This window comes from Microtus pennsylvanicus, chromosome 2 (genome assembly GCF_037038515.1).
Source record: "Microtus pennsylvanicus isolate mMicPen1 chromosome 2, mMicPen1.hap1, whole genome shotgun sequence".
Lineage (NCBI taxonomy): Eukaryota > Metazoa > Chordata > Mammalia > Rodentia > Cricetidae > Microtus > Microtus pennsylvanicus.
In genome coordinates, this window is record NC_134580.1 from 130,012,181 (window position 1) to 130,300,538 (window position 288,358).

The following is a 288,358-nucleotide window of genomic DNA, read 5'->3' on the forward strand; positions in this document are numbered from 1 at the left end:
TTTCCTCAGACAGTTCCACCAACTAGGGGCCAAGCATTCAAACATATGAGCCGACGTGGTCTGTTCTCATCAAATCCCACAGTTCCCTAGATCTCATGTTCTCCGTTGCCCCCCTCCCATGGTTGCCACACTCAGAATTAGGACTTGATGACTGGGTTAAGAATTGGGAGGGATTGGGTTTGGCTAATGTCACAAGTTCTGTGCACCTCATGAAGGCTTAGTGGTAGTGCCCGCCAGGGTCCCTGTTTGCCAACAGTAGTTGGCTCCCAGGCATCCTTTGGTGTGGGAATGCCAGTGTGGCCTGTCTTGAATCTTACCAACTGCCTTGGACTTCTCTCCCTAGGACTGAGTAGAGCTTCCAGATCCCCTCAGCTCTGACAGGCACAGAGACCAGTCCTGGGCAGTGTCTCGGCTCATTTCTACAAAACATGTATCTTGTGCCTAGATCTGTGGGGCACAGGGCTCGCCAATGCCCAAACACTTTTCTGTCCTTAGGAAGTTCTCAGGCCTGGTGAGACATGACCATGCTGAATTCTTTAGATACAAGCAACATTTGACTTACAACATACAGACATGGCACTCACTTATTCTAAGTTTATTCAAGTATTTTTTGAGCACCTACTTACTGTGTGCAGGCCCTAGGAGTATGTGCAACAGGTGTTTGCGGGCTGCTCTCGGGACGGGAAGTCTCAGTGGCAGTGTCGGAGTTCTGGGTTTGCAGCTAAGGCTCAACCACATTCTCAAGAGCAAAGCTCTATGCGGTGTGATGATACACAGCTAATACCAGTACCAGGGAGGCTGAAGTTGGAAGGATCACAAGTTCAAGGCTAACTTATTATATGTGGTAGTGAGACTGTCTCAGAACCAAAACAGCCAGGTGTGGTATACTCAGGGTACAGGCAGAAGGATCTCTATGAGTTCAAGGCCAGCCTGATCTATATAGGTAGTTCCAGGACAGGCAGGGCTGCACAGAGAGACTGACCCTGTCTAAAAAGAAACAACAACACAAATGCTTTGCCTCCTGCTCTGCCTTACGTACGTGGGCTGTTTCCTTCGACTGCTACCTCCGGTCCATGAGCTGCCCTGGGTCACACCCCACTCACAGGGCAAACAATGGAGGATCAGCATCTGACCTGGCTTTCACGTCTTCCTGTGTTATCAAATCCCATAAGATTACACACAGACTATTTCTATGACTCATGGGTCATGACTATTACATGGCTGGTTCCTACTGCAAGGGAGTCTGGGAGATGTGATGTATACAACAGAGACCACTAGGATCCCCCCTAAGGCTGGAGATGGACTTTCTGGTCCCCAAGTATCTTACTGTCTGCCCCTTCAAAACCTAGACAAGCTGACGCGAAGTGGCTCATGTCTTATCTCAGCCCTGGAAGGCAGAGATGGGTGGATTTCTGAGTTCAGAGCCAGCCTGCCTGGTCTATGTAGACAAAACTGGGCTTCTGTTACCAGGAAGAAGCGGCTGGTTGCCAAGCAGGTGGTAGCAGCAGGGTCTCCCACGGAGACAGCAAAAGTCAGCCACACAGCTAGTATGGACTTAAAATGTTTTAAAGGTCCATACATATGTGTGTGTGTGTGTGTTTTGCTTACAACTATGTCTATACATCATGTGTGCCAAGTGCCTGAGACGGCAAAGGAGGGTGTCAGAGTCCCTGGAACTGGAGTTACAGAAGGTTTTGGGCTATGGGTGGGTGCTGGGAATCAAACCTGGGTCCTCTGGAAGAGCAGCCACTACTGTCTTCCCAGCCTGTAAAAGCAGATGGAATCAGACACTCACAAATCCCGAAGTCACCTCCAGATTCTCTTCCTAAAAAGCCTCAGAATAGCTGAACATTTAATCTTATGAGGCATAGGTGGAGGATGTCAGTTGGAAGCCAGGCCACCCTTGTCTACAGGGTTCCAGACCAGCCAGGGCTGCAGAGTGAGACCCTGTCAAAAACAAAAAAGTCCCAGAACAGGGTGGGGATCTGAGACTTCACTTCAGCAAAGTTTTTGGTAACTCTCGGGGCCTACACTTAGAGCCAGCAGGCTTAAATCCTCAGAAAAGCATTTGTGGCTACTCCGTGACCTGGCTCCACGTTCAGAGATCCTAGCCACAGTTACCCAGAATTCCTGGAGTGGGAGTTCTAGTAGGCCCTTGGCCTTGGCCTCCCACTCCTGGGCACAGCCCTCTTCTCTCCCTTGTCCCTCTCTCTGGGGTGTGTGTGAGTATGGGTGTGTGGGTGTGAGTGTGGGTGTGGGTGCGCATTTCTGCTGAGATCAAAACTCAGCACTTTGTCCACTACAAGTCCAACCCTACAAATACATTTTTGTTGTTATTTTTGTTTTATTTTTTCGAGACAAGGTTTCTCTGTGTAGCCCTGGCTGTTCTGGGAACTTGCTCTGTAGGCCAGGCTGGCCTTGAACTCAGAGATCTTCCTGCCTCTGTCTCAAGTACTGGGATCAAAGGTGTGCGTCACCACCATACATACAAATGTATGTTGAATGTCTCTCTGCATTCTCTTATGAAATCTGGTTTGCTAGGTGTTTGGTTTAATCTTAATAGAAGCCACTCTGCTGGTGCAAAGAACTCCACTCAAACCAGAATTGACCAAATTAAAATGCCCGTGTTTAATAAATGCAGCACTCTTGGGTGGACCGAGACAGCATGGCAGGAAGAAAAACCTATGCAAACTGTAAACCATGTGTTCCTTTTTCCAGTGTGAGCGGAAATAGCCATGGGAGTGGTCCTGACCCTCCCCTGGGGAGGGGTTAGCACTTGGCTGGCTGGGAGTTGGAGTCTGTACCGGGGCAACTCCCAGGCCAAGGGCTTCCAATCATCCCAGACTTCTTGGATACAGGGTTGTTAGAGGGTTGGGATGATGCCCCCCAACTTCCTAGGAAGTTGAGAAAGATCACTGCAAGTGAACACACTGAGAGAACCCACCCACCTCAGGAGCACTGGTGCCAAGGAGCACCGTCAGACAGAGTGGAGGAGTGGGGAGGACTTGTGGGCAGGGAAAGGGAAGAGAAGAAGCCCCACCCTGGCATATGAGCAGAAGCCTGGGGTTGCCCTGCTTCTGAGCAATGACAGAGTCAATAAACTTGCAGTAAATATTTGTTAAATTAATTATACATGGGGGGGCTGGAGAGATGGCTCAGAGGTTAAGAGCATTGCCTGTTCTTCCAAAGGTCCTGAGTTCAATTCCCAGCAACCACATGGTGGCTCACAACCATCTGTAATGGGGTCTGGTGCCCTCTTCTGGCCTGCAGGCATACACACAGAATATTGTATACATAATAAATAAATATTTTTTAAAAAATTATACATGAGGAAACTGAGGTACCAGGGTGTTTCAAGCCTCAGCCAGCACTACAACATGGTCTCAGCACCCTTATGCCCATCCAGGCCTCATTCAATATATCTTCTGGGTCCAACTAACAAAAATAGCTTCCTTCTTTCCTTCCTTCCTTCCTTCCTTCCTTCCTTCCTTCCTTCCTTCCTTCCTTCCTTCCTTCCTTCCTTCCTTCCTGCCAAGTTGCATCCTGGCCTCGTTGGTCCCTTTCTCAGAGGTATGTTCTCTGGCTCAGAGTACCACAGGCTCAAAGGCTTCAGTTTTCAGTAGAAACAGCAGCTCCACCAGGGCCTTCATTTCATTCAACCCCCACGGACCATCTCAAAACTATTTGTTTTACAGATGGGCAAGCCCGGGCACAGAAGTGTTAAGGAGATTTGCCTAAGGTTACAGGGCATCAAGCAAAGAAACATAGAACCAACCTCATACCCTGTAGATGCAAGTTTATGTGCTGCCTGGTCCCACAGCTCTTCATTCCCAAATAAACACACAGAAGCTTATATTAGTTATAAACTGTTTTGGCCTATTGCTCAGGCTTATTACTAACTAGCTCTTACCAACTTAAATTCTCCCATAATTCTTGTCTATGTTTAGCCACATGCTTTGGTATCTCTTCTCAGTAAGGCATTCTTATCTTGCTTCCTCTGCATCTAGCTGACAACTGTCTCTGCCTTTCCTCTTCCCAGAATTCTCCTAGTCTGGTCACTCCACCTATACTTCCTGCCTGGGTACGGGCCAATCAGCATTTTATTAAACCAATATGAGTGACAAATCTTTACAGTGTACAAGAGCATTATCCCACAGCAATGCCCTTCCCTGTCACTATGGTGAGGCAGGGGCAACTTCACAAAGGCATATAACTGTCTCAGAAGGTGCCAACCATGAATTGTGACCAAATCCTGGTGTTCAGAGACCAAGAAATGAGGGCTGCTGCTCATTTCTGCTTGCTACTGAGAGCCAAAAACGTTATAAGCAAGAGAAGCCAGAATCATCTAGAGAGACATGAAATGGAGCAGCAGGATCAGAGCCAGGCAGTAGTTAGGCTCCAGTGCCTTCCCTAGCGGCTGATAACATTGGGACTCTAAGGCTGGGCCCTCCCTGAACGTGAAACCTTTTCCTTTTCTCCCCAGACACTAATGTTTGTTTCTTCCTCTCCCTTTTCAGCTTAGATGGCCCTCTGGGGACACTTGGCTCCTTCATAGAGTGGACAAACCACCAAAGTATTTAATGACGCTGTTTTGCTTCTTTATTGCCGCACAGAAAAAGTCACCCTGAAATGTGTGTACATGTATGTGTGTGTATGTGTGTGTGTGCATATGTGTGTATGTGTGTGCATATGTGTGTATGTGTGTGTGCATATGTGTGTGTGCATGTGTATGTGTGTGCACGTGTGTGTGCGCACGCACATATGGGGCATACTTGCCATGGTTCGTGATTCATTGATTCATGTTTGGAGATCAGGATGACTTTGTGTGTCGATCCTTGCCTCCCCTGCTGTTTGAGAGAGAGTCTTTGTTGGTCCCTGTCGCATACACCAGGCTAGCTGACTCATGAGCTTCAGGGGATTCTCCTGTCTCTACTTCCCATCTCGCTGTAGTAGCCAGCCGACCTTTTCATGTGGGTTCTGGGGATTCAACTCTAGGTTTTCATGCTTATGTGGCAAGTACTTTACCCACCAAGCCTGAAACTTTAGCTGTGAAAACAGTCATTATTATACTCAGAGTGTGTGGATCAGAATGCAGCAGGACCAGACAGATGTGATCTACCTAATCCACAGTAGCCAGGACCTCCCTTGGGAAGCTCTCAGCAGAGGCTGCATCTCCTTCAGTCTAAGGCTGTGAGTGGTAGCCCGTGCTAGCTGGGACTTGGTGGGCTCTGAGGGAGCAGCACACTGTGACCCAGCCTTGGAAGCGCTGGCTGGTGAACCCACTCAGGTCCAGGAGGTAGGAACTAGATGCGATCTCTGACAGGGACATGGCTAGCTCTGCAGGAGGACGGAGGGCAGAAAATGACACCAAGATCTTTTTTAAGAAACAGTCTATGGCAGCTTACTGACTCTGTGTGTGTGTGTGTGTGTGTGTGTGTGTGTGTGTGTGTTTTCCTGGGCTCTGGACCCATGATCTTGCCCATGCTAGGTAAATCACTCTACTACTGAGCTACCCGCCACACACCCAACTTTTTACAGTGTTCAGTAAGTTCCAGGTATGGTTTAATTCATCTGGCCTCTGAACCTGCATCAAAAGATTGTTTTTGAATATATACCATATTCTGTATTTATAAATTCTATATACACCACTCTGCTAGATTGTATAGCAATATACATGTAACCGCCTGAAGATTTTAAAAGCAGACACATAAGACATATACATAATAAAGACTTGGAGCGCTTTCTTCCTATTCTCCAAAGGAGTGAAAGGATTGGGTCTAACCTCTGCCTTCCACCTCCCTCCACTGTCATCACTGCCCTTCTGAAACAGTGGTTCTCAACCTTCCTGTTGCTGAGACCCTTTAATACAGTTCTTCATGTTGTGGTGACCCCCACCTGTAAAATTATTTCGTTGTTACTTCCTAACTGTAATTTTGCTACTGTTATGAATTGTAAATATCTGTGTTCTCTGATGGTCTTAGGCGACCCCAGAGAGGAGTAGCTTCTCACAGGAAACAGCTCTAAATCTTCCTTCCCACTCCCCCTACACACACACACACACACACACACACACACTCCCTCCCTCCTTACACACACACACACACACACACTCCCTCCCTCCTTACACACACACACACACACACACACACACACACACACACACACACACCCTCCCTCCTTCCACACACACACACACACACAGAGAGGTGTAGCTTCTCACAGGAAACAGCTCTAAATCTTCCTCCCCACTCCCCCTACACACACACACACACACACACACACACACACACACACACACACACACACACACACACACACTCCCTCCCTCCCTCCCTCCTTCCCCAAGGCCTTGTTCAGGGTTAACTCAGGTCATACTTGGGGAGAGGGGAGATGTACTCTGAGCACTTCCAAGGAACATTTCCAAACTATTGTATCTGCAGACTTTTTGGGAGTCGCTGGGACGCAGCGGTGTCACGGGGACCATCAGGGAAGCCAGCTACTCCGAGGAGCGTCGGACGTGACAGCAGCAGCGCTCCCGGCGGCCTGCAGGTGGCGCCATCACCCAGACAGTGAAGCAGTACTGGGCCCTCCCCCCCCCCACACACACACCTCCACCCGCGCTGACCACAGATCACTGGGTGGGAGGGCCAGTGGGAGGAGGGTGTGTATCACTAAGGGCTTCCTTGCACCCCTCGCCATCCCTTTTCTAATCTCACCCTCACACCCTCATCGTTGCCTGCTGTCGCAGAGAAGTCCCCAACAGTAGAGGGAAGGGTGTGTCATGTGCTCTCCTACCAAAGGCTAGCGGGTAAGAACTTCAGAGGGACGGGCAGGCCATTGCAACAGAAGCAATGGTGCTCACAGGACTTACTTTCCCTGGCCCACTTTGCAGGGGTCCTTGAAAGCCTACGGGAGGGGCTGCTGGGGCTACCTAGAAAGTTCTGCCAGCTTGGGCTACATAACTGTGTGAGACGCTGCCTAAAAAGCCAGAACGAGCTGGGTGATGGTTCATGCTTTGCCAGGAAGGTCAGGAGTTCAATATCAGCCTTGGATGCATAGCAAGTTCGAGCCCAGCTTGGGTTACATGAGATGATGCCTCAAAAATACGAAGCAAATCAAACAAACAGGAAAAGGAAAAAAAAAAGCACCGAAAAAATGCATGTAAAATTACACAGGTTTCAATTCTGCGCTCTACACGCTAGGCACTACTGGAACTAGGCTGAAAATTTTAAAAACATAAAGACACAGACAGAGACGGACGGGAGGGGCCACGGGGACGTCCTTGAGACAAGAATGCCAAGAATGCTGGCTTTATTGTGCTGGGGGGGGGGGCAGCTTATATAGGCTCTGGCCACGCCCCAGCTCTCGGGATCTTTCAGCTGCAGACTCCTCAGAACCCACTCCCCTCCCATCAGGGTCTCGAGCTCAGAGCAGCTGCTGGCTGCTCAGAGCAGAGGAAAACAAGTTGTTTACAAGAAATTCAGGGTCTGGTGGCCTGCAGTCCCCAACAAACGCACACAGAGAAGGACTGGGGTGTAATTTAGTAAAGTGCTTGCCTAGCAAGCATCGAGACAGAAGTTCAGGCCCGGTGGGATCACCTTTAATCCCAGCAATCAGGAGGCAGATCTCTGTGAGTTCAAGGCCAGCCTGGTCTACGGAGTGAGTTCTAGGACAGCCAGAGCTGTGACTCTGGGAAACCTTGTCTCAAAAAACAAAAACAAAAATTCGCCAGGGAAGGCTCTTGAGGATAACTCCCAAAGTTGACCTCTAACCTCCACACACATGTACACGTGTTCACACAGGAGCATGGGCACACACACACACACACACACACACACACTAGCCAGGGCTTGGCCTTTCAACTTCGCTCTTGACTCTTCTACTCCGTATTTTGCGAACTCTCCACTCTTATGTCCTGACATGGCTTGCTCATCACTGTAGAAACTTTACATTTTCTTCTTCAATACCTGTTTCTCTTCCAGACCATAAGTTCTGTGAGAGCAAGGGCCACTCATGCTCTGTGAGCACCCTGTACTGCAGAACAGAACTAATTATCAAGGACAGCTGGAGCTGGACAGGAGGTTTGGATGACAGGGTCGTTTAGACAAATAGCATCTCCACGACCTGAAACAGTGTATCTGTTTAGCCTGCTGCAGCCGCTGGAGAGGCAGGGGCCTGCAGCTCGGTGCCCCTAGAGCTGTGAAAGGCTGGGTGATGTTACTGTCACCAACACATTTGACCTTAGCCCCCACTCCTGGCTGTGTTAATGATCTGGTTTATGTCCCTGTAAGGAAGATTCTCACTTCAGCTTCCACACTGTAAATCCAGATGGTGTGTTCGTAGCTATTCCCTTACCCCCGTGTATGCGTGTACTTGTGTGCAGATCGCTCTTGGCCACCCTGGGCTCTGGGGACCGTGGCCAGGCTGAGTCACGCAGAGGATTTGGTGTCCGGGACTCAGTTTCATCTGCCAGCCTGCCGTCACGCTGCGGTTGTCCTGTGCAACCTCCTTCATCGACCTCTAAACTCGCTTTCACAGCAGCCAGCGTGCGTTAGGCACGACCTGGGCGCCCAGCATGATGTGGAGGGCATTCTCACTTGGCCCTTAGGGGCCGTTATCATGTTTCATCGTTAAGACGAAGAAAGAGAGTCGCGAGGACGAAGATCGGGTCAAGATTTCCAGTCTGGGGTCCAGACTTCCCACTCACCTGCCCTGAGGACGGTGGGCGGCATGCCACAGAGCAGCCCTCACACAGTAGTGGAAACAGAAGCAGTCCCCGAGCTGACACTCTGGCCTGGTGTGTCTTACAGTGGGCAGCAGCCCTGTCTTTCCTGGGCAGCAGGGCAGATGCAGGCAGGCCTGAGCCAGAGCTTTCCTGACCTTACTTCCCAGCCAAGTCAGCAGAGGACAGATGCCAGTGCCCATCTACCTGGTGGGGGTGCGTATGTGAGGTGAAGGTGACTCTGATCTGGGGTCCATCTGATGGTAGAAACAGACGAGTCCCCTGGGGACACCTGGGGTTGCCTGTGCTGGGCAGTTCAACCTGGCTTTAAACGTACAGATGAATTCCTTTGTGGTTCAAGAAGCCTTATGTAGTCTGAAGTTGAGGTGATGGTGACGTAGGTTGTGGGGAGAGCCCTTCCTAGGGACGTGGGGCAGCCCTTGGCCCTCCCTGGCCCTATTTCCAGCTCTGCTGTGTACTGACATCAGCGCCAACACTCTCTTCTCTTGTCTCTTGTAAAGATGCTTGTCATTGACATCAGAGGTGACATTCTGAATGATGACACCTTAAAACCCTCAAATCCACCTGCAGAGAACCCTTATCCAGGAATGTCACAGTCACAGGGTCTGGTGGGGACATTGTTCTGGGGTTGCACCCTTCATCCACCCAAGGCTATTACAAATGTGGGTTCAGAGGACCCCTCGAGGGCTGCTGTGGCATTGTGACACCCTCTCTGCTGATCTTTGAGAATGTGTAAGGAAAGGGATGCGTTCTGCAGCAGCCCTGCGCCCAGTGCCCTCTCTGGCAAAGCTCTATCCCCAAACATATTTTACTCTTAAACGGGCCAATTAAGAAGGCAAGTGTTTCCAAACAGGAGGATTTATTGGCACAGAGAGTGCCATCCCTTTAGCACAAGGAGTGGGTGTGTGTGTGGAGCCATCTGGAGGGGCGATTTATCATTTTTATTTAGTTACAAGTTGTTGGATTGTTACTGGCAGGGTTTCATGAGGTCTGAGCAGGGATCCCTAGAAGTGGGTGTTGACAGAGGTTTCTGTCCCACGGGGTCCTGTAGTCCGAAAAAGCACACAGAGGCCTACATTAACTATAAACTGATTGGCCTAGTAGCTCAGGCTTCTTATTAACTCTTATAACTTATATTAGCCCATTATTCTTGTCTCTGTTAGCTACATGGCTTGGTACCTTTTTTGGCAAGGGAATCACATCTTGCTTGCTCTGCGTCTGGGTGACAACTGCGGATTGAAACTTCCCTCTTCCCTGAATTCTTTTTTTTTTTTTTTTTCGAGACAGGGTTTCTCTGTGGCTTTGGAGCCTGTCCTGGAACTAGCTCTGTAGACCAGGCTGGTCTCGAACTCACAGAGATCCGCCTGCCTCTGCCTCCCGAGTGCTAGGATTAAAGGCGTGCGCCACCACCGCCCGGCTTCCCTGAATTTTTATTGCCTTGTCTCTACTTCCTACCTGGTCGCCCTGCCCCGCTTATACTTCCTGCCTGGCTAATACAAATGACAGGATAAAAGACCATTGTCCCACAGCAGGTGGGGACCATAGGCTGTGTGCACCTGTGTGTATCAATCTGTCAGTCATGTGTACCTACTGTCTAAGTCCTTGTGTGTGTATGTGTATGTTTGCACACCCCCGTATTTCATACACATATACCTCTGTGTATGAAAGTACGTGTACATAGGATGTTTGCCTTTATGTATGTTTTAATGTGTATATATGTGCATACACATGTCTATGTACATGTGCCCCTGTGTATGAAAGGGCATAAATAGAGTCACATGAGGGCTCGCATGCATGCCTAGTTGATGTACATGTAACATGTGTAGACTCTTCTGTGTGGATTCAGGTACAGCATGGAGTGTGTTTGCGTGTCACACCCCCAACAACCTTACCCAAGTTAAGTTCCCAGCAGCAGTGGGCTCCTTCACACACCCCCATCATCTCCTCTGTCATTGTCCTTTCGTCTCTCTTCCCTCTGTGTCCTTGTTTGTAGGGGTTGAATGGGAATGTTTGGTCCCCAGTTGGTAGAGCAATTTGGGAAGGCTTAGGAGGTGTGGCCTTGTTGGAGGAGGTTTGTCATGGGGGCAGCTTCGAAAAGCCTATGGCATTCCCAGTTAGCTCTCTCTGCTTCGTGACTGTGGATCAACATGTGACTCTCCAGCTCCATGCGAATGCGAGCTGTTCTAGGACTATGCATACCTGCTGCCCCACCCCCACCCGCCACCACGATAGTCATGGACTCTAACCCTCTGATACCTTGATCTCCAAATTAAATGATTCCCTTCATAAATTGCCTTGGTCATGGTGTTAGGTCACAGCAATTCAAAAGTAAACTATGACATCATCTTGTCTTTGTTTGGGCCAGGAGTCCTCAAGGAGCAGGTCTCTTGAATGTCAGAAAAGGGCCTGACCTGACTTGGATCCTGTCTTGGTCTTGTTTTGCCTGTCACAAGGACTTGTCTTGGCAAAGAACTGTGCTGTCCTGTTTTGAGTGAGGCAAGCGATCATGTCTCTCTGAGGCCACTCTTCGTTTCCCAGAAGCCGACTGAGGTGTAGCCATAGAAATCCTGGCATGTGCCATGGCTCCTGACTCGCAGCCTCTGCTTGCAGGGATGATGCGCACAGGTGCAGATCATGGCTCCTGCCCCAGGTGACCAGCCAGAGACGGCTACTCTGGGATTTTCCAGCCCGTGCTTTCCAAGACAAGCCAGAGAGCTCAGGTCCAACTGTGTGTGCTAGGGAGGGTCCTGGGACCACCCACTGCGGCCTCCCACACTCACGGTCTTGGCGGATTTTCAAGTCTGAGACTTTAGGAGTCTTTGCTAGGCTGGTGTCTTATGGCTGCACTTCCTGTGGGTCCCACCATCAGCCCTGGAGACTGGATTTTGAGCATCGTCTTCTCTCCCTCCACGGGAACTAGCCAGATACCCAGTCATGTTTACTTGGCTCGCAGTATTTTTCTCCAGGCTCTGTGGTCTGTCTCTGGGAACTCTGTGACAGCTTACTCTTGTACCCACTGGCTTCTGGCTTGTGAAAGGTCCTTAAAACTCTTTGTGACTGTCCTGTCGCCTCCAACCTCATCATCCCCTATCCCCATTGGCATTTAAAGCTGCAGCGATGCCAAATTACTTTACTCTCTGTATTGTCTCTTGGTTTTACAGACACTTTTCAGATAACATCTTTCCGGGCTTTTCCGGTTCCCATTTCTCCTCTTCGTCCTTTGAAGCCCCAAAGGAAACTCACCCTGAGAAAGGGTGGAAACACCTTATTCCTAGATTTTGTAAGATTAAGCCTGGCACAGAGAAGGCACTCAACCACTGTGCACACTTTCTCCTTGAACCTCACTCCCTTCGGTTGCTAAGGAGGGAGGACCCGGCGCTCGCTGGTCTGAGACACTGGACAGTTTGCCTCAGGCTGGAGCGACCTCACCGCCTTCCCCAGCCTTGGACCAACCTCATGACTCTCATGTGATATCAGCTAGGAACCTCACCGGCATGTGGATTTTTCTCACCAGCCGTCTCTTATTAAATAGGCCTTTGGCTGCTCTCCCTGTGACTTGGGTTGGTCGTGGAGAATTCTGATTTTTACAGCCCCCTGTTTTCGAGTTGTGACATTCTGGGCTGTAAAGCTGTAATCGGCTCTCATAAGAGATGGTTTCATCAGCACTCAGGTGGCGGGAGGTTGGGTGGCGGCAGTATGATTGGAACCCTTAAGTACCTAACGTGACTGTCGCGAGTCTCCGGAGCCACAATTCAATCAGCCTCTAAAACATGAAATTCAACAGAGAGTGTTAAAAAGATGGCAGAGGACAGAAATGAGAAAAGAGAAACGCTCGGGCTGGAATTGAATTCTGACGTCACTTGATGGAAGTGTGGGGATGAGCCTGCCCCCCTCCCCCACCATGAGCATCTTCACCAGCTCTGCTGAATGGAAACTGGTTTGCTTCCTGCTGTTTTGGAAGAACCACTCAAAGTTTTTTCTTTTTTCTCTCTCCCTCCTCACTCCCGCCCCCCACTCCACCCTTCCTTCCCCAATGTTTCCTGAGCACTCATTATGCAGTAGGCATCACTTGAGGGACTGGAGGTATAACACTGAACAGTCAAATGTGGTCCAATTCTTTTTTGGGTGAGGTTCATTTTGTGTGTGTGGAGGTGGAGGGGGACAGGGTTTTACTATGTAGCCCTGACTGGCCGGGGACTCACTATGTAGAACAGGCTGGTCTCGAATTCCCGGAGAATCACCTGCCTCTACCTCCCCGAGTGCTGGGATTACAGATGTGAGTCACCACGCCTGCTCTCCTTGGGGTCTAAACTTTCCCCACTGCTAGGCACCAGAGCTGCTTCCGGTGTTTTCGTCTGACGTGAGTGTGTGTGTGTGTGTGTGTGTGTGTGTGTGTGGCACAAAGTGGGACGAAGCCTGGAGCGCTGACTGAGGCCAGGCAAATGCATCATATCCTGATTCTAAAGAGCACAGTTAAATTGGGGCCAGACAGACCCTGCAGAACTTACAGAAGGCAGAGAGAGCCACACCTCCTGCTCTCCCTCTCCCGGCTGTACTTCCTCCCTTGACTCCATCAGCATAAAACAGCAAGAGACAGTGAGAATTACTGAGTCATATCTTGATAGCCTGGGAGGGAGCCATCTACCATCCATCCCTTTCCGGGGGTGCGGGGTGATCTTCAGAGGGACCGCTTATGGAGATGCCTAGGAGGGCAAGGAGGTCTCTTGTGCCATGTGGGGCATTTGCCTGATCTCTGCCCTGTGAGACTGGACAGGAAGATATGGGTGGGTAGCAGGGAGTTGTGGTCAAGACGGGACTACGTACTGGGATAAGGCATCAGGGGGCATCAATAAGGGTGTGCAAACTTATCCGTGAGTCCCTAGCACAAATTAGGTGCTCATTACGTGCGTGTGTGCGCGTATGTGTACGTGTGTGTGTGTTCTTGTGGATGCCCATGTGCGTGTGGAGGCAGAGGACAACCTGGGGTGTCTTCCTCAGGTGGCATCTCAGTACTTGGGAGGCAGCCTCTGCTGCATACTGAGTATAGGCCCGGAGGGTTTACAGCGAGGCAGAAATAAGGCAGAGAAGACAGACCTGGACAGCAGGGGGCACACTTGAGCAAGGTGCCAGGGGGAGAAAGGCCTGGACACTGCCTCACAAAACGATGGACCAGTGGGGGTGGGAAGGGGCAGCTGTGGCTGGTGTGAGGCCCAGTGAGAGGAGAGGGATCAGGGAACAGTCTAGAAGCTGCAGACTCAGTGGTCTGGAGAAAGACTGGGCTGCAGAAATAGCACGGGCAGTCTGGAGAGGAGTCACCATGGCTGCAGCAGGGGCAGGAGCCCTGCAGAGGTGGAGCAAGGGGACACAGGAGCTGTCAGTGGACAGCAGTCCTGGAAGAACAGGTACTTCAGTCCAGCTTAGGCCCTCTGACAAGTTCATGGTCATCATGGTTAAAATTATCCATGCTTATTTGGAAATACAGAGAATCTGGAGCTGGAGAGATGGCACAGGGGATACTTGTGCAAACGAGGGGACACAAATTCTCCAGGATCCAGGCAAAGGCAGCAGGAGAAAATGACACCACAGAGTTGTCCTCTGATTTCCATGTGCATGCTGTGGTATTTGTGGACCCCCAAGTAATAATACATAGAAAATAAAAAAATAGAATAGAATTAAACATTCAAAATTTTGGCTCAGCAACGTCTGTGAGGGAAAAGCATGGACGAGAATGTGGCAGCCGATCCAGCCCCGCCGCCCCCATACTATATGCTACAAAGCCTCCCGTGGTCCCTGTAGTTCAGTGTTGTTTCCCAGAGGGGTTCTAGCATTGATTCAATGTGGGGCTCTGATGGCTGGCTGGGGTGGTAACTGTCTCTTGCCTTCCCCTGGCTCTCGAAGGATTTGGTACAGTATCGCATGGCTCATCACTAAGCTGAGAGTGACGTCTTCCTTAGAGGAAAAGTGTAAGACGTGTGTAAGGAAGATGTCCTTCCCTCCGGGCTCCCGACCCCACCTGGCAGTTGGGAGCCTAAGACCAAGCCCAGCCACAAGCAAGAGGCTGAGCTCCGCATTGAAGAATCATGTCCTTCATAGCGTCCCCTGCGTTTTACACCACCATGTAAAATTTTCCATTAATTCCTCAGAATAAAATGTGGTGGCTGTTAATTTTCGACGCCTGGGAAGTAGCCAGCTGAATGCCTTTTTTATGGCCGAAACTATTTTCCACGATTAGGGGAGTGTAATAAAAAGTTGCCTTTCCTTGATTCCAGTTTTTAATTAAGTGGGAAGTTCTGGGCAGCCCTGCTGCTGGAGCTGTGGCGCGCAGCTCGCAGACTGAGGAAGTAGCAGAGAAAGGAGACAAGACGCTTCGCCTTTCCAATGCTATTTTCACAGCCGGCCCCGACCCTCAGAACCAGCCAGCAAGCACTGGCTTGCCCCAGATCATAAAGAACCCTGAGTCCTTTTTGCTTTCCAAGATTGTGAGAGGCAGTGTGGGCTCTGACCTCACACAGACCTGGGCTGAGATCTTGGTGCCTCGACTCTTTAAATATATTTGTAGGTGTTTGTACACATGAAGGTCAGAGGTCAACCATGGGTGTACTTTCTCAAGACACCATTTGTTATGGCTAAAGAAACTCCAGTTTCTGCTAGGCATCCATCTAGGTACCTGATAGTCATCCGTCTCTGACTCAAGTTCCTGGCAACCCTGACTCCTTGGTCTCAACCTGGGAACATACAGCTGTGGCTGCTGTTTGTTATGATATGACTAGTTGCTGATTTTGGTTTTTTGTAACCTGCTTATGCAGACATTCAAGGACTATTTCAAGGTCAGAGGTCACCGTGATCCTCTGATACTGACAGAGCAGGACAACTCTTATGGTTTTTGCTTTTAAAAGCCTTTCCTGTAGCCAGGCGGTGGTGGCGCACGCCTTTCATCCCAGCACTTGGGAGGCAGAGGCAGGTGGATCTCTGTGACTTTGAGGCTAGCCTGGTCTATAGAGTGAGTTCCAGGACAGTCAAAGATACACAGAGAAACTGTGTCTCAAAAAAACCAAGAAAGAGCCGGGCGATGGTGGCGCACGCCTTTAATCCCAGCACTCGGGAGGCAGAGGCAGGCGGATCTGTGTGAGTTCGAGGTCAGCCTGGTCTACAAAGGGAGTTCCAGGACAGGCTCCAAAGCTACAGAGAAACCCTGTTTCGAAAAACCAAAAAAAAAAAAAAAAAAAAAAAAACCAAGAAAGAGCTAAAGTCCTTCCTGCATGGCGCGTCTCTGATCTGGGCTAGAGGCTGTCTCTAGCAGTTTGTTTATTTATTTATTTATTTATTTATTTATTTATTTATTTATTTATTTATTTATTTATTTATTTATTCGAGACAGGGTTTCTCTGTGGTTTTGGAGCCTGTCCTGGAACTAGATCTTGTAGACCAGGCTGGTCTCGAACTCACAGAGATCCGCCTGCTTCTGCCTCCCGAGTGCTGGGATTTGTCTCTAGCAGTTTTAACAGATCTGGCTGATTATAACCTGACTCGAGTCTTGTGGTCTTTCCCCAAAAGGCTTCGTCTCCATAACACACTCATCTTGCTTTTTGAGTCAGGGTCTCTCAGTGGCCCATAACTTGCTGATTTGGCCAGGCTGGCTGGTCAGAGAGTCCCAGGGATCTTTTCATTTTGGCCTTTCAAGCTTGGGTTTTCAAGTTCATACCACCAGGGCGGCAGCATGACCCTCTGTAGTTATCAAGACCCACACCTGGCTGTTCACAGCTGAAACTCCATCTCCAAGAGATCCAATTATGAAATATCTAACTATGTGAAGGTGTGTACATTTGTTTCTGTTGCATTTGTTTAACTATGTAAAGATGTGTTACATTTGTTTCACCTTGCCTGCCTAAGGCACCTGATTGGTCTAATGAAAAGCTGCACAGCCAATAGCTAGACAGGAGAGGGATAGGCAGGACTGGTGGGCAGAGAGAATAAGTAGGAGGAAAAATCTAGGCTCAAAAAAAAGGAGGAGGAGAGAACGAGGGAGAACGAGAGGGGCACCCCTGGGGATAGAATCCAAGAAGCACCAGTTGGACAGACACAAGAAGCAGTGGAAGTAAGACACACAGAGGAAAGAAAGGTTAAAAAAAAATCCATCCAGGACAGGCTCCAAAGCCACAGAGAAACCCTGTCTCGAAAAACAAAACAAAACAAAAATCCAATACAAAATGTAGATGAAGAGAAACAGGTTAAGTCCTAAGAGCTAGTGGGACAAGCATAAGATAAGGTTGAACATTCATAACTTATAAGAAGTCTCCATTGTCATGATTTGGGAGGTGTTTGGTGGCCCAAAAGAAAGCCTGCTACATCCAATGCCCTCTTCTGACTTCTGTGGGTACCCTACTCCAACACACACGTACACACACACACACACACGTACACACACATGCACGCGCACACACAAATAAAATAATAAAAGTAAATCGGGGTGAAGAACAGCTAAGAGCACATTCTAGTCTTGCAGAGGACCCCAGTTCAGTCCCAATACCCATGTCATACAGTTCACAACCACCTGTAACTTCTAGGGAGATCCAATGCTCTGACCTCTGTGAACAGCTGCTCTTACACACACACACACACACACACACACGCAACTTAAAACAATAAAAAATTAATCTTTAAAAATACCGTAGGCTTGTTGAGTGTGGTGGCGTTTCACAGGAAGAGCCTCTGGGAGTTTCAGGCCAGCCTAATCTACATAGTGAGCTCCAGGATAGCCAGGGCTATGTAGAGAGACCCTATCTCAAAAAACAAAACAAACAAAACACCATCACTACCACCATCGCAACAACCCCCCACCGGGACCAGCCTGCACAGCAGGGTGTGGATGGGATACTAGCCCTAGCTATTGAGTCTTATTTTTCTTCCTGTAATAGATACAGTTGCCATATTTTAACAGGCTTGCCACAGACCAATAGGCATCGTTGTTTTATTACTAGCAAGAAAGAAAAAAAGTGGTGTGACAGAGTCAGTGAGATGGCCCGGCGGGCAAAGTAAAGGCACACCTGAGGATATGAGTTTGATCAACCCTGGGTCCGCATGGTAGGAAGGCATGAGCTGTATAAACTATCTCCACACACCCGCTCTGATGCTCAACTCCCCAATAAACAAGTGACATAAAACATTTAAAAATATATGGCACACCACCTGCTGTAAGAAGCCAGCTTCAGAAACGTGAAAAACTATGCTTCGTAGAACCAGTAAGCTACGGCACATGCCCATTTTAGAGATGGAAACACCAAGGTAGTAAGAGTTATTGTTTTACTCCAAGATAGCAAAATCAGGGTTCAGAACTGAGCCCATCTGATTCCAAACCCAAATCTGAACCAGCTGTAGAACAGTCTGCTGAATGCTGCTGGACAATGGATCTTGAAGGGAGCCTTGTGGAGTCTCCCTTCTAGGCGTCTGTAATTGGCAGTGATAGATTTGTTCCTCTGAGCCCAGGAGAGCTGGGGAAGGAGAATGGTGAACACCGCAGGAGGGTGCATTGGGCTGCACTAGCTAAGGCACTAGGCAATCACGGCCACGGGGCTGGAAATGGGTCTGTCTATGACAGAGGACAAACACTGGGGAACCCGGAAAGATGTGGCTTGGCAGGCAGGGTGGACAGAAAACATGATCCCCAGGGCCCCGAGTGGCAGAGACTGGTCAGGTGTCTCATAGCTCACTCTGCTCTGACTTTCAAACCCATTCTGGAGGGTCCACCTACATACAGTCCAGAGCAGGTCAGATCCCGACTGCAGCTGGTCGCCTGGCTCTCACCGGAGATGCTGACTTCTGATGCACGCTCTGCCCGAGTTTCTCTTCACTTGCCGTTTCCTGTGACGGTGGTGGATTTCATCCAATGTAAGAGTCGGACACTTGGAACACTTGGTGCCTAGAGAGGGTGCTGGAACAGTCCCTGAGAACCAGGACACTGTCACTGTGTGTGCCCAACTTCCGATCTAACTTAAATCCACTAAGAGAAAAGAAGTTGTGCGAAGAGACCGCATAGACAGATGACCAAAGGATTGGTGACGAAGATTCCAGGATTTCCCTCAAGTCCACAAGGGTCTCCTCCCAGCTCCCAAAGCCCTGGTTTTCCTCAGATTTCTCTGCAAGAGCTCGTTAGTGATCGCTTCGTACGCTTGATGGCCTGGGTGAAAGCCGGGCCCCACGGAGACATCTGGTACATCTCCGGTTTTCCCTGTCCCTTGCCCTGGCTGTTTGGGGGACAAGAAAAGCCGTGGTCTCCATTTGCTCATGTGTGTGCCCTTAGAGGACCTCCCAGCTGTGTTGGAAGAAACTCCCTTTATTTTTCTGGAATGGCAATACACATCTCTGAATGTCTCTGCTATTATTTTTATTGATCTCTCTGGGTTTCTTTATGGCCAGAAATAAGGAATCCAATTTGATTAGGGGCTGATTTGGCCTCCAAGGCAAGAAGCATCAATACTACAGCTGAGAACGAAGCCGACACCAATTTGGTTAGAGTTGATTAGATGCATTGAAGGTGGTACCTTGGCCCACCCTTGCCTTTCTACCACCCCTTCCAGCTGTCAGCTGCCCCGTCCCTTCCATGCTGACTCTCAATATGGGGGGGGGGGCTGGCTGGGAGCAGTTCACCTGTGGTGTCAATCCAGACACTCCCATCTCCTCAGGAAGTGCAAAGAGATGTTATCGGCTAATTTTGGGGTCATATTAACGTGAGTTCAAGTCCCCCAGGAAAAGCTATTGGCCTCCCCGAGTCTCCGTTCCCTCTGTAGAATTGGTGTATCCTCTGGAAACCCTTGGGGTTGGGGACACACCTCAGCAGAATGCTCATCTAGCTCCCTCAGTACAAATGCCAGCTCCGAGCCTTCGATGCCTGCACTCTGCAGGCAGAGGCAGGCAGATCTCTGAGTTTGAGGCTAGTCTGGTCTACAGAGTGAGTTCCAAGACAGCCAGGGCTACACAAAGAAACCTTGTCTTGAACCCTCCCAAATCCCTCAAAAAAAAAAAAAAAAGCCAGCTCTGCCTTCCGGAGCACTGAAACCCATGTCCTGCATCTTCTACCAGCCTGCTGCTTCCTTTGTGGCTCAGCCATTTCAGAGTCCCACACAGCCTCTCAGCCCCTAATTCTACGTAACAGCCATGAACAGAAACCGACTTAAAAAAACTGCTGGTCTCTACCATTTTGTGACTCACTCATCACTGTAAAAAAAAAAAATACCATTTTTAAAATTTCTAATTGGCTATTGATTAACCCCTGGATTTGCTGGCTTTGGTCAGGTGATCATTTCTGGCCTTACATTTCCAGCCTCATTCCCATCTCAACATTTTGACTGCAACCACATGCACTTCCTGTCTGGCTCTCCTGAGCCATGTGGCAGAAGGGCTGGGAGGTAGGGGTTGTCTGTCCCATCTGCCCCGGTTTGATCCATCTTGGCCCAGGGAATAATGATTGGTGGAGGCAGCTCAGGCAATGGAGAGGATGTCTATTATTCTTCCCTTTATTTATTTATTTTTAATGATTTTTTAAAGCTTTTTTTTTTCTGGTGAAGCAGGCAAGGTCCTAGTTTGTATTCTTAGCTGGCCTGGGACTGACTATGTAGACTGAACTAGCCTTGTGTGCACGGTTCTGACTGTGCGTCCCTCCTCTTGAATGCCAAGTTAAAGGCATTCACCAACACTCTGGGCTTATTTTTGATTTTGAATTATGTGTATTTGTGTGGGGGTGGGGCCATGTGCATTGGAGTGCCCACGGAGGTCAGAAGAGGGCGCCAGATCCCCTGGAGTTACAATCAGTGTGAGCAGCTAGAACTGTGGTGCTGGAGGCCAAACGCAGGTCCTTCGGAAGAGCAGAAGCATCCTTCCCTGCTGCCCCTAGCAGTCATTCCATTTTGGATATCGTCTAGGAGCAGAGCAGTTAGGACGTAAGGTAGGTGCACACTAACCTCCTGGGTGTTCTTTTACCTTTTTATAGTGTTGTTGTTCAAGGCTAGCCTCTGAAGGCAACTGCTACCATCTCCTGGTGTCCTGCTGGGCCTCAAAAAGTTCCGCACAGCTAGGCCTGTGACTGTTTACCTTCCCCCAGAGAAGTTGAGCATACCGGCCCACCCCTTGCAAACAGGTGAATGCAATTTGCTCTAATGGTACCTGGTCTTCAGGGAGGGACTAGAGGAATTACGTGTGGAAGGCTGAGGGAGGGGAGATCTATCCATGCTGTGTGCTGACCTCCAAGAATGGCTACCCTAAGTCACCTATGCTTCTGCACATAACTTCACACGGTGCTCTGTAAGTAAAGCCGACAACATTGTTTGTTCTTCCAGGGTGATCTTTGGCAGGATCACAGCTCAGTCTATCCTCGGGACCTTTGGAGAAAGGTAGACATTGTTTTTTAACTCCCTAGCGAAGGCATTTAGTAACAAGTATTTTTCTGTTCCTAGACTCTAAGTTTTCCAAAGATGGGAACAAACCTGTCTTGTTCACAGTCATGCTCCCTGCATGTTCATAGCAGAGTTCCTGGAACATAGTAGGTGCCCAGTAAACATTTCCGGGGCATGGAAATGTACCTTAGTGGTGAGCTTGGGTTCATTTCCGCGGGCGTGCGCACAGGGGCACACGGTACACGAGCATATCAAAAAATGCAAGCACAGATTCAAGCTGCTTTCAGTTCAAAGACATCTGTGACAAATCCAGGACCAGACCCAGGACCTCCCACAGCCCCACCCCTGTCTACCGAGACCAGAGCCCACAGCCCCTTCCGCCATCTACCGAGCCCAGAGCCCAGCGGACCCCGAGAGAGCCCGAGTTCCAAGGGCTGCTTGACTCCAGCATCCCCTTGTTCTCTGAAGAAAAAGCGTCCCCCTCTCCCTCTCTTGGTCTGCATTGTCACAGCTTGAAATATTCTTTTGATTATGAGAACATTTCCCATTAAGCGTGCGATTCCAGCTCCTCCCCACCCCCACCCCCCGAGTATTTATGACCCCATAACTCCGGGGTCTGTCACAACTGGTGCGGCAAAAGCCTATCTGAGTGAAAAGAAATAATTTCATGAAGATGGTGGTGAGAAGCTGTCAGGTTCCCCGCCTCCCCAGCCGTGGGCGGGGGGGATGGGCTATATAAATCACAGCCTCCCTTAATTAAGTAAAACATTTTAAGGAAAAAAACAAATTAATTACCACTTCATGGCACCACCCCAGCCGATTACCCAAATGGTTCACATTCCATAAACCCCGGCTGAATCCAGAACTAATTGTTACTCTTTGGGTTTGTTTATGCGTTCCCACACACTGAAGATCTGCTCCCAGAGTGGGTAGCTCGGGAAGGCTCCTTCATCCAAAATGAGTTACGTTGTCATAAAATGAAGAGTCATGGTTTGTTTCTTCTTTTTTAAATTGTTGTTTTTGGTTTTCAAGCTGAGAACACAGGCGGTGTGAGAGAGAAATAGAGGCGTCCCCAGCATTGGATGTGGGGCCTTGGCTTGGCCAAATTCCTGAGTGCTGTGTGAGTCTGAACAGGGACCCATCCATGTCTCTGTCCTCTCCCAGTCACCGGTAGTCCAGCAGGCAGCCTCTAGGGGGCGCCCTCACTTCCCAGCATAGAGCTCCAACAGAAGATGAGGGGTGCCCCTGAGCAGGATTTTGTTTTTGTTTTTGTTTTTTAAGCTAGCGATCCAACTCGGTCAGGGCTCCCTGCGTTCTAGGCAAGCACTCTGCTGACTGAGCTGCACGACCAACACTTCAGCATTAATCCTTGAACTCTTTTCAGACTAAAATGTTAAAAACAGATGACTCTAGCGACTCCTGGGTGTTGGTGTCTAGTTTGGCAGTGTGGTGTTCTAAGAAACAACCAAATGCCAAGATATCTGTGGGCTAATACTGTCATTAGAGTTTGTATAAAAACTTAGGGATAATTTAGCTTTCCGGTGGAATTCTCAGGTTCTGACGTGAGCAGGAATGCTTCTCAGTAGGAAGCATCTGACCTCACCCCTTCGTGAGGGCCCTTAGGGGTCTGACCACACCCCTTCCAGGGGACCTTCAGGGCCTCAAATGTGGCTTAATCCCGACGTCTGGATATCTGGCGGCAGAGTGCTTTCTCAGGATCAGGGCCATCTGTTTCTGTTTGGCTCTGCCAGGACTCTCTCTGGAGGCCAAGGATGAGGCAAGAGCCTATGGGCTGCTTCCTCCAGATCACGTGAGAGGTGGGCGTGATGGCCATTCTTGGTTATCACTTTGTCCTCATCTGGAATTAACTAAAGCTCAAACAGCTGTGAGGGATTTTTTTCTTTTCTTCTTTTTTTTTGGGGGGGGGGGGGACGACATTGAGACAAGGTTTCTCTGTGTAGCTCTGGCTGTCTTGGAACTTACTCTGTAGACCAGGGTGACTTCAAACTCAGAGATCCGCCTGCCTCTGCCTCCCGAGTGCTGGGATTAAAAGGCATGAGCCAGAGCAGGTGAGATTTTTTTCTTAATTAAATAATTTGAACAGGGAAGACCCACTTCTAATCTGGATCTTTTGAGGTGAGACTCACCTTAATCTGGGCCACACCTTCTGCTGGCATCCTAGATAAAGGACATTGAAGAAGGAAGCTTGCTCTCTCTCTGCAGGCTTGCTCTTGCTGGTGAGTCCATTCCTGTACTGGTATGAGAGCCTGCTTTGGGCTTTGGAAATCTGGAAGACCAGCTAGACATCCAACCTTGTGGACAGAACAGCTACTGGATTCTTAGACCTGTTGACAGACAGCTGTCTTTGTTAGGATTTCTATTGCTGTGGAGAGACACCATGACCATGACAACTCTTACAGAGAAAAATATTTCATTGGGACTGGCTTACAATTTAAGAGGTTTAGTCCATTATCACCACGGCGGAACATGGCGGCATGCAAGCACACATAGTGCTGGAGAAAGAGCTGACAATTCTACATCCTGATCTGCAGGGAGCAGAAGGAGAGACTGTGTACTGGGTATGGCTCGAGCATATGTGAGACCTCAAAGCCTGCCCACATAGTGACATACTTCTTTCAACAAGGCCACACCTACTCCAAAAGGCCACACCTCCTAATAGTGCCACTCCCCATAGGCTAAGCATTCAAACACACGAGTCTATGGGGGCCATACCTAGTCAGACCACCATGACAACCATGGTTAGACTAACTGGATCACAGCCTGTAAGCCATTCTAATAAACTAATAAACCATCCATTCACATATATTCACACACACACACACACACACACACACACACACACACACACACGCACATATATATTCCATAAATTCTATTCCTCTAGAGAAGCCTGACTAATACAGGTGGAGGTGGAGTGGTCCGGATACCCTATTTGGGATGGCAGTTGGTAAAGTGAGTGTCTAGCATAGAAACTCGCCTTGGGTCCAATCTTCAGTATTGTATAAATCAAGTGTGCCGTACACCTCTAGTTCCAGCACTCAGGAGGTAGATGCAGGAGGATCGATGTTCAATGTCCTTCACCCCTAGACCCAGATAAAATCAGTGCAGAGGGCAGATAGGAAGGGAGTCGGGCTGGAATGGACATTGATTATCCCCCCAGACAAGCCTCACCATCAATGCCAGAAGCTTCACAGAATGATGCAGAGGACCCTGTGGAGGTTCGAGCCATCGGGTGTGGGGCTCTGGAATCCGGTGTGTTCAAGCTCAATAGCCACGTGAAAATCATGACTTGTTGGCGTCTAGGCATCTATTTGAAGGCAGTGCTGTCCCTTTTTCAGAGAGGATCAAACAGGACCAATGACCTGACGGCCTGAACTTCAGTTTAACTCTGTCCACATCACCGCGACCTCAGACTGATGATGTCCTCTTGCCTTAATTTTCTCCTCCGTCTGCCGAGAGTGGCATGTTTGGAGACGCATTGATGCTTATGGCACAGCAGGAGGACCCATTGTCTACACCACTGTCACCATTGCCATCACCCACAATACACAGAGAAACTGAGGGCCAGAGAAGGGTACAGGATGACCCAGAGTTACACAGCAAGTCATGAGTGGTACAGGAACCAGGATGGCTGTGTCTCCCACTCGCAAAGCTGGCTGGCATCCTGCCCAATGTTGCAGTCACAGGCTGAGGGACAGGGCAGGGCAGATGGTCTGGGGCATCTGCCTCCCATCTGCTCATCCTTTAGGGGCCTAGCCAGGACCTCTTTCCTTTTTTGGGAAGACACCCCTGGATTGCTGATGTTAGGATAAATATATCCTCGCCATTTTCAAATGTCAATTCTTTCTTGTACCCAAGCTATTTGCCATATCTGAAGGCATCTGGATGATTGTACCAACCTGGCCTGTATGCCCCACTGCTGCTTGGCCCCTCCACTCTGGGGAAAGCACAGAGCACATTGGCTTACATCTCTACTTAAAACCTTCCAAGGTGTAACTGGATCAGAAAATTGTTTTGTGCATAGAATGGAGCATTTTCCACACTTTAGAAGGGAAAGTTGGGGTCAGAGAGATGGCTTAGCGATAAAGGCTCTCGTCGCCAGGTCAGTCCTGGTTCTTACAGGGTGGAAACAGAGAAGTGACTCCTACCGGCTGTCATCTGACCAAAACACGTGCACCATGGTAATACACTCGTGGACACCTAAAGCAAACAAACAAATATAATAAAAGGAGAAAAGAAAGAGGCTGCGTCACTGGACAGCCTTAAGGACTGCATGACACTGTCTGGATAAAAATGTTATTCCCGGGCTCAGGATCTGGAGCCCTCATTTCCACCTGGTAGTGTTCTGTTGTTGTTGTTTGGGGGGTGAGTGAGTGTGTGCGTTTTTTAAAAACACATTCTCACTATTGCCACCCTGGCTAATTTGGAACTCATTATGTAGACCAGGCTAAGACTAGTCTTGAATTCTCAGAGATTTGCCTGCCTGTGAGATTTTTAGACGGTTGTGGGTCACTGGGGATATGTTTGGCCCCAGGTCCCTTCATCTCTTTCAGCTTCCTATACACCGCAGGTAAAGAAACTCCCTTCTCAAGAGCCAGATCACACTCTCCTTAAGCCTTCCCTTAGCCCTGTCCTCTGGGGAGCTTGATGCCAGAGCATGTGGCCCTGTGCCACCGCCACTTCCTTAGGGACAGTTTAAAGGGGTCACTGTGTGCCGACGACTGTGTCAAACAAATTCCAAGCCCCGGATGTCAGAGTCCAGTCTGCAGTCAGAGTGCAGACAGGGTTTGCACATTCCAGGATAGGGGCGTGTGGGTTAGAAACGTCAGGCAGACAGAACAGAGATACAAAGGAGATAGACAGAGACAAAGAATAGAACAGGGAGAGCAACCCAGTGAATACTGAATTTGCCTGTGTTTATTTTCCATATGTTTATATACCCCGATCCAAAAAGGGGGAAGGAGAAGACAAAAGACTGCTTTAACATGATACAAAGAACAAACAGGGCAATTACCTCTTTAATATCTGAAGTATCAAGCAACTATACCCTGATTTAAGTGTTATGTTTGGTTAGGCAGGACATGCAGTGACCACACCTTAGACCAAGTATCTTGTAGGCAAGTGTCCTGGGTCAAACCTCCTGTCCTATTTTTGAAGGAGCAGGAACAGGCCTGAACTCTCTGAACTTGGGTCAAAGTAGAATGGATCCACCTCTGTGGGTCATCTTAATACCCAAAACACACATTCTAGGTCAAGCTATCTTTGTTAGTAGCCACACCTTAAGCCAAACCTCTCGTCAATAGCCCTGAAGGAGCAGGAACAGGTCTGAACTCTCTGACCTCCAGGTTTGTGGGCTCCCACAACCAGAATCTTGATGACTCCTCATGATGATCCTAGACCATCAGCATTTCACAGATGTGGAATTGAGACTCGGAGCTGGACTACATCACAGAGCTAGTACGTTGTATCCCCGAGACTTAAGTCTTCTGAATTCTAGAGAAAAACTTGTGACAACTTGTGACAGTCAGCTTTCTGTGACTATAACATGTGCCTTGGATGAATCAACCCACACAAACGGAGATTCTGCTTCAGTTTCCCAGCCTTCCAGACTCAAATAATCACATAGAAACTATATTAATTACAACACCATTTGTCTTATTAGCTCAGGCTTCTTATTAACTAACTCTTACATCTTAGATTAACCCATTTCTATTATTTTATATTTTACCATGAAGCTTGTGGTTTGTTACATCTTGCTTCTTGGGCGGCTACGTGGTGTCTCTCTGACTCTGCCGTCTTCCCTCCTCTATCTCTGCTTGGATTTCCCTTCTTGCTCTTTTCTGCCCTTCCATAGGCCAAAGCAGCTTCTTTATTAACCAGCGGCAATAAAACATATTCTCAGCACACAGAGGGGAATCCCACATCAAGCCCACAAAAACGAAAGGTTTGTTTTGGCACACCATTTTAGAGGTTTTAGTGAATGATAAACTAGCCCATTGTTTTGACCTGTAATACAGTTCACCACAACAAGAATGTGTGGCATGGGAGCCATTCACTGATCTCATAGTAGGATATAAAGAGAGGGGAAAATTGGGGTTCCATTATGCCCTTTAAGTGCGTGTTCCCATATCCCCAATGGCTTCAAATATCTCACTAGAACCATCCCTTAAAGTTTCATCACATTCCACCAAGCCTTTAACAAATTGATCTTTGAGGGACATATATCCAAACCAGAGAACCATTTGGTTCTCTCCCCCAACACCATCCCGGAACATTACACCATCTATATATTTTCTCCACTTCCCTCCAGTCCCAGTGAGGGGACGGTTGTGGCTTCATCACCCCAGTGCTTGGCACGCAGCAGGTGCTCATTTTGCTGAACTTTTGTCAGATGCCCTGGAGTGAGTCACTATCCACACTGAATTCCCTAATTCTGCTTCTGCCACTATTTCCCCTCCAGGAATTGGCAGGTTGGCAATCGCCAAAGAAACATCTCCAGCCGATCAATAAATAATAATGTTGGAGAATTTAAAATAAGAATCTGGATTATTAAAGTTACAAATCTTTGGTCTTTATGCCTTCAATAAAACATGCATCTATTAATAATGAATACTGGCTCAGGCCTGCTAAGGCTGAAAAGGGGAAAAAAATGACCAGTCAAAAGATGCTAATATTTTTTCTTTTTACCCAGTTTGGTTGCCAAGCCACTACTTCCATGACAAATTGTTCGTCATTTGAAAAGGTTTAAAAGTTTTAACAGCACAAAAGAGAAATTTGAGACCAAACGTTCAGCCTTGTGAACCTTCATGGTCGTTATTAAGTTGTTCCCCTCCACGGACCTGTGCTCCCTGGCTTCTCTCTTACATCCTAGTGACCCTTTCTCTTGCTTACTCCTTTCCCCCTCCAACTTTCCTCTCTTCTCTCCAAACCTCCCACCTGACCTCATCCATTTCTAGCATTGATAAGTTCTGGTTCTGTTCCCAGCACTGTAAACCAGGCATGGTGGCACAAACATGTAAGCCCAGCACTTGGGAGGTGGAGGCAGAGGATCAGAACTAACATCATCCTCGACTAACTAGTGAGTTCAAAGTCAGCCTAGGCTCTATGAGAAGCAGTAGCAATCTCTCTCTCTCTCTCTCTCTCTCTCTCTCTCTCTCTCTCTCTCTCTCTCCCCGTGTGTGTGTGTGTGTGTGTGTGTGTGTGTGTGTGTGTGTGTGTGTGTGTGTTTGTGTTTGTAGAAACCAGCCACTCTCCATTTTGTTCCTAGGAGTCCTTTTGAGTTTCTGCCGAGTTAAGTTTCTGCTTACTACAAAACTTGAGTTTCTGTTTCTCGGAGCTGGGCTGTGCTCCACCCCAGTAACCCTAGAGTGCATCATAAGCAGCTCCTCAGAGCCACCTCTTCTCAGAAGTGTTTTGTCCCCATTGTTCATGGCCCACTTTCCTTAATGGCCTGGTCTTGCTTCTGTAGCCATGCTTACGTGCCAAATTCCCCAGCCTATGGTTTTTGTCCTGTGAAAAGGGCTTGAGAAAATGGCTTGGGGCTGGGCTCATGAACCTGCCTTGGGGGAGACTGAAGAGGTCTCTAACAGGCCCAAGCATAACAAGGATGTCACTGGTAGGTCTTTCCCCTCCGTTTCTCTCCCCCTTTTAAATTGTTAGGTTACATTCTTAAAGCTAGCCCCCAAGGTCTGTTCCCGTATTTAGCCATGGACTCATTCCTGAGACTAAACACCAATGTCTAGCAATCAAAATTCATTTTTTGGCTTCACATTGGACTAACCTGTCCAATCAGGACGTATCAGCTCACCCTAGCACAGACTTCCCTTCCCTTTTTTTCTTAACAATGTCTAATTATGAGGCAGCCTTGCCTCCCTGCCCACTTGTCTCCTCTTGGGTAATAAGTCTCAAATCTCCTTTGTGTCTGAGTGTGTTTTGTGCCAACTCCGAGGCCCCCTATATCGGTTCCATGACTTGAATCATGACTTGGGTTGGTCTGCAGGACCCACCCCCCAAACCCATTTCTCCCACTTTCTGGACTATCGGGTGCCTGCTACCTTCATTCAACCATGGCTAATTGTTGAGTTCTCCCTTACTAGTGGTCCAGTATTGAGTTCTGGTCATCCCTGCTGTCTTGGGGTGGGGAGAACGCATCCCCGTCACAGCCTTCAGTGGCCCTGGTGACTCTTTGGATGGCCATTCAGTTCGACTTGGTTGGCAGTTTTCCATTCCTAACCATCCAACAACGGGGCTCTGGATTTCTCCTTGAACTACTGTGTCCCTCTTTGGTGACAGAGCTTGGGTGACAACACCTCCCTCCCAGAGGTGTTGTCTATTGGCCACTTGAGAACCTCGGGGATGCCCTTAGTTCTCAATCTTGGCTCCTGCTACCACTATCAAAGAAGATCCGTTCTCTCCATCATGACATGCCCATGGGAGGTCTCCCAAAGGCTCCGACTCACACCCGACATTACTGGTGCATCTTAACACTCAAGAACGGCTCTTAGACTCGCTAGACACCAAACAAAATGACAACCTTTACAAATTTTGTAGGCACAGGGATCAATGGAAGGAGAGACCCCTTTCTCCCCCGGCTTCCAGCCTTTAGACTCCTAATTCCCCAACTGCTTCTAATCTCTGCTCCAAGCCTTTTCTTTGCACTTTGTGTTCCCTGTCTCATGTCCTGCTGGCCATCAAAACCTCCATTCTGCCACCGCCTGCAGGAACAGTGACTGACAGGTAGCCCAGTGCTCAGGGCTCCCCCCTCACCTGGTAGCAGCTGCTCTGATGTCTCAATTTAACAGCCACCACGTCGGCTCTGATGTGTCCACAAATAAACCTTGTTTTAATCTGGCCATAATCTCGGTTGATGGTCTTTCTTCTCGGGCCTGTGGGATTAACAGTGTGCGTGTGTGTGTGTGTGTGTGTGTGTGTGTGTATGTTGAGAAACAGTTTAGTCAGAAAAGTGCCTGCATCACAACCATGAAGATCTGAGTTCAGATACCTAGCACTTACATGCAGGTGCGGTCATACACGTCTATAATCCAGACAGGCAGGTTTTCAGAATCAGCCTAGCCAATCAGTGAGTGTTAGGCTCAATTAGCAATCTTGTCTCAAAAGATATGGTGGGGAGGGATAATGATAGTCAATGGAAGACATCTGATATTGACCTCTAACCCCCACATGCACGTGTATACATGTGCATGCACGGGTAAATACACAGTCACACACACAAACACACTAACACACACAAGAATGAAAACAAAAGACTGGAGGGAGCAGGGCTTGCCTTGCTTGGACCTGAAGGCACATGTATATTAGTTGTTAGTTAGTGGTCGTTAGTTTGCATCTGTTGGTAACTCACACAAAGCTATGTGCCTCCTGGTTTGTTGATGCTTTAGTAGGATAAGACTTGAGGCTTGTACGTGCCATGGTGTACGTGGACCTCAGAGCACCTTGGGTGCCAGTCCTTGCCCTCCACCTTATTAGGGACAGTTTCCGGCTGTGCTTGCTGTGCTTGCCTGCTTCTGGAGAGTCTCTGCTTCCCAGATCCCAGCAGGAGTGCTGGAGATTCAAACTCAGGTCCTCACACTTGCAGGACGACGTGTTTCACACGCTGAGCTGTTCCCCCAGCCCTGACCGTCACACTTTCTGAAGTAACCAAAGACTCAGTCTGTAGCACGATGAGGGTCTTCTTTTCCCTGTAAAAGACTTTTGATTTGTTGAGGCAGGATCTTGCATTGTAACTCAAAATGGCCTCAAACTCACAGGTTAGCTCTAAATTTATAATCCTCCTGCCTCAGCTTCTTGAGTTCTGGGATTACAGTTGTGTGGCATCGTGCCTGATACTTGACACAGTCAACATGTTGGGCTGTGGAGCCTGGTGAGACTGTAAACCCCGCCCCTTCCTCCTTGTTGAGTCTCCCGCTGCTAGAAGTGCCACAGTACAAAGAGAGACCTGGCAGTGAGGAGCTGACCCTGCCCGGAGAACTGGGGCACACAACTGAAGGTGCCACGGAGCTGGGTCTTGAGAAGAGGAGTAGGGATTGGCACAGGGAAAAGAACAAACACTGGCTTCCACATGGGAGGCAGGTGCTCATTCTAGCATCCATTTCCACTTTAAAACTGTCTCCTGGGGGCTGGAGAGATGGCTCAGTGGTTAAGAGCATTGCCTGCTCTTCCAAAGGTCCTGAGTTCAATTCCCAGCAACCACATGGTGGCTCACAACCATCTGTAATGAGGTCTGGTGCCCTCTTCTGGCCTGCAGACATACACACAGACAGAACATTATATACATAATAAATAAATAAATATATATTTAAAAAAAAAAAAAAAAAAAAAAAAACTGTCTCCTTTTCTGTTTGTTTTTTTCCCCTCTTTCCCACACCTCTACATTCAGGAACATACCGCATAACCATTAGGAGTCTGGTTTGCAAGTGACAGAAAACTCGCTCTACATGGCTGGAAGGAAGGGAGTGCTGGGGTTTGTGTTGTCGAAATGTTTAAAGACAGATTAAAAACATTCAGCTCCAAGGACCCAACAATGGTGCCATAACCTGGCCTTTCTCCGAGACTGAGGTCGTAGCCTGCTCACTCCCTGGAATGGAGAAGGCTGCCCCAGCACCGGGTCTCAATCTTCTCAAAGGCAGTTAATGGAGACTCTCTCTGTGGGGGCCGCCTTCCTGGCTCCCGGCAGATCCCTGAAATGCCCTGATTGGCTGCAGTTGAAGGCATTGGATTTTGTTAGAGATGGAGTCGGATTCTATGTAAAGCATCCAGCCTGCCAACTGCGAGGAAGCGATCTCCTGAAGAAAAGTAGGGCAGAGGAATGGGTGTTAGCCACAAAAACAGTGCATGTCTGTTCCACAGAGCAGATGCCAGGAAGATGGAAGCTATTGAAGAGACCTCAGGAAGGATAGAACTTGACCCTGAGACTGAGAAACACAGCTGACCCAGAGCTCAGATGCCACCCAGCCCCTTTGCTAGGCAAATGAGGCTGTGGAAACGAGAAAAGGCCATGTCCAGGGTCACAGTCAACTGAATCAGAGTTTGGACTCAAACGCAGGCGATGGGAAGACCAGAACCAAGCTCTGTGGACCTGGCAGCTGCTTGTGGACCTCACTAGCTCCCTCATATCTACTTGTTTCCTTGTATGTTTTTTTTTTTTACAAGGTTGTTAATTAGCAGCTGTAAAGCTCGGCAAACATTTTGATAGGCTTTAAAAGCTCACGAAAGCTGCATTCCATTTTAAGGCATGGTTCCCTAATTAACCCAATTAACTGTCAGACTCATACCCTGCTGTTTCCCAGATGAGGTGAGTCCTGCCTCTCGTGCTCCAATCCAGCCCCGTTGGACAGGGCCTGGAGTGTTCTCGTTCACGATCTCTCTGCTGTGCAGACACTGGCTTTAGCGATACCCGTGCGGACAGGTGCTGCCGGGCCAGCTCAGCGTGGGATCAACCCCTGCTAAGGCATAGGCACATGGGGGCTTCCCCAGTGATGCTGCTGTTCCAGATGTCTGTCCTCATTCATAGCCTTGGCCATGTGGCTGTGCTTCCCTCAACAGCTGACAGACACAGACGGACTCCTGACCCCTGAATGGCTCAGTTCTGGTCTGTGACGTGGTTCAAAGACATGGGCCAACTAGAGGCAATTCAGGATGGAGAATACGGAAGCCGGTATGGTGTATTCCTTTCTTAGGGCTGCCATCGCAATAGCCCAGAGGGCTTCAAGATAGGAAGGTATTGCTTACAGCTCTGGAGATTAGAAGTCTAAGGTGCTGGCAGGGTGTCTCCTGAGGTTTCCTGCCCTTGGTTTGTTGATAGCTGCCTGTTCATTGTATCCTCTCTCTTATTCCCAATACCTGGCGTCTTTTTGTGTGTTCAAATTTCTCATCTTGGCCATGCATTTTATGGCTCTTAGCAGAGATGAATGTCACATCTAAGGAATAAGGTTAGACCCTTCAATAAGGACCTAAAAGTTGGACTTGGATCATGAATTGTATTCTTAAATATAAGTGCCGCTTCTTGAGTTCTTCCTATAGAATATTTTGGAGTTTCGCCCTTGTAGGAGTAGAATGTTCCTGGTAGAGTCTGCGGTCAGAGAGGAGTAGGTGAGGCAACAGAGATGCCAGTTATAGATGGACATGTGCCGGGTGATGGGAGATATCGTAAAACCAAGGTCCAGGGCTAGAAAGATGGTTCAGCGGTTAAGATCTCTGGTCGCTCTTCTTGAGGACCCAGGTTCTATTCCCAGAACCCACATGGGAGCTCATAACTCCAGTTCCAGGGGATGATGCCATCTTCTGGCCTCCATGCACACAGGGCAGACATTCATGCAGGCAGAACACTCCTACACATTAAATAAAAACAAAACACCACCACCACCCAGGGTCCTACCCCAGGGTCCTACCCCAGGGTCCAGGATAAAGACTAACGTGATTTTATAATAAGGATGGTGCATTAGTTACTTTTCTCATTACTGTGACAAAATTCCTGACACAGGTGAGTTCAGGGCGGAAGGGCTTTTCTTGGCTCACATCTGGAGGAGAAGGAAGTTGAGGCAGCTGGTCGCGCTGCATCCACAGCAGGAAGCAGAGCAGCGTGAACTCTGGTGCTCAAGGACTCAGCTGGTTTTCCCTTTCCATCCTGAGGCCTCAGCCCATGGAGGGCACTGCCCACCTCAGTTAGCATCTTTAGACAACCCCTCACCAAGGTTTCTCCTCTGAATGATCCTGGATCTTGTCAAGTTGATCAATGCTAGCCATCACAGATTATGTCTGGGACCAAGATTACACCATCTCCTCTCTACAGAAAAGACAACTTCACTCTCCACTGGGCTGAGTGTCAAGTCCAAGAATAAGATCAGACTCAGTGGTCAGAGGGTCAGATGACCGGGAGCAGCTGGGAAATGGAGTACTATTTGGGTCAGGACAGGCTATTTGGCAGTGAGGTTGAGAACACTGGAAGGAGGTTGAAAGTGGCCCGAGGGTTAGGCTGTTCTGAGAAAAGGTTAGTTCTGGTGGTCAGATGCCCGGCAGGACCGAGCAGGACCATCCTTCCCGTGGCTTCCATCGCTCCTCTTCTAGTGTGTCCTAGCCCGGATCTGTTTGACATTCTGATGTATTTCAGTGGATGCCTCAACCCCGCAGAGCTGGACTCTGCTCTGCCTCCTTCCTGTCCACTCACCTTCAAGAACATAATGAGTTTGTCTAGGTTAACATGTTTTATTGAAGCCCAGTGATGGTAGTATCACTGAAGGAATAAATCCGAAACTAATATAAGTTGAGTGTAATGTAAAATAGCAATTAATCTCCATTGTAGAGAATAAGAAAAATGAGCAAGACATTGTTGAAATATTTATTAGCAGGAAGGACTGGACAGGTGCACTTGTTCTGAATGATGGCTGCTTGGGTTTTTGGGTCGTGTTTCTTTGGTTTTGTTTTCTGCCTCTGTGTGTGTGTGTGTGTGTGTGTGTGTGCGCACATGTGTTCAGGTGCACAAATGTGTGCCGGTATATGTGTGTGTACATTTGTGTGGAGTCTAGAGGCCAACCTTGGCTATCATTCTTCAGTGATCTTCAGCTAGCGTGTAGAGCTAGGCCTCAGCTGACTCATCCACTCTTGTGAAAGCGGTTCCATGTCCTTTGCAGAAAAGCGTTACTATTATGCGTATTAGAAACCCTCCCTCCCTAGACCCTGGACCTGAGCATTGCTTTCAGCCCATAGATCCCATTCTTGTGGAAGAGATACTTGCAAAAGACATGCACTTTGCCAAGGAGTTTCAATATAGCCATGACTTGAACTGTGTAGTGACAATTGTCACGAAGAAACTGCTTTCCTAAGTTGTATTGGGCTTAAACATGTCAAAAATAAGCCACTCAGCACCAGACTCCAGAAGTGTAACCAGCCCAGCTAACTAAATTGTGCTGTAATCGGCTTTCTTCTTGTTTCTCTGCCCACTGTAGAGCTTACAGGCACCTCCACAAATAATAATAATAGAGAAATGTCAGACGTGGAAAATATGTATGAATGTATGATGATAGGTACAAAAACGTTCTGGTAGCTTTGTTTGTGATGTGATGTTGCGCTGAAAAGGGCTGAGTGGCCAAGAGCACTTAGTGTTCTTGCAGAGGACCTGGGTTTGATTCCCAATACCCACACGGCAGTTAGCAACTGTCTGTAATTCCAGTTCCAGGGGATCTGATGTCCTCTTCTGATCTCTGTGGGCACCAGGCATACAGGTGACAAGCAGATAAAACACTTATGCACATGAAATAAAATAAATTTTAAAAAATTAAGAAAAAGAAGAAATTGAAAGATGCTGAAGACGAGGCGCAGTGGTGGACCATTTGCCAGTCACACAGACCCAGGGCGAGAGCCACAACACCACTAATGGAAAAGAACTTGGAATGAAGGGGCTGGAGAGATGGCTCAGTGGTTAAGAGCATTGCCTGCTCTTCCAAAGGTCATGAGTTCAAATCCCAGCAACCACATGGTGGCTCACAGCCATCTGTAAAGAGGTCTGGCGTCCTCTTCTGGCCTTCAGGCATACAGACAGAATATTGTATACATAATAAATAAAAAAAAAAAAAAAAAAAAAGAACTTGGAATGAATCTACGCACCAAGCAGAAGGAATACAGTCCACAGATGACGGGGATCCTTCCATCTTAACAGTAAAGAAGCCACAAGAAGTGACTCAGCTACATGACAGTCTTGGAGACACACAAACAAAATCCATAAACCGATGTGTAAAGTAAATAATCCACTTCACTAAAAACCCAAGAAAGTATCTCATATGAAATATGTAGCTACATGCTTATATATGTATAAGTACTGTGTGGAAGTACCGGGCTGGAACTCAGCACATGCTGGAAAAGCACTCTACCACTGGGCTACGGTCACACAAGCCTGCAATATACATAATATATGTGTATTATATGTAATATATTAACATTTTATTCATTCTTTTTGTTTTGTTTTGTTTTGAGACAGGGTTTCTCTGTGTAACATCCCTGGCTGCTGTGTACACTGTAAATATGTATTAATCTCATTGGTTAATCAAAGAGCTGACTGGCCAACAGCTGGACAGGTAGAGGTTAGGTGGAACTTGCAGACATAAAGGGAGTGGGGGGAAGAAGAAAGGAGGAGTCTCAGGAGTCACCAGGAGACTCAGAGAGGAGCAAATGAACATGCTGTGTTGAAAATGTGTGCTCTACCACACATGGCAGAGCATAGATAAGAAATACAGGTTAATTTAAGTTGTAAAAGTTAGTTAGTAACAAGCCTAAGCTATCGGCCAAGCATTTACAATCAATAGTAAGTCTCTGTGTGGTTATTTGGGAGTGGCTGGTGGAACAGAGATGACCAGTGGTCCAATGAAAAACTCCACCTACACCTGGTTGTCCTCGAACTCACAGAGATCCACCTGCCTCTGCCTTCCAACTGCTGGGATTAAAGGCATGTGGCACTATGCCTGACTGGACATAGGCTCTTGCTAGGCTGGTCTTGAACTCCTGGAAGTGATTACTTTAGCTTCCCACATTGCTGCGACTATACTCAGTTTCATTTGGGGGATTTCACAACCGAGGACACCGGTTTTGTGGTCATTTGTTGTGGCAACTCGAGGAAACAAATGCACCCCAGCCCCTGTATCCATGGGCTTTGGAACTTCATAGGGGCTCTGTGAAGCCCAGTGTTACTGAGAACCATGTTTTGCTGAAAGTTGTGGTTTAGGTCTGGCATGTGCTGCAGAGGCTCTGTGTTAGCTCGGCTCTGCGTTAGCTTGGCACTGCTAGAAAGTGGAAAAACCTTTGAAAGGCACAGTCCAGTGGGAGCTTTCAGTTTACAGGAGTGTTATTTAAAGAGGATTGTGGGATACCAGCCTCCTTCTCATTCACCTCGTAGTCAGCATGAGATGAGAAGCTTGTTTTGCTATTTGCTTTTCCGCCTCATCGCAAGTCCAGAGGCAACGGGGCCAAGCCACCACAGAGTGAAGCAGATAGAACCAGGAGCTGAAATCGACCTTTTTTCTTTAAGTTGATTAACTCATGTATTCTGTAGCTGTAATAGAAAGCTAACACAGGGAAACAAAATAAGGGCTGCTTGCTGCTTCTTGGACAGCACAGCAGACCCTAATTAGAATATGAGGCCACAGATTTCCCTTATCAGGACCTTCTCCTGTAACTCCAGAGTTTTCAAGGCCTGGGTGACAATCTGGGGTTTAGGGCATCGCCATGCTTTCAACGCCACCCATGGAGAGAACTAGAAAGTCTATGAGTAATCTATAGTCACTGCAACATTGTCAAAGAGTGATTCCGGCTAGTTCCACGGACACTCGCCTGTGGCTATGGGATGTCCTTGCTGAGTGTTTACCTGTTCTTTTCTGTCTCCCTGCTGAGTATAAATTCCATGATGCGGCTCACATGTCTGCTTCATGCAACGCTGTTCTATGTGGGGTTTAATAAGCACCAGTCAAGCTGATGCATGTATGCATGAAGGGGTAAATGAGATGAGGTCTCTAAAGCAATGGAGATCGGAGTGTTAGAGACAATCTCTAATCCTCTCACCACATCCCCTTCCTTGGAAAACAAGAAATGGCAAATATGTATCACACAGAAGTTTCGGTCACTTTCCTTCTGAGGGTGGAGACTGTTCCCAAGTTCTAGGTTCAAGGGTTCAACCAGCTCTTTCAATAAAGTGCAGGAAGCCAAGGAAATGGAACTTGGTGGTAACAGAACTGAGGTGTTTCAGAAGGTTCTCACAGTGGCCATTTTAAAATACAGCTCTGAGCCAGGTATAATGGCGCACACCTTTAGTCCCAGGCCTAGGGAGGCAAAGAGAGGAGGATCTCTGTGAGTTTGAAGAGAGCCTGGTCCACAGAGCGAGTTGCAGTCAGTCAATGCTACATTTTGAGATGCTGTCTCACCCATGCTCCCCCCTCCACTAAAATACAACTCTGAAATTCTTTGCTATTCCTTCTACAGAGCCTTGGGCTCTATGACTCTTTGCCTTGACTCCTCATACTTGAGCAGGAGAATATGACGGAAATGATGTTGTGTGGGTTTCTAGGAACAGACCTTTAAAAAACAATCAATCCAGGCATGGTAGTGCAAGCCTTTAATTCTGACCCTTGGGAGGCAGAGGCAAGTGGATCTCTGTGAGGTCAAGGCCTGCCTAGTCTACACAGTGAGTTCCAGGTGGCCAGGGCAACATAATGAAACCCTGTTCTCTTAAAAAAAAAAAAGGAGGTGGGACTGGAGAACGGCTCCTTAGTTAAGAGCACTGTTGCTCTTGAGGAGGACCTGGGTTTTTTACCATTGTCCACACAGAACTGCTTAACTCCAGTCCCAGGGTATCCAATAACCTTCCTCTGACCTCTATGGCATGTAAACACATCCAGACATGCAGGCAAAACACTCACATACATAAAAATAATAAAATAAATTTTAGGAAAAAAGGAAAAGAAACTCTTGACTTTCATTTCTTGTCCCTCTTTAGTCTAGGTTGGTCTTGAACTGGATAAATAGCTGAGGATGACCTTGAACTTCTGATCTTCCTGCCTCCATCTCCCAAGGGCTGGGACTACAGGCGTACACCACCACCATGTCAATTCTTTCTTACTCTTTTAAATGCTTTTTATAGTCTCTTGCTGTTTTTTAATTCTAGTTTGTTTATTATGAATGTGTATGTGTTTGAGTGTATGTCATGTGTATGCAGGTGCCTGTGGAAGCCAGAGGCATTGGATCTCCTGGACATGGAGTTATAGGCAGTTATAAGTGGCTTGACATAGGTCCTGGGAATCAAACTCAGGTCCTCTGCAAGAGCTGCAAGTGCTCTCAGTTGCTGAACCATCTCTCTAGTACCGTGTGTGTGTGTGTGTGTGTGTGTGTGTGTGTGTGTGTGTGTGTGTGTTTGTGTGTGTATGACAAGTTCTTACCATGTAGCCCCGTTGGCCTGGAACTTACTACATAGACCAGATCTGCCTCTGCCTCCTGAGTCCTGGGATTAATGATGGGCCTGTGCCATCATTGTCCAGCCTGTTATTATTTTTTTTAAATATAAGATCTTGCTGCATTGTGTAGGCTGCACTAGAACATGTTATATAACCTAGGTTGGTTTTGAACTCACCATGCTTACGCTTCAGCCATTCTAGTCACTACTGAAACCCAGCCACCATGCTGTGAGGAAACTCAAGCTGCTTTGAGAAGAGACCCATACGGAGAGGAACCAGCAGCCAATTTGCCTTTAGTGGGGACGAATCCTCCAGCCTTGGTAGATACATTGCACCTGCCATGGCGTTAGCAAAACTGAGCCATCTCTCCTGAACCCTGCCAGGATTGCAAGATCCTGTGAAAAGCAAAGTTTTCTGTCCTCTGCCACTAAGTTGGGACTCTCACTGATCTTGACTCCCAGCTCTTTCACTAGGCTCCGTCTACACAGTGAAGGTCTGCCTCTCTTCTCTGCCTTTAAGCCTCCTGCTGGGTACGCAGCCTAAAGAGAAAGCTCACATCAAATCCCCATCCGTGGAATGGAATGAGGGATTTCCCTGTGTCCTGTGTTCCTGCAGGAGGATTTCTTAGCAGAAGGACCATCACCCCTCACCTTTCCAGCATCTATGTGGAGAACTCTACCAAAAGCTTCACAGCCAACAATGTTTTCTGGGCTTGGGAATTAAGTGCGGGTTTTGCTTGAAGCCAGTTTCCATCTCTTTCATCCCTGTGGCTGTTTACTAACCTCATGCATTGGCTGAGAGATTTGCAGGCCACGTCCAGTTGGTGGCTTTCCTGTCACGCCTGATGTTCTCTCTGGATGCATATTCTCTGGACTCTGGGCAAGCATCTTTGAAGTCGCAGCTAAGTGGTTCTGAAACATGTTTAGATACCATTTAGCTGCTTGAATGACTCAGTGGCTGCCTCATTAACCCGATAAACTGTTGGAAGCCACTTGCTTTTCTTCCTCACCTTGAGGACATTTTGAGTTTCAGGAGGCCGAGGGGGCCTCCTAAGGAGAGACTGATGAGATCTCAATTTTAATCTCTGTGACATGAATCTCTCATATTCCTGTGACCTGGGACAATAAAAGACAGAGGCCTGGCTGAGGATTTCCACATCTGTTTACTGGGGACAATGATAAACTCATAAAGGTTATTTTCCTTTAGATTTTAAACCTTTATTTAGTTTTTGTTTGTATGTATGTTTGTCGGTACATGTTCCACATGCATTCAAGCACCCTTGGAAGCCAGAAAAGGACATTGGATCACCTGGAACTGTAGTTACAAGTGATTGAGTGCTGCCATGGGGATGTTGGGAACAGAACACCGGTCCTCTGTAGGAGCAGCAAGTACTCTTAACAACTGAGCCATCTCTCCTGCCCGAGTTGTTTGAGGGGTCTGAGATGAGGCACACAATCCACACATTAACGGCTGGCTCTCTTGGCCCTGTGAGATCAACACAAGATCAGTTCAAACACACCACTCACAAATGTAATAACGCTTGTTAAGGGTCAGGACAATGTCCGTACACAGTCTTGTGGCCTTCACAGCTCACTTCAATAGGGATCTGACTGCAGGCTTCTGGAATGTGTCTTAAGAAGTGGTGAGATTCTGTGTGTGATTTTGGTTGCGTCAACCTCTCTGGGCCTCCGTTTTATTATTTGCAAGTGGAGATATAATAAACCCCTCTTCAGGCTATTACAGAAATGAAGGAAGGAAGTAGACACTCAGAACAGACAGAGCTATAGTCGGGGCAATCGTTAGCACCCTGCACTTTGTTAATCCAGATGTGGAATCTCATCTGTTTCTTAATTTCCACATCAACTCTGCTCCCCGCCAATATCTGAACTGCTGTTGAGATGGTACCCTGTTGATACGTACATCTTTTATGGCTGTATGCTAGGCAAAGAGAAGTTTAAAAGTGTAAACGTACAAAATAAAAGAACAGATCAAAGTAAGAAAAAATTGGAATAGTAGGGTTTACAGAAAGTGTTTGGATGCAGTGGTGAAGAAAGGAGTTATTGCTTGCTACGTGAACTGTTTCATGTCGACTCTGGTATGTTGTGTGGCATGCATGCGTGTGCTGTGTGGGAAGGTGTGCAGTGTGTGCACGTGCAGAGGCCTGAGGTCGACGTGGAGCGCCTTCCTCAATGGCTGTCCAACATATGTAGTGTCACGGGGCCATTAGCAAACTGGAGCTCACTGATCGGGCTAGTCTGACTAGCAGGCCTGCTCCAGAGGTTCCGTTTCTACCTCCTGAGAGCCAGGCTCATGGGCAAGCCACGATGACGCTCGCATGACTCTTCTCATGGGCTCTGGGGTTCTACACTGCAGCCTCCGCACTTGTGAAGCAAGCAGTCTACATGCTGGTCCATCTCCCCAGCCTAGCTTTGATTTAGTTTTTTGAAGGAAGGGTCTTAAGTAGCCCAGGCTGGCCTCCGACTCACTCTTTAGCAGAGGATACTCTGGAACTTCTGGTTCTCCTGCCCCCTACCGTTTGAGTGCTAGAATTGCAGGTAAGTGTCATCCTGCTGGATTTTTTTTTTTTTAATATAGGGCTGGAGATGGAGTGTCGGGCCTCCTGCAGGCTAGGCAAGCAGTCCACCCCACCAGCTGATCTCCAGCTTGAACCTATACCAAGAGTTATTCATGTCATCGTTTGAACTTAGTCTCCTGAGTGAACCGCCACCAGTGCTCAGACGCATGTAGACCTTGTCGTAGCTGCAAACATAGGGCAATCCTGGGTATCTTTAAGACATTTGTATTTATTTACTATGCAGCCAAGTTTAGAAGGAGAAAAGAAAAATCTCCTAAATGTCTGAAAATAGGAGTGATCTTGAAACAAGAACAGTAAACTCGGAGAGGATGTTGCCAGCGCCCAGAGAGGAAGGGTCCATGGCTTCAGGATGACTAGTCAGCTTTCTGTTCCTGCAGCAAACAGCTGAGATCATCAGCTTAGAAGGAAAGTTTATCTGGCCCACAGCTTTGGAGGCTTTGGCTGATGGTTGATGGACTGCTGGCTTGGGGCCTGTGGGTGAGGTAGATGATTTGCAGGAAGCATGTGTCATAGAGAGACCATTCCTTGCATGATTGACAGCAAAGCAAAGGTCCTGCCAGTCCCATGCAGGGCATGGGACAATTATCTAAGACACCCCTATGCCCCACTATGCCCCTCTGTGAAATTTTCTACTTCCTCCCAATGGATGCAGGCTGGGAGCTAAACCTTGAACACATATGTCTTTGGAGCATAGTTAGAGCCCAAAGTATGACGGAAGTGGGCTAGAGACGGTCAGGAGAGGCTGCCTGGGCCCGTAAGAAAATGACCTAGAACTAACACCAGTTTAAACCAGATGGAGCCTGGGAAGACAACCTTTCCCCGGAAGGGGGTCTAGAATTTCTCAAGGCTGGGCCCACATCTGAAGGCTTAATGCTGCGGGGGATACTGGAACAGGCGTCCAGATACATGGGTCAACACGACCTGTCCCTCAGAGGGTGAGCAGATGGAGGCAGGAAGTGATAATGAGGACAACAGGGGCCACTCATCGTGAGCCTACTGGGTGCCACACACTATGCCTAGCGCTTCACATTTAACTCTCACAACCTAAGAAGGCAGATGCCGCCGTTGTCACCTAGGGGCTGTGTTTACAGATCTGGGCAATTAACGGATGAAAAAATAGTTCCCTACTGACTCAGAAAGCTGGCGAGAAAAGCATTCTAGAGCTTTCTATTTTGGGCGAAGGTGGAGTGGGGGTAGGGTCGGAGTGTGCATGTCACAGCACAAGTGTAAAGATCAGAGAGCAACTTCTGCCATGTTGGTCCCAGGATTTGAACTCAGGTCTTGTCTGGTTGGACAACAAACCCTTTTACTCACTGAGCCATCTTACCAGCCCTGTTTGTTTAGTTTTGAAACAGGCTCTTGTGTATTCCAGGTTGGCCTCCGGCCCACTATACAGTCCGGGAGAGGGGTGGAGACGGGTTTCAGAAGCTCCTGGTCCAGTGAAGGACTCCATGTCAAAAAACAAGGTGGAGAGCCATTGAGGAAGACACTTGATGCTGACCTCTGGCCTACGCACACATATGCACCTGCCAATACGTATGCACACATGCATATGAAGATTTACACAGGGCAGGGCGGTGGTGGCGCACGCCTTTAATCCCAGCACTCAGGAGGCAGAGGCAGGCCGATCTCTGTGAGTTTGAGACCTACTACAGAGCTAGTTCCAGGACAGGCTCCAAAAAGCCACAGAGAAACCCTGTCTCGAAAAACCAAAACAAAACAAAAAAAAGATTTACACACACACTCACATACAAAAATATAATCCGGAGAATGCTATCAGAAGACAATCAAGACATCCCCACCTTGCTGTAAATCTGCCTGTGCGATATTTCCAGCAATATATTTGCAAGATGTCTTGATTTATAATTTTTTCTCTGTGTTGTTCCCCTACAAACTTCATGAAGCTATCACCATGCTGGAACATGGCATTTGGGCTGATCTAAACCTGTGTCCCTGGGTCATGGTCACTCACATTTGGCATCAGAATAAATGACCTCTTATTTCCTTTGAGGGGAGAGCTGTGCCTTGCATTGACAAACGTTTCTATTTGAGGCTCCTTCAACCAGAGCAGGCCCGTTCTTGTCTGGTTAGATATTTTTTGTTTGTTTTTGAGATTTATTTTCATTTTTGCTGCATGATGGTGGCGTACACCTATAATTCCAGCACTCAGGAGACAGAGACAAGAGGATCTCTGTGAGTTTGAGTTCGAAGCCATCCTGGTCTACAGAGCTAGTTCTGGGACAGCCAGGGATACACACACACACACACACACACACACACACACACACACACACAGCACAAAGATTTATTTTTATTTTTAATTATGTGATGTCTGTATGGCTGTGTGCGGATGTGCGAATGTGAATGCAGTTGCCTGTGGAGGCCAGTAGGTGGCACTGGATCCCCTGGAGTTGGAGCTCCAGGCAGCTGTGAGTCATCCAACATGAATGCTGGGAACTGAATGCCGGTCCTCTGCAAGTACAGTACTTGCTCTTCTGATCCATCCCTCTAGCCCCTTTGCATGCTTTTTGTTTGTTTTGTTTTGTTTTTTGAGACAGAGACTCATTCTTGTAGCCTTGACTGGTCTGGGACTTACTATATAGACCCAGTTGGTCTTAAACTCACAGAGATCCGCCTGCCTCTGCCTCCGGAGTGCTGAGATTAAAGGGGTGGGCCACCATGCCCAGCTTTGTGCCTGCCTAGTTCCCTAGAAGTAGGGTCTGTAGCTGAACGTGGATCTTGTCATTTTGGCCACATTGGGGTCTTCCTGCCTCTGCCCTCCTGTTTCATACTCTGCTTCCCCTCAAGAGACCCACTTCACTGCTAAACAAGGAATAATCAAACTACAGTCCAGTAAAACAAAACAAAACAAAACAAGAATCCACAGACACTGCGGTCAGACAGGTGTCCCTTGCCCTATCAGCACCCATGACACAAACTGTGCCATTAGCTCCTGTTTCCAACTTCCGGATGAGCACTGAGCTGAGCCTCTGTTTAGGACCGCACCAGCGTCTGGCTCAGAGGAAATTTCTGACCCGGAAGAAGGAACTGTGCTGGACTACGGCAGTTTCCTGGCTCACCTAAGAGGTCATCGGATGGAGGGACTTGGGGGGGCTGGACACTTTCTTTCCAGGGTGTGGATTGCTTCCTGGAGCTGGGACTCCTCTCCCATAGCAAACATAAGAATCCATTTCCTGTTCATTATATTTACCTGAAAGGTAAAACAGGCCCTGCTTTTGGAAAGCCTCTTAATTGCAGCTTTATAGAGAGGCTCCACATGCAGACTAGGAGGGAAATTAATTGGTCTTCCAGGGAGCAGCTGAACCAAGTCTGGTAATTGAATTTCACAACGAATGCCTCCCTCTGGGTGGCCCGAGTGCGATCTGGAATGGATAATCCAAGCTCTCTCTGTGTAAATGGCTTGGGGTCCTCAACGGTTCTTTTTTTTTCTTTTCTTTTCTTTTTTTTTTTTTTTGTGGGCATCGCTCATTCACACTTTCATCAAGAAAAAAGAAATTTACATTTTCTTACAAACTCTAAAATGATAGAAAGGGAAAAAAAAAAGGGAGTTGGGGGAGGGGACTGGCCTCATCTGGAGATGCAATTTGGCAGCCCCTTTGCAGAGACTGGGGAAGAGCCAACTCAGAAAATAAATTATTGCCTGAAAACAGGCTGTGTCAGAGTGGCGCTGCAAACCCAGCTGCTAGGTATCAGAGCCTCGGGGCTCCGTTCCAAAATGACTTATGCTTGGTGAGGTCTGGAGGGGGAAGGAACAGGCGAGGTCGTGATGCCAATCCATGCCTTGAACTGGTGGCTATAGACTGAACTGGCCTCCTCGAGATTTAACTCACCCGCCAACCCAGCAAAGATTTAACCTGTGTGTCTCTGTCTCAAGAGAGTAGTTATGAGTAAACCACCCCGGCCTTGGACATGTAAGTCAAACAATCAACCCTGGACAGCACCAGGGCGGGTACCAGACCTTTTCAACTCCTGAAGTCCAGGTTAGAATCAGCAACGTAAAATACAGTCAGCTGTCTAGATCTGTGGGTTCAGCTGCTATGGATTCAACCAAATCGGAGTAGAAAATATTAGAACAACACAACAGCCCCCTACCATGTTTATATTCAGCACCTATAGACTATTTTTCTCGTCGTGATGCCCTAAACAACAGTTTCACAAATATTTACCTAGAGTTTACACTGTATAAGGTAGGGGAAGCCTCCTAATGTGCTGGAGCCCTTTAAGTTTATGAGAGGATGTGAGCGGGTATCAGGCAAACACTGCAGCCTTAAACCCAGGGCCTTGCACACACTAGGCGAGTGGGGAACCCCCGAGCGACATCCCTAGTCCTGTTGTTTTATGTAGAGGATGAACATCTTTTGATTTTGGTGTCTGATAGGTGTATACATGTCCGTGTGTCCTGGAACCAAGCTTCTGTATATACTAATGGATGGTTATATATTACCAGAAGTGTACAATGTGATATGAACTACAAATGCAGATCACATATGTAATTTAGAAATTCTTAGGGGCTGAGGAGATGGCGCAGTGGTTAAGAGCAGTTACTGCTCTCCCAGTGAACCTGAGATGCCAGGATAGCATGCTCACCGGGGTTTGATGGCCAACAATCTAGTGGTGACAGACTTGTCTCAAAGGTGCACTGTTAGGTCCAAAGCCTCCCCCCCCCCAGCCCAAATAGCAGTGCTGGTGACATTGTCCTAAACGGAAGGACCTGGGCCAGTAAACAGAAGAACTGTTACAGGGCAAACAAACCTGTAAGGGTTTCTGTTTACGAGAAAAGTAGATCTGCTATAGCGGCTTCCTAATCAGCAGGAGCTGTGTTAACCTGGGCAAGGGTCAATCCCAACAGTCTGTTTCAACCCAGATCCCCACCCTGCTGGATGTCACAAAAATCTGGTTGCTTTCCGTCATCTTGTCCTTCTCTCTGCCTTTCACCCCCAGTCCTGAGAGGGCCTTGGCGGTTTGATCGCCAACAAACTTTCCTTTCTACCCATGGACGGTCCAGTTTGGTAGTTTCTCTGCACCATCGCAGTTGAGCAAGATGCCGTGTCCTGGCCTCTGCACATCTGCATGAGTGTGCACAGCCACACACATGCACAACAACAGTGTCTACTTGAGTCATTGTAATGGAGGGAAATTGGCAGAGAGAGGTGGGGCTTCTTTGTAATCCCAGCACTCAGGAGGCTGTGCAGGAGGCTCATAAGTCTGAGGTCTGCTGGACATAGTGGTGTTTAATACCAACACTCTAGAGGCAGAGGCAGGTGGGTCTCTGTGAGTTCCAGACCAGCCTAGTCTACCAAGGATTTCCAGGCCAGCCAAAGCCACACAGTGAGACACTATCTAACCACCCCCCCAAAAAAAACCAAACAACAACAATAAAAAACCTAATAATAATAAAAATGAGGTCTGCCTGGGTTACATGATGAGACTCTGTCCCCAATAGAAAAGTAAGAAGGAAATCACTACTGAGGTAAATTCAGGAAAGAAAGGAAGTGAACAGTGCTGTTGTGTCTCACTGACAGAACTAGAATTTCCAGAAAAACAAACTTGAAATAATTCAAAGACCAAAACTGTCCAACCCACAGAAATAAAACACATTCCTGACTGGGGGTGGAAACCTTGGACCAGAACATTTAGCAGAAGCTGAGCAGAGAGCAAAGGCTGGGCTCACTAAGGAAGCCAGGAGTCAGCAGCAGCTCTGCCCCTGCCCACCATAATGTCCTTGAATTGATAAAGGGCAGAAAAGACACCCAAGGCAGCTCTTCAGCTCGATTTCAAAGGGGAAAACAAACTGATTTTAGTTACAGAGGGATAAGGATTAAGAGTGAGGCAGAGAAAATAGAACACATGAAAATGGGAGGCAGGTACAAAGATGAATTAGCATCCTCTCTTGCTCTTTCAGTGCGCGCGTGTGTATATGTGTGTGTACATGTGTGCGTACATGTGTGTACGTGTATGTACGTGTGCACACGTGTGCACATGTGCGTGAGTGCACATGTGTGTACACGTGTGTACATGTGTGCGTACACATGTGTGCATGTGTGTACATGTGTGTGTATGTGTGCACGCGTGTGTGTGCATGTGTGTGTACCTGTGTGTGCACATGTATGTGCAAATGTGGATGTCGTTCTCGTTTCATTCTGATGGTGTGACAAGTATGAAGAGCAGCTCGGGGAAGGGAAGGTTTATTTCAGTGTACAGTTACAGGTTTCCATCCGTCATTGATGAAAGTGGCGGGGGAGGCACGGACTTGAAGAAAAAACCATGGAGGAATGCTGCTTCGTGGCTCACTCCCAGGTTCATGCTCAGCTGGCTTTCTTGTGTAGCCTGGGGCCATCTGCTCAGGGAATGGTGCTGCCCACAGGGGCTGAGCCCTTCAAGAGAATCCCCACCGACACGTCCACAGGCCAGTCTGATCTAGGCGGTTCCTCAGCTGAGACTCCCTTCTCAGGCGGCTGCAGGCTGTGTCAAGGTGACAGCTGAAGCTGACTAGAACATGTGTGTGGATACCACCACCCCCTCAATCAAAAGTAGCACAACTCAGACCTTCTGTGGGAAGAAAGCATAATTAAAAAGACAGATGAAAATTGCTTCACATTTCAAAGATAGAAGTATACATGATAAAAAGTATAATGAGGCTTAATTAAATAAAACTTTTGGCAGGTCTAGGCATTGAACCAAGGACCTCACACACTCAAGACACTACCACTGTGCTCTATCCCCAGTCCTTTCATTTGAGTTGTGTAAGGAACATGGGTAAGATGATAAAATTAGACGGATAGGACCCAAGGGGGCCAATTGAAAGCCTAAATTTCACCATTATGACAAATAAATTTAGAACACATTTCTGAAAAACACAAATCCTAACCCAAAGCAAAGAGCCTAGATGACCATCATGAGCTTGGAGAAAAGGAAAATGGGCTTAAAACTGGAGAGGTTGTCAGGATGGCTCAGTGACAGCGCCCGCTGCCACGCCTGCTTCTGCCCAAGTGTGCTGCAAAACCAAACAAGTCTAACAAGAATGGGAAGCAAAGATTCATCAATGTAAAGAAAACTGACATCAGCAAATCAGAGACTACAAGGGAAGACATCATCAAAATAGTAAAACAAGGAGATTTCTCTGAATAAAACAAAGCAAAAACCCAAATATAAAGAAATATAGTGTTTTTTGGAAAGTGTAACTGAAAGCATCTCATACAGAGGCATCATCTGTCATGAGAACTCCAGAACATTCCATGAGGAAAGATGAGCAATTTCAGCAGTGTCTAGGGAGCACACAAAGGAACGGTATTGAACTCATCTGTCCACTAAAATCAATTTACCATGAAGCAAACTCGTAGAGGTAAGACTTAAAACTATTACATTCTTAGAAGAAAAAATTAGGTGAAAAATCTTTGTGTTAGGCAAATCTTGTCAGTGTAACATCTCAAACAGACTAGATAAACAGGACCTCACCAGAGTTAAAACGTGGGCACTACAGTAGGAAGAGCCCATGAAACCAAAGAAGCTCTCTGTAAATCACACACCCAGAACAATCACTTTCAAGATAGCAGAAAGGACATTTAACACTCAACAGTGAAGAAACAAACGCCTTTAACTAGCACTCTGAAAGCTGAGGCAGGAGGATTGTGAATTTGAGCCTACCTTGTGCTATATCACAAGATCCTGTCTCAAACAACCAAATAAATAGCGTACAAACAGACAAACGTAAATGGGCGAAGCAGCTGGGGTGACATATGCCTGTAATTTTCCCTACTGGAAAGGCTAAAGCAGGGGAATCTTGTCTGAGGACAGCCTGGGCAACACAATAGGATGCTGTCTCAAAAATCAATCAGAAGATGGGGAGTGGATACTAAATACACTGTATTCATTCATATGGGACTACTAAAGAGTAAATAGAAAATAAATGACTTTTTTTTGTTGTTTTGATATTTTGAAACAGGGTTTCTTGTACAGTCCTGGCTGTTCTGGGACTCACTCTGTAGACCAGGATGGCCTTGAATTTACAGAGATCCACCTGCCTTTGCTCCTGAGTGCTGAGATTAAAGGTGTGCACCACTCAGCAATAGATAACTCTTAATGTTAATGGTCTCAACTTCCCAATAAAGAAGACTATTAATTAATTTTAAAAAATCAAATGAAAATCAGTGAAGGATTTCAATGGACATTTCTTTTTTTTAAAATATTTTATTTATTGTGTATACAATATTCTGTCTGTTGTGTATGTCTGCAGGCCGGAAGAGGGCACCAGACCTCATTACAGATGGTTGTGAGCCACCATGTGGTTGCCGGGAATTGAACTTAGGACCTTTGGAAGGGCAGGCAATGCTCTTAACCACTGAGCCATCTTTCCAGCCCCCTTCAATGGACATTTCTGTAAAGAGAGGCGAATTGCCAAGGAGCACAGAGACAGATGCTCATCATCGTGAGTTACCAGGGAAATGCAAATCAAAAACAACAGTCAGCGGTGCCGGGAGAAATTGGACCATCAGAAAACTGCTCTCCGGAATCTAAAACACTGCGGTCGCCAAGAAAATAGCTTGGCAGTTCCTTGAAAGATGAAACAGAGACTCGGGGACTCCTCCTGCACTTGCGTCCCACAGAACTGAAAACAGGTTTGCAGGGAAACTCACGCCGATGTTTGGACAACGTTATTCATTTTAGCCTCGAACTGAAAATAACCCAATTGCTACTCATCAGTTGTGTATTGATATTTGCACTGTGGCGGTTAATCTTGTTAATCACCCCGACTCACAGGCTAGGGCCCTGGACTGAATAAAGGGAAATGGAGTGGGGCTCCAGCGTTCATCTGTGTGACCAGCGCCTCACAGCCTTGCTGCCAGGCTTTCCACACCGTGATGGACTGAACCCCCCGGGTAGGAGCCAAAGCAAACCCTCCTCATTCAGGTTGCTTTTGCCAGGTTTTTCGTTACAGCAATGAGTAAAATAACAAATACATATACCACTGAGTGTTATTTACCATGACAGAGAGATGGAAGTCTGAAACATGCTATGACATGAATGAACTTCTAATTTTTATTTGTTTGCTTGTTGTTTGTTTTTATTTATTTTTGCTAAGTAAAAGAGGTTAGACCCCACCCCCTCCAAGCAACATGCTGATCGGATTCCATTTATGTGCAATGTCCAGAATGGGACAAATCTAGAGGGTGAAAGTGGACTAAGAATCGAGACTGGGTATCAGGTAGAGCAGAGGGGGAGGGAATGGAAAGTGGTCCAGAGAGGGCATGGTTTTTCTTTCTAGGGTAGTGAAGACATTCTGGAGTTACACAGCAGTGGTGGTTGCATAGCCTTGTGAACGTATTAAATCTATAGAATTTTATACTTTAAAATGGCAATTCTAGGGGCTGGGGAGATGGCTCAGCAGTTAAGACTACTGGCTGTTCTTCCAGAGCACCCAGGTTCAATTCCCATCACCCACATGTCACTTACTGTCTGTAACTCCACTTCTAGGGGATCCAACACCCTCCCTCACGCAGACATATATGCAGTCACAACACATAAAATAAAAACAAACTATTTAAAAATTAACCACAAAGCTCTTTAACACAGTGAATTTCAGTCACGGTTTAAATCCCAATAAAATACATACAAAACAATCCTTCAAACCTATTATTGGAAAGCAAAAAAATTAATCCGCAAAATGAGGCAAAAATAATATGGATAACAAAAAATTAGCAAGTAAAGGGAGAGGAGGAAAGTCTGTTATGGTTTCAGAATGAGCAGACAGACAAAACCAACGTGTAATATTAAAACTAACCACAAGGTCAAGGGCTTTGCAGCCTCGAGTCATAAATCTAAGATGGCTATTATAAATACAATCTAAGATGGCTATTATAAATATAATCTAAGACAGCTATTATAAATACAGTCTCTTGAAGTACACAACTATTTATTTTAAATTTCAATATATTTTAACTTCTTCGGTTCCCTTTTCTTCTAGTAAATGATATCAAAATGTGCAAAAGCAATAATTCTCATTAAAATTTGAATCTATAATACAATCCCACCTTAACCAAGTATTTGGCTAGTTTCACGCTGGCGTAGAGCAATGTTTACAATGCTATTTCTTCGGTGTGAGGTCTAGAGTCTAGGTGTGGTTTCTTCCCCTTTCCTCTTCTTCTTAGCTTCACTGGATTCTTCATAAAACGGTTCTACCACTTTCCCCAAACAATGAAGAAAACATGCTGAGATTTGGCATGATACAATATGGTTTGTTAAATTCTGTAGACCAGGCTGGCCCTTGAACTCATGGACGTCCGCCTGCCTCTGACTCCCAAGTGCTGGGATTAAAGGCATGCTCCACCACCACCTGGCTTTTAATTTTCTTTATTTTAAAGATTTCTGCTCTTATCCCTTGCCATGACCTGCATGGCTGGGTCCTGGCAACCTGACTGACGAGAGAGTGAAGAAAGGACAGACACACAGACAGAAAAGCTGGGGTTGGACGAGCCGTGCATTTTGATGGAGATGCATCGCAGCTGGGAAATGAGAGGAGGCGGGTCTGTTGTATACAGCTGAACCCGGAGGCAGATATAGCTCATCTGGGTAGGTCGTCTCTACAGTGGAGCGGTCTCAGTCTGTAATCAGCCCGAGGAGGAAGCTACCAGGTGTTTTCTCTGCTTTAGGAGAGAAAGGGTATCTCAGTAGCCTTTGCTTACGTCCTTCCTCTGAGGAATCTACACTATATATGAGGAAGGTAAGATGCAAGGGCCCATGACTGGGGTGTCTGGGTGAAAACATGGCGCCTAACCCGTGAAAGAGACTCCTTTCAAAGACCATAACAAGCCGAGACTGGGGACTAGAAAGATGTTGCCACAGCCTAGAGCAGCAGCGCTTATAGACCTGTAGGTCACGGTGCGATAGCGCCAACTCCTGGACGGAAAGAGCAATGACAGAAGCAGCCGTTCTGGATCCCTGTTCCTAAAGAAACAAAAGAGCCTGGTACGGAGGTACTCCCCTTTGATCTCAGCACTCAGAGGCAGAGGCAGGCTGATCTCTAAAATTGAGGCCAGCCTGGTCTACAGAGTTCCAGGACAGGCAGGGGTACACAGAGAAACTGTCTCAAAAACAAAAAACAAAAACAAAAAAAATAAATAAATAAATAAAAAGAAAGAAAAAAAAGAAAAAGAAAGAAAGAAAGGAACAATAAGAAGAATGTCTTAACAGTTACTTGAGAGCTACAGAATGGTTCACCACGGTTCCAGTTTTTGGTGTCATCCTGTGTGTGTGTGTGTGTGTGTGTCTGTCTTTGCCCACCAGCAACGGGAATGGCAATTACACGTGCACTCCACCATGCCTGACTTTTACGTGGGTGCTGGGGATCAAGTCAGGTCCTCATGTTTACATAGCAGCTACTTTCCCACGATGGTTACTCTCAGCTGTCACCTGGTGAGTGCGTCTCTGTGAGGGACTGGCTACATTCCTCACTATGGGTTCCTCACTGTGGGTTCCTCACTGGGGGCGGGGGGGGCGTCTTGATTACTGTGACAGCTTGAATGTCATTGGCCCCCATAAGCTCATAGGGAGTGACGCTATTAGGAGGTGTGACCTTGTTGGAGGAAGTGTGTCACTGTGGAGTCAGGCTTTGAAGTTTCACATATGCTCCAGCCACAGTCAGTGTCTTAGACCACTTCCTGTTGCCTTCAGATCAAGATGTAGGACCCTCAGCTCCTTCTCCAGCACGGTGTCTGCCTGTACACTGCCATGTCCCACTATGTTGATAATGGACTGAACCTATGAACTGTAAACCACCCCAATTAAATGCTCTCCTTCATAGGAGTTGCTGTGGTCATGGTGTGTCTTCACAGCAATAGAAAGTCTAACTAAGACAGTTACCTTAAATTAACTAATGTAGCAAGACCCAACCTAGTGTGGGCAGCACCATTCCCTAGGAAGGAGGCTTTTGGAGAAAAATTCAGCCAGAGAGACCCTTAGGGAATGTGAATCAGGAACCCAAAGTAGGACCTGTTGAGAACCATGAGCTTGCTTGGTGTGAATTTTCTCTTCATTCCTAACTCACCAAAAACTTCTTTTTTGGTGCTTATTATTATTGTTATCTTTAAAAACAGGGTCTTTCTATATAGCACAGGCGAGCCTGGAACTCACTTCTGACCCAGTGCTGATTTTATTTATTTATTTATATTTATTATTATTATTATTATTTTGGTTTTTTGAGACAGGGTTTCTCTGTAGCTTTGGAGCCTGTCCCGGCACTAGCTCTTGTAGACCAGGCTGGCCTCGAACTCACAGAGATCCGCCTGCCTCTGCCTCCCGAGTACTGGGATTAAAGGCGTGCGCCACCACCGCCCGGCATCCCAGTGCTGATTTTAAAATTCTCTTTTTCTCCTGCTCTTTCACTCTTTCTGTAGGAATGTATTTTGAGACAGTGTCTAACAGTGATTAAGCTGGCCTTAAACCGGCTGTGTAGCCAATGATGCTCTTGAACTTTTGATCCTCCTGCCTCTACCTCTCGAATGCTGAGATTATAGGCTTATACCACTACACCAGGTTTATGCAGTGTCTGAGACAGAGCGTTGTATACATCAGGCAAGCACTCTGCCCACAGAACCACACTCTCAGCCCACCACATCTGTCTTTTTTTTTTTTTATCAACAAACATTTATCTCTCAGCCATTTCCAGAAAGGTAGGGTCTTTGAAATATGTGGGATTATGGTCCATTCCGAGGAAATTACCTGCATCAGGCCTGATCATGGACCCTGGGAAAACAGCAAAGAGAACAGCAGGCTTTGTTTTGTTTTGTTTTTTTCCACTCACTTTGTGAGGTCTGCTCACCGCAGTGTCAATACCGGATGCAATTACACATGTAACCCAGATGTCCCCCAGTGCCTCTTGCTCTGAGTGCTCTCAGCGAGGTGGGCTCAGGCAAAGTTCCACGGCCTGTAGGTCCACAAGTTCCCTCCTCAGGTGCCGGGAGCCCCCGGGGGACTCCTGTTCAGTAAAATCTGCCTTCCAGGGTCCTGATTCTGGCATGAATCTCAGTGACCCAGATATGAAACATACACAGACAAATAACAATTCAAATCACAAAAAGCATTCATGGGTATAATTAGATTTTTTTCTCAGCTGGTAAAAATTTTAAATACAGACAAGAGCAGAGACTAATCTAATAAATGCCTGTGTGCTCCAGATCAGAATTTAGTGTTATCACTTTACAATGTTTCCTTCCGATTTTAAAAATCTATCTAATAGGATATAAAGCGAAATCTCTCATACATACCCACCTCCCTAGAGAATACACAGGAGCTTGGTATCTGCCCTTTGGAAACTTACTTTCATATGTCTACTGTATCATAAATGCCTATCTTGCATGGTTTTAAGATGCCCATAATTGTATCATATTTTATTTTCTGAAACAGGCTTTTAATGCAATAATTTGTTCTAGAGAGCTATCTTTGATGATATATATAGACACAGATACATGCAGTTCATTCATATTAACTGTTATGTACTAGTTTATCACATGAATATTTATAAATTTGTCTATGCAAAACTCTACTTGTAGATAGTTAAGGTTTTTATAAATTTTCCTCTATGACAGACAATACAGCAAAAAGAAGATATTCTTGTATGTATTTTCTGAACACATGTGTAAGAGTTTCCTGTTAACCAGGTAGTGGTGGGGCACACCTTTAATCCCAGCACTCAGGAGGCAGAGGCAGGCAGATCTCTGTGAGTTCGAGGCCAGCCTGGTCTACAAGAGCTAGTTCCAGGACAGGCTCCAAAGCTACAGGTTTCTTGAAAAACCAAAGAATAATAATAATAATAATGATAATAATTCCTTTTAAATTTTCTAGAAGTAGAATTACTAGGTCTTTTGTGCTCTGTGGGCTATCCTGGGCTTGTTCTCTGGAGAACAGCAGGGCTCTAAAAACAGAAACTTGCAGAGCTTCTGGTGCCTCAGACTAACACAATGGCTTCTGCCTTGTTCTGGTGGCCGATTCAAGTCTAGTTCAGACTTAAGGAATTGACAGTGGTTGGAGATACAGCTCAGCAGTTAGGAGCACCATTGCTCTTCCAGAGAACTGGGAGTGGGTCCCTAGCATCCACATGGTGGCTCACAACATCCATAACTCCAACCTCAGGGGGGTCTTTTGATCTCTGTGAGCACTGGACACACACATCACACACACACACACACACGCACACGCACATGCACATGCATACACATGTACACACACATATATGCCCATAAAATCCATAACACATAAACTAGCAAATACACATAAGATAAAATAATAATCTTAAAAAAAAGTGCTTGTTGGTTTTTCAGAAGACCCAAGTTCTGTTCCCAGCATCCCCCATTGTTTCATCACCCCAGGATTTAAAATTTAAAATAACAGAGCTGGACAATACAGTAGCATGTGCCTTTTACCCCAGCACTTAGAAGGCAGAGGCAGGTGGAGCTCTGTGAGTTTGAGGCCGGCCTGGTTACATAGAAAGCTAAGGACAGACAGGGCTATATGGAGAGATCCTGCCTCAAAACAAACAAACAAACAAATAAAAATAAGTCAGAGAGAGAGAGAGAGAGAGGGAGGGAGGGAGGGAGGGAGGGAGGGAGGGAGGGGGAGGAGGGAGGGAGGGAGGGAGGGAGGGAGAGAGAGAGAGAAAGAGAGAGAGAGAGAGAAAGAGAGAGAGAGAGAGAGAGAGAGAGAGAGAGAGAGAGAGAGAGAGAGAGAGCTCTTGGAAGTGACACCTGTGGAAAAGGTTTCAGGACAGGATATGCACTAAGGTGTCAAGGAGCACTTTGCAGTCCTGATTTGGTGCAGGGATGAAGCCCCAGCTGGCTTCTGAGCTGATTAGTTACAGTAATAGGTATCTCTAAAGAGGGAGTAGAAAAGTAAATTCCCCAAGAGAGTCTGATACTCTTGGTCAACCCCAGCACTAAGTTCCCCATTCTGCAGAACTCTCTCCACTGCCTGTTCTTAAGAGCTGTAGTATTATTCTGGGACAGGCAGAACAGGCTATGGCTGTGTGACCCAGGCTGGCCTGGAGTGTGACCCTGCCGCCTCAGTCTTCCTAGTGCTGGTAGTACTGGTACTTACCTAACCCATGCCTGCCTCTTGCTGCTAGTATTGTTTGCTTTTGTGTGGTATGTGTCTTTGTGTGTTGATTTGAGAATTATTTATTTATTTATTTATTAAAGATTTCTGTCTCTTCCCCGCCACCGCCTCCCATTTCCCTTCCCCTCCCCCAAACAAGTCCCCCTCCCTCGTCAGCTCAAAGAGCAATCAGGGTTCCCTGCCCTGTGGGAAGTCCAAGGACCACCCACCTCCATCCAGGTCTAGTAAGGTGAGCATCCAAACTGCCTAGGCTCCCACAAAGCCAGTACGTGCAGTAGGATCATAAACCCACTGCCATTGTTCTTGGGTTCTCAGTAGTCCTCATTGTTCGCTATGTTCAGCAAGTCCGATTTTATCCCAGGCTTTTTCAGACCCAGGCCCATCCCCATTGTCTCAGTGTGTGGGTGCACCCCTTGCGGTCCTGAGTTCCTTGCTCGTGCTCTCTCTCCTTCTGCTCCTGATTTGGACCTTGAGATTTCTGTCCGGTGCTCCAATGTGGGTCTCTGTCTCTGTCTCCTTTCATCGCCTGATGAAGGTTAATATTCAGGAGGATGCCTATATGTTTTTCTTTGGGTTCTCATTCTTATTTAGCTTCTCTAGGATCTCTAATTATAGGCTCAATGTCCTTTATTGTTGTTGGTTTTTTTTTGAGACAGGGTTTCTCTGTGTAGCCCTGGCTGTCCTGGAACTCTCTCTGTAGATCAGGTTGGCCTCAACTACACAGAGGTCCTCCTGTCTCTGCCTCTTGAGTGCTGGGATTAAAGGTGTGCACCACCACCTTCCAGCTAAAATGGACTTTTCTCCCAGTATGAGTCTTGGTGGGAAGCAGAGCTTGCTCCCCATGTAGAATGCGGAAGTGCTAGCCTCCCTTGCAGCTTGGGTTTGGATATGTGACCCAAGCTCTGTCAATCGGAGGCACAAACAAGACTTTGGATAAGGATCCAGAGATACAGGAACATTGAGGAGGTAGTCACTGTCTCTCGGGGCAACCTAGGCAGTAGGGCCAGTGACTGTTACTGGCATCCAGCTCTGAGGAACTCTTACAGGGACCTGCTGATGATTCTAGCATCCTGCATTGTGGGACACAAGACTGTCCTGAGATTGACCTTGTGTTTCTGCTATCACAGTGTCCAGGTCCAAGAGGGATCAAAACCCTCTAGTCTCTTGTCACCTGATTCCTACTCTGCTTAGATTAGAGTCAGCTTATAATTCGCATTGATGAATCCCAGCTAGGGGAGGTTTCCTACCCTGAATGCAGACTGTGGCCAGGCCTTCCAGCTGCCCCTCTTTTTGGTGCCTTCCTGAGTCTTCCCCGTGCCTCCGCGTTTCTGTCGTGTTATTTTCCGGTTGTGCATTGGGGAAGGGATGGCATTTTGACACAGGGTCTCAAAGTAGCCCCAGCCGAATGACCTTGAACCTCCACATCTGCTCCATCTGTACTTCTTTACTCCCAGGAAGACTGTACAGACTGTGAGTTAGGAGGCATCCACGTTAATGGATCAAATCCCACACAGAAAAGCTTTCTCACTGTGAGGCTGGCGTCAAGTTATGGCACCTCTGTGAACTCTCCTGTCTCCTTATCTGTCCAGCGGGAGAGATCTTGTTTGGAGGACTGGGTAAGAGAACTTGTGTGTGAAGTCTTGCTAAGCTGCCTGGCTCCTACTCACCATCAATAACAGCTGCTATTATCTTTATACACACCATTATCATCACCGTCAACGTGATTCAAAGGCCTGATGGAGCCTACTTAGAGCAGGCACCATCAACTCAAATACCTGCAGGAGGCGGGCAGGCAGCAGGGACAAGTGTTGGGGAGTCATTTATACAAACACATTGGTGCAAGGTGGGAGCTGGGGAGAGTGTGGAAGCCACGTCTGTCTCCAGGGGAAGCCGCTGCTCAACAATAGTCATTTACTGCCAAGTGTACTGTGAGCCCAGTGATTCCGGGCTTCACACTATTTCAAGCAAAGCCAGAGAGTCAGAGCTTTACCAAAAGTTTGGTGCTTTATGAAAAGCCACACAAACACTGCCCGGAGGCACAGCAGACAGAGGAGGCCAGAGTGTGTTTCTTCACGCGGGTGTCCAGGTTCACTTTAGATTGCCAGGTGACAACCGGGTTGGGTTGGGTTTTTCGTCGGCGCTGTCAACGATGGCCACGCCCACCGCCTAGCCAGCAGAGAATGTGATAGACGTTCCCTGACATGGCTGTGTCGTCTCAGGCACACTGCAGAGGAGAGAAGAATTGCAGGCGTACCCCAACAGCTGCTTCCGCGTGGATGTCAGATGCACTCTGAGAGCAAATGTTTCAGGGTGTCAGTGAGTCCCCAGGAACTGCCAGCTTAAGACAAGCTCAGATTCATCTTATTATTCCGTGTCTGGAGGTATGAAGAACGGGGTCAAGGCACAGATTAAATGTATCTACAGGATTTCAAGCCTTTCCCATCTTAGCACAGAGAAGTTTGCCGCATTGGTTGAAGAATAGCTACAACTATCATGATTATGTTCCAGGCAGAGAGAAAAGCACGTGATACACTAAAAATTTCCAGAAACCCCAGCATATTTCTTTTTCTATTTCGCTGGCCAGAACTGTTTTCCACATCAATACTTGGTCACAAAGGAAAAGAGAATGGGATATTTTTAGATGGTTACATGGAAGACCCAAACAGCATCAGGTTTCTGTTAATTGGAACCAGAGAGAACAGAGAGAGAGTAGGCAACCCTTAGCCCCTGCGGCCTCCTCTGAATGCAGACTACGTGTCAGACCCCAGGCAAGCACTAAAGACCTCAGCCTGCACTGGATCTCAGCCGCGCGGACAAGAGGTGTTGTATCTCGGTTTTGAGATCCACAGCCTGTGCAGCAGGAAGATATGGGAGAGGTTTGGAAACTCAACTAAGTCAGCCTTGTCCAGTGCTGGGACGTCAGCTTTGGGTCCCTCCCTGTTCCCGGTCTCCCCTATTCCTCACTCCTGCCCCTGCTGTTTCTGGGGCTCCACCCAGGCCCAAGGATGGTGGGGCAGTTGTGTGATTAATACCACTAGCGGTTCCAGGAGGCACCCGAGAGAGACATTCAGAGAGAAATATGTCAGCGGCACAGCTGGTTTATAATGTGTATTAATCCCTGACATGTAATTTGAGTAATAGATGTAAAGCAGAAAGTTCAGGTGCTGATTTAGGGGCCTTATTACTACCCTGTCAGCGGAATTCATGTTCTCTTTGCACAGTGTGCTGGGTCCAACGTCTCATCCACGGGGACAGGAGGAGGAGGCTTTGTGATGGATGCCAGCTGATAGCAGGGTAGAGGTGGATCCTGATGGAGTCAAGGTGTCTGTCAGTCAAGTGCTTAGAGCCCCAGCGGGGTTGCCAGGTGCCCACCTGGCCCAGGGAGCTCTGGAACAAAACCAGGTTTCTTTTTCTTGGTCTGCAGAGCAGATCCGTGTTCGTTCCTCAAGAGGGTGGTAGCTGGAAGCCTAGAAAGTCATGGACTTTGGAATTCAAAGTCAATTTGGCCACTTTATTATCACATGACTTTGGACAAGATTCTCCAGCTCTCTGATGCCAATTTCATATCTGCAAGTGGGAATCATAAGAACACCCATCTAACTGAGGCTTACAAACAATGGGTTCTGAGCAGTTATGAAGGACCAAGGGAATTTTAGGTGTTTGACATATGTTCTCACTGAAGCCCCATAGCAACCTGATAAGACGGATGTATGATCCTTCAACTTAGAGTTGAATAAGGCACAGAGAGGTGACGTATCTTGTTCAAGCTCACACAGCAAATGACTGTTAGAGCTTAAAGTTGCCCTCTGAGATCCAATGGAACTTTCTGTCATAATGGAAATGTTTTATAATTCTGTGCTGTCCGGTACAAAATCCACTTGCAACAAGTGGCTACTGAATGTTTGAATATGGCTAGTTTCTAAATTTTTATTTAACTATAGTTACTTTAAATATAGTTGGTGGACAGGAGGCTCCAGACTCCCGGATGCTCTCTGCTTGCACCGGAGGGACTTAGCTCTGACAACCTCAGGAAGCTCATATATATTAGCAAGGCTTCAGCACAAAGGACCACACAGCCAGGCATGGTGACTCACACCTGTAATCTCAGCACTCAGGAGGTAGAGGCAGGAGGATTGCTACAAGTTTGATGCTAGTTTGATTTATATAATGATGTTATATAATAAAACTTCACCTAAAAAAATTGAACTGGGCGGTAGTGGTGCACGCCTTTAATCCCAATACTTGGGAGGCAGAGCCAGGAGGATCTGTGAATTGGCGGCCAGGTTGGTCTATAGAGTGAGTTCCAGGAAGGCTCCAAAGCTACAGAAAAACCCTGGCTTGAAAAAAAAATCGAAACCAAAACAAACCAAAACAAAACACCAAGAACAGGGCCAGTGTAGTAATATGGGGCGGAGGCGGGGCTATGTCCCCAAAACCCCAGCTGCCTGCCTGGCTAGCTTATGCCCTGAAATAATTACACAGACACTGTATTCTTTTAATCACTGCTTGGCCCTTAGCTCTAGCCCTTACTGGCTAATTCTGATATCCCAATCAACCCATCTCTAACAATCTGTGAGCACCGGTCTTACCGGGAAGATTCTAGTTCAGAGCTTCATCGTGTGTGTCTGCCTGGGAGCGGGACATGGCGTCTCTCTGAAGCGTCTGCTCCGGAGAGCAGAGCTGTCAAGTCTGACCTCACTTCCTCTTCCTCCCAGTGTTCTGTTCTGTTTACTCCTCCCACCTATCTTCTAACCAATGAGGGAGGACCAAGCAGTTTCTTTTTATTTAACCAATGACCTTCCTCCATCAGGCCAGGGCTGAGGGGTGGCACAATTGATAAAGCTCTTGTCTTTCAAGGATAAGGACATGGGTTGGATCCTCAGAGTCTATATTAACACAAACAAACAACAACAACAAAAAATGTAGTGCAGGGAAGTAGAGACAATTAGATTGCTGGAGCTCACTGATTGGCCAGCTAGCCTAGACCTCTTAGTGAATTCCAGTGAGAGACCGTGTCTCAACAAAGACAGAAGGCTCTTGAAAAACAACACTTGAGATTATCCTCTGACCTCCACAGTCATGCACGTATGTGTGCACACGTACACATAAAAACACATGATGTACACACACACCAAGAACAATAAAATAGGATCATATAAGGGAGATGACTTGATGTAGGATTCCCCTCTGTATGCTATGAATATGTTTTATTACCATTGGTTAATAAAGAAGCTGCTTTGGCCTATGGCAGGGCAGAATATAAGTAGGAGGGAAAACTAAACTGAGGTAGATGAAAAAATTAAACTGAATGCAGAGAGGAAAAAGGTGGAGTCATGGGGCTGGAGAGGTGGCTCAGTGGTTAAGAGCATGGCCTGCTCTTCCGAAAGTCCTGAGTTCAATTCCCAACAACCACATGGTGGCTCAAAACTATCAATAATGAGATCTGGTGCCCTCTTCTGGCCTGTAAGCACATATGCAGGCAGAATACTGTATATATAAATAAATTTTAAAAAATTAAAAAAAAATGCCATGTGGTTGCTTAAGAAGCAAGAGGTAACAAACCACAAGCCTTGTGGTAAAATACAAAATAATAGAAATGGGTTAATTTAGGATGTAAGAGTTAGTTAATAAGAAGCCTGAGCTAATAGGCCAAACAGTGTTTCTGTGTGATTATTTGGGTCTGTGTGGCCAGTAAAGAAAGAACAGTTTCTGTTTACAATGACTAGCCAGGCGGTTGTAGCACACCACTTTATTCCCAGCACTCGGGAGGCAGAGACAGACAGATCTCTGTGAGTTCTAGGCCAGTCTGGTCTATGAAGCAAGTTCCAGGACAGCCAGAGCTGTTATACAGAGAAACCCTATCTTGAAAAAATAAAACAGAAAGCAACAACAGCAAAAAACAAAAACAAAAAAGAAAGGAGATGACTGATGTCAGTCATTCTGTCTTTCCCTGTGCGGATTAGAACACACAGGATGGTGCCATGCAGAATAAAGTGCTGCTCCTGTAAGATGAGTGGATGTTATGGTGTGAACATTGAGGTTCTTCAAAATTCACATTGAACCTTAGTGCCCAGGCAACAGGGAAGCCTAAAAAGTGGAACCTTCAAGAGGTAATGGGCACTTTGTACAAGAACCCAAGTGGGGCCGGGCAGTGGTGGCGCACACCTTTAATCCCAGCACTCGGGAGGCAGAGGCAGGCGGATCTCTGTGAGTTCGAGGCCAGCCTGGTCTAGAAGAGCTAGTTCCAGGACAGGAACAAAAGCTGCGGAGAAACCCTGTCTCGAAAATCAAAACAAAAAAACAAAAAACAAGAACCCAAGTGGGCACGTTCATCCCCTCTATCCTTTCTGCTGTGTAAGGGCTCATGGTGCTATCCTGGAAGTAGGGAACAGCCCTTCCCAGGCATCCAATCTGCCAGTACCTTTGTTCCACACTTGACAGCATCCAGGGCTGTGGGCCAATTAGTTTCCGTCCATCATGAACATGCTGAGCCAGTGGGTGCTCAGGGTGTCAGGCTGGGACTGCAGAGAAAGCCTAGTTTGGCAAAGGACTTGCCATATATGCACGAGGACCAGCTCCCACCTAACAAGCTGGGCACAGTGGCACACTTGTAATCCCAGCACCTAGAAAGTGGAAACAGGAGGATTCCTGGGACGCACTGGCCAGCATAATGGTGAGTCCCAGGTACCGTGAGGGATCATCTCAAAAACAAGATGGATAGCCCCTGAGGAAGGACCCCCACGGTTAACCTCTGGCCTCCATATGATTGTGCATGTGACCTGTACACACACGAATACACATACACAGGCACACACACATGTCCCAGGCCCTTCAGAGAGCTCCGGGATCCTAGCCACTGTCTGCCAATGAGCTAATATGATAGACACAGGTTCTAACCTTGCACTTTTGGACCTGGCAGTCTAGTAGAGAAGATGATGTTAAACAAATGGCCACTCAGCTAATTACAGCTGACTTGTGATTTTTTTGACTTTACGATGGGTTTGTCGGGTCATAACCCCATCATAAATGAAGTAACGTCTATATTTATAACAGTTAATTAAAGGGCCATCTGAGTGCATGCCAATATTGCAAAGTGATCAAACGGCAGTTAGAGAAAGTGGCTGGAGAAGCCTAACCCAGCAGTTTGCCTGGGGCTTCAGGAGATGATTCGTCTCAGACCTATTCAGAAGAGAAGAGGGACTTAAATTTCATCTTAAAGAGTTAGAAGTTGTAGCCAGCTGTGGTGGCCCATGCCTGTGAGCCCAGCCTGGGTAACACGGTAAACAACTAGCTCAGAAAAGCGGGGTCTGGCGCTGGTGAGATGAGCCGTTGGGTAAAAGTGCTTGCTGTGCAAGCCAGAGAAGTAGTTCACCCAAATTGTCTTCTGATCTCCACATGTGCACATGCCTTCCCATCATGCACATATACATCATCATCATCATCAATCAAGGTCAGATGCTGGAAATGTGCTCAGTGGTAAAGTACTTGTCCAACATGTGTGAGGCCTTGAGTCCCAAGCCCAGCACCACATACACACACGCACGCATGCCCACATGCATGCACACACACACACACACACAGAAAATAGGTTTCTGTATGTAGAGGATGAGGGGCTGGAGAAATGACCACCTGCTCTTCCAGAGGACCCAGGTTTGATTTCCAGAGCCCACTTTGTTTTCCACAACCACCTTTTACTTCAGTTCCAGGGGATCTGATGCCCTCAAAACACCCAGACGCATAAAATGATAAAATAATATTAGAAATATTTTAAAGTATGCAGGACAAGCATCCCAGTAGCAGGAGCAGTGTGGGTGAAAACATCAAGGGACAGAGTCCTTCAGGTGACTGGGAGCGTCGGTGAAGCAGCCCTAGGAAGATGATGTCCCCACTCTCTTGCCCTCCTACACTGTGAAATAATTCCAACTCACGTTGAGCTGCTGGCTGTTATCCTGAGGTGATGCAGGTTTCTGTGCAGGGACAGCTGTGGATTCCGTCTTCAAAGAGCAGTTCAGCTGTATTGGAGAATATATAATTGGGCTGTTTCCTAGCCAGGTGACCGTGACACCCCTTTCAGGTCTAACATCACTCCTGGGCCATCCAACCCGCTCTCCACACAGAAACTACAGGGATCTTTGCAGGTCTTGCATGCAGTTAAAAAAGCCAAATGTTCTAGAAAGTTCATCTCTCCCTCCTTCTCCATTTTTTTTTATTGCAGTGTTTTTGGGTTTTTAGAGATAGGGTCTCATGTAGCCTAGACTAGCCTAGAACTCACAGTGTAGCTGAGATGACCATCAACTTACGATCTTCCTGGTTCCTCAAGGTGGTGGGGGTTCCATCTCAGGGTCTTGTGCAAGCTAGGCAAGTACTCTACCAATGAATAACATCTCAGTCTCCTGGCCCCTCTTCAAGGAATCACTTCATCTGTCTGTCTGTCTGTTTGCCTGCCTGTCTATTGTTTGTTTGTTTTTCAAGACAGGGTTTCACTATGTAGCTCTGGCTATCCTGGGACTCACTTTGTAGACTAGGCTGATCTTGAACTCACAAGAGATCTGTCTGTTTACCTCTACCTCCTGACTGCTGGGATTAAAAACATGCAACATAGAAAGGAATCACTTTAATTAGGATTTTTGTGTGTGTGTGTGTGTGCTGGAAATTGTATCCAGGGGCTTACACATGCTATGCAAGTGCTCTACCACTAAGGTATGTCTCCAGCCTCCACGACCTTGCCAGTTGTCCTCTGTCTCCACATACATTCCACAGCGTATTCTTGCCCATGAACATATTCAATGCATAAATAAGAAACAAGCATATATACACGTAATGAAGTTTTGAACTGTTACCAACAAAACTGCATGAACACTCTATCCATATTCTCATGAGGATACAAACACTCATTTCTCTAGGATAATGCCCAACTATGCAACTGATGGGTTATATAGAGTTGCATATGTAGTAGCAATAAAATACACATAACATGTCACACACCTTTAATCCCAGCACTCAGGAAGCAGTGGCAGGTGTATCTCTGAGTTTGAGGCCAGCCTACTTGACAGAATGAGTTCCAGGACAGCCAGGGCTGCTCAGAGAAACCCTGTCCTGAAAAAAAAATGCACATTATAAAATTTACCCTTTTAACCATTTTACATGTAGAGTCGATGACATTAAGCACACTGACATTGCTATACAATCGTTACCATCATTTGTTGCTAGAATATTTTATTTTGCAAAACTGAAACTCTGTACCCATTCATCACACAGCAACGTGCCCTTCCTCCCTCTCCTGGACCCTTACATGCACATCTGTGTGTCTATAAATCACACACATGCACATCTGTATATCACACACATGCACATCTGTATATCTATATATCACACACATGCACATCTGTATATCTATAAATCACACACATGCACATCTGTATATCACACACATGCACATCTGTATATCACACACATGCACATCTGTATATCACACACATGCACATCTGTATATCTATATATCACACACATGCACATCTGTATATCTATATATCACACACATGCACATCTGTATATCTGTATATCACACACATGCACATCTGTATATCTATATATCACACACATGCACATCTGTATATCTGTATATCACACACATGCACATCTGTATATCACACACATACACATCTGTATATCTGTATATCACACACATACACATCTGTATATCACACACATGCACATCTGTATATCTATATACACACACATGCACACACATACATACACACGCATATGAAAATACCAAACCTTTACAGCTCGGTGTCACTATTTTGCATTCTCACCGTTGATAGAGGAATGACCCAGTTTCTGTGGCTCCCCATCAGCATTTAATGCCCTGGTTTTTTGTTTTAGCTATTCCGATGTGTGCTGTTTTAGCTATTCCGATGTGTGCAGCGACAAGAGGCTTTGTTTACACATCCAGAGTCTGGTTCTACAGATATGCAAGTTGAAAACCTTTTTTAACAGGGTCTTCCACAAAAAAATGCTTGGATTATTGTTATTATATTAGTGTGTATGTGTGTGTGTGTGTGTGGTGTGTGTGTGTGTGTGAGATGTATGTGTGATGTGAGTGTGGGCATGTTTTTACCACATGTTCCCTCCTTCCCACATTATGTGGGCTCCAGGATTCAAACTCAGGTCATCAGGGCTTACACAGCAAGCACCTTTGCCACACAGCTGTCTCAACGGCCCAGAGAAATTGTTGTTTTGTTTTCAGACAGGGTTTCTCTGTTAGCCCCCCACCCCCCAGAGCTCACTCGCTCTGTAGACCAGGCTGAACTCATATAGGTCTGTTTGCCTCTGCATTCCAAGTGCTGGGACTAAAGGCATGTGCTATCATACCCAGCTGAAAATGTTATTAATGTTAATAAAGTCTAATTTATCAATTTTATTCTTATTGACCATACTTCTGGGGGTCATGTCTTGGAACTATTTGGCAATCTGTTTTGAGTTAATATTGTTATAATATGTCGGGTTTACATCGGCTATTTTCCTTCCCCTTAATCTCTTTCTCTTTTCCTCCCCCCCCCCACTCCTTTCTTCTTTATTTTCCCTTTGCTTAATCAGTCATTGCTGCTCCAGCACCATTTGTTTAAAAGACTTCAAATGCAGGCCTGGTGGCACATGCGTGCCATCCTAGTCCTTGGGACGGGCAGGCAGGAGGACCAGAAATTGAAGGCCTTCCTCAATTTTTGTCTTTAAAAAGGGGAGGTTGGAGCTGGGTGGTAGTGGTGCATGTCTTTAATCCCAGCACTCAGGAAGCAGACAGATCTCTGTGAGTTTGAGACCAGCTTGGTCTACAGAGCTAGATCCAAGACAGCCAGCACCACCTAGAGAAACCCTGTCTCAAAAAAAGGGGGAGTGGGGAGGGTTTGGGGATCATTCTTCTTTCACTGAATTATTTTGCACCTTTGCCAAGAAAAACAAAAAGTGTGGCGTACTTGTGCTGGTTTATTTCTGGATTCTTCATTCGGTGTCGCTGACCTCTGTGACCTCTGTCTTGCAGTTGCCATGCCTTCATAGGAGGCTTTATATCATGCTAACACACTAGCATTTTTGCTACATCAAATTTTCCAGTCAAGAGTATAATATGATTGCTAGGGGATGTAGCTCAGTGGTAGACCGACTGACCAGCATGTATGAGGTCCAATCCCTGGTAGTAAAAAAAGATCCTTCTGTCATCAAGTTGAGGGTGCATTGATAATACTGTATGGGCCAGCAAAATGGCTCAGTGGGTAGATACTTTCTTCTAGGCCTGACGATCTAAATTCCATCCCCTGGATCTACATGATGAAGGGAGAGAATCAACTCCTATGAGCTCTCTTCTGATCTCCACTCATACAGAAGGTACACACACGCACACACACACACACACAATAAATAAATAAATAATATGTAATAAAAACATTTAAAAAATTAATATGACATCTGGACAGCCTGTAATGACAGACCTTGTGAGACTGAGGTTGGACATTGCCATGAATTCAAGGCTAACATTTTTTATATAGTGAGTTATGGTCAACCAGTCTTACATAGCAAGATCCCTTCTCAACAAATAAAGAAAACCAAACAAAAGTACACAATGAGGCCAGGCACAGTGCCCACCTCAGATTCCAACTGTGGCTACAGACAGGTATGTGCTGGCTCTCATTAGAGCTTTTGTGTTTTATTTTTCTAAGTGCTGGTCACTGGGCCCCAGGCCTTATGCATTTTAGGCAAGTGTTCTTACACTGTGATATCCCTAGCCCCAAAATTAGCTTTGAAAGTCAGAGAAGTATAAAACACCTCTGCTGTGTGCCAAGATGTTTAAAGAACAATCTAATCGGTATATATATGGGAAAAACTGAAAGGATCAAGAAATAAGAATAATTTTTTAACAGTTTAGTTAGTATTAGCATCTCAAGTGTAAAAATCTCATACAGTCATGTGTGTTTGTGTGTGTTCACATACGTGCATGTGTGCATGTGTGTGCGTGTGTGTGTGTGTTATTTAAAATTACCAGCCTTAGGTCTAGTTTATACAGTTGAGAATTTCTGAAGTTCTCTTGTCTCTGGTTGCCTTTTATGTTTCCCCAGAAACCTCATTTCTCTGAAGAAGTTTGCAGACTTCATCCCTGTATGACGGGTGAGACAGTTAACATGGAGGTGATCCACGGAGATTCTGCCCTACGTGTGAGATCATCAGACAGACTGTTGTAGACCCTGACAAAATAGATGGCCAGCTCATTAAAAAACAAAACAAAATAAACAAACAAAAAACATACTCCCCCTGGTATGAGCTAGCTTAACTGTGGGGTTATCAGTCTCCTGGTCAGCTGGGTGGCTTGCCTTACTGAGATCACAGGTTAACCTGAGCTTCTTTAACGGTTGGAGACGATGGCACTACAGGAGAACGTGCCCAGCCGTGCCAGCGTATTTCAGAACCTTTCGTTCATGTTTGGTGAATTCTACCAGCCAAAGCAAGCTTCATGGCCAAGCTTAAAGTCAAGACAAGGAAGTAAGGTGTCAGCTATGGAGCTGGGGGCGGGGGACATGTTCCTAGCATCATTAGAAGCTATCACCTACAAAAGCAAGAGGTTTCTCTTCTTATAATGCTTTTTATTCACCTGGGACCTCAAGTTCTCTTTATAAATCTTCCCTATATTTCCTATATTAAGTGCCATAATACAATTAACCCTCAAAATAACAAATATTCACAATACTTTCCTCTCCTACCTGCCAGAATAGGGCTTTAGAAAAACTCACACTCTGGGGCTGGAGAGATGGCTCAGAGGTTAAGAGCATTGTCTGCTCTTCCAAAGGTCCTGAGTTCAATTCCCAGCAACCACATGGTGGCTCACAACCATCTGTAATGGGGTCTGGTGCCCTCTTCTGGCCCACAGGCATACACACAGACAGAATATTGTATACATAATAAATAAATAAACATTTAAAAAAAAGAAAAACTCACACTCAGACCGAGTGGTGGTGGCGCACGCCTTTAATCCCAGCACTCAGGAGGCAGAGGCAGGCAGATCTCTGTGAGTTCGAGGCAACCCTGTCTCAAAAAAAAAAAAGAAAAAAAGAAAAAGGTAAAAGAAAAATTCATACTCATTTTTCTAAATAACCAATATCCCTTCTCAATAATAAAGAAATTAGACATCGCAACATTGACTCAGAGTCTGTCCCTTTGCTCTTCCTCTTAGAGGACTTGACAATAGCCCAGCACTTTCTGTTCAGACGTTTGCATGCACACAAGGTCTTCTGTTGGAGAGGAATTGTGCAATGTGCAACTCGCATAAAGAACTGCTTTGTTCTAGCTTTTATGATTATATAAGGTTACAAGGCGTAATAAATTAATTTAGAAATAATCCAAAGAGGAGAGAGTGAGCCAGAACAATAGCTAAGGTGTCGTTGTCTATGCGGCCTTGTGTGGTTGAAGAGAAGAGACAGAGAATGGGCGGAACAGGGGAGTTATACAGTCTGGCACCTGACCAGGAATGTTGCCTTATGTTAATACCTTTTCCTAAAGATCTTTTCCGTGTGTGTGTGTGTGTGTGTGTGTGTGTGTGTGTGTGCGAAGAATAATTCACAGGGGGTCTGTGCAGTCCTAGAGGGTCCATACAATATCAAGTGCTTGAAGACATCATTAAGGTTCTCTCTTGTCCCACCCACACCAGCGAACAGATGAACGTGTGTCCTGGAGGTGTCGCTCCCGTTTGGGGAGCATATGTATCAGTCAAAAGTTCTTTGTTGGAAGAGATAAGAGACCCAATTACTACTAGTCTGAGCAAGATGGGGATGTGTTGGTCTATATGTGGCCTATGTATTCAATGGTCTGTATCACAGGGTGGAGCAGATTCGAGCGATACCTGGATTCAGAAACCTAAACTCCTCCAGGTTCTTCCCTTCTCCAAGGGAGAGGAATAAGGACAGGGGAGACTCCAGGATTACAGACCCTGGGCTTTAGTAACTTTAGAGGACAGAGATCATATCACCTGTGTAAAAGTGCAAAATGTACTAAAAATGGAGATGCATTAACTGGCCTGGTTTGAATCACTTGCTTGTGGCCTGGACCAATCATTAGCAGAATACAGGTGAGGAACACTGAGGAAATCACAGGAAACCTGACACCCTGTGCTCCTATGAGGTCAGAAGTATGAGGCAATGGAAAGCAGTCTGTTACTTTTCCACTCCTTCAAACCATGTGTTATTGGTTCTTGCTTCTCCACCGAACCAGTGGGGAGGGGAGGGTGACTCACACATAGAAGTCCATACATCATCCTTGGTCTCTTGTGATAATGTAAGGATTTCCCAAGGGAACTGGCAGACGCCCAGACACCAGCTTGAGTAGAAGGACTAGGGTATACATAAAGACTCTTTGACTCAAAAGTGACGGAGGGCTGGTGAGATGGATTGGTGGGTACACACACTTGCTACTGAGCCAGACAGGGTTCTGTTCCTGGGACCCTCATGGTAGAACAAGCGAACTGAGCCCAGCAGGTTGCCTTCTATCCATGTGTCCAGAATGGCACATCACAAGCATGTGTGCTGCATGCACACATACACATCCAAGTTAATAAATGTACTAGGCATGGTGGAATAAGTGTTTAGTCCCTGTACTCAGGAGACAGAGTAGTACACAGAGACACAGATCTCTGTGAAGCCATGCTGATTTAAATAGTGTCTTCCAGGGCTGGAGAGATGGCTCAGCCGTTAAAGGCTAGGCTCACAACCATAAATAGCGTCTTCCAGGTTAGCCATGGATACACAGTGGACCTCTGTCTAATAAAAGACAGGTAAATGTAATTTTAAAATATTGTCAAATGGTGATAAGGTGATAAAGGGATTGAAGAGATGACTCAGCGGTTAAGAGCACTGGTTGCTCTTCCAAAAGACCAGGACCCATATGATAGTTCACAACTATCTGTAACTCCAGTTCTGACTTCTTCTGGTATCTCAGATGCATGATGCCTGACATGCATATGGTGTGTTCTCGAGTGCATGCATGTGTGCATGTGTATGCATTTGCATGCACACACACACATCCTGCTATCCTCAGACTGCTGAATTTGAAGCAATGAAAATTGGCAACCCAGTCTCTCTGGCACACAGCTCTCTCATCTAAGTGGGAGTAATAGCAACTTTCCCCATGGGGTGCTGTGAGGATTCGGCCGAGTAAGATAGGAGGTGCATTTAGAACTGTGTTGGCTCTGAGTAAATGATTGTCATTAGGACAACCCGTTTCACTGAATTTTCAAGCCACCCTGGGAGGCAGTGTGCCTTCCCTCGTTCTAAGATGAACAATCTGCCTAGCATAGGTGGCTGTGATTCTGAAAGGCAGCACAGGGAAAGCAACAATAGCTAGTGTTTACAGAGTGCTCGGATGAAGTAGATATTATGCTGTATGAGTCAGAAATGTATTTGACAGGAGACACCAGATTCAAAACAGCAGCCCAAACACAGAAGACTTCATCTCACGTAACGAGAAGTCGAAAGAATCTAAGCTCTGTATATCTTCCCTGTCAGGTCCATCAGGTCAATTCTTGTCCCCAAGGTTTCAAGATGGTGGCTGTGCCTCAGTGTATCAAATCTGTGTTCCAATTAAAACATGAAGCTGGTGAGCAGAGAGTGAAGGGAAGGGAAGATGAGCGTGTCATGCAAAAGGCTAAAGAACAGCAGTTGAATCTTGTTTAAAAGCCAAGCCTGAAGTGGGATGGCCTTCTGTATATGTGTTGCTTTTATTGGATAATAAGTAAAGCTGTTTTGGCCAATGGCTTATCAGAGTAAAGCCAGGTAGGAAATCTGAACAGAGATACAGAGAGAGTAGGCGGAGTCAGGGAGACATCATGTAGCTGCCGAAGAAGGCTGACACCAGAACCTTACTGGTAGGCCACGGCCTTGCGGTGATACATGGATTACTAAAATGGGTTAATTTAAGATGTAAGAGATAGCTAGAAATATGTCTAAGCTATTGGCCAAATAGTATTGTAATTAATACAGTTTCTGTGTGATTATTCAGGTCTGGGTAGTTGGGAAACGAAGAAGCACTTTCTGTTTACATAATTGGTGCCAACATGGGGCAAGAATTTTCAGAAAAAGCCTAAAAATGTTTCAGAAGAAAAAAAAATAGGGCTTCTAGATCCCCCCCCCAAAAAAAAACAGGAACCAAGCCAGTTTCTTGATAGCTGCATTTTTTTTTTCAGATAGGCTCTGTTTACAGGCCACAAATAGAGGCGTGGCTCCTTTAAGAAATGGCTTCCTGGTTCATACTGGGAGCATGAAATGGCTCTGGCTCTTTCAGGAGGTCCTTCTACAGAGCATTTAGGGTTTGTGAGCAGAGTGCTACAAGTTGCTTAATGGTGACATAGACCTGCTATGTCTCTAGAGCTGGGCCAGTGAGCATGGCTTGCAGAAGGAGACAGCGAGAACACACTGTTGAGGGGCAGCCGCTGAAGGAGGAGCTCTGCAGAGCAGGGGAAGACGCTAGAAGGGTCTGAGGACTTGAGGAGGAAGGAGGAGCTCTGCAGAGCAGAGGATGATGCTAGAAGGGTCTGAGGACTTGAGGAGGAAGGAGGAGCTCTGCAGAGCAGGGGATGACGCTAGAAGGGTCTGAGGGCTTGAGGAGGAAGGAGGAGCAGCAGAATGGGAGCTATCTAGGAGAATACACTGGACGCTTCTCACTCCCCGCGTTTTCCCCACTGTCTGATGAGTGGAAAGATGCCTCAGCAGGGAAAGGTGCTGGCTGCCAAGCCCGACAACCTGAGTTCAATCCCCGAACCCACACGGTGGATGGACTGACTGCCACAGTTTGCCCTCTGATGCACCATGGTACATGTGTCTCCTCCCCTAAATAAATAAATAGAATTTAAAAGCATCTAAAATGCTTGAGGATTAAAAGCAAAGAAGCTGGGTGGTGGTGATGCACATCTTTAAGCCCAGCAATCGGGAGGCAGAGGCAGGCGGATCTCTGTGAGTTCGAGGCCAGCCTGGTCTACAAGAGCTAGTTCCAGGACAGGCTCCAAAGCTACAGAGAAACCCTGTCTCTAAAAATAAAAAAAAAATGTTTATTTTCATTTTAAAAAGAATGGTTATAAATGTTTAATGCTCACAGTCAATTTATACAAAAAGGGGGGATATGATATAGAGATGAATACTTTGCATTGGAATGGACTTTGGTTTATTGATATAAATTTAAGGAAATTTTGTTATATATATTTATATTCTTGTTTAAGGTATTACATATAACATATAATTAAAAATTAGATTAACAGTAATTGACAATAATCAAACTTGTAGTCATGTTAGTTAGGTTTTCTAGATATATATATAGAGAGAGATATTTTAGTTAGATAGATAATCTTCAACACTTCAAAGACCTACAGAATATGGCATTTAAAATGTTTTAAGGCCGAGTGGTGGTGACATACACCTTTAATCCCAGTACTCAGGAGGCAGAGGCAGGTGGATCTCTGTGAGTTTGAGACCAGACTAGTCTACAAGAGCTAGTTCCAGAACAGACACCAAAGCTACAGAGAAACTCTGTTTCAAAAAACCAAGGAAAAAGAAAGAAAGAGAAAAAGAAAAATTAAGAACTTTTCTCAACAGTGAGACACATCTGCTTCTGGCAGCACCAGTTACTTCAGCGAGATTGATGGTCATTGAAGAAACTTGTTATGAAATTTGCCTGTAATGTAACAAGGCTTGCCATATGGGCAAGAAACTGTGCTTGCCTGGGCTGCTTAATGGTATGCTGTATAAATTGGACATGCAGGACCCACAGAAAAATGACTGCTTAAGTTGCTTAAAGAAAGTAAGACAGTGTTTGAGGGTTCCTGCTTCATAAAAGAGTCTGCCAGACATTCTGCAGGACACAGAAGAAAGTGACTGACAAATTGCCAATATAAACAAGACAGTCTTTCAAATTTCCTACTTCATGGAAAAGTCTGCCAGATATTATGGGCCTATAGACTGAATGTGGATGCCCCAACATTACAGAAGAACTTTGAGTGACTGTCCAGGCATCAGGCTGTCTCTGTCAATTCTAGAGTTTTGGAAATTGCTTACAATGCACGTCCTATTTACTTCAGTAATATTATATTCTTCTGGAGTCTTTGATGGAGTTAAAGACTAAATAGTTATAATTACAGCTTTTCCTAGTTATTATAAGAGATAAATTAGATATAAAACTTTAGACTCACAAAGATAGATAGGTAATAGAGTACTTTTCTTAATTTGCTAATTGCAAATGGTCTAAATATTGTAACTATAATTCTTGTTTGATAACTGTTTTGTATATGTAATTTTATTATGTTAAAGTTAAAACTTTCCTTTTTATTTAGACAGAAAAGGGGAGTGATGTGGGATGTCCTTCTGTATATATGTTGCTTGGATAATGAATAAAGCTGCTTCGGCCAATGGCTTAGCAGAGTAAAGTTAGGCGGGAAATTCGAACAGCGATATAGATGGAGTCAGGGAGATGTCATGTAGCTGCCAAAGGAAACAGACACTGGAATCTTATGGTGATACACAGATAAATAGAAATGTGTTAATTTAAGATGTAAGAGATAGCTAGAAATACACCTAAGCTATTGGCCAAACAGTGTTGTAATTAATATAGTTTCTGTGTGATTGTTCGTGTCTTTGCAGCCAGGAAATGAATGACCAGTCTCTGTTTACACAAACCCAGCCAGGCTGTGGTGGTGCATGCCTTTAAACCCAACACTCAGGAGGTAGATCTCTGTGAATTCCAGACCAGTCTGGTCCACATGGTGAATTCCAGACTAGCTAACGAGACCCTGCCTCAAACAAAACAAGCAAACAAACCAAAACCAAATTCTTTTCAGGTAACACCAGTTTCCACTTGTATGTTACCACTTAGACTTCATCATTATGGCAACCCCAGCTGCTAGAGAACCTAGGAACTGGAGCCAGATTTTGGCAAGGGAGACTTAATAATTTGGACACAGTCAATTTATAATGTGTTACCTGTGCATTTTCCCGCTTGATCCTACTAAAGCTTGAGTGACTAGAAACGTCATTTGTTATAGATGAGTGTATTGAGAGGGAGAGAAACAAGAACTAGCCCAGAAGTACACAGTTTCCAAATGGCAGAGGCAGGATTAGAACCCAGGTCCTTCTGCATGATACCATGTTACAGAGTGTTAATTCGTTTTCACTCCTGCCTCGCCTATGAGGTTCCACTAGTTTGATGCAGCTGAGCCTGGGCTTCTGCACCTTTCCCTATAGTCACAGGGAGGGGAAAACTGGAGATGAGAATCCAAAGGAAGAATGAAGATAACCAGGGGGCTGAGAGACGGCTCAGAGGTTAAGAGCACTTGACTGTTCTTCCAGAGGAAATTTCATGTTGTAAGCTAAGTTTCCTGTTTCTCTAGGAGAAAAACTAGCAAAACAAAAGAGTTAACCTGGTCATGTGGGACCGAGGATCCACATAGTGACCCTTTGCTGGAGCTGGGTAGAGGCCACTCACTCCTCTTCTGGGATCATGTGGTTACCATGACAGTACTCACCCTGCCCCCACTTCCCTTGTCTGTACCAACTGCTGCTTTCAAAACATTTTCATTCCCCAGACAATTGGGAAGACTGGAGCTTTAAGAGCAAAGTTGCTTGAGTTGTTTATGTTCATACAGCCATAGAATGGGGGCAACTGGAACCTAGGTCACAGTGACCCCCCCCCCCCAGTGAGCCTCCACCATAGCTGTTTCTCAGGGTCTTCACCTGATAGGAGCTCTCATATTCAAATGAGCTGACCCAGAAACGTAGGGGTGAGAAAGCTCTGCTCCTGCGTGGCCACAGCTTCCTCACCTATAAAATGAAGGTGTTAACAATACCATTCTTTCAGGAGGGGGAAGTTTTTGCTTTTTTTTTTTTGTTTTGTTTTCTTTAACAACAAAAAACTGTCTGCACCACAGAAGAGAGAAGAGAGTGTCAGATCCCCAGGAACTGGAGTTACAGATGGCTGTGAGCTGTCCTATGGGTGCTGAGAACTGAACCGGGGTCCAATGATGAGAGCAGGAGGTGCTCTTAGCCACTGAGCCATCCCCCCAGGCCCACGTGAGAAGGTTTTGAGAGCCAAGGAGCTAGGCCTATTGCTCTGTAACAAAGCACCCTCCTGCAGCTTTGAGGTTTAAAACACAACTTGGTTTGCTCCTGAGTCTCAGTCTGGGCTGGGCTCAGCTGAGTGGCTTTACAATTGCCTCTGCTGACGGGCATTCTTTTTTTTTGTTGTTGTTGTTGGTGGTGGTAGTTTTGTCTCTCTTCTCTTCTCTTCTCTTCTCTTCTCTTCTCTTCTCTTCTCTTCTCTTCCTTTCCCTCCCTCCCTTCCTCCTTCCCTCCCTCCCTCCCTCCCTCCCTCCCTCCCTCCCTCCCTCCCTTTCTTCCTTCCTTCCTTTTTCTCAAGACAAGGTTTCTCTGTGTAGCCCTGGCTGTTCTAGAACTCACTCTGCAGACCAGGCTGGTCTTGAACTCACAGAGATCCACCTGCCTCTGCCTCCCCAGTGCTGGGATTAAAGGTGTGCACCATTGCTGCCCAGCATGTGATCATTCTTATGGTTGCACTGGTTGAGCCTTGGGCTCAGTCAGGAAGCTGCTATGATTCTCCCTGTGACTTTAGAGTTTCTTCTCTTATGTATTCTCTCATATGATCTCTCATCAGGGCAGCTAGACAGCTCATACACTTGCCCAGGGTTCCCAATTCCAGAAGGATGAGCTCTGATGTGCAAACATTTATCGTGTTTCTGCATGACTTCTGCTGGCTGAGGTCCCACTGGCCCATCCTCATCAGAGTGTGAGTGCCAGGCTGAAGACGTCGCTCAGTGGTAGAGTCCCTGTCTAATACATATAAGGCCGTGAGTTCGAACCTCAACTTCACAAAATGGACTGTAAGTCGGGCGGTGGTGGCGCACGCCTTTAATCCCAGCACTTGGGAGGCAGAGGCAGGCGGATCTCTGTGAGTTCGAGACCAGCCTGGTCTACAAGAGCTAGTTCCAGAACAGGCTCCAAAACCACAGAGAAACCCTGTCTCAAAAAACCAAAAAAAAAAAAAAAAAAAAGGACTGTAATACTGGAGCGTGGCACTGGAGGCCACCAGAACAGCAGTCTACCACGTTATCGTCATGATGGGTAATGGCTAGAGGGGGTTCGCCTTCACCTTTAGGGTGAAATTTGATGGGCTCTGTCTCCATTCTCAGAGCTTTCTTCTCTGAACCAGCCCGGATTTAAATTTTGTGGCTCTGCCTGGAAAGTTCAGGCTTTCGGAGAACCAGACTAAGTTTGACCTAGTGTTTAATCCCTTGGATTGCCATGACTGTTTTTTTATGTGAAGAGGAATTCCACTGTGGGCTGGAGGTCATTCACTCTGATTGGCAAGGCCTGAATCAGGCACCATCTGAGCCCCCTGATTGGATTCAGAACTGAGATATTTTGAGGCTACTTGGTCAAGAACTGCTGAAGTGCAGCAAATAAAACAATCTGGGGCCGGCATCCAGTCACGAACTCTTAAAATAATATGGAGAAGCAGATGGCGACAGTGGTGCGTGAGACTGCAGACGTGCACCTGGAAGGCGAGGGCAGAAACCAAGATGACTGGAAAGTTCCTGGTGCTTACGTGCCTCTCCTGAACACTAGGAGTGGGGTAGGGGCGGAGACCTATGCAGCTGTCATTTCCTGGACGCTCAGCCTTCTCTTTTTAAAAAGAACCGTCAGGAATGGGTTTTCTCGTTAAAACAAATGCTACAGAAGGCAGAGTGTCGTTGTTTATATTCCTTCTAATGTGCTTCTGCCTGGGCAAGCAAGCCCTTAATGTCCGTTCCAATTAATGCGCTGCCTCTGATCTGTGGCTGCTGCTGCTGGATGCAGTGCAGGGTGAGGGAGGTCACTAGGGTGTGGGAGGCAGTAATGCTCTCGTTAGGGCGCTAACAGGTCCTGGCAAAGAAGGGAAAATGTGGAATGATTTACTGCTTCCTTAATGAAGACCAGACTTTAAAGATGCCGGCCTGCCTCCTGGTTGACAGAAAACAAACGTGGAGCCCACAGGCAAGGCAGAGAACAGCGCACAGGCTCCGAGCCCAGCTAGTGAAGAATGAGAGACACATGCCTTGCGTGACTTAGGAGAACTGTCTCGCTGACCCTGAGACCTCAGCAACCAGCCACAGAGGTGGAGGCTGTGGGCTACAAGTTTGTTATCCTTGGGTGCCCTGCTTCTGCCACGTATACTTTCCTCTCTCTCTCAGCCAAGATGGCTCAGGGCTAGTGGTCTCATACCAGCGTCTGCCTGAAGACAGCATGGTGGTGAGGAGGTGGGGCTGAGAGCAGAGCCAGGTTTAGAGAGAAAACGGTCACAGCCTGCCAAACCTTCCTCCTCCTCTCCCGCTTCCCTCCCTCCCTCCATCCCAGAGGGTTTGTTTAAGAAAAGAATGTGGCTTTGTATTCTTCAAGAGTCAAGCTTCAGAATGATTTTCTCCCTTTAGCAAGTCAGAGTTCTTGCTTTTCATCTCATGACAATCATTATGAACCTGGGAGCATCTCTGTACGTCAGGGGATAAGAAATACGTCATTGCTAGTTCCAAAATAACTTTCTAGGTAAATGTTATATGTATCCTCTTTATGTCCAGAGGACAGAATTGGGGTCCACAGAACCCCAGGAGCTTGTCCCGTCATAGGCTGGCTCATTTCGATTCTGGCTCCAGTGTCGTCAATTATTGAACAGCAGGGAGGGCCAAGTTCCTGGCTAAGGCTTGCTAATGGATGCATCTGAAAGGAGAAATGCCTTCCAGTTTCAGACATTGACAGTGACAAGGATTCAGCACAGACTGGCCTGCATTCTACAGGAGTCAAGATGCAACGCTCCTGCCCTGCTCTGTGATTCTTTGGATAGGCAGCTTTCAGTCTAAATGAACTCCCTCTGTGGACCTCAAGTCTCTGAACAATGGGAAAGTTGGACTAACTATTCCAAGGGCATTTGGAGTGCTCATTCGTCTCAGTGCAATCTGACAGCACTTCCTGGGAACATCCTGTGTGATTGTGATGAAGGACACAAAGAGACACTAGGCCTTGGTCCTGAGACAGCCAGACACATATGCTCTAGTAGTTGTATATAAAGATCACACAAACCTGGGAAGACATCTCATTTCAACATAGCCAGTAGCATGTGTGTGGTAGGGCTGGTAAGGTGGGATTCCTGGAAGAGGCACCATTGGCGCTTGAACTTGAAAAAGAACCAGAACACATGGAGGTAGAAATAGAAGGGAGTTTTCCAGCCCAAACTATATGAAACAGAAGATCACTGGTCCATAAATTTATAAGAAACAACAAATCAGGGGTTAGAGAGATGGCTCAGAGATCGAGAACAATGACTATGTTTTCAGAGAACCCAGCACCCACATCTGGCTAAGTCCAGTTCTAAGGAGATCTGAGGCCCTCTTTTGCCCTCCACGGGCCCTGCTTGCACATGGTATACAGACACATATACATACAGGCCAAACCCTCATACACCACAGAATAAATTTAAAAATAGTAGCAAATCACTGTTTGTAAGTCACCAAGCTTGAGGTGGTTTATTTTGCAGCAATAGATAATACAAACCTTAAAGGTGTCTAGTTACAGACTTTAACAGTAAGAGATTGCCAGTTTTTAGACCATAACCTACAATTACTGATTTGCAGACATAATTTATTTGGTTTGCATAGGGTTATTTTAAAAACATGATCTGATACTTAGAAACTGTGAGATTTTATGTGAAAATCCATATTTAGAGGTTCTTTTGAAAAATCATGCGTCTTACCCCTGCGTCCTAGCAACAGCTGGCTAGCTGTCACCTGTCCGTGTGCACTCCCTAATTTCCGACAGTCCCTCCACTCCTGGTTATCTTGCTTCTAACATGCTTTCTGATCCCTGCAGGCATTTGAATTTTTGATTCATGCTGTTGGCATGGCAATGGGAAGGCACTGGAGGCTTCTGAGGAGAGGAGGAAGGATAAGAGCTGAGCAGTGAGTAACGCATTGGTGGGGGCGACTCTGGGCATGTGTAGTGAAAAAAATCTATTCTTCAGTCTGTCCAGAGCCATGAACTCCATCTTGTGGGAAATGCGCCTTCCCTTTCCCTGACTGTAAGATTCTAATTGAGCCGCTGAGATCTCCCTGTTTCTCCCTCTTCCCCGTACAGTAGGATGGGTTAATGAGCGGCACTCAGATGTTGGGGAGAGAAAGTGGCTGGCTGTACGCCATGGGGCTCGGATAGCTTTGGGTTTAAATTCTGGTTCCCTCACCTACCATCTGTAAGATGCTCACCATGTCGCATTTCCTCATCCTTGAAATGGGGGAGAAACTAACTTTGTAGGGTTGATATGATTTAAAAAGACAGTTGAATAAAATTAATTTGAAACGTTTTCCCAACCTTGACACTTTAAAAAACCTTTTTTTTTGTAGCCAGTTGAATGTAAGAAACCAGTCCCTAGAGCTAGTCTACTTCTTACTCTTATTTTTCTCAACCCATACACCACTCTCTGGAGCCCTGCAGCTCTTTTATGCCCATCTTCACGTTAGCTTTTTCTTCTGTGTGGTGTAGGCAGGCTTCTGCATCCATAAAACATGTGAACCTCATTGGGTCCTACTCATCTTTAGTTAGTTTTAGTCAGAAAAGTACAGCTTCAAGTTAGAAAAGCCATCCAGAGGTGACGTCAGAGGTGGGCTGAGGCGATGGCTCGGTCATTAGCACGGTTGGCCTGCAAGCAGGGGGCCTGAGTTTGGCTCTTCCACACCACATAAAAAGCTGGGCATAATGACACGTATCTGTAATCCCAGTGCTGGGAGGCGGAGGCTGTCTAGCCAAATTGTGAGCTCCAGGTTGAGAAACTCTATCTCAAAAGATTAGGTGTGTGTGGGGGGGGCAGTGAATGTGGTTTAGTGGCTAAGAATACTATCCGATTTCCCAGAGGTCCCTGATTTGATTCCCAGCACCTGTATGGTTCCAGGGGTATCTGGTGCTGTCTTCTAGCCTCCGAGGGCACTGCATACATGTAGTGCACAGACATACAAGCAGGCAAAATACCCACACGCATAACATAGAAATAAAAATTTAAAAAATCTTTTTAAAAAGGCTCTTCCTGTAAGGTTTACAGTATACGTGGTCCAAGATGACCTGTGAAATGGTCCAATACCTTCTCAACCAAGAAAACACTACAAACCCATGCAAAATCAAGCAGGTCAAGCCTTCATGCATATGATAGGAATACCTGTGAAGCTGCTCAAGCAGGCCATCAAGGGTATGCGTATCTGAAGAGCCACCAAGTCTGAACAATGTCACTTTAAAGAAACAATGTGTGCCATTCTGTCAGAATAATGGTGGCACTGGGAGGCGTGCCAAGGACAAACACTGGCTGGACATGATGGCCTGAAAAAGGGGTTGAATTTTTGCTGCACATGCTTAAAAATGCAGAGAGTCAAGCTGAACTTAACTGTCTGAATGTGGAGTCTCTGGTCTTTGAACATGTCCAGATGAACAAAGTACCTAAGAGGCAGCCCTGAATTTACAGAGCTCAGGGTCGGATTAACTCGTCCACGAGCTCCTGGAACAAAGAGCCCCTATGCAAAAAGAGAAAGATCCCAGAAGAAACTAAGACTCACAGTACAGTAACAAATGCAGCATAAAAGAGTCTTTTTAAAGGTGGGGAGAGATCGTGGAAACATTCATGCCAACCTCTGTATACACACACACACACACACACACACACACACACACACACACACACACACTGCTACCCCCAAGTATTAAGTCCAGAAATGAGTGAATCTTCTGAATGGATTCATTAGATTTTTGGTTCAATTTTTAGAAATACTTTTCTAGGTTCTGTCTTCCAAAACTTCTACAACATCTTGTCTTTTGGCTGTTGTCCCTCATGGTAACTGAGAAAAAAAATCTGTTACGATGGTAGGTATCATACTAGACTACGCTATCCAGGAAATAAAAGAACATCTCTTCTTCATTCTTCTCTTTTATTGATAAATTGTCCTGTTTTTTTTTAAATGTTTATTTATTTTGAGACAGGGTCTCTCTATCTAGCTCTAGCTGTCTCGAAACTCACTATGTAGACCAGGCTGGCCTCAAACCCAGAGATCCGCCCGCCTCTGCCTCCCAGTTGCTGAGATCAGAGGCATGCACCACCACCACCAACTGGCCCTGCCCTGGGTTTTTAATAATTAGAAAGACCGGAGATCTGGCTCAGCAGTTAAGCACTTGTTGTTCCTGCAGAGGACCTGAGTTCATTTCCCAATACCCAAAATGTGGCTCACAACCATCTGTAACTCCAGTTCTGTGGATCTGAGGCTCTCTTCTGACCCCTTCAGACACTAGGCTTGTATGTGGTTGCACATATATACATACATATATACAAACACTCATACACATAAAATAAGTGTTAAAAATAATTAGGGAGGACATAGCATAGTCATTTAGCATGTAGACTCCATTATTTTCTAGCTGTCTGGCTTTGGAAATGTTAACCTTTTTCATGACTGCTTCCTCATCTATGGGGATTTTAATAGTACTTATTTCATAAGGCTGATATGGGGATTAAATAAACTTTTTGAAAAGGAGTCAGTATACTGCCTGGCAACTCGTTAGTGCTCCATAACTGTTAGCTAGCATTACCAGCATATTTCCTTAGAAACATCTCCCTTCAGATTCTCATCTCATTAGATTCTTTTGGGCAATACTGACTCTTCTGGACAGTTCTTTGTTGAATTTGTTATAGTCAACCATAAAATAAACATTAAATGAGGGATCTACTATTTTATGCACTAAAGAGCAAATAAGACAGCCAACAGCTTGTCTTTATGTCGATTGCACTGTAGTGGAAAGTGGGGTGTGGCAGAGACAATATGCACATAAACAGGACTCAGATGGGACACTGATATGGAGAAGAATCCAGAGAGAATGGATTTAAGTAGGGAACGGGTGCTATCTAAAATGTGGACAGGTAAGACATCTGTCTGTCTGTCTGTCTATCTATCTATCTATCTATCTATCTATCTATCTATCTATCTACCTACCTACCTACCAACCTATCTATTTATTCAAAGCTAGGGTTTCACTATATAGCATTGGATGGTCTGACAGTTGGTATAGAGCAGGCTGGCCTCAAATACCCAGAGATCTGTTTGCCCCTGCCCCCCAAGTGCAGGGATCAAAGGCATGCACCACAGCTCCTGACCACATAAGACTTTTTAGAAAACCTGAAGATGGCTGACCATAGTGTCACACACCTTTAATCCCAGCACTCAGAAGGCAGAGGCAGAGAAATCTCTGGGAGTTCAAGGCCAGCCTGTTCTACATAATGAGTTACAGGAGAGCTACACAGTGAGGCAATGTAACAACAACAACAACAAAAAGAAAGAAACTTAAAAAAAAGAAAAGAAAGGGGTTGGAGAGATGGCTCGGTGGTTAAGAGCATTGCCTGTTCTTCCAAAGGTCCTGAGTTCAATTCCCAGCAACCACATTGTGGCTCACAACCATCTGTAAAGAGGTCTGGTGCCCTCTTCTGGCCTGCAGACATGCACACAGACAGAATATTGTATGCATAATAAATAAATAAATTAAAAAAAAGAAAAGAAAAAGAAACTGGTAAGTTGGTGAGCAGTGAGCCATTTCAATATCTAGGAGACTATTTGAGGTCAGCACAATAGCAAAGGCAAAAGTCCAGAAGAAGCAGTGTGTTAGAACACCAGGCTTGTTAGAAAAAGGCCAGAACGTTGCTGGAGCTAAGCAGCAGAATGAAACTTCCACCGCATCAGAAGAGTAGCCAGTGTCCAGACATGATTCTTGGTGCCTGCAGAGTATCTTCTGGGAGTTTTTATAATGGAAGCCATGAACAGAGCAGGGCCACAACTACAGCTTGCCTAATAATGGGTTTGAAAGTTCAGAGAAGGCATCTCTGAGAGGGTTGCTCCTGAGCTGTGTACTGAATGAATGGGAGGTATCTGGAGAGACGTGGAAAAGCGAAAACGCCATAACAGAAGGTGTTAATACATTGGTATATCTAAACCCTGGTGGTGGTGCACACCTTTAAATACCAGCAAAAGCCGGCAGATCTAAGACTTCGAGGCCAGCCTGGTCTACAGAGAGAGTTCCAGGACAACCAGGGTTGTTACACAGAGAAACCCTGTCTCGAAAAAACAAACAACACAACAGAAATCGACAGGTATATTCAAGCCAATACGGTAAGACTAGTGCATAGAGGAGGATATGAGGAGTATGGGGAAAACAAGAAAAAGCAGACTGGTCCGACTGATGGAAGTGTTTATTGAACACTAGGCATTTCTTACTTCATCTGTGACAGGCATTGTACAGGTTTGGGAGCACAGTCATGTCCAAAAATCAGCAAAGAATTCCTGGTCTTGGCGCTGGGGAGATGGTTTAGCGGGCAAGAGTGATTGTTCTGCAAGGCTGAGAGCCTGTTTGAATCACCCATTCACCACCTAAAAAGGCCTGGCTTCGCCGTGATTCCAGCGGATGGAGGGTAGAGGCAGGAGCATCAGGAGTTCAACATCATCCTTGGCCTCAGAGCAAGTGCAAGGCCAGACTGAGCTACACTGAGTCCCTGCCTCAAACTCCGTCTCCTGCCGCAAAAGGTCATTAAATCACAGGTCTGAAGGGGATGGGGAATCCAGCCTCCTGGGAGGTCTGGAGCTCCAATTGACAATGGTCCTCTTGTGCTCAGAGACCTGAGTGGGGATGTGGCTGGGAGACTGAAATGTTGATTCAAACGGGAGATCCTGGCACAAGAAATATTTAGGAGGGAGAGCCAACACCCAGATTAAGTAAGAAAACATTTCATCCCGTGTGGGCAAAACTACTCGACTAAGCTTTTTTTTTTTCCTTTGAGGAGCGGCACCCAGACCCCGACACGAAGCCTCTCCGCCCAGTGCCGGCCAGCGCAGAGAGTGGCAACACTCTAATTCCTAGAAAGTGAAATAACCCGGCTCCAATTACTTCAGGACCCTGCCCGCACCGCCCGAGCTTCTCCCGGGAGGACCCCATCTTCTGGCCTCGCCCACTCAAGCACCACCCCGGCGCCCCTCCTTCAGGATCCTACTCTTTCCGTCTCCTGCTCCGGGGTCTACCTCAGACCCCACTCCCGGCCGCTGCGCCCCTAGGCCCACCTCCTCCAGGCCCGCGGCCACCCTGCGGCTCCGCGCTTTCTTTGAGCACCGCCTCCGCTTCCGTAGGCCCCCGCCCGGTCCCTAAGGCTCCTCCTCTGGGCACGCTCCGCCCTCAACCTGCTCCTCCCCGGTGGCGTCGGGTCCAGCCGTTCCCGGGACCCCCCACTCCGCCAGGGTGGAAGCCACCAGCTCCTCCCCGGCCGCCCCGCCAGCCGCCTCCGTCCCTCCTCCCGTCAGGCCCCGCCCCGGGCCCGCCCTCCTCTCGGCGCCGAAGCTCCGGACCTTTCCAAAGCCGGGCGTGGGGGGGGGGTTGTGCAGGGAGCCCACGCGTTCCGAAAGCCCGGCCCGGGCAGGGCAGCACCGGGGACCGAGTGTTCGGGTGGCTTTGGTGGCACGATCCGTCCAGGAGGACGCGGACGAGAAGCGGGCCGGAGCTGAGGCGGCGGGCACGGGTCTGTCTTTCCCGCCCCTCCCTGCGCGCGCCCGAGTGGTGGCGGCCGGGAGAAGGACTCGTGGCTGCGGGGCTCGCGCCTCTGTCAGTGCGGCGGGGCGCGCGAGCGGCGCGGGGCGCGGAGCCGAGGGAAGCCGAGGGGGCGGAAGCGGTGGCGACTGTCGCGCGTGTGCTCCGGGCTCCTCACGAGGCGGCCGGGGCCGCCTCCTCCCTCCCGCCCGCCCGCCAGCCCTCTCGCCCTCCGAGAGCGGCCGCGCCGTCGCCTTCCGCGCCGCGCGGCTTCCTCCAGACCTCGGCGCGGGTGAGTGGGGGCCGCGGGCCGCTCGGGAGGAGTGGGGCGAGCTGTTCCTGGTGCCTTTTCTTTCCTCACCTCCTCCGGCGGACCGCTGCCTATTTTTAGAAACTCTTTCTTTCGGCCGTTCCGGGAGTCCTGGGAGCCGGAGTAACTCTCGGCCCCCTCCCTCTGAGCTCCCCCCTCCCAGGCCGCCCGCTCCGGGGCGCCTTGCCCGGGGCCGCCCGCGCTCGCCCCTGGCCGCCTGGCGTTCGCAGCTTGCTCCTGGTCGGCAGGCCCGGCCGGGGCCAGGAGTTGGGGGTGGGCCGGCGCCCGCTCGGAAGTTGGTGTCTTTTGTGCTCGCGCCCCGCCCCGGCCGGCGAGGGGAGGAGGGGAGGGAGCGGAGGTTGCGCCGGGGAGGCCTCGGGCGGGCTGGGGCCTGGCCCTGGCCTCGCTTGGGGATCCGGGCTTCTTCCGGCTTTCCAGCCCGGGCCAGCTCTTTGGCTTTCCTTAGGCGCGCAGACCTGGTCCTTCCTTCCCCCTTCATGGCTCTGAGAGCCTCGCCCGCCACTCTTGCCTATCTTTTGGTCGTTGTCACCTGGGGCGCGGACGGGAACGACCAGCCAGTCGAACTGGGACTGGGGCTCATACTTTACTCCGGTCCTCTACGCGGCCGAGCCTCAGTTTTTTTCCTGGGTGACATGGGGTCAAGAAGAGACGCGGCCTCGCAGGGTGTTAGTGAATTTAGGGAGGGAGTTAGTGCTTGACAGAAGCGTTAAATGCCAACAGGTAACGTTCGATGAGACTGACCCAGGAACTTCGTGAATGTATCGCCTAATGGCCACAGCGGTCTTCCGGAGTTGTCCCTGCTCAAAGGAGCTGAAATCGAGGTGCAGAGAGGCACAGCTGTAGAAGTGCAGAGCTGTTAGTAACTGTTACTTCTTTGCTGATAGGAGCATGTGTCATCTCTTGTGCAGAGGGCGTTTTGATTTACCGTTAGGATTAACAGCGTATAGTTAAGAAACGTAACTCTGGGTTCCTCCCTGAGACAGCGACCTAGCTGTCACAGATAAAATCCCCTTTTGTTGGTACCAGAACTGAGAGGGAAGTGATTGCGATGAATTTTGTTGCTGGTGTTGTGGTAGACAGATCCAGAGATCTCCTAGCCTCAAACATGAGTGATGTTCTGAGCTTAAGGACCTCACCGAAGCCCACATTTTACTTTATTGTATGTCTCCCTCTTCCTCCAACCTCAGATCTCCTATGTTCTCCATGATCTTAGTTGGAAGCTCAGGGATGGAGGTAGTGCAAGTCAGCTTCTTCAACTCCCAGCCTTCTAATAGTGTTATTTTTCTTTGTTTCCCAATAAGGCCTTTAGGGGTTAAAGTGAACTAAAATTAACTTCAGCAGCTGTTTTCCTTCGGCAGTGAGTTTGATATTAGTTGTGGGGATCATCTGAAAACTCAGACAGGGCCAGTGCTTGAGGCGCTCCTGTTTGCGTTAGTTCTTTGGACCTGAGGTCTGTGCTTCACCCAGCCCTTAGGTCTAGCTTTAGTAGTGGTGGAATATAGGAGGTGGATGGCTCAATAGGCACCCTTCTTTGCTTTTTACTGATCCTCGAAAGGGGAAGGCTGTCTAAATAAGTTGACTACCTTGGTGATTGCTGAATTCCTGGCAGCCTTTCTTTCACTCTAGGTTTTATTATTTTTTTTTCCTTCTCCCCTCCCCTACATTGTCATTTGTTGGACGTGAATGAACGTGAACTGCATTTTCAGGCCTCAATATCAGGAGTCTTGGGGTTATTGGACATCTCAAAAGACATTGTAGTCTCAGTCATTTTCTGTGTCTGAAGAGCTAGGTGTCTCTTTCCTGGTTTCCTAATGGTTTAGGTACTCTCCTGTGACTGTTACCTGAGTTCTGATTTAGTGTGAAGTAGTTTGCAAGGCTTGATTTATGCCTTTGTCATGTCAGCCAGTAGACACAGATTAGGACGTTTGCCTTCGGATCATAGGATTTAATGGGTCTTGACTTCAACAAGGAGCTGGGCCATTCTTTGTGGCCCTTTGAGTCTGTTTCTTTCTGTTGTCTCCTAGGGTGCTGTGGAGACAAGAAGATGGGTGTGAAGGTGCTTGTTACAGTGATAGCCGACATCTGTTAATCAGTCACAGGACTGAGGGTTTTTAGTGGACCATGTCATTTGATCCTTGGAGCAGTCTATGAACTAAGTATTATCCCTGCTTTACAGAAGCAGCAGGCCTAGAGAAAGGTTACATGACTTGGTCAGGGCCATGTTAATTGGTCAAGCAGGATTCACTGTGCAGACAGTAGCATTAAAGTCAGATTCTTTCAGAAATTGTGGAGTCATAAATGTATGTAATATCTTAAACAGTTGGCATTGCGACAGTTTTACGGTGTCCAGTTCTTTGGGATTAAGTATATGGTTGTACAGCTGTGACATCCCCAAATTATTTTACCTTCCCTAACTGAAACTCTCCTGGCAAACACATTCTGTTTTCTGGTGTAAATTTGACTCTGTAGGACCTTCATAGTGAAGTGAATTAATTCAATCTTTGTCCTTTTGTGATTGCCACGGCTAGCATTGCCTGCCTTCATTTCAGTGTTCATTAATGTAGAATGATTTACTAGTTCTCATCTGTTGCAGAGAATGACATCCCTAGAGCAGGAGTCCAGGCTTGGTTGTGTCTCTGGCAAAGCCCCTTTCTCCACACTACAGTTTAAGCTTTATTGCTAAAACCAGTTCTGGAATTACACTAGTCCCTGTGTTTTCAGAGAAGACCTTCTATCCTTGAACCCAGATTACTCCATATTTTCTGTTTGTGCATACTTATTTGACCATTCAGGGTTTGGGTTTACAGCTGTAGTGATCAGGAATAGCAGGACTATGAGAGTAACCTGGATTAAAATTTGTCAGCTGATTAGGTGGATTAATTACCGCAGTGCCAAGCTCTCCTTTTGTGCCCCTCTCTTTCCATAAAGGCGCACAAAAAGGATTGGAGTTTGGAGTCTTAGAAGTTCTTATGGATCCTCACTGCTGTGGGTTAGGGTGGGTTAGGTGTTACATTTAACTTTTCAAAATTCACTTCAATTAATCTGTTTTTGTGTTTCGTAGTGAGATTTTTATATTTATGAGAGTTGGCTGGAATTTTGTTCTGATAGTAATGTGGCTTGGAGTAGGGAGTGTTGCAGAGATGGGGTGCTTATTTACGTTGTGCCCTCCAAACCTCTGCTAGCCCACTGGTCTGTATACTAAAGTCGGAGTGTTGAGTCGTACGTTTGATAAAGTGCCATTCTTTTTTTCTTTTCTTTTGTGGTGCTTGAGATTGAGCCTGGAGTTCATGCATGGATTTGTTTTTATTTTATGTGTTTGGGTGTTTTGCCTGCATATGCCTGTATACCATGTATGCAGTACCCAAGGAAGCCAGAAGATGATGTCATTCCCTAGATTAATTGGAGTTTCAGATAGTTGTGAGCTGCCATGTGGGTGGTGAGAGTTGAATTCCAGGACCTCTGAAGAGCAACAAGTGCTCTTAACCATTGAGCAATCTCCAGACCTTGGATAGACCTTGGGTAGGTCTGCATGGCTATTTAGACTTCTTTTTAACATTCCAGGTGACTGCTTGCTTCAATGGATACATCATTATTGGAAAGTTTTCTTCATTTACTGAATTAAAACATTTTTGAGAAAGGGTTTTACTGTATAGCTAAGACTGTGTTGCAACTTGGGGTACTTCTCCTCAGCCTGGAGTTACAAGAAGTATCATTAATGCCTGCCTTCATAGACTAGTTTTGAGGCATTTACTAAGCATGATACTAGGCTTGAGGATTTGGTACATATAGTTAGGCAAAGAAACGGGCATATAAGAAGTGTTGTGACAAGGACAGTACCGTGAAGATGTAGAGGATGGCATCTAGCCCAGCATTGTTGGGTCAAGAGGGCATCCTTGGAGAAGGAGGCTAGGCTTAAATGTAAGCCAGGAAAATGAAATTTGGGGAGCCACAGAAGAGGCAGAGATGGGTCTATTCAAGGCGGAAAGAACTGTAATTCTAGGGATGGTGATGATGTTATGTGAGACTTTTAGTTACTTACTGTATCAGATACAATTGTGGGCATTTAACATTTGTTAACCTCTTCCCTGAGAGGTAACTAAAATTATTATTGCTATCCTATAGGGAAGGAAACCATCTCAGAGGGATTAAATGAATTTCTCAAGATCTCAGGTCAAGTGTAAAGCCTCACATGAGTGGTTATGATGATATAGCAAGACTTGCAGAGTAGGCAGAATAGAAGTCACCTCACAGAAGGGCTGTATTGACCCCGTGAAGGACTTTGAATGACATCTTGAGGTGAGGGGGCCTTCCTGTGACTTTGTGCATCTTTTGGAAACTATCTCTGGTAACTTCCTAGGGGAGTGGACTGAGAGCTAGCACACTGTGGGTATCCCTGACCCAAGGTTCTGGTGTTTCAGATGGCAGAAACCATAGTGTTATGTGTACATGAAAAAAGTGAACCAAGTAGTATGAGAAAGATTGTTGGAATGGAGGATATGGAAAGCAGCACATTTTAATCTGGAGTATAGGTCAGATTATAAGTGGGAACCAAAAAAGGGAATATATATAGAAGGGAAGGGTGAGGATTTGTCATAAAGGGTTGGTTATCTTAAATCTGCTTTTATTAATCTCTGTTACAGATACCTGTTCTCTATCAGCGCTGGAGCCAGTGGTGAAGGGAAATGGCAGTTAGTGTGCTTCAAAATCTAATTTGTTTAAACCAGTGGTTCTCAACCTGTGGGTCACAACCTTTGGAAATATGTGTTTTCTGATGGCCTTAAGAACTGAGACACTGCTCAGAAGCAAAATTAGTTATGAAGTAGCAACAAAAATAATTTTATGATAGGGGATCACTGCAACGTGAGGAATTGTATTTGTGTTAAAGGTTCAAAGTGTTAGGATGGTTGAGAACCACTGGGCTAAATTGAGTAATGCAAACACTATTTTTAGAAAGGAAAATGTTAGTTGCTAGGCATGTAGATTCTGTCCAGCTGCAGAGACTGGTAAGCCAGGATAATCTTCTTTTCTCTAGACAATGTCTTGTAACACTATGTTCCATTGTGCTGCTCTATAAGTAATATAGAACTATCTAATGATAGGTAATATATATAGTATCACCTTAGCGAGGCACCAGAACACTCCCTTTCTAGAAGAGCAGCAGATCTTAGTGCCTGTGATAGAGCAACGGAGTGGGGAGAGGAGAGGATAGTGGGATCAAGCAGGACAGGACAGGATGGGACTGTATGAGGAATTACTTTTATTAGGGATAGGAGTCCAAAGACCTGTTTTCCAGACTTTCTATTAGGTGGCATATGTTAAGGTTTGTTCATCTGCATAACAGCCGTACAGACCAGGCAGTGGTGGCACACACTTTTAAACCCAGAAGCCGCACTAGTTCTCCATAGAAGCCAGTGGTAGTGGTGCGTGCCTTTAATCCCAGCACCAGAGAGGAGGAGACCCATCTCAGCTCAGTCTCATTCTGAGGATTCGTGGAGGCAGGATTGCCATTTCAGTCTGAGGTAGAGGTGTAAAAGCCAGTGGCTGGGTGCTTTGCTTTTATGATCTTCAGGTTGAACCCTAATATCTGTCTCTGGGCTTTTATTAATCATGCTACACTCCCTCTTCCTCTTTCCCCTTAGTTGAATGCATAGGGCTCTGCCCAGGTACCACTGTTAACTTTTCTCATTGGCCAGTCCTTTTTCTTTCATGTTAAGTTTCTTGTCATTTCATAATTGCTTTTGTAGTAAAACATATGCTATACTTTTTGGGAGGAAAAAGAGGAAGATGAAATGTGGTCCCTTTTTCTAGTTTCCATCTCTTAGAAGAGCACTTGAAGCTGTCTCCCGTGTCCTGCTTTGGATGGTAGGGTAAGGAGTCAGGGTTGTGGTTGAATACATAGGTTTCCCAGAGGGCTTGTGTATTTGGAATGTTGGAGTTGGTGAAAGTGTAAATCCAGCAGTCCTCTCACCATGTCCAGTGAGTTCATTAGGATTAAAATAGCATTTGGTGGACTTTTGATGTGTTCTGAATCATTTTAGTTACAATTACCTAAGGCTGGAATTTTAGTCTTCCTTCTGTAAAACAAAGTGACAGGGCTAGGTAATCTTTTTTAATTTTACTATTTACTAGTGTGTGCGTATGTATATGAGTATGATGTACATGTGTCAATTGGTTTGTCTTTGTCATGGCTCATGTGTGGAGATGTTTTGGGAGTTGATTCCTTTTACCCTGGGTTCTGAGAATCCATCATGTCATCAGGCTCTGCATTGTAGGTACTTTGACTTGCTGGGCCATCTACTTGGTTCTGGAATAGATTACCCCCTCCCCCTCCCACACTGTTTTCTCTGTTATAGCCTTGGCTGTCCTGTAACTCAGTCTGTAGGCAAGTTTGTCCTCACAGAGATCAGCCTGCCTCTGCCTCCTAAGTGCTGGGATTAAAGGTTTGTACCACCTCATTAATAATCTTAAGTGATATTTCTACTACAGTTTTATGGAAACGGTTTAGGAATTTTTCTCTGGAAGGAGAAAGGGGTTTACCTAAAGTGTTAAAAGATATCTCAGGGTTAAATTCTGGGGTCATCAAATTACCTTTTATTATATAAACAGATGGGTATTGCTTTTAAGAGTAGACAGATAACTGGAAAAATATGAGGTTAATTTACCAAATTAACTGTTGAGTTCCATTATAATCTTGTAGCTGAAACTCTAAGGGACAGACTTGGGAGCCTAAGATTACATAATTTAAATATGTGACAGCTGTCTGAAAATCACATAATGAAAGGAAAATAGAAACAGTAGTAGTGGAAAATACTAGTTCTAGAACATGTTTTGCTTTTGTTGTTTGTTTTTGAGATAGGGGCTCTGTATCTCTAGCTGTCCTGGACCTCACTAGGCAGAGCATGCTGGCCTCAAACTCACAGAGATCCATCTGAATCTGCCTTCTTAGTGCTGGGATTAAAGGTATGTGCCACCATGCCTAGTTTCCAAACAAAGTATTTTTACAGAGCTTTATTTAGCCTTATGAGGTAGGTACCCCTACTTCAAGACACCTGGTCCTTGAAATGACATCTATAGAAAATGAATAGTTCAGTTTGTCAAGCCAAGAATGATTGCTTTATTTCAAATAAATATTCTCTTTTAGAAGGCCAAGTTTAGCAGTTGAATGTTTGTGGCCAGGTTTTCTTCATTCTGGAGGCATTTATCTGGTATTTAGCTGTCTCCTGTTTATTAAAGATTTTAGTAAGCTTAGTTAAAGGTGATGTTTGTATGGTTTTTCTTCATATGTTTGTCTACTTTGCTTTGTAGTTCTTTGTGCTAGTGAAAGCAACCCCAGCAGCAGATTGGAAAGGGTCATTTCTATAACTCATCATGTAGATCTAGGGTTTCCTTGTGTTAGGCCTGATCATGATGTATTGAGAAGTCAAAAGTTGCTTGTTCCCACAGACAGACCATTTCTAGGCTTTTGGGCCTTGTTCTTCTAGACAGCTGTAAACTGTCACTGAGGAATGGTACTGTCAGCATAATAATGAGGGCTGTGCATGAGTCAGTGGAACACAAGAATAACTTTCCTTAAAATCTTAAAATCTCACTTTAAATTAATTTTTCACATAAACTAAAATAGCCCTTTTTATAGCAGGGTTGTAGGTAGGGTTATGGTGTTACTTGATGGTGTAATACAATTATGCTTGGAATCCCAGCAGCTGTCTCCTATCCCTGTGCTCATCTAGTCCTTGCAGCAGTTTGTGATCTAATAGAGAATACAAAACCCAAGCAAGATAGGGAGGGAAACAGGTAAGTAAAACAAATCAGAGGTGGCTAAAGTGGCTCATTGGATAAAGAAATTTGCTGCTAAACCTGATGACCAACCTGAGTCTGATTCCTGGGATCCACAAGTGGTAAAGAACCAACTCCTGCAAATTGTCCTTTGACCTCCACATGGGCATTATGGTGAGAACACTATGCACACACCCTCTAAATAAAATTAAAAACACTGACAGTTTGTATCCCTTTCCTATCTTTGCTTCTTTTGGCCCAGGTCGCAAGATCAGACTGGAAATAGCATAATTGGTAGGTAACACCTCTAGGTAAGGAGGCTTTGATTTTGTTTTGTAGTGTATTGACATGTTTTTGATATTTTCTTGCCTTCTCCTTTTCTTCTCCCTGTTATTCAGTTCTCTCATGTCCAATGTGTCCATAGGTAAAGTGCCCAGTCCCTAGCAAGTAAAGTCAAGAACACTAGGCTCGGGGAGAACGCCTGCCTTGTTTAAGGCCCGCCCACTGCCTCGCACCTTCTCTAGCTCCTAATATCATTGGCTTCCAGAAAGATTTGGTGGTGTCTAGCTTCTGCTTTAAGAATAAGGAGAAACAAATTTCATATTGAGTTTCTACTTTCTTTTGATAGAAAATAGGTCTCTGTTTTGTTTGCAGTAGTTGTTTGTTTTTTTGGAATTTGATCAATTTGTCGCCTATTTGGGATTCTCAAAGCTCATCACTGTGACTGCCTTCTTTGACTGCTTAGATACATGGAGTCTTAGAAAATGAATGGCGGGAGCATAAAGGTTCCCCTTATCTTTTTTGAGCCTTTCCTGGAACTAGCTCTTGTAGACCAGGCTGGCCTTGAACTCACAGAGATCCACCTCCCTCCGCCTCCCAAGTGCTGGGATTAAAGGCTTGCACCACCACCGCCCAGCTGATTCCCCTCATCTTGAAGGACTCCTTTCTCTTCAGAAAGAAAAGTTACTTAGGATAGTATATTGTGGTCATGATTTCTTCTAACAATTTAGCATTGTCTGAGGGTTCTAAAGGGATAAGTGGTTTCTTGAGATGATTCAGTGGGTAGCTGTACAAGCCTGGCATCCTAAATTCCATTGCTACCCATGTAAAGGTTTAAGGACAGAACTAGCTTCTAGAACATCTTTCCTTCCCTCTTTCCCTCCCCTTCCTCTTTCTCTCCCTCCTTCTCTCCCTTTCTCCCTCTCCCCCTCTCTCTTTCCCTCACCGTCTTCTTCCCTCTCCCTCCCTCCCTCTTGCTCATACTCTTCCTCTCTTCCTTGTCTGTCTCTGCCCCCCCCCCCCCGAGATGGCTCAGTGGTTAAGAAAATTTGTTCTGCTATAAGCGGGTTTGATTCCCACCATCCACATGTGGTTCACAGCTGTCTGTAAATCCAATTCTAGGGGATTCGGTGCCCTCTTCTGGTCTCTGTGAGCATCAGGCATGAAAGTGACACACAAACATGCAAGCAGAATATTCATACACATAAAATAAAATAATTAAGTAATTAAAAAAGTAAATCTTGAAAATATGTTTTTCAAAAAGATTAAGAAGTATACCTTTGTCAACTCTTAAAGGTTATGGATAATGTTGAAGATAGTGGGCCAAACTGGTGACAACTGAGGCATTCTGGTCTTCAGTGAGTTTATATTCTCTGTGGGGGAGATTAAAAAGCTGATTATGAGGTAGTGTCTTGGACAACTAAACTTGGAACAGGAAGGTCTGTTCTTACATGGCACTAATAAGGTAAACTGGAGAAGTCATTTTTTCTTACTGAACTCAATTTTCTTATAAGGTGGGGTTAATATTCTATATCTTGCTTTCCTTACTGTATACGGGGGAAATTTGGTAATGTTCCTAAAAGTACACAAAGTAAAATGGTGAGACAGTTTTTAATGTGAAGAGTCCATGAGTCATTTGTCAGAGGTTTCCATAGGAAGGCAAAGTCTTTGGGCTGTAGTGATGAGCAAGAGCTATCTGAGCCAGTCTCTAGGATTAGGAGAAATCACTGGAATATCTGAGCTGGGTTGGTCTTGTAGTATAAGGATAGTGACAGTTGTTTGAGATGCTCCTCGTTTCTAATATTCTGTCCGATTTTGCTTACAAATGATTAAATGCCAGTATTTCTGCTTCTGGACTATATTCCCCAGACTCTACCCAGAAACAACATCCAAATACTTTTTCTCAGTTAAAGTAAATCTTTTCCTCCCTCAGTCAGGGCATAAACCTGAAGGTAGGAAGTGATACAGAGGCCACAGAGAAACTTACTGGCTTGCTCACCCCCCCTTTTCTAAAAATTATTTATTTTTATTTTATGTGCCTTGGTGTTTTGTCTGCATGTTTGTCTGTGAGGGTGTCAGATCTTGGAGTTACAGACAATTGTTAGCTGCCATGTGGGTGCTGGGAACTGAACCTAGGGCCTCTGGAAGAGCAGTCAGTGCTCTTAACCACTGAGCCATCTCTCCAGCCTGCTCAGCACCCTTTCTTTTCTGTTTTTTAGTTTCAGGAGAGTTAGGGCTACACAAAGAGAAACTCTATCTCAAAAAAATCAAAATACATACATATATACACACACACACATATAAGAAATTTTGTGGGTGTGACTGTTTTGCTGGTGTGTGTGTGTATGTGTGTGAACTGTGGGTGCATGGAGATCTGAAGAGTGAGGACTCCCCTGGATCTGGAGATACAGATGGTTGTGGACTGGGTGCTAGAAACTGAACCCAGATCCTCTGCAAAGAGTAACAAGGCTTTTAACTGCTGAGCTATCTCTCCAGCCCCAAGTCTGCATTTATATATGTGTTTAGCACCACCTGCACAGAGTGGCATCCTCTTCAGTGACCTGGCCCCCCTCCCACACTAGTAATTAATCAAGGTAATGAGTGCCCTACAGACTTGCCTGTAGTCAGTCTGTGTGTCTTTTTTCTCAGGTAGGATTCCTTTTTTCTACGTATGTAGAGGGTTCATTTTCTTTTAAAGTGCAGGAGGAGAGGAGGAAAGGAAACACTGAGACCTAAAGATCTCAGTCTCAGCCCACCTATTACTTGTGTAATTTGCTCAGGGAAAAATAACCATTTCTTTGTTAGCTTTTATTCTGCCAGTGGAACCTTGCTGGGTGTTTATTTTCTGTAGTTTTACCAAATCACTTTGAAGGTTGGCATGAACATAGATCACGTCTTAGAGCTTTTTTTTTTTGTTCTATGAGCAAATATTAGAAAATGTACCTTAAATTACCTGGTTGGGGAAAATAGATGATCCTGGCTGATCCCTAATGTTAAACTTTAGTCAGTAAGCTCTCGATTCTGTGTGTGTAGGACATTGTTAAAGTCTGGGGCTGTTGGAGCTTCTAGAGATACTAACCAGAGGGCTTTTAGGTTCCTGGGCAATTTGAATATTTGTTTAAAAAAATCTGTTTGTTTTGTTTTTAAGTCGGGCAATGGTGGTGCCCACCTTTAATTCCAGCAGAGGCAAGTGGATATCTGTGAGTTTGAGGCCAACCTGGTCTACAGAGCGAGTTCCAGGATAGGCTTCAAAGCTACACAGAGAATCTCTGTCTCGAAAAACAAGCAAAATGAATTCTGATCTGAGTTCTGAATCTGCCTTCATATTAATAGCTATAATGAATTATGTGCCCGTTTTGTAATTATGCCATACTTAGTATCATGTATTTGTTAGTAGAGCTGCTACTCAAAGCTATGTGTTAAGCCCTTTAAAATCTTTTTAGTTCTGCCTCAGCCCTAAGAGGTAGATTCTGTTCTATAAACGTGTGTGTGTCTGTCTGTGTGTGTTTTCTGTAACCATAAATATAGCTTGGGAAACCTGGTAAATAAAAAACAAATTTTTATTTTTTTTATTTATTTTTTTATTTTTGAGACAGGGTTTCTCCGTAGCTTTTGGTTCCTGTCCTGGAACTAGCTCTTGTAGTCCAGGCTGGCCTCGAACTCACAGAGATCCGCCTGCCTCTGCCTCCCGAGTGCTGGGATTAAAGGCGTGTGCCACCATCGCCCGGCAAAACAAATGTTTTTCTAGCAATAAACCTTCCTGGGATCAAGTTACTATTTCATGGGTAAGTAATCTTTTTCTCTTGTCGGGCAAAGGTGTTTTTGCTTTTGTGGAAGTATTGAAGGAATCCAGAGACAGTAGAATAATGGAGTGCAATTCTGCTTCAAGGGGTAGCAAACATTTATTTATTTTTTTTTAAAAAATATTTATTTATTATGTGTACATTATTCTGTCTGTATGTAGGCCAGAAGAGGGCACCAGACCTCATTACAGATGGTTGTGAGCCACCATGTGGTTGCTGGGAATTGAACTCAGGACCTTTGGAAGAGCAGGCAATGCTCTTAACCACTGAGCCATCTCTCCAGCCCGGTAGCAAACATTTAGGTGGGACTTTTCACTCCCAATGGCATCTAATGATGCCAGTTTTGCTCTTTTGCAAAGAAAATTTTAGTTGTGAACTTCAGAGAAGCAGCCCCTTTGAGAGAAAACAGTTCTTTTAACTCCGGGGATAACCAAGTGCTTTCTTTTCTAGATCTCTCCAGAGTGTCTTATTCTCTGTGAGTTTGAGGCCAGCCTGGTCTACAAGAGTTAGTTCTAGGACAGGCTCCAAAGCAACACAGAGAAACCCTGTATATGTGAGGGTGCATGCATGCCATTGGTTCATATGGAAGCAGTCAGTTTTCTTATACTGGGTACAGGGTTTCAAGGAGGCTTGGTGACAAACACCTAATCACTGAGTTGTCACCAACCCAAGAAAGATGTGGGTTTTTGTTTGTTTGTTTTTTTAAGAAGACATCAACGAAACAATATAGAAAGCCTTTTGACTTTCCAGTGGATATAATGTTACTAGATCCTGACAATTTAAGAACAGTTGGATTTTTTTTTTTAAAAGACAGTTTATTATAGCTCTTGTTGGCTTGGAATTCCCTGTGTAGACTAAGGCTGGCTTTGAGCTCACAGAGATCCATCACTAGCCTCTGCTTCCTGAGTGCTAGAATTAAAGGTGTATTTCACCACACTGCCTAGTTTTAAAAAGCATGAATGTTGGCACTAACCTGGGATTTTTTAAACCAGATATCTGTGGATCAGAGATACCTGTTAGTGACCTGTTAAATAGGTCTGCTAAGGAATTAGACTTTTGACTTGGCTAAATAGGTAATGATTTCAGAAATGGCAGGCTGTTACTGAAACTCTTAGCCAGAGGCCTGGCTCTGAGTTTGGTCCTTGCCCCAACAAAGAGAAAAATTATATAAAATATATAAAAGAGAAAAAAACTTACTTACAGTTTTGGCCCAAACTGGAGACAAAGCCATACTCAGTTTGTCTCTGTTTTCCCCATAGAAGTGTTAAAATTGAATAGAAAAGATACAGCTAGGAGCTAGGCCTATATAGATGTATGGGGTTCTCATTGAGTTAACTAGGACAGGTGTCAGTCACTAGCGTTCTAATTCTGTTTGTTTCCTGTTTAACCTAGTCAAGGCTTCTGAGCCGGCTGTCTCTGCTATCAGCATGATGTTTCTTATTGGGAGCTGGGGCTGAAAAAGCCACTTAAAATGTTTTTCTTTTTGGTTTTGAATGAGTTTTACTACAGAAAGAATGAAGCTAAGAGACTTGATAGTGTAGTAGGAGGCCACTTGTTTGTTCCCGGCCGCTCAGACCGGAAATAATCACACAGAAACTATATTATTTAAATTACTGATTGGCCTATTAGCTCTAATTTTTTTTTTTTTTTTTTGGTTTTTCGAGACAGGGTTTTCTCTGTAGCTTTGGTGCCCATCCCGGAACTAGCTCTTGTAGACCAGACTGGCCTCGAACTCCCAGAGATCCGCCTGCCTCTGCCTCCCGAGTGCTGGGATTAAAGGCATGTGCCACCACCGCCCGGCTAGCTCTAATTTTTTATTGGCTAGCTCTTAAATCTTAATTTAATCCATTTTTATTAATCTGTGTATTGCCACGTGGCTGTGGTTTACTGGTAAGGTTCTGGCTCATCTGTTCCTGGCAGGGGGCTACAATGTCATCTCGCTAACTCCGCCTTCTTTCTCCAGCTTTCAGTTTTCCTTGCCTAGCTCTGTTCTGCCCTGCTATAGGTCTAAGGCAGTTTCTTTTTTTTTTCTTTCTGATAGTGACAAATACTGACCTCAGAGGAAACTTAGTGATTCCTCTTCTTTTTTTTTTATTTTTTTTTAATATTTTATTTTATTTTTTATTTATTTTTTTAAATTTATTTATTTATTAAGGATTTCTGCCTCCTCCCCGCAACCGCCTCCCATTTCCCTCCCTCTCCCCCGATCAAGTCCCCCTCCCTCATCTGCTCGAAGAGCAATCAGGGTTCCCTGACCTGTGGGAAGCCCAAGGACCACCCACCTCTATCCAGGTCTCCTAAGGTGAGCATCCAAACTGCCTAGGCTCCCCCAAAGCCAGTACGTGCAGTAGGATCAAAAACCCACTGCAATTGTTCTTGAGTTCTCAGTAGTCCTCATTGTCCGCTATGTTCAGAGAGTCCGGATTTATCCCAGACTTTTTCAGACCCAGGCCAGCTGGCCTTGGTGAGTTCCCAGTAGAACATCCCCATTGTCTCAGTGTGTGGGTGCACCCCTCGCGGTCCTGAGTTCCTTGCTTGTGCTCTCTCTCCTTCTGCTCCTGATTTGGACCTTGAGATTTCTGTCTGGTGCTCCAATGTGGGTCTCTGTCTCTGTCTCCTTTCATCGCCTGATGAAGGTTAATATTCATGAGGATGCCTATGTGTTTGTCTTTGGATTCACCTTCTGATTTAGCTTCTCTAGGAACATGAATTATAAGCTCAATGTCCTTTATTTATGGCTAGAAACCAAATATGAGTGAGTACATGCCATGTTCCTCTTTTTGGGTTTGGCTTACCTCACTCAGGATAGTGTTTTCTATTTCCATCCATTTGTATGCAAAATTCAAGAAGTCCTTGTTTTTTAGTGCTGAGTAGTACTCTAATATGTATATATTCCATACTTTCTTCATCCATTCTTCCATTGAAGGGCATCTAGGTTGTTTCCAGGTTCTGGCTATTACAAACAATGCTGCCATGAACATAGTTGAGCATATACTTTTGTTGTATGATAGAGCCTCTCTTGGGTATATTCCCAAGAGTGGTATTGCTGGATCCAGGGGTAGGTTGATCCCGAATTTCCTGAGAAACCGAAACACTGCTTTCCAGAGTGGTTGCACAAGTTTGCATTCCCACCAGCAATGGGTGAGTGTACCCCTTTCTCCACAACCTCTCCAGCAAAGGCTATCATTGGTGTTTTTTATTTTAGCCATTCTGACAGGTGTAAGATGGTATCTTAAAGTTGTCTTGATTTGCATTTCCCTGATCGCTAAGGAAGTTGAGCATGACCTTAAGTGTCTTTTGGCCATTTGAAGTTCTTTTGTTGAGAATTCTCTGTTCAGCTCAGTGCCCCATTTTATAATTGGGTTGATTAGCCTTTTATGGTCTAGTTTCTTGATTTCTTTATGTATTTTGGAGATCAGACCTTTGTCAGTTGCGGGGTTGGTGAAAATCTTCTCCCAGTAAGTGGGTTGCTAAGGCAGTTTCTTTATTGATTAATGGTGATCACAGCATACAGAGGGAAATCCCACATCGTGATAGGTAGGACAAATTGTTATATTGAACATCACCCTCTTCTTGCAGGCTATCCTCCCCTCTTGCACATATACTGACACTTGAGCCCAAGCCCCACACTTAATGCAATAATGTTTTATATGCTCTTTACACAGAGGTGCAACTATTCTCTTCCTTGAGTTTGCCTGTCTTCCTAGCAGACTTTAAAATTTAAAATTATTTTTCCCCTGAAACAGTATCTCACATTGTATCCTTCACTGGCCTGGACCAAGCAGACATGTTAATTTCAAAAACTAGTTTCTAAAAGAAATGCCTGCTGACAGCTTAGTTAGTGTACTGTTTGTCAGCTGAGTCATTTGTGACCGATCTTTTGGAAATAGGGTGGAGGAGAAGGAAGGCTGGATTCGAGCAGCAGTTCTTCACCTGTGGGTTGGGACCCCTTTGGAAAGCCCCTTCAACAAGGGTGTCATATCAGATAGCTGCATATCATAGATTTGCATTTATAATTAGTGAAATCACAGTTACAAAGTAGCAACAAATACACTTTTATGGTTGGGGTCACCACAACATGAGATATTAAAGGTTCTCGGCATTAGGAAGGTTGAGCTTCCCAAGTGCTGGAATTAAATGCATATGCCACCATATCTGACTGCTTTATGGGGAATTTAGTTCAGATTTTTGTTTTACACGCTCACTAAAGTAGTCTAGAGTCTTCTACCTCGCAAGAGTCTCCTATGGGCAGGGCATTTCAGGACATTCAGTAGAGGCTGTCTAGAGCCTGATCTGTCAGAAGTGTTGCAGTGGTTCCTAATTAGAAGTGGATCTAGATGGGCTTGTAGCCAGACCTGGGAGACTCTTGATTACTATGAAATGGATCTGGTTATAATTGTTAGCACCATTGTTCGGAAAGTGTAGTCCTCTCCTGGGATCAGTAGCAGGCAGTGCTGCCCTGAACAGATTGTGAAAAGGTTGGTGAACTTGTATCCTTCTTTGTTATTTTTTCCTTCACCTTATAAAATCATGATAGTGCCTGGTTATCGACTCTCTCTGAAATGGAAGTCACTTATTTAATACTTAATAAATGTTATATAGTAGGTAGGGTAAGCTCTTTTGCATAGTTATTTCTTCCAGTTTACCAGAGTAGGTTAGAAAAGGAAATGGAAGCTTATAGAAGTCAAAGCAAAAAGACTTTACTGTTCCTTGTTACGTAGCACATTGTCTGTGATGTCTAATAACATTTGAGACAACTGTAATTCCAGCGGCTGAATTTTTTTTTTTTTAAAACCAGGGCCTGCCTTTACCTTCATATATATATTCTATTGAAGATCAGGTCCTGTCCTTGTAACCCTGTAAAGACTGGAGGAAATTTCTTTTAAAGCCAGTGGTAATAATAGTTATTAGGGAGAGCTCTGCTTGCATTTATGCTTTCTTAACTACTTTTCAAGGTCTAAGGAATGAGCAGGCTCTAATGGAGTGATCAGTCATTATTTGGGATCAATGGACGGTCTTTCAGAGTGATGCCAAATTGTAAAGGATATTTCTAGGCTTTGAGAGCCTAAAGACTTAGCATGTTCTGTTACCTGTGTTGTGCCAAACCCAATTCCTCCTTTTGATGGTCTGAAAACAAGTATTTGATGAGTGTTGTCTTACGCATTAGGACTTTGGCTAGTGCTAAAAATTCCTAGATAACTTCACAATCCAGCATCATTTAAGGAAGGATACAAACCATAGTAGATGGTATGTGTCCCTTAATAGGATCATGTATAAGGATAATGGGATTTCCTGGGGAACATAAATGATTTGTGCTTTTATTTGAGATGGAATTTCATGTAGTCCAGGCTGGCCTCCTATCTTACCTCCCAAGTGCTGGATGACAAGTATATGCCACCACACTTGGGTCTTACCTGTTTCTTTTTTGTTTTGTTTTAGGATTTATTTTTATTTTATGTGCATTGGCGTTTTGCATGTGTGTCCATGTGAGGGAATCAGATCCCGTGGAACTGGAGTTAGAAATAGTTTTGAGCTGCCATGTGAGTGCTAGGATTTGAACTTAGATCCTCAGGAGGAGCAGCTAGTGCTCTTAACTGATGAAACATCTCTCCATACCCATTTTGTTTTGTTTTGTTTTTGTTTTTTGTTTCTTTTTTTCCTCTCTCTCTTCCTTTTTTCCTTTTTGGAATGCTCCATGTAGACCAGGCAGGCCTCGAACTCAGAGAGAGATCTGCCTGCCTCTGCCTCCTTAGTGCTGGGATTTAAAGGTGTGTGCTACCATGCCAGGCTTTACTTGTGGTTTGAAGGAAAAGTAAGAGTTAAGGTAGGGAAGGGACCAGCACAAACAAAAGCATAGTTTTGTTCAAGAACACAGGGTAAAGGAGTGGGCATTAGAGTCCTTGCCCTTTGCCACATTTCAGCTGTAGCCTTTGGATGGCAGTTATGTCGGGCTTCAGGTGGAGTAACAGATTTATTAGCAGGTACCATCGAAATTTCTAGAATCCTGTAGAAGGAAGGAGGGAGAAAAGCTGAAAACCAGCAGTCTTTTGTACCAAGCCTGCCAGAGGTACTGAGTTCTTGGCAGTGATTTGAGAATTCTGGCCTGGGCAAATTGGTTGGTTTTTCTGGCAAAATCCCATTAGCTCCATATAGTCTGCCCCTCCTCTCTGTGTGCTTTTTAAAAAAGAAATTAATGGAATCTGTTCAAAATACCTCTGAAATGAAATTACATTTTTAACTCTAATTACCCTAATTAGAACTTGACAGCCGTAATCCTGAAATGGCAGGCCCCCAGGCGGTGACAGGCTCGTTTACCCTGGTGAAATGGGGTTCTTTTCTGAGAAAAATTCTTTTATTTTCTTCTCAGCTGCTTGGTCTTTGCTCCCACAGATTTACCAAGCTAGGGGAGCTGTAGTGGTGGGCTCTGTAGAGGTGCACCTTGGAGGTGCCATCAAGATGGTTGTTACCACATACATCTATTTTTTTTCCTTTGGTTGAAATTGGGCTTTTGAATGAAATTCTCTGCTCTGAAGATCAAGGAAATGACACTGGTTAGAGGACTGTTGATCTAGGGCTAGACCTTGTTCTAGGGTAAGTTTAAGACTAGTATTGAGGACATTGTTTAACCATCTGTGGCAGTGAGCACCTGTAATCCTTGCACGCAGGAGGCTGATGGCAAGAGGATCACCAGGAATTCAAGGCTAGTCAAGACTAGCCTTCAAAAAGCTAGCAAACAAAAACATTAACAATTTGAGTTTAGGAACAAGGAAGTCTGAAAACAGAAATCTTTTCATAGATCTCCAATTCCTCTAGCTTTGTACAATCTTGATGGATGCCTAGTCTTAACTAGTTACCTGACTAGCCTCAAAAAAGATCTTGGGGTGAGGACTAGGTCCAAGCCCATGAAACTGAAAAATCAATTGATACTACTGAGTCAGAAATTCTGCTAGAATCAGAGAAGCCTTGTAAGTCACCTGACACTGACTGCTATGTTTTATGCTAATAGGTAGAGATGTAATTGAGTAAGACACAGTCCCTGCTCCCAAGATGAGGCAGTGACAGTTATTCGTATATGACAAATTATACAGGGCAGAATAAACGTTATTCAATGTTAGAAAGTTTGAGTGTCTTATATGTATGACATACAGAAATGAGTATATAGATACTTCAGATACAGGTTCTGCTTTCAAGAGTGCCTAGTAAATTAAGACATGTAGGCATGTGAAAAGTTGATTGTAACACTCAACATGTAGGTGATACCTGCTAGACAGATTTACTTGGAGAAGATGGTCAGGAAAGTGAGAAAGGATTCCTTTTTTCCACTGATCATCCACAAAGACTCACCAGAGCCGTTTTCATTGAGCCTGTCCTTAAATGGAGAATAACAGAGGAATGGAGAAAAGCACTGCAGGTCTTAGGAAATAGCTTGGCCAAGTTAGGTGTTGTCAGGAGATAGCAGTCTGGTGTGATGTGAGTAGTGAACGGGGAAAGGATGTGGTCGATGAGGGTAGAATTTAAACTTCACCCAATAGGCAAGGAGAATTGAATTTATTGAGAAGCTACAGAGCTGAGATAGCAGTGTATATGGCATATTCTCAGGCAGAAGTGATTGGAGACAAGTAGGTTAGTTAGAACAAGTGTCAGTAAATTATGTTACAGGCTGGTATACAGCCACAGACCCACAGAACTTATGTGTTCACCTACAACTGATTTTGCATTGTAGTGATGTGTTGAATACTACAGAAACTGCTGTTGTGGCCCACGGAGCCCAACAGTTTAGCCGTCCAGCCCTACACAGAAAAGATTGGCTGATATCTGAGTTAGTTAATTATATAGGATTTCTGAGAGAAGATAAATGTTAGAACTAAGCCTGAAATAGGTTGGTAATATTAAAATAAACAATGTGATTTAACAGATAACACTTGTCCTGTCTGCCTCTGAAGTTTGTAAAAACCAACGTTGTTGAAACATCATCAACGTAGTCAGAAAAAGGCATTTGATATGTGGGCACCTACTAATGTACTTTTATTAGCTGTATAACCTTGTCCCGGTCATCTAACTACTTAGAGGCTCAGATGAGTATAATGTAGTAAGTAGGATATAGAAAAGCCTCACCAGTTTGATTCTTCCTTACGGAATTTTGTAAATCCTCCAGGTGGAAAAACAAATGTCATAGAAAATAGTTAGGTTAGGGATGGTGAGTGTGGTGTAACATTTAATCCCAGCAGTTGGGAGGCAGAGGCAGGTGGACCTCTCTGAGTTCAAGGACTGCCAGGGATACATAGTGAGACCGTTTCTCAAAAAGAAGTTGGTCAGAGGATTTGGTGAATGAAAGTGTCTGGAGGTGTGGGGGAAGAGCTCATAGTAATTTCAAAATACCATGTACCCTTTTTCTTCATTACTGCTGACATTTGTTGTAGCCAGATTGAATTTGTTTCTATCCTTCAACTGCCAAAAACCAAAGGCTGAATTTATCCCTAGCCAGAAACTAGCATAAGCACTGATTGACATTTGTATTGTTAGCATCACTTGTCAATGCAGTCTGTAGTCAGTCATGTGACTGGAGACCTTCAGTTGAAGAATTGTCTACATCAGATTGGTTTGTGGTTATGCTTGTGGTAGATCATCTTATTAATTAATGCGGGAGGGATCAGCCCACCAAGAGCAGCACTGCCACTAGACAGGTGGTCTTGGGCTGTGTAAGAAAGCTAGTTAAACATGATCCAGAGTGAGAGCCAGCAAGCAGTGTTCCTCTGTGGTTCTGGCCCTGACTTTCCTTAGGGATGGATTGTGACCTGGAAGTATAACCAAATAAATCATTTCCTCTTCTGTGTTGCTTTAGTCAGAGTGTTTATCACAGCAACAACCAAAGGAAGTTATAGGAAGAGTTTATTTTGCTTAACATTTCAAGGTACAGTCCCATCATGGAATGGCAAGGTGGAAGTGGCTCTCAGCAGAGCAATAAGAGTGTAAGTAACCAGATGAAGCCTTAGGGCCCACATCACAATGACCCTCTTCTAGAAAGCTTCACCTCTTCCAGCTAGGCTTCACCTTCTGAAGGTACCACAGTACCATCAGATGGGGTGGATCAGTGTGATGTTTTTTTTTTTAACATTTAAAAATGAGAAATATATTCTGTATATCTTTAAAAGTCCTTGTAAGTCCAAATTCTCACCTAAGCCATGAGACACACTCTTAGCTGTGAGCCCTTGAAAATATTAAAAAAACAAAGTTACATATTTCCAATATATACAGTGGCACAAAGGAAACATTTCCATTCTAAAAGTGTAGGTTGAGAGGATAGTAAACAGTGATGGGCTAGAAGTAAGACTGAAAACCCAGTGGGGGCAAACAACAAACCTTACAACCTCTGTTTAGTGCTGGGATTATGACCTGTGCTTTAACTGATTTGAATTTGTACTTTGCATATTAGTAAACCAGCACCAGTGGGTGACACCAGGTTCTTCCAGCTTGAGATATAGTATGGTCCTCTTGGGTTATAACTGCTGCTTCTGTTCTTGATGGGCAGAAAACGCTTCCCTAAGTGACACTTGGGCAGGATTGCCCAGAGTTGTCAATAGACTGAGTCCTGCACTCATGCCGTCTTTCTTATTGTCCCAGTGCAGAACATGAGGTTTCTCTTTAACAGTGCTAATATTTTCAACAACTGACAGCTACTTTGTCCACATAACCCTCTTCTCAACTTTAACCCGATTCAAGCTTCTTTTCTTAATTTCCATCTTTTTGCTTTACTTCTTGCTTTCTCTTGCTGTAAACCTAGGTAAATGCAACAAGCAGTAACCATACCACAACCTGAGTGTTATACTGTCATGAGATTTCTTCTACCACATTAGTTTATTATTTAAATTCACCATATTCATGTTTTTTTAGGACAAAGACAATATGTAGCCAGATGTTTTACCACAGTTGAAACATTAATGGTTTCTAGTCCATTCCTATAGAGGTAGCTAATCTTCATTGTCAGTTTGGGATTTAGAATTGCCATGGGAGCATACCTCTGGGTATATTTATGAAGGCGTTTTCGGAAAGACTTAACAGCATGTGGATAGCATCATCTTATAGGCTGAGGGTCCCAGACTGAATAAGAAGGAAAAAGTAAACTAAGCATCAGTATTAGTCTCAGCCCCACCTGCTAATTATGGTTATAGTGTGCCCAGTACATGCTCTTGCTGTAGTGTCTACCCTGAAACTTTGAGCCAAAATAAATTCTTTAAAACATATATATATATATCGAAGAATGGGGGGGCAGGGCATACAGTGCCTTTAGTGCAAGTGTGGAGGTCAGAGGCAGCTTTGTGAAGTTTTATGTTGGTTCTGGGGATTGAATCTTGAGTTATCAGGCTTGTGTGGCAAATGTCTTGCCTACTGAGCCATTTGACCAGGCCTTTCTCTTGTCTTTACTATTTGCATTTGTGTTTTCTTTCCACTCTTGGAGGTCCTTTAGAATAACCTTCCACAATGACCCATTAAGCTCTGCTTATATCATTCTAGTTCTTTTCTAGTCTTCAGTTCTTTTCTTGTATAGCTCCTGCAAATCTCTTCCAAATCCTGCAAACCACGTGGGTCAGGTTTAATGCAGCAGTGATTCCATTTGGTTTTTAAAAAGGATTATTATTTTTACTTATGTATATATGTATTATGTGTATATGCACATATGCACGTGGGTACCTGCAGAGGCTAGAAGAGGGTGTTGAATCTCCTGGAGTTGAGGTTATATATAGGTGACTGTGAGCTGCCCATTGTGGGTGTTGAGAATTATAATTCTGGTCCTCCGGAAGATCTCTTAACTGCTGAGACTTTGCCTCAGGTCCCACCATTTTTTCTTTTTTAATCTGTTAGTTTAATCAGCTAGTAGCTGACAAGTAACTTCAGGAAGAAGAGGCTCATGGTTTTAGGATACAGTCCATCTTGGTGGATATCTTTGGTTCTTTTAAGTTACAGTACAGATGTTCACCTTTGGAGATTTGGGATTTCTCTTCAAGGAATCAGTGTCAAAGAGCACATCCTTTTTCTTTTTAACCTTTTCCTGAAGTTCCCTTCTCCTTCAATGTTGAGTATGAGTTTATGCATGCATCTTCGTGTGCTTAAGATTCACCACCTTTAACTGAAGACTAGCCGTCTGTAGCTGCTCTTAATAGCAGGAGTCTAGGAATTGGCAGAACTCAGTTACTTGGAGTGGAACCAACCCTGGGAGTCAGATCCAGCTGTTGCAAGAGTTTCAGCAAAACATGTTTCCAGAGTGGGCAGTTAAGTTCAGTGTAGGCAGACACTTGGCCTTGAAAATCCGAGATACAGGAAGAACAACCAGGTACAGAACTGGGCAAATTATGTATTCCTCCTCCTCTTTGTGTACACACACATACACACGTACAAGTACACGCACAGAACTTCATTTTATAGTTTATCATTTGCTGTAGACAGTGTTTTTCATTGATTGAGTCATTAAGAGTAGGGAAGTGGTGGAGGAAATAGACAAGAAAACAGGAGTGATCCAAGCACTCTCACCAGTTTGGGTGCTCCAGTCAGGGGTCAAAGTGAAATCTATTTTCTTGCTACTTCAACTGTACTTTGCTACCTTTTCTTATAGGAGCTTGGAAAAAGAATGAACTCAATGGAAATGGTAGCAAATAAATAGCCTTTGGAGACTGGCTATTGGGCAAGGCTGGCCTGGAGTTGAGATGTGCTTTTGGGAAGGATCTAAGTTCAAGGCAGTTGACAAAGGTGGGGGCTTTCAAATGGACCTGAGCCTATTTAAGTAGTAAAGCCTGATTGATGGTCAGCTGACTGTCCCGAATGGTTGCTAGAGCTCCGCAAGATCTTGCCCTACGGATAGCCTAGTATAAGATAACGGGGAGGAAAGGTTGATACCCAGGCCTTATGGGGAGGGGAAGAAATTATAATTAGTTTGATAACTGAATTTAAATTTCTCAGTCCCAGCCTGAAATGATACAGCTATAGTAGCTAGGGAGAGGCAAGAAATGAGTCTCAAAAAGTAAAGCACCCCCCCGCCCCCCCCCCCCCCCCAGTTTCTTCATCTGGTATCGAGCAGCCTGAGATCCTAGTATAGACACTTTAGGGTCTTACTATACCTGGGATTCCTTCTTCCTGTAAGATAGTCTTCCCTTCATATATATGATCTGAATCCCAACTAAAAGCTACACATTCTATTTTTAATTTTTGTGCAACTATCCTATTCCCCCTTGGTGTTAATTTGGTGTAGGAGTATAAGATTATCATTGTCTCAGATCCTGGTATTTCACCCCAGGCCTTGGTTTCTTGGGTTGAGTTCACATCTACATTACATTGTTATTGTTGGTTCAAAACTGACATGAACTTGAAACCTACAGTTCCAGCCCCCACATTGAGGGAACCCCATATTGGTTCTACATCACAAAGTCTGGATAATGTGAAAAGCATGCTGGTTGGGAATAAGGAGGTTCATTGATGACCTCACTTGTTAGGTGGTACAGTCCTTCAGTTCTGCTCTCACAGAGATAGAAAAGCTATCTTCTGTATAGTCTCAATTGCACAGAATACTGTCTGGCTTGAGCTTTGGTGTGTTGGTTTCTGATTATAAAGCCTGAGATTCTCCTTCTAGCTCTAGAGGGGGAGGGGGAACCATCCAACTGTCTCATTAGCATGGAGAAAAGAAAACAGTAATTACTTGTGCCTCCCTTGATAATTTCTGCAGGATTGGTTCTTAGGGAAGGAGGAGGGGAAAACTGGAGGCAGCTTCAGCTGAGAAAGGAAAAATGTTCTTACTTAGTTCCCAGAATATGCAAAGGCAAGAATTTGCACATCTGTTATATTCTTAGGGCATTCCTCCAGGCAGGCTGGAGGCTACCTGGATTGAATTTCAATCTTTGTGGCATATATTATGTTCTTATTGTCTGATGTTGTTACTGGTTTTGCCAGGCATTCTGATACTCATCTTCGTTAGGGAGTAGGGAAGGATTTTGCTGGACGACTTTGTTACCTGACTGAATTTTTATGTTGTGAGATCTTCTTGAAGCAATACAGCATTTGGATTTATTATTCTAGTCAAGGTTAGGTGTCTTTGTGAATGGGAGGAGTCTTACAAGAACTGCAAGGCTAAGAAAAGCAGGACTCAGAGAAAAAGGGTTGAGGGCAGCTTTGAAAGTGGGAGGTTGGGGCAGCTGGACTAGAACTAGCAAATCCATATGCCAGCTTGTCTATGGACAATGACTGATTGCTCTGTTTTAATCTTTCATTCCCTGTGTGTGGGCAGTTGTGAGCCCAGAAGTATTGATTATAGCAGAAGTGGATTGGAGGAGGCCCTCTACTGGTGAGCATTGCTGGAAGGGAGCTTGGAGCTGTTCTCTCTCGCTCTGGTTACTCCTTAGTCCCCTTTCCTCAGGAAGATAGCTTCAGTACCTTCTTTCAAGTAGCCTTCCTTTAGACTTTGGAAATCATTTATTGTAAACAACCAAGGGATCTGTAAAGACATATTATTTAAATATTTGTTAACAAATACAGAAATGATTGTTTCTGTCAAGTTTATAGCCTTCTACCTCTTTCCCCTTTCTCCCTCCCTGGGCTTTTGCTTGATTATCCTACCTTTGCTGTCCAAGCTCCAGTGTTTCCATAATTTTATATTACTTTATAACTTATTTTCCCTTAGTCTCTACTTATATTCCTGTTTCCTTTTACTTTTGTAGAATCTGTTCCCTATTTTTAGATGGAATGCTCTAAAATAAATAGCATGGCCTAAGGGAGAAGTAATTCTCTTCAGTCTTAACTTGCAGTTAAATAGGCCATAGTAATGTGGTTCCCAGAAACGGGTAGAATACACATCCAAGACACAGTAAACGCTAATTTCCAGAAAGGTCTCCATATTACTGTATAAGGTGCTTTGATCAGATAATTCAGGACAGGCCTACTTGTTAATAATCTAAACCTTTAGAATATAGTCTTCGGGCTGAAGAAATGGCTTAGTGATTAAGTGATGGAGAACACATGCTGTTCTTCCAGAGTAGCACAGTAAGGCCCCTAGCACCCACATCCAGTGACTTACAACTACCTGTAACTGTTGGTTTAGTGGTTTTGATGTTTTCTGGCTTCCATGGGTACCTGCACACATTTGACATTCACATAAAGCACATAAATAAAAGTAAGAAAAATAAATCATAATACTTGATGATTTTTATTTTTGTGTGTTAAGATTTATTTTTCTTATTTTTATTTGTGGGTATATGTTTGTGTGAGTGAGTGCCATATGTGTGTGTGTGTGTGTATCCACAGAGGTCAGAAGAGGGCCTTGGAGCTGCATTTGACAAGTGTTTATGTCTGATACAGGTTTTAGGAAACAAATGGGTCCCTCTGGAAAAACAGCAAGTAAATACTCTTAGGCACTCAGCCACCTCTCTAGCCCCCAAATAAAATCAGTCTTTAGTTGGTGGGGGGTGGGCAGGAAGATGACTCAGTTGGTAAGAGAACTTGCTGTCAAGTATGACAACCTGAGTTTAATACCTGGGGCCCACATGGTAAGGGAGAGAACTGACTCCTGCAAGTTGTCTTCCAACCTCCACACATGTACCATAGCATATTCATGTGCAAGATACCGCCACCCCCACTAAACAAGTAAATGGTTTAAGAAGAAATGTGGTCCAGTTGTGTTGTGGTTTGCAAGTGAAATGTCCCTTGTAAGTTCATGTATTTGACCAAAAATACATCTGGTGATGCTGTTTTGGAAGGGTGTAGACAACTTTTGTAACTGGAGCCTCCCTAGAGGAAGCAGGTTACTGTGGGAGAGCTTGAGGTTATATAGCCCAGCCCCTTTTCCTGCCCTCTGCTTCCTGCCACGGTGTGCTGTTATGCCCCCCTCACTCTCCATGTGAACTCTCCTTATTTCTTTCTAATATTGACTTATTAATTTAGTTGTGTATGTGTGAGTGTGCATATAGGTCAGAGGACAAACCTCTTGGTAAGTCAGTTTTCCTCTTCCGCCTTTTGGTTCCTGTGGATGAAACTCAGGTGGTCAGGCTCCATAAAGTGCCTTTATCTACTAAATCATTTTGTCTGTTCTGTTTCCCTTTGTCTGTCTCTCAGTCTATCTATCTGTCTATCTGCTTTTTTAAAAAATGTTTTCTGTGTGAGAATGTTTTGCTCATATGTCTTTGTATCATATGTGTGCCGGGTTCCTGCTGGGCTTTAGACTGGAGGTATGGATGGTTGTGTGTCACCATGTGGGTGTTAGGAATTGGACCTTGGTCCTCTGCAAGAACAAGTGCTCTTAACCTCTGAGCCATCTCTTCAGCTCCCTGTATTCCATCTTAAAGCCAAAGTAGACTCTTCTTCCCATAACTGGCTTTTAAAAAGCAGATTTATTTTTATTTTATATGTCTTTGTCTGCATGCATGTATTGTATCACATATGTGCCTGATGGAAGAGGGCGTTGGATCACCTGGAATTGAAGTCATAGGTGGTTGTAAACTGCCTTGTGGGTGCCTGGAACTAAACACTGGTCCTCTGCAAGAGCAACAAGTGCTTTTAACTACTGAGCCTTCCCTTAAGTGACTTTGTCTGTATTTGTCACAGAAAAGTAAGAAAGTGGTTACAGAAAAATAATGTGTCTTTGTGAACTCTGTGTAACAATAGGCTGATAGCTGACTAGGCATTGGTGGCATCTTCTTTCTTTAATCCCAGCATTCAGGAGGCAGAGGCAGGTGGATCTTTGTGAGTTCAAGGCCAGTCTGGTTGTCTACAAAGGGTTCCAGGACAACCAGTACTGTTACACAGAGAAACTCTATCTCCAGAAACCAAAAACAAAACACCAAAAAGCCAAAAACAGTAGATCAACAGCACCAGAGTCCAGGGTTCTGTGTGGTGCATGTCTATGCCTAACCAGGATTTGGAAGTGGAGGTAGGAGGATTAGGAGTTGAGGGCCATCTTTGGTTACATAGTGAATTGAAGCCCAGCCTGAATTACATGAGATCCTGTCTCAAAAAAAATAAGATTTATATAATGGACCATTATTGCTGTTCTTTTAAAAAGTAAAGTCCTTGGGTTTTCCCACTCTGCTTTCATGACATCCTTTGAAAGGTTTTTCCTGGCCATTTTATCTGAAGTAGGTTCTATTCTTACTCCTTTTTTTTTTTTCATGACACTGTTTAAATTTTCTTTGTAGCACTCAACATGGTCTGAAATGATAGAAACCAGGATTCAGAATATGTAAGGGTTAAGACCCTTGACAGACCTCTTTTCTCTGTTACAGGTGAGCCCTGGTTCTAGAGACAGTTGCTTCTGACCTTGTAACCCTAAGGACAAAATAGCTGGTTAAACTCATTCTTGGTACAGGTAAGTGAGGATATTTGGGCAGATTTGGGAAACCTTGGGCAGATATAGGGTTTGGGGATTTCTTTCAACTTTTGTACTGATATCTTTTTTTTTTTTAAATATTTATTTATTATGTATACAATATTCTGTCTGTGTGTATGCCTGCAGGCCAGAAGAGGGCACCAGACCCCATTACAGATGGTTGTGAGCCACCATGTGGTTGCTGGGAATTGAACTCAGGACCTTTGGAAGAGCAGACAATGCTCTTAACCTCTGAGCCATCTCTCCAGCCCCCTGTACTGATATCTTACAATCAACTATTTTTTTCTAGGTGTTGGATTATTTTAGAGATTGGAAAAGAGCCTAGGTGGCCTGCTGGCCTGGGAGGAGGATTGAGGTCACTTTCTTGGAGTTGCCATAAGAATATTTGGGGTCATTTGCCAGGAAAAAAAAACGCTTCCTCCTTCTTGCTTTTGCCAGTGCTGTGGGGGAGGGTAAATCTCAGGACCTAGAACCAATAGCTATCTTCTCATGAACTCTTTTGATGTATTCTAACAACCATGTGTGTGTGTGGGATCTTCTTGACTTAAGTCTCTTTGATCTACCAAGCCCCAGGTTAGCATCAGGAAGTCTCTGTCCTGCAGAATGTGATTATGGGTAGTAAGGATGAAGTGATCCAGTAGGGCTGTGTAAAGTGGATATTGGGCAGCTCAGATAGGAAGGGAAATCACCACATTGAGAATTTATTGTGCTTGCTCTATAGACAACTCCATTTTATAGATGAAGAAATTGAGGCTCAGGAAGTACAAATAATCTAGGAACCTATAAAGCTGATCTTAGAATACCATTATGATGGGACACACTTTTTCATGAGCTGCTTGCTAGTTTTCCTGGAATTCTGCAGTTTCTTTTTTTTTTCTTTTTAAAGAAATTTTAAGGAGACAGCCCTCTTCAGAAATTCAAGTTATTTAAGAAAACCCAACAGGACAGGGAAGAATTAAGGTTCCTTGTGACCAGCAATATGATCAATGAGGGGATCAAAGTGTGTAGGACCTTAAGCAGGCAGTGGCTTATCTGTGATTGGAAGAAGAAAATACCTAGAACTAAAGGGATCTCAGAAGAAGATGCACTGACAGGAGTTAGGGACCTAGACAGCTGGGTTGATGTTGGGAGACAGGGTTTTTCTGTGTAACAGCCCTGACTGTCCTGGAACAAGTTTTGTAGGCCAGACTGGCTTCAAACTCAAGAGATCTGCCTGCCTCTGGCTCCCAAATCCTGGGGATTAAAGGCATGCTCCCCCACTGCCCTGAGATACCCGAGTTTTTAATCGCATCTCTCAATATGTGTCTTTGGGCAGTCTTTATCCCCCAATTTATAAAATTGTTGTAACTTCCTGCTTTTCTGCTGCATTTGCGTGCGTGCGTGTGTGTGTGTGTGTGTGTTGAGGACTAAACCCAGGATATTGCACTTGCTTGACGAGCACTCTACTACCAAGCTAAATCCCCAACCCCCTGGCATATGTTGCCATATGTGTGTACAACCATTCAATGATAATGTAGAGAATCAAATGAGAAATCTAAGTCAGATAACTTTTGCAAATTATTAAGTAGCATGAATGAAACATAAAAATGAGACTTGTTTGCTACCCTACTCCCCAAAGTGAAAAGGGAGAGTTTTCCTTAGGGAATTTCTGCCATAAGTCTTTCCCTATCTTTGTCTTCCTTTTCTCCTGCAGGACCTGTGCAGAGCAGTCTTTTGTCATCAGAACTAGGTTCCTGGGCACAGGTGACAGCACCACGCGGCACTGTCAGTTGTAGTCTGCCCCGTGTGCTCTGCAGAGTTAGGTTAAATGTACTCAGGCTGTGGTGTAACTCTCACGTGTTAGCACTAACCAGTTGTGTCCATTGTTTCCTGCTATCTCAGCCTACTCCCACTGTCAGTGAAACAAAGGATACTTGTGTTGAAGTTGCATACCATACTGGAGATATGGTCATTCCAGTTTTTCTACTGTCTCGGTTTTTTCCCCTGGTCAATGACTGCTAGATAAATAAACTTGTATATTGCACACTTATTTACAAGGAACCATTCACATTTTTAAGTAATAGTGAAATGTTTTCATAAGGCAGTAAATTATAAGCTTGGTACACAAGCAATGGAAAGATCACACAATCTGTGTAACTTTTTTTTTAATATTTATTTATTTATTATGTATACAACATTCCTTCCATGCCTGCCTGCATGCCAGAAGAGGGCACCAGATCTCACTACAGATGGTTGTGAGCCACCATGTGGTTGCTGGGAATTGAACTCAGGACCTTTGGAAGAGCAGGCAATGCTCTTAACCTCTGAGCCATCTCTCCAGCCCCAATCTGTATAACTTTAAACCACCAAGACAGACAGGTGTTAGTAAAAACCTAAAGATTCAGGATAGAAAGAAAAACTGGAACTTGCCAGCACTAAATTCAAGAGAACCATATGGGCATGATATTTCTCTGTGCCTCCTAAGTAGACAGAAGGGAAAAGCAAAACAGCCTAAGTCAAATATAATTGTTTATCTTTAAGCTGGCCTGGTTATTTCCTGAATCAAGTTAACTTATACATAAATTTATTTCATTTTCATAGCAGCTTGGGAGATATGTGGTGATACTCTTGTTTTATAAATTACTGAGACTTAGAGAAGGCATGTAAGCATTGATTGGAAGAGCTAATCTTAGAATGTAATGGAATCTGGCTGCAGAGACCCAATCTTTTCTGTTATATGTGGAATTGAGTTTCTAAACTGTTGTCTTTTTCAGCCTTTTGGATCAATAGCTCTTCTTTTTTTATTTATCCTACTATATGAATTTTCTGTTTTGAAGACATTATTATTCATTTATTTAGTACTTACTGGTATTTTCTATGTACTATGCATGCTTTAGGTTTTGAGATCTAGCAGAACATAAAATAGTTTGATTTCATAGTATATTTTCTAGTGGAAGAAAGCAAAAGAATGAATAAATGTGAAGAAAAATAATGTAGGTGAAGGGAATAAGGAAAACTACAGATTAAGAAGGTCTGTCTGAGAAAATAAGGATGCTGCAGAAGCAAGGTCACAAGTCCTGAAACGGAAGCTTGGTTATGTTTGAAGAAACCAACATCGGCCTTAGTGTCTAGAAAGCAAGCAAGAGACATTAGACTATGGAGAAGTTGTCTTAAAGAATACATAGGGACTTTATGTAAGGCTTTTGAGTAAAATAGGTAGAGGGATGTTGAGATTAGCCTTCCTTTAAAAAAGAAGTTCCTCTGGCTGACTACTCCAGTTGTACCTCTCACTCTATGTAGTATGGTGTTGGAAAGAACTGATGAGAGCCTTACCTTGTCCATTTATTGTACAATGCATTATTCAGTTATTCTGTTTGTGAGTGACTTATTAAGCTAAGAAAAGTCCCTTGTACTCCCAAGTTTATTGAGGTTTAATTATGACTGGTTAGATTTTGTTGCTAATGTGTTTTTTACTCTTTTTTTAAAAAAATTTATTTATTTATTAAGGATTTCTGCCTCCTCCCCGCCACCGCCTCCCATTTCCCTCCCCCTCCCCCAATCAAGTCCTTCTCCCTCATCCGCTCGAAGAGCATTCAGGGTTCCCTGACCTGTGGGAAGTCCAAGGACCGCCCACCTCCATCCAGGTCTTTATTCTGTTAGTATGGTATTTTATTGATTTTCATATGCTAAACTAACCTTGTATCCTAGAATAAATCTCACTTTGTAGTAATGTATAATTTTATTTTTATGCTTTTGCTTTTTCGAGATGGTCTCTCTGTGTAGCTTTGGAGTCTGTTTTGGAACTCACTCTGTAGACCAGTCTAGCCTCAAACTCATAAAGATTCACCTGACTGCCAGGATTAAAGGTGTGTGCCAGATATTAAATTTGATTGTAGTATTTTTGTGATGTCTTTGTTTGGCGTAGGTATTAGTAATAGTGGCCTCAAAGGCTAAATGAAAGTAGAATCATACTCTTTTCTATAGTCTGAATTATAGTCCATAATAAAGAGTTAGTATTATTTCTTTAGCAGTTTGATAGAATTTACCACTGAAGCCAAGTCCCTCTGTGTGCTGTGATTACCATTAATGAATAAAGAAACTGCTTTGGACCTATAGCAGAGCAGAACTTAGCTAGGCAGGGAAAACTAAGCTGAATGCTGGGAAAAAGAAGGGCAGAGTCAGAGACCCACCATGGAGCCGCTTCCAGAGATAGACATGCGGAAACTTTGCTGGTAGGCCACGACCTCATGGCTAGGCTGAGGAGTTAACCTCTTTGTATAAAGTGATTTTATGGGGAATTGGATTAAAATGTGCAGGAAAGTTTTACAAGGTAGGAGAGACAAAAAGATTGGAATTCCTCGTCAGAAACACAAGTTTTACAATATTTGATAGAAAAGATTTAATTCACAGCATACATGGAAGTCAGAGAAACTTTCGGAGTTGGTTCTTTCCTTTTACCTTCTAGATCTTGGAGATTGAATTTAATAAGACAAGACATCTTTACACACTGAGTTGTCTTTCTAGCCCTCTTTGATTGCTAACTCTTTAGACAGCATGAGTAACATGTTTTATTATATCATCTTCATACAGATACCACTTTATTTTGTTCTCACCCTCTACTGCTCTCTTGTGCATTTCCCTTTTCCCTCTAGAGTAATACTTAATGTATGTCTACTGTATGTTTGTGGTAGGTATTTTAATAGACTATTTCCCTAATCTTTCTGAAAACCCATTAAGCTCTTAATGTCTCCAGAGGGGAAAGCTCAGACGCAGTGAAGAAAATGGATGCAGTGGCCACATCATGTCTAAAACAGCGCTGGTTTGAACTCTGACTTCTTGACCCCAGAGACTGAGCTCTTTCCCAACAACCATACTACCTTTCTGGTCCCTGGCCACATTGTTTCTGCAAGAATAGAGTGTTTAAAAGTGCCCAAGAAAGGGCAGGCATTGGATAGCCTGAGAACTGGAAATACCTCCCATGCCCTTAGTTGTTTTCTCAGGTCTCTGCTGTGCCCTCTTTTAAACTACCTTCCCCAGAACTCAGATTTGGGTCCTAGAGATCCAAGAATCAAAAGGCCTTTGATATGGAAGAGTGTCTAGTAAAACATGTACTGTCCTTTTCAAAGTTGAGAGGGGGAATATTTCAGGTAAATAAGCCTCCCTTGTGTGCCTGTCACTGAAGTGCAGGGAAAAAAAAAACCCACAGTCTGTTACTATGAAGTTAATATCAAGCTTAATGAACCTCCTTCAGGGAGAGAGGGAGTTGAGACCTGCCACAGATTTTAGGAATAAGATTGTTTCAGATTTAGGTAGGCACTCAGATCTGTATTCACTTTGGTGCTTACAAAGCCATCCATATACCTTCAGAGCCCCATAAGAAAGGACTCTACTGTTAAGTGATAGAACCAAATCCTTAGTTACCATGGTGCCAGGGAGTTTAAGCTCTCTCTGACAGGGTTCTCTCCTGAGCCTTGGGCCTATCCAGTCTTTAGTTGCAGATGGGGAAGGTCTTTTAGCCTCAGCCCTCACACTTTCTGAGACCTGTGTTTTCATGTTCTGCTTCACACTCATTTATATTTAATTGGTAAGAGTTACACCCCCCCACACACACACACACACTGAGTAACCATGGTTGTCCCAGACTTTCTCTGTAGGCCAGGTTGATCTCTCACTTGGAGTTCCACAAAGTACTGTTACCCAAAGTACTGGGATTAAAGGTGTATGACACCACAGTTTGGCCCTTAATTTTTTTTTTCTTTTTTTGGTTTGGTTTTGGTTTTTGAGACAGGGTTTCTCTGTGTAACAGTCTTGGCTGATATGGAACTCATTCTGTGAACCAGGCTGGCCTCAGATCACAGAGATCTGCCTGCCTCTGCTTCCCTAGTGCTGGGATTATAGGTGTATGCCACCATTCTCCCACCTCATCTCCCCCCTCCCCCATTCTTACTCCTCCTCCTCTTTTTTCTTGTCCTTTTTTTTTTTTAAATTAAGGATGAGGTTTCATGTCCAGGCTGGCTGTTTGCTTAATAGGAAGCTGAACCTGGCCTTGAACTCTAATATCAACTGTTAGGGACTTCTTAATGGAACCCCTTTGTAATGGTATACTTTTAGGAATAGGGCTGAAAAGATGTATATATTTTGTTTCTTCATTTTTATTCCTCACTACCATTTGTCATAAAACCATGGAATTTTAGGATATTAGAGTCAAGGGTCCTTAACAGACAATTATGACTTTTACAGAAGAGCGTTTTATAGAAATTTAATGCCCAGCATAGCTGCTTTCTTTGTTGTAACTTTACGGTTAGTCTAGTGGCTTATTTTCCCACTTTCCAAAAGATTATCTCTAAGGTCTTAAACTATCTAAGTTCCAGGGCACCATTTTAAAAATAACAGAGACCTCAACCATCTTTCGCATTTTATAATTGTGAAATCTAAGAATTTAAAAATGTGTCTAAAGTTACACTGTATATAAGTGACAGATGCCATAACTCTCACCCCAGGCCATTTGAACTACATATGGCTTTATGTTACTGTGTTGTTGCCTAGATGCCACACTTAATTTTTTTTTTTTAAATGTTAAATTCAAGATGAACTATGGGATGTTGGACTCTGTTTGCTTTTCTTTGTTTGACCTTGTTTCTTTTTTTTTAATGTTTATTTATTTATTATGTATACAATATTCTGTCCGTGTGGCCAGAAGAGGGCACCAGACCTCATTACAGATGGTTGTGAGCCACCATGTGGTTGCCGGGAATTGAACTCAGGACCTTTGGAAGAGCAGGCAATGCTCTTAACCACTGAGCCATCTCTCCAGCCCCCGCCACACTTAATCTTAATTGACCTCCTTTCCTTCACTTGGGCTGGGTCTTAGGATTCTCTTGTCTTCTGACATTTTTGTTCCTGTAAAGGAGGCAGGCCTGTGGATATATATGTCTTGCCAGTGTGTAATTTAATACATAATATAACAAGCATGTCAAATACTAAAATTTATATGTATGTGTATGTGCACGGTATATGTGTATGGTGTGTGCCATCGTACATGTTGAGATCAGGGGACAGCTTCATGGAATTGATTTTTCTCCTTCAGTCTTTTTGTGGGTTCCAGAGATTGAACAGATTGGCAGGCTGGCAGAGCAAGTGCCTTTACCTGGAGCTATCTCACTTGCCAAGTCTTTATTTTTAAACACAGTAGGCAGCTTCTTTCTTCTTTCTCTTTTGTGCTACCACACAAAAGATTTATCTTAAGTACATTGGTGTTTTGCCCACATGTATGTCTGTGTGAGGGTATTGGGTGCCCTAGAATTGGAGTTACAGATCATTGTGAGCCTCCATGTAGGTGCTAGGAATTGAACCTGGGTTCTCTGAAAGAACAGTCAGTGCCCTTAACCATTGAGCCATCTCTTCAGCCCCTGCTGTACCACTTCTTTTTCTTGAAAGGTAATCCCAGTCTGCTGGAACCAACATCCACATTTTCTTTTTGGTCATGTTTGCTTTTCTGTTAGTTCATATGAAGAAGCAGAGGTGTTACATAGGGTGATATGCAGAAGGAATGGATCTTAAAGATGAGGAAAAAAGTTTGAAGGGGAGCCAAGTAAACAGAAGGTTGGGGGACAAGTTAGAAGGGGAGGCAAATACTAGGGTCTGAATTTCCCTAATGTCTTATAGTCTCCTCCTAAGTTAACCAACTTTTTCTGGAAGCGTGTCAAGTTTTGTTTAACTGTGGAAACCAGCAGAATCATGATTTCTAAATTAGGTCCAAAATTAGTTAATACCTTCTTTGTTGTTGTTGTTGTTGTTGTTTGTTTTTGCTTTTTCGAGACAGGGTTTCTCTGTGGTTTTGGAGCCTGTCCTGGAACTAGCTCTGTAGACCAGGCTGGTCTCGAACTCATAGAGATCCGCCTGCCTCTGCCTCCCGAGTGCTGGGATTAAAGGAGTGCGCCACCACCGTCCGGCTAGTTAATACTTTCTTGAAAATATAACCTGGAATTATTTTTCTTTTGGGGCCCGGTGGTTGGGAACCATGCGTAACTAGCATTTACATGGGTTCTGTGGATCTGAACTCTGGTCCTCTTCCTTCCTCAAGAAGTGCGTTAGTCATTGAGTCACTTCTAACGCTGGAGAAATAACTTGATTTTCTTTCCCAGCTTTTCTTCTGCCATAGCCTCTGGGTCATAATTCTCTACATATGGCCTCCCTTTAGTCTTTAGCTGTCAACCCACATGGGTGGAAAGAGCAACTAGGTGTTTTGTTTTTTTCCAAATTTTCTTACGTTAGCTTTTTATTTTGTCTTTGTCATGGGAATATACTATTTCAGCCATTGTCTTAGACCTACCACTTGGTGATTGATGGTAAGGTGCTAGTTTCCCACTCTTATTCATGCTACTCCCACACTTCACCTAGCAGCTTGATCTCTACTCTGCCAATGTGCAGAATTGTTTGAAGCGTGGCTCCATTCTTAACTTCCACAGAAGCAATGTGGAAGAGAATTGAGATTTTAGACGTTGACTATATCTGGATTTGAAGCCCTAGGAATACTTCTCAAATGTTCCTTCTAGGATAGCCTCTCCCTTTTCCCTAGTTAATTACCAGCTAATAGTAGATGGGGTTTTTGTATACTCAGTGCTTTGAGCATGTGAATCTGTAGTTAATTCAACAGTTAATTTTTTTAAAAAAAGTCTTGATTAGCATAGGCTATATATACCATGTTTCATATAACATTGAGTTTTATGACATTTTTATATATGTCTATAATTACATATTTGGACATATTATTCATGTTCCATAACTCTTCTTTTGTTTCCTTCCTACTGTTGCTGGTCTCCATCCTTTTCTTAAGTAGTTTTCCTATCTCAACCTCATTGTCGGATCAGGAACTGCTTTCCTGCTTTCTCTGTGTCTGACTGGCAACTCCTTGTGACTCTGCCCTTCATTCTCCCAACATTCTCTCTGCCCCCAAAATCTTGCCTAGCTATTGGCCAGTTAGCTTTTTATTAAACCAATCACAATGAAATATCTTCACACAGTGTAAAGGAATATTCCACAACATAGGTACACACTTTCCCTTTACTTGTGTAAAAGATAGTGAATTAACAAGTGTTCAAATGTTGCTGAGGCTGCTTGCAGGCCACCTCTGCCATTCTGGACATCATCTCAGGTATCTAAACAAGGTTATTGTAGTTTGATAGGAAGAATCTTGTCTTCAGAATTATACTGATAAGAGTCTTGATTCCTTCCTACTAGTTTACTAGTTGTGTTCCTAGGTTAGTTCTTTTCCTCTTAAGAGTATTTGTTTTTATGTCTAGTAATAATACTACTGTTGATAACTGCCTTTGAGATTGTTAGAGTTTTTAGATATGAATGTATGGTTGTGGGTCACTCCGTGCCTCCCCAGTGACTTGACAGTTTGATTCTCTAGCTGATGGCACTATTGAGGTGCTTAGACCACAAAGGTAATGACTTCATAATGTTAAATCTACTGATAGGTTCATATTAAATGGCCTTTTAGGAGGTAGGCCTAATTGGAAGATGTAGGTCACTGAAGACATGATTTTGAGGGATAAATCTGGCCCCTCTGTCTTTGTTCTGTTTCCTAGCTGCCATGAGGTGAGCAGCCTCATTTGTCACAGGCCTGTTGCAATGGAGCTAGTTAGCCATGGACTGAAACTATAGACCAAAATAAATCTTTGTCCCTTAGTTGACTTTCAGGTGATTTGTCATTGTGACAGATGAACTAACAGATTAGTATGAGAGTTCAAAATATTTGGGTTGATAGCATAATCTACAAAACTTGCTTGAGTAAAAGCCAAGGCAAACTGATCTGCTTATTTCTGTTAGCTCTTTGAAGACTAGGAGATGGCAGTAAGGTCAGTTCTTCTCTAACCACCATTATCCTGAGAAATGCTGGATCTCATTTTCTTTCTCAGTTTTATGCCCCAGAGGTCTTGGGCTAAAAAGGAGCCCCTCAGGTCAGGTTCTATCACACCATTCGTCATACGTGAGCAAGCAGGACTGTTACCTGGCAGATACCTAGGGCAGGGCAGGTGGCTCAGGAAGCAGCAGCCGATGAACAAAAGGCTTTCTCTCTGTTCCCAATAAATTGGTCCTTGGAGATCCTAGCTTTGAAATATTAATTGACACGGGAGGAAAAGATTCATTATGCCCTGGACTCATTAAAATGCTCTGCTGCTCACCTTCAATTTATTTTTGGCAGTTCATCAGAAGGAATTAAGTAAACTGACAGTCTGTGATGTTGCTGACAGCTGAGTTCTATTTGGTAGTATTGGGGCTGTAGCTGTTGGTTGTGCTTCCTATATATTCTATGGAATATACAGATAGTTTGAGTTCTATTTGGTAGTATTGGGGCTGTAGCTGTTGGTTGTGCCTCCTATATATTCTATGGAATATACAGATAGTTTGAGAAACACATCATCCCTGGGTCTTCATGAGCCTAAGTCTCACGTATTTTTAGCATTGAAAGGACCTTCTGAGATCGTAAGCGATAACTCATTTACAGATGGTCCAAAGAATGGCTGGAGTTTGCTCTTAAGATCACCAAGCACTTTAATGGTGAAATTACATTCACATAGTCTGACTTTGAGCCAAGAATATTTCCCTTGAACCCATTTTGAATTTTTAGAGTCAGAATGCTATTCATTCAGTTATAAAACATATTTATTTAATTTTTATGTGTATGGGCATTTTGCCTTCATGGTGCTTGAGGAGACAAGAAAAGGGCATTGAATTCCTGAAATTATAGACAGTTGGGAGCTGCCATATGGGCGCTAGGAATTGGACCCTTGTCTTCTGGAAAAACAACCAATGCTTTTACCCGCGGAACCATTTCTAGTCTTTAAAATATAGTACCCATTTTGTGTGCCAAGATTCTGTGATAAAATAAGCATGGAGTTAGGTGAGGGTAGAAGATGGGAGTCAAGTTCCTTTCCCATATTAGAGATTAGAAAGACCACTACATGGACTAAGGAAGTAATTCTGTTGGTAAAGTGCTTGCCATGGAAGCATAATGACCCCAAGTTCAGTCCCCCAACCCAACGTTAAATCTTGCTGGTTGAGGCCAGTCTGGTCTACAGAGCAAGTTCCAGGATAGCTAAGGCTACACAGAAAAGCCCTATGTTGAATAACAAACACCCCCTTCCCAAACAAAGAAACAAAAAAGTACTTGCTGGGCTTGTTGGCACATGCCTTTAATTGTGGGCAAAGATAGGCAGAGTCAAGGCCAGCCAGGTCTACATAACAGCTCCAGGTCAGTCAGGGCTATATAGTGAGACTGTCTCAAAAAGACATAAGTAAGTAAACAAACAAACAAAAGCTGAGTGTGGTGATATGCCCTTATAATCCCAATTCCAGGGAAGTAGAGATGGGCAGGTCCTGTGGTTCATTGGCCAACTTGGTGAGCTCCAGGCCAGTGAGATGCCCTGTTTGAAAAAGGCAAACAAGGTGGATAGCTACTGAAGAAGGACATCTGAGATTGACTTCCGGTTGCCATCCTCATCTGTGTACAACCACTTGCATACATACATTCATTCACACCTACATAAACACATTTCACAGAAAGAATGACAGACAAGAGGAAAAGGAATGACTACTGCTGATGAGGAATTTGTTCACTAGAGATGAATATAGGGAATGTCAAGGCTGCAGGGCCTTGTGTCTCAGTCCAGAGATTAGGTATCATTCCTTCATTAAGAACCTAGACATTGTTGGTGAAGATCTTCTCCCAGTCAGTGGGTTGCCTTTGTGTCTTAGCGACAGTGTCCTTTGCTTTACAGAAGCTTCTCAGTCTCAGGAGGTCCCATTTATTCAATGAGGTCCTTAATGTCTGTGCTGCTGGAGTTATACGTAGGAAGTGGTCTCCTGTGCCCATGTGTTGTAGAGTACTTCCCACTTTCTCTTCTGTCAGGTTCAGTGTGTTCGGACTGATATTGAGGTCTTTAATCCATTTGGACTTGAGTTTTGTGCATGGTGATAGATATGGATCTATTTTCATTCTTCTACAGGTTGACATCCAGTTTTGCCAGCACAATTTGTTGAAGATGCTCTCTTTTTTCCATTGTACACTTTTAGCTCCTTTATCGAAAATTAGGTGTTCATAGGTTTGTGGGTTAATGTCAGGGTCTTCTATTCGATTCCATTAGTTGACTTCTCTGTTTTTATGCCAATACCAAGCTGTTTTCAATACAGTATCTCTGTAGTAGAGTTTGAAGTCAGGGATGGTAATGCCTCCAGACGATCCTTTGTTGTATAAGATTGTTTTGGCTATCCTGGGTTTTTAATTTTTCCATATAAAGTTGATTATTGTCTTCTCCAGATCTGTGAAGAATTTTGATGGGGATTGCATTGAATCTATAGATTGCTTTTGGTAGAATTGCCATTTTTACTATGTTGATCCTCCCAATCCAGGAGCAAGGGAGATCCTTCCATTTTCTGGTGTCCTCTTCAGTTTCTTTCTTCAAAGACTTAAAGTTCTTGTCAAATAGATCTTTCACATCCTTGGTCAGAGTTACCCCAAGATATTTTATGCTATTTGTGGCTATCGTGAAAGGTGATGCTTCTCTATCTCAGAACAAAGCAAAATTAGCCAACTCAGTCTATTTTCCATCTCTAGCTTCCCACTCCCACCCCATCCTTCTCCTAGTCCCATATAGTTACCTTATACTGACCTCAGTGTAAGGGCTCCTGGGATCTGCTATCTCAAAGACCCTTTGAACCTATTTCCCAGGCATGTCTCAAGATGAGGTTAAACGAGTCTGGTCACAAAGCCGTCATGATGACTATTTTATTAGATCACTCTGGCTATAGGCCTTCAACCAGGCTTCCACCCACTCTCTGGTTTTTATTTCCAACTTCTTAAGAATTAGATTGAGTGCTTAGTATTACTGGTAAACAGCCTCAAGAATAATCAGTACTGAGAGAAACTGATATTTCTTGATTATCGAAAATTCTGTCAAATTTACTAAGTATTAAGGGGCGCATGCCTTGGAATCCCTGCAAGAATGTCCTATGTTTTTAAAAGCGAAAGAAAAGCTAGCATTTCTTTCCTTAGGTTGGGAAAGTTTTCTTTTGTGATTTTGTTAAAAACATTTTTGGGCCTTTGAACTGGATTTCTTCTCCTTCCTCTGTACCTATTATTATTCCTAAGTTTGGTCTTTTCATAGTGTCCCAGATTTCCTGGATGTTTGTGTCAAAGGTTTTTAGAGTTTTATTATCTTTGACTGATATGTCTGTTTCTTCTATCTTTAATGCCTGAGATTCTCTCTTCAATCTCCTATATTCTGTTGGTGAAGCTTGCCTCTGTTGTTGTTGTTCAAATATCTAAACTTTTCATTTCCAGAATTTCCTCCGTTTGGGTTTTCTTTATTGAGATTCTATTCCCAATTTCAGGTCTTAGATAGTTTTATTTATTTCCTTACACTGATGTTTGTGTTTTCTTGGATTTTTTTAAAGGGATTTATTAGTTTCTTCTTTAAGGACCTCTGTCATATTCATAAAGGCTGTTTTAAGGTTTCAGAGCCTGCTGTGGTAGGATAGCTGGGCTGTAGTGGAGACATTGCCCTGGTTGCTATTGTTTTTTTTTCTCATTATTACTCATTTATTTTTATTTTACATTCATTGGTGTTTTGCCAGCACTTATGTCTGTGTGAGGGTATTGGATCCCCAGGAGTTAGAGACTTTTGTGAGCTGCTGTGCAGGTGCTGGGGATTGAACCCAGGTCCTCTAGAAGAGCAGCCAGTGCTCTTAACCACTGAGCCATCTCTCTAGTCCCAGTTGATTGTGTTTTTTAGGCATCTGGGTTTGAAATGATTATAAGTCTAGAGGCTGGTTTCTGGATTTGTTTTTGTTGTGTGGGTGTTTTGTTTCTTCTTGGATTTTTAGAGAGTGTTATGTCTGTCTGTGTGTTGCCTGTTTTCCTGGCATGTTGATAATAATATGCATCTGGGGTTTTCACAGGGAATGCCTGCTGGTGTTGATGGGATACTGGGACAGGTTGGGGGAAGGATTTTGTGATCCTTTGGGGGATGGGGTCAGAGGAAAGGGAGACACAGCAGGTTTCCTGCTGCATGATGGGAATGAGACTTTTGGGGAGAGATGTGGGTCTGCTTTCAGCCTGCTTGTTGCCCTGGGAGGAATGACCTTTGGGTTAGCAAGGGGTGCCTACTGGAGTTGGGGTCTGGGACAAGCAACATGTGGGGGGAGGGAGGTAAGGAGGAGGGAAAAGTTTGTGGGATCCACAGGAAATGGGGCAATGGGGAAGGAGCGCCATGGATGAGACTAAGGAAGTGGGTCTGGGGGAGCAGAGAGAGAAAAGGTCTGTGGGGCAGACTACCTGGTTTTCTGGCAGGTATGGCCTATAGTTTGTCAGGAGTGCCTGCTGGAGTGGGGGCTGAGATACAGTAATGGGTTGAGGGAGAAAGGAGGGGAATGGTTGAAGAAACTGACAGGAAGTAGATGAGATGCAGTGTTAATTTTTTTTGTTGTTGACATTTTGGCCCTTTTCTGAGGAATGGTCACTAGTATGTTAAAGAGCACTATTCTCCATTGAAGAATTACTGCAGCAATTCCTGTCTTGCTTCTTTATTTTTAAGATCAGGTGAGTAAGGTTTGCAATTGAGCTTTCAGAACCACTGTTTGTATAAAGCTGGAGAGGGCAACTCCCTCTGGACCACAACATTACTTATTTGTAGTGCATCATCCTTTTCTAACCAGCAGATCCTGAAATTACAGGCATTTCTGCAGTCACTAATCAGAGCACATTGTTTGAGCATCAAGCTTTCTGTTTTGATTTGTTTGTTCCAGTGGGCAGGAAAATATATAAACAACAGATTTAATGGCCACCAAATGTTTCCAAACAGTTGAACGACCAGAGTCCTCATCAGGTAATTAGCTTAGTGTCTGCAATGGTACATTTCACCCACAAGGCTGCTTCTCCTATCACTGTCTTGCCTCTTTCTCTAACCTTCTATGCTAAGGGGTAAGAATCTTGGGAAAATTCAGTTCTTCCTATAATTTTAGATTGCATTCCAGGGATCTTGGGGTTCCACCATTCAGTTCTCAATGCAGACCACTCTGGTATCAGTAATTATAACACCACTACTTGGAAGAGAATCCACCAGTTTTCTGCTCCTTTGTCATCATGTCTATCATGAACTTTATAGGATGGGAATGTGATTTGGGGGTCCTGTCTGCTCCCTACCTGCCAGGTTTTTACTGTGTAGCTCTGGCTGTCCTGGAACTCAGTGTATAGACTAGGCTGGCCCAAACTCATAGAGATCCACCTGCATCTGTCTACCAAGAGCAGGGATTAAAGGTATACACCATTATGCAAATCTATGCTTTAGAAATTTTATCCAGTCCCTGGGAGTTGTTTTGGCAATTGGTGGGGACTGTCTTTATGGTTTTCTAGTCCTTTTAGGTTGCGTCTAGTTAGTAAAAAATACTTCCTTATGTAGGAACGGCAGGCTGCATTCCCGCCCAGCTCCCGCACGGCTAGCTTTATCCAAAATAATTACTCGGAAACTGTATTCTTTTAAACACTGCTTGGCCCATTAGCTCTAGCCTCTTATGGGCTAATTCTCACATCTTGATTAACCCATTTCTAATAATCTGTGTAGCACCACGAGGTGTGGCTTACCAGGAAAGATCTTAATCTGCCTCCCTCTCAGAGAGGAGAGGCATGGCGACTGCCTGACTCTGATTTCTTTCTCCCAGAATTCTGTTCTGTCTACTCCACCCACCTAAGGGCTGGCCTATCAAAGGCCAAGAAGTTTCTTTATTAATTAACCAATGAAAGCAACAGATAGATAGATGACACTCCCACATCATCCTTAGCTGGTTGGTGGTAGTGCACACTCACCCAGAATTTGGGAGGCAGAGGCAGGCGGCGGATCTTTGTAAATTCCAGGATAGCTTGGTCTATGGAGCAAGTTTCAGAGCAGTCAAGGTTACACAGAGAAGCCCTGTCTCAAAACAAACAAAAATCTCCCTTATATTGATTGACTCTCTAAAGAAAAGACTCTTCAAAGCCTGTGTTTTTTTTTTCTTAAAATTTATTTTTATTGGTTTCCCTGCACATACACCTGTGTGAGGTTGTGGGGTTCTCTAGAGCTGGAGTTATAGACAATTGTGAGCTGCTATATGGATGCTGGGAATTGAACTCCGGTCCATTGGAAGGGAAGTCAATACTCTCAACCACTGAGCCAGGTCTCCAGCTCCAAAAACTAATCTTATGTTCCAAATAGGTGTAGTGACATTGAGGTTACTATTTCCATTGTCACGGTCCATTAAGATGTAAAAGGGGTAGTCATTTGTAGGTTTATATTATTTCACAGTTGCTTAGTGTGATCTTGATGTGTGATTAATGTTCAATTAATGTTATTAATATTCAGTTAATGTTATTAATTGAAAAACCATTACAGTCTTATGGATGAACTTAATGTCTTTTTAAAAACATTGCTTTGTATTTGTTTTTGCATAATGGGACACCATGTAGTATAGTTGGTCAAATTGAAGATCACTGGGTAATATAGAGAAGGGAGGGCCTGGTTTCCCTCTCTTTGTTGATTGCTGACAGGTGTTTTCTGGCTTTTGCTATTCTCTGCATGCTGAGGACCTTGTGTATCTTCCTACCACAGAAAGCCCAGATCCAGAAGTCTGGTCTGAATACTCAACCTCTCTTTTCCTTTGCTCAAAATAATGTAATGAACCCAATTTTGTTTTCTCTTGTCACTGCCTTGTCTCTCCCTCTCTCCTACTGAAGAGTGAAGTACTTGGGTACATCTTAGAAATTACAGTTGTATATTTCACATTAAGGAATTTCTCTATCAGAAACTGTGAGGAATCATTTATTCTAACAGGACTTGGGTAGGATTCTAAAATAAAAAGATAGTCCTGGCTGGCTTGAAACTCACTATGTAGACTAGACTATTGAGCTAACAGTTATCTGAGTGCTGGGATTAAAGACATGTACCACCATGTCCAGCTTTGGTAGGATTTTTACATTTACTTGTTGGTATAAATTTTAGCAAACACCTGCTGGTTACAGGGTAGTAGAGTTGGAGGCCAGTATTGCAGTGATTAATGTAGTAGTCTCTTTAGAATTTAGTACAGAGAGGCAGATGTGTAAATACGGAAGTGCAGCAGATACTGAAGCTGAAGTTTGAGAAGGATTTCTGGTAGTTTTCTTAATTCAGAACACCCCCCCCCATGACTCCATTCTTGGACTGTGTTCTGACACCATGTGATAAGCAATAATTATTTTTTTATTATAAAGTGTTTCCTAAAGGTTGGTGTGGCTTGCTTGAACTTTTTAAAAGATGTCTTCACATTTTCTCTCCCCAGCTTCTTTGTTTCTTAAAAAGCAGGGATGGGGAAAGGGAGGTTTAGGGGTCACAGTGCATGGTTTGTGGCTCAGTTCAGTAGATAGTCCTTGAGCACCTCCTATGGGTCTGTCCTGAAAGGCAGTGAGGATGCTGAGATAAAATAGATGGCTATGCTTTTGTATTGGGAAGAAGTCAGGCTAGGAAGAAATGACACTGAGACATCATTTTGATAACAGTCTCCTAGGATGGACTTTAGCCAGCACATAATACCCACAGCCCATGCCTCATACCACAGCCAGCAAGGCATTCATATTGGTTGTTAAAATAATCATCCCACTAATATTCCTGCCTTCTTTGAGGTACTGTTATTAGTGTAGAAAGCAGTAATACCTTAAGGTATAGTTTGAGTTTCCTCAAAAGAGACTTGTAACACTCAGTTGGTAAATTCTGTTTTAATGTTACAATGCTGGTGAGACTGAGGGGAGAGTCCTTGGCTTGAGAACTGTGCTTTAGGGAAGGATTTATGTCTCCCTGGGCTTCCTGTCTGGCTACCTGATGTGCTTTTTAGTTATTACACTTTATAGTCTTTTGTACCCAAGCACTTTTTTTCTTTTTAAATTGGCAGAATGAACAAGAAGTAGGAAGATTTCTGAGGTCAGACAATGAACTGAGTGGTTTCTAAGATTAGAGGCTATGCCAAGGCATCGAGAGTTTATTGAGTATTAATGTATGAGGAACTTCCAAATAATCAATCTGTGAGCATTCTTAGCACCCCTGCTATGTCTAACACTGTGCTAAGCAGAAAATAGTAGGGAAGTTCTCTGTGGCTTGGTGAGAGAAGACTTAACATGAGAGAAAGAAGTCAGCACGAGAACAGGATACTCTGTCCAGGATGAGTTGGTGGGTTAGACTCTGAAGAGCACTTAATGTGTGCCTTCTTAGAGAGCACTGTGACTTATCACACAGGAATAAATATTGGCTCTCATACTCTTTGGTGGCCACAAAGTTCTCCTGATGTACTGTCATCCAGTTTCTCTGGTGTCATTTTCTGCAGGATGAATCCTTATGCACCCCAGACTGTGTACTTTCAAGCTTCTATAACGTCTTGCTGTTTCCATTTTCCCTAGATGTGGACTGACTTTATTTTGTTTCTTTTAACAAGTTAGAATTTCTTGATGATTTCTCTAAGGAGTGCACACAGGTTTGGATACCCTGGAACTGGAGAATTAGTGGGTTGTGAGCAGCCTGATAAGGGTGCTGGGAATCAAACTTGCATTCTCTGCAAAAGAATAAGCATTCCTAACCCCAGAGCCACCTCTCCGGCCCTAATAAATGGTTTCTTGATCAGTTAGTAAATAAATCTTTTTCTTGTTCCTTTGCCTAAGGATCTGTAATTATTTCCTTGTATCATTCAGAACTCTGTGAAGTTAAAAAAAAAAACTAGTAAACATAATCAGAAGACTATTCATTTTCACATGGGCAGAAAAACAACGAGGATTTGTTTTCCCCTACTAATTCACATCTTATACACAAGCACAGTATAATATATGGTCCTATTTGTCATGAAAGTGGCAGTCATTCAAGATAGCACTGAAAGTTGATACAACCGTTTGGGAGGCAATTAGGTTGTATATCTTGAGCTGTAAAAATGTTCATACATATGACCAGTAATTATGCTTCTGGAAATCTATTCCAAGAAAATATACAGTATCTAGAATAAGCTTTCTCTCAGATAATATTATTTATAATAATGAGAAGTTGGAAAAATGCTGCAATGTCCACCAGCCTAGACTATTTTAAATTCATTTAGTTACTAAAGCAGTAGTTCTACTGGTTGATACTTATTGAAAACTATAAACAAATACAGATGCTATTATGTACATGTTAATTTGGAAAAAAGGTTATGCTGAGGATAGTTGTAAATGCCTGTAATTTTAGCATTCATGAAAGTGAGGCAGAAAGATTGAGTTTGTGCCATCTTGGGTGACAGTGGAAGGCCATGTCTTAAAATAGGACAAATTAAATTGAATAAATGATGTAACTCTGTAATACACAAGGAAAAAAAGCACTGGAAGGAAACAGTAGCACATTGATAATAGTCATTAATATACTATAAGAAAAGTGGAGGTTTATATGGGTATTTTGGGAGTAGGGTTCATGGTAATTTCAAGTAATAGGCATTAAATGAAGCAGGTTCTTACTAAAATGGTTGGATAGGCATTTAAAAATAATAAAGTACATTTTAAAAATCTTGATTGCCATTTTAAGCAAGAAAAAAATGTAATACTTTTAGTGGCAGTAAATGATTGGTTTTAATAATTTTTAGTAATAATAAAGATGGGGGGGCAGGTGGTGGTAAGGAACATGACTTTAATCCCAGCTCTTGAGAGGCAGTGACAGGCAGATCTCTGAGTTTGAGACCAGCCTGGTCTACAGTGTGAGTTCCATGACAGCCAGGGCTACACAGAAAAATCCTGTCTTGGGAAAAATCAAGGAAAGAAAAGAGGTGGGGGCTGGAGAGACATTTCGTGCTTAAGAGTACTTACTGCTCTTGCAGAAGCCCAGAGTGTAAAGTATGAATCACTAACATTTTTAAAATAATTTAAGAAGGCAAATCAGCAGAGCTTGGTGAATGACCTAGTATGTAGTAATAGTACGTATATGCCATGTGGAGATACAGAAGTTTATTGATACAACCAAAGTGACATAACTAGTAAGTATTTGTTCTTGGGTTTATACACTGGGGCATCCTAAAAGCCTGTTTCCTTTCTTCTGCAGTTGAGATCCCTCTCTCAGTTGAAGGGAACTTTGATGGGGAGATGCTGGGGAAAGAACCCAGTGACTTAGCCTCCCTCCCTCCCTCCCTCCCTCCCTCCCTCCCTCCCTCCCTCCCTCCCTCCCTCCTTCTCCTTTCTGTCTGTCTTTTTTTTTTTTCCCCTTTCCTTTTCCTTTCCTTTTCTTTTGCAGGGTTTCTCTTTTTAACAGCCCTGGCTGTCCTGGAACTAGGTCATGTAGAACAGGCTAGCCTTGAACTCGCAGATTGCCTGAGTGCTGTTGCCTGAACTCCCTCCTGAGTGCTGGAATGGTGCCCGGCTACTTTTATTTATTTTTAAATCAATTGTTAGAGCATAAAAGTTTGTTTAGTATAATCTCTAATTATACAATAATAACAGGGGTAAAAGAACCATAGCTACCACAGCTGCTTCCAGCTCTGTCAGTTGAACTGAGTTGTTTGGAACTTTGGGAAGGGGCCGGGCTAGTAATAGGAGCTAGCTGGTTTTGCCAAAGTTGTTGTAGTGCTTCGTTATTTGGCCTTTACTTTGATGTTCATGACAGCAAGAGCTTTTCACTTAAGTATGAAGAAATACATTATGTGAAGCACAAATGACCATCTTGGTCATTGCTCCAGTTCTGTTGTTCAGGATGGTAGCCTCAAACAAAGTTATTCCCGAAAGGAGAAGGTTTCCTGAACTACACAGTGCTGCATTCCTATACCTACCCCATGTAGACTAATTGAACAAAGGAACTTTTGAACTTTACATTGAAGTCCAGTCCTTCAGATCCAGTTCATACTGACTTGTTCACTGTGTTACATAGAGCAACTAATTTTGTCTTTGTACTGTGATCTATTCATGTGTAAAATGAGTGGCTTGTAATTGCTTAAGATTGTTGCATATGAATTTGGTGGCCTTAGTAACAGTCCTTATAGTTTTATCAGGGATTTGGACTTGATTATTGATAGTTGGGAAGCTCTGAAAGGTTTTAGGCAGTACAGTAGGTGCATGTTTGTCTGACCACAAGAGGAGATACTTAGTATTTGTGGAGTTAGTTACACAGCGAACAACAGGAGCTGGGCCTGGTAGGTCATAGCTGTAATCCCAGCCCTCAGCTAGCTGTCTGAAACAGGATCACTACAAATTAAAGGCTATCTGACCACAGAGTGAGTCCCTGTTGTCTGATTTTTTTTTCCCCCTGGGGGAATGTGAACCAAAGTCTTACAGACGAGTTTAGTGAAACAATGAATTCATTGTGGGTAATTTACCAGAGTGTAGGTAGCTGAGGGTGCCGGGTTGTTTATGGGAGTATGAATGACTCTATGCAGTAGCAGCGTGAATAAGCCCACCCCTGCATAGATGGTGATTCTGGAGCTCCCTGCACAATTTATAGGTAGCTCGGTGAGACAGAATTCTCTCCCTGGCTACTGGTTACTATTTATAGAAACTGGACACAGACCATGTGTATCTCAGGTTTTAGGATCTTTCTGAGCCTTGTGAATTTCCTTTGCTTCATGAGTCTATGGGTCATTATTGGTATTGCCCTTCCCCCAAGAATCGAGTCACCCCCCACCCCCCATGCTTCAGTTTGGAGGCAATAGCTATACAACAGAGAGGGCTGGAGAGATGGCTTATTGATTTAGAGTGCTCACTGATCTTATTGAAGATCTGAACTCAGTTCACAGCACCTATGTTGGTGTGTTTACCTATAACTCCAGCTCTAAGGGATCTAATACCTTCTGTGGCATTTGTAGGCACTGCATTCACATGCCCAAGCACATATTCTTTACTTATACACACACACACCATTTTTTCATTTTATCTTTTTAAAAAACTCTTATTGCAATAAGCTAATGAAATAAAATAACTGGCATTATTCTGAGTGGTCCTCTTTGTGCCAATCATGACACTATGGGATGATTTCTTAGAGCCTGTGTTAGTCAGTTCTTAGAATAAAACCTAAGCTAGCTTAATTTATTTTAAAAAAGTCTTGCAGTTTAGAGGTTCAAACCCATAGTCAGTTGTCCTTTTGCTTTGTGTCCATGGCAAAAGTGCACGATGAACCAAAATTGCTGACAGGACAATCCAGGTAGCAAAGATCTCCCATCTCTCAAAAGTTCAGTCACCTCCCAGTGATACCATTCCCAGGACCAAGCCTTTGATGCATGGATCTTTGCGGCAGGGAGGGGTATGTGGGGGCGTTCACCATTTAAACTATAGCAGAGTCGTAAATTATATTTGACTCAGCACCCATATCTCTACCTGAATGTGGGGATTAAAACCAAAACCATAGCAAGTGAGTGCACTTGTTATCTTTAGGATAGAGCTTTTTGTGAGGCTGTTAGGGACAGTGGTCAGAATTTCCAGGGGGAAGGATTGTTGTAATGTGGAAAATATTGATTCTATTTGAAAGGATTTTAATCAACCCTTCTACTTGAGAGGCAACACACTTGGTTGCAGTGCCAATTTGAACTGTCCCATCCTGCTTCCAGCTGATTGCCTGCCTGGGTGGCTCTGCCTGTGCAGACTTCCCACCCTTACGGGGTCTTCTTGCCAGAAGCTCCATTGCACACTCAGCACGAGATCTCTTTCTACCTTTACAGTACTGCACCGGAATTGGACAGAAATTTATTTCCCCTTTACAGGTGGAGAACCCTGAGGTTTTTGTTATTTTGAGACAAGGTCACATTGTGTAGCTGGATCTGGTCATCTATCTGCCTTAGTCTTGACGGGTGGGGAAGAAGTTGGGATCTACAGTGGGATTGGAAGTCTGCACTACCACACCTTGAGGAGACGCAACCTTGTGCTTTGAAGAAGTAAAGTACCTTCCCAAGGTTTCTTAGCTAGTAGAGGTGGGATTTAGGCCCTAGGGTTAACCTTTGGCCTGGCCTAGTAAGGGGTGAGTTAGTCATCTTCTCTGTTATTCTTTGCTTTCTCTATTATAGACCCCAAAGGGGTGGCATGTGCACAACTGTGGCACAGCCCTGTGCTGTGATTGGAGTAGATTCCAGCAGATACAGAGTAAGAGTGAACAGGATGCCTTACACTTCAGCCCTCAAGGTTTTCTTGTCCATATAGAGACTAATCTGTGTGTCTGGTTCTCAGTGCACGAGGTAGCCCTTTTTGGGGAGCTTTGCTTAAAGGCACTTTTTCTATTCTCTACAACTTGAGTTCTTTGTAGGACCTATAGGTTCTTTTTTTTTCAGATACTCAATCATTATTTATTCTTTGAACACTTGATAGACATTCAGAACCATCCCTGTGACGTTAAAAGATAAGTCTCTCCTAGACTTTGGTGATTCATTTAAAGAGTCTTGATTGTATCCAGTGATATTACTATTCCCTTCATCATAGTTTGACTCAGATTACTGTTAAAGTAGAGCTGAACCACTTGTCTCATCATAATCACAAGGAAATTTTTTTAATGAGTTCTAACAGTAATAATCATGATAGGAGGAACCAATGATGTACGCCTTGTTTGTTTGATTTTGAGTTCTGGGATTACCAAACCTAACTTTATTTGCATGCTTTGTAATGTTTTCGAAACTTCTTGATTAAGTTGTTTTTTATCTTCCTAACAACTACTTACATCTGCACAAACAGTGTAACGTATTTTGGAGGCTGGAAAGATGACTCAGTGGTTTAGTACACTTGTTGCTCTTTGAGAGGACATGAGTGAACTTCCCAGTACTTACATGGGGGCTCACAACCATCTGTAACTCCAGTTTCAGGGGACCCTGTTATGCCCAAAGTACAGATCCCCAAATACCACCATGAGACTGATGATGCAAAAGCAAAGAGTCTTTATGATGAATTAACTTGGGCCTGCCAGAAGCACCATTTGCAGCAGTGCAGGGAGTTTTTTTTTTTAATATATAATAATGATCAGACAAAGAGGGAAGGATTTAGGGAATTCCAAACCTGCATGGCCACGGACTTGGGGTTGACTGCTTCCTATGGGGTGAGGAGTTGCCTGCTTCTGGGCCCTCCTATTAAGGGGAGGAGTCCATGGTGTCTGGGGTCAGGGAGAGGTCACACCCCTAGACTAGGGGGACTGTCTCCTGCTCAAGGATTGGTTGGGTTTTCCTGCTTGGGGATTAGTTGGTTTTGTATTTCAGTTGGTCAGGGGTAGAGTTGGCTCTGATTTCAGGGCCAAACTTTGTTTCTTTTACTGGTCCTTTTTTAGCCTTTTGGCTCTAATTTTAGGGTCAGGGCATATTTCTTTAACTGGCTCTGATTCTAGGGGAAAGTGTATTTCTTTGGCTCTGGTTTCAGGGTCAGGGTGTTTTTTGTTCAGGGATAAGGTGTCTGTTTAACTGGCAATTTTCAGAGTAGTCTTGATACCAAAGTCTAAAAAATTTAAGCTAAATGACTTGGAAGAAATGAAATTAATTATTATTATTATTTGCTTTGTTTTCATAGAGTTTGATAGGGCAGAGTCTGGAACCATCCTTTAAGTTGTAATAGATCTGTTACTGGTAGTTCAGTCTAAGTGTGAAAATTGAGAGTAAAATAATTAGAAACCTTGGTTACTTGACATTTTCTTGTATCAGTATTTATGTATAATAAATTAAAATTTTAAAAAGCAACAACAATAACAAAAAACCCTGATCTTTCATGAATAGTTTTGAGAAATCCTGGCTTACTTGGTTCGTGTGATGAAGTGTAAAAGAGCTTCAGTCTTTTCTATTACACTATTAGTACCTACCTCAAAGAGTTGCTTTATAGATGATTTGATGGTAAATATTTGGGTTACCTAACATATGTGTCTGCACTGCACTGAGTGCACATTACTTCGTCCGCACTCCCACTCTGAAGCAAGTCTTGCTGTCACTCTCATTTTTCTGAGACTTTGGGTAGATTATAGGACAGTAAATGTATATTGATCTGGATGGAGCTATGCTATTTTCTGCATAGTGTACAGAGGAACTGTCCCTTGTCCCTCTGCCTTTTCTGTGGTACCAGAGGTAAGAGTTCTATCACTAACCTAACTTAGTTTTGAACTTAAGGAAGTCACTTTGTCTGGTTCTTAATTTTTTCCTGCCATGATAGAGCAACCATATTTTATCATTTTGCATTCCTTAGCATCTAGCGTGACAGGGCTTAGTATATTAGGGGTGTTGAATACTGTGACCACTGATTATAACAGAGGTTTTTTTTAAAGGTCCTTTCAGTTTGTTTTATCTGAACATCTTAGGTACTTTATCGTCTGCCTTTCCTCTGAAGGGATCATGTTTCATATTGTTTACCTAATATATATGTCTGTATAGTTGATCTTATTTCCTCATGTCTCTAACCTACTACTTTAAGACAGCCAATATGGTGCAATGAAATGTGTCTGAAGCAAACCACCAGGGTTAATATAAGGTAAGGGTGGAAGGGGCTGGCTCAAAAGTCAGGAAAAGTATGTTTGTCTACTCTTATTCTATGGGATTTGGGCCTAGGGCAACCCTGCCAGGCCTGAGTAATGGCTGAAGCCTGGAGCAAGGTTTTCCATGTGCTGTATTGGGGTCTCCAGTAATTGGAACATGGCACTTTCCAGCTTATAATGGATAGCAGAACAGAGGGGCATTTGTCACTGCCTGACTTCCCTGCAGGAGAAAGGCTCATAAGTCACAGCTGACAAACCCTTTGATGACTTTTAAACTTCATTTACAGCAAAGAATAGCTATAATCAAGCAACAGCAAGCAGTGACTAATCTTACCACATTATCACTGTGAGGAGCCAGCCTCATGAGGCATGAGAAGTGGGAGGGGGCCATTTTGCAGTTTCCCAGCAAGTGCTGATTGGCTCTTGGGCTTGTGAGCATGGTATAGGAAAGATCACGTAAATTTGCCTGAAGGATCAGAAGCTGACCAACCCTAGACTCAGTATCGAAGCCATTCTTTCCCAAGGTTAAAAGAACCAATTCTGGTCTCTCAGATTTGTGCCGTCTCTTATCTTAAATAGGACTAAGTAGTAACTTGCCTTTGGTTACATGGAACATACGTCGTCCTTTGCCTCAGGAAGAGGCCTAAAAGACAAGACAGTTCAGGTATGTAGTAAGGGCTTTTTATATGATTAGCCATATATACAGACCTGAAGGGTCTTTTGTGGTCTAAAATCTAATGTTTTATGTGTTCCAGAGAGTGACCTATGAGAGCCAAATTTTTGGTTTTGAACAAAGGAGCTAAGTACATAGCAATCCAAGATAAAAGACTAAATAGCAAATGATAGATACACAGGTGATAGATAGCCAAGCAAAACATTATATCAGGTTCTCAAAACATCAGCAGAAATTGACTGGGGAAGCCTCTTTAAGTCAGTCAAGTCTGCTAGAGTTCCCAATAGAGTGACTCCCTAGTCAGGTCCCCTTGAATGAGGGTGGCAAGTCAAAGAACAAATAGCAGCAGATAGAGAAAACATCAAATTGGGTACTCAGAGATCTGGCTGGACTTTCAGCCTTTCTTTCCCATTGTAGGTAGTTTTATATTTTGGGGTAAATGGTAGCATTACCTCTGTTGGGAATGTTTTACCTTCTAGCTATTCTCAAAGTAAAGTAGCTTTGCTTTGGGGTTGTTTCATTGTGCTCTTTCTCTTTGTTACAGCAGAGGTAAGAGGAACAACTTATCTCCAGATAAGGGGCTGTGGAGGACACTTTGATATGAACATCCTTGGGTCTGAAACCGCAAGGAAACCCTGATTTCAGGACTAGCTTCTCAGGGAGCACAAGTGGCACATAGCAGTTTACAGTTTACAGTAGATTGTATGAAGTCGTATGAACAGTACTGGTAAAAAGCCAGGATCATTCTTGTGGATGGAGAAATCACCGAGAATGATCTCATGGAGAAGGAAGAAACATATATGATCAGACAAGCTGCAATCTTCTCACTGTACTCATGCCAATTGCTGTGACTCTTAGACTCAGTTGCTTGTTAGTTTTTGATTTTCTTTCTTTGTGGTACAGGGGAGAGAACCTAGGACTTATGCATGCACACTAATAAACAAGTACTCTACTACTGAGCTACATCCCCAGCCAGAGACTCAGTTTTTTAATCTGCAGAGTAAAGAGAATATTTATGCTAATTTCTTAGGTTGGTCATGATCCCGAGGAATCACTTGTATAAAGCTTCCACATATTTTGGTTAAAGTCTATGTGTTGTGTACTCCCTCAAGACAAAGAGTAAGTATGCATCTGTCAAGGGACTAGGAGACAGTAACAGATGTTCTCCCATTTCAAACATTTTCCAGCCCTACTCTGTATATGTATTTACAGAAGCAGGTGTGCGGGAGGATAAGTTTGAAAGACGATTCCAGATATTGTTCCCACAGTTTAGTTTCTTGCCACCACCCAGTGGTGATTCATCTTAGACCACCATGGTAGATCTTTCTTTCATGTTTCTCCTCTTGTCTGGTACCCCAAACTTTTGCTTAGGCTACTTCTGAGGCAGTGGACTTTTACCAAGGCACATCTGCTTTGTGACCATGGAGGTATCCCGTGTTTGAGTCTAGTTACCAGACTCATTACCAGATGAATAAAACACATAGCTTATTTGCTAGTATTTGGTCTATAATTCTTAGAATTTGGATTTTTAGTGATTATTAGATGGATAGGTAGGGTTGTGGGTGACTTCTCTTAGTAACTTAAGTCAGTTTTAGAGATTGTTAAGATAGTTCCCTACCCATCATTTGTTGCATTTCCCCATAATTGTTAAGGAGCATGTTTCATAGATTCTAAGCTTCCACCCAAAGCCACAGTCAAAAGTCGAATTTGTGTATAAGATAACAGGAGAGGTGGGATACACACTTGGACCATGGTGTGGAGTGAGTGTGACTGAAGCCTTCTGTTTCTGCTTTACATGTCCCTTCAGGGCCTTCTACATACTGACAACAGTGAAATAGGACCAAGTGAGTGTGGGTGGCCTATGCAAAGCCTGGAATCCCTTCTTATGCTGTGACAGTTTGACAGGCATGGAGAGGAGACACTGTTGTTGTTCGTAGGTACTAGCTAGACACTAAGACAAAGGTTAAGAGAATTATATAGGCCTTCTATTCTAACTCTTACTCTCTGATTAAATAATACTGCGTTGGGAGACACAGGTAAAAACCATCAGAACTGGACTGTGGAGCACCGAGAGTGTTCGACTGGATTAATCTGTTTTCATGGGACATTGGGTTATCTGAGGTGTTAGTTTCTGTCACTGTGACAAAATAAATGAATAAATCATAATAATAATAAATCAGTTAAGGAAAGTGAGGGTTTGTTTGGGCACACAGTTTCAACTCATGTTTGGTTCTTTGTTTCCGGGTCTGGTAAAGCAGAACGTCTTGGTAGAGGGCATGGTAAAGCAAAGTACTCATCTTAAGGTGGCCAGATGCAGAGAGACAGAAAAGAGCGAGAGATGAGTGAGATACATGCTTCAGAGACGTGTTTTGATGACTTACAGCTCCAACCAGGTGCTGCCTCCTTACAGCCGTTTCTGCCATGAGGTCATCAGTGGGTGGGTTAATCCTTGATAGACTGACTGTCATCTTCATAGTATAGTTATTAAAAAATAGTGCTTCTAGTTGGGGAATAAGACTTCAGTATATGAATCTTTGGGGCTGTTGTTATCCAAACCATAACATTCTGTTTGTTTCTTTGTGCTTTTTGTTGTTTTATTTTGTTTCTTTTTCTTTTTTCCTAGGCAGGATTTCTCTGTGTTTCCCTGGCTGTCCTGGAACTCACTTAGCCCAGAACTCACTTTGTAGACTGGGTTGACATTGAACTCACAGAGATCAACGTGACTCTGCCTCCTGAGTACTGTGATTAAAGGCATGCGTTGCCACTGCCACCCAGCCACATTACCAGTCCCTAACTTAACATTAGACTGATACACCCCTCCACTTCCCCCACCCATCTATCTATCTATCTATCTATCTATCTATCTATCTATCTATCTATCTATCTATCTATCTATCTATCTATCTATCTATCATTTTTGAAGCAGGATCTCCATGTAGCCCTGAGTGTCTTAGAATTTGCTGTATACACTAGATAATAGAGGAACTGAACTTGTAGAATGAATCTATATATGTAGAAAGGGGATTTATTAGAATGCCTAATCCAACAATGGCTGCCTATGAACAGAAGGTCCAGGAATCCAGTAGTTCAGTCCAAGAGACTGGATGTCTCAGCTGGTCCCCAGTGTACACTAGAATTCCAAAGAAGTAGGCTCTAATGCCAGTGAAGGAATGCACTTGCCCGCAAAAGTGAGAGCAAGCAGGCAAAGAGAAAGTGTGCTTCCTTCCATGTTATTTATATAGGCAGCCAGCAGAAGACGAGGCACAGATTAAAAGTGAATCTTCCTACCTCAAAAAATTCAGATTAGAAATGGGTCTTCCCACTTCAGATGGTTTAGTTAAGAAAATTCTCTCATGGGTGTGCCCAACCACTTGGACTTAGTTAATTCCAGATATAATCAAGTTAACAACCAAAAATAGCCATCACATTGGGCTAGCCTTGAACTCACAGAGATCAGCCTTCCTCTGCCTCCAGAGTGCTGGAATTGCCTATCACCACGCCTGACTTAATTTTTTAAATTTTAAACACTTTAAAAACATAATTTATTTTTATTTTATGTTCATTGGTGTTTTGCCTCTATGTATATCTGTGTAAGAAGTCCTGAAACTGGAGTTGCAGACAGATATGCACTCCCATGTGGATGCTGGGAGTTGGATTTGGGTCTTCCAGAAGAGCAGTCAGTATTCTTTAACTGCTGAGCCATCTCTCTAGGCCCCTAGCTTCAATTTTCTTAAAAATTACATTTATTCACTTATTTAGTCAGTCTGTGGGTGCACATTTGGAGTTTAGAGGACAGCATTTGAGAACTGATTCCCTTCCTCTGCTGTAAATGTCCTGTGGATCTAACAAACTCAGGTCTTCAGGCTTGGTGGCAAGTGCCATTACAAGCTGAGCCACATCACTGGTTCCCTGGGTACTATCTGGCCATAGCAGAATAGTTTAAATCTGCTCAGTAGTTGAGGATTCTGAGGCCTAGCAAGTGTGAGGGAGAGGGACATGAGCAAGCTCATAAATTGACAGGACTAGATTTGGAACCCAGTCCTCCTACCTGACTCTGAAGTTTGGGCTGTTTTTTGCTATTTCATCATGTTTTGTCTTTGTTTTGAGGAAAACAAAACTAACAACAATAATAAAAACTAGGTGCCCAAATGGCTTTTTTAATTTTTATTTTTTGAGACAGGGTCTTAACCATGTAACCCTGGATGCCCTGAAACTCACTATTTAGATCAGGCTGGCCTTGACTTACTGAAATATACCTGCTTTGGTCTTTTAAGTGGTGGGATTAAAAGTCCATGCCACCATGGTGAAAGAGGGCTTCTTGACAACCAAGAGAGCAGTCTCTACTTGGTTTCAGCAAGGCCAGTACAGGAAACACTCCAAAATGGTTTTTGAATGTGAGGTATAGAAGTTGGGTAGTAGCCGGGGGTGGTGGTGGGGGGTGGTGGTGGGGGTGGGGGTGCACACTTTTAATCCCAGCACAGAGGCAGGCAGATCTGAGTTTGAGGCCAGCCTGGTCTGGTCTATAAAGTGAGTTCCAGAACAGCGAGGACTAAACAGAGAAATCCTGTCTTGAAAAACTAAATAAGTTAATTAATTAATAAAAAAGAATTTGGGCAGTAATGGAAATATGTAAATTCTATATCTTTTACTTATTTTATTATGGGGGGTGAAGACAGGGTTTCTCTGTAGCTTTGGAGCTTGTCCTGGAACTCACTCTGTAGACCAAGCTGGCCTTGGACTCACAGAGATTCACCTGTCTCTGCCTCCCGAGTGCTGGGATTAAAGGCATGCACCACCATTGCCCAGCCCTATATTTTTTAAAATTTACTAAAGATAAAACAGAGCACTTTCAAATTGATTAGCCTCCTTGGTTACTACACAGATCTGAAAAGATAATCAGGGAGATGCTTTCTGTTTTCAGAAAAAGAATGTTAACAATTTTTTTTTGTAGAAATCACATGACTTGACAGGTCACATGAACAGCTGAGCCAAAGTGGAGCCTTATGGATCTGTAGCCAGTTCAGTTTGCACTTCCATACTTTTAGAAGCCTTCTGTGGTTGGCTAGATGAGAGCTGAAGTTTCTCATGGGAGTGGAAATTGTCAGTGCTACTTGGGAAATTAGTTCTGTCTGGCCAGTAATGATCATTTGGGCAGTGTTAATGAGGGGGGCCTGATGAGTTTAATGAGATTAATAGATGTTCTGTCATCCATGGATGCCTGGTAACCAGGATCTCTGTGCTAAAGGAGTCCCTAGACACTGACCCATCTAATTGCTTAGCTTTCTCCAGAGATAGTCTCCTATCACTGACAGCTATTTACCAGCTTGCTGCCCTAGAGTTATCTCAGGGCAAAGGCAGGAAAATGAAGCCAGAAGTAACCCAACATGACTGGCTAAAACTGACTAAGCAGCATCGGGCAACAAGACCAAGAGTAGCAGCTCCTCCTTAGAGGAACAGGTTCAGTCCTGGGCAGGTTTAAACCCTAGGCTTAATTTAATCTGAGATTAGGATTGAAGCCTAATGAGGGAGTCATGGCTGAATCAGAGTCAGGTTTACAGATAATCTGTAGAATGTCAAGTCCCCTCACTAGCTGCTTGACCTTACATAAATCATAGAACTTCAAAAAACTGCAGTCTTTAAAAGGGGTTGGGGGGATGACTAGCAATATTATTTTAGTCCTTTTGTGATTCTATGACAAAAATTGTTATTTTATGAACAATAAATTTATTTCTTTAAGTTCTAGAGTTCAAAATGAAGGTATCAGGGCAAGTCTTTTTGTTCTCTTCTTACATTGTGGAGAGGGAAAGGCAGTTCTCAGGAGGTTCTTTATATTATAAAGATACTAAAACCCATTTATGCAGAGTTGGCTCTTATGCCCTAATAACCTTCTAAAGACTCCATTGTCGTCTGTCCTTAGATAACCCTGGTGTTATCTGAGTGCTTTAGAAAGAAAGTTGCTATTAATGATAAAGATAACCATTTCTGGAGAAAGCTGAGCAGTTTGCCCATAAGTTCTACTGCCTCTGTGGCTCAGCTGCTCTTGGTTACCAGGCAGTGAGGGATGGACAGAAGGCCTGTTGATCTATCTCTTAAACTCTTAGAATTAGATTTCAACATAGAATTTGAAGGAAGAATGAGATTCTAAATGCCTCACAGACAGACATCTATGGCATTCACAAAAGTCCTATGCAACTTGAAGAATTGTACGGGGGGGGGGGATAAGGGGGGGTTGGCATGTGTGTGTGTGTGTGTGTTTGACTCAGATGAATATTCTTGCCCTAGAAACTATTACCTCAAGAATTTTTCCACACACAATCTGGCCCCTGTAGATGCCTGCTTTTTTGTTTTGTTTTTCAGTCAGACAGACCTGAATTCCAGTTGTGGCTTTGTTTTATTAACTAATTACTTTGTCTCATTTTCCTATTTAAAAAACAAATCTTATGTGAAGGTTAAATGGGAAGAGATGTATGAAGCACTGGTACTCAGAATCAGAGGCTCTTTTTACTGCAGTGAATTTGGGTAGATTCTCAGTTACCAAAAATTTAGGAGTTGTCCATACTTTTTAGGACTTTTGTATGTTTGCAAAGCTCTTTTCCCCCCTAGTGTTGGCTTTTGTGTTCTAGAACATAGTTTCTGCCCAAAATGTTTGAACTTGGGAAAATGGTCGATTTTTTTTTTTGCCAAATTTTCTTTCTTACTAACTTGGAGAAGCTGGCCCATCCCTTTGAGCTGTAATTGCATTTCAAAGCTTTTGTTCCTGGTGGGATTTAATTAGTAAGGCTCCAGCTTTTAAGCAGTTGTTTGTCTAGCAAGTGAAAGTGAAGACAGTGGCCTAGGAGGCAGTCCCTCTAGTTTTCCTCCAGCATAGCAGTGTTTTTGAGATGCTGTCTTTGTTTTCTGTTCCATGCTTTCCTGAATGCCCATCTCACTTAAAGGAAAAATAGAATACAAAAATCCTGATCTTGTGGGGTATGATAGCCCATCCCTGTAATTTTAGCACTTGGGAAGTAGAAGTAGGGGGAAGACTTTAAGGCCAGCTTGAGCTATATGAGACTTTGTCTTTAAAGAGAGAGGTGGGGGAGAGGGGCTTGGAGGGATCGAGTGGGAGAGAGGATATCAAAGGGCCAGGGCAAACAACAACAACAATAACACCTAGACTTAGAGCTAGAGGACATCCCAAACCCAGGCTGTTCTGTGATATCTGGCCAGGTTCTTCTCCATTATTTTATTTTATTGCCACAGTAAGAACATAAAAACAAAGTTCCAGCTAATCTATCATTACAGATTTCTCTAATAACACATGTGGTTGTTGTATGACCTCTGCCCTCCCCATGCCCACTACCTACCTCTCCTTAGTTGTATTGTTATAAAAAAAAATCTTGGAGTTTTTGGTACTTTGCTTTTAGTCACACAGTTTATAAAGCAAGGTTTGCCTGGCAGTAGGGAATACTTTATCAAATGAGGTAGTTTTTGCTGAAATGGATATTGATATTTTTAGGATTCCTACTCTGAGACACGTTAATCTTGATGTGGTGGCACAAGCTGGTGATCCCAGCACTTGAGAAGCGGGAGAATCTGGAGTTTGTAATCATCCATGGCTATATAGCCAGTTCAGAACCAGCCTTAGTTACATGTTACTTTGTCTTTTTTAAAAGATCAGAGGAATAAAGGGGGAAATGTAAAATAGGGCTATTTATTAAGTTGGGGGTTGTTGGTTTGTGAGGGTGGGTGTTTGGACCAGACCAGCAAACCAGGCCTGAAAGCTAGGCCGTATGGCATACACCTCTGTGATACAATTCAAGTGTTCTACAACTCCCTAGACATGTGTCTGTCCTCTTGGGCTTATGGAGTCTACAGAATCGCATACAGCCTACATGCCAAAGTATCCTGCAATACTTCAGCAAAAATACTGCAAAAATTCAGTATTTTTCAGTATTGCAAAAAAAATACTGCAATACTGCAAAAATTCAGCTGGGAGCATATAGATTGAGAGTTTGAGATTTGGGTACCAGAACATGTTCATTTAGCAGCCACATGCATAAACGTTCTGTGTCCTTTCTACAGAGCAGAACAAGGCGACACAGTTGACTCTTGGCTCGTGGTATCCTAAGAATGTACTCCAGTCTGCTCATAACTCTTGTTTAGAGCGGTCCCACTAGCAGTGGTGTTAATAGAATAGACAGATATATAGGTTGTACTAATATTTGATCTTGTAAAATCCTCCACAGTTTGCAAGGTTCTTTTATATTTATTGTCCCAAGGCTCAAGTGAGTTGAGAAAAGATTGGCAGAGCCAAACCTGAAAGACTTCTCCAGTAAACCAGTGAGTGCTAATCTCTCCACAGTACTACACAAGGGTGTGCAGTGAATGCTCCCTACAACAGCATGTTAGACACTCCTAACAGTCTGTGGGAATCCACTACTGCCTGTCTTTGTCAAGTAAACGGAGTACTACACAAGGGTGTGCAGTGAATGCTCCCTACAACAGCATGTTAGACACTCCTAACAGTCTGTGGGAATCCACTACTGCCTGTCTTTGTCAAGTAAACGGCAGAGCCAGCAGCCATTGCATCTGAACTATATCATCTCTGCCTTCCCTCTTTTCTCCGTCCACACTCTAGGCCTGGCTGGCTTCCTCCTGCCAAACAAAGTGGCATCTCTGCATAATTTTGAGCAGGATCAGTCACCCAGTGTCACATAGGCAGCTTAGAGTTTCTTTGTATTTGTGGAGGGACACAGAATTAACCTTTGATTGACTTACCATCCAGGTAGGAGGATTGTTGTAACTGAAAGATGGGGACCATTAAACATTTCCTATTGCTTATGGAGAGTGTATTTGGTGTGTTCATGGGTATCTCCTTGTGTCCTTCACTGATTTGTAAATGTTGGTGTAAAAGTAAACTTAGTAATGAGCCAAGTCAGTTCTAAAGCTCATACCAGCCTCTTCCTCAGTCGCAGCAAGATAAGCTTTGAGACCTTGCTTTAGGATCGTACAGAAAGATTACATTTCTTCAGCTTGAAGTCTTAATTTTCTGGGGAAAAAAAAGCCCCCCGCTCCCCCAGTATTAGGTAGAATAAACAGGCAGGCTGGTGAAGGTTGTTTTTTTTTTTTTTGGTTTTTCGAGACAGGGTTTCCCTGTGGCTTTGGAGCCTGTCCTGGAACTAGCTCTGTAGACCAGGCTGGTCTTGAACTCACAGAGATCCGCCTGCCTCTGCCTCCCGAGTGCTGGGATTAAAGGCGTACGCCACCATCGCCCGGCTGGTGAAGGTTTTTATACATTTTGATTGGAGACTATTTAGTACCTTTTGAAACTGCCCTAGAAGATGAGATTGGAGTTGCACACAGAACACAGGGCCAGTAAGTACAAATGCCAACACGAAACCGCAGACTTTGCCTTCTGGAATTAACATCTCTTGGTGCTTATGCCAAGGTGCAGTTGTTCTGCAGAGGGGCTCTGGAGGGGCTCTGTGGGGTACAGATCCCCCCCCCCTTTCAAAGACCAAGTCTAATTAGCTGGCCTGAAATTTACTGTGTAGACCAGGTTGGCCTTGAACTCACCTGCCTCTGCCTCCTGAATGCTAGGATTAAAGGCAACAGGGACTTACATTTTAAAAAGTCAAGTATAGGGGTATGCACTTGTAATACAAGTGCTAGAAGAAGCAGAAGTAGGTTTACTGGCTAGCAAGGTCAGCCTACTCAGTGAAGATTAAAAAAACAGTCTCACAAAACTAAACAAGCAGGCAAATTGTACCTGAGGCATGATAATTCAGTTTGTCTACTGACCTGCATATAGACACACGTACAAGAGGAGTTGCAAACTCGTTTATGAACTGAACTGATTTTGAATCAGTATAAAGTGAATAACTAATAAATTAAATTACTAAAGACCATTCTCAGGTAAATTTGTTAACTATTTAAATTGGCTTTAACTCTAGGAGGCAGTGATGAAACTGACAGAAATGGGCTTTAAAAGTGTTTAAATGCCTCTTATTAGCAAGTTAACAATCTTAAAAAAAGCTGAGTCTCAGTTTCTGGTAAAGTAATCTATATATTCATCCACAAGTTTTTGGGATCAATCAGTATTATATGCTACCCTTAGCCTACAGTAAGTGCACCTTTTGTAGAGTAGCTGGCATAATAAAGACTTTATTGGCTGGGTTAGTAAAGATGAGGTGTACATCTAGATCAGACTAAGCAATTTTTATAATAGGGGACTTCAAAAATCCCTTGAAATAGCTTGTGTCCTCTTTGTTATGGCTCTGCATTGAAGGAACAGAAATGCTGTAGAAAATATTAAATTTAGTTTTTAAACGGGGTAACATTTGTGATAAGTATTTTAAAAGATACAGAGTTTAAGAAAAATGGAGTCAGGGCTGGAAAGATGGCCCAGGGATTGAGAGCCCTAGCTGGCAGTTCTTCCAGAGGACCAGATTCTACCCCCAGCACTCACATGGTGGCTCACAGCTCTCTGTAACTTCTAGTTTCCTGCCGAAAAACACCCAATGCTAATTAAAAGGAGTCAAGAGACTGGTTAAAGCCAGCCTTGCTGTTGACTAGCATTATGAACTTCAGTGTTGGTTTTTCCCATGTGAGTACCAAATAAGGGAACATTGTAAGCCATCTAGTATAAGACTAGCAGCCAGTAAGTGGCAACTGTTGATAATGTAACAAGAAAACAGGCTGCAGGGACAGGGAGGATGGGTGTCATAGGGATGAGAATGTGAGCAAGGCAAGGAACAATCCAGGTTAGTCACATATGGGCCACGAACATTCCCCGAGCCTAGCCTGGGAGCCCAGTTTCACATTGGCATTATCTTTTCAGGTGGATACCATGTCCTTGAAGATTCAGACCAGCAATGTAACCAACAAGAATGACCCCAAGTCCATCAACTCTCGGGTCTTCATTGGAAACCTAAACACAGCTGTGGTAAAGAAGTCAGATGTGGAAACCATCTTTTCCAAGTATGGCCGTGTGGCTGGCTGTTCTGTGCACAAAGGCTATGCTTTTGTACAGTATGCAAATGAGCGCCATGCCCGGGCAGCTGTGCTGGGAGAGAATGGACGGGTGCTGGCTGGACAGACTCTGGGTAAGTTAACCTCTGCTGTCCTCTATGTAGCTACTGTCTGGGATTTTATGATTGCAGCGTATATAAGTTATATTTGTAATTCTTAAATGAGTGCCTATAAGGGATTATTAGAGGGTCCCCTTTTCTCCTGTCTTTGCTTTCCCAATGAGTCTTTTTAAAAAATTATTTGTGTTTCTGGGTATGATGGCGTGTGCCTTTAATCCCAACACTTGGAAGGCAGAGGCAAGAGGATCTCTGAGTTCAGGGCCAACCTGCTCTATAGAGTGAGTTCCAGGGCAACCAGGCCTACACAGGGGGATCCTGTCTCAAAATGAATGAATGAATGAATGAATGAATGAATGAGGTTTGTATACACTTACACATGAATATGTATATCATGGCTCCTGTGTAGAGAGACGTCAGAGGACAGCTTTTATGGAGTTGGTTCTCTGTTCCCACCTTCATGCGGGTTCTTAGGATCAGACTCAGGCCATCAGGCTTACTAGACAAAACCTTTCTCCCTGTTCTTCATAGCCTCTTTGTTTCCCCTTAAATTTTTTTTTCATACAGTATATTTTGAATATTCCCCAACTCCTCCCAGACTTTGTTTTTTTTTTCGAGACAGGGTTTCTCTGTAGCTTTAGAGTCTATCCTAGAACTTGCTCTGTAGACCAGGTTGGCCTCAAACTCAGAGATCTCTAGCCTCTGCCTCCTAAGTGCTGGGATTAAAGGTGTGTGCCACCACCGCCCGGCTTCCTCCCAGATCATACCCACCCATCTAATTTTGGTTTTTTTCCCCTCTTTCTCTCAAAGATAAGAATAAAAACAAGGAAAATTAAATAAGCAAAAAAAAAAAAAAAACCCAGAGAGATAAAAATGAAGCAAAAAGCCCCCCTCCAGGAAAAACAAACAAAAAATCATGAATTTAGTTTAGTGTTGGCCAACTCCTCCTGGGCAGGGGTCTGCCCTGGTATGTGATAAACACACTGGAGCAAACTAATTTTTCTTTTGCTGGCAGATATCAGTTGCAAATAACCTCTTGTTTAGGAGTAAGGATACTTTGTTTAATTAACCCCTTTAAGTGCTACAACCTGGTTGGGCTCGAACCTGTGTAGGTCCTGTGTGTGCTGCCACAGCTTCTGAGTTCAGATGCGCATTAGTCCTGTTGTGTCTGGAAGACACTGTGTCTTTGAAATCATCTTATCACTTCTGGCTCTGGCCTTTCCACCTCCTCTTCTGCATATATCAGTGTGTCTTGAGGGGAGTGGTTTGATGAAGACATCCTATTTAGAACTCACATTGTTCAGTCCTGGGTGTCTTTTAATTCCTGTCTATTGTAAGAAGCAGCTTCTCAGATGTGGGTTGAGCAATGCACTCACTGATCTACCGTCATAACCTCTTAATAACAAGCTTTATGGGTCCAGTTAAAAGCAAAAAGGAACAAAATGGTCTAGTATATCCTGTTACCCCAATATATAGAAGATAGGGGTTAGAATCCTTTCTAAAAGCTGTGAGGAGCTGTGAACACAAGGACTAAAGGGAAGCCTTGTGCTCTTGGCATTATTGATTACATACATATGAAGTGACTGTTGTCTACCTCAGTGTTTTTATGTGTGTATGTGTGCACACGTGCTTGCTTGCTTGCTCACATACTTTGTATAGGAGTATATCTATATGTATGTGTTAGTGAATATGAGATGTGCAGATGTGATTAAATGTGTAGAGAATGTGAGCACATAGTTTTACATGTATATGTATAATGTGTGTGAGAATATTTGTGAGTGTGGAAGCAGATGTGCTTATATTTTTTTAACGAATATTTCTTATAGCCTAAGCACTATGGTAGGCATAAAGATGTTTAGTGTAATACCCATGAGTATTCATTGGCTTCTTTGCCTATAAGCAGCCTGATTATACTTGAGTATAAGGGTTATCTATGTATATAACTTTCTTACCTGGATATGTATATAATATGTGAGGGTGTGTATGTGTTCATATATATCTGATTTTTATGAACATACTTGAAATATGTATTGAAGACTTACATATGTATTAGAATATATATAAATATACAACCAGGCATATCCCTGTGATGTCCTAGTATTCTTCTAATGTTTGTTTTTTTTTTTTTTTGGTTTTTCGAGACAGGGTTTCTCTGTGGCTTTAGAGCCTGTCCTGGAACTAGCTCTTGTAGACCAGGCTGGTCTCGAACTCACAGAGATCCGCCTGCCTCTGCCTCCCGAGTGCTGGGATTAAAGGCGTGCGCCACCATCGCCCGGCACTTTTTTTTTTTTTTTTTTTTTTTTTTTTTTGGTTTTTCGAGACAGGGTTTCTCTGTGGTTTTGGAGCCTGTCCTGGAACTAGCTCTTGTAGACCAGGCTGGTCTCGAACTCACAGAGATCCGCCTGCCTCTGCCTCCCGAGTGCTGGGATTAAAGGCATGCGCCACCACCGCCCAGCTTCTTCTAATGTTTGAAAATTAAGTGAAGACCTTTAGATAGCTCAGTTCCATGTGTGCATTGTGTAAATACATGGAGGCACGATGATGATATGTGTGGGCATACTGCTGTCATGTCAGCATTCCAACTCTGCTTCTTCCCTCCACACAGACATCAACATGGCCGGAGAGCCCAAGCCCAATAGACCCAAGGGGCTAAAGAGAGCAGCAACTGCCATATACAGGTGAGGCTCTATGGTTTTTTTGTCTGTATTGGTTGGGTTCCTCTTTTCACAGAGGGTGTAAATGCTGATAGTGACAGTGTGCTGAGTTTAGAATTTAGGAAGACATTTGGAGATGAGAACCTATGGAGAAGTGGGCTGAGTGGCCATCTCCCTTTGTTTTCCCAGTGGCTACAGCTTTGACTATGATTACTATCAAGACTACTTCTATGCCAGGTGAGCAGGGAAGGGGCGTGTCTAGGCATTAAATAGCCAAACTGGAAGGGTCTTAAGAGATTGCTGGTGTAGCTCACAGAGTCCTGATTGGGAACTGAAGCACAGAAGTGTGAATGGGTCTTTGCTTCAGGATGCTTCACAAATCGGGGACAGAGCTTGGACCAGAGCACTTATGTCACACTCTGACTGCCTTGCCTCTTTCTAGTACTGTAGTTTTTCTAGTCCTATAGTGTAGGGGAGTGTATAGCTTAAGGATGAACACAGCTGGCTAGCTGGGGTACAAAAACAGTCACAGTGCCTTCACAGGTAGTTCTTGAGCCCTTAAACTCTGTTCAGTCTCACCCAGCCAAAATGAAAGCTTGATCTGACACTTATGACTAAGAGGCCACAGTTATTTGGAGGCCTGAATTAGTCCCTGATGGGTTGTGATCTGCTTTCAGATCCCCAGTCAGTCCTACCTAGACTTCAACCTTGAAGTCTATTCCAGAGGCCTCAGCCACATTTGTTGAGAACAGTTTTAAGAACTCATTATCCTTCTACATCTGCCTGTTGAGTGCAGGGATTATAAGACTAACCACAATGCCAGCTCCTGGTCATATGCTTGACTAGAGGTTGTGGTAAAGATTAAATCAAAATCACTCCTTCCTTCTCCAGACATTCCAAGAAAAACACCTTTTCTGAACCATTGTTTCTGCTGTGTGTTTCAGGAAATAGTGTGGTACAGTGGAAAGTCTCATAGCTGGAAGTCAGAATTGCATGCTGATCTCAGCCGTGTCACTGAATGGGTTGTCTATCTTTGCAAATTCTCCTACTACTAGCCAGTAAGATAGGCTTACACCAAATGATCTCTCGGGACTCCTGAAGCTCTTGGGATTCACTGGTTCAGTGATTTCTGACCAAGGTCAAAGCCATCACCTCCCATGTGGTCAGGGATTGGTTCATTCCCAGAGACTGATCCCTAGCTGTTACTCTTTTGAACAAGAGCACCAAAAAAAATGGAGCCTGAGTTTCTTAGTGATGGCAGGTATTATGACTCCAAAAAGTAGTTATAGAGTGTATCCCTGACACGGCTGTGGTTCCTTTCAGAGCCGAGGTTAAAGCAGATGTGGTGGGACAGTTCTCCTACTCAGCCTTCAGTTTCTGTCTCATTTTCAGGAAGAAAATGGGTCTAATTTAGTACCCACCCTTTAAATACTGTTGAGTGCTTGACCTATATCTCTGAAGTATAAAAGGCATTGAAGTGGTCAAAAAGAAAAAAAGGGTTTTAGCTGGGCGGTGGTGACACGCGCCTTTAATCCCAGCACTTGGGAGGCAGAGGTAGGCATATCTCTGAGTTCGAGGCAAGATCCAGGATAGCCAGGACTGATGCACAGAGAAACCCCTGTCTCGGAGTCGGGGGTGGGGAGAAAAAAGGGGCTTAGAGTCTGAGGCCATGGTTGAGTGTGTATCCAGCTTTTGCCTGTCATTTTCATACTTTCTCAAGTGTTTTAAATCAGGTTCTCATGCTCTACCCTTACTGCACGCTCAGGTAGACAGTGAATTTGGACAGCCCTCATTAAGTAGATGAGAAAACCAAGGTTCAGGGGTTGGCCACCTGTTTTCAAACCTGTTTCCAGGTGGGGATTTAGGCTGTTTTGACATTTACAGACTGATCAAAGGTTGGGGGTGGTGGCTTTCTGAGTAGAAGGCAGGTCTGGATGTCAGTCTCTTGAGACTGGGCATCCATACTGCTCCTGGCCTGACTGGGGATAAGGTGGAAATAGTAAGGTTTTCATTAGACTTTAGCATCCAGTAAAGAAAGCCCCTTTCATACCAGGGCTCGCTGAAAGCAGACACTTCTTTCTGGCCCTTTCAAGTTAGACGGGTAAAGCTAGTGTTGTAGTGCCTCCTGGTGGTCACAGGCCATGCTGCAGCCTCTGTTTTATTTGCCTTTGCAGGCTGTTTGATTATCGAGGCCGCCTTTCTCCAGTGCCTGTGCCCAGAGCAGTTCCGGTGAAGCGACCTCGTGTCACGGTTCCTTTGGTTCGCCGTGTCAAAACTACAATACCTGTCAAGCTCTTTGCCCGTTCCACAGCCATCACTACTGGCTCAGCCAAGATCAAGTGTGAGTGACACTTTCCTTCCTTCCTTTCTCTCTTTCTCTTTCATTTTTATTTTTATTTTATTTTGAAATAGGGTCTCACTATGTATATCTGGTTGGCTTGGAACTTACCATATAAACCAGACTGACCTAAAACTCACAGAAATTAGTCTACCTCTGCCTCCTGGGTGCTGGAATTTAAGATGTCTGCCACCGCATCCTGGTGACATCTATCAGTCTTTCTAGATTGTTGGATCTTGAACCCCTTTGGTTGTATACCAGATATCCTGCATACCAGGTATTTACATTACAATTCATAACAATAGCAGAATTACAGTTAAGAAGAAGCAATGAAATAAGTTTATGGTTCGGGTTTACTATAACATGAACTATATTAAAGGGTTACAGCATTAGGAAGGTTGAGAAGCACAGCTCTAGATGGTTTGGGTTTTATCACTAAAGTGGTAGAATCAGATTTTTAGCAATTGATTTTTAAAATTTTAAACTTTTTTGTTTCTTTTTGTTTTCCAAGACAGGGTTTCTCTGTGTCACAGTCCTGGCTGTCCTGGCACTCACTCTGTAGACCTGACTGGCCTCGAACTCACAGAGATCTGCCTGCTTCTACTTCCAAGTGCTGGGATTAAATGTGTGTGCCACCACCTGGCACAACTCCACCCAATAACACACCTGATAACACATGATTACTTCACTGCAGACCTACATTGTTTTTCTTTTTGAGATAGGATCTCCTGATTTAAACCAGGTTACTCTAGAACTCAAAATCCTCCTGCCTTAGTCTCTGGAATGCTGGGATTGCAGATGTGCAGCACACATGGCCCAGACTACAGGCAAGCTTTATTAAAACACAAATAAAATAGCAGTCCATTTCCCCTTTATCTAAAGTCATAAAAAATAAGACTATATCTAATATAAGAAAAACTATATACAATAAGTACAATAACTATATACAATATATACAGGCAGTAAATACATCAACAATGCCTAGTTCCTTTGCATTTGACAAATTCAGAGAAAATAATCCATATCCTATCTTGGTGAGTCCAAAGTCTCATACCTAATTTTACTATCATAACTTGTATTACCATTCAAAGCTATCTTTTGCTATCTCTCAACCTTAAATACTTTACATTTCTTTAGTGAATTTCTTTTCTGAGTTCCCATAAGCAGTGAAAACTATAACTGTCTAGTTTTCAACTACCTCGGAGACCCAAGAAGTATAATAATAACTGCGCAAGCAGGAAGTGCGAGTGACTTCCGAAAAATGTGAGATATGGCTGGCTGCAATCAGGACAGCATAATGTCAGCAGTTGAGGCAAGGGCACTTTCTTGCCCAGTGGCTTACTTTTGTTACAAACAAAGCAAACTCCATGTGGAGTTTCTTCCATGCCCATCATCTTCTCTGAAGTAGATTGGTGCCACCAGGAGCAGATATGCCTCATTTTCATTTAAAAAAAAAAAAAGAACCAGTGTCTTTCTAAAAAAATTAAATGCCGTATTCTGTAGATCTCTGAAGTGTTTGAAGATAACCTGTCTATTTAAAATATAGCTCTGTTTGACCTTGAAAACATATTTAATGTGACAAGTTCAATTGTAATAGGTGACTAATTACTAACCTGCATTTCCTTATTATCCTAAACAGTTGGTAATAATACTTTCAAGGATTAGAAGTTGAACTACAGGGGGCTGGAGAGATGGCTCAGTGGTTAAGAGCATTGCCTGCTCTTCCAAAGGTCCTGAGTTCAATTCCCGGCAAACACATGGTGGCTCACAACCATCTGTAATGAGGTCTGGTGCCCTCTTCTGGCCTGCAGACACACACACAGACAGAATATTGTATACACAATAAATAAATAAATATTTAAAAAAAAGTTGAACTACATTGTTAAATGAGCTGTATAGGTATAGTACCTTGAAAAAGATTAGAAATGTATGTACAGTCTGTTTTAACAAAATTAATCTCAAATTTCTATCAATATATAAAATTTTTGTACAGTATACAAAAGTCCAATTCTATGTAAAACTTTTAAAACTAGTAGTTGCTTTTTAAAAGTAGATTTATAATCTACTTTTATATCTCTATCATCCCCCTTTTTCAGAGTTGATTCAATAATCTACCCTTTTATCCTATCATATCTATATCCTTTTTTCTTTGCAAAGCAAGAACCTTAAATCTAATTTCCTTTGTTTAGCTTTTTTCCTGACCATTACCAATAACAACTTGCAACCCCCCACACCCCAACCTCCCAAAATGACAAATATCCATAACCCATTGAATGTCCAAAACCTCCCACCCTACATCTTTGGAATGTGAGTGTCGTATTCTTAAATATACTTTCATTCCTATGCTGTGGGATAATACTTTTGTACACTGTAAAGATTTGTCATTCATATTAATTTAATAAAACGCTGATTGGACCATAGCCAGGCAGGAAGTATAGGTGGAGCAAACTAGGACAATTCTGGGAAGAGAAAAGGCAGAGAGTCAGTCACCAACCAGACACAGAGGAAGCAAGATGAGAATGGCACATGGCTAAACATAGACAAGAATTATAGGTGAATTTATATCATAAGAGCTAGTTAGTAATAAGCCTGAACAATAGGCCAAACAGTTTATTATTTAATATAAGCTTCTGTGTGCTTATTTGGGACTGAATAGCTGTGGGACTGTGCAGGACAGAAACTAACATCTATATACTATTCATCTGTAGTCCCTATAGGATTGGGAGGTCTAGGCCAGGTTCATATGTATAGATTGGTCACCCCTGGAGATAGCCTCTTGATTCTCTCAAGAAGAGATCTTTTCCCTTGGCAGGAAAAGACCCAAAAGAGAATGGCCTCCCTAGTTGACAGAGTGAAGCTGGGTTTTGTTTGCATCACCCCTAAGTGATAACCCTGTCTCCTCTCCACTTTCAGTAAAGAGCAGCGAGCTACAGACCATCAAAACAGAACTGACACAGATCAAGTCTAACATTGATGCCCTATTGGGTCGCTTGGAACAGATTGCTGAGGAACAAAAGGCCAACCCAGGTCAGTCTTTGGGAAGATAGTATGCCCAAGGGTTAGGAACTTGAAGTTCCAGGGCCCTGAGACCTGCTGAGTAGCTGCTCTAGCTAATTAGTTCCTTTTCCACTTCTTTTATCCTTCAAGATGGCAAGAAGAAGGGCGACAGCAGCAGTGGTGGAGGAGGTGGCAGCAGCAGTGGAGGCAGCAGTGGCAATGCTGGTGGTGGCGGCGGCAGCAGTGGCAATGCTGGTGGTGGCAGTGGCAGCTGCAGTAGCAGCAGCCGGCCACCAGCCCCCCAAGACGACACAGCTTCTGAGGCAGGCACACCCCAAGGAGAAGTCCAAACTCGAGATGATGGTGATGAGGAGGGACTGCTAACACATAGTGAGGAAGAACTGGTAAGGGCCTGGCTAGCTGTGACTTGGAAGGGCTGGGGCTGTTCCCCCTGTTAGCTCCTTCCTTTTTACTTTTCAGAGTGTCAGTCCTATGAGGAGTGGGGAAGAATGAGTAAGCAGTGTATCGTTCACTGAGCTGCCGGTTAGAAGTCCCACTGTATACTGGGGCAGGCCTCAGCAAAGCCCAGGGTCCAATCTGTCTTCTACTCTAAGTGTATTGAAGAGAATTGGGCCTAAGAATTGTACACGCAGCCTCGCAGGGAGGAAAGCCATAGGAAGATAGGAATTTTAATTTCACATGAGAATTTTCTAAAAAGCTATTGCCTTTCAAGCATCTAGCAGGCTGTCTCTTAAAGGAATGAACTCCTGTATATACTGGAAGTATTCAGAATGAGGTTAGGAGCCATAGAGTGGGCCTAAATTGTGCGAAAAGGTCCAATTCTTTTCAACATTCAAGATGCCTCTTACAGTGTGTTTGCTGCTTGTTTAGTGAACACTGAATTGAATATCACACTGTAACTTAACACCCTTAACAATAGTCTTGAATACACATTACATTAGAATGGCCACATTTACCCTGAAGAAGCTAAAGCTCAGAGTTACCAGGTACCTTGCTCAGAACCTTACAGCAAGTAAGAGCAAACCCTGTCTGTCCTGAAGCCTAAAAACTGGACTGGGTCTGGAGCCTTTTCTTTTAATCACTGCTGGCTTACATCACGAGGATGGACTTTGTGGTAGACATAAATCCTCCTTACACCCCTCATTTCTTTTTTCTTTAAGCCTAGCCTGGTACTTTATCTTACTATCTTAAGCATAGTGCTCTCAGTGAAAGCTCTAAAAGACTAAAAAGTACTCCAAAGGTGAGCTATGCGGCTTTAAACTTACTGTAGTCCATGGTCTTTCCATGCATAGAAATGTGCCCGTTACACCAGCAAATCCCATGGTTTCTTCCCTTTCCTGTGCAATTGTCAAATGACCTTCTCAGAACACTAAGCCAGATTTTTGTGCTGGTTTTTAGTTGGATCTCCCTTTAAATGGTTCTCCAGGTAGTGCTCTGACCCACAGAACCTTCCTGGACAGAAAGCTCAGGCTTGGGACCTGCAGTGAATGATCTGTCTTGTCTTCTTCCTCTCAGGAGCACAGCCAGGACACAGATGCAGAAGATGGGGCTTTGCAGTAAGCAGGTATGGGGTGCCCAAGAAGCACAGGAAATTAACGAAGTGGAGGCTGTAATTTTTTCCTGGTGTGGGTCTAGAGAATCATACTGTGTCAAGGTTGAAGGTCCTTAGATGCAGCCTTACTCCTGTAGCCAGCATATCAGGGCCACTCGTGAAGTGTTCCCTTAGGGGCAGGATGACAGTGGAGGAAAACTGCGGACTAGGGGTGGTAGAAAAATACTGTGCAGCAGCTTAGTGTGCGTATTACTGAGGGAGAAGTATTCCATAGAGAGAACAGACAGCCTTCTGTTATTGGCCAGTCTTCATGGTGCAGTACGGACAAGAGTTGCCTGTTCTGTAGCCCAGCTCTGAAGACTAGGGAAAAGGTGCCATTTTCAGAGGGAGTGACTGAAGTATCTCATGGACCCTGGTTAGTTCAGCTGATCCTGTTAATGGGAGATGTCCTGTAAGCCTGTATGACAGGAGCTGTTAGTTTATCTGATCTCCTCTACCCTGCAAGATTAGAATTGTGTGTATATCATAGAAGTGGAAATGCAGGTGTTGAATGGTAAAATGAAATATCAGCATGTCTCTTGAAATTTGGAGCTTAAATTTGAATTCAGTAACATGCAACCCCAAAGTCTCCACTCTGGCCACTGTTTTCCTGTTCTGCCCTACTCTAGAGGGGGTCTGTAAGTGACAGAGAGGTACCTTGATAAGTCACATGTTTGTAATACAGGATCTCTACCATTAAGAGCTTCCAGATTAGTTCAGAAATTCCTTGTGTAGGTCTTTCCTCTTTGAACTTGATGAATTTCTTTTTACCCAGAATGCTGTTTATTATATCCTGTGGTATTAAGGCTCAGGTGGGGAGATAGCTCTGGGCAGAGGTTGAGCCTTTCTCATGATTAATTATATGGTCAGAAAATTGGGCAAAGTGCAGATATAGCTCTGCAGATAGTTTACCCCTTTTCTTTACTACTGTGATTAAAGAGTTTCTGTCTCTCAGCCTTAGTTTCTTCTTTGCCTTGACAGGAGAAATGGCCACCAGCAGAAGAGCATCACTGTCTCAGGCCTCAAGACAGGCACCCATCTCTGGATGCCAGTTTGTAGCGGGTACCAGAGGAAAGCTGACACTAGGCACTCCTCTCCCCATGCATCCCAGCCAGTGAGTGCTACATCCTTTGCAAGTGGAGTTACTGGCCTACCCCTTACCCCATGCACTCTTCCTGTCTGCACTGCCTGGGCCAAGGGGCAGAACACATTCTGCCCATTTTCCCCAGGGCATTCCCAGGCTTGGGGTTTTTCTATAGGTTTGAAAGTAGGGGGGTTGGGATGGGTGGGGGGGGGGACCTGAGAATAAAGAGATTGGTCCAAATATGCTGAGATGGAATGGTTTGCTTGTTTATTTGGCTGGTTTTGTTTACATTTATTGTCATTGTGCATGTATGGTATGGTAGACCATTTGTGTGGGGGGGGATCAAAGGACAACTTTGTGGAGACACTTTGATCTTTCCATCTTTGTATGAATTTTTGAGATTGTCAGGCTTGCGCAGGAAACACTTTACCCGCTGGGCCTTCTCACTGTCTCCACTTCTATGACCAAAAGCAAGTTGGGAGTAAAGGGTGACAAACATCTCTTGGGGAAATCAGGGCAGGAACTGATACACAGGCTTCCAGGTGCACTGCTCATGGTTTGCTAAGCCTGCTTTCTCAAAGCAGGCTGGGCTTCCCACATGAATCTGCAATCAAGAAAATGCAGCATAGGACAGTCTGGTGGGAGAACTTTCTCACAATTGAGGTTCTCTTCTTTCCCAATATTTTAGATTGTGTCAAATTGACAAAAGCAGTCAGCACACTAACCTGTGGCCTTTCTCACAGTGGTGTTCTGGCATTCCTGCCCACCAGAGAGCTGGTGCGCTCAATCTTTCTGTTCTCCCATCACTAACTTCTCTTCCCCGGGGAACACTCTCCAGTGTCCCATACTTGATCCATCTGCACCAGCATTTCTCTGCTAAATCACTTAAGTTAGGTATGATGGCACATGCCTATCATCTCAGCACTTGGGGAAGTGGAAGCGGAACGATCAGTTTGTGGCTGGTCAGAACTCACTCCCTGAGACCTTGTCTCAAAACCAAAACCCACAAATGTACAAATCATTTTTGGAGCATCTATGCAAACTCAAGACTCTGAATAGCTTGAAGCAAGAAAAAGCCCTATTTCTTTCCTGACAGTATGATAGTTGTGAAATTAAAGCTGGGTGGGGGTAAGGTAGCATGTAAATATAAGCCCTAAATTATTTTTCCCTTTTGGTAACCTTAAGCCATTTGTTCTACTCTATCACTGCCATTTTGGGCTGTAAGATTATACTCAGACATTGTTCTGAGCTGGCAGTGTCTTCTTCCTATCTCCTTTTTGGGAAATGGCCTCTTGAGTTCAGGGATGTCTCTATACTAGTTGATTGCTTCTTAGGAACTAAATGTTCTCACAAAGGACTCCCCACCTCAGGATGCCTGCCCCACTGGATCCCTTATTGAACATTTCCAGTTCTAGCTATCAGCCACACCACAACTTCTGTTTTGGTAGAGAACAGATGCTGAATGTGGGCCCCGTTATGGAAACATCTGGAAAGTGGCTCACGTCCCAGTAATTGCTTGTATTAGTGGGGCTTTTTTAGATTGTTATCTAGTCTGGGATCACAGGAATGGGCCTCCGTATCTGCCTCACTTTTTGCTTTAGCTATATTCCTTTTGTAGTATTGGCTCTGTAAGAACGTGTGTGTTGAAAAATAGGCTGGAGCCGGGCGATGGTGGCGCACGCCTTTAATCCCAGCACTCGGGAGGCAGAGGCAGGCGGATCTCTGTGAGTTCGAGAACAGCCTGGTCTACAGAGCTAGTTTCAGGACAGGCTTCAAAGCCACAGAGAAACGCTGTCTCGAAAAAGCCAAAAAAAAAAAAAAAAAAAAAGAAAAAGAAAAATAGGCTGGAGATTTTGTGGGTATTCTGCTGAATTCTTTATAGGTATTTTCTCCCAGAAGTGGAGATACATCCTCTTAGCTTATTGGGAACTGACTTATTTGTCAAAGCTCATGTCACTTGGGAGCCATGATGCAAATCTCCACTTGTAGCTTAAAATGTCTCGGAAGTACTACTGCTCCTGATTTTTTGAGTCTCTTGGGCTTTCCTCCTCTGTATATTCCCAGTGAGTCCCTCTAATGCCTGTACCTCTCTTTACCCTTTTCCTTTATGGAACCTAACCTATGGCATCTGACTGCAATGACTTCAATATCACACGTCCAGCCCCGGTTGGTCTGGACAATCACCACTTTAAGTTCGCAGCCTCTACTCTTAATTTTCCCATGGTAGTTAAGTTTCAGACACGTTCCATTTCTTGACATTCCAACAAGAGGTAACCATCTATAAAGTACCATGTGATTGAGTTGCATAAGACAAAATGTCATGTTTTTAAAGTAAGCTTGTAATTTTGTGTTATACCAACATTCATGGCTATGTTTGACTGGCTTGCTTGCTGGTCACAGGTTAAACACACCTCGGCCCTTTTTTCGTATTAGATTTTTAAAAGTTTCATATGTTTTTAGGTGTAAGACCTGTGTAGATCTTACCACATTACATACAAAAGAGGGCATTGGGAACTGGAGTTAAATAGTTGTGAGTTACCATGTGAGTTAGTACTGGGAATCAAACTTGAGTCCTCTCAGAGAGGACTGAGCCTAGACTTTACAATAACCTGGTCTCCATATTTACTTTGTACTAGGCCTCTGCTGCTCTCCCTCCCTCCCTTCTTTGAGATCTTAGATACCTGTCTGTCTGTCTATCCCAGCTATATGAGCTCTTGTTGGTACTGCCTAGGTCTCCAAAGTACTGGGAATTAAGGTGTGTGCTACCAAACCCAGCTTTTACCAGTCCTTTAATGTTCACTGTTATGAAGTTGGAAATTGTGGTTGAAGTCACTAGCAGATAAACTGTCCCATGCCATCCCCTAAGGAGTCCCACCAAGAAAACTGGACAAAACATACATACAACACACAAAAGCAATGGAGCAGTAGTTATACAAGAGGCACCGATCCTTGCTTTATTCACGCAATAATAGCCAACATTGGGAATTAGGGGCAGAAGTACAAAAAAGAAAAAAATTGTAGTCAATAAACAATTGTGATCAACATGGCAGTGAGTAGTGGCATGTCAGCCAGTGTATGGCCCATCTCTTGACCTACTTGGTCTAGGGAAGGATCCCTCTACCACTTCACAGCCAAGTCATTTGGTAACACTTGGCCTATACTTGAAAATTCAGGGTCACAGTAATTAAAAACAATATAGCCAAGACTCAGGGCTGGCTGAGTGACTGTTATTGGGCCATTTAGCAAGATTAACAGTCTGGTAGCAGGAAAGTGAGGAGTATCGTGTAGGTCCTTATCCTGGTGGGTGCAAGTAAGGCAGAACATAGCACAGACCCACAAGATGGACCCTCCTTGTGCACCGATGGAGAATACCTCGCTAGCTCAGTCCTCAGAAGCAAAGCTGGAGGTAACAACAAGACCACACACGCAGCAGTATCTCTTGGTTTCTCGGCCACATTCAAGTTAGTTTCGTACAGAAAAGCATTTTAGGGGGCAGGGTCTTTTACTGACCTAGAACACAGGTTGGAGAAGCTTAAGTGCTGCTATTTTAGACCCTAAGAAGACTTGTCTGTACTGTGCATGCTTTCTCAACAACAAAAAGCCTAACATCATTAGTATGCCAGGAATAGGACAGACAGGCCTGTAACAAGAATTCCAAGGTCTAGCACCTGATAATTCCCTTGTGCAATAACAACTGAAATTTCAGCTGGAGTCAGTTTCAGCTGCCGTCACACGAGGGAAATGAGGAATTGGCAGTGAGGTAGTAGCAAAAATCCTCACAAAAAGGAAATAATGAAAACCTTCATTCTGTGGATACTAAAAACAGGCTGCTGTGCCATGCCTTATGTTCCAACCACTCAAGTCATACCTATTCTAGCCATGTAGCTCAAGAGAAGCTGAAAGGGAAGATGGCTGCCCAGCTCTAGTATCTGCCAATATTCAGTTTCTGAGGACAGAGAGAACTTGCCAAAGTCCAGGAACCAAGTTTGTTGTTTTGTTTTTTTGCTAAATTCAATGAGCATTTTATTATAGAAAAGAAAACTAAAGGACAGATCAAATTGAAAGAATCACTGTTATAATAACTTTAATTTATCTTGCACTTTACAGAAGTCTATGAACGATTTTAAAAAGCACCTCCTTACCCCATCACGTTTCTCTGACAGTTGTTAAAGTAGGCAACAAGATGTTGAGCTTGAGTATCAGCATCTTGCAAGGATTTCAGATCAATCACTCACCAAAGAACTTGGCAGATTTTCTATCTTGTTTTTAACTCAATGGTACGTCCACTCTGATGGTAACCTGTCCAGCCAAATCTCCACCACACATTTTGGAAAAAATCAATGGTGATTAGCAAATTAGTTAGCTTTGGCACGGAGCTGTGCTCGCTTGCCTGTGACAGCCTGGAAACCAGTTTTGATACTGGCAACAGAGCATCGAGAATGACAAGTTTCACACTGTAAGAAATAGAGTCGGGTGTCTTTCTGTAGGATTGTATCCGGTGATCGGCATGTGTGACAAGTGACGTATTCCTCTGTGGAAAAAGCAACACAGTATTATCTGCTAGGCGCTTGCCCACAGAAATGCATCTACCTCATAAGCTGAAGACCAGAGAGTACAGTTTACCATACCAGACAGGGAAGTCTAGCTAATGGCTATTAGCTGTCTGCTATAATGCTTTTGGTGTAGTAAAATACATATTAAAAGAACTTCAAAATGCCCCAGTTAGGGAAGTTTGCCAGATGGGTATTCTTGGTGCCATTTATGGATGATCCACTTTTGCCTTAGGTGAGAAAAGGCAGGAAATGCCAATTTTAAACGATTAGGTAACACAAGAGGGTCAAGGCAAGCCGAGCCAGAACCAGCCAGCAGAGGCTATATTAACTTGGCTTTCTACCACTTGACTATCATTTTCCATCCTCTCCTCCTTTTGTGGGGCAGTGGGGTACAGGTGGAGAGGAGAGGTTTGAGACAGGGTTTCTCTATGTAGATCAGGCTGGCACCAGACTCAAAGATCTCTCAAGTACTGGGACTGTGTGTGCTACCATGCCCAGCTCCATCTTTTTAAGGCTTACTTTTTTCCAGGTTCATTACAAATGGATCTCCCCAAAATGCCACAGTCTAAAGAGAATATTTCAAAACAATATGATAAAATCCAATTATACACTTACTGATATATCTTCTCAAGACATTTTCTATCTGTTTCTGTTGGAATCTTCCTTTGATTACAAGTTGGTTATTACCATCTATAGAGCCACTATGAAAGAAAGCATAAATATCCCATTATTTTTGTTTTCCTGAGGGAGCTCAATTCCAGCATACTTAATGAACTTAAAATATCTTCAATAATGATCATTTTTCAGGTGTGTTATACTATCCTGTTCCTCAAATTTTATTTCTGTTTTTTGTGATAGGAACTTATGTGTCCCAGACTGGCCCTTGAGCTCCTTGAAACTCCTTGGCTTTCCAGTGCTAACATTCCCTGTAGGCCCTGCCATACTTGGCCTCAAATATTTTTTAAGAGTTTTATCTTCCGCAAAGATTTTATTCATTCATTCGTTTTGTTTTTTTGAGACAGGTTTCTCTGTGTAGCTTTAGAGCATGTCCTGGCACTCCCTCTGTAGACCAGGCTGGCCTCAAACTCGAGATCCACCTGTCTCTGCCTCCCAAGTGCTGGGATTAAAGGCATGTGCCACCACTGCCCAGGAAAATTTTATTCTTAATTATGTGTATATGTTTATGTAGGGTTCTGTGCATGTGAGTGCTGGTTCCTGGAGGCCAGGTATTGAATCTCCTATAAGGTGGTTGTGAGCTACCCAAAAAGAGTGTTGGGAACCTTAACTCACTCAAGTCCTCTGCAAGAGCAGTATCTGCTCTTAGCTGCTAACTCTCCAACCCCTCAAAATTTTTATTTCCAGCCGGGCGATGGTGGCACACGCCTTTAATCCCAGCACTCGGGAGACAGAGGCAGGCAGATCTCTGTGAGTTCGAGACCAGCCTGGTTTACAGAGCTAGTTCCAGTACAGGCTCCAAAGCCACAGAGAAACCCTGTCTCGAAAAACCAAAAAAAAAAAAAAAAAAAAAAATTTATTTCCAGATAAGGTTCCTTTATGTAGTCCTGGAACTTGCTCTGTAGACCAGGTTGGCCTTGAATTCAGAGATCCACCTGCCTCTGCTTCCTGAATGATGGAATTAAAGATGTGTGCTATCACTGCCAGTCTACTCAAAATTATTTTCATTTATTTTTATAAGATTTATTTATTATGTATACAGTGTTCGGCCTGCAGAGGGCACCAGATCTCATTACGGGTGGTTGTCAGCTACCTTATGGTTGCTGGGATTTGAACTCAGGAGCTCTGGAAGATCAGCCAGTGCTCTTAACCTCTGAAATCATCTCTCCAGCCCTCAAAATTAATTTAATGACTTCCTAACATTTAACCCAACTTCAGCTATTTCTAGTAACAATAAGATTTGTAATTGACTTTATGTTGAAACCAGCTGAGCCCTTAATTGTGTGGGTTTGATTGCATGTTCAACATAAGAAAAACATTTACTGAAGGCAAACTAACTGCAAATATGAGAAAAGTATAAACATTTGGGGGACTGAGAGATGGCTCAGAGGTTAAGAGCACTGACTGTTCTTCCAGAGGTCCTGGGTTCAATTCCCAGCAACCACATGGTGGCTCACAACCATCTATAATGAGATCTGGGGCCCTCTTCTGGCCCAAAGGGATACATGCAGGCAGATGCTGTATAGATGATTAATAAATCTTTAAAAAAAAAAAAAGATTGTATTTTATTTTTAAAATTCTGAAGCCAACCATGAAGGTACACACCTGTACTCCCAACATGTGGGAGGCAGAAACAGGAGGGCTGCTACAGGTTTAAGGCAAGCATGGGCTCCACTGTGACTCTTCTCAAAACGTCAATATATAAATAATCTAAGCCAGATACAGTGATATGAACCAGTAATCCCAGTCATCCAGTAGCTTAGACAAGAGGATCACTACATGAGCCTAGGAGTTCAGAGCCAGCCTGGGAACACAGTAAGACCCTATCACAAAATAAAAATCAAAGCACTACAGTTTGACAGAATCATTTGATGGTACAACTGAAAATATACTCAAATTTAGAGTTGTATATCAAAAAACTGTCACCAAAAAAGTACAACTAAAATTCCATGCCACAAACTGTCAGTGATAAACTTAAAAGCAGCTGGCAAACACTTGATAAAGATCCTTGTTAGATAGACATTATTGCTTTTTAAAAAGTACAAATCACGCCAAGTGGTGGTAGCATACACCTTTAATCCCAGCACTTGGGAAGCAGACACAGGTGGATCTCTGTGAGTTTGAGGCCAGCGGTGGTCTACAAGAGCTAGTTCCAGGACAGGCTCCAAAGCTACAGAGAAACCCTGCCTCAAAAAACCAATAAATAAATTACAATGTAAAACAAAAAAGATAAATTGCAAAGTAAAACAAAAGTCTAGTAGAGTTAAATTTATATTTGTTCGTAACAAAGCAGACTTCCTTTGAGGATCTAGTATCACACACCATGAATTGCAACACTTGATCCCTCCCTACCTAGGCTACCCTGATTTCTAGGGCATTTTTCACCATCCACAAAGAAAAGGAAAACAAACGGGAATTTTCCCAACAACTCTGAAATATTTAACTCACTGATCATAAAATTCACTAGTTACAACTTGCTAGAATTTACCTCACCTCTATACCAAGTGAGGAATATACCCGGTCCGTTATCAACTTAGACCATGAAACCCAATATGGAGAAGTTCAACAGAACCACCACATATGACTTGCCCATGGATTGCCAGGGCATAAATTTCATTTTTTTCTATACCAAGTGCAGGTTATTCTGAGAAGTAAAATACATGGCTAGCTTTCCTCCTTATGCTTAAACAATGAGTGTAATAATCCTCTGGTAATTAGGATGAATGTTTTTTTTTTCTGAGTATGTTCAAATTACACAAATGGTTCTTTTGAAGTGTCAAATAGTACACATTTTGCATACAGTTTCTTACCTTGTACCCAACTCTGCCAATAAAAATGCAAGGAGATGTTTGGGCTGACGATGTAATCTAAAAAGAAAATAAAAAACTTAAATCTTTCATACAAATCAGAAAACAAACCATACTCTTTATTATTCACTGTGATTACTCAGTTATTAGGTGAATCCCAGTGTACAGCTCACTTGTAGCACCGTTAGGCACTGGCTGTAACCCCAACACCAAAGAGGCTGAAGCAGGATGATCAACCTTAATTTCAAACCTAGCCTGGGGCAGTGAGTGCCTGTTTCAAAAACAAATAGGCTGAATAAACAGCTCAATGTTTAAAAAAATTAGCAGCTCTTCCAAAGAATGAACTATATTTATATATTTATAGTTTGGTACTCATAAACTATTCCATGTTTCTAAACACACCTACCAAGTAAATACCTAAAAGCATGAAAGCAAAACAAAACATTAAAATCATAGTTAAGCTATGATTATCTACCTTCTAAGAGTGGATTTCCACACAACCTTTCATTTTCTTACTGTATCTTTTCTAATTTCTAGTAAACGTATATTATTGCTGTCATCAAAAACATAAAATATTTTGAAAAATGCTGAAACTAATGAGAATGGGTTACTTATAACAAGCAAGTATGACATATGAAATATTGAAAAACAAACAGTAGGATAAAGTGAGTGGATGAGAAAACTTGCCAGAAAGGGCAGAGTTTAACAAATCTGAGAAAAGCCAGACTCAGGCAGTGACCTGGAAGTGACCCCAGCACAGGATGCAATGGTGATTAAAAACTAAAAATCCTCATCCATTGGGTCCTGACAATCAAGGAAGCTTAAGTTCAGCTCATTTGGCAGGCCCACCCCTGCCTGACAGACACAATCCTAGTTTGTGGAGAATTCTATCCAGCCTCTTCGCTCCTGACTCTGGTTATGATCTACTTCACCCCTACCCACGATGTGTATGAGTGTTTTGCCTGCACATATTCCTTGGACCTGGAGTTAGAGACAGTTGTGAACTGCCATGCAGGTGCCAGAGTCATCTCTCCAGCCCCTAAGATCTATTCTCATGTTGGCTTAAACATGAACTGTGACTTCTGTTAATATATGTCCCCTACATACTTTTTCATCCTACAGAAGATTACTGTAAAGACATTTAAAAACAAAATGTGGCCCACTTACAGTTTACAGATATCTGTAAAATTGACAAAAGATGTTTTCTTGGTTCCTACTCGGACAACCTGTGGAGGTTTCATAACAAATTTCCTTTTCTCTCCAGCAACCATATCTGGATTCTTTTCTCTCATGATGTTGAACACTCGGTTCAGCAACTATAAGGAATGGGAATTGAAGCAAATCTTAGTAATAATAAGAGTGTAAATTACTGTCTGAGATACTTTGCTTTTAATAAAGTTATATGTTTATAATATACAAACAAATCTCTACATGTTCTGGGAACTTCTTGAGGGCAGCAGTTCATTACTTACGGATGCTCAGTTACTCGTTGCTAACAGTTAAGAAAATAAGCCTCGATCATTCTACCGGCTTTACCGGAAACCATATGACACATAGGAAAAACTAAAGAAACTGTAAGTGAGCAAACTCCAGACTACCCTGACGTCAAAGTGGGTATTTGTCACCAAAGCCCCACTGATTCCCAGGGGGCTCCACACCCTCTGATGAATACTACAGTGACAGCCAAGCTTTGAGCACCCCACAAGTTGGTATCAGGAATTGCCATGCACTGGCTACATGGCCTACTGGAATCTCTTTTATCACCAATCTGTATTTCAGTGGCTCTTCTAATGCAGATCTATACCAACTTTTCTCTGAGCTCAAAAAAAGAGTTTGTCTCACCTCCTCATATGTGTAGTCTCTTTCAGAGCCTGCCCAAGCAGGCCCAGTCTGGTTACTGAATGAAATGCCATCGTCTTTTTTGCTGTCTTCATCTTCTAAAGCTACAGATAACAAAGAGTACGAATGAGCAGTGGGTTTTGATCCAACAAGGGGGATATAGATTTAGAGAATGAAAGCTTCAGATATTGCTTTTCCCTGTCACAGTGATAGCTGCAATAGCTTCAAGTACAGAGAAGTCTCCTTTCCTTTATAGACAGAAATATTACAGCTTCACACAAGATCTTTAATGGGACGTCCATGGTAACGGTGAAATGTTTCTTGGCAAACAAGACAAAGCATTAAGTACCAAAAGGAGAGTTCAACTGTTTTCAAATCTTTGAAAAACTTCTATCTACAAAAACCCATCTGTTTTAAAAATTTCTAAAAAAAAAAAAAACTATAGCATATAAATCTATAAATATTAAAAATTTTAAATATTTAAAACCCAATTACAAAAATTTTCCTGTATTTAAATAAAATGAAATTTTTTGTCTGCCATTATCAAGTTAAGACACTCTTTTCAGATTCCATTATCATGTAGTGGAAATCAAAGACAGGACAAATAGTTTTTAAAACGTTCCTCAAGCCAGCAGAAGAGACCAGATCAAAGGGTTATGTAACCTAAAACCAAGATGTTGAGTCCCCAACATTACCTTCATCTTTTTCTAGTATTTCATCTTCATCTGGGAATTTGACATTCTTCTTTTTTTTCTTTTTATTGCCAAGCATAATATCCAGGTCATCCTCTGGCTCAGCTGGCTCTTGAGCGTCACCTTCGATCTTAAGATCCTAAGAAAGTAAAATAAGTTTCAATATTTTGATACTAGAACTATTTTAATGACATGAGCAAGCATCACTTTAGAATATTCACATATTCAAAGCTAAAAATATAGATGAGAAATGCCTCTCAGATAAGCCAAACTGCCTCCAACTCTTTGCCAAATATTTAACCAATTCCTCAAGATAATTTTGTAGGATTGTTTCCCTTTCTGCAGCTCTTCCTCTTTATTAGTCTTAGGATCTTGTTATTGCTATCTGTATTCTAAACCAGGCTCTACCTGAATCACTGGAGAAACTTTTAAGATTCTTCAATCTTCTGACTGGCCAAATTCAGAGGAGCAAAGCTCAAGAGTATTTTAAGTCTCTCTGTTTGTCCCATACTGTATTTTATTCATATTAAAGGTTCAGAATAAGTAAGTCTACAGAGGCAGTAGATTAGCAGTAGTTGAGGCCTAAGGTTAGGGCTTAAAGAAAAAAAACTGGAGAGTGACAATGATCACAGGCTTTGTTTTCAAGAGGATTTAAGTGTTCAAATTGATGACAGTTATAGAATTTTATGTTAAAAACCATTTGCTTTAAATGGATGAATTATATGCTAAGTGAATTATACCTTAATAAACTTTCTTGCTTCAAGGTAATAGATTTCATTACTGCATTTTCAGGTATACTTGTCTTTGCTGATACTTGCCCTCAGCTCCTTCCCATCCCCTTTAAGTTTCTAAATATGGGTCAACGGAAGGAATTTTCCTACTGGCACCAAATACGCAGTTATATTTTATATTTTGCACAGTTCTCAAACTCCCCAATCAGGTATAATACTGATTACCTGGAATAATTAATCAGAAACTCCATGTTTAAAAACTTGACTTCATAGTTTAAGGGCTTTTGATGGAGGAGGGTCAGATGTCTATTGGTTAATAAAGAAACTGCCTTGGCCTTTAATAGGACAGAAAATTAGGTAGACGGAGTAGACAGAACAGAATGCTGGGAGAAAGAAGCAGATTCAGGCAGTCGCCATGATTCTCCCACCCGACACAGACGCAGGTTAAGATCTTTCTTGGTATGGGTTAAAGCAAGATGTGAGAATTAGCCAATAAGAGGCTGGAACTAATGGGCCAGGCAGTGTTTAAAAGAATACAATTTGTGTGTTGTTATTTCAGGTAAAGCTAGCGGGAAGCGGCCCGCAGCTCTTACTACAGAGTGGCATGCAACAGGCTTTCATTTCATACACAAACTCAGAGACATTCGGTCCCTATTCATTAATTTGCTACAACTCACAGGACTCAGCAAAGTTTTACTTACTATCATCAGTTTTTTATATAAGATTAACTGAAGAATAGCCAAATGGAAATAATGCATAGGACAAGCTATGGGGAATAGGGAGTTAAGAGGAACTCAAGGAAAGTCAAGTATGTAAACAAGCTACCCTATCAGCACTTCTGTGAGATAACCAACCTACAAGCTCTTTGAATGCCATCACGTAGGGATGACAGAATTCAGTGTCCACTGTCCATTCACAGAGGTAGCAGGAGTCATTCAACATTCCAAACCCTAACAATGGTTTGATCTTCCTAGTGGTTAACCATCCTGAGAAGCTATATGAACACCAGATTTCAAGAGCAAAGGACAGGTTATTACTCTTGAAGACTGCAGAGTTGAATATGAGGTAGCAGAGGTAAAGACCTAATTAATTTTTATTATATTTATCATATCACCTTAGCACCAAACTGTGAAGAAGTTGCTGGGCATCAGTTCAATAGATGACATCATGAAACAGGGAAAGAACAATTTATGGGGAATCAGAGTCATGTGATGAATATGGACAGATATGGTACAGGCTGACTCCAAGTTTACTTGCTATAGGCTTCAAGGTGAAAAAGGCACCTTAAGTCTTAAGAGATGAATTGAATCATAAGGTCCACAAAACAGAGGCTAAGCCTGTTTCTTGGCTTCTAGTTTCTCACCAGCTTATCCTGCTCCCTAACTCAAGTACATTACCAACATGATCTGTGTTATGTCTTGAATGACTGTTGATAATGGCTATAGTAATTTCACAGATCTTAGAAGATAAATTGAAATTGGTAGAAATAAGTGGAACTCAAATATGAGATCCTAAATATAGCTGTGTAGTTTTGGTACCATATTAATCAACCTACAGTATTAACTAGATACCTTACAAATAAAAGATCAAACAGACCCAGTCTATGATGATGACCAGTAAATCAGAAACTTAGAAATGGTAAATATAAGTAAGCACACACCAGCAAAGCTGCAATCATCCACACTGTGCCCAACTAGGATACTTGTAACGTCCTTTCAGGCTGTAGCTCCAGAAGTAGAGAAAACTATCACAGCACTTAACCAAAATCCCAACCATCTATAACTCCAGTTCTAGGGGAGCCAATGCCCTCTTCTGGCCTCTGAGGACACTGTGCAGCATGTGCTGCACAATCAGACAAAGCACCCACACACATAAAATAATCTCAAAAAGTATTTTTTAAATACTCTTAAATTACCCTTGAAATACCTCTGGGGGGAAAACAAAGCAAAACCACCAGTTTAAAAAAAAAAACTTACTCATTTCAACGCAAATTGAGCACACCAACTTACGGTAATCACCAATACAATTTGTTAAACAGATTGTCATCTAAGCTATGACCTTGTTTCCAAATAGATTACTGAGTAAATTACCTGTTACACGTAGGCTACATGTCACTTACTTGGGTTTGAGCAAACTATCTAATAAAGAGAAACTTCAGTACATACTAAAAACCAGAGTCCTTGATATATGATTGCTGTTTTCACTATGAACATATATTTGTGAATACAGACACTTATACACACACAAAATTACTATAAGTAATATGTGGGCTTTGTTAAAATGATTTCTGCATAGAGTATGTATATGTGTATACATGTGTGTGCCAGTATACACTTGCCCATGTTTGTGTGTAGAAGCCCAAGACTGACTTGTGGATATTTTCCTCAGTTGCTTCTCCACATTATTTTAACTGATGTCTGGACCAACAGTCAGTGAGTTCAGGGAACTGTTTCCACCCTGCTCAGTGTCAGCGCTACAGGTGCACCCTACCAGACAGGCATTTACACCAGTGCTGGTGATCCAAATTCAGGTCCTCATGTTTGCTCAGTAGATACCTCAGCCACCAAGAACTCTTCCTAGCCCCATCTTTAAAATGGTAGCTCTTGAGCAAGGAATAAGTCTCTTAGCTACTCTGTTCATCCATTTACTCACCCATTCACCTTCCTACTTACTTATCGACATTTTATTCAAATAATTTTCAGATATTTGTATTAAATATCAATCCAAAAGAATGACAATCATAAGGTTTCAAGTCCCTTCAAGATCAAGAGCATCCTCCACAGAATTACCCAGAGAAGTCTAGCTTTCCTACAGAATTACTGCCATCAGCTACCACACTGTGGGATATTCTATGCTGGTACTGAAAGCTTAACACAAAAAGCTGTATTAATATTTGTTCCTCAAGATTTCTCAATTACAGAGACAATTTTTCTTAGTCAAACAATTCTGGCATGATTAAAGACACCAGCTGGGCAGTGATGGCACACACCTTTAATCTCAGCATGTAGGAGGCAGAGGCAGGAGGATCTCTGAGATCGAGGCCAGCCTGGTCTACAAGAGCTAGTTTTAGAACAGCTAGGGCTGTTACACAGAGAAACCCTGTCTAGAAACCAACCAACCAACCAAACAAACAAACAAAACAAAACAAAACAAAAAACACCAAGGATCGATACAGGGTTTCTTTGTGTTGCTCTGGCTGTCAGGGAACTCAATCTATAGACCAGGCTGGCCTGGTACCCAGAGACGAGACCAGCCTACATTTACCTCCTGAGTGATAGAATTAAAAGCATACGCCACCACTGCCTGGCTCCTATTATAATCTTTTTATACCATGTAGTCATATACATTCCTAAGAAAATTACCTTAATAGCAGTAACTAAATGTTAAACAACCAAAGCAAAGCTGAGTGACGAGATGAAGGAAGAAAACAACTATTAGCAGCCTTTCCAGAATTCCAATTTTACCTTCAATAAGAAAGCTATACTACCTTTACACCTTCTTCAGCTTCATCAATATCAAATATCTTTTTTGTTTTTTTCTTCTTTTTCTTTTGATTAAAGAAGTTCAAGTCATCTAAGTCATCAGAAGCATCTGAAAATAAAGATTTTCAGTTATTAACAATTAGAAGGCAAGGCATTAAGATGAGTCACACCAACTCCTTTCATGTATTCTTATGGTAGTCCTACCACTACTACCAAAGTTATGGTTCTGAAGAACATACCAACTCAAAGCTTTCTAGAAAAATCTAGTTAGGGGTCTTGGCTGAGAACAAACTCAATAATCTAACATTGCAATGTCAGAAAGTGCTCTCTAACACAATCTCCAAAACTATCCATTGTATCTCTTTACTTCTGGCTACCCCTTAGTCTCCACCCTCCATACCCCCCAATCTCTGGCTCCAGCTCTAACCCAGCAGAGGAACTAAGGGTTCCCTAACAACTGTGATTGACACAACTCACCTTTTTTCCTACTGTCCTCTTCATCAGCCTCCACATCCTTGTCTTCAGTTGGTTCTGGCTCTACTTCTTTTGTTTCTGAGGGCTGGGTTTCTTCTGTCTGGGCATCACCTTCTTCATCTAACATAAAAGGCTTCTTCTTCTTCTTTTTCTTTTTGCTCATAGTAGGATCAAAAATCATCTGTTTAAATTTAAAAAGATCCAGTGATTATTTTTAATGATGCTCACATTCCAAATATGTTCTATTCTTAAAGAATTGGACACACTAAAACCCCCCAAAAAAGGGGCTGGGGAAATGCCTCAAAGTATAAAAGCACTTGCCCCCACCACTTGCTTGTATTGCATACTCTTTGGAATGCAATAAAAGGCAAATACACGCAACAAAAATACAAAACAGATTTACAAAAAAAATCCATCTAACTTTCTTCACATTATTAAACATGGAGAATACCTCACATGTGCCTTTTAATTTATAAGATATCATAAGCTATAATAACTTCATTTTAATTTTCATGAGCAAATTTAGATCTGAAAGAATCTTGAAGTTTAGGAAAAGGACCTTAGGAAAACCTATGTTGTATTCCTCATTTATGGGTGAGATCAACAATGTCAAAGCAGATAATAAACGTTTTATTTAAGGTTTATTGCTCTAGAGTGGCTAAACCAGGTGACCTGAGACTTGGTTCTTAAATTTTTTATCAGTTGAGGAGTGTTTGGGGGAGTTGGAGGTAAATACAATCAAGATCTATTGTATGTATGTACAAAACTGTCAGAGTGGCAACTGGTGGTGGCACACTCCTCTAATCCCAGCACTTAAAAGGCAGACACAGGTGGATCTCTATGAGTTCGAGGGCAGCCAGGCCTATCTCAAAAGAACAAAAACAAAATTAAATTAAAAAACAACAACAACAAAAAAAGTTAGAGTAAATAAATTATTTTAAAAAAAATTCAAACATGCTGAAGTTCACACCAATCTTAACTGGTAAGGAAACCTATCAGCAACCCTGAGGGAATTTCTAACGAATCCTTTACTATTTTCTGTTACATGAAATGTTCACGAGCTATGGAACAAGTGAAAAATTAATGATAGCCTGTAGGTTGTTTGCACTGATCCCTTGAAATCACCTCTAGTCCAATCCTGACTCTAACTCCTGTGTGGGTCACCCTGTGCTTCGCCTGTACAGTGGAGAAAACTAAAGCCAACAAATTTGCTGGGAGAACTAAATATCTGATTGCAAAACTTACACAATACTGTCACTGAAATGTCCTCAACTTAGGGTGATTTCTTTCATCAGACGTAACCAAAACTGGTAAAAAGAAATTCCAAAATTGCTTCTAATAATTAACTGCAATTTCTTTATGTCCCAAGTACAGTAAAAGAAACTAGTAAGCAGGACTAGAACCAAGCTCTAGTCTGGGGTTGCTGCACTCACAGGAATCAAGTGTCTGTGGAGCATTCTGGAAGTTTCATAGAGCACCATCAGGAATGCTACAATTCAAACTAGCAGATGAGCTGTGTTCTTGAACTAGAAGACTTGGCACAAGGGCAGATAAAACGCCAGGCCCTGGCAGATCTTACAATCCATTCATTTTCTTCAAAGTCTAAGTTTGCCTGACCTACTAGTAGCTTTTTCTGAGTTTGTGTTTGTGATCTGTGAATAGTCTTATGTAGTCTTATGCAGAACAGGCTGGTCTTGAACTTGAAACTGAAGTGCTGAGATCACAGGCACTCACTTACAACATCTGGCTTAACTGCCTTTTCATCATTACTATTCAAGACAGATCAGATATGGGAGAGATGCTAAAATGATCAGATGATAGTTTCACAATTATCTTTTCATCCCTGAAGAAAATTCCAATTTAGGTCTATAGTAGGTAGACTGTAGCCTAGTAAAGACAAGTAGTAATAGGCAAAGACCTTATGCCAAAATAATACATATTGCAATTACTTTCCCCAATACGTAACACTTACATGTTTAATATACTAATAATTAATTGTGTTCACAAAACCCTGTAAAATAGTTACATAAGAAAATCTTTATCGATCCTAAGTCAGCATCCAAAGCAGAACTCCTAAAATCACAAGACTGTACTTGCCAGTTTGGGATATACAGTGAGACTTTGACTTAAAAAGTTTCACTTCAGGCTGGGCACGCCTTTAATCCCAGCACTTGGGAGGCAGAGGCAGGCGGATCTCTGTGAGTTTGAGGCCAGCCTGATCTACAAAAGCTAGTTAGTCCAGGACAGGCTCCAAAGCTTAGATGAAACCCTGACTCGGGGAAGGAGGGGAGGCGGGAAGTGTTTCCTTACAACACTTCCCTAGTCAACAGTACTAGGTAAACCTCCTGGACCAGTAAATTCCACCTGAGAGTAAAGGCTAGGGTTCTGGTACCATTCAATTTACTGCATGGCCTAACCTCCCTGGGCCCTAATTTTCCATTTATAAGATGTTGTACTGATAGGTCTAAAGGCAAAACTACATATTTTAGACTTTCAAGAGACTACTGCTGGTATGAACGCTGCTGGTTCCACCATCTCTGCTTGATAAAATCCTGTTCATCCTCTAGAAATAAATTCTAACCCCACATCTTTCAAAAGATCTCATTACCAAAAATGACCTCTCAAACCACTACAAGTGTTAGCTACTACCTGTTACTACACTGTAGCACTTTACCATAGAAGCAATAGACAGGACACAACAGTATATAGGTGGCTATTATTAAGTTATGAAGTTTGGAACACTTCCTCTCATGCATAATGCAGTAGCTGAGAGCAATATCTACAGTGTCTTTCAAGTAAGAACCATCTATCTCCTGCAGTCGGAACTACTCAGTGAGAGCCTCCTGGTCATCCAGACAGAGGCGGGACTGCCCAGACCGGGGCTCTACAACATTATCAGCGCTGTACAACTCTGGTTTTCTCATCTCTAAAACGGACCAACAGGACCTCATTTTACTGAGAATAGGACTTGGTTCCCTCCAGAATCAATCTCAAATTCCTTAATGCAGTTTTCTAAGCTCCCCATGAACTAGCCAGTTTCTTCTTCAACCAAACTTCGTTTTTTTAAGCACTTTCTTCCTTTCTTGATCATAAATGCCTTGTAACCAGTTTCCTCACTAGTTGAGAAAATTCTAATCATTTCTGGAGTCTACTCAAAAGACAATTGTGTAGAGAGCCTCCAGCTAGCTGTTCCTCCTATCCTCTCCAAGGCCCTGCAGGTCAAGTAAATCACAAATTTTTTCATAAAGTACTTTTGGTGGTGGTGGGGGGGAAGATGAGGCCTCTAGATCCAATGTTAAGCAACATGTAACGAAGACAACTGCAATCCCTTTTTAAGTCATTTATGTTAACTAGAATAAACCCGGAAGGGCAAAATAAAATAAAACGACGAAGGGGGCTTGAAAATTTTACTGAGATCCAAGACCAGTGGGAAAAGACCAAGTCAGTTTCGAAGCCGTCCGGAACTCCCTGCTCCCCTCGCCCCGCCCGTTAAAAGAAACTTAGGAACTCGCGCCCGGAAACTTTCCTCCAAGGGTCGTCACTTTTTAAAACTAAGATTATCTTTTCCTCTGGTCCTCACGCCCTGCCCTAAGGAATAAAGTCTCGAGCTTGGGGAAAGGGAGCGCGATTCGCCCGGAAACGGCAGCCTACAAAGTTTCTCAGCACGGCGCTCCACCGGAACCGAGGGAAGCGTGAAGGTACCGGGAGCAGTCAGCACGAGTGCTGCGGCGGGAGTGAAAAGAGCGCCGGGCCGCCTGCCCTAATTTTGTTTAACCGGGGAAACTAAGTGCCCATCCAAACCCTTTCGGAGAGGGCGACCCAACGTGCTTTCCCTTCCGGAACGCCGATGACGGTAGGAGGCCGGCCTCGACGCCGTCGCTCTGAGGAGAGCTGGGTGCGGCCAAGTCTGAGGATCCGGAGTCCTCGCCGGCTCCACAACTCCGGGCCGCCTAGGCCCGGCTGCTCCACATGGCGGCCGCCGACCGCTAGGCCGCAGGCCCGGCTTTCCACACCGGCGTGGGTTCGGCTTCCTGCCTCAGTCCTTAGCCCTAGGTCCGTGCTCAGTTTCTCACCTCGTCCCCGGACATGGCTGCGGTTCGAGCGGGTTGGGCACGGACGGGAAATCACACCGGTCAGCTTCAGAGCCCAGAGTGAGCGCAGCTCCTACCGATACCTCTCCCAGCACCGCGCTAGGCTCTTGCATCAGCGAAAGGGAGCGACACCCCGCCCTCCTCTCAAACGTTGGAAGTGCGCCTGCGCAGATCTCGCCAACGCGCAGGCGCACACCAGAGACAACCGCGCGAGCTTCTTGTGGCGCGAGTTACCAGGCGACATTCCGGCGCTGGGCATGCTGGGTCTTGTAGTTTGCGTAGAAAAAAAGAACGCTTGAACTACCGCAGTTACCGAGGTCGTGAGTCACTGTTTCAGCTTCAGTCAGGAGGTTCTGTTTCTTATGCTGCCTGTTGCCTCGGCTGTTCAGAAAGCGCTGGGTTGCTGGTCGAGTGAGTCTGGGGTCATTCCTCCGGAGTTAGGTTAGTGAGACTCTAATAGGAACCCGAGGGACTGACTGATTTCCAGCGCGCTCCTGGGGTGTTCTAGTATTCGAGGAATTCTGGGGGAGCCGGAGTCATGCACTTCATTAAAGGCGTTTTACTCTGTGGGAAGCTTGAGTGGCTGACTTTTTACTTCAGAAGTGTCTTCCCTGGTTCCCCTGAGGTAGACCGAAAAACAGCCCAGCAAGCGACTGTCTTGACCTGAAGCTTTGAAATACAGTCATAACTTGCTTAATGAAGGGGATATGTTGAGAAATGTGTAGAGTAGGTAATTAACTTGTTGACGAGCCTCATACCACACCAGGAAAGACACGACGGTGGTCATACGTTCTTTTTGGCGAAAGCTTCCTTCTATTGTGCGTGACTACCTGTTTATGAAGTCTTTGACAATTCTGGATGCACCATCCCATTTCCCTGGGGAGCTACAGCTGCCACTATCTTCAGCGCTATCCAGTCAAAGATCATGGAGAGCCGGGCGGTGGTGGCATATGCCTTTTATGCCAGCACTCGGAAGACAGGAGCAGGCAAATGTCTGTGAGTTCGAGGATAGGCTGGTCTACAACGCGAGTTCGAGGCTAGTCAGGATTCTTACACAGAGACACCCTGTCTCAAAAACAAACAAACAAAGATCCTGAAGACTACCCTTGTAGTTAGACAAATCGGACTTGTAACCACGAAGAACAGCAAAGCAAAAGTATCTGAAAGAAAGCTGTTTGGACTTCCCAGTTGATTAAGGAGAGCGTTCAAGTAAGCAGACACCATCAAGAGGTGGGAGTGATTATTAGGGTTGTAATGCTTCTTGCATAAGAAGAATCAAGTGAGGATTGGTGAAAAGGCCCCTCATAGTACATACAATGGGGGATAGTTAGTTATTTTTGTGGTTGGCACTAATGTTCTTTTGGTTTTATTTTTTGTATTCATTATTGTAGGAGGGAGGCTGCGTGTTTGTTCCCAGCTGCTCAGCCCAGAAATAATCACACAGAAACTGTATTATTTGCAATACTGTTTGGCCAATAGCTTAAGCGTATTTATGGCTAACTCTTATATCCTAAACTAACTCATCTCCATTAATCTGAGTATCTCCATGTGACTGTGGCTTACCAGGTAAAGTTCTGGTCTGTCTTCAGTGGTTCCCTGATTCCGCTTTCTTTCTCCCAGCATTCAGTCTAGTTTTCCCTGCCTACCGCTATTCTGCTCAAGACAGTTTCTTTATCAACCAATGGTATTCACAGCATACAGAGGGAAATCCCACATCAATTCACACATGATTACAGCATCTGTTTGTCTCTGTTCTTGTCTACTGAAGTAACAGAGTGGTCTGTCTGAGCTGGGTGTGGTGGCACTTACCATCCTAGCACTTGAGAGAAAAGGGCAGGAATATCAGAATTTCATGGCCAGTCTAGACTATATAAGATCTTGTCTTAGAGAGAGAGAGAGAGAGAGAGAGAGAGAGAGAGAGAGAGAGAGAGAGAAAGAGAGAGAAGAAAAGAAAGAATAATAAAAAGATCATCTTAGTGTCTTGTTACCAATCCCTTTGCTGTGAACTATTAAAGTAAACCAAATTAAAACAATGTTCTATAGAATTATTGAGTTCATCACACCCTAGATGTATCAGGATACCTCCCCTCTATCCGGGGCTATTCTCTTCCTCATTATGAGCCATAATGCTTAACATGTTCTCTGCTTTATGCCTTACAATAACTGAGATAACCCACAAATATTAGTGTTACTCCATGCTGCATATTCATTCCTAATCTAAGCACAGCCTGTCCTGACCTCGAAGGAGCCTACAATTTAGTGAGGGAGATATGTTATTAGCCTCTTTTTCTGGATGAGGCATTGAAAAACATAGCCACTGATATATACAGATAACAAAAAGAGAACCCAGGACAATTTGAAGCTGATTGCTGTTGTTGGAAGCCTCTTGTTGGTTCCTGGCTGCTCAGCCCCAATATAATCACACAGAAGCCATATTATTTAAATCACTGCTTGTCCCATTAGCTCTAGCTTCTTATTGGCTAACACATATTAATTTAACCCATCTCCTTTAATCTGTGTATTGCCACGTGGCTGTGGCTTACCGGCTAAAGTTTCAGCATCTGACTCCAGTGGGGGCAACATGGCTTCTCCCAACTCCTCCTTCTTTCTCCCAGCATTCAGTTTAGTTTTCCTCACCTAGCTCTGCTATACCCTGTCAGGCCAAGCCAGTTTCGTTATTAACTAATGGTGTTCACAGCATACAGAGGGGAATCCCACATCACCTCCCCTTTTCTGTTTAAATAAAAAGGAAGGTTTTAACTTTAACATAGTAAAATTACATATGACAAAACAGTTATCAAGCAAGAATTACAGTTACAATATTTATATCTACTTTATCTTTTATCATAACTAAGGAAAACGATATCTATTCTTCAACTCCATCACAGGCTGTAAAAGGATATAATATTACCTAAGTAAACAAAAAGTACATGGTAAGAAACTTCCAAAACTAGAATCGACAGAGATCTCTTGCTGCCTGGACAGTCACCCAAAGTTATTCTGTACCATTGGGACATCCATCTTCAGCCTACAGACCCATAGTATTCAGCAAACTTTTCCAAGAAGCAGGAAATTTCAAAACAGTTCTGCCTATATTGGCAGTTAGTCAGTCATTTTCTTCTGTGCCCTGCAGAATGTCTTGCAGATTCTTTCAAGAAGCAGGAACCCCAAAGTATTGTCTCACCATTAGGCAAGTTCAGCAGTCATTTCTCTGTGGGTCCTGTATGTTCAGTTCATCAAGCAGTCCAGGCAAGAGCAGTTTCTTGCCCAAATGGCTAGCCAACTCCATAAGGAGCCTCTTCAATGAGCATCATCCTTTTGAAGTAACTGGTGCTGCCAGGAACAGATGTGTCTCACTGTCATAAAAAGTCCCAACTTCCTAAAACATTTAAATGCCATATTCTGAATATCTCTGAAAGATTTGAAGAATACCTGTCTATCTGAAATATATCTCTGTACATCTAGAAAATCTAACATGACTACAAGCTTGACAATTATAGATGATTATCTATTAACCTATATTTCTTAATTATACATTACATTATTAAATGACCTGGACAATTACAATACCTTAATCAAGAGCAGAAATATACATATAACAAAATTGACCTTAAATTTGTATCAATGAACCAAGATCCAACCAATGCAAATCTCTATAGCATATCCCCCTTTAAATATAAACAAACATTTATAGACAATATTTGGGAATATGGGCATAGTTCTCCATACCACTCCCTGGTTTTTGTTGGGAAAAGTAATTTTTGGGGGTGTCCACAGCAACCTTTTGGGGGGGTCTTGGTCCATCAAAACATATAAGACATTTAGTAATTTTCAATTCATACCTGAGAAGGAAATCACTATAGTTTTCTGTTTTCTAAATAAAGAAGCCAAATTATGGACTCTACAAAAGTAGTGAGAAGTCTGGAAGTAGTCTTCTAGACTGTTTACTCTGGACCACTCTTTATGTCTAGCATCTCTGCAGTTCTTTAGCTGCTGAACAGTAAGTTAATGGTGATAATCAATCAACCCTAAACTGAAGTATATGTTTTCAATGGCTTTGGAACAATCTTTATTCTCTTCAGTTGACCAACGTTGTACAGCTATTTTCTCCTACCTGAAACATTCTCTTGTAGAGAAATGCAGAAGTTCATAGGACTCAAGAAGTCCCAGGAAAATGTAAGTCTCTGAAAGCACTATAAGGTACAAAGCCCCTCCCCCAAAGTTATAAAAGCAAGGAATAATTTTGAGGGAGAGGAAGCTTGCTTTGACTCCAAGCTCTTTAGGATGCTCCAGGGATGCAGCTTTTGCGAGTGCTCACCCATATTGGGGTGGGCTTTTCAGTGACCTAGTTGCCTGAGAGTCATCAATGCTCCTGCTTCAATAAATGTATTGGTTCAGCAAACTGATGTGTGGGATTGTTGTTCTGCCATTGGTGCCCATTTGGGTTGAATAGACATTGTTCGTGTTTCTCCGGGAAAAGCTACACAACACACAAAATAGGTCTGTAGAGACCATGACTTACAGCTGTGACAGTGCTGGGGACTGCAGGCCCTCAGACCCTGAATTTCCTATGATCCCCCCACTTGCCTGCCAGAGTAAACAACTTGTTTTCCTGTGCTTACAGCTGCTCTGAGCACGAGACCCTCATGAGTTCCTGATGGCAGGGGAGTGGTTTCTGGTGGGCTTGCAGCTGAAAAATCCTTAGTCAAGGAGAGCCCTATATAAGCTGCCCTGGAATGCAATAAAATTGGCATTCTTGTTTCAAGGATAATCTCTCTCTCTCTCTCTCTCTCTCTCTCTCTCTCTCTCTCTGTGTGTGTGTGTGTGTGTTTCACTCTCCAGCCCCTTGCCCCACTCAAGAACCATCCCATGGTGCAGGTGCAACATGAGAGTGTTTGAATCAGAACCAAGATTGACAAGATAGCTTAGAGAGTAAAGAAGCTTGCTGGGTGTGGTGTTTGTTTAAGAATGGCCCCAGCAGAGCAGTGGTGGTGCATGCCTTTAATCTCAGTACTTAGGAGGCAGAGACAAGCAGATCTCTGTGAGTTCGAAGCTGTCCTGGTCTATAGAGTGAGTTTTAGAACAGCTAGGACTACACAGAAATCTTGTCTCAGAGAGAGAGAGAAAAAAAAATAACAAAAAAGAATGGCCCCCATAGGCTCATATATTTGAATCCTTAGTCATCAGGAAGTGGAATTGTTTGAAAGGATTATAAGGATTAAGAGATGTAGCCTTATATAACTGGGGTGGGTTTGAGGTTTCAAAAGTCCATGCCAGATCCAGTCTCAGTCTCTCTCTCTCTGCCTATGGATCAGTCTGGAGCTCTCAGCTGACTCCAGTGCTGCCTGCATGCCATCATGCTCCCCACCAAGATGATAATGGACTAAACCTTTGCAATTGTAAGCCCCGAATTAAATGTTCTCTCTTATAAAAGTTGCCTTAGTCATGGTGTCTCCTCACAACAATAGAACAGTGCCTAAATCACTGACAAACTAATCTCATGAGTTCAGTCCTGAAACTGACTCCTGAGACTTGTCCTCTGACAACAAGTGCACTATGGCACATGTGTGTAGTAATTATAATAATAATAAGAAGACTAATTTAAAACATGGATTTTAGTCTTTTTGCTTAGTAAGTAAAAAATTAAATATCACCCACATGTCTTAGAAATTATGGAGCTGGGCATGGTGGTACATGCCCTTGATCCCAGCACTCAGGAGGCAGAGGGAGGTAGATCTCTGTGGATTTGAGGCCAGGCTGGTCTACAGAGTGAGTTCCAGGACAGTCAGGGATACACAGAGAAACCCTGTCTCAAAAAACATATATATATATATATATATATATATATATATATATATATATATATATATATATTGAAAATGTAAGGTAGTGATAATACCCCACGCAGAAATCTAGACCTGTTTACCCCATTTTAGCTGTGAGTACTTCATTGTATGGGGCCTTCAAAAGTTAATGTTGGTGAGGAAAGGCACTGAAACATTAATGGAAAACATTTCATAACGCCAAGATTCATCTTTGGGTTGTCCTTGACAGAAGATAAAGTGAGGCTCCTCACAAGCAGTCTTGGGCAGGACTTTTCTGTGTAAGCTGAATCGCCTTGCTCTGTAGACCAGGCTGGCTTTGAACTCACTTACCTCTGCTTCTGGAATGCTAGGATTAAAGGCATATACCACCATGTGGGGCAGGAGTGGAACTGTCTGAGAGAAATATGAGAAGAAATTCTTAATGCTTACTTTGTTTTCTTTGTTTATTGGTACATAGCCTCAAACTTATGATCCTTCAACCTTCACCTTGAATTATTTTTAAACATTTTTACATTTATTCACTTACTCAGTGTGTGGGTGAGAGTGTATGCCATACATATCATGTGTGCAGAGGTAAAAGGAAACTTATTTCCAAGGAGGGGATAAAAATCCTTTTTCTACCAGGTGGTGGTGGCGCCTGTCTTTAGTCCCAGCACTCGGGAGGCAGAGGGCCAGCCTGATCTACACAGCAAGTTTTAGGATAGGCTCCAACGCTACACAGCAAAACCCTGTCTTGAAAAAAAAATCCTTTCTTCTATTACTCTACCACAACCCTTATTATATGATAGTATTTTTGAGGTCTTGGAGGATAGGATCTGCGTATTACTCATTTTTCTTTGTTTTCCAGTCTAGCACATATATATGAATGAAAAACTCTAATGAGGTGATAGATATGAGGACTCCTAGCTAAATCGCCAGCATCTTAGATTCTTGAACACCCTAGTTTCTAAGACACAGTAGGGAACTTCCGGCTGTGTTCTGTTTGGAATGATTAAGTACAAATGTAGTCAAGAAGAAAATGTGTTTTATATTCTCCCTTCATGACTCACTGTAAAAGGAGATGATAGCATGCTTAACAGATCAGAGGGCTCTGGAAGGAGGGGTTCAATATACCTTGTACACACTCGGCACCTTAGATTTTCACTATTCATAACCCATATGTCTTTCTTGCTTTTGAGAGACAACCTCCATACTCCACACACTGCCCAGTATGAATTAGAAGTTCAGTAAGTGGACCTGAAATAATGTACAAATTAATAAATCAAAAGAAGAATTTCATTCTCTCTCATCTTAGATCATTTAAGCCCACCCTCTCAAAATGGTTTTAGGCACTAGTTCTTTTGTACAGCATTTTCCTAATGAAGCTAGCCTACCACAGTTTTGCCATTTTCTGTTTTGACTTATCAATATTATTGGATAGGCATTTTAATATCTTTGCTAGTTTTTAAAAAAGAGGATCTCTCTGTTTGGCTCTGGCTAGTCTAGAACCCACTATGTAGAGCAGGCTAGCCTTGAACTCATGGGTTCCACGTCCCAAGTGCTGGAATTATAGGCATTTATCAACACCTAACCAGTGCATCATCTTTGAGACTACATCTGTCTCTTCTTTACAGCAAGGTTATAAAGTTCTTTTTTTCTTTAGTTTTTGAGATAGAATTTCATGTTGCCGAAGCTAGCTCCAGACTTAATATACAGTGAAGAATGATCCTCCTGTGTGTTCCGCCTCTCAAGTGCTCACAACTAGCTCTAAAATATTTGAGTATAGCAAATAAATGTTAAAAGGATGCACCCTAAAGTGCCTTAAATCTAGACGGCTTGTAATATAAACAGTGGATGGTCGGGAGGTGGCACATGTTCTTAATCCCAGCATTGGGAGACAGAGGCAGGCAGAGATCTGTGAGTTCAAGACCAGCCTGATCTACAGAGCGAGTTCCAGGACAGCTAAGATTACACGGAGAAACCCTGTCTCTAAAAACCAAAAGAAAACAAAACAAAAGATTAAAAATTAAAAAAAAATAGTTGATGGTATCCAGGATACTTAATGTTTTGCTATTTTAGCAAATAGTTGTTATAAATAATAAATAAACCACAGTGAGCTTGTGCCTTACACTCATTAGAATGGCCACCATGAAAATGAAACCAAAGACTCATAGCCTGAAAGTGACAAGTGCCAGCAAGAATATAGAGAAACTGGAAGCTTTGTGCACTGTTGCGGAAAGCCAAATGCTGTACCCACTGTAGAAAATAGTAAGGCTACTTCTCAAAAAAAAGTTTAAATAAAAGTACCACATGGTTCAGCAGTTCTGCTTGTGGGTATGTATCCAAGAGAGCCAAAAGCAGGGTCTACCCCTACATTTACAGCAGCACTATTTACAGTAGTCAAAAGGATGAGACAATCTAGCAGCCCATCACCAGGCAAACAGACAAGCAAAACTGTGGTATGTGCATACAGTGGTCTATTGCTGGCCTTCTAAAAGGAAGGAGCTTGTGCAATGTATGTATACCACAACAAACATAAACCTTGAGGACGGTCTGCTAAATGAAACAAACCAGTTATAAAAAGACAAATATGGGGGTGTGCTGGAGGGATGGCTCAGCAATTAAAAGCATAGACTGCCCTTGCAGAGGACCTGAGTTTGATTCCCAGCCCTCATGTCAGGTGGCTCAGAACTATATATGACTCTAGCTCTATGGCATCTGACACCCTTTTCTGCACACACACACGCACACACACATACACACACAAAAATTTTTAAATGGTTTTTGATATATATATTTCCCCCTTCTATTTCCACCCTTCAAACCTGTCCATATGCCACCCCCCACTCTGCTCCCTCTCAAATTCATGGTCTCTTTTTAATTGTTGTTACATTATTATATGTGTGTGTTTCCTAAATACATACACACAACCTGTTCATTCTCTATAATGGTACTTCATGCACATGTTTTCATGGCTGACCATTCGGATAACTACCTGGTGTGCTTTTCCTGGGGAAAGGCTAATTTTCCAGCTCTCGGTTCTTCTTAGTTCGCCATAGTTCTCTGTCTAGGATTGAGCCTCATGAGATTTCACCCATCCACTTTTGCATGACTTTGGGTGTTCCCCTTGTTCAGGCCAGGTTTAGGCAGTCATATTGGTGAGATGGCATGGGTGTAGCTTCTGATGTTTATAGGAGGCACAACATCACAGCAAGTTCCCTGCTCTTGTGGTTCCTACAACCATTCTGACCTCTGCTGATGATGTCTGAGCGTCAGGTGTAGGAGTTGCGTGGGAGATGTGTCAGTTGGAACGGGGCTCCACAACTCTGCATTTTGATCAGTTGGGATTTTCTGTAATGGTCTCTGACTGTTGCAAAGAGAAGTTTCCGTAATGAGGAAACTTATCTGTGGGCATAAGTAATGTAGTTAGGGATTATGCCGGTTTAATAAAGGGTGGTTGTAAGTTCTTCAAGATCCTGAACTTGATTAGCACTGGCTACTTGGCTAGGTTTCCAGTACCAGGCATGATTTCTTTCTTCTTCACTGTGCCTTTTTTTGTTTTGTTTTTGTTGTTTTTTTTTTTTTGAGACAGGGTTTCTCTGTAGTTTGGAGCCTGTCCTGAAACTAGTGCTTGTAGACCAGGCTGGCCTTGAACTCACAAAGATCCACCCGCCTCTGCCTCCTGAGTGCTGGGATTAAAGGCGTGTATCACAACTTCCCAGCCTTCACCGTGTCTTAAATCAAATCAGAGAGCTTCAGGTTAACTGCCAAGGCATGAATGCCACTATTGCTCCCTTAGACACAGTGCCTAGAGACCCTCAAGCTGGATATGACCTGAGAGCCTCCTCCTGAGGACTGACTTTCATGTTACCACATGGTACCATGTAAGCTTCCAAAGGAGAGAAGCAACTGACAGTCCTACCCAGCTATGACACCCATGAGCCACAACAATGACCAGCATGGCATGTTGACAAATCTTTTAAAAAGACAAATATCTTTTTAAACCTTTTATATGAAGTACGTAGAGCAATAAAATTCATATTGGTTACCAGGGGCTGATAGGATAGGAATAGTGCTGATTAAGATGCATAAAAATTTTAATTTGTAGGGTGAAAAGAGTTCTAGAATTTTGGGTAGGAAAAACAATGCTAGTGAACTTAACTGTGCACTTAAAAGTGGACAGGATGATGTAGTATCTGTATTGTACCACATTAAAAATTAAATTTATTTTATCATTGTATATCTTATGTATGTATGTATTATGATATGTGTGAATGTGTGTATATTTAGGCATGGATGTGCCTGAAGACAACTTTCAGAAGTCAGCTCTCTCCGTCCATCTTTATGTGGGTTCTGGGGATTGAACCTAGGTTGTTAGACTTGTATGGCAAGTACCTTTACACACTAAGTCATCTTGCTGACTCTTATCACACCTTAAAGGGCACAGAACAAGTAGCTGGAAAGATTGCACAGTAGTTAAGAGCATTTGCTCCTCTTGCGGAGGACCAGCATTCAGTTCCCAGTAGCTGCATCAAGTGTCTTACAATTGCCTGTAACTCCAGCTCCCAGAGATCTGATACCCTCTCCTGGCCTCTGTGGGTATACAGCAAGCACATGTGTCTGCGTGCGCGCACGCGCACACACACACAGAACAATAAATTAATAATGTGTTTTTTATATATATATATGTATATATATATATATACACACACACACACACACACTAAAAGGACACATAAAAGAATGTCAAAAGACCAAGATTACAGTTTTTGGTTATTCCCTCTTTACTCAGTGTGCTTGTTGCTTCATTTTAAATCAGGATAATATGCCTGACAGTTCTGGTCTTTATAAAGATCATATAAAAACAAACAGAAACAATTCTTAGGACGCTATTTTGATTAGCAGTTTTCCCAGCGTTCCAGCATCCCAGGTCTTACACTCATTTCACGTTTCGCGTCTTATTTCATAATGCAATGCTCCTAAAGGTGCCTCGGCCGAAGCTTGTGACCACTTCAAAGGATGTGTATGCCAAACCCCCACAATTTGGGTTATACACCTTATAATTTGGCTCTAGGAAACAGCAAATAAACAGTTTTTATGACGACGATTGATGGTCAAAGATACTAATTATCATGTGGTTTAGCATTAATTGAGGAAATGGAAATCCAGGATTCTCATGTTCCTGTTCAAAGAGCGAGGAGGCCAAGAGAAAGGATTAACATCGGTTGAATAGCAATTAAGTGTCAGACCCCAGAGTAAGCATGCTAGCTGTGCTATTTCACAGTATACTTCTCTATCCTTACTTGGATTGAGTTCATGATAAATGACACATATTTAATGCACATTTGGTCGAACAAGTAAACTAGACTGTGGAGGGTGATCAGCACCATCTTAGAGATGAGGACACAGGCAGTCAGGCAAGCAGGAAGCACTCAGAACTTGGATGCAGGTACAGCAGTTTCTCACGCTTTCCCTTTCTGAATCAGTCTCGTGGGAGCAGAATTTCATCTCTGTGCTCCCTTATCTTCACTCTTTTTCATTGTTTTAATAGGCGAGAAGTCTGAGCATCTTGACAGCCTGGCATTCTGATGATGTGTGGGCAGAACAACACACGGGCTGCTCCCTGCTTTTACTCCCGAATCATTCAAATAACTGTGAATGAATACAGTTTTCAAATCTTTAGGGTTTAGCCATGTGGTGGTGGCACACACCATTAATTCCAGCACTTGGGAGGCAGAGACAGGTGGATCTCTGTGGGTTCAAATACAACCTCGTCTACGAGTGAGTTCTGGGACAGCCAAGGTTACACAGAGAAACCCTGTCTTGAAAACAGATTAGTTTTTAATTCTTAAGTTATGTTCATTCACTTTATTTTATGAGTATTTTGCCTGCATGTATGTGTGTGCACCACATGGATGCCTGGTACCTACAGAGACCAGAGAGGGCACCAGGTCCTCTGGAACTGGCATTATGGTTATGAACCATCTGATGTGGGTGCTGGGAATGGAACTCGAGTCCTCTGAAAGAGCAACAAGTGCTCTTAATTGCTGAGTCATTGCTATGGGCCTTTGAATGAATATTTTCAATATTACTAGCCTACAGGGATGAAGAGGGGAGGAAAGTAGACAATAGCAGATGAAGGATATCAACATATTTTTTGGAAGATAGAATATCATAGTTAAGCTAAGAAAGCTGAATTCTAAATACAGAGCAGTATAACAAGAATACTTTCAGATGCCGGGTTTAATTAATTCAGATGCATGCCTTTAATTAATCCTAGCCCTTGGGAGAGAGAGGGAGGTGGAGTTTGAGGCCTGGCTGGTCTACAGAGCAAGTTCCAGGACAGCCAGGTGTAGGCAGAGACTGCTTGTTCATTTCCCAGCCACCCAGACCCGAAACAATCACACGGAAACTATATTAATTGCAATGCTGCTTGGCCAATGACTCTAGCATATTCCTAGCTAGGTCTTACATCTTAAATTAACCTGTTTCTATTATTTTATATTTTACCATGAGGCTTGTGGTTTACTGGTAAGGTTCTGTCTGGCATCTGTCTCCATCAGTAACTACATGGCATTTCCCTGACTCTGCCTCTTTTCTCCCAGCATTCAGTTTAGTGCTCCCACCTAGCTCTATTCTACCCTGCCACAGGCCAAAGCGACTTCTATATTAAAAAACGATAATAAGACATATTCACAACATGCAGAGGGGAATCCCGCATCAGCCAGGACTGTTACACAGAGAAACCCTGTCTCAAAAAAGCAAACAAAAGCAAAACAAACTAACAAAAAAGAATACTTTAAGGGACAGGTAAGATTGTGCTGCACAACACCAAGGCATTGAGAACTGGGGCTAGCAGATGCTGCAGAGGCAGAGTGTTGTGGGGTGTGGAAGATGAGGATGGGTTGGTGGACGGTCTTCAAAGGAATCTAAAATACTGATAGGTTCTTTCCTCTGGCAGAATCCTGAACATTGATTTATTTTCTGAAAAAGTGGAACTAGGGAAGCTCCAGATTCTGGAGCTTCCAGGCATGTTGGGGAAGAAAACAGAGATTATATTATTTGTGCTCATGTGGGTCCTGGGGATCCCAACTCAGGTCCTTATGTTTATGCAGAGGGCACTTTACTTGCTGAGCCATCCCCCAGCCCTAACGTCTTCCTCTCTGCATTCCTGGAAGTACTGGAGACTGAACTCAGGACCTCCTGCATGCTGAACGAACACCCTACTACTAAGTTGTGGCCTCAGCCCTCATAGAATTAATGTATGAAACTGGGAAAAATCTCTCAGAAAGCAGAACAGAAGCAAACAATAAGAGGAAAGATATTAGAGGGTAAATCCATAACTAGATGAACAGGCGTTCTAGAAATGGGAAGACGTGGATGAAAGGAAACTCTTAAAGAGACATTCAGCTCTCCAGTAACACAATAAAGAGGAAGTGGGGGAGAGGCAAGAGATGTCAGTGAAGGGCGTGAGTCTCCAAAGTGGCGGAGGCTGCTGAGGGCCCAGGATAAGGATGGGAACGGGACAAATGTAAGACCTCACCGCATCATCACAGCACTTCTACACATGTAGATAAAGATAGAGCAGTCTTGATGGTACGAGGCAGGAAACGAGCGCAGTCTTGATGGTACGAGGCAGGAAACGAGCGCAGTCTTGATGGTAAGAGGCAGGAAACGAGACGAGGTCCCCATGTTAGTTACCTTTCTATTGCTGTCAGAAGATGCATGAACTGAACAAGACGGTTTATAGAAGAAAGAGTTTATTTGGGGCTTACAGTTTCAGGGGTGAGTCCATGACCATCACACCTGAAGCACAGCACGGGTAGGCAGCCATGGCGCTGGAGCAATAGCTGAGGGCTTGCTTACCTTTTGATCCACAGTAGAAGGCAGAGAGAGCTAACTGGGAATGTCCTAGACTTTTGAAACCCTAAATCCAATCCCCAGCAACTCACCTCCTCCAACAAGGCCTCACCTCCTAATTTTTCCCAAGCAGTTCCTCTATGAGTGACAAAGTATTCAAATCTATGAGCCTATGGGGACCATCATTCTCATTCACACGTCACAACTGCTTATCAAATGGTGGCAATAAGAGTTGGAACTTGCTATGTAGACCAGACTAGCATCACACCTGTAAAGATCTACTTGCTTTTGCCTCCTACATGCTTATATTAAAGGTATGGGTCACCATGACCAGCCCATTTTTTAGTAACAAGTGTATGTGTGTCTGAGTGTAGGCTGTGCATCTGAGTGCAATACCGGGAGAGGCCAGAAGAGGGCATGGGATCACCTGGAACTGGAGGTGAAGGTAGCTGTGAACTGCTCAGATGTGGGTGGGTGCTGGGACCAGAACCCCGTCCTCTGCAAGAGCAGTACAGGTTCTTTACTGTGGAGCCCTCTCTACAGCCCCAAGAGTTATATATTTCTTAGCAGTAACATTGGTCACCAGGAGACAATGAAGCAAGTATTTTTTATAATTCTGAGAGACATTTTTAAAAAAGATTTATTTATTATGTACACAGTTTTCTGTCTGTATGTATGCCTGCAGGCCAGAAGCGGGCACCGGAAATCGTTACAGATGGTCGGTCGTGAGCCACCATGTGGTTGCTGGGAATTGAACACAGGACCTCTGGAAGAGCAGCCAGTGCTCTTAACCTCTGAGCCATCTCTCCAGCCAGAAAATTATTTTTTCAACCTAGATCATTGCTCAGCCATATTATCAGTCAAGTCTGGGGAATAAATAAAGATCTTTCCAGACAATGTAATGAACTGAAAAAGTGTCTCCTCCACATATATAAACTTTTCTCTGGGTACTGCCGAGTGACGCATTTCACTAAAACAAAACAGGAAGGCAAAGGCCTCAGGGAACAGGGTGAGCCTAGGGAAGCATGAAAAGCGAGTCCTAAGATGCCATCCCACAGCCAGCCCAGCGACAGACCAGGCAGCCTGGAGGATAGATAATCTTGGGGAAGCTTTTCAATTAAGCCTGGTGTGAAATCTGTGATGCTTGACTGCATTGAAAGGGGCTCAAGCATTTTTACATTTCTCTTTCAGGTCCTGAAAGAATGAATGGTTAATAACATTAAAAGTGGCAAATCAAAAACTGGGGTATTTATTCCAGGAACAGAAACTGCAGACCAGGAAATACAATTGTAATGTGAATAATTGACTTAAAACAAGCCACGCTTACAAAGTCATAAGGCTAGACGCATCTGCTTAATAAAAAAACATGAAATGTTAATATCGGGAGGCTAAGGGGAGGGAAATACAAAACTGACTCCTCTGTTAGGTCTCACTTAACATTTGAAAATCAATAAATTGCAATATAACAGTGTAAGAAATTTTTTGAGACAGGATTTCCTGAATTCCAGGCTCACATCAAACTTGCTAGAGAGCTGAGGATGACCTTGAACTCCTGACCCCTCTGCTTCCCTTTCCTCAGTGACGTGGGTATAGTCACGCATCAGCACACCTGGTCTATGTGACAATGGGGATCAACCCTAGAGCTCTGCCCGCGTTAGGGAAGCATTTACCAAATAATGAAAGTCCTCATAACTGTCTAATTCAGGAAAATGGACAGAAGCAAGGAAGCCTTTCAGGGGATGCTTCAGGCTTTGGGAGCCCCTCCTCTACCCTCAACCTCCCCATTCCCCAACCTCACCCCTACTTTAAAAAAAATCATTTTGAGCATGACCATGATAGTAGTTCTACAAGACCCTGTACTTTGATAAACATTTAACATGTCAAAGAAACAGGAGAGAGAATGAATGCCTCAAGTATCTAGACTGATGACATATAATGTGATATGTATATACCATCATATTATATGTATACATACATGGCATCACATTATATATATATGTATATATATATATATACACACACAACACACACTCAGCTATCTGAAAATAATACAATAATAACTAGACTTTTATTTGAGACATCACAAATAAAATTTGTGTTTGGCATATGACAAGCATTGGCATCACAGAGAAGAACTGACTCAAATTTTAAAACTGTGAACTACATCAATGTCGTAGAGGCTCTGGAACCTCCATAGGATGTCATCTCATGGTCAGCGCCATAAGACTATCTCCATATGGGACTGGGAAATTTAGGCTCCTTTCTGTTACTTACTGGCCAGGTGTCTCTAGCCCTCTCATTTCTTCTTATTTTCCCCAGAAGGCATTACAGTGAATAATATCCAAAAAGAACTGCTTCCTGCTAAATCTTCTCAATTGCAAGTATGTCCCAGTGCATTTATTAGGAATGATTCCATCTCTTTTATTAAACTATAAAAGCTTTATAAGTACCAACTGTGTCTTTGCTCCTGAAATTTCCCACACACTGCGGCCACTAATGCTCTACTTTTAATGGCTACCATGCAAGTGAGGCTTATCTGTTGATTGGTATCACAACAAAAATGTCAGTAACTATTCTTATAAGTCCCTCTTTAGAAATGAGAAAATTCCTTACTCTCAAGGAGGATTAAGAAATTTATAATTAAGTTAGAGCTAAAGAACAATGGGAATGTTTTCCTCCTGAGCAGTTTTAATGACTTGCTGTTCTATAAAAAGTGATGTTTTCTTTGTGAGACAGGTCTCACTATGTAGACCTATCTTGAAATCACAGATATCCTCCTGCCTCTGGCTCTTGTCCTAGTTAGGGTTGCTGTTGCTGTGATTTAAAAAAAAATGACAAGCTGTGTGGTGGTGGCGCACACCGTTAATCCCAGCACTCGGGAGGCAGAGGCAGGCAAATCTCTGTGAGTTCGAGGACAGCCTGGTCTACAGAGCGAGTTCCAGGACAGCCAGGGCTGGGGAACCTGTCTCTAAAACCTAAAAAAAAAATTACCAAAAGCAACCTGAGGAGGAAGAAAGGGTTTATTTGGCTTACACTTCCATACCACTGTTCACCATCATAGGAAGTCAGGACAGGAACTGAATGAAACAGGGTTGGGACCTGGAGGCAGGAGCTGATGCAGAGGCCATGGAGGGGTGCTGCTTACTGACTTGCTCCTCATGCCTTGCTCAGGCTACAATCTTTTCCTTCCTTCCTTCCTTCCTTCCTTCCTTCCTTCCTTCCTTCCTTCCTTCCTTCCTTCCTTCCTTCCTCTTTCTTCTTTCTTTCTTTCTTTCTTTCTTTCTTTCTTTCTTTCTTTCTTTCTTTCTTTCTTTCTTTCTCAAGACAGGGTTTCTTCGTGTAACAACCCTAGCTGTCCTGGAACTAGCTCTGTAGACCAGGCTGACCTCGAACTCACAGAGATCCGCCTGCCTCTGCCTCCTGAGTGCTGGGATTAAAGGCCCTTAGGAGGCTACGTGCCTTTCCTGCAGTCCCTCTTTCCTGAAATTGTTTGTCCAAGGTGAGACAGGCTGTCCCAACAGACTTTCCTTTCTAGAATAACAAAACTAGGCAAAGAAGCTCATCTGTCTGTCTTCTAGGAACCCTCCCTGTTTTACCACCAAGGCCCTCTAATGACTGTGAGCAACCAGACCTGGGTGCTGGAAACCCAACCAGGATCCTCTGCCATAGCAGGACATGCTCTTAACTTCGGAGCCATTTCTCCAGCCCTGTAATCATCAAAAACAAAACAGAAATCCTTGTCTGCTCAGCCAGTTCCTTTTATACATGTTACTGCTCTAGTTAGGGTTAAGTTGGGGAGGAAAGGGCTTATTTGGCTTCCACTTCCACTCCGTAGTCAGTTCATCACTGAAGAAAATCAGGGCAGGAACCGGGTGCTGGTTGCTGGCTTGCTTTCCCCATAGCCTGCTCAGCCTGTTTTCTTATAGCACCCAGGACCACCAGTCCAGGGATGGCACCGCCCATGATGAGCTGGGCCCATCTATATCAATCACTAATTAAGAAAATGCCCTAGAGCCAGATGTTATAGAGAGATTTTTCTCAACTGAAGATCTCTCCTCTCAGATGGCTCTAGACTGTGTCAAGTTGATACAGAACTAGCCAGTGGTTACTAAGAGCAGAGTCGTATTTTAAAGAAAATCTTGTTGCTTTAGGCACAGAGAACTGGATTCTAGTTTTACATTACTATATTAAAATCTAGCCTTAGACAATCCCTTAGGTAACTTTCTATTTTGAAACATCTATTAAAAAAAGAAAAAGAAGCCACTTCAAGTTTATTTGTGAAATTAGCATAAGGCACCAGCCGTCTGCAAGCAGCCAGATGGTTGGGGTGAAGGAGCTGACTCGCTCACGTCCATTCGCCTTCGCAGGGGCAGGCGGAGCCCTTTAGTGGTAGGGCTTTACAGGGGCCCGAGCATCTCTGGACTAGGGAAGGAATAGGAGCAAGAGCTCAAGCCTGGATCTGGGCCTGAGGTAGAGCTGTAGCATTGGTCTTGTTTGGGGACTTTGCTTTTGGTTGGCAGTCTTTGACCCTTGGTATTTGAGGTACAAATACAATTTCCAGGCTTGGGGTGGGCAATGAAAGCAGCTCCATGGAGCTCACAGTCATACCATTTGTAATCTTAGACTTCACCTCAGACTGTACAAGGAACTCAGTATGGTGCCTACGGCCTTCACCTTCCTTACCTGAGCCCTCTTCAGGTTGCTTTGGCTGTACTTGGAAAAATGAATTTTTCTGAGGAACACTTGGGGTTAAGTGTGAACTTATTCACACTAATAATAATAGTGGGTAATAGAGTGAATACCTGTGAGCTATTATTTATAAACACTTTGTATTGGTATGCATCTTGGTTAAGAAATTAACCTTAAAAATTAATCTCGCCAGGCAGTGGTGGTCACGCCTTTAATTTTTTAATTCCAGCACTTGGGAGGCAGATGTAGGTAGATCTCTGTGAGTTTGAGGCCAGCATGGTCTAAAAGAACTAGTTCCAGGACAGGCTCCAAAGCTACAGAGAAACCTTATCTCAAAAAATGAGAGAGAGAGAGAGAGAGAGAGAGAGAGAGAGAGAGAGAGAGAGAGAGAGAGAGAGAAAGAGAGAGAGAGAGAAGAAATGAATATCTTTGTGATTGGGGTTCCTTGATGCCATTTCTGTATTGTATATTTGCAGGGCTGTTTGTATGTAGTGTGGTTTTAGATTGGACCATGTTTACATGGAACTCACAGCTCTTATACCCCATGGAGGGAAAGAGCTATTTTGAAACATCTTTAGAAATTTTTTGAAAATAGCATCAATGCCTATAAACAGACGTGTGACCAGGTGCGTGTGTGTTTTCTCAATTACTAAGCAAAGCTATAAAGATGTCAGGCTGCCAGGTTTGCTGTAAAGATTTGTCACTTGAATTGATTTAATAAAATGCTGATTGGCCAGTAGCTAGGCAGAAGTATAGGTGGGGTGACCAAACTAAGAATGCTGGGAAGGAGAAGGGTGGAGTCAGGAGTCACCAGCCAGATGCAGAAGGAAGCAGGAGATGAATGTGCCATTCACTAAAGGTACTGCCATAGGCAGAGTATAAACAAAGAATATGTGTTAACTTAACATGTAAGAGCTAGTTGGTAATAAACCTGAGCTATCGGCCAAGCATGTATAATTCATATAAGCCTCTGAGTTGTTATTTGGGACCAGGAAGTTGGGACAGGAAACATATGTTTACCCAAGTTGGTATCAGATACCTTAAAACCCAGAACTTGGGAGGCAAAGGCAGGTGGATCTCTGTGAGTTCAAGGCCAACCTGGTCTACATAGTGAGTTCTAGGCCTCTCAAAGCTACATAGTAAGACCTTGTCTCCCTAAGTGAGCCCTGATTCTGTTAACAGCCTGGCAAAATTAACAGGAAACAGAATACATTAAACTATTATTTTTTTAATGCTAGCCTTCTTTAAAGTTTTATTAAAAGCAGATCAATATTCTAAGAAAGTCTAATTGCTTTGAAAATAAAGTATTAAAATATTTAGCAGGATTTTCATTAAAATTACATTAATTATATATAATCAAATACTTTTGTATAAGATTTATTTCCCTGTAAACTTCATAAATTATGAATAACTTTTATAGGTGTGACCACTATATATTTATTAAAAACATAAGCTGGTCTTGGTGGCACAGGCCTGTAATCCCAGCTGCTTGGGAGGAGGCTGAGGCAGGGGTCACAATTTCAAGGCCCACTTGCTCATACAGTGAGTTCAAGTTTAGTCTGAGCAGCTCAGTGAGACTTGTCTCCTAATTTTTTTTAAAGATGTTTTTATGTTTGTGTGTATGTTTGTATGTCTGTGGGTGCATATCATGTGTGCAGTGCCTATGGAGTCCAGAAGAGGGTGTTGGATTCCCAGGAGGAATTACAGATGACTGTAAGCCACCCAGCATGGGTTCTGAAAACCAAACTCAGGTCCTCTGCAAAAGCAGTTATTGCTCTTAACCACTGAGCCATCTCACCAGTCCCTCAAAAAGTTTAAAAAGATCATGGTGCAATGGAGATAGCTCAATCAAAAAAATGCTTGCCTGAGTTCAGTGCCCAGAACCAACATGTAAAAAGGGTGCCAGGTGTGGTGGCATGTGCTTATGATCTACATGGAGGGTTTCAGACCAGCCTGGTCTACATAGAGAGTTGGAGGCCAGTCAAGGCTATGTAGTAAGACCCTGCCTCAAACAAAAACAAAAGCCAGAGTGGATGGTGCCTGAGAAATGATATCTGAGGTTGATATCTGCTTCCACACACATATGTACATGTGTATCTGCCTGCGCACATGTGACCATTACCTCTCATACAAGAAGAGGGTGTGAAATCCAGTGTGGTGGTATAGCATTTATATAGCATGCTAAAAAGGAAAGAAAAGAGAAATAACAAAAAAGTATTTAAAAAACCATACAAAATAGAGTCTTCAATACTTTCGTCATGTTGCTCTGTCAGTGACTTAACATCGTCACACTATGTAGTATGTCATAAGAACGTTTTCTGTCACAGCACAAACGTTGTGTCTAATGACCCAATGAACACAGAGATCTAGCTCAGACTGTCTTTTTGTTAGCAATACTGGGTTTGTCTTGATAATTTCACAATGTACACAATACCAATTTAAGTATTATATGTACTATCTACTGGCAATGAATTAATGTTAAGGGTCAGCTTTATTTTTCCAAGAGTTAAATCAACCCATCTCAACACAGACAAAATAAATCAATATTTCACATGAAACAAATCCCAGAAACTATGCAAAAGTTTCTGTTTTTATAGGCCAGTCCTAAGTTCATTTCTTTCTTTTTTTTAAAATTTATTTATTTATTAAAGATTTATTTATTTATTAAGTATACAGTGGTCTGCCTGCATATATCCCTGCAGGCCAGAAGAGGGCACCAGACCCCATTACAGATGGTTGTAAGCCACCATGTGGTTGCTGGGAATTGAACTCAGGACCTTTAGAAGTACAGCCAGTGCTCTTAGCCTCTGAGCCATTTCTCCAGCCTCTAAGTTCATTTCTTAAAATTATATTTTATTTGCTTGGCAAAAAATTGTGAGCATTTCTGAACTTTTCTTCCTTTTAGAACAAGCCTTGATCTTTACTTTCTGCCTCTGTGCTTGTGCCTTCAACACTCTCACTATGATTTCTGTTTCTTGATAAGGAAGCACACTTGGCCCTGTCTTGGTCATCATGAGCACACACAGGGCGACTGCAAGCCCTGCTGACTGCTTCTCTGTTTCAGATGGTCTCTGGAGGACGTAATGAAACCATTCAAGTCTGCCTGGGCCCACACCACATGCAGATTTTGGTGCTTTCCCAGTCTGCCTGCCTGCCTTCCTTCCTTCCTTCCTTCCTTCCTTCCTTCCTTCCTTCCTTTCTTCCTTCCTTCCTTTCTTTCTTTTGGTTTTTCGAGACAGGGTTTCTCTGTGGCTTTGAAGCCTGTCCTGGAACTAGCTCTTATAGACCAAGCTGGTCTTGAACTCACAGAGATCTGTCTGCCTCTGCCTCCCGAGTGCTGGGATTAAAGGTGTGCACCACCACCGCCCAGCTCCAGCCTTCTTGATATAAAGGTTGCCAGGGGTTAAGACACTTAGCTTTGCTAGAGGCTGAAGTGTAGGAAAACTTACAACAGTATGTCAAACACAGGACCAGTCCGAGGGCCTCTAAGCATTGTCCCTGGGAGAGGTAGTTTCTGAACTTTTAACAAAAGAGATTTTAGTTTTGTTTATATGTATATGTGTGTGTGAGCGTGCATTTGCGGATTCTAGTGCAGTTCCCGCAGATGGCAGAAGAGGATGTCAGATACCCTGGAGCTGGAGTTAGGAGCCATGTGCCTGACTTCTGAAACAGCAGCATATGCTTTTAGCCATTGAGCCATCTCTCCAGACCCATGTTTTAAAAATTTGATCACCCTTTAAATGCAAGATATTGGCAAGCTCTCTTTTTTATAAGACTTAATAACATGGTCCTTTTTCTAGAACATACAAGGTAAGTTCACCTAGATCCTGAATATGATTGTTTGTACAGAACACATCTCCTATAATTCTCAATATGAAAAGAAAATTTAGTTTAGACATATTTGACAAAAATATTTTTTAATATTTTTATGGTTTATTTAACTTTATTTTATGTGCATTGGTGTGAATGTGTCAGATCCCCTGCAACTGGATCTTCAGACAGTTGTGAGCTGCCATGTGGGTGCTGAGAATTGAACCTGGGTCCTCTGGAAGAGCAGTCAGTGCTCTTAACCACTGAGCCATTTCTCCAGCCCTGAGAAAAAATATTTATCATTTTATATATACTATAGCCTTAATTTTAGAATTTCATGATTATCAATAATATTTATTAATCTATTATTCCCAGAGAGTATTCCCAGAAAACACATAGGAATAATCTAATAAAAGTACATTTAATGTACATTAGGAGCATTTTGGTCAATATAGATGTTATATTCTCTCATTTTCTTTTAAATTTGACTACTTAAAAATAAAAATTAATCTCTTCCTAGAATTTATTTTTCAAGAAAATTCTAATTAAAATCTATGTAGTCAACGCAGAATTTGTAACTAGTAGGCTGTGTGCAATGGTTCATGCTGTAATTCCACTTGGGAGGTAGAATTTAAGTCTGTCCTCAGATACAAAGAGAATAAAAGGGTAGCTTAGACCACATAAGACTCTCTCATTAAAAGAAAAATAGCAAACAAACTATATAACTTAACAAAATTTTATTTTATAATTCTGAGGAATGCTGTTTTATATAAACAAACTGAACTTTCAGCAAAGCATTTTAGACATTTATTGTCCCTCTAAAATAATTGCTTTAGAGACTGGAAGGACAGCTTAGCAGTTAGGAGTGCTTGCTGCTCAGTCATGAGGGCCAAGCAGAGTTCAGACCAGCAAACGCTTCTAACTCCAGGTAACACACTCCTGGTGTGTACCTGCACACACATGCACACATACAGACACACACACACACCTGGTGTATACCTGTACGCCCACATATTCATGTACATCGTGATGACACACACAGAGAAATAAATAGAATTTTTAGCTCTTTTGTATTTATTCTTTGTCTTTCACATTATGCATCTCTATCTCATTCGGTTCCCTGTCCCTTCATATCTGCCCTCTGCCCTTGCAACCTCACCTCCAACATAAAATAAAATTTAAGAGGAAAAAATCAGTCTCATGATGGAGGCTGCAGTGTGACCAGTGTGTCGCGCAGTAAACCCTTTTATCCATACATCTTTACTTGCAAGTGTTCATTGCAGAGTCATTGGTCTGGTTTGAGACCTCTGGTTTCTGCTACACTATGGATGCTGGGCCCTCACGGGAGCTCCTCTTGGTTATCCGGCTGCTGCCCCGTGTTGTAGAGATCCTGCAGCTTTGGGTCTACAGGACCAGTCCCGTGTGCTCTAGCAGAACACAGATGGGGTTGATGTTGCAGGGCTGGTCAGCCCACCAGCTCTCCCTTGTCCTCACCACCAAGGTGAGTTCTCTTGCATTTCTCTGGCTACTTCACCCCTTGAAGCAATGAGCAAGGCCAGTTCTCCTGCTTTCACGTCCTCAGGGTTGGCTCTTCCACACCTACCTGCCTCAGGTGTTGACAGGCAGGAATGAGGAAGATCATCTCTCCCCAAATCATGGTGTCACATGACAGATGAGGAATGGGACAGCTCTCCCATGCTCACAAATTCAAGGCTGGATTACCTATACCTGTGCCAAAAGGGTTGGCTCTGTTGTGCTGCCCAGGTGAGGTACAGGGCTTGAGGCTCTTTTGAGTGTTGCAGCTGGTGGGGCACAGGGGCAGCTCTTCCTCTCTTATGACCTCGGGGTCAGTGCTCCCATCTGCCTCAGGTGTTGATGGCTACCGTGGTGGTGGGGGTAAACAGAATTTTAAAAAATAAAAAATACTTTCTTTAGCAGATCAAATGCTCTTAATATCTTATTTATTTGTGTGTGTGTGTGTGTGTGTGTGTGTGAGAGAGAGAGAGAGAGAGAGAGAGAGAGAGAGAGAGAGAGAGAGAGAACTTATCTATATAGGTATTTATAGAGACTAGAGTTTGACATTGTTGAGGGAGTTTCTGTTTCTCCGGTCCCACAGCCATTCAGTCCCAAAGGAACACACAGAAACTATATTAATTACAAATTGTTTGGCTTATTAGCTCAGGCTTATTATTAACTAGATCGCTTAAAAAATTTTTAAAGAATGAAAACAAACTGTTTTTTTTCTTTTACATACCAATCCCAGTTCCTACTCTCTCCCCTATTAACTAGATCTTACAACTCAAACTGACCCATAATTCTTGTCTGTGTTAGCCATGTGGCTTGGTACCTTTTATCAGTGAGGCATTCTCATCTTGCTTCCTCTGCGTCTGGGTGATGACTGCAGACTGAGCTTTTCCTTTTCCCAGAATTCTCCTAGTCTGGTTGCCCCACCTATACTTCCTGCCTGGCTACTGGCCAATCAGAATTTTATTAAACCAATACAAGTGACAAATCTTACAATGTACAAAAGCATTGTCTCACAGCAGATATCTTCCTTAATCTCTCCTCATTATTATTAACATTATATAATATCACAAGGTCTTATGTTGAAACTGGAGCTCACATTTTTTTCCTTCTAAAATGTGTGGCCAGAAAATCCCTGGAATCCACCCCCAGGCCTGAGGTTATAGGTGTGTGCTGCTGTGCCCGACGACCCAAACTCAGGTCTGCATCCTTGCTCAGCAGATAAGTCCTCTACTCACTGAGCCATCTCCCTAACCCATCTTCATGCTGTGCTTCAATCATGTTTTATGAAACATATCAATAGACCCCTGCTACTATTTTAATAGATTTCAAAGAATTTCAGATTGCCTAAGTTTATGAGGCAGTAGATATTTATCAGTATTTAAACACCCAGTTAAATCTGAACTATTTTATGACAAATTAAGATCATCTGATTTTATTTTAAATCTTTGTTATACATCATTTTTTACTTCTTATAAATCCTGTAGCAATTTTTTATCAGATTCAGTTTTTAAAATTAATATTTGGAAGCAGAGAATCAAAACAAGCCCAGTACCAGACCATAAACATTCAGCCAGGAAGCTCGAAATTAATCTTTTAATATCTACATTTCCATTAGGCCTGAGAGACAAAGTCCTTAAACCACTAGTTTTCTCCTATCCCAAACTCTATAGTTAATGCCTACTTTTTTTTAAACTAACCAACTTTTCAAAGGAAGAGAGAAAATAAAAACCAGACATGTATCAGCTCCCTTGTGTTAATATAAACCCCAAACCATTCCTAATAGACACACACACACACAGAGAGAGAGAGAGAGAGAGAGAGAGAGAGAGAGAGAGAGAGAGACAAAAATAGAGATGACAGAGACACACACACGGACACAGACACACACTCACTTTAAATTAAGTATCTAAGTAAATTTAAAAATACAAAAGTAAAATGGTCAGAGGTTTGTCACTCAGATTTTTCCAGGAACCCTAAGGGCAGATGCCCATTACAACTAAAAACCATGCATTGATTGAGAGTACACTCTTAGGTACACACTGTAAACTTACAGACGACTAATCAGATTGCTGGTAGGGAGGGGTGCACACCAACATAGCATAGACAATATATTACACAATTAAAATCGAAGTCTCCTCAATGCTTTTGTTTCTCTAGGTTTCAAATAGTTCACCAGAGCCCCAAGAGCTCCAAAGAGCCTCCAAAGACCAACACATTCCAGCCTTCCCTGTTAAACAGCAAACACCTAAACAGTTCATTTGCTGAAGTTGCTCAAGAGCTTCCAAATTGACAATATTACACTATAATGACCTAAATAGTTCAACACAGCCCACTTGGCTCAAATGAGCTTTCAAGTCAAAGGAAGACAAAGCCCAAGGTGCACCGAGCAAGGAGAACTTAGCAAAGATGAGACTTTAGGGCCTGCAGAGCCCAAACACATCTCAGGTCTCTGATTTACCAGAGGTGGAAAGTAGCTGCAGCCAGCTGAAGTGGAAAGATGAGAAAGAGCCCCTGGCATAAAGTGATTCTTGCAGCTAGGTGGACTGTTGATTCATTCTTCTCTCTAGGATCAACCTGCTAAGTGGTTGCCACCCAAACTGTGTCTTTTTCTTCTGGCTAGGTATGCCACAATTATCACTGGAGTTTTTAGGTTCAAAACCTGGTCTTAGTAGCTCCAGCAAGTGAGGTTTGGTGCTTTGTCCTCAAAATGCCATAATAAAAAGCAAAGAAATGAGATCTGTTTAATGTGACCCCCAAGTCCACCTTCAGGGTGCTAACATGATGTTTGGCTTAACTAGAGGGCAAGGAAACCGTAGTGTGAATTATAATTGATCTTAATAATAAAAACCTGGAGTCAGATATGGAGTAGATGCTGAAAGATCAGAGAGACAAAAGATCAACCCACAGCAACCTCTTCCCTCACCAACTCCTCAGGGAAAAGGGTCATGCTCCTGTCTCTGTCCTGCCTTTTCACTTCCTCTCTCTGCCCAGCCACATTGTTTCCTGTTCCCTTCTCTCTCAGGTGTTGGGCTTAAAGGTGTGTGCCACCACTACCTGGCCTCTATGGTTAACTAACTCTGCACTCCGACCTCCAGAAAAGCTTCATTTGTTAGAGCACAAACAAAATATCACCACATTCCCCCTTTTTTGTCTAAAATAAAAAGGTTATAACTAGAAAAACTATATACAATAAGTACAATAGCCAGGCGGTGGTGGTGCACACCTTTAATAGTGGGATGTAGATTGGAAATGTCTCCTAGCAATCTTTGAACGTTGTTAAGAGTCCGTAATCAATCTCTCCTAATTTGCACCTTTTGGGGTCTAATTTTTTGTTGACCTATTTAATAGCCTAAATAATTTATAGAATCTCCTCTTTTTTTTCTCAGGAGCAATTTGTAATCTCCAACAAGGCAAATTTTTCTTCTTCAAACTTTCTTTCTAAAGCATCTACATTCACATTAGCTAGTAAGATGTCGTCCTGTAGTGGTAAACTATAGATTCAGGAAATTGCTTACGTAGCATTTCCAATGGCTGAGTACAAAATATTGGCACAAGGTGGGGTACTTAACATTCCATGTAGGAGAATCTACCACTGATATCTCTTAACATACTGATAATTATTATAAGTAGGCACTGTGAAGGCAAATTTTTCTCTGTCTTTTTCTTGTAAAGATAAAGAAGTAATTCTTTAAATCAATAATTATAAGAGCCCATCCTTTAGGGACTAGAGAAGGTGAAGGAATTCCAGACTGTAGAGGGCCCATTGGTTCAATCACCTTATTAACAGCTCTTAGATCTGTTACTATTCTCCATTTTCCAGATTTCTTTTTAACAAATACAAAAGAATTCCAAGGGCTGGTTGATTCTTCAATATGCTGAACATTTAACTGCTTCTGTACTGGCTGTTCTAAGGCCTGCAGTTTCTCTGATGTTAAAGGCCATTGCTCAACCAATGAGGTTTTTGTGTCAACCATTTTAAAAGTAGGACTGTTGGTGTCTTTGAAAGATTAGCAGTAATTATGCCCCATTCTTATACAACCTGAATGGTCAGTGAATGTTCTCTATAATGCCTGCTAATATTTTTCTCAGAAACATATGATAATTTACGGTTTGTTTCTGAGACTGGGGGAATGTTAATCTGAGTATTTCATTGCTGTAACAAATCACATCTCCATAAATTCATTGCTATGTTAGCCACTTATGGCTTTAATTTTCTTCTCTGCTCTTTTGGTCCTATACATTTGACCCATCTTGTGCTCTATTTTACTGGAGATAAAGTTCTAATCCCTAAAAGCTGAACCTTTACCTCATGAAGAGACCAATTTGGATGTCATGGTTGTTACATTTGCACTTGTGTCTATAAGACCTTCAATGACAACATCATTTATTCATATTTTTAAATTTTGTCTTTGTTTTGGTCATTTATAGAAGTTTGCTAAAATATCTGTTTTATAGTTTCTCCTGAATTTTTTTGTTCTCTCTTCTATAGCTGTTTCATTATCTAGAGCAATATGATTTTATTTTAGACTAGACATTAAGTTCTTTAATTGCTCTAGGAAGTAGTTTCCTCAACAATGACAGGAAATGACCAAACCAAATTCAACATGGGGGCCTTTGAGATGCCCCTCAAGGCAATCCCAACAGCAAAGGGTTACCTCGACTGTCCCTTGTTGATCTACATTCATTAGTCCAGTGCCTGCCTTTGCCACACCTTGTGCATAATCCAGAAAGGAGGGGAGCTCTGTTGGGATTGTGTTTGACAAAACGTAGTTTCTAAGAATGCTCTGTGTACAGTCCCTTTTGAGACGACTTTGTTTACTACAATGGAAACACCTGGCATTTCGATTTCTCTTCAAACCTCTAGAAATCACCTCTCCTAGCCAAGCATCGTCAGGGTAATGAGATTCAATAGTGATTGTATCTCGGATCCATTCCTCCAAGGGTGCTCATAGCCCAATTTTTAAGAATCTAGAGTCATACGACAAGTTGTTCTCAGGCTGGTTGCTTCTGTCTATGAGAACATTTGACCAAAAGAATCGTCAAGTCATCCCAGGAATTCTGTCATATCCCAAGCAGTGTATTATTAACTCTCAATGGTCAGAGTGCCCAAGAAATATCCTCAGGCCCAAGCTGTTGCAGTTAGTATTCAAATTCTGGCATAATATAATGTTTATATTTTATATCTTTGTAACATACGTTTATCATCTTTCTGCATCATTCTTTGCCCATTAGTATGTCTCTGTGTAGGACAGAGATAGCTCCAGCTAGTCTGACTTTGTTGCTGTATCTGCCACATCATTGCCTGCGTGTAGAGTGGGAAGAGGCTTGAAGTCTGAACTGTGGCCAACTCCTCCAGCACACCAAATCTTGTTGACGTTTGAAAGTTTACTTTGTTTTGGTTATCTTGTTCCTGAGTAAGTACAGAGACAGATGTTTCAAAATGTCTCATAGTCTCATAAAGAGACCTCTGGCTTCATTACATGTGTCCCAACCTCCTAGGTGTAAGGAAGACCTTCAAGTAGATAAGGATATCTCCCTAAAGTGAGGGGAATAGTATGCTCAGGACTGTCTTGGGGAAGCTCAGAAATAGCATTCCTGGGAGAAGGCATAAATGATTCAGAAGAAATTTCCCATAAGTTCAATATTCCCAAATTGAACACATATTAAAAGTCTCTCAAGTATGCAACAGGTGGAGATGAAAATCCACGCTGGCACGACAGTCACCGTGCAGCTCAGCTTCGCTGGGTCATTGTCAAACAGCTGTGCAGTCCCCATCAGATATGACTGAGTCACTCTCTGATCTGTTTTAATAAGTTTTTTAAGGCCTGTATCTTCGTACTCACAACAGCCAGCTTTTTTAAAGGATAAACTAAGAATTATCAAGCCAACAATAAAGATTATCAAAATGATAATTAATATTATGTCAATCCTGGATGATTAATTGATTATCCCTTCATTTAATTGTTTCAAGTTTAAACCATTGTATGATCATACCTAACTCTCTCCATTGAAATGGTGTTTCCCATTTTTTTTAATGTGGGAAAAACTCTCTCTTTTAACTAATTCCTCCATTCAAGAATTCCTAATTCCAAATCTGCCTACAATGATGATCCAGGAGACAGTGGAGTGTGAAGCTGCTGCTGCTCCATAGAACAGCAGAAGCTGGAGTGGGTTCCAAGACCACTACCTAGTTTGGGAACAGCCCAAGAAGGGGATCCAGGGAGAGCCCACAAACCACCAGGAGAAAAGAAGCCAAAGAGTCAGCGCTCACATGGGGGACACGTGAAAGCTGCTAACACCTGCAGCATTTGGAGCCCAAATGCCTGCGGAGTTGGCTGCAGTGGAGGTAGAGACTGCTCATTCATTTTCTGACTATTCAGACCTGAATAATCACACAGAAATTATATTAATTGCAACACTAGCCAATATCTTAGGCGTATTTCTAACTAACTCTTCTATCTTTTTTTTAATTATTTATTTATTTATTATGTATGCAGTGTTCTGCCAGCGTGTATCCCTGCAGCCCAGAAGAGGGCACCAGATCTCCTTACAGATGGTTGTGAGCCACCATGTGGTTGCTGGGAATTGAACTCAGGACCTCTGGAAGAGCAGCCAGTGCTCTTAACCTCTGAGCCATCTCTCCAGCCCCCTAACTCTTCTATCTTAAGTTAACCCATTTCTATTATTTTATGTATTGCCACAAGGCTCGTGGTTTGTTACCTCTCGCTTCTTGGGCAGCTGTGTCGCATCTCTTTGCCTCTGCCTAGACTCTCTCTAATCTCTCTGTTCTGATTTCCACCTGGCTTTACTCTGCCAAGCCGTTGGCCCAAACAGCTTTATTCAGTAACCAATAATAGCAGCACATATACAGAAGAACAGCTCACATCACTGCAGAGCGGCTCAGAGGACTTGGGGAAAAGAGGAAAGGAAAACCTAGCTGGAGGGTGGTGACCCTGGCCGCATGGCCTGTGCTGGTGGCTGCGAAGCCACAGGGAAGCAGCTTTTTCATGAATTCATGCCCTAAAGTTGGGTGCCAGATGTAGCACGAGTTCTAATTCTAATTAGTCTTAATAATAAACACTCCAAGTCAGATAACAGGCTAAATGCTGAAAGATCAGAGAGACAAAGGAGCCAGCCCCAGCCCCTTACCTCACCAACTTCTCAGCAAGAAGGGACCACGCTTTTGTCTCTGCCCTGCCTTAGCACTTCTCTCTGGCCAGCCACAGGGATTAAAGGTGTGTGCCACCACTGACTGGCCTCTGTGGTTAACTATTAGCTAGTTAACCATAACTAGCTCACCAGTCTGATCTCCAGACAAGCTTTGTTTGTTAGAGCACAAACAAAATACCATCACAGAACACAGTCCTGGCTATGGTGTATTCCTGCCAATCATGGACCCTCCATCCTCTGAGGCTCCATTCCGTCCTGCAAGGTGGTTTGTGTGAAAGCCCTTTCCTGGAAGCCATCCTCCTCTGCTTGGCACTGGGAATTCAGCCTTTCTTGTCCCCATGCACAAGGTTCCTAGGGAAATTCCAATTCCCTGGGAGGGTTTATTACTTCTAATAGGCAAAGGGAGGTGTATAAGCGTCTCTCTAAGAGTATCTATATTCCTTCCAGGACTGTGAATGACCAAGACCCTCTTGCTTCTTCTTTCCTAAATTGTACTTCAATTCCCTCTCAATGGTGTTATAGTCATGCCAGTTTAACTGTTCCAGGTGGAGGCGTTTGCCTTTTCTTTTCTTTTTTTAAATTGATTTTTATTGAGCTCTACATTTTTCTCTGCTTCCCTTCCTGCCTTCCCCCCCCCCTTCAACCCTCCCCCAAGGTCCCCATGCTCCCAATTTACTCAGGAGATCTTGTCTTTTTCTACTTTCTACTTCCCATGTATATTAGATTTATGTAAGTCTCTCTTAGTGACCGCATTGTTGTCTAAATTCTCTGGGATTGTGGTTTGTAGGCTGGCTTTCTTTGCTTTATGCTTAAAAACCACCTATGAGTGAGTACATGTGATAATTGTCTTTCTGTGTCTGGGTTACCTCACTCAAAATAATGTTTTCTAGCTCCATCCATTTTCCTGCAAAATTCAAGCTGTCATATTTTTCTGCTGAGTAGTACTCCAATGTGTAAATGTACCACATTTTCCTTATCCATTCTTCAGTTGAGGGGCATTTAGGTTGTTTCCGGGTTCTGGCTATGACAAACAAAGCTGCTATGAACATAGTTGAGCACATGTCCTTGTGGCACGATTGAGCATCCTTTGGATATATACCCAAAAGTGGTATTACTGGGTCTTGAGGAAGGTTGTTTCCTAATTTTCTGAGACATTACCACACTGACATCCAAAAGGGTTGTACCAGTTTGCATTCCCACCAGCAATACAGAAATGTTCCCTTTTCCCCACAACCTCTCCAGCATAAGTTGTCATCAGTGTTTTTGATTTTGGCCATTCTTACAGGTGTAAGATGGAATGTCAGAGTTGTTTTGATTTGCATTTCTCTGATGACTAAAGATGTTGGAAATTTCCTTAATTGTCTTTCAGCCATTTTAGATTCCTCTGTTGAGAGTTCTCTGTTTAGGTCTGTACCATTTTTTTATTGGATTATGTGATCTTTTGGTGTCCAATTTCTTGAGTTCTTTGTATATTTTGGAAATCAGACCTCTGTCTGATGTGGGGCTAGTGAAGATCTTTTCCCATTCTGTAGGCTGTTGTTTTGTCTTGTTGACCATGTCCTTTGCTTTACAGAAGCTTTTCAGTTTCAGGAGGTCCCATATATTAACTGTTTCTCTCAGTGTCTGTGCTACTGGGGTTCTATTTAGGAAGTGGTCTCCTGTGCCAATGCATTCAAGTGTATTTTCCACTTTCTCTTCTATAAGGTTTAGTTTGGCTGGCTTTATGTTGAGGTCTTTGATCCATTTGGACTTGAGTTTTGTGCATGGTGATAGATTTGGGTCTATTGTCATTGTTCTACATGTTGATATCCAGTTATGCCAGCACCACTTGTTAAATATGCTTTCTTTTTTCCATTTGATATTTTTTGCCTCTTTGTCAAAAATCAGGTGTTCGAAGATGTGTGGATTGCTATCCGGGTGTCTGTTCTTATACCAGGCTGAAGTCAGGGATTGTGATGCCTCCAGAAGTTCTTTTATTGTACAGGCCTTTGCTTTTCCTCTGTGCGTGCAGCAGTTTCTCTTCTATGTCTCCTGCTTTTCCTCTGTGCATGCTGAGATGCCTCTCTTTTGTCTCCTGCTTCTCAGGGTCCTGTTTTCCCAACACACAGTATCACCGTTCTTCTAGTAGATAATTCTTCTAAACAAAAGTAACATTTCAGTTGTTTCATTCTTTTTAAGAAGTCTTTCCTTTTCCTCCCGGGTTCCACTTTCTCCCATACCTTCAATAGGACAGCTTGTTTTCTCCACTGAACTCCTATAGCACATTATTAATGCTTCTGTTATCATTCATGGTGATGCCTTCAGCATCACAGTTTTTTGCCCTTAGCTCTAGATTAAACTCGGGGTCTGACTCACAGATTGTTTTATTGAACTTTTAAAAATCATTTTAAAATTACATTTCATAATATTTAAAGGCTCATTTTAAAAAGAATTTCCTGTGTTATTTTTATTTTATATATATGAGGTTTGTCTGTATGTGTACCATGTACATGCAGTGCCTAAAGAGGCCAGCAGAGGGCATTAGATCCCCTGGAACTGGGGATACAGACAACTGTGAGCCACCAGGTGGGTGCTGGGAACTGAACCCTGATGCTCTGTTAAGAGCAAGGAGTGCTCTTAACTAATGAGCTATTTCTCTGGCCCCAGAAGGCTAATTTTGATATAGTTTTATCAGTGAGGATTTTCTCTTATCTGAATTAAGTCTAACCCCAGAAAGGTTTGCTATTTGCTCTCATAAAAGGTCTTCATATACTGCCAACTTTTTAGTTTAATGTGTACATGCACGTGTGCATAGGAGGTGGTAACAATCTCTTTGTTGCTGTTGTTTTTTGTTTTTCAAGACAGGGTTTCTCTGTCCAGCCCTGGCTGTCCTGGAACTCAGTCTGTAGCTCAGGCTGGCCTCGAACTCAGAGATCTGCCTGCCTGTACCTCTGGAGTGCTGGTATTAAAGGTGTGTGCCACTGACACCTGGTGGTGTTAAGACCATGATGACATAGTCTTAAGGAAGATGTTGCTTTCCTGTAGAGCGAGAGTGTGAGTCACATGTCCTTCTCATGTGAATGTGATGGTAGAAAAAGTCTAGTTCATTCTCTGACCGAGAGTCCATATTCTTCATGGGGATCCATCAATTTCCTGCTTCATTTTCTGTCCCTGTATTTTGCTGTTTGTTGTTTATTGGCTTTTTAAAAAAAGAATACATTTTATTTATACTATGACTATTTTTAAAATTTAAGCGTCAGGTCCTCTATTACTGCATAACCCATGTCCTCCAGTTCCTCGCCCATCTAGTTTGTCTTTCTCCTCCAGTTTTAGGACCCTCGATTTTTTTCATCCTTGGACAGAGAACGAGAAAGTCAGACAGAAATAACCTGGACTTCTGCTTTATTAAGAGTTCAGTGTGCACCTAAAATAGCGCTTCTATGATGTTGTAATAAACGACAGTGGGGTGCTCTGTAGCACGAGGGTTTTCAGAACAGCCAGATTTACATTTGTGGAACACAGCATGCCAAACATTTCTGAGCTCGCCAAACTATTCCTTTTCTCATCTTTCCACTGCCCCCCTCTGCAGGGGGGAAACGTGGGATGAAGATGTGAGGCCCCTCCAGTCACACAGACTTCGATGGAGTCTGAGGAGCCCCAACAGTGCATCATAACTTTTCTCAATAACATTCTGTTTATTCTTTGAGGATTTTATTAACATTTGGTTTTGCTTAATTTTACCCACATCCTTTTATTCAGAAATGAGCATTATGGGGGTTCTAATGGCTTCTTGAACATCAAATAGCTTCTAAAAGTAACCATGATGGATTGAATGTGAATGAAGCAAACGAGGGTAGAGTTCCTCTTGAAATACATATGGATTTAATAATTAGCAAGAAAGCTCTTCATAATTAGAAGAAAATGTCTGGGGATGATGTTGAAGAGAATGAGAATGTGCTGGGCTGTCGTACAGTGGCCGCCTCCCTCTGGAGCTCTGGTGCCACACACAGAAGCAAAACGCTCTCGACTGAGAGCGAAAAGTGTACTTCAGTTTCTGGCAGAGAAGCAAGGACAGAGTTTTTTTTTTATTTTACATTTTAGATTTATTTTTTAATTTAAAATTATGTATCTGTGTGTTTGTGTGCACACAAGTGCAGTTACTCACAGAGGTCAGAAGGCAGCATTGCATCCCCCGCAGCTGGAGTTACCTGTGAAAGCCCCCCAACATGAGCCTGGCAACAGAACTGCAGGGGAAACTCTTTACTGCTGAGCCATCTGTCCAGCCCAGATTGGTCTTTCAGAAAGAAAAAAAAATCTCGCCCTGATGACCTCTTTCTAGCTTGATTATCCTTTTAGTACCCACTCTTCAATACTGACTCATTCTAAGATACTGGGGTTGGACGACTGTGTACACATTGGCAGGGCACAATTTAGCCCATAGCACGAGCCACTAAATGAGTTGAAGAGGGGAAGGATATGAACAGATTCTACACTTCTGACACACTCCTGGTGACCGTGTGTAGGATGGATGGAAGGGGGACAAGACCAGACATCTGAATGCTTGTTCAAGGCTTTGGGGATTGTCCAGGCAAGACAACCAACATGGGAGATTCTGGGACCCTAAAAATATTTAAGGAATTCTTGCTACCAACATGTATAAAATCCCGCAGTAGCAGAATCATCTCTATGCCCTCTCATTCAGTTGTGAGACAGTCAACCTGAAGACACCACCCCATGACACAGGTTGAAGGCACACTTCTAAGGGCCCCATTATTCACACAGTTCCGATGCTAGTTACAAGTCCTAGGCTGTTTTCCTTGTGGTTCTGATGAATCAGCTGTAAATGGAGGTTCCCACACTCCTCTGCTTGGGTTTGATTGGTTACTGCCAGCAGCTCTCAGAATCTAGAGGACCCTTAAATTCACCACTTCGCGAGGACAGCACAAAGGGACAGAACTTCTGTGCTCTATGCTCACATCAAGATCCCACATGTTCCACTGTGCAAAAGCACTCCGGCCAATCCTTCTGGCTTTTTGCCTAGGCATGGTTGTGAGTGCACAGACTAGGGACACCTAGCAAGGCCTGCATATTTACATTCTCCTCACCCTCTCCTCAATATTCCTTCCTCCTGGATTCTTCTGGAATGAGGATGGTCTAATGACCTATCGTCAGACAAGGTAGGTTAGAGAATTTGATTATGATGAATTGAAGGCAGGAAAGTGGGGGACGATTAGCTTTTGGTCATGATGTTTCCTCACAGCAAGAGAAAGCAAATACACAGTGTCCATACCTGGTAAAGGACAACATCCGGAGCCTGTTATGATTCAAATGATTCCACCTACTATGATTGTTAAAGTGGAAAGGGTTTCTATTGGGTTTGGATTCGTAATACCCAAGGAAGGATTCTGTGTTTGGACACTGATCCCTAGCATGTGGCCATGTTTCAAAGTTGTGGAAAACCTGGTAAATAAACCCCAGAAGGAAAAGGTAGGCCATGGGGTGTTGTAGAATATTATTTTCAGGTGTGTGACTTTTGTTTAGGCCACTGAACAAGAGGGACAGTAAGATACACAGAGGTTAAAAAAAAAAAGGAAAGAGCATAGAGGAAAAAGGGAGACAGGGTAATTCAAAGATAAGAAAAGGCTAGGCACTGAAAGTAAGAATAAGCTATTGTGTGTAATTGTTTGGGAGCTGGGTGGTGGGCCCCCCCAAAAACAAAAGAATAAAAAGAGCAAAAGCAATCAACAACAATGGGAGATACAGAGAATGCTAATTGGGTGTAACCAGCCTCCTCACACCCCTACTGTCCAACTGACCGGAGCAGCCTTCCTGTTCTTGGGGACAGAATGTGAAGAAAAACAGTGATCTAAGCCAAGCCATCACTGTTCTTTTCTTGCTCTGACCTCACAATGACAGACCCCTGTGCCCCCACAGCTCTGGCTGAGGCTGCCTCCTGTCCTTACAGTGCAGAAACGGTTCGTGAGTTGGAAAGTGGTCAGAGCTCTGCGCTGGTGACAGAGACTGCTTGGACTTTCAAGAGCCGTTGGACTCCAACATAGTGAGTTTCCCTCCAACTTTGTTGACTTTGATTTGGTGTTTTTGTTCTCGGTGTATTTATGAGCTTACTTTTTCATGTTCTTTTTTTTTTATTCTCTGTTCATTTTGTGGGTGTAAGGGGAGGAGAATTCAAGACAGAAATTCTCTGTGTAGCTCTGGCCTTCCTGGAACTCACTCTGTAGATGAGGCTGGCCTCAAATTAAAAGATCTACCTGCTTCTGCCTTCTGAGTGCTAGGATAAAGGCATGTGCCACCACAGCCTGGCAGTTTTTATATTTTAGTCATGCTTTTGGGGATATAATTTTAATATTATTATTTTATGTATATGAGTATTTTGTTTTCATGTGTGGGTATGCACCACGAGCCTCACATCTGTGGAGTGCTTTTTCTATGTAGAGCGATCTTCTCCAGTGCCAACCATGTTCTTGAGAGCCCCACAGTTTTATCCTTCTCTATGACTGTGGCACTTTTGCCCTTAATTCTGTTTCAATGTTGTGTTGTCAGGCTGAATACGTAGAGCTATCCTTTCAAGGATCCTGTGTGCATATTTTAACTATGAAGTATAGCCTGGCTAATGTGAATTTGGTGAAAAGTATTAAGTAGTATTATTAAGGACTTTTACATCTATGTTCATCATGGAAATAGCCCCTCTATTTTTCTTCATTGTGTTATCCTGGTTTGGGCATGAATGAGTTTGAAACTGTTAAGTACCTTTCTATTTTGTGGAGTATTGAGGAGCACTGACATTTGTTTTCAAGAGACTGGCAGGATTCATCAGTAGGTTTGCCTGGTCTTGGGTTTTTCTATGCAAATTCTTTCCTCATAAATATTTCAATCTTGTTCTTTATCATATCTTCTTAGTTGAATTTACATCAAGAAGTTTCTCAATTCCATCCACATTTTCCAGTCCATGAGAAGGTCTCTCAGGGTTTTAAAAACAGATTTCTTTGGGGATGGGTTAGGCTGGAGAGACGGCCCAGCAGTTAGGAGCATGTACTCGTCTAGCAGAAGACCTAGGTCTACCTCACAGCAATCCCATGACATCATAACTTCCTGAAGTGCCACATTTAGGGGATCTGTTGCCCTCTTATGTCCTTCCAGGTCATAGAAATAAAACTATACAAAAGACTTATATCACTATTTAAAATTATATATAGTACATGTGAGTGTACATGTAGGCGACCTCAAATGTGTGTGTGTGTGTGTGTGTGTGTGTGTGTGTGTGCGTGTGTGTGTGCGTGCACTTGTGATCATGCATCACCCATGAAGTGACCATTACCCAGGAAGCAGTCATGACTCAGGATGGGACCATCATGCAGAAAGTGACCACTACCCAGGAACAGACCATGACCCAGGAACTGACCATGACCGAGGATGAGACCGTTACGCACGAAGCAGCCCTGATCCAAGAACAGACCGTCACGCAAGAAAAGAGTAGAACTCTGGAGGAAGTGTCTATCACCCAAGAAGACACCATCATCCAGGAAGACACCATCATCCAGGAAGACACCATCATCCAGGAAGACACCATCATCCAGGAAGACACCATCATCCAGGAAGACACCATCATCCAGGAAGACACCATCATCCAGGAAGACACCATCATCCAGGAAGACACCATCATCCAGGAAGACACCATCATCCAGGAAGACACCATCATCCAGGAAGACACCATCATCCAGGAAGACACCATCACCCATGGTCAGCCCCAGAATGCCAGGCCAGCTTCATCCCAAAACTAGAGGCGCCATGGCTTGAAGAGGGTCAAGAAAACCATTGTGAACTGCCTCAGACACCTGTAAGAACCAGGCTCCACAGAAAGGGGATCCTGGAGGCCCCCACAGAACCAGGTGAGCGCCTTTCTCACTTCATCTGATTTGTACTCTTCCTCCTGTCCTTTGTGATAAATGAAGCCTGTGTCCACTCTTGGCACACTGTGAGCTTAACAACCTGTCACTTCAGAAAGACCGGGTGTCCCCTGAAGTGTGACCCCAGGCTTGTTGAGCAACAAGTGGACAGCAGAGATGCTGAGCCAAGCAGGGAGCGGTGGGGGCAAGGCCAAAGGAGGCAGATTCCCTGGAGGACCAGCCGGGTACTTGGGTGCTGCAGGGCAGTGCACTAAGTCTTGTGTGTTTTGAAGTCACTAAGAGTCTCCTTCCTGTGCCTTTCTCTTTGAGGCCCTGAGAGGTCAAGCCCCAGCTCTGTGGCTTGTGAGCCACAGGTTGGGATGGTCTGGATGAGATTCGGACAGCCCCTCTGGGGAGCCAGGCCAGATGCCCAGGACAGTCTGGCCACAGGCTCTTTCTGCAGAGGAAGAGTAAAATCCCATGCAGGAAGAGTAGGCTTCCCACAGGGTCTAGCTCAGTGTGGAAGGCTGAGGTGCAAAGGTGCGTTAGGCTGTCTTGTGGAACGATAGTGCCTTGCCCTTTCCCCCTGCCTAGGAAAACACCAGAAATTGAGCTCTGAGTAGTGCCTGACCTTTGTCCGCTGTTTTTGGCAGAGAACATAGTCTTCTCCATGGGGTGAGACTTCTCTCCCCAAGGAGAGTATTCCTAGTCAGCCTGCCCTAAGTTGGGTTGCCAGGCTGAGAATGTGTCCTGCAAGTAGCCCTATAGGACTCTCCCAGAGGGCAGGTTCCTGCAAAAGCCTTTTGCAAGAACCCCCAAAAGTCATCACAGCAAGTTCCGTTGCTTGAGTCCTCAGACCCAAAGCTTGGGAAAATCTGAGCTGGGGAGTGACGCCAGGGCAGCCGAGTCCCCTCTGCCCTCCAGCTACTCACCCCCTGCCTCTGCCTGCTTGCTCCTTCAAGGCCACCATTCACAAAGAGAACTGGCTTCTGCACTCACCACCATGTGCCACACCCTGAGGGACTGGTAGGTGTCGTGATTAGGAGTGAAACCGGAAAACCTAATGAGGGGTCAGCAACCTGCTGTGGTCCCTGCCTCCAGCCTGCCTGAGTCTGCTCTCAGCAGTGAAAAGCCTTAAGATTGCTCCTGTTTCTCTGAGCCTTGCAGAATGCTTCTTGCAAAGGTAAGCAGGCTTTCCACTTCTTTTGGAGGGGCTTCCGGGAAGCTGCCTCGTCCATGCCACAGTCACATTGGTAAAATCTCATCTGGTGTTCTTTCTGTCAACTGTCACAGCATGAGACCCAGAGAAGACTGTGTGACTGGTGTGGTGGTCCATCTCTCCAGCTGTCTTCCTAATTAGACCGTCTCTGATGACAACCATCCTGGGATATCTTCTGTGTTCAAGAATGTGTCCCTGTGTTCCCCCACTGTGAGAACACATTTCTGCCTCTTAATCTGCTCTGTTCTCTGAGCAACCCAACCTGAGAAGAAAGGAGTGTCTTTTTCCACTCTGGGGTGGGAAGAGCACCCCAGAAACCCACGCTTCCCAGCCCACCGTCAACAACTCTGGGAAAGTACTTGCCACAGGATCCTTTTCTGGCCTCAGCCACTGGACCAGGCTGAACTACTCAAACTGAGGAGAACTTCTCAGGAGACTCTGGCCAGCCTGGGAGGCTGATCTGGCCTGACATTGTGGTCCCTTAAGACTACTGTATTGTTCACCTGCCCTCTACCCACTCGAACACGCAGCCACTGGTGAGTCTCCCTCTCTTCTCTGTGACTCTCTCTGTCTCATCTCTGTGTTTGTGTGCTTTTCTTGCACATGAGCAACTTCCAGGCAGGTCAGCTTCTCTGTCATGGCTTAAATCCCAAGGGAATCACCAGACACTCATGCTGGCATAAACAGCAACAATAATGCAAATATAATATAATATAAAAACTTCAATTGATTGTAATAGACATAGCAAATTAAAAACAAACAAACAAGCAGACATAATATCTTGAATGACCCACCCTAAAAATTACAGACCCACAGAAGTGTGCTGAGGGAACACATTCTATCTACAACCAAAGATGAGAATCGGCTCTCATTCCCTGACAGGTATATTAGGTGTATAACTTCCATCTTATTTTCCGGCATTTGGTTCTCTCTACTTTGCTTAGTAGGAACAGTATGCTATGAACTGGCTTTCTTTGATGTTTTTTGTGTTCACACAGAGTCTTGCCCCGTAACTCGGGCTGGACTGAAACGCAGTGTGTAGTCCAGGCTGGCTTTATAGTCCTGAAGATGCTGCTACCTCAGCTCCTTCTTAGCTGCACTGAAACACTGTTAGCGTTGTGGTTTAGTCAAGGCCTCATAAAGCCCAGGCAGGCCACTCTGTAGCCAACGATGACCTTGAGCAGAATCCTCATCTTCTCGTCTCTAACTGTCCACTGTAGGAATTCCTGCTTTGAGCCACTCTGCCCTGTTAAGTAGGAAAACCTCCAGGCCAGGCATGAGTGAGTTCCAGGCTGAGTGGAAACCTGTCTCCAAAAGAATATGGAGATTCTAAATATTCTGAACTATCAGATCTGGAGACCAGGGCTGGCGAGATGGGTGGATGGGGCTGTGTGACAACAGGACGTGCCAGCTTCCTTGTGTCATCTTCGCCTGGGGGGGAATGGGACCAGGTGTGGGAGCTGCTGGCCTGACATCAGCGAGACACTCACAAAGTAAGGTGGAAGTCCAGTGGTGGTGGAGCACCCCTTTGCCTCCGGATGGGGAGAGAGACGCAGGCAGATCTCTGTGAGTTCAAGGACAGCCTGGTCTAGAGAGCCAGTTCCAGGACAGCCAGGTAAACACAGAGAAACAAGCAAAAAGATTCAAGGAATAAAAGCATTTGATGACTATTCCTGGCCTACGTGTGTGCTCAAGGGGTGAGGACACACAGACAGACAGACATACACACACACACAACCACCCCTCACACTTATGGTAATGCATTTATCATCCACAAATGCATACCCGCCTTTTGTAGAGTTCAACCCTGTCCTTGTCTGTTCCCCTTCACTGCTGACTGTACTGTGTTCTCATGGTCTTTTTGCTTTGTGAAAGCACATGACTCCTAAACCCCACAGTGGCATAACTATTGGTTCCTTCTAATGAAGAATCCTTTCTTTTTCTCTCCTCTTGTTTTGACTCCGGTTTACTGTATGTAGTCCCGGCTGCCAAGGATGTCGAACCTCCTGCCCTCAGCCAACTGAGTGCAGGGGAGAAAGGTATGTAACTTGTCTTAGCGGGTTTGGGGAGTTTTACTTTCTAAATCATCTATGTAGGGGTGGATATCCTCGATCTTTTAATCCATCTGCCTCCACCTACCAAATGTAGGGATTAAAGGAATTCCACACCAAGCCTGGTTTATTTGGTTCTGGGGACCCAACCCAGGTTTCTGCATGGTGGGCAAGAGCTGCCCCAACTGAGTCACACCTGGAGCTCAAGCAGGCTAGCCTCAGACTCACTGTAGCTGAGAAATACCTCCTGATGGAACTGCAGATATTGCCCATTGACCCTGATTTTTCTCTTGCTTTCTTTCTCTCTTTTTTTTCTTTTAGCCTTTCTAGATGACCTATTTTTTCTGACTGAGAGTCTTTTGAAGTTTCACACACAAGAGGTGTAGCTGGACGCCCCTCTTCTTCTGAAGCTAGTGAGCTGTGTTCTGGGTGGGAGGGAGGGACAGGAGGCTGTCCCAGTCCCGTGTCATCTCAGAGAGTCCCTGGCCTCTCCCCTGTTTATCCAGGCAGGTTTGAAGGTCTGTTCTGACCAGCAGCCCTCAAGACAGTCTCGTCTGACTCCCTAGGCAGCTCTGTGTGACAAAATGGAAGTCACCAGCCCAAACCAGTCCAAGTCCTGATCTCAGGCTGATGAAACTAGGAAGATGGAGCCTCACCACCACTGCTTGACGGTTTAGTCACCTTCCACCTTGGGGCAACCTCCTATCCCTCACATTTAGACAGTTCTAGGGAGTTTGTGGATTTGTCTTAAAACGAGTTGCTAGAGCTAGGGTGAAGGTGTATGCCTATAATCCCCAGGACTCTGGAGGCTTAGACTAGAGACTAGCCATAAATTCAAGGCCAGCCTGGCCTACACGAGGAAGGGTAGTCTAGGCTTTGGTGGCTCTCTCTCTAAAACACAGAAAGTGAACAACAGGACTAATGCTCAGTGTGCCCAGCGTACACACTGGCTCTGACCCTGGGTTCTTTAGCATAAAATAAAACCAGGTGGAGCATGCTGGGAATCCCAGTATTAGGGGGCAGTCACAAGAGGATCAGGAAGTCAAGGTCATCTTCCAACACAGAAAGTTTGAGGCCAGTCTAGGAGGAATGACACTCTATTTTAAAAACAAACAGCACCTACCCCTAAATCTTAATGCCCCAATCTGAGAAAAAAGTGACGTAGCAGCCCATTTCAGCCACATATTCCTCGTGAATCAAAAGATCTTTCTGATAGAAGAAAATTGGGCATCCAGATGCGCAGGGCTAGTTCCTGTGACTCACATCTGGAATTGGCCTGAGCCTTGAGTTCATCCTTGTGCACAGCACTGAGGAGCTGTTGGGTAAGTACTCCCTGCTGGCCCTGTGGGAGGCACTAACAGGAAGCTTTGAAGAGCTTGGAGACCCCCACCTGTGCTAATAAGAAAGGCAGGAAAGGCTGGCTGCTGGCCCTGCCACCCGTCAGAAACTCTGATGTTGCGCTGCCCCCTTGTGGCACTTCTGTACCAATTCCGTGTTAGTGCCCCTGGTTTGCTGGGGTCCCTTCTTCAGCTCCTGCCACAAACTGGGGTGACCGGGTGTGCTCGGATATGGGGTGAGGGGAGGCTTCCACCGCCCTGTACCCATCTAACGTGATTTTATCCTTCTCTACTTCATTCCATTTCTACATTATCCTAATAAAAGAACAAAAAAGCTTTCATAGTTGTTCTGCCCAGGGGATGTCCCTGAAGGAACTTCATAGACCACATTGCTGGTTCTCCCTGGCCCTGCTGTCCATAACGAGAAATGATTGCCACTAAGCAAGAGTGTGAAATCGACTCCCTGGGCAAGATTCAGAAACACAAGAATCCTGAGACAGTGACTGTCTGTCTGTACAATGCCTATTTACCTTGTTTGATATGAGTTCATTGTGCAGAATGCAAGGAAAAGGACCAGCAGGCTTGCTGAAGCTGGCCACCACAGCACCTGGAGATGGAGACAGGTGAATCTCCGTTTTTGTTTTGTTGTTTTTCTTTTGGAGACATGGTTTTTCTGTTTGGCCCTTTCTCTGTAGGTCAGGCTGGCCTTGACCTCACAGAGATCTGCCTACTTCTGACTCCTGAATGCCAGGATTGTAGGTGTGTGCCACCCTTTGAGGCAGATGCATTGCTGGTGGGAATGCAAGCTGGTACAACCCCTTTGGATGTCAGTGTGGCGATGTCTCAGAAAATTAGGAAACAACCTTCCTCAAGACCCAGTAATACCACTTTGGGGTATATATCCAAAGGATGCTCAATTGTGCCACAAGGACATGTGCTCAACTATGTTCATAGCAACTTTGTTTGTCATAGCCAGTGCCTGGAAACAACCTAAATGCCCCTCAACTGAAGAATGGATAAGGAAAATGTGGTAAATTTACACAATGGAGTACTACACAGAAGAAAAAAATGACAGCTTGAGTTTCTCAGGAAAATGGATGGAGCTAGAAAGAATTATTTTGAGTGAGGTAACCCAGACACAGAAAGACAATTATTACATGTACTCACTCATAGGTGGTTTTTAAGCATAAAGCAAAGAAAGCCAGCCTACAAACCACAATCCCAGAGAACTTAGACAACAATGCGGACACTAAGAGAAACTTACATAGATCTAATCTACATGGGAAGTAGAAAGTAGAAAAAGACAAGATCTTCTGAGTAAATTGGGAGAATGGGGACCTTGGGGGAGGGTGGAAAGGGGTAGGGGAGCAGAGAAAAATGTAGAGCTCAATAAAAATTAACAAAAAAGAAAAAAATGTTAAAAAAAAAAAAGTACAGGCTGTATCCTTTCTCCTCATGTCCTGGCGTCTACAGAATCAAGCTCTGTCTTCTCTGGAAGCTGGTACCGGTTTCCTCCCATCTAGAAAAACTGTGGCTCATCTGGGTGGTGGTGGTTTACACCTTTAATCCCAGCACTCAGGAGGCAGAGGCAGGCGGATCTCTGTGAGTTCGAGGCCAGCCTGGTCTATGAGAGCTAGTTCCAGGACAGGAACCAAAAAGCTACAGAGAAACCCTGTCTCGAAAATAAAACAAACAAACAAACAAAAAAAAACTGTGGCTCTTCAAAGGGATGTGGAAGTTCGTGTTGACTGACAGCCATCTGAGGAGAGGTGGCCTGTCTTGAAGCCAGCGCAAACATCTGTCAATGTTTTTTGCCTCCTCCAGGGTAACTGGGCCACTGACAACTCCCCCCTTGGTCCTGGGGCTGAGTCAGAGAGGCATCAGAGGACAAAGGCAGCTCCTTAAGAAGGCCTAGCAGAAAGTTGGTATTTCTGGGTTTCTAAGCCATCTGTCTTGTCTTTCTTCCCCAGCCTTGCTGAAGTCTGAGTACTTTGGAATTATGTCTAGCTGTGATGAACTGGGGAACTTGACTTTTCTACTAAACCCCTTCCAAATGTGTGCAAGAGCCAGATATCTGTTCTTTATTCTTTTTTTTTTTTTTTGAGACAGGGTTTCTCCGTAGCTTTTGGTTCCTGTCCTGGAACTAGCTCTTGTAGACCAGACTGGCCTCGAACTCAGAGAGATCCGCCTGCCTCTGCCTCCCGAGTGCTGGGATTAAAGGCGTGCACCACCACCGCCCGGCTCTTTATTCTTTTTTTAAAATTAGACTTATTTATTTTATGCATTTGAAAGTGTAAATGGATATTTCCTGTCCTGACTGCCTGGTCCCAAATAATCACTCAGAGGCTTATATTAATTATAAATGTTCAGTCAAATAGCTCAGGCTTATTACTAGCTAACTCTTATATTTAAATTAGCCCGTTTCTATTCATCTATGTGTTGCCACATGGCTTGTAGCTTTACCTGTCCTCTCTATGTCTTGCTTCCTGGGCAGCTGGCTCTTGACTTCCTTCTCCTCCTTCCCATCATCCTCCATTTGGCCTTCCCACCTAACTGACTGCAGAGCTACTGGCCCGTCAGCTTTTTATTGACCAATAACAGTAATACATATTCATAGTGTAGAAAAGCGTTGTTTCATAGCATGAGAATTTTGCCTACCTGTATGTATGTGTTATCACTTGTGTGTCTGGTGCTCTTGGCAGTCTCAAGAAGGCATTGTACCTCTTGGGCCTGGGGTGACAGATGCTTGTGAAACACCATGTAGGTGCTCAAACTCACTCTGGACCCTCTAAGAGAACAAGTGCTCCTAACCATCTCTCAAGGTCCTTGCTCTTCGTTTTTATATGGAGAAAGTGTCTCTTTGAAAGGACATTAGTCTACACAGTCATAGTTGAAGAGCAGTTGGCATCCCTGTGCCCTCATCATCAAGTCTAGAGCTCTAAATTAAGGAATTATACATTTTTTTATAAATGGAAAGTATCCTATGAATTACCAAAAATATGGACTTTGGAGTAATGTTTTAATTGCTAATAACTTTTCAGAAGTACACGAAAAACCTTTCTGCAAGATTCTGTTGGAAAGAACATAACTAATCCTTATCTCTGGCACCAATCTCAACACCCTTTGCCCCTCCACCCTGGGTTCTCCAGTGACACAGCCAGTCTGTCTGTGGCTTCTATCCTTTACCTGTAGGTGGACTTCTCTGTCCTGCCAGCCGCTTCCCAAATCACTACTTAGAGACATAACATTAATTTTAAATGCTCAGTCGCTAGCTCGGGCTTGTTTTTAGCTAGCTCATGACTTGAATTCACCCATTTCTCTTCCTCTGTGTGCTTCCCTGAGCTCATCTACCTCATGTGTACCTCCCGTCCTGCTGGTTTTGCATCTCATGGCATCTCCTTGCCATCCTCAGACTCCCCATTCTTCTTCCCAGAATCCTCCTAGTCTGGCTCTCCTGCCCAATCTCTGCCCAACTCTAGGCCAGTCAGCTCTTTATTAACCAACGAGAATAATACATGTTTACCATGTACAAAGATTGTTCCACAGCATTTGACTGCACTAGTCCCTGAGTCTGGGAAAATCCTTCCTACCCTTGTCTATAACCCTTCCTATCCTTGGTCTGCTGTTCCCCAAGATCTCAGCAGGTTTGGGACTAACTTTCTTCTCTCCTGTGCCTACTACACAGCTCTATGTATGTTTTCCAGTGAACGGAAATTTCATGGTAAGTTATTCTTGTTTAACAACAACCTGAAAGTCTGAGAGCTCTGTGTGACACTCTTGTCTAACCAGACTAAAGAAAACCTTTTCACTTTCAGAAGAAAAAAAAACCAACATGCCATTCTCCTTACCAAGTATTACTTGTGGGTGAAATGCGACTTTTGCTTGATTCCCATTTAACTCTTTGTGTTTCCTGAGACAAATTGATTAAAACTGTATTCTACCAACAGTACTCACTAATGTAGCTCAGGTTCGTGGGCTTGCGCTTTTCACTTTATGGGTTTTGTAAACATGAAGTAATTATCTCTTGTGTGAATGAATAACGAATATGCTTCAGTTCCACAAAGAAGGTATAGTACTCTTGATAATTGCCAGAAGAGCAAATCACCTGTACTATGTGTCCTGTCCACGGAGAGTGAGGAATATCTTTTACCTCTGGCCTACTCAGTGTTGTTCACATGGATGCCGTGGTCTGTATGGAGAGACCAGAGGTCCAGTCACTGGCAGCGGACTTGTGGGACTCACCCATCTGAAGGGAGAAGGCAGATTAGGGTTTTATAAGATAATGTAGTTAATGTTTATGACTAATTGCATTAGTAACCATGGGTCTTCATCAACTTCTATCAAAATTAATTGAATTATAAATGATCAATTTTAATGTCTTATTAACTTAAAACTAAACACAAAGTGTCACCTTATAAAGTGAGACCTACTGTTGGTGGGAGAGTAAACCATACGTGAAATTGTAGAAGGCTAGCACTCTCACGGACATGTTAAAGGTTACCGTGAGCATTCCCAATTTCACCTCATAGCAGATAGGAAGTGTTGAAAATGTGTGCCCTTTTGAAAAGACGCATTTGTGAGCGTGTGTGCGTGCGTACCACACACGTGACTGTGTGTGTGCACAGGCAACTTTCTGACTTTTTTTTTGAAAAGGCTTTTATTTATTATGTATGCAGTGTTCTGCCTGCGTGTACGCCTGCACTCCAGAGAGCGCCACAGATCACCACAGATGGTTGTGAGCCACCACATGGTTACTGGGAATCCAGCCCCTTAGTTTAAGATTTTAAAACCTCAGATTCCAGGCTGTGCTAATGGTTCTGGAGAGATGACTCGTCAGAGAAAATGATAGCTGCTGACCCTGATGACCTGAGTTTGACCACCAGGTCTTACACGGTGGAAGCAGAGACCTGACTCCCGGAAGCTGTGCTCAGACTTCCCCACATGTGTGCAATACATAAATAAAAGTAATAGAAATTATTTTATAATACAGACTTTCACCCCTAAATGAGAATTCAGGTTGCCTGAGGAATAGGAATAATTAAAGTTTTGTTAGGAAGCCATTTGAAAAATCTGGTGTATTTACAGCTTGTTCACTATAGCTCAAAGGCAGAGTTGGAAATGTTAATTAAAATATTCTCCTAGTTTGTAGAGCATGTTCTTTAAGGGGTAATTTGGTTGAAAGAGATCTCGTTGCCTTGCTTTAGCAGTTCTTGGATCACTGTTAGCTTTCCCCTGGAGTTCTTTCCTTTCCAGATCTTTCACAGACCAATTGGGTCAGTTATCTCCCAGGCAATAATTCAGATAGTTTGCATGCAGCTGTTTCTCCGAAATCCTAAGCATTTTCAGAGTCCCCTTTGCCTTCTACCTAAAGCTCTCTACTTCCAGGAACCATGTAGGATTCTTGGCAGAATTTGCAGAGAATAAAGGTTCATGAATCTGAAGAGTTTCAGAACAGCTGCTTTATGTGGCTAAGAGGCGGGAGGCTAGTCTTGCCCCTCTCTGTGCTATTATACACATACAATTCTAATGGCCACTAATTGCTTATTGTTTATACAATACTGAGTTCTATCTGGAGAACATCCACAAGGACACAGGGAGATGGAAAATCCCCAACATTCCAGTACATGCATGTGTAGTTGTTAGGTTACCAGGGGAAGGGGAAGCACTAAGGCTGAGAGGCCTCGGGAATGGTCTCAGAGTGTTCGCCTGAAACCTCAACAGCCATTTAAACCACCCTGAGCTAGAAGCTTCTGAGGGTTTGTCCAGAAAATTAAAGAAAGAGATTCATTTTACAGAAGAGTTTCTGATAGATTACTGGAAGAGAGAGAGAGAGAGAGAGAGAGAGAGAGAGAGAGAGAGAGAGAGAGAGAGAGAGAGAGAGAGAACAAAGCATCTGTATAGCAAGAGGGGTCCCAGGAAATGGAGTATCATTGAACTTCCAGTTCAGGTTTGGGTTTTTGTTTTGTTGTTGTCTTTTGCCTTTGTTTTTCTGAGACAGGGTGTGTATCTTTGGCTGTCCTGGAACTCACTCTGTAGACCAGACTGGCCTTAAACACACAGAGATCCTTCTGTCTGATCCTCCAAAGTTCAGCCCTCTTGAGTCAGTCAAAGGTGCAGAACCCCTGTGGCAGAATCTAGCTGGCTGGTTCCTAACTCCCATTTCTCTTCTAGGGAAACTTTTCTCCTGTGTGGTTAGCATCCTGGCTCTGGTTCTCAACCACTTAGGTCCGCCCAGTCTGAGCACTTGGCTCCTCTGCTTCCCGAGTCCGACTGTAACCCCTGGCAAGTTTCCCCAATGCCCAGTGCTTACCCACAGGTGTCAGTGCTTGAGAGAGAGAAACAGTCCCCGTGTGAGCAACACAGGACATGCTGGAATTCTTTTCACTTTGGGATTCCTCCAGACTGCCTTGTGGACCCAGAAAAGGCCCCTGTCAAATCCCTGACACAACGAGTGTCGCCGCACTGGACAGAGTAACAGCCTTTTAAAACCAACTGTCTCCATTTGGCGCACGTTTCCTATGTCTGACTCTGCAAGGCTCTAAAGCAATAGCATCCAGTGTTCTGAATCCTGAACACACAGAATTCTGCTTTGGAAAGAAAGCCTCAACCTGAAGGGGGCTGAAATTAAATACTTCAACCAGCAATTTACTTCTGAGTTAAGAGTCGGTCTCTTTTCTTCATGTGCCTGACAGGATATAGGAGGTACCTAATCAAAAGGCTATAATGGCCCCCATTTCCAGGTAATTGCCTTTGCATGGGCTGTCTGTCCTGCTACAGACTGTGCCCAAAGCAAAGCCGTCAGCTCCGGTGCGCCCATGAGTGCGCCCATGAGTGGAATCCCAGTGACTTAAGAGGACGACGCGCAGACACACTCTGTACCTTCAGTGCGGGTCCCACTCTCCCCTTCATTTCCACAGAGCAGCTGGAGGTTGGCTGGATTCTGCCGGCAGACTTTCAGGAGCGCCCGGATGGCTCCTTCCCGCCGGGGTCTGCTCTTCTGATGGTCGGTGTTGTTGGCTCTGTGAGGCTGCGGACCTCTGCTAAGGGATCTTCGCCTCTCCCTCTCCCGTAGATCTTGTGCTCAGCATTCCGCCCCGGGGTAGGGTTCACACCTTCAGCCTTCCCTTCTGGTGCTGTTTGGCTACCTGCTCACAAAAAGTGCTCAGCGGCCGGCTGTCTTTACAATGATTTAAGTGCTTTTACATTTAGGGAGTTTGCGACCAAATAACAACGGAAAGTGCGATTCTGGAATTTCAGTAAGCAGAATGCTGCACCAGCTGCATCTAAACACCTAAGTTGGGGGAGGGTTTCGACAGGAGAAACAAAGAAGCAAAACTAGATTATGATTAAAAAAAAAAAGAGGGAGACACCATGAAGAAATGAGAAACTCGTGTACCACTTCATCTCTATCACACGGTATAAAACTGTGAGACTAAAATGTCGAACTTTCTTTTTTGCCCACTGGGTGAGTCTCATCTGTCACTATACAGAGCTGTCCTTCCCTCTTAGGTGCTTTTCCATTCAATAGCAGAGAATTCCAGATGGAAAGAAAGGATCCAAAAGCAAGATGTAGCTTTAAACTCTATGGTTTTATCAATTTATGTGATTCTGTGGTGGTCTGTAGGGGTTCTTAGTGGTTCTGCGAGACAGATGGAAAACACACTACATTGGGTGATGGGATTCTTTTTCCTCAAATGGTATTTTTATTGAAAGTCAATCAAAATTTAAAATCTAGGCATGGTAGATAACACCTCTAATCCCACCCAGTACTCTGGAGGTAGAGGCAGGAGGGTTTGGAATACAAGGTCAGTTTGAACTACACAGTGAGTTCACAATCAGCCTGGGCTACACGAGAGTCTGTCTCAAGAAAATCAATAAATAAAATGAATTTAAGTTAATCAAAATTTAAAGGTACTCCACAAGTTGTTTTTTGTTTTGTTTTTTTATTGGTGTCCCCCAGCTGCCTTTTTTTTGCTTGTTTTTGAAACAGGGTTTCTCTGTGTAGACCTACTGTCCCAGAACTTTTGTAGACCAGACTGGCTTCTAATTCCCAGAGATCCACCTGCCTTTGCCTCCTGAATGTTGGGATTAAAAGTGTATCCACCAAGGGCCTGGCTTTTCGTTGTTATTTTGGTTTTGTGTGATTTGGTTTTATTGTTTTTTCAACCATGGTCTCATGGAGCCTAGACTGTATAGGTGAGGGTGACTTACCTTGAACTCTCGATGATGCTCTTGCCTCCATCCCCCAAGTGCTGGGATGTACTTGAGCTTAAAAAAAAATTGTGGAAGGAAGCCATGAATGGTCAGAGGGATTCGACAAAACACCTCAATGGTCTTTGCTTTGTGCTTAACTGGTAAACAGCCAAGACTCTGGCTTTGCTCACGCAGTCTAAGGACTAAAATTTTGAAACTCACCAGTACAGATGAGAAAATTGAAAACCCCATCTTTTGAGGACTGGAAGTAAGGTCTCTTCTTCGTTCCCAGTGTCACTGATTCCTGGTCCTGTCTACAGCTTGCAGTCAGAAGCAGCCACTGGCAAGAAGCCCCTGTGAGTGCTGCCACAGCTAAGCCGCCTGTCCTCAGGTTTCTCCTCCAGGGAGCAGGCTCAGGTGTGGGCTGAAGGGCAGTCAAGTGAGCTGCAGCCTAGGAAGATCTGGCTTTCCTCATGCTAGGCCCACAGCAAGTTAACCCCAGGAGAGCTGGGCCGCGGGAGAAGAGTTTGTGAGCAGCTTAATAACCGTGTGTGTTACCCACCCAGGACGATAAGGCTGCCAGGCACTTGGATGCTCAGATGCCAGCAGATAGATACACAGCTATTTATAGTTTGAGCAGCAATGGCTTTCATAGAAAGATTTCAAAACAGGTAGGGTTCCTTTAGCCACAGGTAAACCCTTTGAAATTCGTATATCATGGTGCACAGTCAGACTTCATTTACTGCCTAGTAATACTACTTACGGAAACAAAATGCTATTTGACCAAGATGTTTTTACCCAGGAGAGAAGGAAGCAATGTTCTTTACACATCCTTGATGAAAGGAAAAACAACTTGTTCACTCTCTGAATTGAACAAAAAAAGGAGAAGAAAGAGGAGGAAGAGGAGAAATCCAAACTCAATATCTGGATGGGATTTAGTCCATACCTTCTGTGTCCCCACCCACCCCCCCCCCCCCCCCCCGGCTCCTGAGCGCTTTGGCTAACCGCTCCTTCTTCCGAGGCTGCAGAGGCTCAAGGACTCAGCCTGGTGGGAAATGGTTCTCTGATGCCCGTCCCGCAAGTTGGTTTAAGTAGATTGTGAGGATGCTGTAGCCCTGACCGAACCTTGCTAAGGGGGAGGGGAGCAAACTCCATGTAGGCATGCTCACTTATGTGCAGGTGGACACCTAGCATGGAGGCGACTTGTGTCTCCAGACCTGGAAATGCTCTTGTGTGTTGTTTGTCGGTTTATTAAAGAAGACATTGGGTGTGGGGGCATCTGACCAGGAAGATGGAGGGGAGCCTGATGTTTCAGAGAACAGACAGCCTCATCCTTCCAGCCTCTTTGTTTGAACCTTCTGCTAGCCTGGGCCTCAGGGGAGTCCAGCTGGCCCAGGGGTCTAATAGGAATCTAAGGACAGCGAGTCTGTGGGGTAGGAGGCCTAGACCATTCATAAATACAGCCTGCCAGGCTCGTCACCCCAAACAGCGTGTCCCCTGGCTGGCCCTCCTTCCTCATATTTTTCAGGCCCTGTGATCTTTACTGTATAGAAACCATATGGTTTCAATATGGGCTCCAGCTTACTGAAATCTTTTCATGTCTCCAGCACCAGGAAGCTCTTTTAGCCCCTTTAAGCAAGCACTTGGGCATCTCAGATGACTCGCCAGCTGGGTGAGAGAGCCCACTGGACAGCAGCGTGTGGAGTAGAGAACGGATAAGAAACTATCCACGTGGGGAGGTTCAGCTGGGACTCACAGAGGGGAACACCTGGCTCAGTCACCTGTGAGTGTCAAAATAGGGGCTGGGCTTTTCCCCCCTCCATGCTACAGCTAGATGTCCATCTGATTCCGAGAGTGAGATGGCCCTTTCCTGGAGAGAGCAGAACCCCTGGGAAATCAGGGAAGGAGGTATCATCTTACTTAGTCAGGGACCACGCAAAGATCCAGCCCTAGAAACTGGCGCTCCAGCCACCAAGACCAGATTAAGGGATCAGGGACTTGTCGGAAGAGCAATAAGATCCACTGTGATTGGGGCAGTGAGAGAGTGAGATCAGCCACTTCCGGGAAGGGATCGCAGTTGTTACGGGCACTACGAAAAGGTGACGGCTAGCTAAGGAAAGCAGCCGAGCAATCTCTGCAGTCACGTGCTTCACGGTTTCCAGTCCCTTGTTCTTGTTCAGGGCCAGTGTGCCTGTTCACCCCATCTGCTTGGACGGCTTGCTCAGCATACTCCCAGAAGCTGGGCCCTGGCCTCTAGGGTTCCTCCATTCTTTGCATCCATGCAACATGGAGTTGTTGAAGTTGCCTTGTTTGTTTACTTGCTTCGGTCTCACTCTCTCGCCATAGCATCAGTGCTCAAGCAAGTCTGCTCAGTGCAGGGCAGCAGGGTGAAAGACATGCGCGATGGGGCTGTGAGTGAGCAGAGGGGGCCTGAGTGAGAGGAGGCGAGAGCGGGAGACCTGGCTCTGGAAAACCGGATGAAATTGCAATGGGATTCATATGGCCAGAAGAGCTATAAATGATAAGGAGAGGAAATTGGAACCAGTTACCTAAGTCTCCTGAGAAGTAGAAATAGAAAGTGGAAATAAAAGCACAACCACATTCTGCCTGATTTCTTCCAGCTTTGATCGCATCCAGCAGGGTTGAACACCGAACGTCCGATGTGCCCGGTGTTCTGCTAACAACTACAGCTAAAAAGACAGACAAAGTCACAGCCTTAGATAATGAGGCGAAAGTCAACTTGGGGCTGGATCTTCCCTGAGATTTTTTTAAAATATTTATTTATTTATTAAGCATACAATCTACTGCTGGCAAGGAAGACACCAGGTCTCTTTACAGATGTATGATTGTGAACCACCATGTGGTTGCTGGGAATTGAACTCGGGGCCTCTGGAAGAGCAGCCAGTGCTCTTACCCTCTGAGCCATCTCTCCAGCTCTTCCCTGAGTTCTTAAACCCTACCCTGAACTCACCATCTGATCGGGGACACGTATGAAGAGTTCAGCTACGTGAAAACAGGAAAGGAGCCGTAAGGGATGTGAATGAGCACCAAGAGGAATGTGTCAAGGGAAACTATATGTGAGATTTTTGATGGTTTGGGGGATTTTTGAATCCAGGCTGGCCTTGAACTTGAACTTCTCATCCTCCTTTCTCTGTTTCCCAAGTGCTGGGATTGCAGGTGTATACCACCATGCTTGACTCTATGAAATTTCATTTGGGATGTAAAGATGAGTTAAAAAAAAAAAGTTTGTTAGGCAGAGAGACAGAAAATGTATTTCAGATGCAGTGACCACCTAAAGGAAGGTGTGGAAACCTCAGAATACTTGCTATGCCCAGAGAACAACAAGCAGCTGTTCCAGAAAAGGAAAAAAGAAATCAACAGACTTCTGTTTCTAGAAATCACCCCGGGGCCACTAGAGCTGGAAGCTGTTTTTGACTAAGGGAAAGAAGGGCTCTTAGGTTAGAGGAACGCAGGGAAGAGAGAATTTCCCATGTGGGCTTCAAAATGGTGACAAAGAGACGTGTGTCCTTGTGTGGCTAAGTCCCAGGGCGGAAGGCCTTTCACGGACCTTTGAGGTCACATGGCACTGAATGGGGTACCTGTGTGCTCAGAGAGGCCAGCCAGCATGGGCTTTGCTCTTGGGGAGCCCCCACCCCAGGCCGTCCCTGCTCAGGGAGTCCTAGAGAAGAGTCCTGCTATAGCCTCTGAGAGCAAAGCACCAATGGCTGAGAATGTCTTCCCCAAACAGTTAAAAGCTCCTGAAAGGGGGCTTTTCTACCTGCTGTTCGTGGAGCCAGGAGCATTTAGAGAACTAAGAAAGTGGGCATTTCCAACCGTTACCAGTGTTTGCCGCCAGCCTCCACTCCTACCTTAAATCAGTTACGTCCTCTGGCTCACAGACGCCTCCAGCCTTATTTGTTTAACTCTGCCTCTCAGGACTGGAGCCCGGGCCTGTCCCAGGAGGTATCCATATGGGTGTGCAGTCTGCTGTGTGAGTGAGCCTCCGCAGGCCACGGATTCCAGTTCCTCCCTCAGCAACTCAGTGCGGTCCTGAGATAAGGGTGAACTCGGACCAGGACTTCACCTGAAGAGAAGGGAAGGAAACTGGGCAGAGCTGACACAGAAGCGCACGCGGGGGGGGGGGGGGGGGGGGGGTGATGGGGGGGGGTTGTCCCCAAACTGCTGCAAAACTCATCCACAAGGCTGCACTGCCCCCAGGTGGCCATAGAGCTCTGCACTAGAGACTCACAGTGAAGGTCTCCTAGATGGCTCTCTTCCCAGACTCGGGAGAGGGAAAAAAGGGAAGAGCCAAGACCTTGTATATCTCTTTCTGGGTCTGTGCTGTTATCAACCGTTTTCCTCCCTCCCTCCCTCCCTCCCTCCCTCCCTCCCATACTCCCTCCCTCCCTCCCTCCCTCCCTCCCTCCCTCCCTCCCTCCCTCCCGCCTTCACTTCCTACTGACCTACCTTTCTTTCTTCCTTCCTTCCACAGGAGGCCGTTTTCTTCCTCCACATGTTCTGAGGATTCAGGCTGTCAGACTTGGCAGCAAGCCCCTCCACTCGCTGAACCATCTCACTACCCCATCAACAGTTCTGCTATCTGCTTTTTTAAGTGTGGATGTGCGTGTTATACGTATGCATATATGCAGGTGTGTCTGCACATGTGTGTGAATGTGCATGGAGCCAGAGGTAACTTTTGGGTGTCTTCCGCACTTGATTTAGTATGTGGGTGCTGGAGTTCCAAACTCAGGTCTCCATACCTCCCCAGCAAGCACTTAACCCACTGACAGAGAGGGGGGGGGGGAGGGAGGGAGAGAGAGGGAGAGGGAGAGAGGGAGGGAGGGAGGGAGGGAGGGAGGAGAGAGAGAGAGAGAGAGAGAGAGAGAGAGAGAGAGAGAGAGAGAACATACACTCTTGGTTAAGAGCATTGCTAGCCTATGTCTATGGATTCAAAAGGTTGTTGGAGGGTCTGGAGATGGCTTAGTGGTTAAGAGCACTGGTTGCTCTTCCAAAGGACCCAGGCTCAATTCTTAATTCCACCCCCAGGGCAGTTCACAAGTGTCTGTAACTCCAGTTCCAGGGGCTCTTGCACCCTCATACAGACATGCATGCAAGCAAAATCCCAATGTACATTAAGTAGATAAATAAATCTAAAAGGAGGAGGAGGAGGAGGAAGAGGAGGAGGAGGAGGAAGAGGAGGAGGAGGAGGAAGAAGGGGAGGAGGAGGAGGAGGATGAGGAAGAGGAGGAGGAGGAGGAGGAAAGGTTGGACCAGTGACAGTGCTGGCCGGAGCTCTTCAGGGGCCTCATGTCCTGCTCAGCCTCCCTTCGCGTGTCCTGAAGACAGTAGATCAATAGTCCCCGCTGAGGAAGGTCAGACACAAAAATAATACAACAAGAGTACCTGCTCTTTCTTCACTTCTGGGGCCCATGGGAGACTCCGGGCTTCCCTGGCTTATGAGAACATCTGTGGGACAGTGTGGCACATGGCAAGGGAGAAAGATGAGGGCTGCAAGGTGACTCCCGTCCCTGTGGTGTCCTCACTCTCTCTAAATTCCTGGTCTCGTGCAATCTGCAATATCTCAGACTCACTGAATCGTGCTCTGCTTGGTCTCAGGCTTCCCTGGATTCCTCACGTGGGTTCTCTAGGGTTTGCCCCACACTTAGAAGAAACAGGTAGATGGCCATGGAGCAGTGGTTTTGGGTACCAGAGGGAGAAGCTGTTGCAGAGAAACCTTGACTCTGGCCCTTATTTATCGAATGACCAAGTGTAAGCTATTGGTTTAAACACACCCAGCCACACACACACACACACACACACACACACACACACGAAACAAACAAACAAATGCAATTTTCTGAGGGGCTGAGATGGCTCAGTTAGTTAGGTTCTTGATGATACTAGGGATCAAACCCAGGGCCTCCTGCTTGCTAGGCATCCCCTCTACCACTTAGCTGCATCCCCAGTGCCATGAATTTAATCTTACGTTATGGAATGGAATACGGCAGATGATACATATGGCTTTTTATCTGGCTCTCAAGAGCTTAACAACTCATCACAAGAACATGATATTTCTTGGTCCACAGCAGATGTAATAATTTATATGATGTAACTTTTGAAGTGAGAATCTTGTTTTACCAATATGTATTCTTTTAAGTGTATACTCTAGTGGTTTACAAATGAAGTTGCTTATTACACTGAATTGACATGGTTATCCCAGAGCATAACACTAAATTAAAAAGAATTGAAAATTCCTCACAAGTAAGGTGCATAGTGACACATATACACACACATACAGAGAGAGAGAGAGGAGAGAGAGAGAGGAGAGAGAGAGAGAGAGAGAGAGAGAGAGAGAGAGAGAGAGAGAGAGAGAGAGAGAAGCTGGCTAGATATTTTCTATGCACCAGATTGCTCACCCAAGTCTTATCTGTGGACTTTCACTATATGTTACAAACTTATTACTGTCTTCAGGTGGGAACATGCTATTGGATAACTGACTAGAACTGGGCTAAACATAATGATCTTATTCCCAGAGCCATGCCTAGTTAGCAGCAAATGCTATTCCTCCACCCACGAGACAGATTAGGACAGTGATCGTCACCAGATATTCTGTACTGCCACGGGAATAGGACCCCTGGCTCAGACCTCCTCTGCATGGGAAGAAGGGCATAGGAGAATTTAAGTGGCAAGGCAGCTGTTGGCTCTCTCCTCTGTGTCTTATCACTGGATCTTATGGAATATTTGCTGATATAATGCCTTAGTATGATTTCTTTTCCTTCTGTAAGAACTGAAATGGAAGAGTTCCTAACTGAGAGAAAGGAGTGGTTTGGTCTTGGATGGATTAGGTGTTTATAAACCGATGATGAAGGATCCCCGCCCTTGGGTTTTAACTGTGATGGTCAGGATGGATTAGGTGTTTATAAACCAATGATGAAGGGTCCCCACCCTTGGGTTCTAACTGTGATGGTCAGGATGGATTAGGTGTTTATAAACCAGTGATGAAGAGTCCCTGCCCTTGGTCAACTTGGTTTAACTTGGTCAAGCCGCATCTCATTCATCTTTGTCTCCCCACTGCTGAGGAAGTCCAGTAAATCTTACTAATGAACACATTTTATCAGCTAAAACACTGCAAGGATTTGCAGCATGAAAGTGCTGAGCCAGGAGTAAGCTAGAGAAGCCCCCAAGGAACAGATCAGTGTGGTCTCGGATAGGTAGGGAGGGGTCTGTGGGAGGGGGAAGGCTCGCACTGTTGGGACAGAAATGTATTAAATATGGAAAGGTCACAGACTTCCAAACCACTTAACTCAGTGAGCCTCATTTTTTCAATCAAAGCAACACAAATGTGCTGTGCTATTTTATTTTTTACTTTATTTTCTTTGAATTTTAATTATTTTTTAGGCAGGGTCTTTCCATATAGCCCCGGTTGTCCTAGAACTCATGCTTTCCGGGTGCTGGGCTTAAAGGATGTACCGCCATGCCTGGAAGTAAAGAAAGTAAACTTATAGGCAAAGGAGAAGTGAGGTTCCTAAGGGAGGACTGGCGCAGAATGGGAAAACACAATATACAAGGTAACTCTTCCCTTTCTGAGTTTATCTTTCCTTCCCTAGCATATGTAGCCATTCCGCTGACTTTAACATTTTCCTGACAGAGTTCTGGAGGTCATAGGGTTGCTGACTTTCCAGTCTTCAGTGTGCTGTACTTCCTGTCTTCCCACCTCACAGCAAGCATTTTCCAGAAAACGTCAGTAAGGACGTGGGAATCATCCAATCGCTTCCCCGAGTACACTATATAATTCAGTGGGGAATCTTTGCATGCTCTGGTATCTTTTAATCCTCCTCCTTTTTTTTTTCTTTTTCTCCTGTTTTAGTTAGTTGCTTTGTTTTTAAGATAGGACCTCATGTAGTCCAAGCTGGTCTCAAACCAGCTATATGGCTTAGGATGACCTAATTCACCTTTCTCTGCCTCCCCGCAGTGGGCTACAGGCATGCAGCGCAATGCCCAGCCCAAGCTTCTTCCCTACCGGAGTCCTCCTTTGCCTCACTGGGCTCCCCCAGGTTCAGAAGCCATTCATGTGCCTCAGGACGCACCAGACGCCACCGGCTCCACTCACTGCAGCCGCTCCACTGATGTATTCTGTCCGCCCACGTTACTGATAGGGCACCGAGGCTCTGAGAGGCAGATAGCTCAGCTTAAAGTCAGAGTCTCCGAGGGGCAGTTAAATCTGAAACCAGCACTTTGGGCCTCTGGTCCTCTTTCTACTGTGCCCTGGTATCCAGAAACATGCGCCAGAACAGGAGTCCAAAGCATGAACACGTTCACGGGCTTTGCCTGCATGAGACGAAGCTGCCATACAACACACAAGAGCACTTCCTGGTCTGGAGACACAAAAGACAAGTCGCCTCCTTGCTAGATGTCCACCCGCACACAAGTGAGCATGCCTACATGGAGTTTGCTCCCCTCCCCCTTAGCAAGGTTCGGTCAGGGCTACAGCATCCCCACAATCTACTTAAACCAACTTGCGGGACGGGCATCAGAGAACCATTTCCCACCAGGCTGAGTCCTTGAGCCTCTGCAGCCTCGGAAGAAGGAGCCCTTAGCCGAGGCGCTCAGGAGACGGGGTCCCAGAAGGTATGTACTAAATTCCATCCAGATGTTGAGTTTGATTTTGTACTTTTCCTCCTTCTTCTCCTCCCTAATCATACTCAAGGAGTGAACAGTTGTTTTCATGTTATCTAGCAATGTAGGAAAAGAGCGTTGGCTTCTTCTTCCCTGGGCAGGTCTGCATCAAATAAATGAACAAGACATTTACAGTGTCCAGGTGAATTCACAATTAGCGCTTTATACATTCAGCAGAATCCCAGGTGGGTGGACTGTAACGCAAAGTCTTCAGTAAAATCCAGTCAGCAACCGGCAAGTCCGTTGTAATTTACAGCTCCCAGAGGGTTTACCTGTGCAGTTGTGAATCCGTCTATTTTGAAATCATTTTAGAAAGCTACTGTTGCACAAATAGGTCAACAGTAAAATGTTACATGTTACTTTGTTAGAAAGGCAGAGGCTAAGAATGAAATTCTCTGGTGGTATCTGAGCATCCAAGTGCCTGGCAGCCTTATCGTCCCGGGTGGGTAACACGCACGGTTATTAAACTCTTCTCCCACGGCCCAGCTCTCCTGGGGTTAACTTGCTGTGGGCCCAGCATGAGGAAAGCCAGATCTTCCTAGGCTGCAGCTCACTTGACTGCCCTTCAGCCCACACCTGAGCGCCTGCTCCCTGGAGGAGAAACCTGAGGACAGGCGGCTTAGCTGTGGCAGCGCTCACAGGGGCTTCTTGCCAGTGGCTGCTTCTGACTGCAAGCTGTAGACAGGACCAGAAATCAGTGACACTGGGAACGAAGAAGAGACCTTACTTCCAGTCCTCAAAATATGCGGTTTTCAATTTTCTCATCTGTACTGGTGAGTTTCAAAATTTTAGTCCTTAGACTGAGTGAGCAAAGCCAGAGTCTTGCCTGTTTATCAGTTCAGCACAAAGGAAGCAAAGACCATTGAGGTGTTTCGTCTAATTCCTTCTGACTTTTCATGACTTCCTTCAATAATGGTTTTTGGAACTTTTAAATTTGATTGAACTCTTCAGTGGGAAACAGGATTTAAAGGAAAACAAAGCCGAGCCACCCACTGCTCTTTGGGGGCCTTGCATTTCGACCCAGCCGGCAGAATGATTCGGAAGAATCTCTGCAGACCTCCAGAGATCCTTGCCTTTTATATGAAGGACCACAGATCTGAAAACTCTGTCTTAAATTCAGTACCCTTCTTTTCATCTGGAATTATCCTCATTGACCATAGAGAGCAATTTTTGTTGAATCCTGGGTCAGGCCCTGGCTAGTGAGAGGTTAGAGCATCTGGAAGAAGAAATGTCTTTCAGCAAATGTTTTAACTAATACTATATCATCTGTGCTGTTATTACATATCTTAGAGGAGGCAGAGTTGTTTCCTTTTTTCTTGTCAAGTCCTCTCAGCCTTCCTTAGTATTTAATTTAGTTTTGTTTCTTTGTTTCTCCTATAGAAAATCCTCCCCCAGTTTAGGTGTTTAGTTGGTTTGCCCTGGTGTAGCATTCTGCTTACGTGAATTTCGGAATGGCACCTTCTGGTGTTACATGGGCACAAACTCCCTAAATGTGTAGGTACTTAAATCACTGTAAAGACAGCCGGCTGCTGAGCACTTCTTGTGAGCAGGTAGCCAAACACCAGAAGAAAGAAGGCTGAAGGTGTGAACCCTACCAACAGTGGGGCTCTGGAACCCTACCCTGACTGCAAGCTGTAGGCAGGACCAGGAGTCCATGATGCTGGGAACCGGAAGCTCAGTGAAGAAGGGATCTTACCTCCAGTCCTCAAAAGACGGGGTTTTCAATTTTCTCATCTGAATTGGTGAGTTTCAAATTTTTAGTCCTTAGACTGTGTGAGCAAAGAACTTGAGGCATATGGAATGCAGAGCCCTACTGAGAAAAATGGGGAAGGGCGAAGAAGATCCCATAGGAGGGGTCAGCCATGTCACAGAGCCAACAACATCGACCATCAGAAGAGCAGACCCAGGCAGGAAGGAGCCACCTGGGCGCTCCTGAAAGTCTGCCGGCAGAATCCAGCCAACCTCCAGCTGCTCTGTGGAAATGAAGGGGAGAGTGGGACCCACACTGAAGGTACACAGTGTGTCTGCGCGTCGTCCTCTTAGGTCACTGGGATTCCACTCATGGGCGCACTCATGGGCACACCGGAGCTGACGGCTTAGCTTTGGGCACAGTCTGTAGCAGGACAGCCCATGCAAAGGCAATTACCTGGAAATGGGGGCCATTATAGCCTTTTGATTAGGTTCCTCCTATATCCTGTCAGGCAGATGAAGAAAAGAGACCGACTCTTAACTCAGAAGTAAATTGCTGGTTCAAGTATTTAATTTCAGCCCCCTTCAGGTTGAGGCTTTCTTTCCAAAGCAGAATTCTGTGTGTTCAGGATTCAGAACACTGGATGCTATTGCTTTAGAGCCTTGCAGAGTCAGACATAGGAAACGTGCGCCAAATGGAGACAGTTGGTTTTAAAAGGCTGTTACTCTGTCCAGTGCGGCGACACTCGTTGTGTCAGGGATTTGACAGGGGCCTTTTCTGGGTCCACAAGGCAGTCTGGAGGAATCTCAAAGTGAAAAGAATTCCAGCATGTCCTGCGTTGCTCACACGGGCACTGTTTCTCTCTCTCAAGCACTGACTCCTGTGGGTAAGCATTGGGCACCGGGCAAACGTGCCAGGGGTTACAGTCGGACTCGGGAAGCAGAGGAGCCAAGTGCTCAGACTGGGCGGACCTAAGAGGTTGAGAACCAGAGCCAGGATGCTAACCACACAGGAGAAAAGTTCCCCTAGAAGAGAAATGGGAGCTAGGAACCAGCCAGCTAGATTCTGCCACAGGGGTTCTGCACCTTTGACTGACTCAAGAGGGCTGAACTCTGGAGGAAAGTGTGTACCAGGAGTTGAGAGGAAGTGCTTTCTGCTGGCTGGGGAAGATTTATTCAGGTTTGGGGGAAATCAGAAAGAGTTGTCCAGCCAGAGTCTGCATCCAATCTAAATACCTGTGCAGCTGGCTATAGTGGCCATGTGTGGAGTTTGGGCTGCTTTGTGCTCACAGTCTTGAGGAAAAAGCAGAGGGCTGGGCACTGAGACAGGGAAGGGTTCCATCCACTCCTTGCCTGGCCTCAGCAAAGGTAGAGAGAGAGGATCCTGTTGTAAATTGCCTGCTGGGGAGTCAGTGGCTCAGTCTCCCCCACCCCCCGCCCCATACACACATACGTTGTTCTTAAAGGATTTCTTCCTGTACTTTTTGGGTATTTTTAGGAAGTATCAGTTTGGAGGAAAAGTCCTAAATATGAAATGTTCTAATTCACCATTTTGATCTTGTTATGCGTGTGCCCGGATGCCAGGTGGGACATTCCTGGCATTTAAAATTAGTCTTGCATTGTCTCTGTACCCTCCATTGCCTGTGAGACTTTACTCACGAACCTGTTCTGGCTTTTTCATCCCTGTCTTCATCAACTGGTGAAATAAAAGTGAGCCTCGACTGGCAGGGACTCTCGTAGGTAGACTGAGAGCAGAACGAATCTGTCTCAGCTGGGAGAGGGGGACACGGTCCAGTGTTGTCAGCGGCGACTGCTGGTTTTGTTTCGTTTTGTTTTATTTTAGCAATCATTTGATTTTAAAGCCATCGTCCTATCCTGCCACCTCCCCCCACACACACTCCCTAAATGTCCTGGACATATTTACACTTCCTTTTTTGTTTTTATTTTGAGAAATGGTCTCATTTGGCACAGGTTGGCCCAGAAACTCCATGACCTTGAATTCTAGGTCCTCTGGACCAGTGTGTGGATTAAAGTAGATCACCCAGACTCGGCTATACTTTAAGTAAAAAAAAATTATTGAGAAAAAGCACACAGAATGTTCAGCTTAATAAAACTGATGGTTCACAACCATCTGTAACTCCAGTTCCAGGGAATCTGATGCATCTATACATATGTGCAGGCAAAAACACACATAAAATAAACTTTAAAAATCCCATCCTGGTGCTGGAGAGATGACTCAGTGGTTAAGGACACTGGTTGCTCTTCCAGAGGACCTGGGTTCAATTCCCAGCACCCACATGACAGCTCATGACTGTCTGTAACTCCAGTTCCAGGGGATCTGACATCCTCACAACAGTGCACAGAAAATTAAATTAATTATTTAAAAAATCCCACTGACAATTTTGCACTTAGAGAAGAGGAACTAATAGAGACAAGGTATTCACGATAAAAAGGTCAACTCACCAAGAATCATGCATTTACTTTTTCAATAATTTTAAATTATTTCTAACTGCAAGGGTTTATTTGCTTATTTCTTTTTTGATATAATGTTTGCTAGAATTAAGATCTATGGCTTTCTTTTTATTGGCTTTTGTTTCTGTTTGTTTCCTGTGTACTGGTTTATCATCTTAGATAGATTTTGGTGAATGCTAAAGGGATTATAGCATACATTTAACATTGCAGTCTCTGCACAGCCAGGGTTTCATCAGCTCAGAGGGAGGACAGGACACTGCTAGTATGTTTTTCCTTCACCTCCCACTTTACAATGCAGTTAGCCTGTAATTTTTCCTTACACTTGCACATAAAAAACCTTATCAGACAAAGTTAAAGCCTTTGCTTTTTTTTTTTTCTAGACAAGGTTTCTCCGTAGCTTTGGAGCCTGTCCTGAAACTAGCTCTTGTAGACCAGGCTGGCCTCGAACTCACAAAGATCCACCTGCCTCTGCCTCCTGAGTGTTGGGATTAAAGATGTGCGCCACCACCACCCAGCTTCTTCACTTTTAATCCTCAAGCATCTTAGATGTTTTTAAATTCTATTTATTTATTTAGGGGAGGAGACACATGTACCATGGTGCATCGGAGGGCAAACTGTGGCAGTCAGTCCATCCACCATGTGGGTTCTGGGATTGAACTCAGGTTGTCAGGCTTGGCAGCCAGCACCTTTCCCTGCTGAGGCATCTTTCCAGTCATCAGACAGTGGGGAAAACGCGGGGAGTGAGAAGCATCCAGTGTATTCTCCTAGATAGCTCCCATTCTGCCGCTCCTCCTTCCTCCTCAAGCCCTCAGACCCTTCTAGCGTCATCCCCTGCTCTGCAGAGCTCCTCCTTCAGCGGCTGTCCCTCACCAGTGTGTTCTCGCTGTCTCCTTCTGCCTGAGTCTCCTTACTTGATGCTCATTTATCCTGGCGGTATTCACTGCACGTAGAACTCTGGGATAGCATTTGCTTATTGTGTTAAAGGTCCTGTTTCACTACTTTTTGGTGTTTATGGTTGTTGGTGAGAAATTCACAGCCACTAAATTACTGTTTGTCCATCAGAAACAGTCATTTTTGTGTTGCCCAACTTCTTTTATTTTATTTTTTTCTCTATCTAAAAATGTATTTTATTGTATGTTTCATGTGTGTATGTGTGTGTGAGAGAGTGTTAAGTGTTAGTGTGTGTGTGTGTGTTGTGTGTGGCATAAAGAGAGGCTGGAGTAATGGCTCAGCAGTTTAGAAAACGTATTTTTTCACAGAGGATCAGAATTTGGCTCCCAGAACCCACAGCAGGGGGTTTACAGCTTCCTGTAACTCCAGCTCTAAGGGACTGATCCAATGTCTCCAGCATCCTTGGGCACCCATACTCACATCCACATACCAGCACACACACACACACACCACACACACACACACACACACAGAATTAAAAATAAAAATAAATCTTAGAAACATTTTTGAAGTATCAGTTTCCTTTCAAACACTGCTGTATGTCCGGCCCACTAATGTCAATATGTGGCTTCAATTATCATTCCTTTCAAAGAGTTCCTAACTATATTTTTGGACGGTGGATTGTGAGAGACAGGTGTGTTTATTTTCAAGACATTTGGAGAATTTTCCATATAACTTTTCATTGTGGTTCTTACTTTAATACTGCTGTAGTTATATCATACTCTGTATTATTTCAATCTTTTAAAATGTATTAAGATTTTTTTATGGTCAAACATATGGCTTATATTAATGAAGAGTCCAGATATATTTGAAAAGAATGTGTCGTTTTCCGTTTGGGGTGGAGGACTCAATAGTGGCAGTCAGGCCCGTTTGGTTCACGTTGTCGTTTGTTCAGTTTCCTAACGGATTCCATGACTCTCCAGTCCCTCATCCACCTCCAGGAGAAAGGTGCAACCGCTGTGGATTCATCTGCGTTTTCCTTTCTTTTGGCAACTTTTACCTCTTAGATTTTGAAACAGATTCTGCTGTTAGGTGAATCCGCATTTAGAAATGTTACGTTTTTAAAACTGTTTGTTTGGCAGTACTGGGGGTTAAACCCAGGGCCTCGGGGGTGCTAGGCAAGTGCTCTGCCCCTGAGCTATAACATAAGACTGAAGAGCTACTTTTTAAATTACATCCTCCTCTTCACTCCCAAATATTCCTCTCTACCTGTCCCTGTGCTCCTGTGTCCTCGGGTCACCTTACAGGTGTTTGCAGAGCTGCTCGGCTTTCCTGTGCCCTGGGTACATTCTCCTTTTCACCCCAGGTCCTTACCCATGAGCTCTCTCAAGAACAATGTCCAGTTTGGTCTTGCTTTTTCTTCCAGTTTGAGTTTGGTATCATAGAGATCTATTGCTATGCAGCAAAGGACTGTGAATTTAGGAGCTGTAAACTCTCAGCCCTTTGTCCGAAGTCTGGCCTGTTGTAGCCTGGCTCAGTGCTACAGGGCCAGCAAAGCAGAAATTAAGGTGCTGGTTGCTGGCGTTCTCATCTAAAGGATGGTTCTACTTCCAGTTCATTCTGGTTGTCAGAATTTAGTTCCTATCACCAAAGGGTTTCTTTCTTCCTCATTGGCCATTGGCTGCTAGTTAGTGGCTTCCCTCACCTCAAGGAGGCTGCATGAATCTTCTTGTGGCCCTTCCACAACATCCTAGCAACAGAATCTCCCTATCAACCAATCCCTCCAACATTTGAACCCCTTTGACTTCTATCACCAAAGGGAGAAAACGCTTCTTTTATAAATAGCTCAAGCCACCTGGGTAGCATGTCCATTTTAGGATCAATTGAATGGTAATACAGATTACACATGCAAAGTCCCTAAGGGGCAAATGTCACTGGGCCATCATTGAATTCTTCCTACCACACCATTCCTATTTTTTTAATTAATTTTTTTAAACTTTATTTTATATGCACTGGTGTTAAGGTATCATATCAGATCCCCTGGAACTGGAGTTACAGACAGGTGTAAGCAGCCATGTGGTTGCTGGGAATTGAACTCAGATCCTCTGGAAGAACAGCCAGTGCTCTTAACCACTGAGCCATCTCTCTCCAGCCCCTCCCCACCATTCCTATTGTTAATTTTTTTGTCTTGAGATAAATTAGAACATTTGTGCTTGTGTGTGGTGTATATGTACGTGTGTGTGTGTGTGTGTGTGTGTGTGTGTGTGTGTGTGTACATGTATGTGCATGGGTACTTAGGCTAGGTGTTGATATCTTCCTCTTTTGAGCTCCATCTTACTATCTGAGACAGTCTCTTTGCTGAACCTAGATCCCACGATTTGGCTAGGCTGGCTGGCCAGCTAGTGAGCTTCAGGGATCCTCTTGTCTCTGCCCCATCAGTTCTGGGGTAGTGGGAATCTGAACTCAGGTCCTCACGCCTTTTCAGCAGGCATTTGACTCCTGAGTCATCCTTGTGGCGCCTAATTTATAATTATTTAGAGAAAGCTACAAAACATTCATTTCTGCATACCTGTGGTCTCACTTTTCCTTCGTTCTCTGTGTGTGCATGTATGTTCCTGTTTGCATGCATGGTGTCATATGGAGGTCAAAATACAACCTTAGGGGTCAGACTTCTCTTTGCCTCTTGTTTGAGACAGGGTCTCTTGATTGCATCTGGGTACAGCGGGATAACTGTCCCATAATTCTGTGGATTCTCCCATCTCTGCCTTCGGTCTTGTAGGAACACTGGGATGACAGCAGACACTACCAAGTCCGGATTTTTCTGGGCTCTGGGGATCAGAATGCAAGTCCTCATGTTCGTGTGGCAAGCACTTTAACCACTGAGCTCTCCAGCCCTGCTTTTGTTTTTGTTTGTTTGCTTTCAGCTCTGGGAATTGAACCATGGGTAACTTTGTATTGTTTTGAGGGCAGCCCAGGCCGGCCAGGGACCCTGGCTTTTCCAGGCACTCCACCACACTTGGCATCACTTTCTGCAATATTAACAATTACAGAACCATGGTGCAATGATTAAAGCTGGGCCATTTGTATGGAGGGAGCAGTACAGTCAGTGGCAGTCCGTCAGATCTCACCAGTTTTCTCGCCAACATCGCTTTCACGGTCTGAGAGCCGGCTGAGGTTTGCACGTCGTCTGTGAGCCGGCTGAGGTTTGCACGTCTGTGAGCCGGCTGAGGTTTGCACGTCTAAGCTGAGGTTTGCACGTCTGAGAGCCGGCTGAGGTTTGCACGTTGCCTTCGGTTGCCGCGGTTCCCTGTCATCCTCTGATTGGTGACTGCTCCTTTGTTTGTTTGGTTTTGTCTCTTATGACATGGATCCTTTGAAGAATATTAGCCACTCATTTTGTGAAATTTTTCTAAGTTTAGGTTTCTCTGATGCTGCCTTATGATTAGGTTAAAGTTATTTTTAGCAAGAACAACACAGAAGTGGTGGTTTGCCCTTCTCCCATGAAATTCATAGCTTTGTGTCTTATTGCTGGTGATGTTAATCCAAAAATCCCAGTTAGTGTGGTATTTCCAGAGTTTCTCAGCTTTGGAATTACTCTTACAGCCTTTATAATGGACGGATATTTCGTAGGAATATTTTCAAGTGTACTGGTTTCTTTATGCTCCCACCTTCTAAATTTAGCACTGGTTGATGGTTTCTGCCCGTAGCCACTACTGTGACTTTTCCACTTTAGTTGTTTTCTATCACTTCTCTCCTTTCTACTTCTATATTTTGGAATTATACTTAAAAAAGAACTACCATGATTTTCTTTATTTACTTATAATGCCATTTGTTTTCACCAGTACAACAGTAGAGACTTCGTTCTGTAGTCTTTGTGGCTTTCTATGAACTCAAGGCTAGCCTGGTCTACATAGTGAGTCCCAGCTCAGTCAAGGCTATATAGTGAGACTCTGTCTCAAAAAAAAAAAAGAAAGAGAAAGAAAAGAAAAACAAGAAAAAAGAGAGGTTATTTTATTTTATGTGTATGAATGTTTGTGCACCATATGCATGCAGTACCTGCAGAGGTCAGAAGAGGGCACTGCATTTCCTGGAACTGAAGTTAGGGATGACTCATTTAAGAATAGAAGTTAAAGGATCTAGAGAGATGGCTCAAAGGTTGGAGCACTTGCTGCTCTTGCAGAGGACCTGGGTTCCGGTTCAGCAGTCACACAGCTGCTCACAACCATCCCTAACTTCAGAATCCCCAGTTGCCTTGCGGCTTCCTATAGGCAAAGATTATTTTACTCATCGGTGTCTCTATCATCTGGTATGGGGGCTGGTTGAGAGTAGGTTCTTGATAAAGGCTTTTGAACAGTTTTTAAAATGGGCTTAGGACCAGTTTATATGGGCTTAACTCAGTCAGCTATAGAAAAATAAAGTTGTAATTGTGAATTTTTATATACACCTTTATTGCATTTCTTTCGTTTTGTTGGTGCTGTCTATGGATGCTAAGCAAGGCTTTGCCATTTAGCTCTACCTCCAACCCTTTAGATATGGTGTGTGTTGTGTATATGTATGTATTTCTGTATCCTGTATAAGGACAGGGTCTCTTCCTGGATGTGGATCTTAACTACTTGGCTAGTCTGGCTGATCCCCGGGCTCTAAGGATCCGCCGGTCCCCATCTCCCCAGTGTGAGAATTATAGATGCGTGCTGTAGTCGTCTGCCTTTTATGTGGGAGCTGAGGATTCTAACTCAGGACTTATGGGTACACAACAAACAACCGAGCCAGCTCCCCTGCCCCTAGACTTGAGATTTAAAAAGAAAAATTAATAGAATAAACCTTTCTCTGACTGTAGGAATTAAAGAAATCTTTGTTTTTTGTTTTGTTGAGATAGGGTCTCACTCTGTTGCCTTGACTGGGCTAGAACTCACTAAGTAGACCAGGCTTGCTGACACTCACAGAGATTCACCTGTCTCTGTCTCTGCCTTCTGGGTGCTGGGACTAAACGGTATGCACCACCACATCAGGCCCATGACTGCTTGGTCTGTGTTAAGCATCTTAATTCCTGGTCTGTGCCCTTCTCCTCTCATGTCATAGTCTACAAGACAATGGCAGTAAACAGACCAGCATTCTCTGCATGGGGCCATAACACCTGTCCTAGGGATGTCATGGCTATGACGAAACACTATGAACATAAATGGCTTGAGGAGGAATGGGTTTATTTCAGCTCACATCTCTCAAGCATTATCAAACTTTCTGTTCATCTCGTCCAGTATATTTTCTTTTTCTCTTTCCTTTTTTGAAAATTTGTTTTTGACAAGGTCTCACTGTGTAGCCTTGGCTGGCCTGAGACTCACCATGTAGACATTTTTGGTAAATTTACCAGGGACACCTTCCATGTACAAATGTATAACTGTTTGATTTGGAGCTTTGTATTTAATGATGAGGAGGTGGGGATGCAAGCTGTTCCTCAGCTGTGATGAGCAAGTCTTTCACGCCGATGTACCTTTCAGAGACACTTTTCTCTGCAGGAGAATGAAGAGCAAGCAGCTGGCTCCTGTGCTCTTTGAAAGGGGTTCCCCTGTGTGAGTGACAGCAGAGCCGGTGGGCTGTGAGGCACTCACATTTAGGATGTCCACATGAGATTTGCCTTTTGAATATGTTTAGTTTATTCATACAAATATTCCTTACATTACCATGCTACTGTAAAGATTATGGAAATCTCTTGAAAACAGGCTTCTCAAGAGCTGGGGGGCATGTGGGTCAGGAAATGCTGCAGGGTTCCACTGGGGAGTCTTCCCCAGTGAGAGTACATTGGGAGCAAGCTCAACCAGCGTTCTCTGGGAGGTCCTTCAGCTGTGTCAGGCCGGGAGGGTGGAACGGTCCTGGAGAGCATTGGTCAGTGGCTAGTGCTGACAGGCAGGCCTGTGTGATATCAGCAACATTGCCAGAGCCACAGCGACCAATCTCAAAGTCCTGTTGCCAATGGGGATCACCACAGAGGTTTAAGAAGCCATGTCTCCCAAACCTGGAAGTGCGATCTAGGGCTGCCTCCAAAGTTCCACTTTTTATATTGTTCCCGTGGGCATTAGCTTTGTGCTGTCCTGACTCACAGGCTAGAGTTTATTTAATAACAACGTATGAGAGCCACCTTGGGTGGTTCATTGACATCTCAGACCCTGCCTTAGACTAATATTGGAGCTGCCTTGCGGCTCACTCCCTATCTTGTGATATAGACATGAATAATTTGCATTAGTATAGATTTTGCTTTATTGATAGAGATTTACAGTCAATTTTGTTATATGTATAAATGTTTCTGATGTAACTTTTACTTGATAACTGTTTTGTTATATGTAATTTTGCTATGTTAAAGTTAAAGCCTTTTTTTGTTTAAACCGAAAAAGGGGAAATGATGGAGGAAGGTCATTGGTTAAAATAAAAGAAGCTGCTTGGCTCTCATTGGTTAGGAGATAGGTGGGAGGAGTAAACAGAACAGAATGCCGGGAGGAAGAGGAAGTGAGGTCAGACTCCACAGCTCTCCTCTCCAGAGCAGACGCAGGAGAGACGCCATGCTACCTGCTCCAGGGAAGACGCACGCTATGAAGCTCCGACCCAGGATGGACTTAGGCTAGAATCTTCCCGGTAAGCGCACCTAGGGGCGCTACACAGATGATTAGAAATGGGCTAAATTAATATGTGAGAATTAGCCTAGAAGAGGCTAGATAGGAATGGGCCAAAGCAGTGTTTAAATGAATACAGTGTCTGTGTAATTATTTCGGGTAAAGCTAGCCGGGCAGGGCAGGCGGCTGGGGTTTTGGGGACGTAGCCCCGCCGCAGCGCCCATATTACTACAATCTTGCAAGCATTATGTTATTCCTAGCCATACAAAATGGTTTTCAGGTTACACACAATGGTTCCGCTTATGTGCCCAACACCCTGTTCTCTACCAACTAGACATATTTCCAAAGTACTCAGACTTCAGCAAGGCTGGGGAAGAAAGACAAGACAGATGGCTTAGAAACCCAGAAATACCAACTTTCTGCTAGGCCTTCTTAAGGGGCTGCCTTTGTCCTCTGATGCCTCAGGACCAAGGAGGGAGTTGTCAGTGGCCCAGTTACCCTGGAGGAGGCAAAGAACATTGACAGATGTTTGCGCTGGCTTCAAGACAGGCCACCTCTCCTCAGATGGCTGTCAGTCAACATGAACTTCCACATCCCTTTGAAGAGCCACAGTTTTTCTAGATGGGAGGAAACCAGCACCAGCTTCCAGAGAAGACAGTGCTTGAGTGTGTAGACGCCAGGACATGAGGAGAAAGGATACAGCCTGTACTTTGAAGTGTTGTTTCTGGGCCTTCCCCACTTGCTTAGAAACTTAACCTCATCCACATCTGCTCTTCAAAGATGATGGATGGGAGAGAAGGTGGGCCGCACAAAGAGATTTCCAGCGGGGATGCCCAGATGTGAGCTGAGAGAGAAGAAGAGCAGCCCTGCTGTCAAGTTCAGGGAGCATGGGGCTGGTGTTCTCTCTTTTTTTTTTATTTTTTTATCTTCGAGACAGGGTTGCCGGTGTTCTCTTGACATGTGCGGCCATGCAGTCTTGAACAAAGAGCCCTAAAGTAGGAATAGGTGATGCTATTCCACCCTTTTCCCCATTGGCTGTCTCTTTAGGATAAAATGATCTTGCTTTCCCAGTCACACCTGATTTCTGTTTGGAGGTAACTGATCTAAGGTTAGGGCAGTTAAATAGAGCTTGGCTTTGGTGTTCTGATATATTTGCCAAAATACTTCTATGAAGGTGGCAATAAGAATAGCAAAATACACAACCTTTGCTTCTTAGGTACAATGAAGAGTTGTTTTAGATTTAGATGAGGCAGTAAAGAAGACGTTACAGGGTCCCAGCTGTATCATAAGCTAATAGAGCAGGCTATGGAGCAGGAGGAGAGGAGGCACATCTAGACAGTGCCTGCAGGCAGATTTCTAAGTGGCTCCCTTAGTATCTTAGGTTTATTTCCTGCTCAGGGGATATTTTAAACCGTGTTTAAAAATTGTAATCTTGATTTTCAAGACCCTCACAAGTGTTCTAAATGTCCCCAACCTCATGTTCCATTACTAACTGTGTTCAGAACTATAATAAATACCTTGTCCATTGGCTTACCAATCTAACTGCAAACACAAGCTTTCAGGCTTAGAAACTTATCTAATCTGCTGTTGGATCAATCTCCCTGTCTTGCATTGGCTTGATAGTCCTTTGGTTAAAAATCTGACATAATTTTGTGAAAACGTAGGCTCCACAAGAACGGAGACTGGGCCTCTTCTTGTTGTGTATCTTAGGTGCCTATCACTGTCCCACTTATAATAGACACTTGATTCATATTTATTGAATAAATGAAAGAATTAATCAAAGAATGCATTAAAGCACTGGAAACGAGTAGAATCTTCCTCATGGAGGACTACGGCAACTCTAATTGTCCCTCACTTTCCTGCCTTCAATTCATCATAATCAAATTCTCTAACCTACCTTGTCTGATGATAGGTCATCAGACCCTCCTCATTCCAAAAGAATCCAGGAGGAAGGAATGTTGTAGAGAGGGCGAGGAGAATGTGGATTCGCAGGCCTTGCTAGGTGTCCCTAGTCTGTGCACTCACAACCATGCTCAGGCAATACCTCTCGCTACAAAGCCAGGACTGGCCGGAGCACTTTTGCGCAGTGGAACCTGTGGGTTCTTAATAGCGAGCATAGAGCAAGGAAGTTCTGTGCCTTGCGAAGCGGTGAATTTAAGGGTCCTCTAAATGCTGAGAGCTGCTGGCACTAACCAGTCAAACCCAAGCAGAGGAGTGTGGGCACCTCCATTTACAGCTGATTTATCAAAACCACAAGAAAAACACCTTAGAACTTGTTTTTTGTGTTTTTTTTAAATTCATTTTATGTACCAACCACAGTTCCCCCTTCCTCCCCCCTCCCCCTTTCTTTCCCTCCACTCCCACCCCTATCCACTACTCAGAGAGGGTAAGGCCTCCCGTGGGAAGTCAACAAAGCCTGGCATATCAAGTTGAGGCAGGACCAACCGTCTTCACCCCATATCAAGGATGAGCATGGTATCCCACTATAGGGAATGGACTCCAGGAAGCCAGGACATGCATCAAGAATAAATCCTGGTCCCACTGCCAGGGGCCCCACAAACAGACCAGGTTGCATGACAGTCACCTACGTTCCGAGGCCTAATTTGGTCCCATGTAGGCTCCCCAGCTGTCAGTCCGGAGTCCATGAGTTGCCACTAGCTCGGGTCAGCTGTCTCGGTGGGTTTCCCCCATCATGATCTTGACCACCTTTGTTCATATAATCCCTCCTTCCTCTCTTCGACTGGACGCCAGGAGCTCGTCCCAGGGCTTGGCTGTGGATCTCTGCATCTGCTTCCATCAGTTACGGGATGAAGGTTCTATGATGAGAAGGGTGGGCCCCAGTCTGACTACAGGAGAAGGCCAGTTCAGGTAACAAGAGTGTTGCAGCCCTGGGAGTCCAGCTCCCGGGACTGCACCCAGGGTGGCCAAAAGAATACCTCAGAGCAGCAAGGGCTAGGAAAGATTTCCTCTCTATCTTTGGGCTAGCCTGTCTATCTGAGGGTAAATAAGGAAACACATGCTTTCTGCTGGTGACCTAAGGAAAAGAGGGAACAAGCACACACTTTCCTGATGGTCACCTCTTTTACTTCATTTTTAAATAATCTCTCTCTCTCGACAATCTCTCTACACAGTTACATCTCTTTACATACACTTACATATCTCTCTTTACATACATATGTCTCTCTCCTGCACAGCCACACAGCTCTACACACTTAGAAGTGTGCCTTCAACCTGTGTCATTGGGTGGTGTCTCCAGGTTGACTGTCTCACAACTGAATGAGAGGGCATAGAGATGATTCTGCCACTGCAGAATTGTATGCATGCTTGTAGCAAGAATTCCTTACATGTTTTGGGGTCCCAGAATCTTCCCTATTGGTTGTAGAAAAAATAGTCTTGCCTGGACAATCCCCAAAGCCTTGAACAAGCATTCAGATGTCTGGTCTTGTCCCCCTTCAATCCATCCTACACACGGTCACCAGGAGTGTGTCAGAAGTGTAGAATCTGTTCATGTCCTTCCCCTTTTCAACTCATTTAGTGGCTCGTGCTATGGGCTAAATTGTGCCCTGCCAATGTGTACACAGTCGTCCAACCCCAGTATCTTAGAATGAGTCAGTATTGAAGAGTGGGTACTAAAAGGATAATCAAGCTAGAAAGAGGTCATCAGGGCGAATGCTACCCCATTCTGACTGACATCTCTATGAGAAAGGAAATGCAGACATTGACACACAGAGGGAGACACTATGGAGACACACAGAAACCACAGCCACCTACTGAACAGAGAGAGAGGCCTCTGAAGAAACCAATCCTGCCAGCAAATTCTCACACTAGTGAGAAGAACCATTTCTGCTGTGTGGCCCCCTGCCTAGTCTACGGTGTTCGTTAAGGTGGAGCTGGCTTCGTTTTCAACGTCTACGGCATAAGCTTAGCGTGGCATGCGGGACTTCCCAACTGGTGCTGCTTTGCAAGTGGCATCTCCAGCGTGCCCCCACCTTTTTCACATTGTCTGGAGCACTGAATGTGTCTTGGCTCTTGTCTGCTTCTCACTTAATCTTCTAAGTCTCTACTGCCCTCCCCCCAGGCAGCATGAGCTTCCCCTCCTCCGTTAATGTGTGAGGTTCTGGAAGGCAGACTGTGATTCATCTGCCTCTCCTCGGGTTCCATCACAAGCACAGTAATGGGCACGTGTCCATACACATCTATCAAGCCAAACTCAGCATGCACGAAGGGAAGATGTCAGGGAAACCCTGCTCTGTCTTCTCTGTCCTCACAGATGAAGAGCCTCTGATCATTATGTCACCACCTCAAGCTAGCACCTTGTCTCACCTCAAGTTTAAGGAAGGGCTGGCCCTGTGGAAACCAGGACATTGAGAACATGACCTTGGAGCTGAGCTGTCTCCGCCACGTCCTTCCCCCATGGCCTCCAGTTTCTTACTCATTGGCTGCTTTGGATTCCCAGTTCTGTCTCCATAAGGGCATTGTTGTCAAGGGGGATTCCTGGGGAGGCAGGGATTTGCTCTTGTGCTCTCTCTCTCTCTCTCTCTCTCTCTCTCTCTCTCTCTCTCTCTCTCCAGCCTGTTTTTCCTCTGTGGAGTAGTGATTCTCTTACACAGTAACAATAGCAGCAAAACCTTCCTCGATGTCACCAGGGTAGAAAGACATGGTAGCTTCAGGCTTACACAGCAGCATCTCAGCAACCCAAGTGGGGAAACAAATCTTCACTTCAGAAAAAGGACTCTGAACACCATTCCTGGGTCACAGACAGCTCTTCGCACCCGCTGCTGTTTTTAGGAGCCAGAGGGACTGTGATTATCCAGGCCTGAGGCAAGTTCCTCCTCCCCTGCTGGAGCCCCACAGTCTCCTCTGGCTGGTGGGGTGGGGTGGGGTCTTTCTAGACTTTTACAACATGTGTTGCAGTGAGCGCTGACAAAGTTCTGCACACAATGTTCATAGCATGTTCTCACAGCCGGAGCCCGGACGTGACACAGCATGCAGCCGGTGGGCACCGAGATAAACGGTGTCTGTTACACAAATCCAACGAAAGCTCTGCTCAAAGGGAGTCAGCCTTTCAACCTGAGTAAACTTCCAGAACAGGAAGCTACTCAAAGAAGGCAGACCCAGAAAGACGGTGTGTGGTTCCATTGAGTAGACTCTTCAGGAAAGACACATCTGCACTGATTGCCTGGAAGTGTGCGAGAGGTAGACATAGAAGGTCACAAGCAAAGATGTGAGGTAATGGTCAAATCCTGGCGACTGAACCGTAGTGATTTCACATTTGTCAACAGTCAGTCTCAGGCCTACGCTCAAGTAACCAGGTGCACTTAATGGTTATTTTCAATCTATCTTTCTAAAGCAAGCACTGAGTAGCTGTGATGGCATTTCAGGATAAAACCCAGGAGCTCAGAAGAGTCCCCCCAGCTCTGGCTGTGCAGCTCATTCCCCAATGCACCCCTCTCTTCTCCAGCACTTTGGCACCACGGTAATTGCAGTTCCTCAACGCTTCTAAGCTGCCTTTCAGCTGAGTCTGTACAGGAGCTGTCCCTTGTCCATCAAAGTCCACCAAGCAGGAAGCTTTTTTCTTACTCCTCCCCAGATGCCGGATGAATGGAGGCATCTCTGCTGCCTTCTTTAGGCAGAATGCAAAACCTATTACCTTTTTTCTATAGCAGGCCATGAATATTCTCTTTTTAAAATTTTCTTGTTCATTGATTTCTTTACAATAGTGGAAACTTCTAAAGACAAGCATGAAGGAAATTTCTTCCGTAGGAACAAGCACTGGCCATTCGAAGTAAACATTTGGAAAATGGGGCTTGAGGGAAAACTCCTCAACAACTTTCCTTGTGCCCCAGACTGTGCTCCCATTCCTTACCTCCTGGTCAGAGCAATGACATCACAATTTCAGAGGAAAGCCGAGGTCTGGCACACTTATGGTCCAGAACATTCTCCCTGTCTCAAGCATCTTGAATATTATTCTCAAACATTTTTTCTAATTATGAGCAGCTTTTCTGTTAATTATTAAATCCATATGTACTCCAAGAGAAATTGAATCCTGGTTTGCTTCATTCACACTCAATCCATCACAGCTTTAACTTTCAAGAGCTATTTGATGTTCAAGAAGCCATTAGAACCCCCATAATGCTTCTTTCTGAGAAATGGGATATGGGCAAAACTAAGCAAAACCAAATGCTCACAAAATCCTCGGAGGTTAAGTAGAATCTTAATGAGGGGAATTATGCTACACTCTTGGGGCTCCTCGGACTCCAGGGAAGTCTGTGTGACTGGAGAGGTCTCGCATCTTTATTCCACATTTTCTGTGGGGTCGGGGCGGCTGAGGAAAGACAAGGAAAAGAATAGTTTGATGGGACAGAAATCTTTGACATTCTCTGTTTCCAGCAGTATTTCAGTCTAGATTTTTTTAAAGACTTCTTGATATGAAACATCTAAAATTGCTGATGAAAATATCATCAACATTAAGCACGCATTGAACTCGTAAGAAAAAAAAAAGTCCAGCATCTCTTTCTCTTTCTCTCTCTCTCTCTCAACTAAAACTCTAAAAATACAACAGGAGACCAAATTGGGAGAAAGCCAGGAGTTGATCCTGAGGTGGAGTAGCAGAAGATGAATACTGGTCAGCCATGAAGGTCGCTGCTGGGCCTGCCCTCAGGTGTGTGTGGCCGTGTGCGATCTGTGTGATGCCTAAGATAGATCACAGTGCAAACCAACTTCTGGCATGCCTGGGAGGGAGTTTTTACGTTAGCTGAAGCAGGAGGAGCTGCTCCCTGGGCAGGGTTCCCGGACTGGGAAAAAGGAGAAAGCCGGGTGACCCGCAGCCTCCTCTGACCTCCGTTTCCTAGCTGTGGCTACAGTATGGCCAGCTGTTTGGCATCTTGGTGCTATGACTTCCCCCTCAAATGGACGGTATTCCCCTGAACCGCAAGCAAAGCAAACCTTTCCTTAAGTGGCTTTTGTCAGATATAGTCATAGTAACATGAAAATGAACGGATGTAATATGTAAATTAGCCAATCCCTAAGCAATAATACTTGCATTCTAGGAGGCTCTGCCTTCTTCCTCCATCCTCCCAGGACTAGGTGACCAAGAACCTCTCCTGTACCTTAGGGCTTGCTCAAACTATTCAAAGTAGCCAGTGAGCTGTGTCCTGCCCTTGTCTTTACTGCGACACCCCTCGAAAGACTCTGCCCTGACATTTCCCCTTGCCCCTGCTATCCACACCCTGAGCACCCTGTGTATTTTCAGAGGGGCTCCTGCTTCTAGGACTGTTGTTTCCCTGAACCTCTCCTTTGTCTCTTCTTAAGCTGCAACTGACAGCCCACCACATTTTAAAAGCCCCAAACATGTTCTAACACATCATGTCCAGTGCAGTTTTTATCCGTTCACTCATCTCATTACTAATAAGGGACAACACATTGAACATACCATGAAATATTGAACATTCTGTATTTAAGTCATATTGAAAAATCAATTTTATGTTCCAATTTGCCTATTTTTCCAGACTTTATGGCCCCTCTCTATTATGCAATTTTAATAATAATAAGATAGATCTGTTGGTACTGGCATGAGAAAACCACAATTTATTAACTGAGGAAAGTATTGACTAAAATGTATCTTATGATGACAGTCTCGTAAAAAGAAAAAAACACAATGTGCGTGTATTTATATGTACATAATAAAAATCTGGTAGAGTTTCATTTCTTATTTCTGTATATTGTTCCATTTTTATGAGTCTTTATTTTCCTTACAACAAGACAAACAATATAAATTTCTAGTTAGCAAATCCTGAGTAAGCAAGAGCACACTTGGGGCGGAGTAAGGGTGTGGTGTCACTGTAGACTGGCCAGTGCTTTGGGTGCTCAAACAGAGGCAGATGGGGAAGAGGGACTAGTGTGGGTAGAAGTGTTATGGTTCCCACTGGGAGAGAGTCAGGGAAGAGGAAGCATTGTCTCTCTCTCTCTCTCTCTCTCTCTCTCTCTCTCTCTCTCTCTCTCTCTCTCTCACCTCGTAGGAGTAGAACCAGAGCACAGAGAACATAGGTCACCTGGGAAGAAGACAGTGTTAGCAGGATATTAGATCATCATCCGATGATGAAGATGACTCTCTTGGCCATCACTGTTATTGTTGCCGTCTTTCTCCCCCTCTTCCTTCTTCCATGCCTCTCTTCCGTCTTATGACATGTAAATCTTGATGAAAGGCAGAGGAGACACAGCTGGTCTGACCCCTTCATTCTACTTTAAATTTTCAGAGCCAGACTCAGGACCAATCAGATATTCACTGGTGAAAGAAACGAGAGAGCAAGGGATTTTTTTATGGCCACCCCACCGATCATTGCAGCTACGTCTGTGTAGTCCGCGGACACTGTCTGGGAGGTCTGTAAGGACTTTTTCAGCCAGTTCCCCTGGGATCCATGAGGGTTGCTGCCCCATCCCGGGCAACCACTTATTAAGGGAAGGATTTTACAGTCGTTCACACCATATTCTATTTGTAATTTAACTGTCTAGAATTTAAAAAAAAGGCAACAATAATTTCCTATCCATCTAAATTCTCTGTGTATACTCCTGGGTATCTTCTCTGGGATTTTTAACCCATGTATGTAATGCCCCAAATGTAGTCAGAATGAGGTTCATTTTCTAGATAAAGATAGAACTTCTATGATAATAATTCCAGTTGCCGTGTGTGTGTGTCTGTGTTTGAATCTATAGATTTAAGACTATTTCTTTGAGACAGCATCTCACTATGTAATCTGGACTACCCTAGAACTCACTACGTAGACCAGGATAGCCTCTAACTCACAGATCCACCTACCTGTGCCTCTTGTGTGCTGGGATTGCCAGTGTGTGCCACCACATCCAGCTTTAGTTTTAATTTTTTTTTTTTACATTCATGTAGCCTAGGTATGACTCAAATTTGCTAGGCAGACAAGGCTGGCCTTGCATTCTTCCTGCTGCGTCTTCTGCTTTCCAAGTGCTAAGATCACAGATCTTAGCTACCATATCCAGATACAGAGTCCATCTGCTGGACAGCAAACTGGCCAGTTTGAGACTGAAGAGTCAAAAGCACAGGGAAAGATAGAAACGGACAAGTGTGTAATCTTATGAACGGGAAGGGGTTGGGAATTTGTCAGGGATTCCAGATCCCAGACGCCTGCTGTGATGGACAAGCTGGATAATAGAGTAGGGGAGGGGAGTAAACATATTCTGAGGGTCTATGAATTTTTCTTGTTCCATATACTTGTCAGGTGAAAATGTGTCAAGAATGGGATTTAAATATTTCAGCTGTTCTGCTAGATAACACTGCTGATAAATAATCCAGACTCTCTCCCCATTATCACCTTCCCTGCCAGTGTGGACTCTGCCTTATTGAACTCATAACCGCCTATGTGGTAATCACGCTGCTGTGTAACGTATTCTAAAACCTAATAGCTAAATTCTGGGCATAGTTATGATCTGACAGCTTCTGTGTGTCTAGAGCTTGGAAGTGGGCTCCGATGGTGGTTCTGGTGCAGTTTCTCGTGTGATTCAGGTGTGATACTACCTGAGCCTTCAGTCATCTGACGGAATCATGATACCAAGGCAGTCCCCTCCACATGCGGGGTTATTCCGAAGCTGATGGTAGCTCTCAGCTCCTGACTAGCTGCTGGTAAAGGAGAGTCAAGCTTCCTCCCTCGTGTGTCTAGGCGTTAGGGCTGAATGTTGCCAAAGGGAGTCTCAGTAAGTGACTGTGCAAACCAGGTTGGCCTGTGGACACATTTGTGAGAGATTATCACGCTTATATTAACTGATGGGAAGACCCATCCACTCTCTAGGCAGGGAATCCTGGATTATATAGGAGAGGAGAAAGCAAGCTGAGCACTTGGATCCCTGTGTCTATTGCTCTCCGCTCTTGACCGTGGATGTTTAACCTGCTGCCTGAGCTCCCGCCACTGATGTCCTCACAGTGATGGGCCTCGGAGCCAAATAAACCAGTTTTCCCATAAGCTGCTCTTGTAAGGATATTTGTCACCGCAACAGAAAACAAAATTAAAACACGTGACAACGGGTTTCTTAGGCCAATAAAACTGGTGACCCATGTGATTTCTGGGAGACACTTTAAAATCTAGGATATGTTTGGAAATCCTGTTTCTTCTTTTCCACAAGAAGACCTGAATTCTAGAGGAGAGGAGGTGTAGATCAGAGCTGCGTGGGCAGGAGGAGAAGGAATGTAAACCATTTCTGCTGCAGGCCACTAAGATTTGAATATGGTATGTCACCATGGCATACCCTACCCATCATGACGACAATTGCCATGTGTCATTGGCCACAAAGAAGTACAGGAGACGCCATATGAAGCCTTTAACAAGTAGTGTGCCATTCAGTGCTGGCGGCAGTCATAGGCTTCACTATCCCTAAACCAGGTTACAGATGGAAAGGCCGATTTGCTGAGTGGCCATGACAGAGGTTGTATAGCTGTCGTGGTGGCCTTTTCTTCCTATGCCACTTCATTTCCCCAAAACTTTAGTTTGTGTAGAAACAACTCCTTGAAGCTCAAAACAAACAAACCCTAAAACATTTCAGTTTAGAGAATCCCAAGGTCTTTAAGATCTCTTAGTGTAAACAGCTTTAAAATGTTGAATTCAGGGCTGGAAATATAGAAAGTGGTGGAGTGATTCACATAGCAAATTCACGGTCCTGGGTTCAATCCCCATCAGTGAATGAATGAATGAATGAATGAATGAATGAATGAACAATATTACAACTATAACCCTGAGTTTAGTTCCGTTGTCAAATATATATGCTAAACACCTTATTGCCAATTAGAGAACCCATTTGATCTTGGCATTGTTCATATTGTGGGAAAATTCCACCCTATTTTCCTATCTATCATCATCTTCTGTAATGATTACCCAGCGATCTTGGTTTGGGCTCACACATAATGTCTCAAATACATTCTGCCCAATCGGTTTCCAATAATTTGAGGCAATTCTAAAGTGTGCTGCCCACAGCCAGCGTTTGGTCCTCTTCCTCGACTAAGATTAGCTTCCATCTCCGATTCCCCATAGATTCCAGGAACAACTCCACTCCCTTCACCCATTTCTGCTTCTTCCTCTTCTTTTTTCTTCTTCCTCCTCCTTCTCCTTATTAAAAGAAGTTTTCACTTTCTAAAAATAAAAAATCCAACGGTTATTTGTCTGGCTTTGAGAAAACATAAATTCTATCAGGGTAGTGATCTTTTGCTTACTGGTGTATTCCACTCTCAAGAATAGTACTGGCACTTAATAAAGACTTGGTGGTGTTTCCTGAGTGGTAAATCCCAGTTCCTCTCTTCTCCCGCTAATGCAGTTTAGTTTGTCTGCGGGTTTTCTGAATATCTACGGTCAAAATCTGATCAGCACAGCTGTTTCTAAGAAATTCTGGCACGGAAATTAAATGTGTGTGTTGGTTTCTGTTTTCATTGCTGTAACAGAATACATGACCGAAGAATCTGAAGAGAGGGAGAGATTACCCTGGTTTATGGTTTCAGGGCAGATAGTCCATTGTGGCGGTGATGTCACAGAGGACTTCATTGCAGTGTGTGGAAACAGGGCAGGCTTTCACCCAAGGCTTTCTCGGTGACCTATATTAGCTAGCTAGACTCACCTCCAAAACCTCCCCAACAGCTAGGGACAAAGTGCTCAAGCCCATGAGCCTGGAAGGCTCATTTGACATCCAAAGTATGTCCTGTATTTTTAAGATCTAACTGAACTCTCCAGTAAATCTACTGGCTCTGATCAATATTCTCACGACATCTTCTGGTTGTCACTGGTTGCAGGTTGTGACTTCCATGTTCTTCTGAGATATCTCTTTACTGTCCATATGTCTATTTTTTCTCATAGGGTTGAGATATTATTTGAGTACTTGTTCATTTTATCAAGCAACTTGTTCACAGATAATTGAAATAAAAGTGAGCATTTTAGGCAAGAGGGAAGGTTCTAGAGAAAGATATTGCTGGTTGACTTTGTCACCCTAGAAGAGACAATGATGATGCTGTCCACCTAACATTCACACTCATTCTTAGAGAGGACACAAAGGTGTTGCAAATCTATCCCTGAGCTTTATATAGTACATCCTCCACTTATTAAATATGTTTTTACAGAGCTAATAAAGAAACATTAAAGGCAAACCTTTTTCATCCAGTAACTCTCAAGAGTGGGATCTGCCTTTTCTCAAAGAAAGAACACAGCCTGCTTAGTTAAATTGATTTGTGAAGAGAACAAAAGCCTAGAAGAAGCTGTGTTCTGTTCCCTGACACCCTGAGGAACCGCCGTCCTTGGGACTATAACAGGAACAGAGGAAGATAAAACAAGATTCCACGAAGCCAGTGTGTTGGGGTGAGAGAAGAAGAGACTGATCCCTGGTTTGCCTGTACGAGTACGGCATGAGGAAACTGTCTTGTCCAGACCTCAGCTTCTTTCTAGGTGTTGATTAGAGTGGACGGCTCCACGTCTTTTCTCTCTTAGTGTGACTGTTGGCTGTGTAGAGGGCAGAGGACAGCTTTTAGGAGCTGCTTCCCTCCGTCCACCAAGGATCGAGCCCAGTCATCTTCCTAGCACAGCAAGTGGGGTTTTTATTTATTTTTTTAAATAGCTCTCACTGTGTAGCCCTGACATGGCCTGGAATTTTGCGAGATCCACCTGCCTCTGCCTCTACTTCCTGAGTGTTCAACTTACAGGCATGAGCCACCATGGGCACGTCAAGTGCTGTTATCTGTTGAGTTGTCTCACTAGACCTCTGTTTGTTATCGGCTTTATTACATAGGTCATTTTATTGTACTGAACTCTCAAATAAAAGCATCGAACAACTAGAGTAAGCTCACCATTCACACACTAGTCCAAACTCTGTCCATCTCAAGGAACTGCTGTTCCGTCACCGTGGCCATTCTGAGTCTATGGAGCTTATACACACATTGCTGGTATCAGAAGGGTGTGCTGAGATATATCTGATTATTATCTAAAATCTTATAATTACCGAATCTCTTGAGAAAACAAACAACATAGTTGTTTCTACTATGGCCAGTCTTTCTTTCCTTTTTTTCCTTTTCTTTGGTTTCCAGACTATTAATAGTCCTCTAGCAAAATTCCTGCGACTCCAAGCAGAGGACAATGAGAGCAGGCTGTTAAATATCACTGGACACCCACCACTCCACTTATTTAATTGATGTTCATTCATTCACTCAGCAAACACTCAGCATTTCCTGTGTGCAAAACACTAAGCAAAATAGGATGCATAATGGCTCTTGTCCCCCAGGGGCTCAGCCTCTAATTAACAGAAAATAAAGACAGATAAATAGCAAACCAAAGAAAACAAGACAGATAATTAAATAAGGTATAAATAAAGTAGTTAAAAATTCATGGGACAAAAAAAAAGGCTATTTTCTACTGAGGTTATATGGGGTTCTTGAGGGGAAGAAAAGAGAAATTCAAAAGGAACTGATTATTTTAAGGGACTTTGTTTTGTTTACCTAAGAGAATGATAACACTATTTTAGGAAAAATTACTTAGAGGAAGTTAGAGATGAAGAGGCCGAGAGAAGATTATTTATCTGGAAGAAAAATAAATGCTGCTACCTCTGAAGCTGCCACAACCTCAGGCCTGAACAAGCCAGACAGCTCTGAAAGAACATTGGAATGCGGTGTAGAGGAAGGCCATTTGAGAGCCACGAGCCTCTCCAAATGGGCACAATTTTTGTGATTTGTTCTTTAGAATTTCGTCCCAGGGTTCTTAGAGGGTTTACCAATGTAGTTGTAGATGCGTTGTTAGTAACCTCCAGGGTAGAGACAAGTAAAGCAGCCACAATTCACCCCTTAAAAAAGTGGAGGCTGGTCAGTAATTTGCATTCCAATCAATATTCTAAAATCTAGTCATCATTTATGAACACCTAGAGAACTGTGAACTATAGAAATGGACCAGCGTGAACTAAAGCCAGCCACATCAAGTAACCTGCGTTTCCTCGACTGCTGTGGTGGCGGAAAGCCAGATGAAGCGCATCCTCCAGAACTGGACAAAATTTATATCAAGGGCATGTGCTTGGTCTTATCACTTCAACATCTTTTTTTATTAATATTGAAAATAGCTTCTTCTCTCATACAATACATCCCGGCCACAGTTCCCCTCCCTCCATTCTTCCCCGTTCTCCCCCACCTCAATTTCCCCTCCCCTGGATCCACTTCCCATCTATTTGGCTCGCCTGCTGTGGCCCTGTGTTATGGAGATCCTGCAGCTTTGGATTTGTGGGTCGGGTTCCTTCGTGTGTTCCAGTGGATTACAGATAGAGCAGATGTTGGGGTGGGCTAAGTCCTAACCCTGGTTCCGTGCCTGGGCAGCTGTGTGGTTGGTCTGCCCACCAGTTCTCTCTTGTCCTCACTACCAAGGTAAGCTCTCAGTTGGTGAACTGCCCCAGCCAATACACTTCTTTCAGCAATGAATAAGGGGCAGGGCCAGTTCTCCTGCTCTCAGACCCTCAGGGTTGGCTCTCTCACAGCTATACCATCAGGCCCAGCTCTATTATGTTGCACCAGCAAAGTAGAGGGGCCACTCTCCTGAGTGCAGCAGCTGGTGAGGGGCTGGAAGAGCCCTCCTGATGTCCCATGGCCAGCTCCTCCACCTGTCTCAGGTGTTGATGGGGGAGGGCACCTCTCCCCAATCCATGCGGTCATATGGCAGATGAGAGGTGGGGCTAGGTTTCCCATGATCACTACCTTCAGGCTGGCTTACCCATGCCTCCACCAACAGGTTTGTCTCTGTTGTGTTACCCAGGTGAGGTGCAGGGCCTGCTCTCCCAAGTGTTGCAGCTGGTTGGGGTCAGGTATAGTTCTCCTGATCTTATGCCCACGGGGCTAGCTCTCCCACTCACCTTGGGCATTGATAGGTGTTGTGGAGGGGTTATACTCCATTTTTAATTGGATTATTTGGGGTTTTTTTTGGTTTTTTTTAATTTATTTATTTATTAAAGATTTCTGTCTCTTCCCCGCCACCGCCTCCCATTTCCCTCCCCTTCCCCCAATTAAGTCCCCCCCTCCTCAGCCCGAAAAGCAATCAGGGTTCCCTGTCCTGTGGGAAGTCCAAGGAACCCCCACCTCCATCCAGGTCTAGTAAGTTGAGCATCCAAACTGCCTAGGCTCCTACAAAGCCAGTGCGTGCAGTAGGATCAGAAACCCATTGCCATTGTTCTTGAGTTCTCAGTAGTCCTCATTGTCCGCTATGTTCAGAGAGTCTGGTTTTATCCCAGGCTTTTCCAGACCCAGGCCAGCTGGCCTTGGTGAGTTCCCAGTAGAACATCCCCATTGTCTCAGTGTGTGGGTGCACCCCTTGCGGTCCTGAGTTCCTTGCTCGTGCTCTCTCTCCTTCTGCTCCTGATTTGGACCTTGAGATTTATGTCCGGTGCTCCAATGTGGGTCTCTGTCTCTGTCTCCTTTCATCACCTGCTGAAGGTTAATATTCATGAGGATGCCTATAGATTATTTGTTTTTTTGAGATCTAGTTTCTCAAGGGTTTTTTTTTTCAAATTGTTTATATATTTTGGATATTAGTCCTCTATCTGATACAGAGATGGTAAAAAAATCTTTTCCCATTTTGTAGGCTGCCAAATTGTCTGATTGACGGTGTCCATTGCCTTACAGAAGCTTTTCAGTTTCATGAGGATCCATTTATTAATTGTTGATCTTAGGGCCTGTGCTATCAGTGTTCCGTTCAGAAATCGTCTCCCACGACAATGAGTTCAAGGCTATCCTCCACTTTGTCTTCTATCAGGTTCAGTGTATCTGGTTTTACAACATCTCTTATTAAAAGATCAAGGAAAACATTATAACCTATACCTACAGAATTAATTTATGGCTCAAAAGTAGAAGATGTATCTAAAATGCTGAATAGCCGAACCAGACTGGAAAAAAAAATACCTTCAAAGATTGTACCAGGGGTGTGATACAACTATAATGAAAAGAAAAAAGATTGTGAAATACATTATCTCATAGCATTTAAGGTCCTATTTGAAGTGTAATGTTTAACTATTTAACCCCTTTGAGTCATTCTCCTCTTTGTAATATGGAGATAACTATAGTGACTAATGGTAGGAAAATAAGATTGTGTATTGAGGAACTTAGGAGAGCCAGGAAGCTGTCTCAGTCATAACAGGAGAGCTAGGAAGATGTCTCAGTTATCTGCTTTTAGTGCAAGTAAGAAGACCTGAGTTCAAGTCCCACCAGCACCAGAGTAACAGCCAGGTACTAGTAGTCCAAGCCCCGAGGAGGCAGAGGCAGGATCCTGGGGGCTTTCTGACCAGCAAGTGTAACCAAATTGATAAACTCCAGGTTTGTAAGATCTTGTCTCAGAAAAGAAGGTGGAGTGTGATTAAGGAAGAAACCAATGTGAACCTTGGGCCTCCATACACATGCACACTCATGTGTGTGCACACATATGCCATATACAGGCACACAAAAAGAATTTTAAAATAAGGGCTGGAGAGAGGGCTCAGTAATTAAGAGCTCTTCCAGAGGACCCAAGTTCCATCCCCAGCACCCATATGGCCCCTCACTGTCGGTAACTCCGGTTCCAGGGAATCCGGCACCCTCACACAGGCACACATGCAGGCAAAACACCAATGCACATAAAATAAAAATAAATAAATAAATAAAACGTGGAGCTTAGCTATAGTAGCTGTGGTCAGAAGAAGTGGGAGGACCAGAGACGACAGGCTCATGCCATTATGCCCAGGTTTATGCACTGCTGGGGACTGATCCCAGCGCTCTGTGCAGCCTAGGCAAGCATTCTTGCAGCTGAGCTCCTTCCTCAGCCCTGCTAGGTATTGCTTGCAAATTGTTTCTCACTGTTTCCTCTTCCCACATCACAGAGGCTCTTGTTTATCAGGCTTCATCTTCCTTGCTATAATTGTCTTTGTTTATTGACCACAAATTATATTGTTCATACTAATAAGAACATGACTATGAGTAAGAATAGGAATTAAAATGTCTAGATCTATGCTCCAGATTTACTTTTTCTGTACTTTGAATAATTTTTTTTCCTTTCTATAAAAAAATATAAATCATTAAGAAGTTCTTTCTTTGGGAAGAAAATAGATTATTTTGTTTTTATGCTATTATTTAGCTCCAACTTAATCATAAATTTAAGAATGAAAAGAGAATCTTCCTGGGACAAATAAAGTCTCCTGTCATTCCAGAAAAGTGAAGGGAATTGTAAGAACATATAATGAGAAACATTTTTCTGATATTAACAATCAATAAATCTTGGGGAACATTTGTTTGGTGCCCAATTAGAAGCAGAACAATCATAAAGGGTATCTGGGAAATTTCAGGGACAAAGATGGAGTTGGTTAAAGTTCACGTAGTTTAAAAGAGCCAGAGTTATCCCTCGCAAGTATGCTGGGAACACATGTGCAGTTGAGAGGCGGTTAACCAGAAGCAGGTCTTTCTGGACCTTACTCCCTGCAGTTAGCTTTGGGGTGAGGAGGGCAAGTGGGGGAGACAGAGACAATAGAGCTGAAGATTGGCTTTTCCAGTTCTATATGTAAGATGGTCTCATGGCGTTCCCTTGAGGAAAACATCTCATGCACGGTTCAAAATCTCTATAACATTATCGATAGACACTTGAAAAAGTCGGTTACTGGGACAGCAAAGCTAAAACAAAGAGCAACAACTACAACCTTTCTCACCCCCTGTCACATTTGGTGACTGGTAAAACTTCTAAAGCCCCACACGAACCCTGATGCCTCAAAGAAAACAGCTTAAATAGTTGGGATTTTCTCGTCCTCAGACAACTCTCTAATATTCTTCCTGAACGTCTCTGTAAAGGAAACTCATGATGGGCTGGAGCGATGCCTCGGTAGTTAAGAGCATTTGCTGCTCTTCCAGACAACCTGAGTTCAGTTCCCAGCACCCACAGAAAAAGGGAGACCCAAATCCCCTTCTACCTCCAGACAGAAACATACATGTACATAGAACTTTAACAAAAGCAACAAGGAAGTTCATGTTATTTCATATTGTAGGCCTGGGTAGATTCTAAATCTCTAGTGTTTATTGAGATAACTCTCGCAAATGTTTTTAAAAACATATGTGGGACTATGATGGAGCTGCAGTTAAAAAATGACCGGGGCATATTTTATCACACACACACACACACAATCAATGAAACACACATACAAAATTTAAAGGTGGGGGAACACTGTCCTCTCCAGAGTCTGTAGTTCTTCTCTTCATGTTCACCAACTTTTCCCCAGATAAAACCTTTTGCCACCATTTCCTGTAGACATTTTAAACATTTGGGGCTACCATCCATCTTGAATTGAGTTTTGCCTACAGGGCACCACAAGACCCATAGCTATCTTTCACACGGACACCCAGTTGTTACAGTATAGATTATGAAATAAGCTTTCTTTTCCCTATGGAACTGATGTGGCAGCTGGTTCATAATCATTCAACTGCATATGTGTGTCTAGCTGTGAACTTGATCCTGTTCCGTTTGTCTGTCTACTTGTGTAGGAATAAATCTTGAACTTGGAACTTATATTCCTTGCTGGTTTTCAGCACTGCTTTCGTCACTCAGATTCTTCACATTTCCATATAATTTTTTGTGTGTGTGTGTGTGGTTTTTCGAGACAGGTTTCTCTGTAGCTTTGGAGCCTGTCCTGGAACTAGCTCTTGTAGACCAGGCTGGCCTCGAACTCACAGAAATCCACCTGTCTCTGCCTCCTGAGTGCGGGATTAAAGGCGTGCACTGCCACTGCCCGGATCCATATAAATTTTAGTACCACAACTGTCAGCATCTTCAAAAGAACCTACTGAGCTCTGTAGATGATATGAAATTCTAGATCATGGGGTCTGTCCCCAGAGGGAACTTACCTGTGTTCCTGCCACATAGAGAGGTTGACAACTTGGCGCCTAGTCTGGGAAACTCAAAGTTGACCTTTGTTGCGGGAGGTCCTCCCACTCCTCCAACCTATCGCCGCTGAGATACCAGCCCCTTGGGGCGTGGTCTCTCTCCCTTTAAAAAAGTGGCCACTTCCCTCTCCTCTCTCTCTTCACTTCCTGCTCCGCTGGCGACTAGACTCCTGGTCGCGTAGAGGGCTGTTGCCTGGGACAGTGATCTGTAAGTTTTTCCCCTTTAAATAAATATCACCCTATTAATCATAATCCCAAATTGGTGTGGCATTGTTTGTGACTTACGCCTTCAGACCTTGTAGAACTTGTCTACTGCAATCATCCTAATTGCCAGGATGGAGCCAGCCCTACTAACTGTGGATTCCTGGACACTTGCATGGCCCTTCATCCTCTCAGCCTCTTTCTGGAGATGTCTGCCTTATTGGTCTAGCTAGGACACAGCCAGAGCTCGTTGTGGCTTTGTAACTGTCAATGACCTTCAGGGGAAAAGGTCCCCAGACAACACTAGCCTCACCTTTCTTGGCCTCACTTGTCTTCCAGATCTTGATCTAGCAGATCTTCATTGCTCCTTCTCGCCTTGGACTTGCTGTTTAAAACTATAATTTGTCCAGCTTCTCTAATTGTACTCAGGGAGAGGCTTTTCTGAAACCGCCTAATTAGCCAGACTTTGCTGTAAATGGCACCATGACATACATTTCTTAAAGCTTTAAGTTCATTAAAGTTAATTTTGTTTTGGAAAAATATGTTCAGACTTCTCTAATGATTTTGGGAAGTACTGGAAATTCCTTAGAGGAGTGGGCATTGCTAGCATGGAGTTTGGTTTTGGTATTGTTAAGGAGAAAAACTACCACAGACCCTCAAATTAGAGAGCGAGGACCACAGCAGAACATGATCTTGGGAACTGCCCACCAACGCTACTTAGTGTGTCTCCTGGATTTACTGCTCCCTCGTCACCATTTTCCCCCAGAATGGAGGCTGGGAAAGTATCTCCCCTGCTCATTACCTCCGTCCAGTCCCACTGAGGCAAAGTGCGTCATCCACTCTTCAATTTTTATTACTGAGCTGTAGCCACATGTGGGTTTACAGGCTCCAAACACATCCATAGTACATGTCTAATGTATCTAGGCATAAACTCAAAGCTCTTAAGGAATGGGTCATAGAAGATCAGGAATCTAAACCGTCCATTCAACTAGACAATGTCACATAATCCTATTGAAAGTTGTACAGAAAGAAGTGACCCAAATGACTCTTCAGAAAGAATGGAACCAAGGAATAAGATCCAACTTTTGTTGATGCTTATTATGCACCAAGTATGATGCTAGGGCATCATCAAAAATTATTATACTTATTTTGTGTGGGGTAGAGGAATGCATGCTTTGTCCACTATGGTGGTCCTGGGGATGAACTCAAATCATGGCTTAACAACAAACACAGATAGTTAACAATAGTTAGGGTTTCTATTGCAGTGACAAGACACCATAACCACAGCAACTCTTATGAAATATTTAATTGGGGATGGCCCACAGGTTCAGAGGTTTAGTCCATTATCATGACAGGATGCATGGTGGCATACGGGCAGACATAGTGCTGGAGAAGGAGCTGAGACTTCTACATCCAGTTCGGCAGTCGTGGGAAGAGAGAGTGAGACACTGGGCCTGGCTTGAACTTCTGAAACCCCAAAACCTGCCCCCAGTGACACACTTCCTCCAACAAGAACAAACCTTCTAGTAGTGCTACTCCCTAATAACCAGCGTTCAGATAGATGAGCCTGGGGGAGTCATTCCTATCAAACCACCATACACCTTTGCCCACTGAACTATCTGGCCACCCCTAAGGCATCTTCTTATAAAGGCAGAGAATTGAGGATCTGAAGAGAAAGCAGAGTAGATTTTATAGTCACATGTTCGGTCCTCATAATGATTGTCTTATGTTTTCTGTTTTGCTTTGTTTTGTTTTGGTTTTTTTGTTTGTTTTTTTGAGACAGGTTCTTCACATGTGGCCAAGGTCAGCTCTGGTCACAATTCCCCTGACACAGCCTCCCAAATACCCATTTTAAATTTAAAAACCATAGCCTCTTTGAAAATGCGAGGGAGACGCAGAGGATCTTATTGAGTGGAATCCTAGCACAGTCTCTGGGCAGAGCTGTAATCCCAGTTTGTACAATTCCCTTTCATAAACTCAAGGGCGTTATTTACTGTGAAGACAGCCTGCGGAGCTTACGAAGGCTGCTATCCTGAGGTTTTCACCAGTGAGGGCGAGCTTGGCACAGGGGCATTGTTGTAGTTTCTTTCACTCTAGCCCCATGTTGGATGCCAAAATGTTGTTGGATGTTGTTTATTTACTCTTTGCTCCTTTGGGACTGCCACCCAGCTCCCAAATAAATCACACATGGAGACTTATTATTACTTATGAATGCCCGGCCTTAGCTTGACTTGTTTCTCAATGGCTTTTCTTAAATTATCCCATCTACCTTTTGCCTCTGGGCTTTCTCCTTCTCTTACTTCTATAATCTTACTTTTACTCTTCCTCCGTGTCTTGTTTTATAGCTCGGTGGCTGGCCCATGATATCTGCCTCTTCTTATTGTATCTTGCTCCTTCCTTTTTTTCTCCTCAGATTTCTCCTATTTATTCTCCCTGCCTGTCAGCCCCACCTGTTTCTCTCTCCTGCCTTGCCATTGGCCATTCAGTTCTTTATTAAACCAATCAGGTGTTTTAGACAGGCAAAGACTCACAGCTTCACAGAGTTAAACAAATACAGCATAGATGAAAGCAACACATTTTTACATCGTTAAACCATTGTTACAGAGCATAGACAAATGGAAATGTAACACACCTTAAAATGCAGTTCTACGACACAGGGCATGTGAGGGACAAAGCCACAAACACCAGGGTTCCCAAACTTTCCCTGTCATTTACACATTCACAATACGAAGAAGAGATATGTAAAATAGTTCCTGTCAAACAAATATTTCTTTTCTTTACTTTTTGTTTTTTGTTTTTCAAGACAGGGTTTCTCTGTGTCCCCCTTGCTGTCCTGGAACTCACTCTGTAGACCAGGCTGACCTCAAACTCAGAGATCTGCCTACCTCTGCCTCCTGAGTGCTGGGATTAAAGGCGTTCACAGCAATTTTTTTCCCCAAATCTTTCAACCTAGACATTCAGGAATTGTTTATGAATCATGCACAGAAAATTGTCATTCCTGTAAAAGGTACAAAGCCTGGGCCATGAAACTCTGGCTAAGGGTGAATCAGGCTTGTAAATGGATATTTTTGTTATGAGAGACCACGTTAAAAGTCAGAACAGCACAGGTCAGTGGGATGGCTCAGCAGATAAAGTCACTGTGGCAGAAGCCTGACTGGTGTAAGGTGGAAAAAGAGAAGTGACTTCACAAGATTGTCCCCAGCCTCCACATACAGGGTAGCACCTGTGCTGCCCAGCATGTGATGAACAGACACAATAATATGTTTTACAGTGTTTTAGGGAACCAAAGTATGGTGGTTAAATGTTGATTGTCAGCTTGACAGGATCTGGAATGCCCTGGGAGACAAGCCTCTGGGCATGGCTGTGGGGAGTGTCTAGATCAGGAGGACAGAGGAGAGAAGCCTCTCTAAAGGCAGGTGGCAGCAGCCCATAGGCTGATGTCCTACCCTGAATACAAAAAGGAAAGAGGTAAGTTAAACCTTCCTGCTTCCTGTGACCACAGACTGCCTCAACTGTGGCTGTGACTTCTCTACCATGTGAACCAAAAGAAGCCCTTTCTCCCTAAGCGCTTCATCTGTCACAGCAGTGGGGATAGTATCTAACACACACGGGATATCACAGAACCTGGAGAGGGAGGAAGGAAGCAGGAGCAAACCCAGGCTCACATGGGGAGGCAAAGTGGAGGCTCTGGACTTGCCTGGCAGGAAACGCTAACATCAGCGTGGAATGAAGCCACACGGATTATGCGGCACAACAGAAAGTCCGTTAGCGTGCTGCGACTGAGTCGGGCCATGAGTATCTACAGTGACTGCCAGCCTTTCTTCTCTTGCTCTGTTTTTAACTCCCAAAGCTCTTCTCTGTTGTGAGTTTGTTTTGAGTTGTTTTGCTGGGAAGGTGAGGGGTGGGGTGGGGGGTGGGGTGGGGGGTGGGGGAGTATTGTTCTTTACTGCTTTTTAAAAAATATTTGTGTATGTATTATGTATGTGTTTGATGTGTGTGTGTGTATTTGTATGTATGTATCAATTCAGTGTACATTTGCCACGGATGCACTTGAGGCCAGAGGACAGCATCTGGTGTTGGTCCTCACCTTCCACCTGCTTGAGACAGGCTCTCTTTGCTGTTCCCTGTGTATCGCAAGATAGCAGGCCCACGAGCTTCCACGGGTTCTCCTGTCTCTGCCTCTCACCTCCGTGTAAGAGTGCCGGGGTTACAGGTTCCTGCAGCCACATGAGCTTTGCTGGAGAGTTTAGTTTGGGTTCTCATGCTTGTGCAACAGATGCTTTACCCACTGAGCCATCTCCCCAGCCCTTCCTTCTTCTCTTTATCTTTTCCTTCCCGCTGCCCACCAGTGACTGAGGAAGTCCTAAGAGGCGGAGAAAGCTGTGGGGCGTGAAGGAGCCGTGAGGATATAAACTGTTGTTCAGCTGGCCACAGCCTTGGCCACTGTGCACACTGAAGTGCACCTACCCCTAAGTTGAAAACAACAGGTCTTGTCTGCAGGAGGGAAATGGGCCGTCCTTGTGTAGCTCTGTGAGAAATAAATCCAGTAACAAAATAGAGTAGAAGAGGAAGGACCTGGAAAACAGAGACATTTAGACTTAAGATTATTTCTAATTATTTATTTTGTGTATATGTGTATGCCTGAGTGTATGAATATGCACCACATGCATGCAGGAGCCCAAGCAATCCAAGCTTTGATTCTAAGTACCCACAATGCCTTTAACAACCATCTGTAGCTCTGTTGCAGGAGCTCCAACCCCCTCTTTTGACGTCCAGTGGCTCCTGAACACGTGGGCAGGCATATACACACATGCAGGGAAAACACTCATACCTAATAAAATTCTTCTAACAATCTGTATGTAATTTATGAAAATATTTAGGATGTAAACCATTTATCTTGTGAAGGGAGGATGGTTCCTGTGTGTCAGGATACCCAAGTGCAGGCCAGAGAACTACCTTCAAGAACTGGTCCTCTCCTTTTATCTTGCGGGTTCTGGGGACCAAACTGAGGTCATCAGGCTTGGTGTCCAGCGTCTTTACATGCTAAGCTACCTCACTGGTCCCATTTGAAACATCTTCTTAAAAGCCAGGTACGAATCCCCGCTCAGAACCACGACTTAGCGGGTGGCCCCTATCAGATTGTGCAACACCAAACACTGAAGAGAGAAACCCTTAGCGCGCATGTCACAACCAGCTGGTGAAAGGCGCCCAGGAAGGTACCCAGGAGACCCTGCAAAAACCTCCGGGGAGAGGTGAGCTGCCTCGGTGGCTGCTCTGAAGATGGGACTCGTGTCATCTGTGTGTTGTCTCAGGATTCCGGTGACCTCACCCTCCCCAGCCTTGTAAACTGCAGACCCCTCTCTTCCATGCAGCCACGCAGCTCCAGCGGCTCTGGTTCTGGGAGAGCAGTTCACACGGACCCACTGATCGGCTCCTGGGCCATTTAGACGCCAGAAGCTTTCATGGAGACTCAGAAACATTCACGCCTCTTCCTGAGTGACCCTGTGTGGCTGGAGGGAAGAGGACAGTGACTGCCCAGATGCAGGGGCCTACGCAGAATGGGCTTCCTGGCGAGCAAAACATCTAGAGAGAACTCCGGGGATAGTCCTACCAGGACCTAAGAGGCAACTCTAATGAGATGATTTAGCAGTGTGGTGGACCAGCCTCCGTGGCTCCCACACTGTCTTAATTCCAGTTGAAATTGCACAAGGATGAGCTGACAGACTCTTGTTACACAGAGCAAGGGCTGACATTCATGGCTTGGCAAACTTGTACAAGACATTTTTTTTTCTCTTTCTTAAAAATTTTTGTAGTTCCTTAATTTCATGCCTTGTAAGCCATTGAAGCTTTTAATTTCATGTTACCAACTGTATGGCGCTCAGCTTTCTTTGTAGATTGGAGCTGTGTTCACTCTTACTCTGCAGCCCTAGCGTCCCACCGTTTGTTCCGCAGAACAGCCCTTCTATCATTGAGTTCATCTTTAGATTTCGTGATTCTATGGACCTATGCTAGTTTCATTTAAGCACCATACAATTAGGATTCTTTCTGGCTTCTGATAGGGCATGATTGTCTCGCTACCATTCTTTTCAAATTATTCCTGGTGCTTCTCACCGTTTCTCTCAAGTTTGCTCTAGAGACAGTTTAAAAACAAAATTATGCCAGGTGTGGTGGTATACAACTGTCATACCAGCACTTGTAAGGCTAAGGCAGGAGGATTCCAAGTCCCACAGTAGCCTGGTCTATGTGGTGAGACCACGTAAAGACAGAAAGCAAGGGCCGGGGAGATGGCTCAGTGGTTTAAGGGTCTTCTGCCATAGGTATGCTCTCCAGAGCCCTTCCTTGTAAATTCCCCGCCAGCAAGTGGCCCGCCTGTAATTTCAGCCTGAGAGGGCAGAAATGCAAGTCCCAGAGCAAGCTGGCTAGATAGACTAGCCATACCCACAAGCTCTGGATTTGACAGAGAGACCCTGCCTTAGTGAATGAAGTAATCAAGAATGGAATTAACTTTGGGCAGACACACACACACACATGCACACACACAATAAATAAATAAAAGTTATTTTTAAAATCAACAAAATATTGAAGATCCAGTTATGAAACAACTATTTAAAAATACATGGATTTTGGCCAGGCATAGTGGCACACCTTTAATCCCAGCATTCCAGAGGCAGAGGCAGTAGGGGTCTCTGTGAGTTTAAGGCTAACCTGGTCTACAGAGTGAGTTCCAGAATATCCAGGGCTATGTAGAAAGACCCTGTCTCAAAAAAAAAAAAAAAAACCAGAAACAACAACAAAAAAAAAAACAGAACTAAACAAAAAAAGCAGTCACACAGGTTTTATAACTAACAGAAAATATAATAAGAAAATGGTGGTTTGCATGAGTGGTCCCCACTGGCTCATCCGTTTGAATACTTGGTGCCCAGTTCGGGTAACTGTTGGGAAAGAATAAAGAAGTGTGCCTTGTTGGAGGAGACGGCATAGGGTGTGAGCTTTGAGGTTTCTGAAACCTCAGGTCTCGGCCAGCGCTCTTTCTGTCTCGTGTTGTGGACCAGATGTGAGCTCTCTACTGCTTCAGTGCCCGCCTGCCTGCTTGCCTGCTTCCATGTTCTTCACCATGATAGTCATAGACTCCGACCCTCTGGACCATGAGCCCCAAATCAAATGCCTTCTTTTATAAGTTTCCTTGGTCATGGTGTTTTGTCATGGCAATAGAAACTAAGACAAGACCTTACTAATGATAAAAATTAAAAATACGCTTAAGCATTTTGAGGACTTACTGGGACTGGAGAGATGGTTCCGTGGTTAAGAGCACTGGCTGCTCTTCCAGAGGATCTGAGTTCAATTCCCAGCAGCCACATTGTGGCCCGGCCCACAACATCTGTAACTTCAGTCCCAGGAGATCTGATGTTCTCTTCTGACTTCTGGCTTCCAAGGACATCAGGCACACAAGTGGTGCACATATATACAATATATCCATACACATACAAATAAAATAAATTAAAAAAAGCTATCAACTCTGAGAGATACAAGAAAAAACAGACAGCCTATTTTCTTCAATGATTATTATTATATTATTATAAAAAAATTAGTCAAGCAGTGGTGGCCCACATCTTTAATCTCAGCACTTGGGAGGCAGAGGGATGCTGATCTCTGAATTTGAGGCCAGGCTGGTCTACAGAGTAAGTTCCAGGACAGCCAAGGCTGTATAGAAAAACCCTGTCTCCAAAAACCAAAGAAACAACCCCCCAAAAAATTATTCAGATTAATATAGAAATTTAACATAGTGTCTTTCTATATTTCAATATAACTTTATGTGTTTATTGTCTTAGATACAAGGCTTCATGTAGCCCAGGCTGGCCTCAAACTTCCATGTAGCCGAGGACGACATTGAGCTTCTGGTCCTCTGCCTCTGCCTTCTTCATGCTGAGATTTCAGGTATGCATCTCAGTGCAAGGTTTGTTGATTTGTGACACTGGAGATAGATAACCCGGTGGAGATCTCTAATTTGGACTCACTTTCCATGTAATGTTTGGCTTGACACAAACCTAGATATAACGTGGAAGAGGGAATTTCCTTTTAGAAATTGCCTCCTACATCAGATGGTCATCATGTGGAAAATCTGCGGGAGGACTTTCTTGACTGCTAATTGATGTAGAAAGGCCCAGGTCACTGTGAGCTATGCCACCCCAGGATAGGTGTCCCAGGTTGTATAGGAATGCTGGCTTAACTGGGCATAGTGGAGCATGCTTTTATCTACCTAGTGAGTTTCAGGCCAACTAAGGCTTTATATCAAGACTCTGTATCCCCCAAAATAATACCCCCCCATAACAAGAATGCTAGTTAAGCACAAGCAAGGGGGAACAAGCCAGTAACCAACTTCTCTGCATCAGTTCCTGCCTCCAGGTTCCTGCCTGAGTTCCCACCCTGATTCACTCAGTGATGATTATGAGCTGGGGGTTGTAAGTTGAAATAAACCCTTTTCTCCCTAAGTCATTTTTGGTCAAGGTGACTTACTAAAACAAAGAAGGCATCCTTGAATAGCAAGTTTGAGACCAACTTGGCCAACATGAGGCCCGGTCTCAATGCAAGCAAACAAACCTAATTATATGAAGTATTAACAAGGACGTGGAGAAAATGGAACTCATATGTGTCAAGTCGGATTTTAATTTTACCTTTCATATAAGTTAGTAAGTTAGCCATTATTTATTTATAGATGCTGACAGAAAGATGTAACTTTTAGAACCAAGACCTAATATTTTATTGTTCACTGCACAGCAAGACACAGGAGACTTTTGCATCCATTTCTTCCGCTCACTACACCCCCAAGTCCAATCTGAACAGCACAGAAGGCCAGAGGGATGCTGCACCCGTGGTGATGTGTATTACAGAAGAGGAGCATCGAGTATGGGAAATCTGTCTCACAGCCAGCAGCCTGCAATCCCGCTCTTGGTCCTAAGGAGATTCTCTTAAGGCTGCTGCAGCAAAAACTAACTCTGAGATGTAGAAAGGTTTGTGCCTACATTCTTGATTACTCTGCAAGGTGAGCTGGCATGTGGGGAGCCATGAAGCGTGTCTCACATCTACCCTTGGTCCTTTGTCATCTTGACTTCTTCTCACGAGTAGACTACACTGTACGCCATTTGGATCAATCTGACAGAGACTGCAGCAACTCTGTTAGTTTTACCCCACACAGCAGTAGAATAAGGCCTGCAGGATTAACCTCAGATGCAGCCTGGACTATGAATAAGTCCTGGGAGGGTTGGTAGGCTGTATTTTAGACTTTCAGAATGCCGCCAAAGCTGGGTCAGTTACTATACACAGCACAGTTACAGCTGCCGGACACCAGTGTTTCTCAACCAGCAACCATAACTTTTCTCTACTTCTTTTCTACTCAGTCCAACAGTTGTCTTGGTTTTTTTTCCCCCTCCTTGTTCCCTCCTTGTTTTTTTTTAATTTTTATTTATTTATTGATTTATTTTTGGTTTTTCAAGACAGGGTTTCTCTGCAGCTTTGGAGCCTGTCCTGGAACTAGCTCTTGTAGACCAGGCTGGCCTTGAACTCACAGAGATCCACCTGTCCTTGCCTCCCAAGTGCTGGGATTAAAGGCGTGCGCCACCACTGCCTGGTCGACCACCAGTTTTCATCTAGGAAAAATGTTGAGTCCAACAAGGGCATTTTTCCAAACCATTAAGATAGCTTGTTTTAGTTCCCCTACTCAACTTAATTACAAGGAGGATAATCAAGACATTTACTACCCACCTACCAAGAGGATTCACTGCCAGATACTTAGATACCCTCGAAACCCTGAATTCTGACCTAGAGAGCCATATCCTCAGCTGTACATCTCTGTCAGCATCTCATCTTCCTAGTTCTTGGATCCAGCGGAAGAGCGTAAAGAACCCAGAAATTTGTGTGGCTACAACCACGTGAGTCTCAACAAAAGTGCCAGAAGCACACACTGGAAAAAGACAACTGGAGGTGTTAGGAAAGCTGGATTCCCCTTGTAGAAGACTGAAACTACATTCTTATCCAACCTTGTAAGACTACGAGCCCAGTACGAGCCAAAGGCCTTAAGGGAGCACCTGGAAGCTTGAAGCTATTCAAGGAAATCATTAAGGAGTCTCGACATAAGCGATGAATTTCTGCATAGCTTAGAAAACAGCAAGGGTTGGGAAAGGGAATCACATTTAAAAAGTAAAGACAACACAAGAAACAATTACCACAGTGGAAAGATAGCCTAGTAGCCTGGTCTACAAAGAGAGTTCCAGGACATCCAAGACAGAGAAAAGTAGTAGAATGAAGATTCTCCATAAACTAAGGTTAGAACGCCCAGAAGACTCAACTAGACCACTCCTGGATATACATGCCTAAAGGAGTCAAAGTCAGCTTCCAGTAGTGATACATATACACCCTTGTTTATCATGGCACTATTCAGAAATACCAGATCATGCAATCAGCGTAGATGTCCATAAACACATGAATGCATAAAGAAAATAAGGAGTGTTACTCTGCCATAAGAAAGAATAAAATTATTTTTCCTATAGGAAAATGTTAAGCAAAATAAGTCAGACTCAGAGAGAAACAAGTACCACATGTTTTCTCATGTTGTTGTGGGATACCCATCAGAGAAAACTGCTCAAACATAGCCGACTACACTGGGTGTTGAGGATCCCAGTGTAGCACCAATTGGTGAGCTTTTAAGCACAAAAACCATGTTCTAGGTTGACACACTTCAGTTAACAAGAGCAACTAGCCATAGGTAGAACTGCAGATACCAAAAAGCAAGGTCAGTGCATGTAGAGACTTTCCCAGAACTATGGGCTTTGATGGAGTAGGTCTTTGTCTTAGTTTTGACAGGTGGTGCTGTCTATGTGCTGTGTTTTACAGCCTAAATGGTACTTCATCATGGAGTCAGTCATGCTAAGGACTCAGGGTCTACTCAATCTGTGGATATACGTCATGCAGTAGATTACACTATTGGGGAGGAATCGTGAGCTTGGAAAACCTGCCGGTTTATAACAAGCACTGGAGTAAACCTGACTTTATCCCAGAGAGTAGCAATACCACACCACTCGTGGGTAGACGGCAGTCAGGCCTTTGTATTCTTGGCACAACCAGACAGATAATACTGGAAGAGTGTCTCACAATAATACATATATGGAAGAAGTGCAAAATTAAATTAAGTGAAGATAATTTTCATTAAATTAAAGTTGCTGATCTAAAACTTTTTAAACATGGGTACAATGACGTAAAGAAGGGAAGATTTACAGGAACTCGTCTGAGTCTTCACCCCACCACAATTACGTGTAATAACAGAAGAAGCCCTTCAGTTTCCTGGATCTCCTTCTATTCCATAGAAACTAAATGGTTAGACGAAGCCAACCTGGAAGTCTCCTCAGTTCTTAAACCCAACAATTCTCACGTTGCATGTTTACTCATCATTCACTGGAACTTAATTTCCCATTTTAGGGCCAGGCCTACTCTAGGATCTGGAGAATCAACATACTTAAATGCCTCTGCTCCCACTGTGATATTCTAAAAAGGAAATGCAAATCATTCATATATATAAATACACACACATACACACATATATATATGTAAATATGTCTATTTAATTCTAAACAAAGTAGAGATTCCATGAGAGTAAGAGGTACTCACCAGTACAAAGACGAATTAAGGTAGCTGTGGTAGAAAAGGGCCACTTGTTCATCCCAGTCACCCTGATAGCTTAGCCCCAAAATAACCACACAGAAATTGTATTCATTAAAACACTGCTTGGGCCGGGCAGTGGTGGCACATGCCTTTAATCCCAGCACTCAGGAGGCAGAGGCAGGCGGATCTCTGTGAGTTCAAGGCCAGCCTGGTCTACAAGAGCTAGTTCCAGGACAGGAACCAAAAGCTACGGAGAAACCCTGTCTCGAAAATCCAAAAAAAAAAAAAGAAACACTGCTTGGCCCATTAGCTCTGACTTCTTTTTTTAAATATTTGTTTACTTATTTATATGTGTATGTTTTTTATGGCTCTGACTTTTTCTATTTTTTAAATATTTATTTATTATGTATATAATATTCTGTCAGCGTGTATGACTGCAGGCCAGAAGAGGGCACCAGACCTCATTACAGATGGTTGTGAGCCACCATGTAGGTTTCTGGGAATTGAACTCAGGACCTTTGGAAGAGCAGGTAATGCTCTTAACCTCTGAGCCATCTTTCCAGCCCCAGCTCTAACTTCTTATTGGCTAACTCTTATATTACTTTAGCCCATTTCTATTAATTTGTATATCGCCATGTGGCAGTGGCTTACTGGCAAAGATTCTAACCTGTATCTGTCTCAGGAGGAGGATCCATGGCGTCTCCTGACTCTGGTTTCTTCCTCCCAGAATTCAGTTCTGTCTTCTCCGCCTACCTAAGTTCTGCCCTATCAGGCCAAGACAGATTCTTTATTCATTAACCAATGCAAGCAGCACACAGAGGGGACTCCCATATCAGGTAGCAACTAGACAAACACTACTTATGGCTTATTCTGTCCCAACCGGTAACCAAGTATTCAAGTAATAAATAGTAGCAATGAACCACAACACCCCTGAACATCTCCAGTAAGGTCAGGAGTTTAGAAGAGCCGTGAAAAATCCAGTGGCATTGTGTTCCTATTCATTAGGCATTGCTAAATCTTTCAACAATTCATGAGCCAGTTAGGCCTATAAAAACAAGGAAATGTCGGTGGCGGGATAATATGTCATATGGTGTCTCAAGTCAATGCCCACTTCTTCCAGCAGCCCCTGAGATGGCATGAAACCTTTTCCAAGTGTTTGTTCCCCATCATTGAAAACAGACACTTTCTTTCACTCTCAGATTCAACTCAAACTCCATGAAACGCCAGGCTGTAGAATCCTGGGGCAGGCTCTCCAACTCTTCCCGCTATTGTCTCTTAGACAAAAATGAGGCCTCTGAGGTTTGTGACCTCCGGGGAGATGGGTCAGAAATGAAGCTGGGACTCAGGGCAGAGCTGGAGTCCTGGGACTGGTGTTGACTGCCAGTTCAACAGTTGAGGGACTCATGTCTTGGCCCTGACTCAGCTTCTGACTCATGTCACTGCCAATCACCTCTGCTCCTTTCTGCAGTTGAAATATTCGCCTGACTTCCTGCAAGAAAGATGAGCTCCTTAGAACAAAATTTACTTCTTCTGTTTTCCCTACAAAGATGAGTCTAAGGTTGTACACTTAAATGTTGCTAAGTGTATATTAGTATTTTCAGTCATTTAAACAAGACCTTCTGCTTTGATTTCAATGTTCGGTAAATATGTTTGTCTTGAAAGCATGCTATATTTTGGGTGAACTTTTTCATTCAACAAACTTAACCCCCACTAAACCAGGTAATATGAAGTGATTGCCTGACATGTTATTGTTTTTAAAATAACAATTGGCACAGTTTGTGAAAAGTTCCAGTATTCCACTGATGATCAGTCAAGCCCTGACCACAAATGGGCAAGACGAAATCTACAAGCAGCCGGATGTGGTATCACATGCCTTTAGTCCCAGCACTTGAGAGGCATAGGGAGGTGGAACTCTGAGTTCAAGACTATCTGGTCTACATAAAGAATTCCAGACCAACCAAGGCTACATAGTGAGATATGGGGGGGGGGACAAAAAACCTATAAGCATTGAAAGGGGAACAGTATGAATGTATACCAAAGTAGACAGTGAAAGTGTCTATATGCAAACGTATCAATTGATCTAAGAAGTCTAGCAAAAGGGTACCAGGCAACTCAAGAATATAGCCATCCTAGAAAGGTGATCTTACTAGAGTTAAATGCCAAACCTTTTAGCATCAGAAGAAATCATCCCTTCCACTGCCATGATTTTAAAATAATCTCAGAACTGCTGGGAACCATGAGAACAATCTCTGGGATTGGCAATTGTCAAAGTTAAACAAGAAACAGACCTCTGTGCAAAAAAAAGCTGGGTGTGGTGGCGCACACCTGCAATCCCAGCACTCGGCAGGTGAAGCGTAACATCCTTGCACGGCTCCTGGTACGAGGCCTAACTAGGGTAGCAACGGAATGAAGAAAAGTCAGACCAGGACACAGGAAGAAAAGCTGGGATCGGCGAAGTAAGCTCTCTGACGGAGAAGCTGCAGCAACCAAGAAACTACCCAGCTGAACAGAGAGGCAGGGTTATTCCACACTGCTGACCAGAGGGAGGCTTGACTAATCTCAGTAGGAACAATCTCTGTAAGGGAGCAAGTGTCTTCAGACCATTAGCACAGGGGTTGGGGGTGAGGGGACCTAGGTGGACATTTTCTGCACACACCATTAACATTCTCGCTCACACCAGGATGCTCTAAAGGACTTGCAATTTCCCTGCGCTTAACCCCAGGGATAGCTTTGCTGTCTTCTTATGGGTCTGAGGCATTAGGGTACTTGGCATGGCTGTGTCTATATCAACCATACAGGTCCATTCTAAAACACTTAGGACTTCCTCCACTTCCCACAGTGGAAACAAGAGGATCATGAGTCTGACTTCAGCCTAATACACATAATAAAACCTTGTCAAAAATAAAAATTTTTTAAAAAGAGGAAAGAAAAAAACTCCATATAAAAAAGGCTTTATTGGGGAAAGAAGAAATATATACACTCAGGTCTCTGATACGCCAAGACCCAGGTGCAAAGGGAAAGGCTGAGGCTTAGATGAGGAAAGAGAAAGTTCCAGGGCATTCTGATAGGAGACCCAGCAATGTCTGTGATCCCTTAGTGCAGAGTCAGAAGCTTTGAAGTTGGATGCAGTAAAAGGAAAAACTACATTTACGCTGGATACGGTGCCTTTAATCCCAGCACTTAGGAGGCAGAGGGACGTAGATCTCTCTGACTTCCAGGTCAGCCAGGGCTACACAGGGAAACCCTGTCTCGAAACAAAACAGCACAAAAAACTAGATTTGAAGTCATAGTGGTACAGAGCCTGCCACACAGTTTCTGGAGCAGGTCTTTGTGGCCCCAGACACTTTATTCCCGTGGCCACAGTGTTGCCAATCATCTGGCTGGGGTCCTTTCGCAATGCCCAGGTAAACAAGAAGCTCTGTAAGAGCTGGCCTTAGGGCTCTGCTGTTTCAGCTGCAGCAGAAGGCAGGTAGGAGCTGCAGC

The 288,358-nt window shown here is 44.0% G+C and overlaps 2 protein-coding genes across 4 annotated transcripts; one reads left to right on the forward strand and one right to left on the reverse strand.

The window, feature by feature from the left end:
• The first annotated feature begins 86,326 nt into the window (after positions 1–86,326).
• Raly (RALY heterogeneous nuclear ribonucleoprotein) lies at positions 86,327–163,134 on the forward strand. 3 transcript variants are annotated; one of them, XM_075962633.1, is made up of 10 exons: positions 86,330–86,754; positions 114,905–114,987; positions 151,961–152,225; positions 154,813–154,885; positions 155,051–155,098; positions 157,036–157,202; positions 160,113–160,226; positions 160,347–160,600; positions 161,733–161,781; positions 162,790–163,099. In XM_075962633.1, exons 3-9 carry the CDS (start codon positions 151,970–151,972, stop codon positions 161,775–161,777), a joined length of 957 nt encoding a protein of 318 aa, XP_075818748.1. In that variant the 5' UTR covers positions 86,330–86,754; positions 114,905–114,987; positions 151,961–151,969; the 3' UTR covers positions 161,778–161,781; positions 162,790–163,099. The 3 variants fall into 3 exon arrangements, with proteins under 3 accessions (XP_075818745.1, XP_075818748.1, XP_075818746.1); XM_075962630.1 differs by lacking the exon at positions 114,905–114,987 and having other exon boundaries at positions 86,327–86,754; XM_075962631.1 differs by lacking the exons at positions 86,330–86,754; positions 114,905–114,987; positions 155,051–155,098 and having other exon boundaries at positions 162,790–163,134.
• Positions 163,135–166,950: 3,816 nt separating this feature from the next.
• Positions 166,951–182,380, reverse strand: Eif2s2 (eukaryotic translation initiation factor 2 subunit beta). Its single transcript, XM_075962635.1, has 9 exons — positions 182,219–182,380; positions 178,149–178,326; positions 177,677–177,780; positions 173,462–173,597; positions 172,770–172,870; positions 172,095–172,243; positions 170,931–170,987; positions 168,061–168,146; positions 166,951–167,423 (listed from the first exon to the last, which is right to left on the reverse strand). Exons 1-9 carry the CDS (start codon positions 182,231–182,233, stop codon positions 167,248–167,250), a joined length of 1,002 nt encoding a protein of 333 aa, XP_075818750.1. The 5' UTR covers positions 182,234–182,380; the 3' UTR covers positions 166,951–167,247.
• Positions 182,381–288,358: the final 105,978 nt, after the last annotated feature.

Excerpts from the sequence above, each read along its gene's own strand:
- Eif2s2 (XM_075962635.1), bottom strand. Across the intron at positions 172,871-173,461 it reads AATACTAGAAAAAGATGAAG|CTTTAGAAGATGAAGACAGC; the intron begins GTAATGTTGGGG and ends TGTTATCTGTAG. Across the intron at positions 170,988-172,094 it reads TTTACAGATATCTGTAAACT|ATTACATCGTCAGCCCAAAC; the intron begins GTAAGTGGGCCA and ends TTTTCTTTTTAG.
- Raly (XM_075962630.1), top strand. The coding sequence starts at position 151,970 with ATGTCCTTGAAGATTCAGACCAGCAATGTAACCAACAAGAATGACCCC. Across the intron at positions 155,099-157,035 it reads CAAGACTACTTCTATGCCAG|GCTGTTTGATTATCGAGGCC; the intron begins GTGAGCAGGGAA and ends TTGCCTTTGCAG. Across the intron at positions 160,601-161,732 it reads CACATAGTGAGGAAGAACTG|GAGCACAGCCAGGACACAGA; the intron begins GTAAGGGCCTGG and ends TCTTCCTCTCAG.